This window comes from Zootoca vivipara, chromosome 15 (genome assembly GCF_963506605.1).
Source record: "Zootoca vivipara chromosome 15, rZooViv1.1, whole genome shotgun sequence".
In the NCBI taxonomy this organism is placed as follows: domain Eukaryota; kingdom Metazoa; phylum Chordata; class Lepidosauria; order Squamata; family Lacertidae; genus Zootoca; species Zootoca vivipara.
The window spans coordinates 31,989,709-32,278,066 of NC_083290.1; the positions used below are offsets into that span (position 1 = coordinate 31,989,709).

Sequence of the window (288,358 nt, forward strand, 5' to 3'; positions counted from 1 at the left end):
TGTCTAAAGATTGTCTAATGGAAGATGGAGAAGGCTTGTTTTCTCCCGCTATGGAGGGTAGGGCTGAACCAATGGTTTCAAGAAAGGAAATTCTTTGCAAACATCTGGAAGACAGTAAGAGCTGTTTGACAGTGGAATGGTCTCCCTTGGGAAGCTATGGACTCTCCTTCATTGGAGCAGAGGCTACCTGCTATGGATGCTTTGGCTGAGATTCTTGCATTGCAGGGGGTTGGACTAGATGACCCTCGGGGTCACTTCCAACTCTACAATTCTATGAACCCTGGGCCATTTGCAGTGCCACAAGTGAAAATGGCTAACCTCCACAGCACAGGCAGCTAACAATGCAGACAATTAAACGGCTCGTAAAATGGCTCGTAAAATGCTTCATGTAAAATGCTTCACTAAGCCAGCAGGCTGTGCATCAATCTTGCAGCAGCTTTCCTGTTGCTTACCAGGCACTAGGTGAGCTATTTAGGTCGGCAGTATTCAAAATCCCTGGATAACAGGTTGCATTTTTAATTATTTGTTATGCCAGCGTTGCTTCTGGTTTTGCAAACTGAACATGGAAACAAGACAAGTCCTCCTTGGCAAAAGAAACTTGACAGGTGCTTACATTGTATATTTGCACTAACCAAACATTATTAGGCTTGGACTCAACAATACAGAACAGGAGATTTTTAATTTTAATTCTATTATTTGTTGTAAAAGGGAGGGAGGAAAAGGGAGGGGTGTCCTTTCTTCCTCTCACCCTCTTTTTCTGAAAACATACTGTTGCTGCCACCTACTGGTCATCTGTAAGAATCGCAAACTCCTAATTGCCTTACATCCTTGCTATCCATACAGCACCCAGAGTCCCCTGGCTGAGACCACGGTGTAGGGCCCTCGCTATTCTACCTCACACATAATTCATGAAGCTTGATTAATATGCAAATACTTGGCAGCTGATCACCCCTCGCGAGCAGTTAATGATTTGTTCAGGGACCCAGATGCCTGCCAGTATATATATATATTTCTTTAGTTTACTGTCTACGGCAGGAGCTTCTCCAACCATCTGTTCATTAATATGTAACAAGCAACAGTGATAAGCAATTAAACTGGCTGCAAATTAACCAATTTGCTTGGGGAGAAGCCTTTTGAGCACTTGTTTGTTTCATTAAACCTTAAATTCATCAGGAATCCAAAGGAACGGAATGCCGTGAGCCACATTCAGAGCCAGGCTGCAGCTTCTTTCTCGGAAGTAGGGAGGGGACGATCCCATAAGCAAAAATGCAGTAATGTCCATTCAGGCCAGATATGCAAGCCGCACATGAGACTTTCTTTCTTTCCAACCTAAAAGTCATGGTAGGCTGGGGCCCACAGTTGCCTGGAGGGTGCCTCCAATTTTATTACCTCCTGACCTTGGGTGCTGGTCACAATAGCAGCCTCTTTGTGCCTTATCTACCAAGCGTGACTAGGCATCAACCTCCGAGACCTCAAGTGGGATCTGCCCAGCCCAGCCCAGCCCAGCCCAGCTGTGCTCGGAACCCCTTATTTTTCCCTGCTAGTCACTTATCCTCACATTGTCCCATGTCCCTCAACCTCCTCATTCCAGCAAGGATCCAACTCAGGGGCATAGCCAAGGAAGGGGCTAAATCAAGTATATCATTAAAAAAAAACTTAACTGGGGTTCTGCCCCCACCCATCATGAAGCCTGCCCCCCTCCAACATAAATACTGGCTATGGCCATGATCTAACTCTGCTGTCTTGGCACTAAGCATTCCATATCCGTTTCCTGTGGTTCTTTGACAGACCTAGAGATGGCATAACATGAGTTTATTCCTTTTTTTTCCTCATCGCAACGCCCAAAAGCAGGAGGAGGCACCTGTGGTTCTTCAGATGTTAGTGGATCACAGCTCCCATCGTCCTTGACCATTGGCCATGCTAACAGAGACTGGTGGGAGCTGGAATTCAACAACAACTAGGCGAGCACAAGTTCCCTACCCACTTGTAAAGGTTTATCAGACACAAAGCTTTCGAACTGCTAGGTGGGCAGGAGCAGGTACTGAGCAATGGTAGCTCACCCCGTTGCGGGGATTCGAACTGCTGACCTTCTGATCGGCAAGCCCTAGGCTCTGTGGTGTAGACCACAGCACAAGACAAGATTCTTGAGGCAGAACTGCAAATCTCTCTCTATCTCTCTCTCTCTCTCTCTCTCTCTCTCTCTCTCTCTCTCTCTCTCACACACACACACACACACACACACACACACACACCACACCACACCACACCACACACCACACCAAGGTGCCTGATACCCAAGACCAGGCATCCCCAAACTTCGGCCCTCCAGATGTTTTGGACTACATTTCCCATCTTCCCCAACCACTGGTCCTGTTAGCTAGGGATCATGGGGGTTGTAGGCCAAAACATCTGGAGGGCTGCAGTTTGGGGGTGCCTGCCCAAGACTATTTTAAATTGTTCTAGCACCTGAGGCAGAAAATCCCACAAGTCCTTCTCCCTCAGAAGAAAAAAATACAGTAATAAATAACAACTTTGCTGACTATTCATGACAATTGTGGGTAGAAACCACCTCACTCTACCTAACGGTAGAACTGGCCCAGGCTAACAGAGTACTGAAGGCCACCCAGAAAGCTTCACAGCCTATTTGGGGTTTCCAGTTTGGGGTTTCTACATCCGGATCCAACACAGTACCATAGCACTTCTGGAAAACGAACCTTTTAGTTAAAAGCTAGCGGCACACGTGTGTTTTGCTTTTATCTTTTCACCACGTTTTGAGTAACATCCTCACCAAACCTCACACAGGTTCTAGCATGACAAAACTCCACTTCGTTCCTAAAAGAAAACTCTCTCTTTGCAACAATTGCAACTTCGAGGGTAGCTGAAGCGTCCAGAGAAGTGATGGGTGCTGCAGGCAGGTCACCACCCAACCATCATTGTGACCATCCTGCACAGCACACGTTGATCATACTCGATCAGCTTGGATTATTTCCAGCAGTCCTGGAGAGAATAGCAAACACTCCATCTTGAGTGACGAGTCAGCATGGCTGCAGATAAGGGCTGCTTCACTCGGGAGCATTAGGGGTTATCCACAATTCCTCTTGCCCCACCGCTTTCTCTTCCCCAAGAATGGGAAACTTGCGGCCCTCCAGAAGTTGTTGGAGTACAACTCTAAAAACCCCTTACATGATAGCAAAGGAAAAGCCCTGTTAAATCAGGCCAAAGGCCTGTCTAGTCCAGCATCATGTTCTCACAATGGCCAACCAGGTGCTTCCCCACCTGCAAGTCCCACCAACTGGTATTGAGAGGTATATTTCCCCGAACCATGGAGGCAGGGCTTAGGAGTCATAGCAGGTAAAATTGGCTATGCTGGCTGGGACCGTTGGAAGTCGAAGTCCAACAAGTTATGGAGAGCCACATGTGCCTCCCCGCTCCAGTGTATAACCCTTTTTACATTGGGGGGGGGGGTGTTAAGAAAAAAATGTGCAGGTAAATCAATCCAATTGTTCACCAAGTGGTAACGCAATTACAAAACTAAACATATCGTGCTACATGTATTTATTTTGTCCAGACCCTTTTACAGTTATTCTCTCTCTCCCCCCCCCCCCCAATACACATTTTGAGTATAGGCCTAAGCATGAATACCACAGACAGGCAAGTTTGCCAGGGAGCTACGACTGGTTGAGGATCATTGACACATTGCACCTTAGCATGCCAGGTTTGTCACTGAGTGTGCATTCCACAGGGAGCCACAGCTCTGTGAGAATTATGGACATTTCCTCAGCAAAATGGAGCTGCTTTAAGGATTTGGGTATCTTTCTCTATAGAGCTTTGGCACCTATGTAAATGAAGCAAAGCCTTGGTTTAGCTATACTCGGCTGTTTGAAATTGTCGTCTTCTTTGCCACACAATATGATCCCTTAAATCCTGAGCTAGTGGCATGAAATTTGGTTCAGGGTTAAATCCAACATTCTAGGGTCCAAACCAGGGCCTAGTCTCACCTCCCACTCAAGAGAGAGAGGGAGAAAGATGTAGCATACATTCAATGTATTCAGTTCAATTGTTTGTCCTGCTTGCAGGAAACACCACATAAACTGTGTGATTCTCAACCAAGGTGTCATGAACTGGCAGGACTTTGGGGAAGAGAATCCCAGCGAGGGGTGTAGCCAGGACTGGGACACATCGAGGCAAACTGTGGATGGGGAAGGAAAGGTTAGTGTATAGGAAGTACTCACGGGGTGACGGAAGATGATGAGGGGGTGGAGGTCAGTGCACAGGAACCAGAGCGGCAGGACCCATCACCAGAGCCAGGGGGGGGGGGCCTGTCTCCTTTAGCACAGTGGGCTCTGAGGTGTAGGGAGCAGCAGGAAGGCTGAGGCAGGCAAGGGCCAACAGCCCAGCTCCCTAGCTGGCCAGGTGAAGCTCGCTAGCTCTGGGACGAGGTGTGTGATTCCTCAGCTGGAGTAGACAGCTGAGGGTCAGCTGCCTCATCAAGCCCAGATGCCACAAGAGGCATGCAAAATATAAAAGGACAGCAGAGCTGAGGAGCTATGTCTGCTCAGCTATCCATGTTGATGGACCTTGCACTGGATGTGCCTGGACTGCCACACAGGACTGTACTTTGGGTTGACTTTGAAACCTCGTTTCCTGACCTTTGGATTTAGGACTTTGGACTTCACTTGTATGGATAGAGCCTCGGACTTTGAACTGTGGACTTGTCTTACAGCCAAGTAAGCCAGATTCCTCTATCAGTTATACTGAGCTGTGGAGATTTGTTTCTATTAGGATTCAGAGAACAAAAGTTTGAACTGGTTAGCCTCAATTTAGGCATGAAAAGACAGCTCTTGCCTGATAACTTTTCTTTTGGAAGCCATCGTTCCATATTCTATCCAGCCACAGGGTGGCGCTGCACAGCATTTGCTAAAACTGAAGATATGGAGGAATTAATAAGTTTGCCCTTATAACAAATAAATCAACATAACTATTTGAGTAAATGTTCCACTGCCATTCTGCCTGCGTGAGAAGTGTAAGTCAAGCAGGCAGCTGGTCCTTGGACAGAATGAGGGCAAATTAACCATGCTTATCATCATCATCATTTTATTAATTATCATTATTTTTTATTATTCATTATTAACACATCATTGTGGTTTATTAGGTCTGATAATATTGAGAATTTTGCCACCAAAAGATACAAGAATTCCACAAAATATAAAACATGTTATAAAAACTAAAACATGTGGCCCCCACAAGGTTGCACAGAAGGGAATGTGGCCCTTGGGCTGAAGGAAGGTTCCCCACTCTTGTGTTTTAAGGGACACACCAGTCTTCAAACACAGGATCCAAAGCATCGTGATGTATGTTTAGATTTTAAAAACATTTTCTTTAATCTAGTTCTTAGCAGTCTTATTGTGCTTTAGAGGGTTGAGGCACATATAGTCTTCCCGTAATCATAACAAACTTATTAATATCTTTCTACTGCAGAAACAGGAAGGGGAAATGACTAGGAGGAGCACTGTGTGTCTGTATGTGTCCGAGATCGTCAGTGCTGAGGTGAGATCTGAGACTTTATTTGGTCTTGTAGCTCCGGGGTGTGTGTGTGTGTGTGTGCTAAACAGGGCCTTTGAGAAACAAGTTTAGATTGTCTATGGGGATGTTGGCATTCATTTATGCTGTCTGCTTTATTTATCAGCTAGCATAAGGCGGCCAGGTCTTTAATTAGAGACTGTAGCCTCATCACTGCTGTCCTATAAAAGAGCTAATGTGAATGTTCTTTTGTTTCTTTTAATAGTGTTGCGATATCACGAAAGTAATTAAAATAGTTGCTGCATCTGCCTAGCTCCAATAAGGACACCCTTTGCAGCTCTATTGAATCACACATTTTATGAGCAACCGAAACACATCCTGAAATTCAACGTTTTTACACAGCCTATAATCGTCTTAAAGGAGTGGTGGTCTCTTTAAGTATCGTTGTGCTTCAACCTGGGCTTTCATAGCCACCAACTATCCTCTTTCAGAACCTCCCTCATATGCCTTGTAGCACCTACAGCCATACACTTCAACTTGTCCAAAATGTGGCAACTGGATTAACGGCCAGCTGCCCTGGTTGTCAGTTCATTTCCAGACCCTCACATAAGTGCATAAAGCCTTGGCCCACAAATATCTAAAGCAGTGGTGGCCAAACTCGGCCCTCCAGATGTTTTGGTACTACAATTCCCATCATCCTTGACCACTGGTTCTGTTAGCTAGGGGTGATGGGAGTTGTAGTCTCAAAACATCCGGAGGGCCGAGTTTGGCCACCACTGATCTAAAGTCGCCTCCTTCCCTACAGATCCTCTCAGACACTGAGCAGAAGGGGTCCTCTTGGTAGTTTTCCTAACCCTCAGAAGTTCCAAGCGGTGGCAACCTAGGAGATAGTATTCTCTGGGGCAGCCCCCAAGTTGTAGAATTCCCTCCCTTGTATAGCATTCGTCATATGAACCTCTTCACCCTGGCTTTTGACAGCGCGTGCGCGTGCGCGTGTGCACACACACGCACACACACACACACACACACACACTTGGGCCCACCCTATTCTTATTAGAAACTGTTTTAACTTTCAAGCTTTGGTCCACTTCAAATCATACACCCACATTTAGAAAAGTGCCCTCTTTTGCAGAAGCCTTCAACCTTTTCAGACCTGGGACCTACTTTTAATAGAAACGTGTCTAGCAACCAATTCCTTTTTCTACCATCTATTTGTACGGTGGTAGCGTTGCTGCAGTGACCCACTTTAGATCAGGCTGTGGCACAGGGTTCTGAGTCCCAACCAACCAGTTGAAGATCATTGCTGTAGAGGATGGTAGTGAATCATATATGGTTCAACTTGGTTCAAGACACTTTTAAAGGTGTGTGCGCCAATAATACCCAAAATATATACAAGGAAATGGGTAAGGAAATGGGTGCACCACCAAAGATTGAATATCCTCACTTGTAGGAGAGCATCCTCTGTTTCTCTGCCTGGCTGAGACAAAAACAGCAACCCAGAGCCTTGGAACAAGCTGGGACCCAATGACCAGCACAGATTCAACACTCCTAGCAAACCCAATGTTTTGTTTGAACACAGGATACTACCAAGAATGTGAGTCCAAAATGAGAATAAGGAGTAACGGGGGCACACCCCATAAGCAGATTTGGCCCATTGCACATGCAGGATTTTGGAAACTGCAGACGAGTCAACCTGCATGTGAAGTCTACCCTTCTTTTAGTTCCACCCTATGCCTTCTATGCCATCCAAGTGGAAATGGCCATCAATATTTACTTTCCTACAGAAGTCCATTACAGTGACAGGACTAAATGGGGTGGAATGATACATGTGAGACAAGTAGCATCCCTGGGCCTTCTCTTCTTCAACTATCACCTGGTAGCAGCCATTATAGCAGGCTGTCTCTGTGGGAGAGATGGTGAACAGAGCCCATTCAACCCGCTCTGCTGGAAAAACAGCTCCATTGTTCTTTCCCTAGCAGTTGATCATTATAAGAATGTTTAACTTTTAATGATTGGTGCTTGAATTCTTTTACCCTCCCTTTCTTCCATATCCCTTTCTCCTTGGGTGTTGTGTATTTTACAGTGTAACCCTATGGGCGCAACCTGTCTTGTTTTAATTGATTGCCTGTAAGCTGTTCTGAGTGGCGTTTAGGCTAAACAGTGAGTTAAAATTGCGCTAAAGAAATAAATAATATACTTACCTAGGACAGGCGATGTTGTTTCAATTAGTCAAAAGTAGTGAAAATTCACCCAAATTATCAAAAATTTGCAGCACATCTGCTGTTTGAAGACACTGTCTTCATACATGGAGGATATATGAAAATCTGAATTTCCAATATAGCACTCTAAGGTTGGTGAACAACATAAAAAACAAAAGCCCTGTATTTTAAGAGCTTGACAAGAGCTTCCTGCAGCCAATCAGAAGCCACGCTTTGGTTTCTGAGCGTTTTGGAAGTTGGACAGACTTCCGAAATGGATTTTGTTTGACTTCCGAGGTACAACTGTATTGATAGTTCCAACAATGCAATGACTTGTGCTTTGTTCCATAATTTCATTCCTGCTTTGTATGGATATGATATGGAACAATCCATCATTGTTGTCACCCTTTATGGGGCTAGAAACCAGCTGCAGGTGAAAAATCCTTTGCCACCTCTAAGAGATGGTCCCAAATCATCACCACACTGCATGAAATTGTTCTTGATCACCCTAAACCGCAAGGAAAACTTCATTGGTAATAAATATCAAGCTTATTCTACAAAAGATGCATGATTTGCAAAGGGTATTTTTTAAATTTAATTTATTAAATTACTTAACACTGAACTGCAGTAATTGCTTAACCAGGAAAGATACTTCCAACATTCTCTGTAGGATTCAAACTCCTTTGAAATAACAACATTTAAGAACTTTTTTTCTTCCGGGGATCCATCTGGATTTCTGCAACAAACCAGTTCCCAAGTTGAAGCTCGCTGTGCATTCTCAAAGGGACATAACATGAGCAACTCAATTCAGTCAGTTGCCTTCTTGGCAATAGGTGTGATGGCCTAAGCCATAAGGAAGTTACATTCCCAGCAGGCCCTTCAAAGTTGGGCACTTGCAATCACAGCTAAGGCACGGTGGTTGTGCACACAAGGTGTGGCGGGTGGTAGACAGGGAAATTATATCGTCACCTTCCTCCCCTTTGTCTTCTTCCCCTCGTGGATGAAATACAAGGTTCCAAAGTGTGCAGCAGTCAATTCAGACCCTTTAACCAACAATAAGCAAATTTAAGAGATATACTTTGATCTCAAAGCTGGAATTAAAAGAAGGGGGGGTGTTAAAGTATTGATTCTTGTACAACTAGCCCAAAACAATATTTGGAGGAGAGCCTCTTCCAAGCACTTGTCTGTGCCTCAGGCAAGACTAGAACATCTGACCTGAGGCCCATTTCTGAAATGTCTGGACCACTCCCGCCTCCACCTAATTCTCTGCCCACTTAAACTGGCAGCTTACTTCAAAATCTGCCCCCTTTTTAGGTGCATGAGAAGAGCCTTCATCCTAAATGACCAGAACACTCATCCTGCTACTAGAAAAGACAATGGCGCAGTGCAGAATTTAGGTTTTGTGAGCGAGGAATAATAAAACATCCCCCCCCCCTACAAAACAGACACAATTCCCAACTATCTCTCCCCGCCCCCTTTCCTTCAACATTCAGCTTTGGTTATGCCATTTCCTTTGTACTGGAGTCTTATGTCTGATGGGAAGTAACTCCCAAAAATGCTAGAGGGGGGGGAAAGCCTACAGCTTATATTTAAGAACAGACTTCGTATACTGGACGGGCATACTCTCATTCTCTCTCTCTCTCTCTCTCTCTCTCTCTCTCTCTCTCTCTCTCTCTCTCACACACACACACACACACACACACTCTCTCTCTCTCTCTCACACACACACACACATATCCTTCACAGAAGGAGGATTTACTTCCAACGAAGTGCCCAGAAACACCCATGTTCAGCTCGGCACCTTTTTTTAAGTAAAAAAAAAAACCACTTATCAAATACTGTAGGGTACCCTCCTCTTATGTCACAGACTCCAAAAAATAAGAACCGAATGAGAGAAATCAACATCACAACTCCCACCATCCCTAACAGCTTTCTCCTGGGAATTCCAAACTCCTTCACTGCACGGAGGACTTGAACCAGTACACTTTTGTCTCATTCAAACAGAAACATTAAATATGGCAGGCAGCTAATAATCCTTCATTTAATTGCCCCCCCCTCCGTCTGGTGACACCTAACATAGTTTCAACAGAAACAGCAGCTACCACTGCACTTCCCGGAGTCAGAAGGCAAAAGTGATTAAGATCTCGAGATGCCACAGGGGTGATAATTTGACCCCCCACGGGAATGTCACTTGTGCCACCCTTGAGGCCCACAGGCAGCTCAGTCATTTGCCTCCCAAAGGCTCTTCTCTGCCCTGAGTGAAGATTTCGGGAACTTCTGTTTCTAAAAGTCTCAACTTTATGCAGAGAAAATCCTGTAACAGTCCGTGCAAAGAGGACTCTGTAGAAGGCAGCATCCACCCTGCTTCCAGCTGCTGCCATCAACCAACCACTTCCCAGACCATCTCCATCCTTAGCTGCCAATACATCTAAGGGTCACACACTTCCACCCCAGTGTTTCGAGTGAAGCTGCAGGGTCTCCACACCAGTCAATGTGGGGGGGGGGCAAGGGACAGCTAGCCATGGGCAGCTGTGCTGGACCAGCAGCTGGCTCAGAAAAAAAACCTCAAAACGACAGTCCATTTTCCATCAGAAGTAGGTGAGGTTCTTGATGACACCCAGTTCAAGCATCTTTTTTATTGCTAATGCTTCATGTGAGATATTGTGTTCTGAACCCTGTAAGAGAAGGCAATGAGAAACACATTAGGCCATGCAGTAGGGCTGGGCAATATATTGATATATCGTCCGAAACTGGTTTGAAGTTCACATCGTGAAATATTTCATAATATTTGAGCTAGCAATATATCCCAAATCACAATGTGTGTAAGGGCTAGGTGATACCTGCTTATCAATATCACAACTCATGAGCTAAACATTGTAATGTACCACTATGTCTGAAATACGGATGAAACTATACAGAGGCAGCTGCTGCTACTGCCGTCACGCTTATCACCACTGCAGGGCCTTGCAGGCTGCCCCTGTTCGTGCCACAACCAAGATGCTGCTGCCTAGAAGGCCTGCTGGCAGTCTGGTGGTCCCAGATTATTTGTATTCACTATGACTCATCACCGTACTTTGGATTGTCCAGTATACCACCATTTGGTAGCCAAGCCCAAAACCAAAGGTCTCATTTGGATGCATTTGGGCTTCCCTGCAGCCACAAGTGAGATGATTGACAAGATCATCATTTATCAGTTTCAGACCTTTAAGTAGTAGCAATTGCCTGCTCTGTTGCCTCTGCGTAGTTCCTTCCTAATTTCAGATATCGTGGTATATTGATATAGCGCAATGTTTAGCTGATGATATATCGTGATATTGAAAACTGGTTATTGCCAAACCCTACCATGCAGTTTGCTTGTTTTCAGCTTTTCAAGAGTCCCTGAAGGACAAAGTTTGTATTTTAAGACAAATTAAACAACTGAGAAGTACCCTTGAGCTCATCCCGTCCAACCACCTGCTTAATACAGGACCTACAATGCAGGATGCAGCTATGCTTGCATGAGAGTCGAGAGGAAGAACCAAGATAGTGGTACTAATTATACAGACTCGACTCAGAATGGCATATGGACAGCCTCAGAGGGCTCCTGCTGCTGCCTTGCTTGTGTGTGTCCCAGAGGCATCTGGTTAGCTGTGGTAGGAAATAAGAGGCTGAACCAGACTGGAACTTTGGTTTTATCCAGCTGACCTCTTCTTACATCCTTAACACGCTGCCACAAACGTGCACAAAGTGGGCTTTAATCTCTGTTCTTCACCCACCTGCCACTCCCTGCCTAGGACTCCTTTGCCAACTCGGGAGAGGAGCAAGCAGAATGAAAACAAGGGCCCAGCTGCTGGAATCAGACCAAGAGGGACCCATCCAGTCCAGCATTCTGTTCTCACAGTGACCAACCACATGCCTAAGGGAAGCCCACAAGCATGCTTCCACACACATTCCCCTGCAACTGGTATTCAGAGGCATACCACCACCTCTCCCTTCTCTCCCTCTTTCCCAGTCTTATCTCTAAACCTCTTTTCAAGCTGTCCAATCATCTTTCTGGAAGCCTCCCATGTTCTCACTAAACCATAGCTGGCTTATCATGCGGTGCAGACCTGGTAAATGAGAAATATACTTCCAGCCTAGGTGTAAAGGGAGGCGGGAGTGGGGAGGAATTAAAGGTTTGAGTGAAACATCAGTGATATGCAAAAAAAAGGTAAAACCTGTGACAACTTGGAATCAGAGCGCAAATGTATGCCGTGAAGGATGGAGCCAGCCCGCCAAGCCAAGAGGATGGACACTGCCAACCCTTGCTTCTTGGTGCTCAGCACTGAGATCAGGAGATAAAGCACTCTGCCTGCTCTTTAAAGAGCAATCTGATAAACAGCATAAAAAAACTCTTCCATCTCAGCACCGTGGTGATCAGCACAGAGATGGGGAGATAAAATCTGTCTGTGAGGTGTAAAAGGCAAACATTTCACACCCACATCTCACACTCTAATGCTGTGTCCTTGTACCTGTGGTTTGTGTGCTGTGTGTGTTCTTTGGATGTGCAGTGAGTGTGCATGCATACATGCCCTCACACAGAAGTATAGAATAACCACACCTGCTGGTGGCATGTGGCTAATCATTAGTTTAGCCTCAGGTTGAAAAAGGGTTTGCTACTCCTGCTGTGAAGGGTCATCTTGCATACTTGCTATTTACTTCCAACCTGTTTTTCTTTTGCACCAGGGATGGGCAACCTGTGCCCCTCCAGGCACTGTCAGGCTACAACTCCCATCGCCATCATTTACTGGACATAGTGGCTGGAGCTGATGGAGTCCAACAACATCTGGAGGACCCAGTGGCATCACAACGGGGGGCAGGGGGGAGGTGCGCACTGGGTGCCATGTCTGGGGGGGTGACAAGAAGGCACCCTGCGGAGGCTCGCGGCAACGCAACCGCATGTGGAGGATCCTCCACAGCTGCAGCCGTGAGCAGAGGATCCCGGCGCCGGCGGCAAACCACTCAAGCGCCGTACAGACGGCGGTGGGATCCCTTTGCCGCCGCTACAGCCACAAGCAGAGGGTCCTGGCATCGTCCGTACGGTGCTGGAGCAGCAGCACCAGCAAACCGCTATGTACAGTGCATGTGCGGCATCGCTACGTACGGTGCATGCGTCATACCTACATGACGCCTCGCATGCGCCCTACGTAGCAATGCCCTGTCCCAGGTGTCACAACGCATTCATTCACCCCTGGGAGGAATACAGATTCTCTACCCCTAATTTACGTTCATCTGTAAATATACATAGGACATGCCACTCGTAAATCTGATTAGAGCTAGTTCATGGAAGGTTAATGCCCTAAGAAAACTGGTTAGTCACAATGTTGGGGTTTTTTAATGAACAGTTGGTTGGTTGGTTGGTTGGTGTTTTGTTTGTTTCATCTGTGAATGATTAATAGTTTTTTTTAACAAGCCAGGATATTAAACTAGGTTCAAACCTGGTTTGACATCCTGGCTTGTTCTGAGGCTATAATTTCCCAGTCCAGACAAAATGTGAAACTACACTTAACTGCAGACTTCCTGATTTGTTCGTTGGCTCGTACGAAGTGGCTAAAGTCTTGTTCACATCTCAGTTTATTAAGTCAAGGGACGATTGTCTGGACTTTCCCTATACAAGCAGCTTCTTATATTATATTCATCTGACAAGAGAGGCAATGGTTACTCACAGTCATCGACTTCAATGTGACTTGCTCGTAGTAGTGAATGGCCTGCTTCTTGGAGTCAGGGTATCCAAAGCCCGCGATATGAACTATGTCACAGAAGTGCAATGCTACGGTGATAGCCACTAATCCTGTGGTTGGTCTCTAGGGAAGACAGAGGAACATGATGCTGGGTTCACTTTCTCTTGGCACAAAGCTTACCTCGAGAAGCCTTCAACTGATGGGAGTTACAGCCCAATATATCTGGAGGGTGCCAGATTGAGGAAGGCTGGGCCAGAAGGTTTGACCGTGATCAGGGGGGACACCCAAGTTCAAATCCCCTCCCAACTACAAAGTTTACTGAGTGACCTTTGGCTGGTCCCTGCCTCTGACATCTAACCTGCTTTACAGGGCTGCTGTGACTAAGCTCTGCCTCCACAGCAGGGAGGCAGCAATGCTTCTGAATATAAGTTGCTGGAAACCACAGGAGGGGAGTGGTCTTGTACTTGAATCCTGCTTGCTGGTTTCTCACACACAACTGTTCAGCCCACTGTAAGAACAGGATGCTGGACTAGATGGGCCACTGGCCTGATCCAGCAGGCTCTTCTTATGCCCTTAATCTATACATTTTCACTTTTGCCTGTAATTTGTATCGAGGGGGAAGTTCCTATTCATTCCAGAGGCTTTCCTCATCCCTAGACTGGAGACTTTCTTAGAACAATAAAACAAAGAATATCAGCGCGCTCAGCTTTATTGTCCCAAAGCAATGTCTGCTTGCACAGGTGTGATGACGGCGTCTTAGATAAAGTGTAGCTTCGAAACCTTGGTAGAAGAGTTTCTGATCGGCTTTGAAACTTCAGCCATAGAAATGCTTCCTGATAACTGCCACACACATAAAAAAGTAGTTCTAAAGTTGTCAAGGCAGTGGTAAAAAACAAGACACCCCACCTGGGCAAACACTGGCAGACGTACAGCCTGTCCGATCTAGAAGTTTCCAACAGGATAGCAAACAACACAACGTAAAAAGCAGTGTGTCCTGAGATGACATGAACTAAGGCCCAGGTGTCTTTGAAGTGGTAAACATCTTTCTGGGCTGTACCACTTCAGACTACAGGTTGGGACTCCCATGAGTAAATGCTCCTCCACACACACACAAAAAAAACCCCAGCTCCTTTGAGGGACAACTAGCACATCTAGGGGGAAGGGTTCTATCCTAGCCTCATCTTCTATGTGCAGGGATGTATTTAAGTAAATTTAGCACAAAGAAGCATTTCGTCATGCAAGCCCCCACCTGCAGCCTGATGTGATAAGGCACAGGCATAGACTTTACCACCTCAGTGAGAACTAGGCTGAAAGATCTTACAAGTCGCCTCACCCTGATTTGGAAAAGCAGTGCAGGCTGAGCTGAGGTGCTTTACCCACACAAGTGACTAAAAAAAATAAATACATCTGCACCTGAAATGTCAATAAATTGACCATACCTCTGATTCAAAAATTTGCTTTCTGCCCTGCATGGACAACATTCACATCTGCTACTTTCCAGACTAAAAGATGCTCCTAGAAGCATGGGATACAGATGATCTGTGATTGGAGAGGTAGGCGGAGGTGAGACAGACACAGACACACAGAGTGTGTTTAAATACTTAAAATAAGTGGTAGATACAAGTTGAGAAGTGAAATGTCTCAGGACACCAGCGCTGGGAAAGGACCACAATTAACACTTTGTCTCCTGTGCTGTTTCCCCCAATCAAAATCAAAATCCTGCTAGAAGGCAGGGGAAAGAGATACAGGCATCCATATTTTATCACTCCCCTCCCCTTGTCCCACTGGTCTAACAGATTTGGGGCAGGGGAAAATATGTTAAAGGAAATATAACACCTGGGGGGGGTTAACACAGAGACACACACCTAGTATCACTGTTCTGAGGCCATTTACAGTACTCTACTCTCACCACTGATTTTAAGCTTTAAAGACAGACGTCTGGAGATCCACTCACAGACCACCCACATCATGTGTATTTGGGTCCCAAGATATCCAGGTGCAACATTACAGGAGAGACCACAGCTTGGAGACGACCAAGCACAATCTCATCTTGAGAATTTCAAGAGAAAGAGCGCATTGCTTGTTTTAGGAACAAACCTCAACTCTTGTAACTTGTCCCTTCCCTTCCCTTCCCTTCCCTTCTCTCTCTCCCTCTCATGCTTGCCACTCTTACCTGTTTTAACTTCTTCAGCTGCTTCATTGGAAGCTTAAGCAATTTGGCAGCGGTTATTTCCATAAAATACGGGTTCAGGATTCGCACTTGCTCAGGATTCGCATTCCAAATTAAGGGAGGCTGTTTCCAAAAGCCCTTCCGAACCTGGGAAAGAGGATTAAGATAGGTTAGCCAAGTGCTCTTTACTCTCAAGTGAAGAATCAAAGCAAGAGAGCTGAGCTGGGTTTAAGCAGGAGGAAAAAGTGGGGCAGCGAAAGCAGAGTCATTTCCCATTGGTGGCTTTCTGGTGTTATACCCTAGGATCTGATCTCTGTGCTTCAGATGGGACCCTCTCTCTGTATCTTTAGGCCACCTGGAGATCACATTATCTCTGAGCAAGACCACAACGCTCTTCCATACCTACTTCAATTGCCTTGGTTCTCATGTTCACCCACACCACCACTTTGGGAGGTACCGTAGGTTGCTATTCCCATTTTCATAAGCTGAGAATTTAGCCTTTGTCCATGTCTACCGTAGAAGACCACGGCAAAGGCAGGTCTTCCAGAGTTGAGTTGAGTTCAATACACTGCCTGCAGGGTCGCATAGACAAGCAAAACAAGCTGCCGTGCTTCTGAAGAACATGCTCAGGGGGAGGAATGAAACTCAGTGGTAGGAGCATCTGCCTCACTTGTAGAAGGCCCCAGGTTCAATCCCTGGTGTCCCCAGATGGGGTTGGGAAAAGCTCCTGCATGAAACCCTAAAGAGCTGCTGCCACTCAGTCCAGAAAATGCTGAGAACTAGACAGACCAATGGCCTGGCTCAATATAAGGCAGCTTCCTGTGTCCCTGGGGGGTAAAAGAAAAGGACTTCTGGATCAGAGGAAGGGGACCAGGAGATGCACTAGCCTTCATCTCCCAATACCTTACCCTTTTCTTGTCGTGCAATATTGTTTCCATCCACTGGAAATCCATGGGTTTGAATGGCACCAGCACCAGCAATGTGTCTGGATTGTTTTCTCTTTGGGGGTTGAAATGTGCTGACTCCGGGTAGAAGAGCCGCATAGTGGTCTTGGAGCCCACGTCGCTCTCATAACCATAAACTGGTGCATTGTTCAATCTGCAGTGGGGCAGAGAGGAGGAAAGGGAGTTTGCACCCTTGGCAGAACACAGGCAGGCATTTTGTCGTCTTATGAGAACGAACCCATGCGCAGGTGTTCTACCGGTACCAAAGGGTATCTGCCACATGTCCACGTTATATACTACAGAGTGGCTGCAGTTAGCCTCTTCTCTTACGCCTACCTGCTGCTTTGACTTGGAACAAGCTAGAGCAGAAGCAGCCAAGAGGGGTATCCTCCAAATGTTACTGAACTACACCTTCTATCAGCTCCATTGAAAGTGGCCAAAGCTCAAGGAGGAAGGGAGCTGGAGTCTCAGCTAGAGTGCAACTCAGTGTTTACTTTATCTGCTGATCCATCAATTCAGAGGGAAACTATAATGCACAATCAAACCCAGAGGACATTTATGGGTCTCTTCCCAAGAACAGGTATATGTTACAGAAAAGCACTGGGCTGCCAGTAAAAACAACATCACTTAGTCATATTCTTCCTGCTCTGTAATACAGTAGGGTGTGTATGTGCTTAGTGCTCTGATGTTATCATGCTGTGCATTTCCCCATTCCTCCTTCACGTTATTTACTGCCACTGGTGGGGATGGTAGCAAGGTGGAAAAGTGGTAGGTGGTGGTGTCAGTAGATGAGGTAAGTACGACTTGCAGAGGGGAAAGATCCACTGGGAGGATGCCGCTGTTGCAAACAGCCCCATTCAGTTCCACGTGGCAAAACAGGACCATGCTACGTTCAGAGAAACTGGCTGCATTGCCATGGAAGATCACAGACCCCGATGCATCTAAATACCTGATCACAACATCGTATTTGTTAATAGCTTCTCCCATAGAGCTGTTTCTGAGCCGGTGTCCATTTCCTACTACTGCACATCTCCGGCACTTCAAACTGCGAAAGAGAAAAGGAAGACTCCATTATACACTCCTAGACAGGGAATAAACGTCTCGGAAGGTTGGCTAATCAGAGAAGAACATAGGAAGCTACCTTGGTCCATGTAGCTCAGTATTGCCTACACTGACTGGCGGCAGCTATTCAGGGCTTCGGGCAGGGAGTCTGTCCTAGCTCTACCTGGAAATGCTGGGGATAGAACTGTCCAGATGCAAAACAAAGGTTCTTCCAAGCTACAGCCCTTCCCTAAATGCTATGACCACTTACTGGAAAGCGGGGGGACACGCTGTTTTAAGCACTCCACCTGACAATATATGAAGTGCCAGTAGGGTGGGGTTTGCAGGGGTAAACTAGTTGTACACTAAAAGGGGGGGGGGAATCAGAGCACAATGGCAGAGTATACTAACCATTTGTAAAAAACTATATTTTTACACAAAGTATTCTTCTGCCTCAGTCTTTTACAGTACAGTACTTATTTGCTTAAATTTGTTCGCATCTTTCCATTAACATCCAGATTTAAGTAATCCCTTATGAATTTAAGAACATAAGAGAAGCTTTGCTAGGTCAGGTCAAAAGCCCATCTAATCCAGCACCTTATTCTCACAGAAACCAACCAGGTGCCCATATGGGTGCAACAGCACTCTCCCTTTAATTAGCTGTCATCATTGGGCTATATTTCTATAAATACCTTCTAAGTCAGGCTTCCTCAAACCCGGCCCTCCAGCTGTTTTTGGACTACAATTCCCATCATCCCTGACCACTGGTTCTGCTAGCTAGGAATCATGGGAGTTGGAGGCCAAAACCATCTGGAGGGCTGAGTTTGAGGAAGCCTGTTCTAAGTGTTGTTAAGTTACCCATTTCAAATATTCTCATAGCGTCCTTAATACCTGCATTTTGGTAACACACCCATGTTTTTGCATGTTCTGTTGTTGTTTTTTAAAATTTATGTTACAACATCATACACGCATAATAAAACATGATACGACTGACAAAAAAAAATGGGTCACTAGGAGGGTAAAATACAACATGTCATTTTACAGTACATCATAATCAACTTTACAAAATACATAGATACACATATTTCCTGTAAAAAAAATTCATTCTGTAACACACATGTATGAACTTGCCCTGAGTAACTATGGTGGAGAAAAGAGATACTTCATGCTCTGCAGCTACCAATTCCATAAATGGGAGAGAAGAGCCCAAAGAACTGAACCCACCCGCTTTCTGAATGAAGTGGCATTACCTTTGTAAACTTTCAGGCAGAGCATAACTTGTGATCGCCAGAACTCGCAAGAGATTTTCCTCTGCAAAGGAACAAATGTAGGCAGTTAACCGGCTTAGTCCATGCTGCCTCGGTTCAGACATTAAGAACGTAAGAGCTGCTCCGATGGATCAGCCCAAAGGACGAAACTGCTGGAAACAGAATGATGGACTAGATCAGGCATCCCCAAACTGCGGCCCTCCAGATGCTTTGGCCTACAACTCCCATGATCCCTAGCTAAAAGGACCAGTGGTCAGGGAAGATGGGAATTGTAGTCCAAAACATCTGGAGGGCCGAAGTTTTGGGGTGCCTGGACTAGATGGAATCTTGTTCTGACGTAGCGTAGCAAAGCAATCCTTACAACTTACTTAGGGAGAGTGGAGAGTCAAGAAGAGCAAAATAGTGCAGGCGGTATTACTATATAACCTGCCTCTTGTCTGACGCCATGCTAACTCCAGAGGAACTCAGAAGCGAGGACTCTCTGGTTTTGAAGGTCCCACTTTTCTCCTGTGTTCCAGACACAGAAGAAGGGCATGGACTTATCAGAGCTCTCGTAGCATCCAAGTGCATCCAACTGCCATTAGGACTAGACAAGCCTTCTTCTGTATTCCACTCAGCACTGGAGCGAGCTGTAACCAGATGGAAAGATACAGCACGGTATTCAACCGAGGTTTACTTGGGGTAGACCCACTGAAATTAATTGGCCTAACTTGGTTATATTCATTAGTTTTAGTCAGTCTACTCTGAATATATCTTAGTTGAATACCATCTACAGCAGGCATAGGCAACCTTGGCTCTCCAGATGTTTTGGAACTACAACTCCCGTGATCCCTAGCTAACAGGGCCAGTGGTCAGGGATCATGGGAATTGTAGTTCCAAAACATCTCGAGAGCCAAGGTTGCCTATGCCTGATCTACAGTCACCACTTGCAACCTGGAGAATGCATTTGTAGGCTCGTATATTATAGTGTCTTCTGCTTTTACAACTTTATTGGTTTGTGGTTTTTTGTGGGGGGTTTTCTCCTGCTTTATAGCTTGATTGTTTGGTTTTTTTATGCCGTATAGTGTTTAGTTTATATTGTAATATTTACAATCTTTCTTTTGCTGTTTTATATTTGTTCTTTATCCTTGTTAACTGCCTTGGAAAGCTCTGTGTAGAAAGACAAGATTTAAAAAACCCAACAACCTTGTTTTTTAAATGTTTCCAAATGAGTTTCTCAAAAAAAAAAAAAATTGGCAGTTTGACACCTAACTGCAGAGAAGCAGCTTACATATTTTGCTCACCTCATTTTATCCACCTCTGGCAGCAAAATGTCTTGGGGTGACCCAGCCCTCCCTCTTGCAAAGAATATTGACAACACCCAAACTAGGAAAGTTTCTAACTGCATTTGACAGACAGAGTGAACATCGAATCAAAAGTTAAATCACTGTGGCCAATCCATCATGCTTCAAGCAAACCATCCTTTTTGCTGTTCTTTTTACATTCTTAAGTACCGTAGGTACAGTCTCCCACCCTATATTTTTTTGATGTAGAAAAATTGCTCCGGCAAGGAAAGGGGAAGAACCACTCAGCACAGCCACAAATATGAAGATTAGCCTTGGGAAAGCTTTAACCCTGAAAGGCACCATACAAATTTCCTGGGGGGGAAAGTAAATAAAATGGTGCCTGCTAAACTCAATGTGGGAGAGAAAGCACCATGCACAGTGCAACAAGTGTGTTTCCACAGCAGGCTCTCTGCTAAAATTACATAAATCTAGATGTATCTTGAAAGTTCCAAAGTCCATTGTTGACCAGGGTCTTGACAAGACTCATGTCACGACCCTGGAGCTGGATTTCTCATCTTCAGGGGATGAGGGAGAGGACTCTGAAGCAGAAGGGGAAGGATATGCAGGGGTGGCCCCAAAGTGCTCTTAGATGGACCTGCGGGACTAATGCTACCGTCTGGCCTGAGGATGCAGTGCTACCATCCTTTGACTTGGAGGACTCAGCTGCAGAAGACCCCAAAAGACTTGAGGCTCCCTGCTCCTTTGTGGCTGGAGATAAGAGGAGAAGGCTGGGCCCTTTAACAGAGCAGCATCTTGCAGCACAGGTGGTGCTAACAATTAGGCTGCACCTGCTGGTGCTACTATATACAGTGGTACCTCTACTTACGAATTTAATGCGTTCCGAATGCACATTTGTAAGTCGAAAAAAATTGTAAGTCGAATCCCATAGGAATGCATTGGGAGAAAAAATTCGTAAGTCGAAGAAACCCTATCTAAAAATTCGTAAGTAGAAACAATCCTATCTAAACCGCATCCAAGATGGCAGCCGGAGCTCCATTCATAAGTAGAAACATTCGTAAGTAGAGGTACCACTGTACTCAATTTCAGCTTGCCCTTATTGGAGCAACGTCAGCGTTCCCCAGAGTACGGACTGAGTCCTGCCCTTGGTTGGGTTGCTGCACCACAGGCCTAGTTCACACCGACAAGGAATGAAGTGCTCTAACTCCTCCTGAACATCTACTGTAGGTGTGCAGAAATTTAAAAAGTTTTTCTTTTAAAGTGCTCAGCCTACTATACTTTAACAATTTTTTAAAACTGTTTGGCCATGACATGAGGCAACACAACTCAACTCGCATTGTGTGTGCAAGATGTGTTTTTCTCCCTGTCATGTACTAGTTGGTCTACAGATAGATGCAGACGAGATGTTATCAGTTCATAAGCAGAATCCAACACATCTTGCAGCACAACAGACCCTTTGACTGCACCTCGCACACAATAGTGGTTCTGTCTGGAACAAGGAAAGGAGGGGGAGGGAAGAGTTCCAGCTTTGTACATAAAGTCATTGAACTGTTTATTTTGGGAACTTCCATCTTGCTGAACTCCCTGGGAAAAAGAGAGGCATTAAAAAGAATCTGACAGCCAATTGTTAACAAATGCAATGGTACAGCCAGTCACTCAACAGAAGTAGAATGCAGCCCTTTGTATTATTAAAGTTAGTTAACTTTCAACCAACAGCAACAGTTATCAGAGACCCATTAGAAAGAGGATGGACACCTGTCCAGTGGATACCTGCCAATTTATACTTTTGCCTCTTGGAATGAAGCCTAGTTTCAAAATAATGCCAAGGTTACCTGATTTGATGAAATTCTCATGAGCCAACCTATTTATCTGCTGAACTATAGATTTATAAGTGTAGGATTGACCTATCACAGATGTCTTTCCTTATCTCTGGCTCAGTTTTAGCACCACGCTAAATCAAAGTTTAGTGTGACAAGACTGAGATGTGGCGAGTCTCAGGTTCACATGCTCCCCTCTCTTCCTCCAGGACAGCCGCAAAGAGAGCTCCTTATTACTGTTTTGAAACTATGTGCTAATTTTATATTTTTCCTTGATAACAAACTGATGGTTTACAGATGTTGTTGGTTGGGGAGGTTCCCAACAACATCCATAAACTATGAGGAAGGAGGGAATCAGTGGCTACAGCTATGAATTCTGCTATTTTACTGCCTGTGGGTCTTGTGTGTCTCCACAGTTGCCACTTCCTTATTGTTTATACTGTGAATAAGAGGCTAAGGAAACCACAACTTTGCTGATAGCAATCACAAACAAACATGTGGCTACAGCAGGGATATAATAATAATAATAATAATAATAATAATAATAATAATAATAATAATAATAATAATTTATTATTTATACCCCGCCCATCTGGCCGGGTTCCCCCAGCTACTCTGGGCGGCTTCCAACAAAACAGAAATTCTAAAATACAGAAATCCATCAAACATTAAAATACAGAGATCCATCAAACATTAAAAGCTTCCCTAAACAGGGCTGCCTTGAGATGCCTTCTAAAGGTCTGGTAATTGTTGTTCTCTTTGACCTCTAGTGGGAGGGCATTCCACAGGGTGGGAGCCACTACCGAAAAGGCCCTGGGATAGTAGTGACTTCCAGATGTTCTTCAGCTACAACTCCCATCAGCCCCAGGCTGCATAGCCAATAGTTATGGATGATGGGAGCTGTAATGGGAGGGCATCACCCTGGGCTAGAAAGTATGCTGTGTGGATAAGGATCCCAAACTAGGTGATCTGGTGAAATTCGCTTTCAGTAACTGAGCACACTGCAAAGATAAGGTATGCTATTGGGTGCACTTCTGCAGTGAAAGAAGCCACGCGGCATGGGCCCTATATGCTGTCTCGATGGGAGACCACCTGGTAACTTCGAGGTGCTCAGAGCTCCATGGAGAAAGAGTGGAAACACCTGACTTACCTTTGTGTGAAGAACGATATGTATGATCTTAGAAAAATAGTACAACAGATGGGTACTAAATCAGAGCGAACTTTCCGCAAGAATAATGAGAGGGAAAGCATGGAATACAGAGACAAATATGGAAGATGCTTGCTAGAAGAAAAGAGACAGCTGGTTTGCTTACCGCTTCCTTTAGTACCATATGGCAGCTCGTAGGGTGAGGGGGTCCTTACCCAGAAGTAATCCTTTAGCTGTAAAAATAGTGGATGTTTCCGTGTGTAACTGCAATGAATGCAGAGGAGAAGATCATGCAAATCTGGTGTTTTATATATTCAGAGCCTCCCTCTCCTGTTAGACTCACTTTATCTGATCCCACCCCATTCCTCCTATTCCCCCCCCCCAAGCTTAGGAGAAGTAGGTAGATGAGATCTCAGAGACCCCATTCCCAGAGTATACAACTAGTCCCGTTACTTACTTTGTGATGAGCTGTGCAGCTTTCTTCTCCACCTCTCCCAGAGGACAAATCATCTTTGGCACTGGGAAATCAAAACTGTAAGCCAAACAACAAAGGGAAATGCGGTGGGTGGAGTTAAGTGTTGTTGCTGTTGTTTCCTTACCCCCCCCAAGTTGTCTCAAGTGATGTACAATTTAAGAGTGGGTGCTTGTGCAATCCAAGCCTCTAGGGCAGGGGCAGATTTAGGGCACTGCAACTGGTTCCTCTGTCTTGGGCGCTGAGCCTAGGGGATGCCGCAGGCATTGCAACTATATGACATGGTGATCTGAGCAGAACAGAAAGCAAGAGGAGGAGGTGTGCCAAGTTTTGGCCTCGCACAGGGCACTGCTGAAATTTGAAGGTCCATAGTCCACCCACACTCTAGGGACGAGAGAGGGGGGGGGAGAGGTTTTGTTTGGGACATCAGCCATAAGTGAAACAAACCACCACTCCATCAGGGTGGCTCCAGGGGACAGATGAGAAGCAGGGTTCATTCCATCAGATTTGCCAAAGGTTGAGTCCATCAGGCATGTCCTGCCCATGAACTGTTTCTATACTATTTAAGAACCAATGCCTGAGTTTGCTTTTTTCCTCTTCCCTTTTTGTCCTTTTCTCCTTGTGTATTATGCTTTTTTAGATTGTAAGCCTCTGGGCAAGGACTGTTTCGTCTTAACTGACTGTATGTAAGCCACACTGAGCACCATTTTGGCTGAAGTGTGGGGCACAAGTCCTCAGCATGGATCGGCGAGGCTGTGCAGATATGACAGCTTCTCCTAAGACCCACATTGTTGGAAAGGGGCTACAGCTTTATACAGACAGTTGCAGGTTCACTCCCTAGCATTTCCAGTTAGGGAATGATGGGAAAGCCCCCTGCCTAAATCCCTGGAGAGTCACAGCCTGTCAACATAAATGTGCAGACATTACTGAGATAGGTGGCCTCAATATTCAGTAGTTTGTTAAGGGCCCTAGGAAATGCAGGTCTGGGAGGATTAAGCTACAGTTCCCAGGATTCTTGGGGGAGGTAATGTGGTTTACATGTGTGCTGCATACACAGCCTCAGTAATCTTCCAAGCCCAGGGTTACACTTTCAAGAGTGGTGGAACAGCCTGAGCACTAACAGAGCATGAAAAGTGACCCTCCAAGCATTTGGAAGGCAATGTCTTCAGCATTCGAGAAGAGGTACTTACATAGGCAAGCACCCTTCCTCAAAAGGCTGCAAGCAGGACAGAAGTGAGCAGGGCTCGTAAGTTTTATTGTAAGTGTGTGTTTTGTATGACTTTTGTTTTTATTGCTGTACTGTATCTTCTTTACAGTTGCAAACCAGAGAGAGGGGATCTACAGTCTCTGGGTCCTCCTCAGACCCAGGCAGAATTGCCAACGGTCAGGGGTGATGACCTTTCAGCTGCCACAGGGTGGAAAGGGGTGAATCAGCTCTGTCACCTGCACAACCACGTTTGTGGTTGGTCTTTATTAATTGCTTACAGTGTATAGCTTGTTATGTGGTGCCCTGAGAAATGGGAAGCTCACGGCCAAGGAAAAGCGGGAATCCATGTTTATTCGGTTCAAAATGCCAAACCTCAGGCCACATTACTTACACTTTAAAAGAAAATATTTTTAAGCTGGCCAGTTTTATTTTGAAAGAAAAACAAAACAAGCTGGGGGGCCCGATCATGCAGGGAACATGCTTTCTACATGAATCAAAGCCCCATGTTGCTTTACTACCAAACATCAACACCACCAACTCCTCTTATTTGTCCCCAAATGTGGTATCAAAACCATTGGTGGGAAATAGGAGGGGGGGTTAAGTGAGAAACAGGCACTAGCCCCAATCTGGACTCCTCTTGAAATTAGCCAGTTTAAGCAAGCTTTTTAAAAAGTGGGTCTAATTTAATGTGCAGTCTGGGCGATATATCAATACATCATCCAAAACCAGTTTGAAGTCCATATCATTATACCCATTTCATAATTTTTGACCTGGCAATATATTGCAAATCATGGGGTGTGCGCGTTTGCTCGCGCTATGCAAAAATCGCAATGCGGGGAAAATCTGTGAAGCCAGCCAATGCCTCTACATAGTTCCATCCTTATTTCAGACATTGTAATATATCAGTATATCGTGATGTTTAGCTGGTGATATATTGCAATGTTGAAAACCAGATTCCGCCCAGCCCTGGTTTGGCCCAAAGCTTACAATGGCTTCTGGTTGAGCTGCCAGGAAAAAAACAGTCCAAGAAACAATTTGACAAATATTCCTCTCTCCAAAGATATGGACTTGAAAGCATGCTCAGTTCATTTGTCCAGAACACCACTATCTATAATCTGGTTTCCCCCTTCAAGCAAACTTTTCATTCCCAGTTTCCTGGCTTCATTTGTACCTATGGGATGTATTTTCAACACCAGGACTCCTTCCTGGAACCTATGAAAAGATGGGCGAGCCCATGAGCAGGTGCAGAGTGCATTTCTCTGGCCACCGATTCATAGTACATGATCTCTACATGCATTCGAGATTACGAGAAAGGATCCCTAAATCAAAGAGCAGCATTGCCAAACAGAGTTATTGAACCTTTATCTTGCTTGCTTAATTTTTTTCTAAAATGTCCCGCGCCAGAGCCAAAATAAATACACACACACACACACACACACACAGAGAGAGAGAGAGAGAGAGAGAGAGAGAGAGAGAGAGAGAGAGAGAGAGAGACTTTGACTTTAAGAAGATAAGACCAAAAATTTAAAAGCAGAAAACATGATAGGAAATAACTAATGGCCATGAAATGTCACAGTTTAACTCGGCTAGGTTAAAGACGCCCACAAAAGTAAATAGCCTGTGAAAGTTTTTACTAGTCTGCTAGGGAATGGCAAAGGATGGACCGAGATCTCAATCTTTACTCTGGGATCCTGCTGCTTTTCTATCACTGGGTAAAGGGGGGGGTTCCCTCCTCTGGCAGCCCGCTTGGTTTCTTTGGTAGATGTAAGATAAGGCACTGCTTGACACACTCTTCTCCCAAGCCATGCAAGGCTTTAAATCGGGGACAAGGAACTTGTAGCCCTCCATATGATGTTGGATTCCAGCTTCCATTATCCCTGGCCATTGGCTATACTGGGATGACAGGAACTGGAAGTCTAGCAATAACTGGAGGTCCACAGACTCCTCACCACTACTTTCAAGGAAAGCAGCTGAACTGCGCTTAGGAATGGACTTGTCACCCATATGAACAAGGGAGAGATGTTCTCACCTATTGTTCCCAGTTATAAGCCCTGAGGGTCCATTTTGAACTAGCCGATGTTTCTGAACAATGGCTATTAATCAGCTATGGCCCAATTCAGGTAATATAGCTGACCTTAATAAGAGAGCAGGGATAACAACCCCAAACACCCCATGTGCTCCCTTTTAAAAGAAAAAGAAAAACAATCTCACAGCTGCATGTACCTCTCTTCCCGGGATTTTGTATACCACACCATCACCAAAAATATAGCCAATACTCCAAGTATCTTCCATCCTGAACAAAAAAAAAAGACAGAATACTGTTAACACTGAGCCAGTCAAGGGTAGCCACACAACACCTAAAACACATATGATGGAATGCCAGGGTGCAGAGGCAGAGGTTTAACATGAGCCTGGATTCACAAGGGCTCAGCTCTGGGGTCTTTTTCAAAGCCAACCTGCAAACTTAGGACCTGGGATGTAACAAAAAGGCAGACACCTGTACATTGGGGGTAGGGGAACCTATGGCTCTCCAGGTATTGCTGTACTCCAGCTTCCATCAGCCCCAGCCACCTGTCCTAAGGCGAAGATGGTCAAGTACGGAGATGTCACCATCTTCTACAAAGGAAGGCGGGACATATTTTTGGTTGTATCTGGGGCGTTCGAAGAACATGTGGGCATAATAATGTATGAAAGGGGTACAGGTGTACTGCTCTTGCAGAGAGAATTCAGTGTGCATTCTGCTGAACAAACAAGAGAATCAGAACCTTGACCCAATCCACAAAGGTCTGAGGTTGCAGCCAACTGAGATGTTGGGAGCGGGGTTAGTGTGTGCAACCCTGCTTCTCCCTCAACAGTTTTTCAGGTGTACAAGGCAAAGCAAAGTGAAACAGCAATCCAATGCGGACTAAATCAATGGATTTTGAAGATAGAGGCCCAAGAGCACAAAGTTGTAATAAACAACCTAAAAGCATTTACAAACCTAAAAACATTTACAAACCTTTCTGATCCCACCCACATCATACATTTAAAGCACATGATTTCGCCCCAAAGAATCCCAGGAACTGTCATTAACCATCAACAGAGCTACAATTCCTAGCACCCTTAAACTGCAGTTCCCAGGATTCTTTGGGGGAAGCCATGTTTAGTAATGGGTGGGATCTCAAGCGGTGGCAGAGGCCAGGTTATAGGTGTCTCTCTCTGTGTGTGGAATAATTTGCTTTGCTGAGATTGCAGTCTCATCAGGGAGGCTATAGGTTTTCATGGGTGTTGTAAACAAAATCTGCCTTTATTCCCTTATGGGGTACTGCTAAATGTAAAGCATAGACCACTATTGAGAAAATGTTTCTTCCAAAGTGCTAGAATGCCACAAGTAATTTAGTAACAAAATGCAACATGTGTTATTTTTATGTGATATCCTATGTCCAGCTAGGTGCACTGCTACACTTGCAAATAGCCTTAAGGGGCCTGACATGCAAGACTTTTCAGATTTACACAAAGGCATCCGTTTCCAACATACCAGGTTAATAATCTGTGGGGCAAATAAAATATAGCCCCAAAGGGGGGAATTGTTATAAGAATTTTAAGATCTTAGATATATAATAAATGTCCATAGATGTACCAAGCAAACACATACATAAATATATAAACCACATCTGAAGCAGCACATGGGTCCTTGGATAACAGTGCACTGGGGTACCCTTCCCCCTTGGCACCGTTCATTTGGCATTGTCCTCCAAATAAATCCTTTCCCTCTTTGGAACCCATACCTTCGTTTTCTAAAGGCACTTCCTTCTTTCAACCCACAACAAGCCTTTCCATATGACCTGAGACAGGGTGCTTTCCAGTTGAATCCACACCATTATCCAATGCAGAATCATCCAATGCCGAGAAATCATTTTCTGGGCATCCATTTGTGAAAGAAGCTTCCAAGGCCCATTGCCCGCAATCACTTTTGCTAAAGTCAAGGTTGACTTTTTCTTCTTCTTTAACATTCCCAGTGCTGCATTGTGGCTATTTCTTATGACAGTAACCCTTGGTGGTGAAATCTGCCACATTCTCATATAATGATAAGCTAAGATTTAGAATGGTTTATCAGGAAAGAGCATACCAAAATAAAAACTTAGTTGGTCTTTAAGGTGCTGCTGGAAGGAATTCTTTTATTTTGTTTCGACACTGATATGATTACTGGTAGTTCCCACTTTGCTCATCCCCTGAAACAGGTGGGATAAACAAACTAGGAACCCTTTCTTGGCTTTGTGTCACATCTGACCAGGGACCGTGTTTTCTTGTTTCCTAGAAAGTGACAGTCATTAGCCAATCTTACACCCACCATTTTTTAAAACATAATTTTCTACACCACTATCACATACCCCACCCTTACTTGTCCAGATCACAAGTACACTTGCTTCCAGATACATGTAGCATAAGAAAGGAGAATGGCACAACACTTGGACTTACGAGACTTGTTGATCATTTTTATAAGCAGATGAAGAATCGTCTTGTGGCTTTTGCTCTCATTGCAACTGCTATCAGCCACCTGGAAAACGAAGAAGACATGCTTATTTAAGTTATTTATTAATAAAGATATGCACACACAGCTACTTGCTTAAAAATATCAAAGCAGTTTGTCACAAAATGCATAAAACCACACACACAAAAGTTAAAAACAGACCTCAGCTAACCACTGCAGAAAGATATAGTTTTAGTTGCCTGCATAGGCCTGGTGGAATAGAAAAGTTTCCAGCAGGCATTTAAGAATTGAAACAGAAAGTGCCCACTGAGTCTCCATTGGCAGAGTACAGTGGTACCTCCGGTTACAAACTTAATCCGTTCAGGAGGTCCGTTCATAACCGGAAACCACTCGTAACATGAGGCACAATATTGCTAACGGCGCCTCCCGTTGCTGCCGGGCTGCCAGAGTGTGACTTCAGCTCACATCCCGGGGCAAAGTTCGCAACAAGGGGCATCTACTTCTGGGTTAGCGGAACGCATAACCCGAAGCATTCATAAGGTGGGCAGTACGTAACATGGGGTACAACTGTATTCCACAATACTGAACCAATGACAATAAAGACTCCCATTTCTTGTTATCAAGTGAGCCTCGCCAACTCAGGGAAAAACCAATGATGCTTCTGCAGATGATCTCAGTGATCGAGCTGAGATCTAAGGGTTCAGGCAATCCCTGAACTACCCTAGACTTAAGTTGTTAAGGGCTTTGTAAATTAATACAAGGATCTTGAACCTGGCTCAGTAATAGATGGGCAGCCAATGCAGTTGTTAACAATAGCATCACATGTTCTATTTGGTCGCCGCATTCTGCACAAACCGAAGCTTCCAAACCAGACCCAAGGGCAGTCCCACATGGAGCACATTACAGTAATCCAGCCTTGAAGCTACCAACACGTGGACTATAGTGGTGAGGATATCCCTGCCCAGGAATGGCTGTAGCTGGCAAACCAGACGAAGCTGGTAAAAGGTACTCTGAGCCACAGAGGACATTTGTGGGCCTCTAGTGACAAAGATATATCCAAGAGTACCTCCAAAGCTACACACCTGTTCCTTCAGAGGGAGAGCAACCCCATCCAGAACAGGTAACTTGCCATTTTCCTGAATATGGGAACCACCCACTGAAAAAGTCCCTGTATTTTCAGGATTTAAGTGGTTTATTGGCCCTCATCCACTCCACCACAGCATTCAGATACCGTATCTAGAGCTTTCATAGACTCTCCTGATAATGTTAAGAATATCACATTGCAGAATGTAGCTCAAATAGCTGTGAGATGTTGTGACTGCATTTTCCCTCCTGACATGGGAAGTTTCATGAACAAATCAGAAGACAGACAGCAGCAGCAGCTCACTATTCAAATATCACTGTTTACAAGGGAAAGACTTTAATATATAAAATGTACTATGTTCAAAGGAGTATACATTGTTATATAAGTTGTTGCCCCCTCAGAAGGCTGTTTTTCCAACCAAGGCCTGTCTCACACAAAATGTTAGCCATGGCTTGTTTAATAAGCCATGGTTTGCCCCACAGACAATTAAACAACTGATTATTCTTTCGCCAAAGTTTAGCTCCAGCTTCTCTTGTCTCGTGGGATGGGGGGGGGGCAAACAAACCATGTGTCAGGGGACCCTGGTAGGGGAGCGAGTTCGCCCAGGGACAGGAACTAAGGGAACCAGCCGAGCAAGAGGAGGGCTGGCTGGAGCGCGAGCCAGAAGGCAGTGCAAGGGCTCTGAGCGAGGCAGAGGGGTCTAGGGATGCTACTGACGCGCACGCAGGAGAGGAGGTGTCCGAAGGTACTGCAGCAGGGGAGGTATCGGAAGTAGGGGAATCGAGGAGGCTGTTTAGCAGGTCAGGGGAGGGATCTGGCCCCGCTCCCTCCCCTGAGGTCCGTAGACGGGAAAAGCATCAGGAGCAAAGAAGGAAACGAGGCGGGCCGAGGTTGTTTTGCTGGCGTAGATCGAGACACGCGCCAGTTCCGGATTCTGACTCGGAACAGGCAGTAATGTCTTTCTGAACTCTGAACTGTACATATATAGTATTAAAATATGAAAAGCCATCACTGAGCCTTGGTGGTCTTTGGTCGTGGGAAGCCGCACACCAGCCCTGACACCATGGTTAAATAAGGGTGCTGCTTTTATTTAGAATACCAAACCATGAATAAAGCAAACCTGGGTTTGTAAGACAACAACAAACCATAGTTAGGCTGATGAGCTAGGTTCAGATGATAAAAAACACAGTTTAATAAACTGGTTAGTATTATACCCAAACCAGGCAAAAAATGCAAGCTTAATCCAAGCAATTGTTTCCTGAGATTTCAACTTTTTGTCTTCCCCCAAGGTTGGGGAAACTCTTGTTGTCTCTGGCACAGAATTAAAAATAACATGTTTACATAGGTTTGGTGTTTTTAAAAAAGAAAGAAAGAAAGAAAAGAAAGAAAGCTCTTGAGCTCCTTTGATTTCAATGAATCTTGAATATGTGGCAACATTTCTGAATTGTGTTTTATTTTCTAAATATGTAGAATCATAAATGTTCCATTTAAAATCTAAACAGATTTTAATGCAAGATCATTTAAATTCATGTAGACTGAACTCAGAATATAACTTCTAAAAACAAAACTAAAAACAAAAAATCCCAACCCCTAATCAAATACTTAAGAAAGCCACATTTAAGTTATATTTTTTAAAGCATTGTTTGTTCCTCTTCTGGTTTCAATTTGTATCTTGCTTTCTTCTGCAACTATTTTGGCAATTTTATAAAGTTATAAAGTTTACATATCTCATCTTAGGTTAATATGTGAATGCTTGTATTTACCGTACACATAAAGTGTGCCCTCTGGATGCTGTTGGGGTACAAACCCTCCACCATCCCCGGCCACTGGTTAAACTGGCTGGGGCTGATGGGAATGGGAGTTCAACAGTATCTGGAGGGTACCATGTTGGCTGCCTCTACATCAGTCCAAGAGTTCATCCCTGCCAACAACTTGCTTCAGAGGTGCCAGGGACAAAAAATATTGGAGACAAACGACGCTGACGCCGAATCCCTACACATATCAAGAAAAACAGAAACATTGACAATCCACCACACCCAACTCCCCATCCCACTCACCTCTTTCCCCCTTCCTCATAATGTCTCAACAAGTAATATTGATGTGTAAAAATGATGCATGAGACACTGCACTACCTTTGTAACCCAAGAAAATCCTTAATAAAAATAATTATTAAAAAAAAATTGTTGCCCCCATCTGCTGGAGGCTTCTCACTGGAAAGATTTGGCTGGCAACTGATATGCAAACACATTACAAAAGACAGAGTCCAGTGTTTCGTTTTCCAAATATAAAGCATGCAAGGGCAATTAAAGGAGCGACATCCACGTAGTCATTACTGTTCATATTAAAAAACATTCTGTTTTGACACAACCCCAAATGCCCGGAAACATCACCAAGCCCTCGTCCAACACCAGACAACACAGCTCAGTACACTTTGTAGCCGCTGAACACCTCAGACAGGATCCCTCACAAAGCAGTCAAAAAAGCAGGGATAAAAAGGTGACACTCAACATACTTGGACAGAATCAAATTGCTCCAGCTCGGTCATCTGGATCAGAGCGAAGAAGTCAGTCTCTCAAAAGGGCCTCTGGGTTTATGTTTGCTGCTTTCCTTCCTTAGTGGGTGCACCCAGCACCACTGAGCAAAAGCGGAACTTGCCTCTTGGATGCCCAGTCTCCCACTAAGGGTTTTCAGCACTGCATTGCCATGTGGCTCAGAAAATGTACAAGGAAGTTTCCCTGCCCACATCCAGTGTTTACTTTCAAACACACCTATGATGACTCTTGAGTGATGCCCAGCACATCTTAAGCCTAAACTACACGTTGCACCCAAATGCATGCAAAAGGAGACCACGGGTCTTTTTGGTTAAAGCAAAACACTGGCTTTGGTTAGTGATTAGTGGGCTCATTGTGCTTAGCTTAGCTTAGCTGGGCTTGGCTTGCTAACAAGACAGGTTACTTCCTCCTCCCTCCCCCCAAAAACCAAATGAGCCTGTCCAAATTTGGACAAAGCTCACCCCAAACCACCAAGATACTCAGTCTCCTTCCTTACCTGTGTGTTACCTCCTGCCATCAATACAAGACTTGTTAAAGTTTTTTTTGGGGGGGATGAGGCATGGGGCGTAGAGAAGTAAGAACTGGGCGCTTAACCCTTTCTCTGTTGGCCATTTCTGCTATGCTAGGATTTTTTAATGCAAGAAAAAATGGACTTAAAACGGGGGGGAGAATGAAGAGCAGGTTGGCAAGGATGTGATTGGGAGGGGTGAAATAGCAGCTCAGCAAAAGGCTCCATGCACCCTTCTTCAGCTCTCTTCATTTCACTGCCACCATCCAAAGTGGCTTCTTCTCAAAACTCTGGAACTCACTGCCAGTTGAACTTCACAAAATTGACACCCTTTTAAGCCTTCAGAAAAGCCTTAGGGACCCACATATTTCCAGTGGTCTAGTCATAAGGGATATTGGATGGCACTACTGTGCTCCCTTGGGGTTGACAGAAATTGTGCTTTATTTATGGCTGGATATACAGTACATTCATAAACGGTGTAGTATATTGTCTGTTTTGGTGAAATGGTAATATAGTTAGTCACATCTATACTATACATCTAAAGTGCTGTTGGGGTCCCCTCACATCCAGTTTTGTATAAACACACCATCTGAAATGCATGAACACGGAGACAGGAACAAGCAGAGGTTTCTTTGCAGCAGCTATCAACCATTAAGACTCAAGACAAATGCTCCAAAGAAGACAGGGACAAGACATTTGTCTTTGCAAATTAAAAACCACAATTCTGTTCTTCGTTTCCAAGTGCCTTAGGGGAACACTAAGTTGCCCGTGTCTATGTTTCAATACAAGACTCTGTTTCAGCAGAGCTTTTCATTTGAAAATTGGTGCCCTATGACAAAGAAGCAATAATTGCCTGACCAGTTCAAATCCAAGTTAAAAACAATAATCTAAAAGGCCTGGGGAAAAGAAAAGTTTTTTGACCCGCATTGAAAAGACAACAAGCTCGGTACCTAATAAGCATATCAACGTTTATATAGCTTTGCAAAGTAAGTAAGGATTCCATAACCATTCACCAAAATAGCACTTATACAAGCTCATAAAATAATATAATAAAGTGAGATGCACAAGAATAAATCACTTCAATGTGTGTGGAGGAGGTGGGGAGAATAACAAACAAGCATGATCTGAATATGTCACTTTAAAAGTACAGCTATAAACCAAACTGTTATTAACTATAAAATGCTTTTAAAAAATCATAACAGATCACAATTCTTTTTCTTGTTTAGCTAGAAATCAGCCTTTTAATACATTTTCCCATACAGGCTAGCTGTCAATAGATTATTGGGCAATCAATAGATTTTCAGCATGTTCAAATAACCCCTTTAGCAACAACTTCTCTCTCTCGACTTTTTATAGTCCTTCGGTTTTGATGCAGCCTATGAACACATCAATAAAATCCAGAAGGTCATTCTTTCTCATTGAGGAGTATTACTTCAGACAACTAGAAGAGCAGAGGCAAGTATCTTTCCTTTGGAAGGGCAGGTTTATTAGTGCAGTCGAAACCAAAACAAGGGGAAAAACTGTAGTGCCGACTTACAAGGCTTATTTTGCTGACTTTACCCTCCAGATTGAAGAGTCTGGTATGAGGGCTGGAGCGGGGCTCGTTTGGCAGAAGTTTTTAACATCCACTGCAAACCATATGAGCTACAAAACCTTTAGACATTTCTAAAAGCTGCTTGACATTCAGAAACCTGCACACAACAGAAAGCTTTACCTGTCACCTGACATCTTTTCGACAAAGAATATGTACAGTGTAATAGGAAACTCACCCAGTTTCACAACTCACCAACAGGATCCACTGCCCTTTTCAACTGTTCTAAGTAGGAATTGGCATGTCAATTTCAGTTTCTCATATATCCAGTTCCCCATATTTCCACAACAAATTGCATCTTAGTGCAATTTTCTCTCAATATACACGTTTTTGTATGCAGCTTTGACAAATAGTCACATTCCCCCCAAAAATAAAATAAAAACCCATTTCCCCTACTCTGATGCTCTTTAGAACATTACCTTCACTCTTGTGTACATTTTATGCACAGGGTCCTCCAATATATAAATTGTTGCAAACATGGGCTGGGGAAAAGCATTGCAAAGTTAAGAGAACTGCAAATATCAAAGGACAGCTGTGCTTCAGTTCATGTACGTATTGGTTCAAGAAGAGTGCATTAGGTAGTCTCTCATTAAAATGCAAACAAAACTGCATTTCTCCCCCGTCCCTAATTCTAGGTGCATACAATGATAATGGTGTCTGCTTCCAACCTATGCACATTCATTAGAAAGGGCTTAGCAAGACACAGTACCCACAGTTGTACACAAAGAAAGCTCCCTCCATATGATGAATATGCATATCGAGTAGAAACAGAGGGTTGCATCCAGTGCTAATTCTACTCTACCCACTGAAGTTAATGGACTTGACTAACTTAGGTTCATTAATTCCAATGGGTCTACTCTGAAAAGAACTAAGCTGGATACAACCCAGAGTCTGTCACTATGATACTGCCCCAGTACTCGGAACAACTGGAAAGGGCTATGGAATGAGATGCTAATGAAAGGTCTAATTCCATGGGGGCTATTCTGATAAGCCATACAAATTGCAGAGTTGGCAGATAAACTGCCAAGACACAGTCATGCAATTTATTCTAATCCCCGGGCATGGGCTGAAACTAAGCAGGGACTGGCTTTGGTTGGTGCCTAGGCGGAAAGTCACCCAGGAGCCCTACTAAACACCACCTTCAGTTCCACCAGACAAAAATAAGTAAATAAAATAAATTTTGACATTCAGTTCAGATTCAGGGCAAGCAATCAACCTGATAAATGGCCTGCAAACATTGTTGCTGGAAGCAGCACTGTGAAGCAGCACTGTGTGCATATTTATTTAAATGAATATAGTTCATAAAGTATTTCATATGTATGTTTGTTTAACAAGGTGTATGTATGTATGCTCCTTAGAAAGCATTTATAAAAAATAACAACCATAATAAATCAATACCGTAATAAAGAGAGACCTGAAATGCAACTAATTTATTAAATTTGCAAGTGCAAGAAAACTAGTCCTGAAACTGACTAGAATTTTATTTAAATCGGGACCCATGGTTTATACCAGGCATCCCCAAACTGCGGCCCTCCAGATGTTTTGGCCTACAACTCCCATGATCCCTAGCTAACAGGACCAGTGGTTGAGGAAGATGGGAAGTGTAGTCCAAAACATCTGGAGGGCCGAAGTTTGGGGATGCCTGGTTTATACCAAGGCAAAGCAAGATTATTTAAAGGTGAAACTAACAGAGCAGAGGTCCTCCTACCAGCTGCAAATGAGGAGAGTGGGAGATGAGTATCTACATAGTATTAAACCACAGTTCATGGTTACTTACAGACACAGGCACCATCTTGCTAGCTCCCCCAGCCAGCTGCCGTCAACTTTATAATTTGGTCTATTTAAACGGCAGCGGGACACGGGGTAGACAAATACAGGATCAAAAGTCGTTGGGCAAACGAAGAACACTAGCCAATACTAAACAGTTACTAAACATCCGTGGACAGAGTGCAATAATCTCTGAAGGTTTTTATTTCCCTGTCACAAAGAGCCCTTTCTTTCTCTTTTTAGTTTCATTCATTGATAGAACCTCTCTGTCACTCTTATGCCAACACATAAGGCACCTTATGCAGTCTTGCCACATCCACCAGCAACAGAGCTGTCAAGTTCTCCCTTTTTTTAAAAGGTAAATTCCATTATGCTGAATAGGCTTCCTCGCGAGAAAAGGGAAAACTTGACAGCTTTGACCAGCAAGAGAAGGGAAAGCTGCAGAAAGCATCCCTTCTCTCTCATCTCTGTCAGAAAGCATACTCTAATTCCAACTGCCCCAAGACTGCAGAAGCCAGGCTAAAAGGACACTCGGATCTCTACCTCAAACCTGAGGAATAAGGGTGTTTGGTAGTTTTAAGTACATATTAAATACATGCATATAGTTTTAATTCCATTAATGTTCAATTGGTTTTTAATTATTGCTTCCCCCCCCTATGTTTTTAGCTATTGTTTTTCTAATCTGTGAGCCCCCTTGAGTATCATCAGGGAAAAAGGTGGGGTGTTCTTATTCTTATTGCTTTACATTGTTTGTATTTGTTGTAAGCCACCTTGGGGGGGGGGGGAATGATTGAAAATCAGGGAAAGAAGGAGGATTTAGCCCAGGGGTCTCCAAGCTTTCCTTGCCTCAGGCTGGTGTCTCCAGCGATTATTGCATGGCGGGCTGGAGGGCAGAAGAGTGTGCGCCCGTATGCGCGTGCACATGCTATTTCTGGTGCACTTTCAGGTCAGAGGAAGCCCGTGCGCATGCGCACAAGCTATTTCCAGTGCTCCTCCGACCTGGAAGTGGGTCGCCGCGGGCCGGATAAACAAGTCCCTCGGGCCTTATCCGGCCCCCGGGCCGTAGGTTGTTGACCCCCGATTCAGCCCTTTGGCAGCTGCCTTAAGCTGGAGCCAATCTCACATGCTGACAGGAGGGAATCCACCATTTCCAGCAAAGGGAAATAAAGCAGAGGCACCACAAACATAATAATGGGCTATTTTTCAGCCTGAAACTCACCAGAGCTCAGTTCCAGCACCTCTCAGGTGGGTGGCATTGTCAAGAGAACAAGGAAGGCATTCATGGTGAGTTCTGGCACTTCTTTTTCTAGAAAAATAGCACTGGGTATCGCCACTGGCAGGAGTCAAGAGTCATTCTAATATGCTGGAGATGACTCCACCCGAGTTCATTGAATAAGGAGATGGAAAGCCTCATGCCACTTACATACCACTCCCAACCAGGTGTGCCACTCACTCATCACAATGTGGGCTCTTTTTTTAAAAAAAAAAAGGTTAAGAATGAGAAATAGTCAAACCACATTCCACTGGTTGTCACCAATTCATCCTGGCTAGAGAGCAGGTGTGTCTAAGGCAGCTCACAGTCCAGCAAACACAGACTCCAAGACCTCTCCCTGCTGAGCCACCAATAAAGCCAAAGGCAGATGAGAGAAGGCTCTGCTAACTGGCCTACGACAGTGATAATTTGTGATGGCTAATAATGCAAGATGGACCATAGCTGGCTGTTATCACACGATTTCCCCAAAGGCTAAAAAAAAAACCAGAAGATTTTCACCTCTACACTACAAGAGGAAGCTAGCAAATGGTGAAGAAGTGCGCCATCGATGGCTGACATATCCAACCTCAAAACCTCAAAAGATTTGTTTTTGTTTTGCTGCAGGTTCAAAAGACTGAAAGGACATTGGAGAGAATTGCGCTTATCTAGAGGGGGGGGGGGAAATGATATTAATCAGCAGAAAACTAGATGACCCTCGAGCCCCTCCCAACTCTATAATTCTTATGAACATTTAAACAGAGTTAAAGATCAAGAAACAATGGTTCACTTCCTTGGAATATATATCCAAAATGAGCTTGTACAGCTTCCAGCAGGTGCTATAAAGCAGAAAATTTGTACACATGCAAACTCAGCGAAATACTACTCAATTATTCTGGGCTGTACACCCGATGTCAGTCATATTGAACAAATGACAATACATTGTGTTGATGTACTTTCAATTGTACACTTTCATTCTTTGATCTGATATAGCTTCCAGGAGTTGAAGACTTCTTCCCGCAGCCCAACTGTTACCATTCTTCCCTTACCAATCAGTGCAGCTCATCAGTCCCTGGGATTGTCCCTAACTCAGTGCAATTTATTTGTATACAGCAGGTGTTCTAAGCTCCCAGATGCACATAAACTATGAATCTCTGTATAGCTGTTATTATGGCAATAAATTATAGAAATACTACAACCCTAAGCAAAAGAGGAACAGCACTTTTAGCCGCCTGTCTTGATCCAAAGGGACGTTAATTTACTCTGAGGCAAACACATGCCTCTTTCTTCCACAAGCAGTTCAAAATTGATGGCCAAGTTCCTATTGTGCAATAGTAAAACAACAGCACTCACATGTTTTACTATTAAATCCCTGTGTCAGTTTCATGAGCCTATCAAGGTGACATCTCTTCCTCTCATCTTCTTGCCAAAAAATATTTTACTTATTATTCAGTTCAAATATTTATAACCTACCCTTCAAATGCATTCACATTACTAAAGCACGGCTTACAGCAATTAAAACATCACAAAATAATAATAATAATAATAATAATAATAATAATAATAATATGTTGTAAGCCGCCCAGAGTGGCTGAGGAAACCCAGTCAGATGTCAGATGGGCGGGGTATAAAATAATAATAATAATAATAATAATAATAATAATAATAATAATACAGAAGATAAATTTTGAGAAAACAATTGTTACAACAGTAAACAAGAAGTAACTTGTCCTGATAAACTTACAGACATTTATCATGCCATGTGTTACAAGTTTCATTTGATTACTCTAAAATATCACACCATTTTTTCCCATGAGTGCTGGGTGGATTGCTGCCACAGTCTGAACTATTTATGTATTCAATAAGCATTTGCTGTATGTTATAAAAGGAATACGGATTGTGTTTGCCCTTTTCTACTCTCACCTGGCATGTTAGTTTCTCAGCCAATGCTATTGACCATACTAAGATAGTAGCAAAGCACGCAAGATAAGAACCTGGCAGTTATGCATGGTGAGATGCATTCCTATCTAGAAGTATTTGTAGCCAGGTCTGGAGAAACTGGCTCTTACAGAGGGGAAGTATGGCAAAGCACACGCTGCACGTGAGGAAGGTCTCAATTTTAATTCCCCACATCTGCACCTTGGACTAAAGAAGACACCTGCCTGAAGTCCTGGAAAGCAGCTACCTCTGAGTGCAGAGCAGCCTTGACCCACATGGTGCCCTCCAAATGTTTTGGAATATAATCAGCTCATCCCACCCAAGATATTAACTTACATTTGGCCTGGTTTGCAGAACCTGGTAAGCCAAACAATGACTGAGAATGAAAGTGTGAGTGTGTGGGCTGGGTTTCGAATCTGGCTGCCCAGGAAGAAAATCCTTCCCCATTTACTTCAATAACCTGGCGCCCTATCTTCTCAGCATGCAACTGAGATTCCAGAAACAGAGTGAACTGCAATATTCCTTCCAAAGATGCATTAAAACCTTGTTAAATCTTACAATGTTAAATGCCACCTAAGATTTTCTAGTAATGGTGCCTCGCTTAACAAATGCCCTGCTTAACAAAATTTCCGCTTAACGAAAGGATTTTTTGAGCAGAGGTTGCCTCGCTAGACGAATTCGTTTTATGAAAAATTCGTCTAGCAAATCGCGGTTTCCCATAGGAATGCACTGAAATTCAATTAATGCGTTCCTATGGGCAAAAAAATTTCAAAAAAAATCTCAATGCATTCCTATGGGATTTGCTAGACGAATTTTTCGTTATAAGAAAAGACCCGTGGAACGAATTAAATTCGTCTAGCGAGGCACCACTGTATTTGTAAAGATGTAAAGATCTTGTGGACTTAAATATGAGATTCTACATATTAGATTTATGTTATTCTAACATTTACATAGACTTATCTAAACTTTTCAAAAGTGCTTAACACGTAAACAGCAAGTACCACCTGGGTCTTTGATCAAAAGTCTCCCAAACCGCCCATGGCATCTAAGTAATGAAGGGAGGGGTTAAATCTAACCAGAGTGGCTTAAAGGCATCAGCTTCAAGGTCTCCTAACAGCCACAAGCTGCCCAGCTCTTCTGTAACAGTGAAGTTGCTAAATATATGACATCTCTTCCCCCAAAGCTCCACTATGACATCAAAAGAGATTAGCCAGGGGGTGAAAAAGTAACAGCAGTATCTGACCCATACCTACTCAGAAGTAAGTGGGGCTAGGATTATAACCAAAGACAGTCTCTTCCCAACCTGGTGCCCTCCAGATGTTCTGAACATCTCCCATCATAGCTGGCCATCAACCACACTGGCTACAACTGATGGGTGCTGTAGTTCAAAACATCTGGAAGGCATCAGGTTGGAGAAGGCTGAGATAAGACGTGGTATTTTCCTGTTTTTGCTTTATTTATATTTGGCAACAACCATAGTGTTTCTGAATTATATCACAGTTCAAGAGAGTGTTGCATTATTTACTTAAGAATTAGTTTTTCCAAGCTCTTAAGGGTGAATCAAAACTACTCTGACCTCAGAAGCTCCGCTTTGATATACAATCAGTCTAAATGGGGCTTAAATTGGACTTGGCTTGCGGTCAGGATTTTACCACCAGTTTCTGCCCCTCTTTATGTTGCAACTTTGGCTGAGAGTGGGGTGAACAGAAGCAACTTTTGCTGTTCGCACCAAAACTGCTGTTCACACCAAATCTATTAAGAACTACTTGGAAGTCAAGTACAAATGCTAGCCGCAATCCTTGAGTCATTTACCCCCTCCAAGGTAGTATTGGGAAAGTGAAGGGAACTACTTTTGATCTGGGGAATGCAATCTTAACATGCCGTATGATGACACAATGGACTTGAAAGATAATGCATCTAACTCACCTTATTCCAGAGTGAAAATGGAAAAGAACAGAATAAAGACATAATATACCCCAAAAAGGCATAAAGGAAACCGAATAGAAGGTTCCCAAGTTTTTAAGTCATAAAATTAAGTTTCTAGGGAAAGTCATGCCATTGGTCCATCTAGGTCAGTATTGTCTACACTGGCTGGCAGCAGCTTTCCAGAGTTTCAGACAGGGAACATTCACAGTACTACCTGGAGATACTGGGGCTTGAACCTGGAACATTCTGCATCAAAAAGACGGAAGTCAGTTCTCAGCTCAGATCTGCAGTTAGCTAATAGACAAGCTGCTCCCTTCCCATGCTGATGTGCTCGCAGCTCTCTTTGATACCAGGGAAAGGCAAGCACAGCAGCTGTACCAGGCATTTACCATATTTTTCGCTCCATAAGACACACTTTTTTCCTCCTAAAAGTAAGAGGAATTGTCTGTGCGTCTTATGGAGTGAATGCATGGTCCCTGAAGCTGGCTTGCCCAGGGGCGAAAAGCAGATCGTGCTTTTTTCTTTTCTTTTTTAGGAAGAGCTAAAGGCTAACAAGAGGGGGAGAGGGAGTTGAAAGGAACCCACTCAGCAGCTGAATGCAAGAGATGGGGAGGGAGATAAGGAACACTAGCTCCCTTCCAGGTCCCACCCCCTTGCCCAGGCATCCATTGTTGAATGTTCTGCAGATGGAGGCTGCAGCGACATGTGACTGGCTGATTAGATTATCTGTCTGGAAACTGTAGAAATGGCTCCCTTTCCTTTCCTAAAGAAAATGCAGAACTGAGTTGAACCCCATAAAAACAGGATTCTTTCCCTTTGCAAGGTAAGCTCAGCAACTTTGAGCTGATCCTCAAAAACGAAGCTTTCCCCCTTTGCAAAAAAAACTGCAGAACTGTGAGCTGATCCCCCCCCAAAAAACAGGGCTTTTCCCATTTGCAAAAGAAGCTGCAAGAAGCTGCACGACTTTGAGCTTATCTTCCCCCCCCAAAAAAAAACCCAGGGCTTTCCCCCTTTCCTCCTCTAAAAAATTAGGTGCGTCTTTTGGTCAGGTGTGTCTTATGGAGCGAAAAATACGGTGCTGTAAAATCATGGAAGAAGAAACACACTGGCCGGAGGCAGGGCAATGCAAAGGGTTTAAAATAAGAACAAGGTTTTTCTTTTTGGATTCCTAACAGATTGCAAGCCTCCACAGTTTATAGTTCCATGTGCACGCAAAATAAGGAACCTGAGGATGAAAGGTCAAATTCCATCACTAAATCCATGCGGCACAGCGAGAGCAAGAGTGAGAGGTGCAGTGGTTGTTACTGACCACGAGACCCCCCACTTCCTTCTCCATATGCCCTGGGCAGCAACCGTTTGTGCTTCCTCCTAATCTACCAGAACATCCTCAACAGTGAGGTGAAATCAATCCAAGCAGCAGCATGGACTGGACAAAATTAGTCAGCTGGTATGGCTGAATACTGTGCAAAGCCAGCGTTGGCCAACAGACAGAAGGCTGAAATGGGGAAACCTGGGACCCCTCTCTGATTCCACCAGTGCAGAGTTTGCTTGCTCCCTGTTCAAGCTAATGAAGACCAAATCTATAGATGTTTTCCCTCTAAGTCCTCTGTATTCTGTCTTCAAAGGGATTTCTCTTAGGCTAGATTGCTCTACTCCTTGGCTCCCGTTCCCTACCTCCTTCCACAATGTTCTGTAATTCCCCTTCTGTTTTTCTATCTCCTCTCATAATAACTGAAGCTCAAGGAATCATACCAGGTCTCAGTCTAACCTTGGTCTTTCATCATAGCAAAACTGGCCTGACAGCTGATTTCCTCAGCATCTGCTGAAATTATGATATCCTGCAAGTTCAGAATATTCCACATCACCATCTTTTGTCTGTTTTACGTTAGAAGCGCAATTATTCAAACTTGGACTAATTAAGGACAGACTGGCTATCGGAGCTAATAGACGGCCGAAGTTAACAGGGGTCTGGAAGAGGCTCAAAACCTTCCCACACAGATAGAAGCAGAACCCAGATGTCATGCTGATCACACGGCTCAGGGTATTATAATCCAATTCAAGATTGAGAGGATATGATTATGAAAAGACTTCCAGATTCCTCAGCCGATTTCAATTACAGAATCCAACAGCTTCTTCCACTATCAAGTCTGTAATAACTAGAGAAATGTTGCATTTGTGATTTCAAAAATACATACCATCAAGTGGGGGTGGAAAAGGGAAAAGGGGAACACCGTCAAACTAGCAAAAAAAAAAAAAAGAAGATCCTGAGAACTGGGGAGTTATCAGGGATTGGAATGCACCTAAACCTTAGGAACTATTATTTTTGCCTTGAATAAAAGTGTTTGCTTGAAATCACAATGATCCGGGGGGGGGGGGATTTTCCCAGCACCTAAGAGGTTCTCTTCCTCTTGCCCCACCACAATCCATGGCATTCTATCACACACATATCCAAAGACTGATCTTCCCAATGGCTGCTACTGCACAGCTTCTCCCTTCTTCTATTTACAGTAAGTTACAAGTCCTGGTAAGGAAGCATATAAAGCATGGGATGTGGGAGGGGTTTGGAAGGCAAGTACATTGGAGCTGTATCTGCTTAAAAAATACATAAATCTTAATACAGAATATAACATGGTTCAGAAGGCATGCAAGATCCAATAGTATGCCTGCTGGTAAACAAAAGATCACATTTTGCTGTACTACTATATTGCCCTAAGCAAAACACATAGAAGCTGGATGCCCGTTATCTGCTATTTTAGGCATTCATGTCTTAACAAAGACCTTAAAAACAGTGAATAGCTGAATATTCAAGGGGGTTGGGAGACACCATATGGCTGACTGTTGTGTTGGATCCAGTCTACAGCAATATGGAAGTGTACTACAGGCAGAACTAGAGGTAGAAGTATTTGATACTTAAGCAATTTAGGTACCCAAGATTCTATCAAGCAAGAAAGCTGAGACAGGGAGAGGAGAGATCAGACCTCATTGGTTTTGTTGTGGTTGGGTCTCTTCCTGCTTAAGAGTTTCGTTTTGGCTTACTTGGGTCTCCCACATGAGCCAAAAACCTCAGTTTCAATTCTGCTTCTGGTTTTGCCAAAGTGGGTGTATAACTTAGAGGATGTGCCTCCTTTGACATATTTCAATGAACCAAAGCGTATTATTTCAAATGATAACATTTATATACAAAACAGTTCTTCACCATTGAGGATTTAAGCCACGGATCCAGAAAACAACTTTTCTTCTACTCATACTGTTATCTTTGGCTGAGAAAATCACATTATAAAGTCCACCTTAAAAAAAAGGGCAAAACTTCACACTGAATGAAATGAAAACCAGTGAAAGCAACCATTATTAATAATAGCAGCTATCACTTCAAGTAGAGCTGGAAGTTAATCTTAAAACCTTAAAATCTAAAAAAAATGTATTTAAAAAATACATAATTTAAACTTGGTTCCTAAAACAGCAAATCTGGTGCCAGGATAGGAGGCAAAACAACCAAAAAGGTCCTCTCCCTGATAACACCAACCACTTCAGAAGGCAAGGGGCACATAGATTCCAGCCTTGAATACTGATCTTAATAAACAAGTAGATGGATGTACACGTAGGAAAGGTCCTTGAATGAAAGCCCAGTCACTTCACATCTCCCTCCTAGCCTGGCTGAAGGCTTAAGCCAATGTTGGGGAATCTGTGGTCCTCCAGTTGCTACAGGACTGACTCCATCTCCATCAGCCTGCATTGCCAGCATCTGAAAAGCCACAGGTCCCACATCCCTGGATTAAACCAGACAACTCGGGGTGGACCTCCTCCCTGGACCAAGTTATTTTCTCAGAGGAAAGCTCCCCTTTATCCAGGGTTGCTCCTTGACCTCACTCACAAGTTTACCCATTCAGTGCTTTCCAGAAAATGACCACGTGGGCTATGGAGGACGTGGCATAACGCAAAATGGCTGCCACATCCGAAGCAACATAAAAAGGCGCTGTAACATAAAATTGTGCAGGTATGCCTCCCTATCAATGGGGAATAAAGACATCTACCGTACATCAGTCACCATCACTCTTGTAACTACCCTCTATTCAGAATGAAAGGGGAAGTGTGTCTAATCCTAGTATCCAATGGCAAGTGGGCACGCTTAAGAGGGCAAGTTCAGTGTTGGATGGCCATATGTCACGGATGCTTTAGCTGAGATTCCTGCATTGCAGGGGGTTAGATTAGATCAGCGTTTCTCACTAGTGTGCCGCGAGACGCTGGCTGGTGTGCCGCGACGTGCCGCGACGAGAAGGGCGGTTTGCATTGTCACGTGCCTGGCGGCCGCCAATACACAACGCTGACCCGCCAGAAAGGAAGCCGGCCGGGTCATGGCGCGGGGCGAGCGCAGCTCTCAACAGCCACCACCACGGGAGGGTGGTTTTAGACAAACTTAAAGAAGCTGGCTGGATGAGCTCAACCTGAAACTTGCTGAGCAAAGGATTGTGCTGGCAGAGAAATCAGCGGCTTGTGAAGCCTTATTACAGGAGATTGCAACCAACACAGCAACTGGCAAGTGTTTCTTACAGTCATAATTATATAGTCAATATAGGGCGGCACAGAGTTAAATTTTTTAACTTTTTAAATGGTGGTGTGCCTCGTGATTTTTTTCATGGAACAAGTGTGCCTTGGCCCAAAAAAGGTTGAGAAACACTGGACTAGATGACCCTTCCAACTCTAAGATTCTATGGTTCTAATGTTAGGTTCTAATGGTTCTAATGTTAGTTCTAATGTTCTAATGTTAGGAGAGGACAAGCCAGTACAAACCAAGTACCGAGCAGGAAGAGGAAACAGTGGGAAATTGTGGGTTTTTGAGGGGATATTTACACACAGGCTTCATGGCAATCAGTGAAGAGTGTTGGCAACCCCTAAAACATCTTTAAAAGATCATCAAATATATGGTAGTTCAAAAAAAAATTGCAGCCTGATGAGGGGTTGATCAGAATAGGAGAAGAGGAATGGTGAAATATCTCTTGTGAAAGCAGGCATGGGGAGGGAACAAGGCAACCTGAGCTGAACTCAGCTAGGTAAGCAAAGTACATCATAGGGGAAATGGTAGGTTTCCATTCCCACAGGCTAAGTGAGAAACATGCAGAGCAACATCAGGAGGAGGACTGACATTTTAAAAAAGCGTTTAGCAGCTCAAGATTTAGAGGCTGGTAGCCAAAAGGGTTTTGGAAACACAGGAACAGTCATCATGGATCAAAGACCTGAAAAGCAAACTAATTGTTCATGCACAGACACTACAAACATGCATCATTGATAAAGAATGTACAAGTTTGGCATACAATAATAGCTTGTGCACGCCGACTGGATATTAATAAACAGAAAGATGTTGATCAGTTTAATGAGCAGCAGCTGTGGACGCAGGTAAATATGCTAGCAACCACACTTCCTTTTTCCACTGCATCACTTGCTTGTTAAAATTAAAAAATACAAAGCACTAAACAAACAAACAAAAATTAATCTATGCCCAGTATAAGCCCAAAGGTACTAATTCATGCATGTCTGAATTACCCTAAGCCTCAAAGATATAACAAATCCAAACACTGGGTGAGTAAAATCATCCCCAGAAGCCCCATCCATCAACCACCCGACAAAGCTTTACCCATCAAACACGTCCATTTCAATTATTCCTTAAGCGCAAAGGCCTGCCAACTCTGATGGCTTATGCTTAAGTTGCACTGCCTCACCTTCCACTCCTTTGTCCGCTGCTAAATCAGGAGTGAATCCTATGTGGGTTATCCTCTGCCAAAACGGCTGCTTTCGGGTTTCATCAGCATGCATATATCATGAAAATGGAAGAAAACTGGTTCATCTGGGTGTATGATAATACTCTGTACCAAGCAGAATAGTGGAAAACAACATAAGGCAATATGTGCTGCAAGGACAGACAAACTGAACCACAGTGCAATTGCTATGACCCCATTATGTGTCAACAAGGGCTCCCCTGCAAAGAGGAGAATCCTGAAACAGAAGAACTACCACCAGGTTTAACAGCCACCATGCAGGTTGCCAAAATCAGGGTTGATTCATGCATCTTTTGAGTGGTTCATTCATTTGCACCTGGGATGCGGAGTATGCCAGAGAACCCTGTTACAAACATAAGCTCCAGCAAACCACCAGCCAACCTAAGGTCACTTGCCCTGGCAAGCTTTATCGTACCTGTGAGGAAATATCAGATGACCTCTTTGCCACTGAAGCAGGAGTCAACCCAGATATAAAAGAAGTGGATGGTCACTCTCCCAAGGACACTCATACCGTAAACAAGCCTTTGCCCACACATGGTGAAAAGTGTAACTATCTCTCCACCTGACCGTCATTGCAAATCTATGAGGCCAACACACCACCGAATTCCGTAGAGAAGTACAGGGATAAAAGAATAGCAAATAACACAGCCGCTTAAATTATACAGTGCTGGGTTTTTTACATTGCTGTGATTAGGCAAAGAAGAGACTTGGGCTGAGCTGACTTTGGGGAGTGGGCACTAAAGATAAAACAGTTCACTTCCCTCACTTCTTAACAGCCATGCCACATCACGTGTGGCAGCACCTTGGCACCCGTCTGGATGTAAACTTGCACAAACTGCTGCAGCTGAGACAGGTTCTACATTTATACATACCTAAGAGTGGGGGCATGTTCACTTGGAAAGTCTTGTTCATTTTGTTTTCCATTAATAGGAATTGCATTCATTGCTTTTCCCCATTTATTTCAAGAGGAGCTCCCCACTAATCTTCTGCTACCTGTAACTTCCATGCCTTGCATCTAAATAGCATGACGTTTCAGGCATTCTACGAGAACGCCACCCTCACAAACCAGGCATCACGCCACCTGCCAAATATAGATCGAACAAATGATTCTCATTTTAAAGAGCCCGTTTTATATTGGTTGATATCATTGTGCTTCCTCTTCGCATCCACCCCTGCAGCCTTTCTGTGGTCTCCAGAGGCATTGCTAACACCACCACCAACACCCCCATTAAAAATGATTGAAAAATAAATCAAACAGAAGACAAATCAATTTTTAAAAACAAAAAAAATCCAGCATTTATTCATTCGAACCCCCTTCATTTTCATAATGAAAACAAATGAGATGGATTATTTGTGTCGCTTGCTATTTGTTTTAAAAATGAAATGAAAACCAATCTACCAGCATCCTTTTCCTCTTTCCCTCCCATCTACTCTCTGTATACACCAATGAAACAGGGAAACCTGCCTAGCTTCCACAGTGGCGACGCATGTCAGGGTTTCTTTAGCAAATTGAAACTTTCCGGCTCAAGTCTCAATCTAAACATTACTCCACCCTCAACACCTGAATTCAATCACTTTGTCTACCACACCCTCCCCTTGCGAAAGGATGAATGCTAGCTGTCACCTTTAATCACAAAGATTTACCACTCCAGGGTGGACCTTGGGCAGGGGGAAAGGTGAGTAAGATATGATACAGCCAACTTTTCTGGAAATTAAAAAGCACTGCAGCACCCGCTTGCCAGAGGCACTCATTCAGCCATCCCTATAAGCATCTAAGCCAGTCTTTCCCAACCCGGTGTCATCCAGATGTTGCTGGACTCCAGATCCTATTAATCCCAGCCAGGCAATTGCCAGGTATGATAGGAGTTGTAGTCCAAAACATCTGGAGGGCGCCAGGTTGCAAACGGCTGATCCGTACATTAACGTTCTTAAGAGCACTTTGCATACACTACCTCAGTAATTCTTGTAAGTCAAGTCAACATGATTATACCTCGTTTTTCAGAGGAAGGCTGTGGCTTGAAGTTAGTGGCTTATTTGCCTATTAAAATGAGGACAATGGGGGAGTAGAGTTTTGGAGAAGGGAACTTCACAGCTCATATTAGAGCCAAACTGGGTTTTTTTAGACCTGTAAAAAAAAGCTTAAGCTGTATTAAATTTAAGATGGGACTTGACTCCCAGTCCAGCAATCATGTGGGGGTATGAGATTTTTGGCTGTAAACTGCCATGGAGCCCTGATCCAGATATGGAGCACATTCAAAATAAAAGCATGCTTCTTTTAAAAAAAAAAAAGGAAAGGCGGGGGGGCATGAATAACAACATGTGCAGTCTGTCCCATAGCCTGTAAATACACAATAGCTTACGGAACTACACGGGACTGTAGATAACAGTAAATCCATCTGCCCACTCCAGTAAGGGCAAGTTGAGAGAGGTTCAAGTGGGTGCTTCCCAGCCAGGTTATGTCCCTTCATTTGGAGATTCATCAAAACTCAAACCCAGGTGTCTCCTAGAAGCAATATAAGACTTCCTTGGCCTGACTTTTTAACAGCTTGTGTGATGCTACAGGTAGAGGTCTCAGCTTAGGCAAGAAGATCGCAAACAAGTTAAAATATTTAAGTATGACCCAGGTGGCTCTGTGGGTTAAACCACTGAGCCTAGGGCTTGCTGATCAGAAGGTCAGCGGTTCGAATCCCTGTGGCGGGGTGAGCTCCCGTTGCTCGGTCCCAGCTCCTGCCAACCTAGCAGTTCGAAAGCACATCAAAATGCAAGTAGATAAATAGGAACCGCTATAGCGGGAAGGTAAACGGCGTTTCCGTGTGCTGCTCTGGTTCGCCAGAAGTGGCTTTGTCATGCTGGCCACATGATCTGGAAACTATATGCCGGCTCCCTCGGCCAATAATGCGAGATGAGCGCGCAACCCCAGAGTCGGTCACGACTGGACCTAATGGTCAGGGGTCCCTTTACCTTTACTTTTTATGATCCAGAAAAAAAGAAAAAAAATGTTAAAATATATTTAAGACACCGCTGAAAGATCCACTTACAACTTGGGCTCCAAACAATGCTTATGGATAAAAAATTGATATCAATGGGAAAGAGATGTTCCACTGGGATAATGGAAAACAAACCAGGATTGAAGGTTTTCTCTGAACCAAGCCAGGGATAAACATATACCAGGAAACTGCTTTCTACTTAATACACCTACAATGGAGAAAAAGCATGCATGCAAGTTCACTGCAGTTTGACATATAGGTTTCATATTCTTTTCCATATGCAGGGTCCTTCTTGATTATTTAACAAAATTATTTAACAAAATGTACATGCCATTTGACCATAATAAAATCAGTTTGCAAGGCATTATACGGCCTCAGACAAGTCATGATTACTCAGTCACCACTGTCCAACAGCTATAATAGTGGCTTTCTTTACAACACTGTAAGGCTAAGATTGGCTAGAATTCAGGCTGTATTTAAAAAAAACAACCAACTATGTAAATAACATAGAGTAATTAATTGATTTTCAAATAGCCATAAATAATGTTGGGGCTGGAAAATCTCGTGGCTGCTGAAGCTGCAGGACCCAAATAAAATGGACATGGCTTTGGGGTGGCGGGGAGAAAAAGACAGAGAAATTGAGTTTATGTAAACATTATGTCATCTGATTTGGATAAAACCAGAATCAATCTGGCAGAATTCACAGGGAAACTCAGCACAAAGTCAACATGAGGGAAACAACTAAGCTGTATTTAACAGAGGAAACTGATTCAGAGTAAACTATTTTCTTTTGTGGTTCTTTCCTCCATTAAGGATTCACAAAGTTTAGTTTCCCACATGCCAAGGCAGTTTTGATTCAAGGCCAAAGACAAAGGGATTGCCACTAACCTTGAAGGAGGAATACAGCCTCCCCCAATTCTGAGTTTGCGAAGAAGTTTTACAGGTGCCTGCAGATTTATGTCAAATAACTGAACTAAAATAACTGGTGGGAAGAGAAGAAGAAAAACTTAGGTGGGAGACTAAGCTGAGAATTAATGGACAATTAACACTTCATGGCGAATGAGGAGTAAGAAGCTATAACAATTCTGGGATGCGCTTCTGTACAAAACAGATGGAGAACTGCATTTATTTAATGGTCCCCAACACAGTAAAATAAAACAGATTCCTGCATGTTGTGAACTAGCATACTCAGGAGAGAAACTGAGCATAGCCTTTACCTGGTTTTGCTGATCACCTTCAGACAGAATATGCTTTTCAGAGAAGAATACCATTGCAAGAGCTGTAGGCTAAATTGTGGTAGATCCCACAATTTTACCTGCTTACTCTGAGAACTATACAGAAAGGCTATGACCTAAACAACAAATGCACATTAAAGATCACAGCCTTGTGCCGCATAGTGCAAAGACAGAGCACTGATAGTTGCTGCAACGCCCATCACAAAGGTGCTTTTATTCAGTCTCCCCTCCTGCCAGACTTCAGCCTTTTGTCTCACAACAGGTGGAAGGAGAAACTGGTTGAAGAGACCAGTGGGGCAAGAGATACAGAAGCTGAAGCCTTACTCAAAATAACTTTGGACTTTTTAAAAACAGGATCTGATCTTCCAAGCTGATACCAATCCCCGACTTCAGTGAAGTGAAACCAGAGCAAGCCACAATCAACGCCAATGCACTCTGTGTGAGTACATCATTTCCAAACGCTATTTGTGTTAAAACAAAATCCCGACTACAGCATACAAAATATTTAAGTTGCAATTAAAAACACAGGGATGAGAAATCTTCTAGGTAGGTAAGACGGACGGACGGACGGACAGACAGACAGACAGACAGACAGACACACACACACACACACACACACACACACACACACACACACACAATGCACCCATACTTTTTAAAAAAGTAAGCAGTGACAAGAGTCTGATAGATTCTCTCTCTGGAAAAAATGTTCCACAATCTCAGCCCCATGATGGAAACAGATCTGTCCTGAAGGCACTGCCAGATGTCATTCCAACCACAGGATAGTAACAGAAGCAGATTGGGTAAAATCATAGGCATTCCTTCAGAAATACTGCATGCTGAATGTCATATATCAACATGGAAAGACAGAAACCCATACAATCTGTTCACATCTTCTGACTGATATGAATTTCTGTCCAACTGTACCCCAAAGACTCAAGGTGGGTAACAATTATTTGAAGGTAGTAATCCATTCATTAACAGCTGTAAAAATAAGTATGGCACAAAGAATTGGGTAAACAGCAATGCACCATCCTTTATCGATTGTGTTGAGAAAATATGATCCACTGTAACAATGATAAAATTAACTTACTATTAAGAGAATACGCATAAATAAGGGGGGAAATGTTTACAGGAAAATGGACTGTGTTCCTTATGGTGTGGAATAATAAATACCAAGACAATGTGCAACCTACGTGATACTGTCTTCTTATAAATCTGATTTGGGAGTTTCAAGAAAAGATGGCTAAGAAGGAAACCTGGGGGGGGGGGGTTTGTAACTGTGGAATCCTACCGTATGCATGCTTACTCAGAAGACCCTCGGTGTCATTATAATAAATCTCCCGTTTGCTTAAAAAGTCAATTGAAAAAGAAACGCCACAAATGTGAAAGGATCACCATTGTCTTTAGCAGCCTTTTAGATCTAGGCACAAGTGCTAAAGTATGCGTACACACCATACATTTAAAGCACAAAGATTCATAGGAGCTGTAATATACCCACCACAGAGCTACAGTTCCCAGCAACCTTAACGAACTACAGTTTCCAGGATCGGGGCGGGGAGGGGGGCTTTCAATGTACAGTGTGTATTCAAATGCAGGAGTGATAGAATGCATAGGTTTTGGTGTGTCACCAGGTGCCTGCAAAATGTTCTCTGGATTAATAAAAATAAATCTCAAGACTCCTTCAGTTTTGACCTCTCCATTAAAAAAAGCAAACCATCCCTATCATTACCTGGCAGCAAGTTCTTGCACGGAAGCACTGCTGAAAATCAATCATCCTTCTCGAAGTTTCCTTCCGAATGCTTCTTAAATCACAGGAACATAGGAGTCTCATTTATGTATCCCAGAAAAGTGCATGCTGGGAATAGGTATGGTAGATCTGAGAATCAGAGCTAGGGAGGAGTGCAGTGGTTATTTTTAGTTACCCGTGGCAGATCCTTTAGTTAAAAAAAAAAAAAAGCCCATCTTGCGAGAAAGAAAGGGGAGAAAATGATGATTAATTTTTACAATGGCAGGCTGGTTTTCAAACATGTCCCGTGTGATGTAACTTGAGGCATAAATCAACAAATCCTTTCACTTGGGTTGTTAGGGCACCACTCGCTTCTTTAGGCAATTGTACAGGGCGTGGATGGGAAATGATGCCAGGTGACCTCTAAGGAACCTATCTGTCCAGTATAAACTTATGAAGCAATGCCACACCCTTGGGTCTTAATACCGGCCTGACCATGGGGACGGGTGCAAGATAGCTCCCATCAAGTTGCATTCCTCTTGAAAGATGGTAGCGTAATATACCCTGCAGAAAACACACACGGTAATATTTTAAGTGGTACCAATAAGGCAATGTTGCAATTCGTGTGTGTTCTTGAGCATACTTTGGATCTAGGGACCTGAATAAATCTCTCTCCTCCACCCCTCCCTCACAATTGTCCTGAATGAATATTTAGTTCTGCCAGGAAAGTTCTCCGCACCCTTTCTTTAGGCGCTAAACATTATGTGGAGACACAAGACATGGCCTCCTTCATGGTGGCTCCCCAGCTATGCAACACCCTCACCTCTGAGCCCACCTGACACCAGCTCTGAATTTGTTTCAGGCTGCATATCAAGAACTGGTTATGAACTCAGGTACTTGACTGCTGTTAAGTTTATGGCCTATCAATACGAACCGGCTTACTGCTTTAGGTGTGTTACTTTATGCAATGAATTAATAGCTTTAAATTAATAATGCACCCCGCTCTGAGACCAAGGAGTAAAGGGTGAGCTATGATGAGGTGCTCTTCCTTTCCACCCAGCCCAAAGGACTGCTCACTCTCCTAGGAATCTTCAGACACTAAGATCTTCTTCAGAGTCCCTTTTAAGAACCCATCGGCTTTCAGAGGGACTTTAATGGTGCCATTCCAATTATGCAACTTCACTCCTAGCAAGGCCTACCCAGGGATTGCCCTGTTATGTTTCAGATGCCGGGACAAGACCTTTTTTATTTGATGTTGCCTGCTGTAAAACTCATTGTTTTACCTGGTATTCTATTACTTTTACTACCACCATTGCTTTTACAGTTTGCTTTGGGATACTGATTTTTTTTAATTGGATGTTTTAACTGCATGTTATTCCACACCACTTTGGAACATTTAAATTAAAATAGAAAAAGTGAGTTGTAAGTCTCTGAAATAACAATAAAAGGCAGGCAGGCAATGATTAGCATTTGAGGCTCTACAGCAAACTGCAGGCCCTAGTGCTATAGAAATAGCCACTGGTTCTGCTTGGTAATCACCCCCTGAGCAGCACTTCTACAGCTTTTTTTGCAGGAAAATTCAGCTGCTTAAAATACTTCCCTACTGACTGAAATTCAAGACTTCTTTTTAAAAATAAATCGGCCTAACTAAAATCCCCCTCCCAAAAGAAATCAGCAGAATTAGCAACATTATTATAAAACTACATGCAGTTAAATTCTACCCAAAGCTTGCTGTTATGTAAACAGCTTTCGTCTGGCCCTAGGCAGATATACTCCTAAAGTCAATTTGCACTGACAGAGGAGTCTAACTTCCAAAGGTAGGGAGAAACTAGAGGATAACCTAAGCTGCATAAAATAATAGTGCAGAAGCTGCCAACAAGGTGGCTGTCTGCATGCTCCCTAGTGCCCCCAAAGTCTCCCCTGGCACCCTCCCGAGGCCCCCTGCCTCTCCTAATTTTTGGAAGTTTGGAGGGAGGTGGTTTTGCTTAGTTTTTTCACCTTTAGGAGACAAGCTCTAGCGTGCAGCCAACTCAGCCATCTTGCTTTCTTATCCCCAGGATGCATCTGAACTCCACCCCAGACAGGCCAAGCTAGTGCTTTGCTTCTGCTCAGCCAAGGTGCCTGCATGTATCTATTTATGTATGCACTGAACTAAATAAAAAGAGGAGAAATATGGCACAGAGTTGCCTCTTAAGGGTCTGAGGAGAGGGAGTGCTGGAATGCCTGGGAGGGACTGGAGGATTGTGGCCTATTTTAATTTTGTGGGAGGACGATTTTGTGCTTCGGGGCAGAGGCAAATGCATTGCCTGTGTGTGTATTAAAATGATGCCTGGGTGTGTTTGAAGAGGTTGGGAGGGAAGAGAAATTGGCCGTGAGAGTTTCTCAAATTTTGAAATATGCCCATACACCTTAGCAGTTATGTGACCCCTGCTTATTCAAATGCATTGAGTTTACAGCAACCCTGCAAGGCAAGTCTGTATTATTAGTTAGGGTTCCTTTGGAATTTTGCCAATTGAGGCTCTGTCAGTCATACTTGCAACAGCTAACTGCTGCCATGATCTCTTCAGTAGTGCAGAAACATAACATGATCAACGTACTGCAATGCAATAAAATCAATTTTATTTGTAAATCACACAAGCCAGCTTGACTGGAGGTTTCTCACTATTAGCATTAAAACCACGTGACTTCAAATGCACTCAGCCAAATAAGCCCAACCGCAACCCATGTCCTATGCACGGCAATGAGAGTTTAGAAATCTGGAAAGATCTTTGACAATTAGGATCAAACTGTATGTTGTAGAAATGCATGGCGGCGGCTGATCACATGTGGGTTATGCATCTCTCGGATAATGTCTAGCGAAAGACTACCCAAAATGGCTTTCACGATTTCTCTACCTATGCTCAAATTCACTGTCCATTGCATAGAGCAGGTGGAGAAATGGTGAATGATCGCATCATTCATAAATGCATTTAGAGATACACACATATATTAATGAGTGACATGGGCCACCAACAACCACGTGTCCTTTGTCATGTCCTGTTAGGGCCTAAAAAGCAACCCAATAGCCATTTAGTGCATTATCACAGTTCTGAGATGCTGAACACCCCCACCATCGGGGTGATGCAGTGGAACACAGCTCTCAGACTTTTTCCAGAGCAGGATCAATTATGTTATCTGCCAGAGTACTCCCGACAACCTGATAATGTTGCTTTAAAAATGTTTCAAACAGATTAGCACAGATGAAATCAAGAGAATGAGAAAAACAAACAGAAGTAGCATACTAGCAGCTTCAAGGATAACACTTTACTGGAAGATTCTTGCCATTTCTTCTTTTTAAAATTGTGTTGTTGTTGTTGTTGCCATTTTTTCTTTTTAAAATTGTGTTGTTGTTGTTGTTGTTGTTGTTGTTGTTGTTGTTGTTGTTGTTGTTTTAAGTAGCACTGCCCCTTAACAGAAATCCCAATGTATACATACAGTATGCAGAATTCTGTTCCTGTGATTGTGGCCAGGGTACACCATTCTGAAATCTCAGTCTTCAAGGTAGATATTGTTACAAAACAAATTATAGGATTATAATATTAAGATCTGATGGAATCCCTGGAAACAATTTATTGAGCTGGACTGTAAATGGAAATAATGGAAATTTTAAAAAATCAAGAACTACTTTTGGACTTTTTGAGTGAAAATATATTAATTTGTGGTGCCTGAGAAGAATTATGTCTGGCAGATTGATAAGCACCTATATATGATATGATATAGCTAGATGGTATCCTACTAGTGAATGCTTTGAATAATTTAAATGATTATTATATATATAATTGGCAGATAGAGAATTGGAAGCTGCTCTTTCTTCTTTGTTTTTCTTTCTATCTCTTGATCTTTCTCTATTTTTATTTTTGTTTTCGTAAAATTTATTTTCTTTAGATTACTTCTATTGTATTTTTATGTTGCAATAAATTTCCAATAAAAATATTTATATATATGAAAAAGATATCAAATCTGCAGATTAAACCAAAAGTTTCACTTCACTTGGCCAATAAAACATGCATAGATGTCAACACACGTATACAAAATTGGCTGACTGGAACAGCCAAAGAGAAGCTCGTCATGTCTTTGATGGGTACATTTTGATAATCAAAGATCTCTGCATTTGCAAGTGGGAATGGGAGAGTATATGTCAGTGTTTACTGTGAATCTGTACAATATCTAGGACTGTTAACTGCTGGGTCTTGCCTGCATTTTTAAACATGCGAGTTTTGAAGAAACAGCAGAGGGGAATATAGGTTGCTAGAAATAAGATAGATAAAAGGGAGAGCAGAGCATTAGTTATAGCCTCCAGCTGTCAAAAACCACTGCCATACAAGTTTTCTGTGCACAAGGCTGAGACACAGTAGGTGCAGAGAGAGAGAAAACAGGTATGAATCACTAGGTGCAATAGTCTCTCTTCTCGCTGTCTCATTTCATATTCTCTCATCCAAACCACTGAATGGTTTAACTACAGCCTGTCCTCAAAATCAGCATGAGCCTTTCTTACCAGTCCACCAGTCTACATGTTTTGCTTTGATTACATTCCTCTGATCAAAGAGATACTGGCAAGCCAGTTTGAGCGAGACAACCTTTTTAAGTTCCCAAATCTCTCAATGAAGGAGTGATTGGAGTACAAACACCATGCGGTAGACAAGGGTGAACTCGGGAAATGTGGAGAGGAAATAACAGTAGAGGAAAAATTTGGGCTGAAATGAAGGAACGGTAGGTGTCCTGACAGCAAGAAACATCAATGGGATGAGAGAAGGACAGAGATAGATGCTCAATCACACTGGTGCATTCTGACTGCTGAAAGCAAAATGGTGAAATGCCTGTATCAAACACAAATTAGAGACTCAGTTAAAAGACTGTAGGATAAGGGAATTTGGAAGAGGGAAATTTTCAAAGAATAGTGACATGGTAGAGTCGTGGGCTCTTATATCCAAAGGACTGGCTTTTTCAGTGCCTAGACATTTTCCCTTCAAGCATAGTTCTTCCACATTCCAGAACAACAGTCTTTATAGAATCCAGGGCTGGCCATCTCTCTCTATTTCAATCATTCAGAGGGCCTCTGGCAAAATTGCATCACTGTCCTTACTCCCTGCTAATTTCTCCATCAACAAGTCTTTACACTTAGTGCTATCTGCACTTCGCTGTGGGTGGATTAATGCAACTATTTTCCAACACCTTTTATGGGTAAGGGCCAAAGCTCAATAGTATAATAAATACACTGCATATAGAAGGTCCCAGATTTGTATCCCCTGCATGTCCATGGTGGCACTGGAAAAGACTCCTGTCTGAAACCCTTGAAAGTTTCTGCTCATCAGTGCAGACCAGGGTTGGTGGAACTGTGTATTTCCAGAAGTTGTTGGACTGCCACTCCCATCAGCCCCAGTTCCCAGGTTCGTGGAAGTGTATTTCGCAAGACACAGCTTTTGGGAATCCTGGCTCAACGCTAGTTCTGCATCACATTTACTTAGATGTGTAGGCAATGGGCAAGGCAACTTGACTGCATTTAGCTCCCACAGTTCAAAAGTCTATTCACAAGCCACTGGCCTTAACAGGACATTACTATGATAGCAGAATAGCAGAGGCACTGGATTCTGCAGGTGTGGCTTTAAAAAGTGAGAAGATATTTAGCAGAACAGTAGGAGTGCAAGCAACATTTCCGTCCTTGCCCTGCTGTAGCACATATTTTGAAAGCCATGGAAAGCTCTTTCACAGTGCATCATGAAGACATACAATCTCACCCGAGGGCTGAATAAATTTCTTTTTATTGTCTTGTACCAGGTTAAATATTTTAAAATTATGGTTAAGCAATAAAAGCAGATATTTTGCCCTTTGACTTGTATGCAAATACATGTTCTTTCCTTCACTTTACCAGGTTTACCATTCAATCCAATAAGGAAATAATTATATCCCCATAGAAATTTTTTGCAAAAATGCAAATTTAATGCCCTGTGGGTGTGTCACGTATGTAGGTAGCTTACCTTTTCCTGTCAGGAGTTATACTGCTAAATAAATAAATTCTGGGATGCGGGTGGCGCTGTGGTCTAAACCACTGAGCCTAGGGCTTGCCGATAGGATAGGAAGGTCGGCAGTTCGAATCCCCGCGATGGGGTGAGCTCCCATTGTTTGGTCCCAGCTCCTGCCCACCTAGCAGTTCGAAAGCATGTTGAAGTGCAAGTACCGCTCTGGCAGGGGGTGGAGATGGTCATTCAGGTATACAGGACCAAGTTGTAACATGACTTGGGAATTTAAAATATATATATATTGGCTATATTAATATAATTTAGTTTTGCTTGGTGAGTAAAATGTGTGTACATTTTCATACAACTAAAAATGACTGCCAGGTACTTGCAATTATACACACATACAGACATACATATTAAGCATTACCTGACATTTTCCAAAAATTTTATTTCCTTCTTCATCAAATGTAGGCTTACCAAGCTAAATGTTGTCCAATCCCAAAAATAACAGCAGATTTGAATTCCTCATACCCAAAACCAGTAGAGGCAGAACCTAGCTTTATCCTCCATGAATTTGCCTAATCCTCCTTTAAGGCCATCCAAGTTCGTGGCCACCCATCATTGTCTCTTGAGGAAACAAATTCCATAGTTGAATAATACACTACACTCTTTTTCCTGTCCTTAACTTTACAACATTCACCTTCGCTGGATGTCCATGATGTCAGGTTATAAGCAAATGAGAACATTTTTTGCTCTATCCATTTTTCCCATACCATGTACCATACACTTTTATGATGTTGCCTCTCTAAATTGAAAAGCCCCAAAGCCCCAAATGTTGTCATCTTTCCTCGAAGGGGAGTTGTTCCACATGCTTGATCACTTTGGCTGCCTTTTTTGGAACTTCTTCCAGCTCTACAATATCCTTTTTCGAGCTGAGGTGATAGGAACTGTGCACTTTCTTCCAATTTTGGTCAGACCACAAATTTGTGTAACAGCTGGGATAGCTCACTTGGTAAAGCACAAGACTCTTATCTCAATGTCATGGGTTCGAGACCCACACTGGGCAAAAGATCCCTGCATTGCAGGGGGTTGGACTAGATGACCCTCATGGTCCTTTCCAACTCTACAGTTCTATGATTCTACTGGTAGTTTTATTTTCAGTTCCTTTCCTAACGATCCCAGGCACTGAATTCACCTTTTCCTCAGCTGCCGCACATTAATTCCACCTCCATCCTTGACATTCAGAACTGAAAGATTAACCCCAGCCTGAGAAACAAGGTAACAGCAGTAAGAAAAGCTTTGCTGATCCACAGTCCTGACTGGCCTTGTGAAGGCTGATATCTACAAAGGGCATGTTACTTTCCTGGCCATATTACATTACTGGTTTGATGTACCTACACCTGTCTACTAAAAAAGTATAGGATTACAGATTGTTTTTTTCTCAGCCAACACAAGTTTTTGAAATCCACAGTGTCTCTAAGACAGCTCCCCCAAGACTGAAAAAGTAACATCAAATGAAGCCAGATGTTTCTTACGGTATCATAGGAAGCATTTCAAGGTTTAAAATGAATGGAAGCCTTCCAAAAAATATTTCTATGTAAAGATGAAAGGGTTGGGCAGATCTCTTAGGAAAAGATTTGTTTTTGGAAATGTGCCAGGGTGGGGTGAGGAGTATGTACAACACATGCAAATAGACACTATCAAAAAAACCCATTTATTCCAGCTCCCTTAAGGGATCGAACTATGTCCTGTTACAATGATAAAATAATTATGATGAACCCTGCGAAGAGCACATTTCTGATTTACTCACATTTCTGATTTACTCACCAGCACTTGGAAAGGTTCCAAGCGTTGTGACATTTTACTATGTTGCAATAAAATGTGCGTCATTAGGTCACTTGTGGATTTACCCAGGGCAGCAGCTAACACAAACAGCACTTGGTCTATTATATGACTCAAATTATTTTAAAGCTTGACATTTGTTTCGAAATATATATATCACTGTAAGTCATCCTGACATCCTGTTTCATTTTTTAAAAAATAATTCTATAGGGCTGTGCTGCCCAGTAATGAGCAAACTTAATTTCACTGAGTGATGACAAATAACAATACGTCATACTTACCAATATGGTTTGGCTACTCCACCAGTAAGCTGTTCTCCTGAATCTGAGCTCATTCTTAACAGCACATTTGGAATCCATTATCCAATAGGAATCCATTACTGACTAATGTTGTGGGGGCTGTTATGTGACCTCCCCACAACACTTGTGTGAGGGGAACATGCAGGCTAGTTGCAGCCCCCACTACATGGCTCCCGAGTGCATTGGAAGAGATTCTATGCACATACCTATGTATGAGTGCATGGATTTTCTGTACCTGAGGGCAGATCCTGGCTCAATCAGAGTCGTATCCCCCCATCCCGCACAGCACTACAGGTAAACATGAACAGCTCCTTCCAATGTGCTCTGAACATGCAGAGCTAGACACTATAGCCTCAAACACCATCCTTACGCATTCTTTCAGCATGGGTGCAGTGTCATCTGAAACACACACGAGCCAAATTCACTCAGTAGGGAAACCTTTCTTGAACTATCCCAACTTCTGAGCACTTACATTTCCAAATTAATGCCACCATCTTCACAGCAAGGGTTGTTGTTGTTGTTGTTGTTTTTGCAGGGAGTAACTAATTCCTTGAGTGATAGCACCACAATTTAGCGACCACCAACAAAACTCTCTCTCCTTGGTTGCCACCTCCTTGGTTGCCACCTGCCCTGCTTCCAGTTGTGGGAGTGCCCAGAGAGGTGCCCCAAATGTAAATCTCAGCATATGGGTGGATAAATACCGCAGTGTGTGGTGCAAGTGAAAATCTTACCAAGTGTTGATTCTCATTAGATTCCACTCCCTTAAGAAATCAGATCTGATTGCCTATTAAATTAAACAAGCCTATAGGGCTGTCCTTGCCCTGTTCCCCACAGTCCTGGTACATTCATGCTTACCAGAGCTACATGAGCAAGCATACAGATTACAGAGCAAACACTTACCATACCATCAGAGATGCACGGGGAAGGGCCCTTTGCCATTATATTCTCATTCTTATACATGCCCAATTTTTTTTATATAAAAAAAAGTTTTAGCGTGTATTTTAATGACTGCAAGTTAGCAAACTCTGCTACAGCATTGCAGAAGTTGACTTTGATAGGAGAGTTCAGCTCTATGGCAAGAACTTGTTGAACTAGAATTGTAGGAGGGGAGAAAGGGGACGTGCTGGCTCACTCAGTCCCCTCCGTCACGTCCCTGGCACTGTCCCAGGTTTCCTGCACTGGTTGGAGAGCAAACGTCTGCAACAGGGAATCCCCACCCAGTTAGAACCTTGAACATACGGGGTCTGAATCACACAGGGTGCTCTCCAAGGTACAGGAGTTTCCATGTTGCAGGTACCCTGTTTCCCCTATTTTAAGCATTCAAGGAATATAAGCCATACCCCGAAAATAAGACATAGTGATAGGTGCAGCAGCAATGCCGGCTGCGGCAGGAGGAGGAGGAGGAGGGAAAAAATAAGACATCCCCTGAAAATAAGCCATAGTGTGTTTTTTTGAGGAAAAATAAATATAAGACAGTGTCTTATTTTTTGAGAAACACAGTATCTGGCCTTCTAATGAGTAGAGGGCAGCAGTGGGGCCATGAAGCACACCCCTGATACCCCCCCCAATTGTACAAGAAGAATGATGCCTGGACAAGGCCAATGAAACCCAATAAACTGGGTGTTCAACATCATGAAGCTGGAACTTATATGCAGCCAGTTTTTTAAAAGCAGAATCACAATGAAGATGTGCACTGCAGTCCACTTTCTGCTTCTGTTCATGACTCTCTGTCCACAGTGACTGACAATTCGCAACGTTGCCCACCACTGCAAACACCCTTCATGCGGCTTGAGTGCTGGTTAGCAAAATCCTGTGACATCTTAAAATATCCCAACCAGGTCCTCAAACTGGTATAAAAAAATGTGTGCCTATGCACATAATCTCATGGTTTCTGCAGCCTACTTTGTTACCTGAACTGCTTACAAACAGCTGGTTTTAAAAGCTCACTGGTTCGTGCTGGCAACGTGTGGGAGAGCTGTTAAAGGGCATTCCAAAAATACAAAACTCTAGTAGCAAGATGTCAGGATGCCTGTTATGCAGTAATTTAAACAGTGCACATTACAATATACTGGACATTATTCCCTTTATTTGAACCTGTGGTCACATCAGTACATGATTTCAGGGAAAGAGATTTGTGTAATCAAGCAAATGGGCTTTGCAAAATAGCATTTTCCGAAAGACTGAGTTGTAGCTAGGAGTGGCAGAAAAATATATTTAGAAACCCTTTCACAGAACATGTTCACTTCATAATAATAACAAGATATCAATCAACTCATGACTGCAGTTCATTTTTACAGCCCAGTGGGTTTGACTGATTCATTGCATGCACTGAAAGAAGAAGAAAGGGCATGTTACTTAAGTGCTAGGAAGCACTGTTGTAAAGAGGAAAAAACTTCTGAAGATAAACAGAACAAGCCTCTTGCTGGCAAATACTAATTCATCTGTTGTCTAAATGACACTGAAAGATGGGTTTCAAAGGGAAATGTTCATTTAGCAGGAAACTAGCATAGACTTAATGGAAAAAGTAGTGCTCCAAGGTTTGCTCTCAGAAATATGTCAAGCACAGTCAACACAAGGATATTGTATAATGGTTGATTATGGGGAGCAAGCACACTCCTCAAACTTTCTGCACCAAAATGCCCAATGTCGCTATATCACTTGTCTGTAAGGATTTGATTACATGTGTGCAGCTCCTGGGTTAGAAATCTGGAGCATTTTTAATGGCACATATAAGCCACACCCATGTGCAAAATTGTGCTGAACCACCTATCTTGAACACAAATTACCTCCTGGAAAAATGTGCAACTTCTTACCTCAAGAGCACTGTGATTTTCTTCTGTCTCTTCCATTCTTTCAAATGTTATCCCTCGGATTCTAAATTATAACAGCGGAATGTCAAGGTGGCAGCTCCTGTTTGATTAATTAGGCTTTTTTAAAATTTATCTGTTTATTTAAAACACACACACACAATTTCACCAACACCACCATTTAAGTTGCAAGTCAGAACCAGACCTCCATTAGGCAAGTTTTGTTTGGATGAAGTCACCATCCCTTCCTACAACGTCAAGACGAGCCAAATTCAAAGAACAAAAAAATTGACATCTTTGCATTATTTTTTTATGAAGTGGCGGACATCTTGCTTCCTTAAGGGTGCAAGCGAGGGCAGAACGAGACATGGTAACATTTATTTGTTGCTCTGCTTGGGGTTTTTTTTGGTAGAGGGAACCATGGGATCTGAATTCAAACTACAGTGAGATGGAGTGGAGGGAGAATGCCAGCACGTTTTCTCCCCCCAAATACACAGCCATCAGCCTCCATGATTCCAGAAAGTAGGTGGGGGGGGGGAGAGACTAATGGACAGCTTCACAGAGAAGTGGGGGAACAAACCTAGGTCTCATTTAACAGTCAGGAGAATAGAGGAGGCAAAGCAAAAGGAACAACTCAGGTAGGTATATAATTTAAAGTCCCTTTCAAGCTACGCAGTGAACTTAACTGGGTCATTGAGCAGTGTGTGGTGTTTCTACAAGCTGCCAGCATGAGGTCCTCAGTCCATATCAGGCCCCTTCTATACAAGGGTTGGGGGCTTTAACCCTATGGTCTCAATCGGGATTGAGGGACCCATTACAGTGGAACCTCGGTTTATGAACACCTCGGTTTATGAATTTTCGGTTTACGAACGCCACGGACCCATCTGGAACGGATTAATTCACTTTCCATTACTTTCAATGGGAAAGTTCGCTTCAGTTTATGAACGCTTCAGTTTATGAACAGACTTCCGGAACCAATTACACCCATGCTTCGGGTTAAGTACGCTTCAGGTTGAGTACTCCGCGGACCTGTCTGGAACGGATTAATCCACTTTCCATTACTTTCAATGGGAAAGTTCGCTTCAGTTTATGAACGCTTCAGTTTATGAACAGACTTCCGGAACCAATTACACCCATGCTTCGGGTTAAGTACGCTTCAGGTTGAGTACTCCGCGGACCTGCCTGGAACGGATTAATCCACTTTCCATTACTTTCAATGGGAAAGTTCGCTTCAGTTTATGAACGCTTCAGTTTATGAACAGACTTCCGGAACCAATTGTGTTCATAAACCGAGGTACCACTGTACTGCAATCTGCATTGCAAAAAAGAAAAGGGGGGGGGAGTTCAATTCGTTTCAACCACTGTATGGGAGGGGCATTTAAATAAAGCCCCACCCTAGCCTAGCACTAGAGTCCCAATATGGATCCCCCCCCCACGCACACCACTGGCCATTCGTGTTTGCGTGTGTGAAATTATACTTAATATGAGAACAATGGAATTAAAGGCACAATTAACGGCTGTGAGGCATGGAGGCCGCTCCCTGCAAGGCCCTTTCCACCTGGCCTAGGGGGCCAGGCCCACACTCACCCAACCCCACTGAAGAGGCTCCTCATGAGGCCGGAGGAACATTGCCCGGCTAATGTTTTATTGATTTATTGGTTTTAATATGCTGTAAACCGCTTTGAGATTCTTATTAAAAAATATAAAGCGGTATAGAAATTAAAAACAAACAAATAAATTAAATTATGGACTAACCCCAAGCAAACAGGAAATGCAATCTAATAGCCAAGTTAGACACAAGGGAGCATTCATAGTCTGTTAGACCTGCCTCCAGCTACACAGTCCTGGGATACAGGCTGGTATAAGCTTCGGCTCAGCCATACACCCTGGCAGGGTACTGAATGGGCACAGCTGCGTGAGGGAAGCCGCCCAGGGAGGGCTCCCTGCTGAGGGCCTGATGGGCCCTGCCCTTGCCTCTCTCCACCTGGCTTGTGGGGGGCTTGACAGGCTTCACAAGGACTGCAGCTGCTGCTCAGCAGAGAGGGCTCCATTTTCAAATTGTTTTACATTTTTATCTGTGTTGTTTTACATTTTTATCTAAGCCCGGTGTTATGTACTGAGCTGAATCCTAGAACAATAGGATTCAGAAACAGCGGGAGCTACCCAATCCAACTCCAGGTGGAAGTGAATCCGCAACCTGATTGGCCTGCTGGAGCAGCCAATCAGGCGGCTGGCAGAAGTGAATCTGCTACCTGATTGGCCTGTAGGAGCAGCCAATCAGGCTGCAGGCAGAAGTCAATCCACAATATAATTGGCCCACAGGTGTAGCCCTGAAGTAGCCAATCACGCAAGGCCCATTGTGTAAATAATGTATATAAGCAGATGGTTTTGGGAAAAGAGCCATTCTTCTTCTCCTCTTCCCCTTGATGACTATGAGCTGAATAAAGAGCATGAAATTCACTTTCAACTCCGAGTACATTTCACCCTGGAAGACCTGCACCCTGCCTTGCTGGCCTTTTCCCATCTGGCCGGGGAGAGTGGAGTGCTGACTGACTCCAACCACAAAAGCTGAGGCTGTTGAACAGATTCTTGGGCTGGAGTACTGTTTACAGCTTGCTGTTATTATCGATATTGTTGTTGTATCTTTAGTTTTAGATCTTATGATTTACATGGAAATTGTTTCCATTTGGTTGTGTACTTTTTGATGCGTTTTTATTTATTGTTTGACTTCTGTTACATTTGCAATTATGTAAATCTTGTCGTGTCGTAAGCCGCCTTCAGCATAGTTTTAACTATGGAAAGGCGGCAGACAAATAAAATGATGGTGACGATACCCTCCCCACCATGATATTCTCTGGACAGCTCCTTCTCCCCCGTCTCTGTTCTCTGTCCAGTCTCCTCAGAATCCCCTCAGAACCCGCAAGTTCCCTATGGCAGCTCCCAATAATAAGTGATTTAATAATAGCAATTATTAATAATAAGTGATTTAATAATAGTAATTATTATTATTTATGACTTGTCCTCCACCCATCTGACTGGGCTGTCTCAGCCACTCTGGGCAGCTTCCAACAGAATATAACAGAAGACAATGGCTAATTAAAAAGGGGGGGGGAAATAAATAGCTTGATCCAGGCTACAACTAGGAAAAGGGGGTTAAACTCCCCAGCAACCTGCCCTGCAAGCCCAGGTCCTGATCTGGAACAGACCTTTGTGCTTGCTATTCACTTTTTAAAAATCAAACAACAAATTGCTAATTGTGTAAATGGCTTCATATCTAGTTTGGCCCTAAATGTTTAAATACCCTGTGAATAATAAGAAATCTGTATGGTAATCAATGTAAAGTATAAATATTCTACAAAACTAAAATACTGTAGGTAATTATTCTGTGACTCCCAAGAAGTGTCTAAGCACTCCTACAAACTACAGTTGATGATAATTACATGGGAGAATCCATGAAAGAGGTGAGCTGGTTTAAAATGTGCTTCAGATATGTAGCATGTAGCAAATTTTGACACATGCATCAGGGTTCTATTAATAAGTTAATATTATAATATAATCTGGTAATATGCAGGTTATTGCCCCCTGAACACAGGGATTTTGCATTTCTAGCTATTATGGCTATGAGCAATGATAGTATACCTTCCACAAATATATCTAAGTCATGCTAGTGATTGTCTGTCATAGCCTCTTTAAGCTATTAATGTTGCAGTTTAACTGTGAATTGCGTGAAGTGGTACTAATCCCCCCTTTATGCTTATCTAAAATGTAATCCACAATAAGGATGGGAGTATTTAAATAATGTTCCCATAGGCACACACACATGCACACCGTCTCCAGTTTGCACACAATGTTAGTGCAAATATGCAGGTTCCTGTTGAGCAGATTGCAACCACTTTTCCAGCAACACATGTTAAACAGCATGTTATGCTGTTTTATTATTGCCCCTTGTACACTACCCCGAGGGAATCCATTTGTATGAAGGGCAGTTCTAAAATATTTTAAATAAATAGATGTTACCCATTTTTGAGAAAGGAAGGATCAGGGAAAGAGAGCAATATTGTATGGTCAAGATAACAGATCCGATCAATGCCAAAGGTGAGATCCTTCTAGTCAACAAAACTCTAACAGAATCTCAACAGCTTGCAGGTTAAGTTCACTTTCCTCTTCAGAAGGGTAGTCTGTGGGCTGCATTGCTCCCTCCCGTGTGCATTTTTATTTGGTCTCTGAAAACTGTAACCAATGGTAATTTAGGCATGGTTGAGAGAAAAAATGCTTAGGATAAGGAATAGAAAAGTTTTGTCAAGAAGACCAAAAAATCCCACACGTTCTGAAAAACTGCTTAGCATGCAGTGCCCCCTATATACATGCTCTGTAACTCTGACTCCTCAACTGTCAGCTTGCACCAAGTTTTATTACAGAGTCTGACTGCTTGCCAATGGATAGGGTTACCACTTGTGTGGCAAGTTACTCCCATGGATTCCAAACAAAATTAAAAAAAATTCCTTCCAGTAGCTCCTTGGAGACCAACTAAGTTTGTCATTGGTATGAGCTTTCATGTGCATGCACAGATACCAAGTTGATGGACTTCCATTTCATGCGGCTCAATGTGGTGCCTTCCATAGTTTAACAAGGCTACCATGGATTCCAGACCTTCATCACAAGAAAAGTGACCTTCCTCCCGCCACAAGCTGGCCACCCTTTGTGACTACCAGCACTGTTATCTCAAACAAGCAAGTTTCCCCTACTCCCAAGCAGCTACTAAAATGTATTGTATTTGCCATAGTTTTCCGCACAAATCACTACCTTTCACACAAAAGTAGGCTTCTGCCTTACCTGAGGTGTCTTATCTGTGCTAATCTGCATGCAGGCGATCTTTTCAGCGGTCCAGCTACACCTGCAGCCTGACTGCTTGCTGGATACCCCCTCTTGTGTTTATCATCGTTACCTTGTTTACAGCTGCAGCCTTTCCAGAGGGAGTCAGCAACTGGGGAAAATTTCACAGCCGAGGGACGCACACACGTGCGCGCACACACAACACACTCATAGCAGCACTGTAAAGGCTGCTTCTGGATACCAAGTTTCCAATGGCTACAAATATATGCTAATACAGGCAGTTATCTGACCAGGGATCTGGGGGTGTGGTAAGCCAACGGCTGAAAACTTTAACTGATTAACTGGTGTGGTTAAATAAAAGGAGCTCTGAAACCTGTCCCTTGTGATTGGTCAGCAGCAGGGGTTGCCATAAGCAAAAAGCCACAAAGGTTTAAGGAAAAATTCATGACATTGAAAGGCTGCCTTCCCCGCAAGCCACAGGAACCCGTGGGCTCTCACCCCTGTACACCAAACTGGATGGCCTTTAAAATGGTTTCTCCTTCTAACTCAAGGGTGAGGAACCTTTTGTCATCAGAGTGTCAGGTCCCCTTGGCTGGTGGCGCAGAGGCAAAAATGAGTGGAGCAACGAATTGAAATACTATCTTTGTACAGCAGGGTAGTTTCTGCTTACACTTGCACAGTGCTCTCTGCCTTTCTTTCATCCAGGCAAGCAAGGGACATTATCAGACTGGAATGACACATTTCAGCCAGGCAAAAACAGAAACAGAAACCCACTTATGGAGAATGCAAAACAGGGCCAGTCAGAGCTGGAGCCTGGGAAAGAGTCCCAAGGACAAGACATAGGGTTTGGAATGACACTGTTGGCTCCTGGATTGAGGTGCCCAACCCCTGTTAAAGCTAATGCATTAGCAGTGTTGGCATTTAAGGATTTGTCTCATTTTAAATATGTGTTTTAAAAAAACAACAGCAGCTTTGGTTCAAGATGAAGGTTAAGGCCTATAATTTCCAGCCGTCCAGCCGAGCTTCAGTAAATATGGAAATGGTAAAGAACTCCCATGCCACATAAGCAGCCAAGACTTTAGTATAGTCTTATATGTTACGCTCGCTTACATATTAGATTCCATGCACCCTCACATCTTGGTTGTTCAGTGGGGAGGGGGGACATCTAGGCAGAAATTCTACAGGTGCAGCTTTTTCAATCAATTGCAACAGCTCTTTTTGTTTTTTGAATTGTAAATTCACTGAGTTTTTGAGACACTTACAAATTGTAATAATAGCTTCTTTAAAAAAAACAACCCAAAGCAATATCTTTGTCTTCAGCACCTTCAGGTAAACAAAATCTGCTATCTAAGAACTTTAACAAAAAGCACTGAAATTAGAAGATATTTTCATGGATTTGCAAGCAAGCTTGAGTTAGGAAGAGAATTCTAGAGTCCCATTGCCCTCCTGAAATTAATTTAATCTTTATTTGGTACTTGTGCCACTTGCCTGGAGGTAGCATAGAAGGGGAAATGAAAAGCCACATCAACCAACAAGACAAAAGATGCCCATAGAGACTGCGGGGGTGGGTGGGTTTCCTTATCACATGTATGAACCTTTGCTATTCACTCTCAAGAAGCGTTATTTAACCTGACAGACTCTTTACTGCCTATCCTGTGTCCAATGTATTAAAAATGGGTGTGCACATACCTGTTAATGGCTTTTGATGACAGCTGTGTCTACTTTCATGGGTGGAATTTCAAGCAGGGTAACATTACAGAGCATGTGAAGCAAGAAAAGCTCTGCCGCCAAATTACCAAGAAAGGTGCACACATGCAGAACAATTAAATCTCCTCAAGAGCCAAGGCAAAGCCATTCTTCTGATTCACACTGTAAACACCTTTTCATATGGTGAAGCCAGCTTCTGCTTTGAGAACTTATCTTGCTGACAGCTGCCTCTCTTTTTTTAACATGCACTTGAACCTTCTGGCATTCGACAGCGACACTTGTACCTATGTCCTCTGGCTCTAACGCCCTCGAGAAAAGAGCATGTTCTCATATGCAAATAGCTTAGCTTGAATATACGCAGAATATCTGATCTAGCAGTGATATAAAAGCTTGTAAATACTTCCCTCTCATATCAGGGTGGAGTACAGAAATATAAGAACACAATAAAAGCAGCATAAAAAAAGCTGCACAGGGCTGTCAGCATAAAAAAAGTATTTAAAACTATGCAATATATGTAAGTTTAGGTGCTAATGCAACAACTAATAATGCCCTACGACACCAATGGTTTGCTTCCCTCCCTCTTCTGGTGCCCTCTGGTGTCTCATGCAACATATGAGTTCTTCAGCAAAGATTATGCAGCTGCACTTTTGCTCAGATGTTTCACACAGAGCCATCAAAGACTCACTAGGAGAGTTCTAGTTACAGGTAGGTAGCCGTGTTGGTCTGAGTTGAAACAAAATAAAAAAATTCTTTCAGTAGCACCTTAAAGACCAACTAAGTTTTTATTTTGGTATGAGCTTTAATGTGCATGCACACTTCATCAGATACACATCTGATCTGTATCTGATCTGATCTGTATCTGATGAAGTGTGCATGCACACGAAAGCTCATACCAAAATAAAAACTTAGTTGGTCTTTAAGGTGCTACTGAAGGAATTTTTTTATTTCACTAGGAGAGGACAGGGAGGAAACAAGAGCTACATCGGTGCCACTTATATGGCAGAAGGAAAATTAAATACAGTGGAACCTCAGTTTATGAACACCTCGGTTTATGAATTTTCGGTTTATGAATGCCGCGGACCCATCTGGAACGGATTAATTCACTTTCCATTACTTTTAATGGGAAAGTTCGCTTCAGTTTATGAACGCTTCAGTTTATGAACAGACTTCCGGAACCAATTACACCCATGTTTCAGTTTATGAACGCTTCAGTTTAAGTACTTCACGATCCCGTCTGGAACGGATTAATCCACTTTCCATTACTTTCAATGGAAAAGTTCACTTCAGTTTATGAACGGTTACTCCACGGACCGTCTGGAACGGATTAACCCACTTTTCATTACTTTCAATGGGAAAGTTCGCTTCAGTTTATGAACGCTTCAGTTTTTGAACAGACTTCCAGAACCAATTGTGTTCATAAACCGAGGTACCACTGTATGCCTATTCTTGGATTGCATCTTAAAATACTTGGGATAAGCAGCAGCACCTAGTTCAAGACTCATAACATGACTAACATTAAAAAATGTTAGTTTTTTATTTTCTTGTTACAAAATTGTACACACATAAATAACCCAGCATGACAAGAAAAATGGGTCACAGGGGGGTAAAATAGTAATAACTAACATGTTTTCAATGCATCCATAAACGTGCACCAAATGAAGGAATAAAAGAATGCTTACTTTTTACCAACATGTTAGCTAACAGGTGTTAAGTGGTAACAAAATAATCATTAAGTGATCGGTAATAAGGGTCATCGTTCCAACAGCAACATGTACCCATTACTATGCAATAAAGAAACCAAAAGGTATCATACACCAAGTCAACACTGAATAGGTGGCTGTTTCAAGGATCTACGTCGCTACGACACACTTCCTAGGAATTCTTATATATATATATATATATACACACACACACGTAAAAAGGGCATGTGGGTGTGTCTCCACTTTTTTCTGAAACCGATTGCATTCAAATTCAGACACAACGTCCCATGCGAATGTCCGAAGGATCTTAGAAAGTTTGCAAATACAAATGTCACACCTGGGCCACGTAAGACCCCCCCCCCCCGAAACCCCTGTTCCAGAACACACAACTCAGCCAAAAGTGCATGCTGGGAAAAGAACCAGGTTGCAAACCAGTTCCCTCTAGCAGCAGCTACACTGGTACTACACCTATAGAACCTTCCCTCTCAACAGTACCTCAGCTGCCGTTTACATACCAGGCCGAAGCCTTTACAGACTAGGCCAAATGGAGACTGAGTCGCCTAGGTGGAGGTTGGGGGAGGAGGGGACGGGATAGGTCAGGACACGGTGGGGCCAGTCACAGGGATGAGGCGGGGGTGGGGGAGGAGGGGGCGGGATACGTCATGGATCGACACAGGGTGGTGGCAGTCACAGGGATTAGCCACAGCAACGCGTGGCAGGGCCAGCTAGTTCTGTGGTAAAAGCTCTGAAGTGATAACAATTACATGTTGGAAGCTCTTGTTATTGGATTGCAAATACAACCCTAGTACAGATGTAAACACTGATAATCTCCCAAACAGAGTTAGGAGATTGGGAGTGTAAACCAGACTTACACAGATCTCCATTTTCTTACCTGTGCTAATTCCACCTTCCCTTCTCAAGTTAGTGTTAATTATGGTGCAACATTACCTGAATGGGCACTAGCCATGGTTAGTGCAATCCAGCAGCTTTGAACTCTGGTTTCAAGCACTGGTTTAAAAGTCAACAATCCTAAATATTGGTGTAGATAGTGCAGTATCACCATAAATACTAACTCCAGCAGCAAGCTCCCTATTTCCTAACCATAGTTGCCTGAGTCTGCAACAAGCTTCCAGCTTCATGACCATGGCTACCGTACATCTGCATCAATAGGTCAGAGCTTCAAGGCTACCTATTTCTAAGCACAAAACCTTTGTTTGCAAGTGAAAGTTGTGAATAAAGTTCTAATATTCTTACATTTAAACCCAGGACATTCCACAAACATTTTTTTCTTGCAACACATGCTAATAATACTTTATTTATTTATACCCCACCCTTCCTCCCAAATGAGCCCAGGGTGGCAAACACACAGGTCAAAACATTTTAAAGCAATGCCAATACAGACAGGAATGATCTCTACTTTAAAATGCTTGCTGAAAGAGGAAGGTCTTCATTAGGTGCTCAAAAAACAACTGAGATGGTACCTATCTAATCTTTAACAGGAGTATCAGACATATATTTTTAAAAGTACTCTAAAATGCAGTTTAATCTGTTTTTAAAATCCAATGACATTAATGCTAAACTTAGGGATGTGAAGATACCTGAATAGCTCCCTTGGCCGGTAAAGCGAGATGAGTGCCACAACCCCAGAGTCGTCTGCAACTGGACTTAACTGTCAGGGGTCCCCTTACCTTTACCTTTATTTTAAAAAGACAACAACTTGTACAATAGAGAAGAGAAGAGACCAAGCTGTTAGGAAGTTCCTGGTTTAGAAATCACTTTGGCTATGAACTCACTATGTAGCCGTAAGCAAGCTGCTCTTTCCTCTTCCAGCCTCAATCCCTCAATCTGTAAAATGGGCACAGTAGGCCCGGGGATAAACTATATAAGACAGCTGAGATATGAGATTTGATCTCCTGGGTTCTCCTTTAATTTTGGCAAATAGCAGCTTCCAAGAGTGGGCAGAGGGAATCCCCATCCCCATGTTGGGATTGGCTTGCAGCCTCCACTTCGATCCCCACTAATATTTGCCACAGTATGTGAAGCCTCTATGTAGGCAGCCTATGTAGGCAGTGAAAACAGCACCACCTACCAACCAAGTGGAAGGTGTGAGCACTCTTGGTGAAAACCCCAAGGCTTTGCAGGAGGGGGGACTCTTAAGGGGGGGAAAAACAACCCCATGAGGGCTGGCTGTTGGGGAGGGGATTAGAATGGAGTTGAATGGGATCCTGAACTGGCGCTGTATATGCACCATACAGCTAGCGCACGCTTGAAACACATTGCTTCCCCCAAGGAATCCTGGGAACTGTTGTTTACCACTTACAGAGTTACAAATCCCAGCACCCTTAACAAACTACAGTTCCCAAAATTATTTAGGGGGTGGGGAGTCATGTCCTATAAACATAGGACACTTTTCTTGCGGTTCCCACCTAGTGCATGTTAATTCCAAACAGGGTCCCAACTGGCTTTAAGAAACCTGGCTATATTTGCGATGGAGAGACACTTGGTTATCGCCTCAGTACAGAGAAATATATGACACAGAGGTGAGTTGTGATCTGCTTCCAAAGCACACCACAGGCCCATCGTAGAGAGAAATGAAATTGGGAGAGAAAAATACACTGCTGTCCATTTCACACGTCTCCATGCTTCCTAATCACCACCGAGCTACCATATAATGCAACTTTAAAACTTTACTTACTTACAGTCCTCTCCTTCCCAAACCAAGACAGCATCACCTCCATGGGCTGGGAATCTACAATCCCATTTTTTTGTCTGTGGAGAAATAAACAAAGAAAAATGCAAATGAATTGGGCAGGCTGTAAAATACTTAAATGAAATGGGCAGTTGAGTGTTGCTTTAGGAATCTGCCTTATGCTGAGTCAGAACCACTGGTCAATCTAGCTCAGCATTTCCTACACTGACTGGCAGCAGCTCTCCAGGGTTTCAGGCAGGAGTCTTTCTCCCAGTCCTACTGGGAAATGCCAGGGACTGAACCTACAACCTTCTGCATGCAATTCAAATGTTCTACCACTAAGCTCCGGCCCTTAGCACAGTACACATTCAAGCACATAAACCTTTCAATAAGTCTTGGCGTTTGATGGCTTTTGGGGGGTTGCAACTGGACACAAGGAGAAGCACCCCTTCGTTAAAATGTGCTTAAACAAGCAGGGAGGGAGGGAGGGAGGCAGAAGGGACAGGAAACACAAAGGAATTCTTCTCTTGATTTAAACATTCCCAGAGAGGCTCCAAAAGTGGAGACAGAACATGAATCTCACCACAGGTAGAACAGTTTCTCATGGGTTAAGTCACAAATCTGGATAAAAGACAAAAGGATAGGTAACTGCTTGCCCAAACAGCCAGTTGCAATTCAACCCATGTTTTGTGATAACTCATATCTTGCCATGCTGAAAAGCTTGTGGGAACTGGTCTCTCAATGTGCCACATAAAATGAGAGAAGGGGGGGGGGAGTGGGATGCTTATGGAATTTGCACCTACCAGATTCTGACCTGGATGAGAAGTTCTGCCACACTGCATAAGTTTACCAGAGCAGAGCTGAAAATGCCAGATTCCAATATTGTTGTAAGACCATGAGAAGAACCCACTGGATCAGGCCAACGACCCATCTTACCCAGCATTCTGTTCTCACAGTGGCTCACCAGATGCTCACGAGAAGCCCAAAAGCACTACCTGAGAGCATCAGGTCTCTATGCATTAGCACAGGCATCCCCAAACTTCGGCCCTCCAGATGTTTTGGCCTACAACTCCCATGATCCCTAGCTAACAGGACCAGTGGTCAGGGATGATGGGAATTGTAGTCCAAAACATCTGGAGGGCCAAAGTTTGGGGATGCCTGCATTAGCATTTTGGGGCATCCTGCCTCTGACAGTGGACGTGGAAAATAGCCATCCTGGCTAGTAGCCCTTGATAGCCTATAAGGCTGCACCCCAATAACCACTGTCTGTGTAGCACATTTTAAAGTATCAGCTATGATGACAACCTCTTCTTCAACCATTCCCTTTGAGGCCACTGTGCAGTTAGCTGCAAAGACTGCATAAAGGATTTCTTTGTACTGTAAGCAGGAATGTTTACATCCTGATAAGGCTCTAAAACTCTACATAGCTGCAATCCTATCAGTCATCACTTGGCCTGGCCAAGGGATATGGTGGTTTTAATAAGAGAATTGCAGCTTTTGTTATACTTTGGCCTGCATGGTTGACTGAGGGAAGGGGTGAAAATAGCTTCTACTAGATCAGGCACGTCCAACAGGTAAATCGTGATCTACCAGTAGATCACTGGGCGTCCGTGGTAGATCACTGGATCCCCCCCCCCAAGAAGCTCAATGACTTTGGCTCCCCTAAAAAGCTCATTTTTTTGTCCTGCACCCAAAAAAAAACACAGGGCTTTCCCCCTCCCTATAAAAGCTCAACAACTTTGACCTGAACCTCAAGAAAGGGGGTAGATCACTGGGGTAGATCACTGGTAGTTTTTAATTCTCTTGGGAGTTGGCCATCCCTGTACTAGATGAACCAAGTAAGCAGTCAATGTCTACATATGTCTAGGTAGCCTATTGAGTCTCCCTGTCTATTCCTACCAATTCCTACTCAAAGAGCCATAGTGAAACCTTTCTCTCTGCGAGGTTTTCTAGCCATCTGGATGATGCCTAGTAGACATCATCCAGATGCAGCAGGCAGGCAGGCAACATTTAATAAAGCATATCCAGATGGCGCCAATGCAGTTGTCATTGGAAAGAAGTCCATTCATTCCAGTAATTACCAACAATGCTCTGCTTACCCCTCCTTGCACACTATGCAATGCAGTGGTATCGAGCAGCTTCAGGACTCCTGATTTCTCCTTCCAGCTGGGCTAGTGGGAAACTTTGGGCAAGATTATTAGACTCTCTGTGCCTCAGGTTCCCCATCTGTAAAAGAAAAACAATAACAATGCTATGTACTGTACTTCAAAGGGATGCTGCAAGGCTTCATTACGTAGTTGCTTCCAACTTCATTAGGAGGAAGCCGTATTTTCACATACTCGGATGGCTATTACTTTTGCTGCATACTTTGGAGTACATTAAACAGAAAGCAAATAAGATCTGCTTATCGCATGGGCACAGATCAGCTGTCATAAGGTGAAGAGGGGGAGAGTCGGCCTAGACTAATAACAGTGACACACTGACTAGGATTGCCAACGGGTCCTGCTCCATCCTGTTCCTTCAATAGCAGCTTGAGAATATTGTAGCCAAAACAGGGCTACCGGGGGGGGGGGGGTATCAACATGCTAAAGGGAAGTTGGGGTGGTGCCTAGCAAGACTCATTGTGGGAAATGTTCCACAGCTGGCACACCACAGCAAAAAAAAAAAAAAGGCCCAATACTTTGGCTACCTTATGAGAAGAGAAGACTTCCTGGAAAAGACCCTGATGTTGGGGAAGATGGAGGGCACTAGGAGAAGCGGACGACATAGGACGAGATGGTTGGACAGTGTTCTCGAAGCTACCAACATGAGTCTGACCAAACTGCGGGAGGCAGTGGAAGACAGGAGTGCCTGGCGTGTTCTGGGCCATGGGGTCACGAAGAGTCAGACATGACTAAACAACAACAGGATTTCCACTTTTATTTTCTGTTTTATATTTTTACGATGTTTACCAATTCTGAACGGCACTTTATGGGTTGGCGTCCCCACATACGTCTGTTTTCCCGAGAGTTTTGTTCCAGGGCCAGCCAGCGAAGTCCTCCTCCTTCCACCCAGGCCTGGTCAACTTTCTGGTCTCCTTACAATTTTGCTCCGACACTATGCCACACTGCTGTTGCTATTAGTTGATGCTTATAAAAATGTCAACTATTCTGAAAGTCCCCGGGCTTTAGAGCAGGAGACAAGGATGTGTGATAAGTAACACCCTCACCACCCAGTGAATCACCGAGCTGCAACCAAAGAAAACAAGCACTCTCTCTCCAAAACCCGAGGGGAGAAGTGACACGGCTTCATGCAGAAATGCCTTTGGTGGGTTCTGCTAAGGCTCGCTGCATCAAAGGCAGTCAGCCAAAGCAATATCAAGAGCACAGCAGGGCTCAACGGCTCCAACGTGGCATAGCAGGACACAGAACGGCTCATTGCTCCAGCTGCACTCTCACTTTGTACAAACTGCGTACTAAGTCCTACTCAGTTTAAAACAGGCTCGGGTGGGTCCTGACACCCTAATAAGTCACCAAATCATAATGCCGGGTCACAACAACCACCCACGCCCCAATCCAGTGAGCACTCAGGGCTGATTTCCTTAAGAATGGATAGGTTTGATCTTCTTGCAGTCCAAGGGACTCTCAAGAGTCTCCTCCAGCACCAGACGTGACAAATACATGCATATTATTTCCTATGTGCAGGGAAAGTTCCACAGGGCTGGGATGATTGCAAAGTTGAAAGATCACTTGCAAGGCCTTTGTTGGATCTTGGTTGTTCTATATGTAGGGTCATCACAACAGCTTGAAACTGGTCACTAAGGTGCTGTATTATAGTTTTTTGTTGTGTATTTGAGGAGTGGGGTGGTCTAAAAGGTTCCCCCAGCCAGACTATTAACTGCCATCATCCCTTACTACAGTCATACAGTACCTTGGAAGTCAAACGGAATCAGTTTCAGAAGTCTGTTTGACTTCTGAAACCAAAGTGCGGAAACCAAAGTGCGGCTTCTGAATGGCTGTAGGAAGCTCCTGCAGCCAATCGGAAGCCACAGAAGCTCCATCGGATGTTCGGCTTCCAAAAATAGTTCGGAAACTGGAACAATCACTTCTGGGCTTGCGACATTCAGAGCCAAAACGTTTGAGAACTAAGCTGTTCAAAAACCAAGGTACATGAGCCGACTGGAGCTCATATAAAGTTGGGAGTCCAGCAACATCGGGGGGGGGGCACCATGTTCGCTACCCCTAGTCTAGACCAATCCTATAAAAGGTCACAGTTAAGAGACAACCTAAAGCACCCCCCAACACAGTGCAGAAAGCTCCCAGCTGTTCAGCCCTGTACTTCTGGCATCTATAGAATTTCCTTCCTAAACCCTGTTGCATTAATTTTGTTGCATAGGAGTGTGCTGGGATTAGAAGGAATCTTACATTTGCTCCAACTGCTGTGCAGCTATTGTAGGCAGTCCCACCTCCCTCTCCAGCCCAGACCACTGAAGTGCTCAATCTGTCCAATTAGGCGGCAGCAGCCATGTGCTAGCAAAAGCTATCACTAAGCTAAACACAACACACTTGCTAAGGCAAACTCTGCTCTGTCCTTCTCCAGTAGAGGTCACTAATGCATATAATAGCATGTGAGTACCAGAGTCATCTTCATCTAAAATACAGGTCTCCCTACTTAGCTCAGTCTGTTTTGTCTAACTAACTGATAACAGGCTAGCCAGATTAAGCTGATTTGCCATTTTCTTCTCCCCTTCCCCCCTGCTTTTTTTTGGGGGGGGGGCTGGGGCTGGGAAGTAGCAGCATGGATAGTGCACCCAAATTGGAAACACGATGCAATATTGCTGTTGTTGCTTTCAAAAAAGAAAACTCTGCATGAACCAACCCAATTAAAAATGCAATTCAAACCGAAGGGCGGGGAAACCAATTAAAACAACAACAAAATATTAAGACGGGGGGGGGGGGAGAGATAGCATCCTGTTGCAGATGTCAATTCACTGAACTGTGAAATGTGTTCTATTTGTTACACTGCTGGTTTAGAAAACAAAAAAACTGTGAAATACTAGTGTACTAGGCTAGAAGACAGCTTCAGACAAGAACCGGAGTTAAGATTATTAACCTTGAATCAACGTAAGGGGTTTGAGAATTAAGGATTACGCATCCGTACAAATGATAAGGAGAAATAAGCAGAAAATGCCAAAGAGTTACAATGCACCAGATATGATTTCTTGTATTTCCATCCTACCTTTCCTCCCTGGAAGGCAAGGCATTTTACTCACAGCATAAGGATCTAGGGGAGCTCCCTTTCCAGACAGTGATGAAACTCCTATTTGCCCTTTGATTCAGAAGCAAGATAATTGCATACCTTCAGACTATGACCACATTCACACCATACATTTAAAGTGCTATCATGCCACTTTAAACAGCCATGGCTTTCTCCAAAGAGTTCTGGGAGCTGTAGTTTGATGACGGTGTTAAGAATTGTTAAAAGGTAAAGGGACCCCTGACCATTAGGTCCAGTCACGGATGACTCTGGGGTTGCGGCACTCATCTCGCTTTACTGGCGGAGGGAGCCAGCGTACAGCTTCCGGGTCATGTGGCCAGCATGACTAAGCCGCTTCTGGCGAACCAGAGCAGTGCACGGAAATGCTGTTTACCTTCCTGCCGGAGTGGTATTTATTTATCTACTTACACCTTGATGTGCTTTCGAACTGCTAGGTTGGCAGGAGCAGGGACCGAACAACAGGAGCTCACCCCGTCGCGGGGATTCAAACCGCTGACCTTCTGATCGGCTAGGCTCTGTGGTTTAACCCACAGCACCACCCGCATCCAATTTCTGAGAATTGTTCAGAGGCCCCTACTCTCCTCCCAGAACTATAATTACTGTACCAGAGTTCCCTGTGAAGAGGGACTAATTGTTAAGCCACTATGTAATAATATTACAGAGGCAATAGGGGTCTACTAACAACTCTCAGCACCCCTAACAAACTACAGCTCCCAGAATTCTTTGGAGAAAGCATGATACTGCTATAAATGCATGGTGTTAATGTGGCCTATGGGTTGTTTTCAGCTAAACCATCGTACGTGCTTAATGCTTTTGCAATTGCAACATAACTTCCCCTCCCTCTCTCTCCCTCCCCCACCCCCCCCCACCCAAATGCCCTCTAGGGCAGAGGTCCCCAAACTAAGGCCCGGGGGCCGGATGCGGCCCAATCGCCTTCTAAATCTGGCCCGTGGATGGTCCAGGAATCAGCATGTTTTTACATGAGTAGAATGTGTCCTTTTATTTAAAATGCATCTCTGGGTTATTTGTGGGGCCTGCCTGGTGTTTTTACATGAGTAGAATGTGTCCTTTTATTTAAAATACATCTCTGGGTTATTTGTGGGGCATAGGAAATTTTTCATATATATTTTTCAAAATATAGTCCCGCCCCCCACAAGGTCTGAGGGACAGTGGACCGGCCCCCTGTTGAAAAAGTTTGCTGACCCCTGCTCTAGGGTTTTTCCCTAACCCTCTGGAGCAGATTTGGGGACAGGGACATGAGAGGGAAGGAGAAGTTCCATTGTGCTCACAGAAGCCATCACGCTTGCACAATGATTTACCATACTTGGATGCCGCGCTATGTCCTGGGACCTGGAGCAAACAGCCCTGGGCTACAAGCAAATATACTGTATATGTCTCATTACAATCAGCACATATAAAGTGGCTGGCCTTATTCCATGGACAGAAAAGTACTGGACACAGGGGCGTAGTGTATGTGTGGGGGGTGCCGTGAGCCCGGGCACACAATTTCTGAGGGGGCACGAACCAGGAGCTCCCAGGCAGGTGCCCCCAGCACATCGCATCCCAGCCCGGTGCTCCTCTCCACCCACCAAGGACCACATCAGCTGACTGGTCTCCCCCAACAGCATGGCCCTGCTTTGCACCAGTGGAGGCAAGGATGGGGTCACTCTGCCAGCATCAAGCCCTAGGCTGATGCCCCATCCACCCAGTGCACATATGCCTGCCCTAGGCACCAGCAACCAATGCTATGCTGCCAATTGATGGAAAGGACTCTCTTTTCCTGAGAACCTCCTGTTACAGTGGTACCTTGTAATAGTACCATTAGCTAAAGTGGTGCTTCAGGTTAAGAACAGTTTTAGATTAAGAATGGACCTCCGGAACGAATTAAGTTCTTAACCAGAGGTACCACTGTACTGTTATTTTTTAAAATTGCATTTTTTTGCATCTTTTATTTCTTACATACTGTACTCCATAGAATCAAGAAATGTAAGCAAAATATAAAAGAAATTAAAATCAAGATGACTATTAAGCATGATGGATGTGACCTGTCCCGTCTCCAAGCACAAGGCACCAAGGACCACCTGAACGAAGCTCAGCCGGCAGATCACTGTTTAGGGAGCCCTGCTCTAGGCTATGGAAACTAATGGGCATTATGCAGCATGGCTCCGAATCATGCAACAATTATGTTAAAGCTACTTGAAATATACTTTAGCACAGGTCTTTATTGTGCTGCCTCAGGTTTAGTTAGGTAATGCCCTGCATTTATTTGGTTTTCAACAATGCGAAGGTGCTCACCATAGCTGCCAAGTTATCCCTTTTTTAAAGGGATTTCCCCTTATGCTGAATAGGCTTCCTCGCGAGAAAAGGGAAAACTTGGCAGCTATGGTGCTCACATGCACACACCTACTGTAAACATGACACTAGTCCTCCAGTTGCTCGGTTTTGTGCAAACGAAGCGCTGTATTGGCCAAGGTACAAAGTAATGTCCCTTATCAATAGCCCCACATGGCCCAAACCAAACAGACCCGCAGGCATGATGGAATCTAGTAAACAAGGACATCCACAAACAGAAGAAGTTGCTCAATGTTTGACTAGATATTGGCAGATTGAACTGGCTCTGAACCCCACTTTGAGTACTCTTAAGCCCTTTCCAACTATGAGCTTCATGACATGGCAACATGGTGCCCTCATATCCCCTTGGTCCTTTCCAAGGTCCCCAGTCCCTCCCATTATTTATTTAGTTTAAATGAGGTTGTTGGGGTTTTCTTCTTCCCTTTTGTTTTTGTTTTTTTCAAACAAGGTTTTCCTGATTTTTCAGGGTGAGGGTGTGCCAACTTCTTTTGGTCTCTGCTTTGTTTGTTGTGGGCAGGATATGAACATCAACCGTTTACTTCAATGAAAAGGGTGTTTTGTGTTGCATGTCTCAGATTTCCAAGCGTGCCCCCAGGCTCAAAAAGTTGGGTGATCCCAGATCTATCCTTTACAAACTGTACAATAGATATAACTTAATTCTTCAACGTTGGCCTTTGTCCAGTTGGGGTGGAACTCACTACTGGTGCCTTCCAGATGTTTTAGACAACAGCTCCCATCAGGCCCTGACAGCATGGCCACAAACAAACGGTAAAGGAGGAGGAAGAGGGAAGCAACTCCTGAACTATCCAGGGGCCCCAAGGTCTGAGTAGGCTGACAACTACTATTTTACATGGATTGCATGTACTGTATTCAAAATAAACAGTCCTGCAGATGAAAAGTCCTCCTTGCTACCAAGAGGTTTGCAGCAGCTGTGTTGCTAGTTCAAAAGGGGGGGGGGGGGAATTTGTGGGATCTGTCTCATGCTTTATGATATGCAGCATTACAGAATCCTGGCTGAGCCAGCAAAGCAGCTTTGTTGGCAATTTCTTGCATTTGTTCAGCTGCTCAAGAACATCATGGGCAATATACCGGTAATTATAACACACACACATGCATACACTATACATCCTGCAGCTGAATGCAGCTGCAGCTGAGGAGAGAGAAAATAAATAAGTTTGTAATGTTTAATAATAAAGTTTTTCTTCCTTCCTTCCTTCTTTGTCCATGACACAAGAAACTGGTCTTTTAGCCCAAATACTGACCGGTGGAGGCCCAGCTCTATCTCAGAGGCAGGGGTATTTCTTAGAACTTCTACCTAATCCACTTAACTGGTGCTGCCAGGATTGGGCCCCATACCTTCTGCATGCAAAACAGGTACTCTGCCACAGAGCCACTATGACCATACCCTCCAACTCCCGGTAAGAAAAATCCAGGATCAGCAGCGGCGCAGCACCGGAAGTCGCTTCTACGCATGTCCAGACATGCGTAGAAGTGACTTCCGGTGCCGCTCTGCCCAATTTCCGGTGCCCAGACATGGGCAGAGCGGCACCTGAAATCAGTTCTGCACATGTCCAGACAAAAGGAGCCTCCCTGGCAGCTAGGAAATCCGGGGGATTTACGGGATTTTTCTCTATTCGGGATAACAGTGGGAAACGCGTTTAAATATGGGGGTTTCCCCTGAAAAACGGGAGATTTAGCAGCCATGGCTATGACGCCTGTTCCTTCCATGGAGCTAGAGATTTACCAAGCCTCTCTTTTTCAAAACAAAAGTTTACTAGGGAATAAGATTCATAACCATGTTCAAAGTTGCCATCATCTGCTGCTCCTCAACACCCCCTCCCCACCCATTTTTTTTATTTTATTTTAATGTTGTGCATATAACACCACAAATTGGCACAACTCCACATTAACCAAGGCTAAACGTTTATATATAAAAAATAGCAAAAAGATGAGCAAAAAGAAAGGAATTCTCCAAGGTTAAAGTTGCAGTAGCAAGTTCAACTCCTACTTCCCCCAAGAATGTACTAGGCAAAAGGATAATAGAGATTTAAAGTTCTCATACATGCCAGAAGATTTCCAAAGACTTAAAAGAGTGTGTCCATTCAGCTGCAGGGATGGAGGAGGGAGGAATAATTGCATAGTGTGCGAAGTGTGAATAAATGTAAAATAACAGAAGGAGCAAGGACACTTAGGCTGTGCTCACACTCCCGTGTACTGCACACTCACTGGGTTGCCAGTGCTGGGTTTTTAATCCATGATCACATAACAAAAATGCAAATACATCATGCCCTTTGTTATGAAATACTACTGTTTGAGATGTTGCTTCTCAAACCAGTTTCACACTAACTGGCCTCCTTAAGCTATTTCTAATTTATCTCTTGCCAAGGTGTGAACATTTCTGAACAGGGTAAACTGAAAGGTAACAAAGCCCTGCTGATGTGAAGTTGGGGGAACAAGGATAAAAGGAAGTGCTTTTTTTTTTTGTAAGTTAAATTCATATCCTGCCATTCCTCAAAAGGAGCCCAGGGTAGCAAATTGTCCTGCTCAAGCCCCTAACAGCTGGCAGTTCGTGTCCTGTAGAACACGGATGTCAAGGACAAGGCCCGGGGACCTAATCCGGCCCGGCAGACCTTGTGATGTGGCCCGCCGCCCGCCCTCACGATGTGGCCCGCTGGCCGCTCGCTCACCCGCGCGGTCATCTGGGCGCCGCTTCCGGAGGAAAGGGCGGGACACAAAGTTGAATTCGAGGCCCCATTGGCTAGTGGCGCTGCTAATCTCAGCCTCTCAGCGCTCGCCTCGCCATTGGAGAACGGAGTTCGGAGCGAGGCAGCCCATTGGCTGAAAGTTTTTCCCCGGCTCCGGCGGTTGCGCGGGAGTTGAAGTGGAGCCTGAGAAGCAGCGTCCTGAGCCTGAGGGGAACAGCGGCCGGACGTGGAAAAGGAGCGAGAGGCCGGTGGCAGCGGCACAGAGGTATTTCTTTTCTCCACTGAAGAATTCAGGGGAGCCTCCCCAGCCAGGAGGTGCAAAAAGTTTCTGGTAATTGTGAGTAGATCTTGGGTTCCTTAGAGGTCGGCAGCCTAAAAGAGAAAGCTCTCCAACTCTTGTCTTTCTCCCCCTCCCAAAATCTCAATAACAATGGGCAATTGCAAGGAGAGCTCCTTCCCTCTTGCCGACAAAGAGCTGGAGTGTGTGTGTGTGCGTGCGTGTGTGCACGACCACGTGTGCCTCCGTCTTGCCGGCAAAGAGTTCTTACCCATGCAAGAGGCTCCTGTCCCATTGCTGCTTTAAAGCCAGCCACAAAGCCAGCGGTCTCCCCTTTCCCTGCTCGCCTGCCAGATGGCTGGCTGCTGCACAGCTTGCCTCCCAAGCCTCCCTCCCTCCCTTACCCCACACCCATCTTCCATCCCTGCAGGCAGCATCTCCCTCCCTTGCCCCACACCCCAGTCTTCCATCCCTGCAGGCAGCATCTCCCTCCCTTGCCCCACACCCCAGTCTTCCATCCCTGCAGGCAGCATCTCCCTCCCTTGCCCCACACCCCAGTCTTCCATCCCTGCAGGCAGCATCTCCCCCCTTACCCCACACCCCAGTCTTCCATCCATGCAGGCAACATCTCCCCCCCTCACCCCAGTCTTCCATCCATGCAGGAAGCATCTCCCTCCCTTACCCCACACCCCAGTTTTCCATCCATGCAGGCAGCATTTCCCACCACCCCTCACCCCACACCCCTGTCTTCTCTTCGTGCAGGCTGCATCATCCACCCCCTTTCCTTCTCTGTAAAAAAAGCTCAACAACTTTGAGCTGAACCCCTAAAAATGGGGGTAGATCACTGCCAGATTTTAATTCTGAAAGTAGATCACTGTCTCTTGGGATTTGGCCACCCCTGTAATTAATGGGTTGATTCAATATGAGGAAATTGTATAAGTTCACTTGATGGGAGCAACACACATGAAACCATACAGGCCATTTGCACATGCAGAATGTAGGCACCCTATACATACAAATGAGCAAACCAGTGATATTTTAGGGAGCAGGCTAGCAGGCGGGGCCCATTACTTACATCACAGGAGCCTACACAACACAAAACACTGTTGCTGTATGTAGGTTTTTTATCTTATATTTTGGAAATGTACATCCAGTTTTTCTTTCCTTTAATTTTTTTTTTGGTAAATCCGGCCCTGCTCCTGGGACATGGCTGCCACCCCTCCCCCTGAACAGGAGACTCCACTTAAGAAGTGGGGACAGCCCTTTAGTGTGACGGTCTCACATGCAATCCTTATTTCCGGACTTACCAGTTTTGCCGTATCCCTCAGGAAATGCTTTACAGCAGGGGTAGCGGACGTCAGGCCCTTCCCCTTTCCTCCAGGCTCATTTCCCAGAAGTTCAAGACCTCTTGAAATATGCACCTCCCTTCCTGGAAAATATCTGAAAGGCCACAGCCACACCAAGCCTTTGAGGCCCAGCTGAAAGAAAAGAGATAACAAAAATTAAGGAAAACGTGCCCGCACTAATGACAAGATTACAGTTACGCTTCCTGAAAACACTGTGCAAAGTAGCAGCGTTGCTGCTAACGAAAGCAAATTATAGTCATAATGTTCGCGGGAAAGGGTGGACGGAAGGGGGATCAGGATTTATATACAGTATCTGTTGTTATTGTTATCTTTCTGCTCACATTCAATAAAATTTTAAATAATGTGACCCAATGGACGGCTCCCCACCGCCACCTTTCTCAATCTAGTGTCCTCCACATGTTGTTGGGCTACAACTACCATCATCCCCAGCCAGCATGCCTACTGGTCAGGGATTGTGAGCACCAGGGTTGGAGAAGATACTAACTAATCTCCACACACACACACACACCCCACACCCATACAGATGCACCATGGTCTTGTGAACTAATAATTATTATTAACTACAATTATTGGTAGTAGTAGCAACAGTGGTAGAATTTGTGTAGTGCCATCAGTACGTACTAGAGGAAAAGTCAATGCCCCAAGGAGTTTACAATTCAAATTTCACCAGGAGAGGAGGAAGGCAGAGATAGGGATGGACAAAGAAGCAATTTGTGGCTGTTTCCATTGTGCCTGCTTAAGTAGCTATGGGCCAAGTTACAACTGGACATGGAAACTTGGAGGTTTATACCACAGAAGAGGTGAGGAAGAGAGGCTGCATCACACAGGTAAGACAGCTTCAGAGACAGCATACAGATCATGGTGGCAAGGCAGAGACTTTGAATGAACAGGGAATTTTCAGAGTGTAGATCTTGGGCAGAGATGTATGAGGAAAGAACTATGGGGAGATGAGGAGGTCAAGGATGAGAAGATTCAATACATGTTCAGTGCAGCCGGCTGCGAATTGAAACTCTGAACCTGAATGAACTCTGAATATGACGTGAGCCTTACAGCATTGAGATGCAGGACAGAGATTGGCAACAGACCAGCTGCAAACAACTGAGGGAACAAAACCATGGATGATTTTTCTAGCTATATAAATAATGAGCGATAGGGAGATAATTCAGCTTTGCATTCAACATACGGTAGTTTTAAATTGGTCAGCACAAACGGCAGCACAAATGTATTTAGGGGACAAAAGAAAGACTCAAGGTACATGAGGTGTTGGAAAGAACTTTTTTTCAGAGGTATTTACTGTTGTCTTCCCCACTCCAGAAGCCATCCAAAATGAATAGCCACCTAAAAACACTCCTATCAATCTGCAATAGAATTAGCTAAAATGTTGGAACACCAAGATCTGCTCATAGGCACATATCCTGCCAAGCTCTATCTTCTGAGCAGCAGTGCAAGGATAATACTGACGTTGACATTTACAATCCATGTTTTCCAAGGTGGACAGACCTGATTCATTTAGATGTGTTAAAAGGGAGGGAATGCAGCTGTGAGACCTGGAACCTGGAACAGGCTTTTTAAAAACATTCCATATAATTACAAGGCCGAGTCAAAGCAAACCAAAGGAAGCATATCTCGGTTTACAGAATTTCTCAACCTTGAGTCCAAACTGCAACCTCCAGTTAATTCCAGTGCAGTCAAAGCAAACCTAAGTCTTCTGAATTCATGGGTTACAACAGCCGCCTGCTGCCTCCTGGTCTGTTTTGGAGGTCAACATCCATCAGTGATGAATGCTGCAGTCCAAAACATCTGGAGGCACCTGGCTGGGAAAGGCTGGGTTGCACAATGGGACTAGCAGCAAGGTTAGGAGTAAACTACAGTTCCCAAGAATCTTTGTGCTTTATACCCAGCTAAAGCTGAAAGAGGGCACAGTGTAGTGGCATAGAGACTGAGCTACTCATCTGGAAGTCTCAGGCTCAAATTAGGGAAGGGTCATAAGCTCATTAGGGACCCAGGTGGCGCTGTAGGGACCCAGGTGGCGCTGTGGTTAAACCACTGAGCCTAGGGCTTGCTTATCAGAAGGTTGGCGGTTCGAATCCCTGTGACGGGGTGAGCTCCCGTTGCTTGGTCCCAGCTCCTGCCAACCTAGCAGTTCGAAAGCACGTCAAAATGCAAGTAGATAAATAGGAACCGCTACAGCGGGAAGGTAAACGGTGTTTCCATGTGCTGCTCTGGTTTGCCAGAAGCGGCTTTGTCATGCTGGCCACATGACCTGGAAGCTATACGCCGGCTCCCTCGGCCAATAAGGCGAGATGAGCGCGCAACCCCAGAGTCGGTCACGACTGGACCTAATGGTCAGGGGTCCCTTTACCTTTACCTTTACATAAGCTCATTGGCAGAGCATCTGCTTTGCAGCGATCAGTTTCAGCTTGTTCCTTGCGGGGGCAACTTTAGAGCTCTGTGTCCCCTGGGCTGGAACACAGCCTGATCCTTGCCTTGCTGCCACCCTGATCTCTGCCTTGCATTCAGCATGAACTCTGTCTTGCTTCACTTTGCCTTGTTATTCCCCCCCCGAACCTTCTCTCAGCTTTCCTTGTGAATCTCGCCCTGCCCTACATCCTCTTTGAGCCTTGCTGCGCCATAGAGCACAACACCTTCTTTCTTGCAATGAAGGGGAGAGTGGCTAATAATAGTGGTTTATTATTAGGTTTACAACTAGAAAATTATTAGGTTTACAACTAGAAAATGCATGTGAATTCCTTTGAACATGATAAAGCGCTATGCACTCATTAAGCATCATTGCATTTTAAGGAGGAGGTGCAGGGATGAAGAGCTGCTCTGGGTCTTAAAATGGGTAAGACAGGTGAAATAAGAGTTAGGCAGATAGCTGCCCAGTGGGAAAAGAAGTGGTGAATCCTTGTTGAAAGAAGATTGGGGGGGGAGAGAGATCAAAGAACTGGAGGAAAGAAGCAGGGCTGGTGGGGAGAGGTCATTGTGGCTCTCAGCCACATGGTTTTCGTTGTGGCTTCAAACTTGGCAGTCCTTTGAATGCACTTCTGCTATACATTTAGGATCAGTGCAACCATCTGTACACTCACACCATTCTCCAGCATTCTGTTTTATTGAGTTTTTCAGAATTACATCCAAGGTGGTGGTGGAGGAAGAACTAAAGTCTAGAACTTCTAGCTCAGTTAATGCACTTACAAAAGTTATCTTAAGCGCTGTGGCACATTTACAAACCGGAGAAACTGTCGTGCACACCACCCCACACCCTACTAACTGCAGCAGCAAATGCTTCTTTTAAGCCAGTGGTAGCTGGTGCCCATCAAGACTGTTGGAGCAGAACATGGGGAGCCCAAACAGTAGGCAGTGCCCAAGCCAACAGCAGGCAGGGTTAACTAATTCTAGTCTTGCCCCCCATCCTCAGCTTTCCTGCTGACACAGCCTGGACTGGCTGTAAGTAAGAAGGCAGACAGATGGAGGCAGACAGGTTGGTGGGGAAGTGTCCCACTTGCCCAAATGGACCAGCATCCAGTGGGTCAAGCCTTCTTTCAATATGAGAAAAAGTAGGGTGAGGAGACCTTGTGGGTATCAAGGTAGAACTATGCAGGCATATTGTGTGCCTGCGGTCACCATGCAATACACACAGTTCTTTATTTCTTTGATTTAACTTGGTTCACAGGATTTGGGTTCCAGCCATCAGTGGGAGACTGAGTTTGCTGCATTAAACTAATCTACAATTATCAGATCCCACCCCTTTTTTTGGTGTATTCACTCTGTGTCTGTCCGTGATCCAACATGTGCCCACTTAAGCACACTAATGTCGGGATATAAAATATTAATTTATTACAGAAATTAATTTTCATACAGCTTCTGTCCGTGTAATTGATGTCACTTGAGAGAATTGTTCATGGTGCACAGTATAGTTCACATTTTGCTCTGTGTCCACATCCCAACATGCTTCACATGCAGAGAAAGAATTTCTCCGGCTTCCAAAAGGATAAAACAATACTGTACATTGGAAATGTTTTACCAAAACAATTAAGCTGTTTCCCAGCAGTTCCACTCATGCAATAGTCCCTTGCCAGATCAAATGCCCTGAGCAAGATCCACCTGTTCTTTCTTACCAGAGGTATCGAATAAGAGCTACCTTATTAGAGGGCTCTGACTCACTCAGCACCAATGGAAAGACAGCAAGTACTGTAATATACAGTACTTTTGTTCTGGGACCTGGCATTTGTCTGGTCCTTTGATGTCTACAAAAACCAGGAAAAAGTTTTGGGTATATTCCACCTGCTGAAAACCACGGGATGATGCAAAATAATGGGACTCCCAGCATGAACATAATTACAGCTATGTATCTTGGGAAATAACTTCCCATACGTCAGTGGCTACTTACAGTAAAATACAAACTCCCAACTCCAGTGCAGATGCTACTTATTATTAAACAGTGTGAAACTTTCTCCTGTCAAATTACCTCCACAAAATAATACTGCGGTTGGTTTTACATAATTCCTTTTAATTTTCTGGGAAGTTACTCAAGCAAAAACTTCAAAGTAACACATTTGTCCTTTATGGAGCAACTTGCATAAACAGCAGATGAAATAAATTATAACAATGTAGGTAAAAGGTCCATGTATGAATACTAATTTGTCTCGTGATGTTATGGGCACAACAACCTGGCACAACATTAGAATTCCTGTGGATCTCAAATCTTCTTACAGTTTCTAGCCCTCACGAATCAAGAGCAATGCTCTTTTTTTCTTTCCCTTTTTAACAAGATGTGGAGTAAGCATGGACCAATGGTACCAAATAGTATGCAAAACAGCCTTATTAGAAAAGTTAACCAATAAACTGAAACTGACACGGGGACAAATGAAAGAAGGCACCTTCCTCCCGGTATGGCTCCCTTTTATCACATACACAGCCCGACAAGGCAACGACAAGAACAGGGCCGGCTCTAAGGCAAGGCTGGGTGGCGCAGCGCGGCTGCACCCACCAGACAGCCGCGGTGGGAAACGGGCTGGGGGTGTGTGCCGGGGCGATCTTTGCACCACGGCGCCCGGGTGCCCGATATGCTTAAGATGGCCTTGGACAAGAATCCACAAACAGCATACGAATCAATATGGCTAACCTGATTCAAAAACACCCACCCAATCATCTATAATTCCCATCATCCCTGACCACTGGTCCTCTTAGCTAGGGATCATGGGAGTTGTAGGCCAAAACATCTGGAGGGCTACAGTTTGGGGATGCCTGCCCTAGGCCAACCCCAACCTCTCTCACCACCAAAGGAACACAAGCGAATAGCAAAGAGAACCCACACAAGCGACGCTGACACAAAAACCCACACATACATTAAGTAAAATAGAAACATCACCACCCAACCCCACCCCCACTCACCATGGCCCCCTCCACCTCTTACCCCCCCTTTCCTTCCTAATGTACCACTAATGTCTCAACAAATGAAACTGATCTGTAGAAAACATAACTTGAAAAAAGAGACATTGCACATAATTTTGTTAACCAATAAATCTTTAATATACGTTTAAAAAAACCAAAAACAAGATGTTCCTGGAAATATGGGATAAGGATCTGGAAAAGCTCTTATACTCAGTGAATACAACTTTCAAGCTCCATAGATGTCTCAAAGCTACTCTCAAGCAAGTTGGTTACATTTCCTTATCTACCTTGCTTACTTACAATGGGGAAGGGCGTAACTCTGTTGCAGAACATCTTCCCCAACATCTTCAGGCAGAGTTGAAAAAGACTCCTGCCTGCCCCAAACCCTGGAGAACTCCTTCTGGTCAGCAAAGACAATTGTGACCTAGATGGATCAAAGGTTTGATTCAGTATAAGGCAGCTTCTTTGTCATTGTCATCTTATTTATTTATATCCTGCCCTTTTCCTTGATAAAGAATCAAGGCGGCTTACAGATAAAAAATAAGAACACCAAAAACCTAGAAAAACTCCCAATCATTATACAGTGGTGCCTCGCTAGACGAATTTAATTCGTTCCACGAGTCTATTCTTATAACGAAAAATTTGTCTAGCGAATCCCATAGGAATGCATTGAATTTTTTTTGATTTTTTTTTTGCCCATAGGAACGCATTAATTGAATTTCAATGCATTCCTATGGGAAACCACAATTCGCTAGACATTTTTTTTGCAAAATGAATTCGTCTAGCGAGGCAACCTCCGCTAGAAAAATCCTTTCTTTAAGTGAAAATTTCGTCTTGCAGGGCGTTCGTTAAGCGAGGCACCACTGTAGTCCTATGTTCCTATAGAATCCCAAAAGATGTAATACGAAAGTCATTACTTGTGACATTACTTGTATAGTATTCAAGGACTTCAGGCAGTGGCATAGCATGGGTTGCCAGTGCCCGGGGCCAAGAGGAGGGGGAGTTGGAGGGAAATGGATGGAGTACACATGCACATTCAACTGCGTAATAGTGTCCACATCACCCAGGAGATTGCAGTTGCAGAGATGAGAAAATAAGAATCATTCCATTGTCTGGAGAGGTCACTTCCTGGTTCTCATGGGGAAGCCACTTTCAATGGAACCCAGCAATGGAAGCATGTAGTTATACCGAGGCATCACCAACTGTTAATTTTTTGTGCCCACTAACAATTTTGCGCCCAGGGCAACTGGCCCTGTGCCTGCCCCAATGCTACGCCACTGACTTCAGGAAATTCTAAGCTCTTCCAAATCCCATTACTACTTGTTCTAAACAGAGAAGCTGCTCTCCCCACAACAAAGAAGCAAAGTCAATGGCAAACCGAGGGAAGATACAACCTCTCTGTTCGTTGAGACCTGTTGTGACATCAGAAAAAGCCACTGTGATGTAAAGAGGCTTGCAGAAGGTCAGAACGTTAAGATGCACATGCAGAAACCAAGAGCTCAGAAGTGCAGGAAAGTCGCCATCCATCACATTGATTAGCTTGTGTATTTTGTTTTGCTTCACTTTTAATTAATATTTTATTGTATGCTTTTCATACAGCAACCTTCCCTGAGCCTCAGAAGAGCAAGATGACATAAGTCACATTAAAAAGAAAAATGCCTATAGCCGCGGAGCTGACATGTTCATTGCCGCAATTAAGGATAAAATAAACCCACAAAGAGAACGACAAACTTTATTTCTACTTATGAGTTCAAGACAAGGCCGCGGCACTGAGCCAGGCAGAAGGCCAAGAGGGGGGGGGGGAGAGACGGGGCCATTTGGTACTTAACACATCAGCTGGTCCACTAAACAAGCGGCAAGAGCATAAGGTTATTCCCTAAAGCAGAAACGAACCAGGATGTGGCCAAGATAATCCTCTAAAAGTGCAAGGATTGGTTAGATCAAAGTCGCGGGCAACAAAGGAAGCTTTATTGTTGTTGTTTAAAAACCATGAATTATAGAATTCCTTAATGAGGCTAAAATTCTCTCTGGAGTGAGGATACAATAGGATGCTGGTGCTTTCAACAGAGCAAGAGGCATTTCATGGAGGCAATGTTTGCATTCATAGTGAAACTCGTGCAGGCACATGACTCCAGCTCTCCTCTGCTTGAGCAAACTCTGCAGACAGGGTTGCAGTTCAGAGGGAAAGGTCCATTTTGAGGACAACTTCATCTCAGGAATGATGCAGGGTGGGGAGAAAGGACAACAGAAGTCACATAAGGCACAGAGCCCTCGCTTATTTTCAGAAATCAGGCTTTTAAAGGAGGATGAATTATATAAGGGCCCCTACGGAACAAGTTGTGTGTGTTCGGCAAGTATATTCTGCAACATGCCATTGAGTTCCACAATAAACATACAGTAATATATTCTGAATAATACAGAAACAGAGCAGCATAGGCAATTCAAAGAAAAACACTTAGTTTTTTCGTAGTGCCTTTTCTAATTTTGGCTCAATTTCCCTAGTACCAAAGTCTGGGAACAGAAATAACATTTTTTTAAAAAGAAAGATTTTCTACCATTTTATATTTTAAAAAACTTAATATAAAACTAAAGCAGTAAGGAAGTCACCAACATGTGGCTTCTTCCCAATAAACACAAACCTAATCTACAACATACACATTTCAAACTATTTGCATTTTAGTAAAATTAGAATTTCTGGTTGTTTACCTTGCAACACACCAGAATATTCAGATGAATGGCTTGCTGGAAAGCCAACAAATTTATAGGCATTGCTTATGCGAGCATGAATTTTTAAAAACATTTTTGTTATGTACAAGCGTATCAACAGTTGCCTGTGGACGAAGCCACAGCAGAGGCTCAGACGATTGTGACGCACAGAGGTGCATTCAGAGTAAAGCGGCTGCAATTTGGCGTTAGCGTGGCACCAGGTATATTCCAGAATCTAATGGACTCTCTCCTTAAAGGGATTCCTGGCGTCACCCCCTTCTTCGATGATGTACTGATCGCCGGGCCCACACCAGAGGAATTTGTTGTTGTTTAGTCCTTTAGTCGTGTCCGACTCTTCGTGACCCCATGGGCCAGAGCACGCCAGGCACTCCTGTCTTCCGCTGCCTCCCGCATTTTGGTCAAACTCATGTTGATAGCTTTGAGAACACTGTCCAACCATCTCATCCTCTGTCGTCCCCTTCTCCTTGTGCCCTCAATCTTTCCCAACATCAGGGTCTTTTCCAGGGAGTCTTCTCTTCTCATGAGGTGGCCAAAGTATTGGAGCCTTAGCTTCAGGATCTGTCCTTCCAGCGAGCACTCGGGGCTGATTTCCTTCAGAATGGATAGGTTTGATCTTCTTGCAGTCCATGAGACTCTCAAGAGTCTCCTCCAGCACCATAGTTCAAAAGCATCAATTCTTCGGCGATCAGCCTTCTTTATGGTCCAGCTCTCACTTCCATACATCACTACTGGGGAAACCATAGTGTTAACTATACAGACCTTTGTCGGCAAGGTGATGTCTCTATATAAAAACATAGTAAAACACTAAACCTTAAAAAGCTTCCCTATACAGACACACCTCTGTGGTAAGAGGATGCCACAACTTAGGGGCTGCCACAGAAAATTCCCCCTCCCCCTCAAGTTTCTGAAGGCGATAGAACAGCCAAGAGGACATCGTCTGCTGATCTAGCACCCAAGATGGTTATAGGGAAGGATATGCATATTTCCTCTGAACACATATGCATCTATCAACTGAGAATAAACAACAAACATCTGATGAATTTGGCTCTAGTCCATACTTCCTCCACAATAAATCTGTAAGTCTTTAAGGATGTCACAACAAGACTTTGTGGCTAAATCCCAGAAGGAGAGGTTATTACCGGTAAAGAGAACAAGATAGGGCAATTCAAATGACCATTGACACTGGCTGTAATCTCAAAATCATAAACAAAACTGCAACAGTTTATTGCAATCATTCCTTTATTATTTATTAGTTATGCAAGCTGCACAGCGTGTGATATGCTGCTTCATAGTTTTAGGTTTGTCAACACTCTTCAGAAAAGCAATCTGAGCAAAGACCAGAGCGCATTGCAGTTAACTTGCACACGCGCACAGCCAGTCAATCAACAAAACAAACAGACAAATAATAATCAAATCCCACTTCTAGATCAAAGTACCCTCAATCCCCACTTAGAATCAAAGCATGCAAATGAAGTACACTTGTCTGCTTCCCCCCCCCTTTTGCATGCATTATTCTACAAAAAGATTGGAAGTTTACAAGAAAAATTAATAAGAAAAATTAATAAGGTATTATTGACAAGAGTTGAATGGGAGGGAGGTGAAATGAGGTTGGATTGTGAATAGAAAGGGCCAGGAAGGTAGCAAACAACATGAAAACAAAGCTATGTTAGGAGAATTACAAGTTGCACAGAGATCAGAACCTCTGTTTTCAGGTTGCTGGGGAGGGGAGCACTGCTCTGCCTTACCCTGGTTTCTGAATCCTTTTCAGACACTGCCCATGCATTTTAAACTCTTTCTTCACAGCCATGAGATGGAATATCAAACAAGTTTCACAGAGAAGGCATAGCAAGAGGTTGTGAATCCTCTCCAGAACTCTGCACCTACCAGCATGATTATAAACTTCATACGATTATTCTTCACTGGTATGGTAAATCTGTGCAGCACCCATGTGAGAAACAGCAGTGGGATTCCTTTACCACAAGGCCTGTAAGAGCTAGGTATATAAAGCCTCCATCCTCTCTTACAATCCATTTTGCCATGTTTGTTCCAGGAACTACAACTGTCTTCTAGCTAACAGCCTGCACCCCAAAGTCAGCTGTGGGAATCTTGATTAATGAAATACAGTAATGTTAGGAGCACAGCATCCTAGACAGCTACAGTACCTTATACTGAGTCAGACCATTGGTCTGTCTAGCACAGTACAGTTTACTCCGGCTGGCTGTTGCTCTCTGTGAAACCCAGATAGGGGACTGTGAGGGACAGGGGATATCGCGAAGTCCCTCCCCTCCTGAGTTCAAGCCCGTCCCCGAGCAAAGGGGAAAGCAGGGAGAGTTCCGATTCCAGTGGGGAAGCAGGAAGTCGTGTCCGAGGCTCAGGCAAGGTAGAGGAGCCAGGGTCCCAGGTGGGACAGGAAGGGGCAAGCAAGGGGGGAAGACCCATCCCTCCAACTCCAGAATTACGCAGGAAGAGGAGGGGCAAGAGGATGGGTCTGCCAAAGCTTTTGTGTTGGAGAAAGACGCGCCAAAAGCCATTAGGAGGTTCTGAAACAGACTGACAACATCGCTCCGTGTAAATAGCAATGACTTGAGCACTGTAAATACGCAGCACCAATAAAAGAATAAAATGCAGAGCTGCGTAGCGTCGTTACTCTGAAGTAGTCCACTCCGGCCACTGTGACAGCAACCTCCTAATCATTTTTGGGCTACTTCGGAGTTGCCGGGATGAGCGTGTCCGAGGCGGAGAAGTGGCGGCAGATCGCTGAGCAAGCCCAGCTAGAACTGCAACAGCTGTCGCTGCAGGCGCAGGGAGAATTGAAGGCAGCTAAAGAGGAGACTAAGAAGGTCCAGGACGACCGGCTACAACTTGCGGAACAGGTGAGAGAGCTCCAGGAAAAAGAGCAGCATTTAAGGGCGGTGGCGGTAGACCTCCAAAACAAGCTGGATGCAGAGAAAAACAAGGCGGGAGGGGCTCCCCAAGTCCAAGTGCTGCCAGGAAGGAGAGCAGGGACCCTTGTAAGCAAGTTCAATGGAGACCCGAAGGAGTTTCAGGGCTTTGAGACTGAGATCGTGTATGCTCTTGAGCTGCACCAGAATGAGTTCCCCGATGATGAGCACAGAGTAGCGTTTATTGTGGAACATCTCACCGGAGCAGCCAGGGAGTGGCTAAGACCATTAATCGCAACCAAGAATCCTTGCATGAAAAATGTCCAACAATTTCTAGAAGGTTTGAGGACGATGTATTCGTCCGATAGTCATTTGGACCAGACTAAGGAGGAACTGCATAATTTACGCCAAGGAAATATGACAGTTCGCGCATATTGGGCGAAATTCACCATGCTGGTGCACAGACTGGGGTGGGTTTTGGATTCGCCTCCCATGCAAGCTGCGTTTTACTTGGGTTTGAGCGAGGAGGTGAAGGATGAGCTCTCGAGAGGTCCAAAGCCCAGTACTATGGATCAGCTGAGCAAAGCAGCTCTGGCGGTGGGGGTGAGGCAGGAATCCCGGTGGAACGACAAGCAAGCGACGCGCGCAAAGCGGGCTTGGTTCCCACGGTCGCAGGAGAAGCCACTCCCTCAACAACCCTTTCAGGCCACGCCTGGAGCCAGCCAGGACCAGGAGCCCATGCAGATTGATAGCGCGCGCGCGCGGGCTTTTCAAACCCCAGCGGCGCCAAGGCGCAAGGAGGGAAGGGGCGGGAATTGCTTTCTCTGCAACTCACCCCAGCATCTCGTCAGAGACTGCCCACATCGCAGGGAGTGGCAAGGAAAGGCGGGAACGGTGGTGCCCTCCCCCACTGACGCAGCACCACAGCAGGGAAACGGGAAAGCCTGGCTGCAGGAGACAAGGGGCAGCAGCCAGGCACAGTCAGCAGACAACAGCCCCAGCCCGCCCACCCGCACAGAGAGGTGCAGAGCCAGCCCACCCCTCCCAGAGCAGGAGTGGTTCTAGAAGTGACGCTAACGCTCCCAAATGGCTATCCCCTGACGGTCCTCGCCTTAATTGACAGTGGGGCGTCCGCCAACTTCTTCTCGAGAAGCTTTGCAGCAGAGCACCAAATCCAGCTTTTGCAGTTGGATTTTCCTCTGCACGTAGCAACCATTGACGGCAGGGAGCTGCTGGGCGGGGCCATCACACATCAAACCCCCCCCATGAGAATGACGGTGGGAAGGCACTCAGAGACACTGGCGTTCAACGTCACCACCATCTCAGACCCCCCCATCGTCTTGGGCATGAGCTGGCTGGCGCGCCACGACCCCTCCATCAGTTGGCACCAGAGGTGCATCACGTTTGGGTCAGACTTTTGTCTGGAACATTGCATGCAGCACCAACCAGGGGAGGGGCCTCCGATAGCCACGGTGGCCACCATGCATATCAAAGGGGGTGAGGCAATACCCAAGCAGTACTGGGACCTGCAGGAGGTCTTCAGCGAAGCGGAGTCCGACCACCTACCCCCGCACAGGCCTTTTGACTGCCAGATCAACCTGGTGCCAGGGGCGACGATACCCCCAGCCAAGCTGTACGCCATGTCAGACCAGGAGCTGGAGGATCTGCGCGCTTTCATCGACAAGAACCTCAAGCGGGGGTTCATAAGGGAAAGCAAGGCAGCAGGGGGCAGCCCGGTCTTCTGGGTGGACAAGAAAGACACGCAACAGCGCCGTCTTGTGGTGGACTTTAGACGGCTGAATTCGGTGACAGAGCCCGTGGCTTTCCCCATGCCCAGAGTGGATGATCTCCTGACAGCGGCACGCAGGGGCAAGATTTTCACCAAGCTGGACCTAAGGGGGGCGTACAACTTGATCAGGATCCGGGAAGGAGATGAATGGAAAACCACGATGTTCACGCCTCTGGGCTCTTTTGAATATCTGGTGATGCCCTTCGGTTTGCAAGGGGGCTCAGCATGCTTCCAGGCCTTCATGCACCACGTCCTGGGGTCCCTCCTCTTCAGGAAATGCTTGGTCTTCCTAGATGACATCCTTATCTACTCGAATGACCCAGTGCAGCATGTGAAAGATGTCAGAGAGGTGTTGCAACGCCTGAAGGAGAACCACCTGTATGTGAAGCTGGAGAAGTGCAAGTTTCACACCAAAGAGGTGGACTTCCTGGGCTACAAGCTGTCAGACAAGGGGCTGGCGATGGACAAGGACAAGGTGCAGGCCATCCTGGACTGGCACAGCCCCAGGACGCGCAAAGATGCCCAACGCCTACTAGGCTTCGCTAACTTCTACAGGAAGTTCATCAAGAACTTCTCTCGCGTTACGGCTCCCATCACGGACTGCCTGAGAGGCAAGCAGAAGTTCAAGTGGACACCAGCGGCGCAAGCAGCGTTCGAAAGCCTCAAGAGAGTGTTCGCCTCAGACCAAAACCTGTTCCATGTGGTGCAGGACGCGCCCCTACGCATTGAGACTGATGCTTCTGAAAAAGCTGTGGGCGCAATTTTGTTGCAACTGGACGCCAACAGGGAGTGGAGACCCTGTGCCTTCTTCTCCAGGAAGCTGACACAGCCTGAACGCAACTACACAGTGTTTGATAGGGAACTTCTTGCGATCTACGCTGCGTTCCAGCACTGGCGACACTTCCTGGTGGGCGCGAAGCACCCCATCCAGGTGTGCACAGACCACAAGAACCTGGAGTTCTGGAGAACTGCCAGGGTGCTCAACCAGCGGCAGATACGGTGGGCAGAGTTCTTCTCGAACTTCAACTTCTCCATCCACTACATCCCGGGGGAGCAGAATGTCAGGGCGGATGCCCTCTCCCGCAAGCCAGAGTACATGGAGGAGGAGGCGCCACCAGCCCCAAGGCACATTTTCCCCCCGTCGGCATGGTCCTGCGGAGCAGCTGTGGTGAGCGAGGCAGAACTCACAGCACTGACGGCAGCGGATGAATTTGCCAACCGCATCTTCAGAGAACTGAGAGGGGGGAGGGAGCAGGCAAAAGACTTTGCAGAACGCAGAGGGCTGCTTTTCTACAAGGGTGCGCTGTACCTACCCACCACCCAGCTTCGACGTACGGTCCTCAAGCAGATGCACGACAACCCTACAGCGGGGCATTTTGGAAGAGACAAAACCGCTCACCTAGTCATGAGACACTTCTGGTGGCCAGGGGTGCGGGAAGATGTTCGAGACCATGTAAGGGGCTGTACCACCTGCCAGCGGGCGAAGGTGGTCAGAGCAGCGCCACCAGGGTTGCTGGAGCCCTTAGCCACACCACACAGGCCGTGGGAAGTGGTGTCCATGGACTTCATCACAGATCTGCCTTCGTCCAGGGGTAAGACTGCAGTGTTGGTGGTGGTGGACCTTATGTCCAAAATGTGTCACTTTATACCGTGTGCCAGGGCAGTCTCGGCAGAAGAGACAGCCAAACTGTTTGTTGATCACATTTTCAGACTGCATGGATTACCTTTAAGGGTTATTTCGGATCGTGGCCGCCAATTTGTTTCCAGGTTCTGGCGGCGGCTCATGAACCTCCTGCAGGTGGAGGTCAGCTTGTCGACGGCTAGACACCCGCAGACCAACGGACAAGCGGAGAGGGTCAACGCCATTCTGCAGCAGTACCTGAGATGCTACGTCAGCCAGCGGCAAACGGACTGGGTGGATCGCTTGCCACTAGCAGAATTTGCCTACAACAATGCAGTGCACGTCTCCACAGGGGTGTCGCCCTTTAAGGCCAATTACGGGCGCGACCTCAGATCTTTCCCAGAGAGGGAGAGGGAGGAGGAGGAGGAGGAGGGCCCACAGGCTGAGGATTGGGCAGAGGAACTGGAGACGGTGCACCAGCAGCTCAGAGAACACTTGGAGAGGGCCAAGGAAGCGTACAAAAAGGGGGCAGATCGCCACAGGCGACAAGGGGAGGTCATCAGGGTGGGGGACAAGGTGTGGTTGTCCTCGGAGGGCCTTCCCACCAGAGGGAGGTGCAAAAAGCTGGCACCCAAAAGGCTGGGCCCCTTCACGGTCACGCAACAGGTAAACCCGGTGGCATACAGGCTGGCACTGCCAGAGGACATGAGGGTGCATCCAGTGTTTCATAGATCGCTGCTGTCGCCGTACAGGGAAAGCAGCAGGCTCCGAGACAGCGAACAAACCCCCGAGGGAGGGGGGGAGAGGGAAGGCAGGGAGCAACTCAATGAGGCCACGGCCATCCTGGATTCAAGGTGGGGGGTGGGGGGACTGGAGTACCTCATGGCATGGGAGGATGCTCCACCGTCCCAGAATGAATGGGTCCCAGCCACTCAGATACAGGAGGAATTCTTGGTGGAAGAATTTCACGCCCTCTTTCCCCACAGACCCAAGCCCTGGCACATGGAAAGGGAGGGGGAGGAGGAGGAGGCACGGGAGAGCAGCTCACCATGGCGCTGGGAAGCGGAGTTTGAGGAACCAGAGGATGAGGTATGGGTGTCACCGAGATCCACCCAGTCAGAGGAAGGAGCAGATTGGCAGAACGTTTTTACCCCCACCAGCTCTGACGCCACGGACTTTTTGGGATTCCCGTCCGCCCAGGCGGAAGGGGGGGGCTCGCAGGACTGGGGGGAGGTATTCACACCAACGGGCTCGGAGAGCACTGAGTTCTTAGGCTTCCAGTCGTCACCGACACATGGGGGGGGCCTGGGGAGGGGTGAAGGAGAGCTTGGGAGGGGGGTGGATGTGAGGGACAGGGGATATCGCGAAGTCCCTCCCCTCCTGAGTTCAAGCCCGTCCCCGAGCAAAGGGGAAAGCAGGGAGAGTTCCGATTCCAGTGGGGAAGCAGGAAGTCGTGTCCGAGGCTCAGGCAAGGTAGAGGAGCCAGGGTCCCAGGTGGGACAGGAAGGGGCAAGCAAGGGGGGAAGACCCATCCCTCCAACTCCAGAATTACGCAGGAAGAGGAGGGGCAAGAGGATGGGTCTGCCAAAGCTTTTGTGTTGGAGAAAGACGCGCCAAAAGCCATTAGGAGGTTCTGAAACAGACTGACAACATCGCTCCGTGTAAATAGCAATGACTTGAGCACTGTAAATACGCAGCACCAATAAAAGAATAAAATGCAGAGCTGCGTAGCGTCGTTACTCTGAAGTAGTCCACTCCGGCCACTGTGACAGGGACACTTCCAGATCAATGAGGAGGGTTGCTGCAAATTGAACCTAGGACTTTTTGAAGATGCTCTCCATTGAATCACCAGTCCTTGAACTTTAAGGAAGGATGTGCCTGGAAATATTTTTTTTTCATTCAATAATTATGTTAATTTTTTGAGAAAGAACATGGGACGATGTTCCAAGGAAATTAAAATCTGTGGGAAAGTGAAGGGTGTTTCAAAAGATGAGGAGAATCCAGCATGCTTGGAGCAACAAGCAATGCAGATTCCTTCCAGACACCAATTTCTTTATATAGTACCGTATATGTTCTCAGATTCCTTCCCCAATGACTGAAATGGGAAAACAAACACCTACACTTTTGTGTGTGTGGAAGATTTCAATGAAATTTACAGGCATCATAGCCCTTTCAGAGGGAACGAAGAACTCAGACAAAGATGCAGCTGTTTTTGTGCTAAGTAAAGGTAAAGGGTAAAGGGCCCCCTAACAATTAAGTCCAATCGCGAATGACTCTGGGGTTGCGGCGCCGATCTCGCTTTACAGGCCGAGGGAGCCGGCGTTTGTCCGCTTCCGTAGAGTTTTTCCAGGTCATGTGGCCAGCATGACTAAGCCGCTTCTGTTGAAGCCAGAGCAGCTCATGGAAATGGCGTTTACCTTCCTGCCGGAGCGGTACCTATTTATCTAGTTGCACTGCATGCTTTTGAACTGCTAGGTTGGCAGGAGCTGGGACTGAACAATGGAAGCGGCACAGTGGTTTAACCCACAGCGTCACCCGTGTCCGTTTTTGTGCAAGGATAGGCACCTTTAAATGTTGATCCTTCCTGCTAAAACGGTTGGTGTCCTCCCCAAATGTTGTGTGGGCAATGTATGCATTTGAAAGTATCTGAAGCTTTAAGACTTATGAATACTTTTTATTTTCTACTCAATTTGCACCAAAGAGTCACAGGACTTTCTACTTCCCCTTCCCAAAACATTGTGCTTGGAAGTAAAGGCTGTGATAAATGTCATTCCCTGATTGGAAGCTAGAGCTGTCTGTCACAACTATGCGTGCATCTAACCCTCTCTGTCTGGCATTAGAAGAGCTTGGAGGTTACCAAAATTCCTCCAATTAAGTAAATAAACAAACACCAAAAGCCCTTCCAATGTCCAAAGCTGCTCCAAAGCCACAGAGCTAACCTGCTTCTGCTCAGACCACCTTTATTCCACATCTCTGAGGCAAGGAATTCAAAGCCCAAATAAACTTCAGGTTTTTTTGGCTGCCTCTGGTTTTTGTTTGTTTTTGTTTGTTTGTTTTTGTTTTTAAAACCAAGATTCAAATGCTAATGAAGGGATCTTCATATAATGCTCCAGAATTAGCCCACACAGAAGCCAGAAATGATTTTTCCTCAGATGTGATATGGCAGTTTTGTTCCCTCCCTCTGAAAACAGAGGGCTATGGCTTTTTGTTGGGATAATAAAGGCAATTGTTCTCCCCTGGGTACACCCATTAATCTTGTCCTCTGGGCTCTCTTGTCTGATGCAGGTGATAAGCTTGTGACTTCTGTATTATTCACAAGGATGGAATAAAATACAAACAGGTGCAAGGGGGTTGGGACAGGGCACTACTGTCGTCCTGGGCAGGGCTTGCCAACATGGTGCCCTCAGGCATTGCTGTACTACAGTTCCCACAAGTCCCAGGCAGCATGACCAACTGTCAGATGATGGTAATTGTAGTCCAGCAACGACACCTGGGGGGGCGGCAACCACATCAGCTACCTGCGGTTTATACTCAGGCAACAGCAGGAAGCGGGTGGCACTGTGATCTAAACCATCGAGCCTCTTGGGGTTGCCGATCAGAAAGTCAGCAGTTCGAATCCGCACGGTGGGGTGAGGTCCTGTTGCTCTGTCCCAGCTTCTGCCAACCTAGCAGTTCAAAAGCATACCAGTGCGAATAGATAAATAGGTACTGCTGTGGCGGGAAGGTAAACGGTGTTTCTGTGCACTCTGGTTTCCGTCAAGGTGTCCCGTTGTGCCAGAAGCGGTTTAGTTATGCTGGCCACATGACCCGGAAAGCTGGCCGCGGACAAATGCTGGCTGCCTCAGCCTGAAGTGAGATGAGCGCCACACCTTATAGTCAAGTTTAACTCCCTATAGTCAAGGTTAACTGGACTTAACCCTCCAGTTTTACCATTACCTTTTACCATAGTCAAGCAATGATTCCATTATTGCCACCTGTGGACAGAGAAAAGTTCTCCTACCTCTCTCATTAACACCAGAACGCAGGGATATCCAATGAAGCATTATATTCCAGGGACCCCCTGGAAACTGCAGCAGCAGAAAGTGCTCAGGTCTTGCTTGGGAGTTTCCACTGCCATCTGGTTGACCACTGTGAGATAAGCATGCTGGACTAAATGGGCTATTGGTCTGATTCAACAGGATATTTGAAGAAATCTGTCCTTGCAGGAAGCAACCAAATGTAGGGCATTACTATTAAGCCCTGAAGGGGCTCTAGAACCAGGCACTCTGCCAACTAGTTTCTAGCATCTTATCTCTTGCACGCCAGCAGCACATTGGTTCCTCGGTAAACTAGGCAGTTTAGGATACGTGGATCAAAAAATATCCTCTACGCTGCAGTATTAGCCTGTGTTGACTGAGCCCACAGGCCAATAGGGATATGCATTTGCATCCAAGTCAGCTGCCAAGTCTGACCAATTCATCTTGTTTCAACAGCCACACAGACTCCCTTGCCTCATCTCTTCCAGACTCTGGCCGTCAGCCTACCTGCAAACACGCCATCTGCTTCTGACCCTTTTGATCCTTGTTTACTTGCACGGCACCTGGACCGCCAGATGTGCCCTTCCCTTGGGAGCGTGGCCAACGCTTGGCACTTGCTGCATGGTCTAATGACTGCTTTGATTGCGGCTGGCCAACCTACAGTACATGGCAGAGCCAACAGGTGGCAGTGGCAGGAGCAAAGCTAATGGCGCAGGCCTAATGTGCGTTGTAGTCCCAAGAACATCTGGAGGGAGGCAAGTTTCCCATCCCTGGTCTGGAGCAAATCTATTACCAAAGCAAGGGGACCTGCATGTTTTACACCAAACTTTACCATTTGTTACTTTTATAGCCTGTTCTTCATTCAAGGAGTTTAGGGTGGCATCACTCTCTCTTTTCCCCCACCCCAGTTTTTATCCCAACAACCCCAGTGAGGCAGCTCACACTGGATAATAGTGACTAACTCACACTCACACACACACACCCCACTGAACTTTGTGGACAAGCAGTATTTGACACTGGCAGTGGCAGAATTTGGGTTCTCACATTTCAGCAGTGCATGGTGCGACATTAAAATTCAGTGCTTGCACTCCATTCTACAGCATTGTTTTGGCGCCCCTTGCAGGGTAGTGCCCAGTGCGATCACATCGGTTGTGCTACCCTAGAAAACTGCCTCTAACGCTAGATCTCTCTAGTTCTAGTCTAACCCTCAAATCACTCAGGGCCGTCTCAGAAGTAAAGTATACTTATCTCCAAAGTATAAGATTGTGCCATTCCCCACTCCGCCGTGGTGCGGAGATCGCTCTGGTGCCCCACTGCTGGTCCGGCACCCTGGCGCCCCACGCCACCCAGCCTACCCCTAGAGCCGGCCCTGAAATCACTACACCACACTGGCTTTCTCCATTAGAGTAGGGAATGGCACAATCTTATACTTTGGAATTGTGGCACGCTTCCCCAAAAGTAATGAGTATTAGAAGGATGCTAATTTACAGTGGAACCTTGGTTCTGAAACGGCTTAGTTGACAAACAAATCGGCTCCCGAACGCCGCAAACCCAGAAGTCAATGTTCTGGTTTTTGAACAATTTTTGGAAGCCAAACATCCAAAGTGGCTTCCGCTTGAGTGCAGGAAGCTCCTAAGCTATGCCTTGGTTTCTGAATGGTTTCAGGAGTTGAACCGACTTCTGGAACAGATTAAGTTCGAGAACCAAGGTACCACTGTACTAGGACAAAAAAACCAGAATGATCTCATAACTGATGGTGAGGATTTACCATTGATGCCAAGTTGTATCCAACTCACTTATTCTCATGGTAGACATACAGAAATTACCGGTAATGAAACTACTGGTAGGTTAGCCACACCTACTACTTTAAATGGGTATACTCTGAGTAGGGCTAGCAGTTCTTCCCATTCATTGTAGGGTTTGTTTATGTTCCTTATGAAAAGGAGCCTTGCAAGATTGTTAAAGAGAAGAATGGCGCAAGTTATCCTATGTGGTAGACATATTAACAGCAGCAAGAATGTTAATTACTCAAAACTGGGAAGTTACATAGCTTGGAATGTGTAGCTTAATAAAGTTTGAGATTTGACTGTAATAGCAAAAATAACATTATCTAAGAGCGAGAACTGCAAGTGAATATGGAAATAAATAATGAGAAAACTGGTTACCCTTTATATGTGTCCCCCCCCCCCACAAAAGCAACTTCAAGCAGGCATTGAGGGTTTTTTAAATATTGTGATTTTATGTTAAGTCATATTTTGTTGCAGAGTATTATGACCTGACCTTTTTTTCTGGAGCAGTTTTGTTTATTATTGTTATTAATTATTAAAGGAGAGAGGGGAGGGGGCCCTAATTATAGTATAGGCACTAAGGGGAGTTGGTACCAACCAATTCTTGCCCATCAGTTCACTTGGTAGCCCAGCCATGAAAAGGATGGGAGAGAAGCCAAAGGAATCCTCCATTGTGTCCCGGCTCCATTCAGGTCACCAACTTTGGGTGAGCCACAAAGGAAGCACAGCGTAACTGGCATTCCTCATTAGGCAGTGCATAGAATCACCCTGCCCCACACATGCCTGGCCAAACTACCGGTAGCAGCTCTGGAGCTTTCAGGGCAGGCTGCAAAATGCAGAAGTCTCAGAATGCTGAACAGAGAACGCTTGTCACATTTCCTCCCTGGGATGCGCAGCCAGGTCCCCTGATGCAAAAGGCAGCCTTTGTTCTTAGCCTTTTGGGGGAAAGGGAGGCGAAGATAAAGCATCTTTTCAAATGCATTAATGATTTTTGAGAAAAGAGATCAGACTTTTAATGGCTTTGCCTCACATTTCAAAGGTTCTTTTCACCTTCCATAGAAGTTAAGTTGTTGAACTGGATGAGGGCTAGATTGATCTGGAGAGTAGTACAGCTATGGATCCTGCTGCACGGTAATTGTAGTAACTATTTAACACAATCATAAAACTGTGGAGTTGCAGGAATATGCAGCTGTCCCATATGGGGATCGAACCTGCGACCTTGGTGTTATCAGCACCGCGCTCTAACCAACTGAGCTATCCAGGTTGTCATATCAATATAAATATGTTCTTGTTGGAGAGTGGCCCTGGTTTTGACTGCAGTAGACTGAGCACCAAGAAGGACTAGAACTAGGCAAACTAAGGCGCGGGGGCCGGGGCCGGCCCAATCGCCTTCTAAATCCGGCCCATGGAGGGTCCGGGAATCAACGTGTTTTTACATGAGTAGAATGTGTGCTTTTATTTAAAATCCATATCTCTGGGTTATTTGTGGGGCATAGGAATTCGTTCATTCCCTCCCCCCCCAAAAAAAAATATAGTTCGGCCCTCCACAAGGTCTGAGGGACTGTGGACTGGCCCCCTGCTGAAAAAGTTTGCTGACCCCTAGACTAGAACATCCAGATTTGGCATTCCTTTATCATTATACAGCAGGACCATCATTTTCAAGAAACCCATTGACACAAACCTGACAAATCTGGGACTATACTTTGCAATCAAATAGCACTAATATCCACTCCTGATGTGAAGAAAACTTTTACTCTCACTTTTCCCCCATTTTTCATAACCTGGATTTTGTTACTTTTCCCATATGTAAAGGTACTTATTTTACAGTTTAATGGTTTTATCTCCACCTGTTGCTATGCATTTTCTCTCTGATTCTTATACATTATAAATGAATTTTTTAAAAAAATAACCATCAAAGTGGTTAGACTAAGACTGAAGCAACAGGTTGCCAACACACACAACAATTGTCCCTATTTAACAAGTACTATATCCTGTTTTATAACTCAGTTTCTAACATGCACCAGGCCTGTACCAAATTCTGGAGCAGATCTTTCTACCGTACAGTACCTATTAGTCTGGTGGCATTCAGAATATTTTTCTGGCATATGTTGAGTTCTGAAGCCATGGTATTACGGAAATTGTAGTCGTATTATTGATAATATAATGCCATTAATGTACACAGGGTTGTCTTAAATTCTAGTCATACTCAGGTTCAGTCTATTAATTCCAATTTACTCTGGGTATAACTTAGTAGCTAAAGCCCATGTAACAAAAACGTGTTTTTTTTAAAGAGTCCCAGGCTTTGCCAAGGAACTTGCAATCGAAATTGAAGTTATGGGTGATGAGCACAGCCAACGGAGAGTAAAAACAAGGATAACAAGGTGTGAAGGAGAATATTTTCATGAGAATAAAGCAAGCAGGGGAAATGAATATGAAAAAAACAAACCAGAAGAGGAAGTTGAGGAAAGTTGAGGGGGTTAATTGGGGGAATGTACTGTTTTAATTCTGATGATTTGATATGTTGGTAATTTGTTTAAAATGTAAAATCCATTAAAAAAATTTTTTAAGAGAATATTTTCATGACACTATAACGTTTACACTACAGTTTTCACAAGAAACCTGTGTTGTTGTCCCCCCAATGTTAGTGAACTACAACTCCCATTAGCCTCAGTCAACATGTACAGCAGCCAGGGATAGCTCAGTCCATAGAACACGAGACTCTTAGTCTCAGAGTTATGGGTTTGCGACCCAAGTTGGGCAAAAAGATTCCTGCAGTGCAGGGGGTTGGACTAGATGACCCTCCCAACTTTACAATTCTATGATCTGGAGGGCTATAGGTTAGCTGCCCCTCCCATATAACAAGAGTTGTTTCTTTGAGACCTATATATTCTGAGTAACTGAATATTTAAAACCTGAATAAGATTTTAGAAAGAAACACCTTAATATGGTTGTACACCCAGAGCCCATTTGGGCTTATTAAGTGGAGGTGTTTTCTCACATAAAATTAAAGGAAGTGGACCTGCTTTTCCATTGGGGGGAAGGATAAGCCATTGTGGGTGATTGTGCAGCTGATAAACAGAAGAAAGGAGGGCCTGGATTTTGCAGGAACACCTAAGGGGCCATTTGTTGTTTAGTCGTTTAGTCGTGTCCAACTCTTCGTGACCCCATGGACCATAGCACACCAGGCACTCCTGTCTTGCACTGCCCCCCGCAGTTTGGTCAAACTCATGTTCGTAGCTTCGAGAACACTGTCCAACCATCTCGTCCTCTGTCGTCCCCTTCATGGCGAAGGGGCTTGAATAACTCAGAGAAGCTATGAGCTATGCCATGCAGGGCCACCCAAGATGGACAGGTCATAGTGGAGAGTTTTGACTAAACGTGATCCACCTGGAGAAGGAACTGGCAAGCCACTCCAGTATCCCTGCCAATAAAACTCCATGGACAAAGACAACAGGCATATAAAAGGGGCCGTTACCCCAGGCAAATTTCCCAATTATACCCAGAGCAGGACATGAGGCAGATCAGGATTTACTGGTAAGGAGTGAATGATTTATTAGTAGCTCTGAAAGGCTTTCTATCTTCCAATGGTTTAGCAACAGCAACAACAAAAAGGCTTTCCTAAATCTAAATTAGGCTATTATAATTTTTGAACTGCAATAACTCAAGTTTTGCACCAACAAGAGAGTCCCAAAAAAAAGAGGCAATGCTATTGCTTCAATGTTTGAGAATCATACAATACACCAACTACGGTAGCTTCTGGAATGTAACCACCTTTAAAAGGAGGTCACAACTTGGAAGGAAGGAAGGAAGGAAGGAAAAAGAAAACCTCCCCTTCTCCACCCACCCATTTAACCCCACTGACACAGCAGGGGACCATTTATATAGCACTAAAAGCAATTACCCAGACTGGCTTTCAGCCAGGGATAAACACATGATTATTTCTATGGAGGGGAGAAAAATAATAATCTTACTGATGTGCCTAAATTCACAGAGAAGACGCCTACATCCATTAAAGACTGTGTAAACAGCGGGAGATAACTGTCACGCTGTACGCCTCTGCAATAAGTGATTTGCAAACATCAGGGACAGCTGGACAACTACATTTTTAGAAATCAGTTTACATAGAGAGATAATCCAATAGTTCACTTGTCAATGCTAAATATACAATAAATAAATAAGTGTCATGTTCAAGAGCTTAAGCATTAGTTGCATAGCTACAAACTGCTTCCAGAGTTTGTGGACAGAAACAAGGGTAAGCCTTGATAGGGTCATACCAAAGGATGTAGAAGGGCTGACCACACAAACACCTGACTGTGAGATGGCCATGGAGAAGGTGGGAGATCCGCCCACCGCTAGGTAGAATTTTCTGTATATGTTTTCAACATTTTAACACCAGGAACCAGCATTTCTACATCACCACTACGGTTTAATATTTGTACTGCATCAACAGAAGTTTCATCGCTGAAGCACCCATTAGCTCTGCATACTGACAATCTGGGTTAATTGAAATCCGGGCAATCTACCTAAACTACTCCCCGAATACGAGTCAACAGAATGACAGAAGTAACTGAACAGTTCATACAAACAGCTACTGTCCACCATCAATGGCACAAGGACTCCAAATCTGTTTAGGCATGTTTACACAATGGTTTCACTCAGGAGACCACCAAGGTCTCCAAGGAGCTGCTAAAAGCAAAGAGGCAGAAATCGAAGCAGGTAGACAGGAAATGGATGGGCAGGGAGGGCAATGGAAGGCAGCTGCTGGAGTAAACAAGAACCATTAATAACACTGTGGACAAAAGCAGCTGGGAAGTATGACCCTGCTGAGATGCCAAATGTATCCCACTGTGCAGATGTTAAACAAGTGGAAAAAGAGGAAGGGTCTGCAAATCAGGAAAATTGAAGGGTCTAAGAATAGTTTGAGGATCACACATCTAGATATGGATGTGTTGTTGTTGTTGTTTTTCTATCTCAAAAGGAGATGGCTAATCACACTTGCTAACCCTGCAGGGCACTGAAGTGGGCATTTTTTCCCCACATGAAGAGTTCTCCCTTGATGTAGAACAGGGGTCAGCAAGGTTTATCTTGCCTGGGCTGGATCAGTCCCACAGAGATCCCTCTGTGGGCTGGATTGCGCACGTGATTTTCAGTGTCTGTGGCTGCAGAGATGAGATTAACCACTGCAGAAGCAAGTCCCTGCGCAGCGCTGTGCCGGTTTAGCACAGCGCGCAAGCGGGCAACTCGGTTTCGGAGCGGCTTGTGGGCCAGTCAAACAACCCCTGCAGGTCACTTGCGGCCCATGGGCCTTAGGTTGCTGACCCCTGATGTAGAACAATCTTTCCATGGGCCACAGGTTTCACGTGGGGAGAGGAAGACTTTCAAACTCACACACTGAAATGTGAAGACAGAAATGGAGAAGACCACATTTGCGTGAGGAATTTTCAGCTCATAAACTCCACACACACACACACACACACCACCACCACCACCGCCCAGCTAATCACATTTACAATTAATCCTCCAGATAAAAGACTGTCAAGCAAAATGCTAAATACTCACTTTGGTGCCTATTGCAGGTGCTGCACTGGCTTTTGCTTTGCAGGAGTGAGACTTGGAAGAGGAAAGGTGAATTCCCCTCTGGCTGTAAATGACCAAGCCCTTACTTAAGTGTTCTCTCCAAGCCACTCCCTGACCTGTCTTAAGACTTGGAGAAAGGATGCAGAGAGAGAGATGGAGGTGGGGCACTGCAAGATTTTTCCATTCTACCCAGGGAGTTTTGTGAGGCTCTGTCCATGCTCAAAGCTTTACAGATACTTGTTCCCACAGACCAGTATCATACCACTGATGCAAACTCCTTCATTTTCCAGTTCATGTCCACACCACACGCTTCAAGTACTCTTTAACAGTCATGGCTCCCCCCCCCCAAGGATTGTGGGAACTGTAGTTTAAAGGGCCTGGGAATCGTAGCTCTGTGGAGGGTCTCGGCACCCTTAGCAGACTACAGTTCCCATGACTCTTTGGGGGCAAGCACTGGTATACTGTACTAAGAAGAGTGCTTTAAATGTATGGTGCAGAGGCGATTCCAGACGTTGGCATAGCAAAGGCAGCTAAGGATATGAACTGTGATATCCCATTTGCTACACATTCACTAGATGACCTTAGTGAAGCAACTGTTCTTTTCAGCCTCTGCGTTCCCACCATCCTAATCATGCAATAAAACAAGACTACCTTATAGGATTGTTGGTGAAGTTAGTGCCGGTGAAGGATTCCTAGGGGTGAAGCAGTAAAACTGCTAGCACACCTGCAACGCTAAGCTTTCAAACTGGATGGGGGAAGGACAGACCATGTGTTAAGATTCCTGAATTGCAGAGGGTTGGACTAGATGACCCTTGGGATCCCTTCCAACTCTGCAATTCTGTTTTCCCAGCCCTCTTAAGTAAATGTTTCACCTTCTATGCTGATCCTTACACTCTTGTGTCACATGTTGTTTCAGATCTGAGAAGCAGATTTATGTGTATTTATTATCATTTTATTTTACTGTGCCAACAGTAAAAAAAAAAAGGTGGGAGAATAAATATTTTAATGAAACTTAAGAGTGTTGAGATAATTACACCAAGCCCTGTGGATACTGAAAACGCACTGTATTAAATTATCCTCATCTATCTTAAAACGTAGTCCATGGTTAGGTAGGGAATACTAGTAATGTGCTAGAAGGCTTAATAGTAGCAAAATGTGCAAGATGGCATGCCCGAAAGACAATTATACTAATTTTATACTAATTAAGAAACCATACCAGAAGTTCACTTCTTACGTCACTTAAGCTCTTAGTTGAATGAACAGTTTCTGGAAAATACAAGGTGCCTTAAAATGTAGGAAGTGGCAGAAACTTGGACAGGTGGCCTAAAAGTGTGTTCATTTTATTACAGTGGTGCCTCGCTAGACGAATTTAATTCGTTCCACAGGTCTTTTCTTATAATGAAAAATTCGTCTAGCGAATCCCATAGGAATGCATTGATTTTTAATTTTATTTTTTTTGCCCATAGGAATGCATTAATTGAATTTCAATGCATTCCTATGGGAAACCGTGATGCGCTAGACGAATTTTTCGTAAAACGAATTCGTCTAATGAGGCAACCTCCGCTCGAAAAATCCTTTCGTTAAGGGGAAATTTCGTTAAGCAGGGCATTCGTTAAGCGAGGCACCACTGTATTTCTTTTTAGTCTAGGGTGTGTATACTTCCATCTTGCAGCCTTTGGGTGGAGGGCAAATTATATATACTCCGAATTTTCTAATATTTTTTTCCCTGCAATCAATGCTGCAATCAGGTAATTTTAAGACTCTGGACTTAATGGGCTTAAGGAAGAGAGGCTATTTAAATGAGAATGTATATTATTTTACATTATCTGTAGCTGCTGCTCAGTGGTGGAGCACCTGTGTCACATGCAGAAAAATCCCTGGCATCTTCAGGTAGAGCTGAGAGAGACCTCCAACTGAGTCCCTGGAGAGCCACTGACAGTCAGTTTCAGAGTGTGCCATATAGAATCAGATCATTGTAGAGTTGGAAGCGACAAGGGCAGTGCTTTTTTTTCAATTAAAAAAATATTTAGGGGTACTCTCATTTTCCTACTCATATTGAAATACTGCCCCTCAATGAGGCCAAACTTAGATTCACAAAATGTTTAGGGGTCTGCGTCCCCTGCGTCTCCCCAGAACAAAAGCGCTGCACAAGGGTCATTTAATTCAACCCCCCTGCAATGCCAGAATCTTTTGCCCAATAATAATAATAATAATAATAATAATAATAATTTATTATTTATAACCCGCCCATCTGGCTGGGTTTCTGTTTACAACAGAAAAATGAAATAAAACAATGAAACATTAAAAGCCTCCCTAAACAGGGCTGCCTTCAGATGTCTTCTAAAAATCTGGTACCGGTAGCTGTTTTTCTCTTTGACATCTGATGGGAGGGCGTTCCACAGGACAGGCGCCACCACCGAGAAGGCCCTCTGCCTGGTTCCCTGCAACTTGGCTTCTCGCAACGAGGGAACCGTCAGAAGGCCCTCGGTACTGGACCTCAGTGTCCGGGCAGAACGATGGGGGTGGAGACGCTCCTTCAGGTATACTGGACCGAGGCCATTTAGGGCTTTAAAGGTCAGCACCAACACTTTGAACTGTGCTCGGAAACGTACTGGGGGGCTCAAACCCACGACCCTGAGATTAAGAGTCTCAGGCTTTACGGACTGAGCTACCCCAGCCTCTGAGATAATAACCTGTGACCATAAGACAAGCCTGATGGATTAGGCCAAAGGCTCATCTGGTCCAGCACCCTGTTCTTACAGTGGCTGACAAGATGTCTGTGGGAAGCCTGCAAGCAGGACATTGCTCACCTGCTATTATAGAATCATAGAATCATAGAGTTGGAAGAGACCACAAGGGTCATCCAGTCCAACCCCCTGCCAAGCAGGAAACACCATCAAAGCATTCCTGGCATATGCCTGTCAAGCCTCTGCTTAAAGACCTCCAAAGAAGGAGACTCCACCACACTCCTTGGTAGCAAATTCCACTGCCGAACAGCTCTTACTGTCAGGAAGTTCTTCCTAATGTTTAGGTGGAATCTTCTTTCTTACTCCATTGCTCCGTGTCCGCTTCTCTACTACTACTACTACTATTCCTAGCAGCTGAAGCCTCTGGCAGTGGAGGTAGAACATAGCCATGCATCATGGTTAGTAGGCATTGACAGAGATGGCCCAACGGTCTGATTCAGTATAAGGCAGCTCCTAAGTACCTGTGTTTAACTACAATGTGGTAAACCAGCCCTGCTGCATTTAATGCCAGTGGTGGTGCAGTGGGACCACCCCGAGTGCCTGCCCCAAAGCCCAATGTTGATGGCACCACTGCCTGCAATGGAATGTAGCACTGTGACAGAATTCCGAAATGAGGCTTCCACCCAACATCATTACACAGCATCTAAATAAAGCTTCTTTGGGGCTTCCCATTCTGGGGGTGGAGGGGAGTATTGGAGGGGTAGACATGTCTCTCCTTTCTTCCCATTTTCAGGCTTCAAATGCGAAAAGAACAAAGGGGAAAGGCAGAATGACGGCAGGAGACACCCAGGAAATCAAGATGGAACAATGTGGTTCTGGTGCCTGCCGTACCTGTTACAATATGTGCTTTGTCTAGTTGCATTCCAAAAGCTGCCACTCTGGTGCAACACTCACTTACGTTAGGCAGACCCACCCGACTGCATTTCTGAGTGTTCCCTTTAACCCCTAGGCTCAAAAGATGTGTTTCAGGAGCGCTCAAGGCAAGATTGAATCTGACAACTCATGGTGAGCAAAACTGGAGGAAGCAAGCGGGGGTGGGGCAAAGAGGAAGAAGAAAACCTACTTGTTTTCCAGGCAAGCCCGGCAGAAAAACCAGTCTTTCCAGGTAGAAATGTTTCGATAAACATACGTCACAGAGCCGGGGAATCATCTGAAATCTCCTGGTGCCATCAAAAGCCAAGAATGCATAAGGCAAGCTATCATTTGCGTATGTAAATAAAAGTAATCACACCAATCAACCCATATAAGCTCAAGGGGTACACATTTTAACAGAAGTGAAAGCTGTAATTATCCAAGATCCAGAATCTGAAACCTGATGCTAGATTCTCTGCAGCCTAAAAACATGAACAGCTCTTCTTGACCTGTTTAGGTTTTATATAGCAGTCACATCCTTGACCTGTAACAATCCCAACGATGTCTACTCAGAAATAATCCCTACTGAATTCAATGGGGCTTACTCAAAATTGTAGGGTAAGGATTACAGCCTCAGTTACTCACAGTAACTAGAAACTAGAAACTAGACAGCAGGAGTCTAGCATAGTAATCATGGATCTGCAGCTAACCACTGACACAATTCTCCTCAGTCACCAAGCTGAGACAGTATTTTCCTTGCCAGAAGCATTCTTCCAAGAGCTCAGCTGTTTATTCTTTCACACCTAATCGAGACCCAATAAATTAACATTTCAGCTGAACCACTGTCCAAGGAAACAGAAAGAGGGCAAGAAAAGAGGATGTATAAGTTCTCTACTCCCCCTCCATATATATATATATATATATATATATATATATATATATATATATATATATATATAGGAACTGTAGCTTAGTGGCAGGTGCTAAGAAGCCTATTTGGAAATTGGTGCTGTGCCCCCTACCCCACTGTTGGCCCACAATCCTACAATCACCATTACATGGGAGAGGTTATGAGGTGGGGAGCTGAGCATAGCTGTCAACTTTCCCCTTTTTTAAAAGGGAAATTCCCTCATCCCGAATAGGATTCCTCGCCAGAAAAGGGAAAAGTTGACAGCTATAGAGCTGAGTGCAACTTCCATTTCAACTATTTGGTTTCCTTGCGAATTATGCCGTTTTGTAGGGTTTCGTTGTATTTTTTGAATATCTATCTATCTATCCTGGGAAAGTGGCAGGGTTCAATTGCACAGTATGGTGTGTTTTCTAGTTGTTTGCCCAGAATACAGAGCTAAGTAAATAAATCACCTCCCAAGTGTTGCCATGATTAATTAACAATTAACAATGATCATCTTAGCTGTCCTTGGCAGAGCTTCAAGCTCACATTGTTGTTTTTACAAAAGGGAAGGGGGAGCATTAGCCAAGGATCGGGAACCTATATGCTAAGTCTGTCTGCAGCAGGGAGGAGAAACATGTGGCCCTCTGAATGCTGTTGGAGTCCAACTCTCATCAGACCCAGCCAATGGTGAGAGATGGTGGGAACCAGAATTACAGCAATATCTGAAGGGCCAAACGTCCCCAAAGATACCCAAACAAATTCCACATTTATTGCATTAGTAATAAATCCTTTCAGTGTAGCAAGGGCAGCAACGTCTTCGGATCATAAGTGGTGGGTGTTTGTCTGTCTAGGCTCAAAGCAGAAGACTCTGGGCATCCCTAGAGGTTTCCAAAACCCACTTTTGTTGCCTTGCTGTCAATCCTCATACAACAGGAAAATAGTTTAAAATTGCATGGATGTCAGAAAACGTAAAGGAATTCACCTGGGGGACAGAAACGATTAGAAAGGCATGCACTCAAATTTCCAAATGTTCACGGGCTAAAAATGTTGGTGATCCCTGGCACAGGAGATATTCCTTGAACCCTGACAAAAGACCTCCACAGGCAGTGGTCCAAACAGTGACAACTCCACTGTCAAAAAACAATAATTTCCTCAGCCCTGCGTCTATGCAAGACAAAGACAAATCATCTCTGCGTACAGCTTTACAAAGGAGATAAAGTGTACCTGGCAGCATTAACATCTTCCCATTACCTTCGGCTCCTGGCTCCAAACAGATAACTGTGTGCTTTTGTATTTGTTCCAACCACTTGAGTTAAAAAGTGGACAGGAGGCCTGTCTCCTCAGGCAGGCTCACATTTGCTCTGTCTGTCTCCAAAAGCCAAGTGGGAGGGCTTGCCTCTCAGACTGAGGCTGACAGGCCCTGCCAGATCCTCATAGGCAACTTTTAATTAAGATGATATATAGTCTCTAGAGACAAAACAGGATGGAATCTGCAGAGATATAGAAAACTGAAAGGCAGCCAATGCCTTTGTAGTTCAGAACCGAGGCCAAATGAGCTGTGGTGCTCTGCTGGAGTCAGTGAAGCGGGTTACCAAGCTGGGGATGAAAGAAAGACAGGGAGCACTTGAAAAAACCAGAAATGTTAGCTTACACCAGGCATCCCCAAACTTTGGCCCTCCAGATGTTTCGGACTACAATTCCCATCTTCTCCGACTACTGGTCCTGTTAGCTAGGGATCATGGGAGTTGTAGGCCAAAACATCTGGAGGGCCGCAGTTCGGGGATGCCTGGCTTACACCCTACTGAGGCAAGATGTCATCTGAGCACTCTGCTTATTGAGAACACTGCAGATGCTTTGGTTTATCTTGTTCCTCGACATTGGCAGCGTCTGGCAAAATCCTGAGCACTGGCATGAAGCACCTAAAACACTCATGCCCCTTATTAAATGATTTGTGTAAAATAAAAGGAAGAGATTCCAGCCCCCTGCCCACCTGCTGGAAATGCTGTGGAGAGGGGCGCACAAAGACTTGCGCATTTCCAAGTGTGACTGCATGTAAGTGCATGAGTGGGAGTGTACATGTGTTGTGTGTGTGCTGAGGTTTTACCTTCACAAACGCCTTCACAAACACTGAGCACACCTACCACTGCCCTCAGGGGAAAAAACACCAAAGTTTAGCTACCCCTGCAATAAAGTTTGCTTCGGAGAGGGCATTTTCACTGCAGCAATTTGAAGGAGCAGGCAGCGAGAGAAAGAGCAAGTATATTGTCACAGACCACAATTGCACAAGTATTCTTTTGGCCATGGAATGGGTAAACTCATTGCTAGAAAAAGAGGGGCCAGAACTCTTCACCATTAGTTCCAGCGAGTTCCAGTTAAAACAACACCCTGGGTACACCTTTGTTTGGGAGTTTCTGTACCATTTTAACCTGACATAGTATATATACTGTGTGAGTATATTCATTGATAGTTACAGGTCTACTTTGGTGTGAATTCTGCAATGAAGAGGGCACTCAGGACAGGACTTTGTCCCAGAGTTGGATAGGGTTCCAGAAAGAACCTACATAAACAGTTCTTAGAACCTATAATGCCTGTGACTTGATGTGGGCAATAATAAGAAATCTTATCACTATATAACAACAACAACAACAACAACAACAACAACAACAACAACAACAACAACAACAACAACAATTCCCCCTCCTTCTGTTTTATCCTCAAGATAACCCTGTGAGGTAGGTTAGACTGAGAGACATTGGCTGATTCAAGGTTACCCAGCGAGCTTCATGGCTGAGTGGGGATTCGAACCCTGATCTTTTAAGTCCAGTACTCTAATGACTATACCACACAGGAATATTCATTTAGCCAGTATTACCACCCAAGCATCTTTCCCTGTTATTTGCTTAAAGTGATTCCAGACAGCTTCTCCATCAAAAGCAGAGCTCAAGGCTATGTACATGTACACACTGACACACACAGAAAGTAAGTAAGTAAGTAAGTAAGTAAGTAAGAAAGAAAGAAAGAAAGAAAGAAAGAAAGAAAGAAAGAAAGAAAGAAAGAAAGGAGAGGTATACAAACCTTTCCCCTCAGCCATCTGGTTTTCTTCAAACTCTGCCTCTTCAACATTCATCATAATAACAAAAGCTGCCCCCATTTCATTACTGAAAAAAATGTTTGCTGAATTTTTCACTTAAGTTTTCCAAAACAACATCTAGTTGCGGAAGTCTTTTTTAAAAAAACAAACAAACAAACAAACAACATCTGATTTCTTAAGAGGCGAATGGTCTGCACAGTCCAGATTTCTGTCACTAATAACCACCAGATCCAGATAATTGCCGGATCCGAGGAAGTTCATAATAGCATATCGAGTGCTCTCTTCCTAGCCATTAAAACTTCTGGAAACTTTGAAATTAGATTCAATAAACAAACACTCTATGTTGTTTAATTGGCCTTTTTAAAACAAACCAAGCTATGTACCTTGCCTTACTTTTCTTTCCTTGTTCCATGAAATTCTGAAATCCACCAGCCTCTACCAGTGCCGCCATGTCCGGCCACATGCCCTTAGTAGAACGATGTGCAAGAAGGATGCAGGGTTATACATTTCCCCCCCCCAGCCTGGGGCCACATTCCCTTCTGGGCAGCCTTCAAAGGGCCACATGCAAGTGGTGGTCAAGACCAGAGGCAAAAGTAGGAGGAGCAAGAAATACAAATTTTACCTCTCTAGAGCTGGCCAGTTTTTGCACATTTACTAGCTTCCATCCAAACAAACAAGGGATGTTACCAGAGTTCAACAACAACAACAACAACAACAACAACTTATTATTTAACAACAACAACAACAACAACAACAACAACAACAACAACAACAACAACAACAACAACTTATTATTTATACCCTGCCCATCTGGCTGGGTTTCCCCAGCCACTCTGGGCGGCTTACAACAGAAAAATGAAATAAAATAATCTATTAAACATTAAAAGCCTCCCTAAACAGGGCTGCCTTCAGATGTCTTCTAAAAATCTGGTAGCTGTTTTTTTCTTTAACATCCGATGGGAGGGCGTTCCACAGGGCAGGCGCCACCACCGAGAAGGCCCTCTCCCTGGTTCCCTGCAAGGACCCATTCTGGACTGGCAAAAATGTCCGGGGTGCCAAGCTGGGCCACTGAATGATGTGACCTTCCTCCTCCATTAGGTAAAGGTAAAGGGACCCCTGACCATTAGGTCCAGTCGTGACCGACTCTGGGGTTGCGCGCTCATCTCGCATTATTGGCCGAGGGAGCCGGCATACAGCTTCCGGGTCATGTGGCCAGCATGACAAAGCCGCTTCTGGCAAACCAGAGCAGCACATGGAAACGCTGTTTACCTTCCCGCTGTAGTGGTTCCTATTTATCTACTTGCATTTATCTACTTGCATTTATCCTCCTCCATTAGAGTGCCACAAAACAAATAATTTCCAGCATCTGGAAACAAATTATCATCTACATTGATGATGAAACAGCAAGAAAGGTTATTGCTGACCTAATAACTCCCACCACTAAGGCAAACGTCATCAAGTTACTTTTACGCTAGAGGCCCTTGAGAGCAGAGGGCAAGGCAAATATGATGTATCCTTAACTTCCTAATTTACAAGTGGCCAGTGAAAATCTGTGATGGAACAGACAAGAGAGGAGATGCACACGATAACCTTCAAGAAAATGGGGAAGGAGCAGGTAATTCATGTTTCGCAACACTGAACGGCATCAGCTCTTAATAAATACTGTATGAGCTTTTCTTCTGAAGCGAAGGTTGCTTTGCACCTGTCTGGGGAAGCAGTGGGAGTGAAGCAAGGGAACGGCATTTACTGGTTTCACACCCTAAAGTAAGTCAAATGGGAAAAAAGCCAGCCTGCTCTGCGGTGTCACCTGCATTTATTTCTCTTCATTACCCCTCCGCAAGTGCAACAATATTCAGGTTTTCCAGCCTCCAGAAAGGATTAGCAAGATAATCCAAGCAAGCGCTGCATTCTGCAAAGTTCAAAGTGTTCTTCAGAGACAGAGTGAGACCTGGACCCTCATTCACCTTTCTGGTTTGAAATGCACCTGCCAGGTGCATTTAAATGTCTCTGCCCATCCACTCTTACTGCCCCTTATAACTGAAATAACCTTCTCATAACTCTGGTGTCATTCATCCTCAACCTTGACATTTTGGACTACAAGTCCCATGAGCCCCAGCCACTATGGTCAAAAGTCAGGCATGATGGGAGCTAGAGTCCCAAGGTTGGAGGAGGCCATCCAATTTTATGCTACCTCACTCACTTCCATCCACCAAATCCCTCCTCAAAATCCCCACCTTTTTGTGAATCTCTCCTCTTGAGCTCAGCAAAGTCAAAGAAAGCATATCTGCCTAAATTACACGTGCAATTGGTCGCCCAGCTTCTTCTTTTTGTGTGTGGTGAAGTGCTATTCCGAGACAAGCATCAGAATGGCACCCTTTCTTCCTCTCATCTGCTGGACGGTTTGCAAACCAGATTTAAACGAATAAGCAAATGTATATCAAGGATGGCTGGATTTCCATCCTTGAGGATGACCAAAGATTTGTGAGTCCTTCGTGCACAATGTTTGTATGGGGATTGTCATCACTGCAAACTTTCCAACAGAAACGTATGTGTCCTGTTTCTTCTGCCACACTCAACCCTGCCCAAGTACCTGATTTTTTGTTTTGGTTTTTAAACACTCCCTTCCCTAGTCCTGCTGCTGATAGGCAGCTCTCTCTACTTTCCCTTTAATCGACTTCCTCCCCTGGCTACCCTTGAGAAACCAGCATCGTCCTTTCCACTGCCTTAGAAACACTCTGGGAGTTCTTGTTCACTCTGATAATATTCAACAATGGCGCAGGCTTGCTGCCGCCGCCGCACATTCATATTTATGGGTTATGAGGTTGCTAATGTATTAGAAAAGGAAAAGGCCATCTTGGTTGGATTTAGAATATGCCTTTGTTGTTCTCTTCCGGCAGGAACTGTGAAAATGCAGATTCTCTACAGATCCCTAAACATCTAAGCAGGCTGTTGTTGTTAAGCAAACAATTATCTCTACAGAGTTTGGGGCAAAAGAGGGAATTTGCAAGGGGGAAGTGAAAGCAAGTGCCTATTTCTTGTAACATTTATAATCAGAAGGCTCAAAAGCAGCAGCCTTCCCCAACCACCTCTTCCTCCCAGGATGAGAAAGAAAGACTGGCCCAAGCCCCCCCCCCCCAGTTAACTTCACAGCCAAGTGGGTGGGGGGTTATACCCAGATCTACCCAGTCTGTCCAACACTCTGACCACTATACAACACTACCTTCCCTTCCTCACCCTCACACACTGTTTTCCTTCCCTGCAGCCATCAGAAACCTGGACTCAAAATGAACCTGTAAAATAAGGGAGGACAGTGGAGTAGTTGCAGAGTAAAATTAACGGACAGAGATAAATACTCTTACTCTTGAAAAACAGACAGGTGCTGACTCCATAGTGTATTTTTCGTGCCTTCTTGAATTGTTAATGTCAGGGGGTTCTTACAACTACTCTAGAGTAACCACGCTCCTCAGGTTACTTTTCCATAACGTGTTTATTGGTGTTGCTATGTACAGTGAGGACAGTGTAGAAAAATGTCTTCTTACTCCAATGCAGAATCCGGAAGTGCCCCTCGGTGCGAACGCCCCCAACATAAAAGTCGTGGGACACTGAATCTCCTCCCCTTTCTTCTCTTTCGTAATTCCGGAACCGGAGGAAAAGGTCTGCGTTCCATGTTTTCCCTCTCCCCCTTTTCCCCTTCTCTCTCCTCCCGTCTGTGGAGTCTGGGCTCTTTCATCCTGCCTGAGCCCAGGCACTCTGGGCACTCTCTCTCCGTGTCCTGACTTCCCTCCCCTGAGCCTGTGCTTCCTTCGCTGCTCTGGGAGGAGCTGCTTTTGATGATAGGGGGAGGTACTCTGTACTCTCCCCCCCTTACAGTTAATATCAATGAACTACTGTGCCATTTTATGAAATTCTGTAGCATTTTAAAAGCTGCCTTATGTTTATGTTTTTAAGAGTTATAACTTTTGTATGCTGCTTCGAGAAAGTTTCACATATGAAGCAAATTTAAAAAAATTAATTAATCCCCCCCCCACTCCCTTGCAGATCTCACCTCTGCTCCCCTGCACTGTGTGTCAAAAGCAAACACAGGAAAGCAATTCTACTTTGCAAAGCAAAACTTGCAGGGGAGTAGAGAAGAACCTTCTCGGAAGGCTGCCCTGCACTATGGAATGCCCTCCACAAAGATTCCCAAACAGAACCCCTCCTTGCACACCTTCCAAGACATCAGAGCCATCCTGTTCAGACACGAGTTGCCTGCACAGCTGTTTTGCTGCCCTGTGATTTTAGATCTTGTGTACGTTTGTTTTCACAACTCTGCCTATCTGAATAGAAAAACAGGACGCAACCCAAGAGGATCTGCAAACAGCATTAAGCAAAAGGAGCTTGTTTATCTGCCTCCATGCTTCAAGTTCCTGCACTGCTTCATCTTGCAGACACGAAGCAAGGGACAATGGGAGTAAACACCTGCTGCCGATTATATGCCTCTGAGAACTCACAATGAAGTCAATTTCACAGTGCACTTCTTGCACACTGCCACATTAACTCCATTGTGACACACGTGCACAGGGACATTTGGGAGCTCGACACGCACAAGGGTGATACAATCAGCATGGTTCTAAGCAGCCATTGTACAGGATGGATGGAGCGGAACGGGCAATTGGTCTGGAAAGAATGGCTGGTCTCTAAAAGCTAGGGATTTCCACTGTCTGTGATCTGGGAGAGAGAATGTTCTCTTTCCAACCCTCAGCTGTTGAGAAGCTTATTACTTTTAGTTCTGAAAAAGGGCTCTTCGGCTGTTGCATTTCCCCTACCCAACTTACCAAGGCTGCTCAGCTGTTAAAAGGCACAGGAGCCCTTCCATAATAAATAATAATAATAATAATAATAATAATAATAATAATGGAAGGAGCTTGCAACCCACAGGCACCATTGAAATACAGTAGTACCTCGGGTTACGAACTTAATCCGTTCCGGAGGTCCATTCTTAAACCAATGCATTCTTAAACCGAGGTGCGCGCTTTCCCTCACGCCGCCGGTGTTTGGCTTCCGTTCGGTTTCCGGAGCAAAGTTCGCTAACCTACTTCCAGTTTTGCGGAGTTTGTTGTCCAAAGCATTCGTTAACAGGGCTGTTCATAGACTGAGGTACCACTGTATTTTATATATCGCTAAGCCTGGTTGCAAGCCATTAGTTGTATCCAACATTGACCATAAAGGTAAGCAGTAAAGGTCCAGTCAACGGCGACTATGGGGTTGCGGCGCTCATCTTGCTTTCAGGCTGAGGGAGCCGGTGTTTGTCCACAGCTTTCTGGGTCATGTGGCCAGCATGACTAAACCGCTTCTGGTGCAATGGAACACCGTGATGGAAACCAGAGCAGTACACGGAAACACCAGTTACCTTCCCGCCGCAGCGGTACCAATTTATCTACTCGCACTGGCATGCTTTCGAACTGCTAGGTTGGCAGGAGCTGGGACAGAGCAATGGAAACTCACCGCATTGCGTGGATTAGAACTGCACACCTTGCGATTGGCAAGCCCAAGAGGCTCAGTGTTTTAGACCACAGCGCCACCCACGTCCCTGCCACCTGCTTGTTCAGACAGGGGCTATCTATGACAACAAGCTGCAGGAGATGCAATAAGAAAAATGCTTCTTTGAAACATATGTTTATGCAGTGTCTGATGCTTACATATTTTTGGAGTATTAAGATGTATAAATACTACTTTGGGGGTGGGAATTAAAATTATCAGATGATAATATTATCCTAAATCACATACCAACTATATGTAGTTTCACAGTGGGTCAACATAAAAGGACTCTTCATGCCCTTACTTCTGCTAAAAGACTGCTATTGGGTCATTGAAAAGACAAAACGCTGCCCCCCTCCCCCTTAGAATGATGGATAGAAGATAGGACTCTCTTCAAACATGCGAACAGATTGCTTTTAGATGTAGTTTGTGTATGGAAAATTCTAATGTTATTTGGATGCATTTATAAAAAGCACAATGACCTCTTAATAATTTATATAATAATTCGTTAGAATAATGTTTCACATTTTATTATGTTTATATGTGCTGGAAGCCACTCAGAGTGGCTGGGGAAACCCAGCCAGATGAGCGGTGCATAAATATTATTATTATTATTTTTTAAGAATAACCGTACTACTTATATACCCATATATTGTACTGTATCCGAGTTTTAAGCACATTTTCTGTGTGCTTTTTAATGCAGAGCTCCCTAATCTGTACTTCTGGGGGGGGGGATGATATGCAAACGAAAAACACAGCTGCGAGGCAGTTTGCCTACCAAAAATGTGTATAAGAATGCCGTATATTATAGGAAAGTGTGCCTAAGAAGTGCATATTGTAGTGAAAATAACATAGGAAATTGCAATGTATTTGGAGGGGAATCTTGCAAAAATTGTATATCCGGAGAAATTCGCTGATGAATTTTCATGACAACTTAAAAGGAAAAAAAACCCGAACTGATGCAGAATTGTGGAGAACTGAACCAAAGACTAGAAAAATTATAGTTGCAAATCATGCTGGATTATGCACCCAATCTGCCCATTTTAAATGTGATAGCTTGAACATTAAGTGTGTTCTCTCCCCCCCCCAACACACACACACTTTTTCTATTCTCTCTGTGTTGAGAATTACATCACAAACTTGGGTCTGTTTAGGAAGCACTCTCTTTTCCTATGAATGGACCCTCACTTACCCAGTTTAAAACATGCTTCTTTGATTACATCTGCCTGTCCCTTTATTTCATGTCCGTCCTACACACCTTACTCTCTTTGAACAGAAATGAGTGGCAGGCTGATCTCATAATTTGCCGCTTATAGAGTTCTCAGGCAGCTCAACCCAAAATTACAGAACAAAACCAAAACAAGTCCACCTTGTAACATGGAACTGGTTTGGATAAAGCAAAGAAAGAAGTACGCCAAGGGGAAGTGTTCCCCTCCCCTGCAGATCCCAAAATAGCACTAAACCCAAGCAAGCTGTTTGGGGTTTAAACAGCAGGTGTGCAGCCCTGTTTATCTGAAAAGCTTCATGTCCAAGGAAGCCAATCAGTGGCTGCAAAGCTTACTGAAGAGTGGGGGGGGGGAAGCAGAGGAAAGAGAGCAAGATTGCAAAGGCAGCTTTAAATACCACTGAGATGGGTGAAGAGGGGAAAAACTAGTGCCAAGCGTGACAGCAGCAAGAGCCCCAGGGTGCCTCCTCAGTGAGGAAGTGAAAGCAAAGAGATTTCGGGACAGAGCAATAGGGCAAGACTCACAGCAGAATCCAGAGGGACATCCTTGGATAGAGTTGTCAGCCCAAAAGGTCAACCACCAAAACCAAAGCATGCCAGTGTATTTTAAACACCATTTGTTGTGCTTATTAATGCAAGTGGGTGGCACTGTGGTCTAAGTGAGGTCAGGTGAGCTCCTGCTGCTCTGTCCCAGCTCCTGCCAACCTTGCAGTTCGAAAGCATGCCAGTGCAAGTAGATAACTAGGTGGGAAGGTAAACGGCGTTTCCGTGCACTCTGGTTTCCGTCACGGTGTTCCGTTGTGCCAGAAGCAGTTTAGTCATGCTGGCCACACAACCCGGAAGGTTGTCTGTGGACAAACACCGGCTCCCTCGGCCTGAAAACGAGATGAGCACCGCAACCCCATAGTCGCCTTTGACTGGACTTAACAGTCCAGGGGTCCTTTACCTGTTGTGCTTATTATCAGCCTTGTGAAACAGATTCACAGAAAGGATGTTAGCGTTCTTCCTTTTCACAAGCATAACACTTATGTTTTCATCCACTCATATTCTTCCAAAGAGCTCAGAGTGGCGTGTGTTGATCACCCAACCCTACACACACACACACACCTTTTTTTGCCTCCTCAGCACCTAGGTTAGGCTGGGAAATAATAATCTGCTCACAGCCAACCAGTAAGCTTTGTGCATGAATCGTAACTTGAACCCTAGCTTCCATGGCCCAAACCCAGCACCAGTGATCTGGGTTTTCTGGAAAACAATTCCTAAGAAAATTAGGATAACTTGTGGAGGGAAATTTACTGGGTGAGTGATCCAATTTGGCATGTTTCACTTGTATTTCGTAACCAAAGCTAAAAACTTTGAAGATTGCCAAGTGTGCCAGTTGTTGTCTTCACCACTGGCATCCATTCACTGTTACTAATGGATTCTGAAACAGAAATTTTTCTTCGGGAAAAATAAAACTCTGCTTTATTTACTGTTAAATACTTGTTATCTAATTTTACGCATGCTTTTTATATTCCTGATATTTTATATCATTTATATATTGCAACCCACTTTCATGTATTTTGCATCTTGCGATATTTCACTTGAACAGTTGCTGATATTAGGGGTTGTTTTTTTAGATATTTAACTGCGTACCGGTAATAAAGAATCTGTATCTGACTGGAACTCCCACCAGTCCCTGTTCAGTGTGGCCAAGTTGGTTGGGGAGTTGCAGTCCAAAAACAACTGCAGGGTGTTCTCGAATAACAATTGCTTCCTAACCTTGCACCAGCCACAATCAGCAGATGATGCCACTGGAGGAGAGAAACTGGGATGTATCTAATGCCAGATTAGACCCACTAAGAGTAATAGATGGGTGCATTAATTTCAGTGGGTCTGTTCTGAGTAGAAGTTAGTTGGATATGGCCCTTTATTCACCATTCATGGTATTCCCTTTCTTTGTTGTTGTTTAGTCGTGTCCGACTCTTCGTGACCCCATGGACCAGAGCACGCCAGGCACTCCTGTCTTGCACTGCCTCCCGCAGTTTGGTCAAACTCATGTTCGTAGCTTCGAGAACACTGTCCAACCATCTCGTCCTCTGTCGTCCCCTTCTCCTTGTGCCCTCAATCTTTCCCAGCATTAGAGTCTTTTCCAAGGATTCTTCTCTTCTCATGAGGTGGCCAAAGTATTGGAGCCTCAGCTTCAGGATCTGTCCTTCCAGTGAGCTTTCTATGCCTGAACAAATCACTGTCTATTTACATACTGTTTTCCACAGCAAGGAGAGAAGGGTGTCTGATGATGCCACAGAAAGGGCTGCTTTGTCTTGTCACTTCTGGCCAGCCCACAGCCAGGCCATGAGAGATAGCTCTGGGTTGCATCTGTTTATTTATATCCCTTTAATATCCTCCCCTACATGGTTACTTGCCAGCAGAGGACTGTTTAAGTTCTGTTTAAGTCCAGTCAGCCCACTGGCCCGTCAAGCTCAGTGTTGTCTACACTGACTGACAGGAGCCTTTCCAAGCCCTATCTGGATCTTCTCCCAAGTCCCCCACCCAAACAGATAAGATACATACAAGCAGAAGAACACTGCTGGAACAGGTCAAAGGGGCATTTACTCCAGCATCTTCTTCTCCCTGTGGCAGGACATGAGCACAATAGCAATCTCCACATTTGAATTCCCAGAAACTGGTATTCCAGGGTTTCCCAAACTTGGGTCTCCAGATGTTTTGGGACTACAACTCTCATCATCCCTGACCACTGGTCCTGATAGCTAGGGATGATAGGAGTTGTAGTCCAAAAAGCAGCTGGTATTCAGAGCCGTACAACTTCTGGCAGTAGAGGTCGGAAGTAAACACAGCTAGTAGCTACTGATAGCTCTTACGTTCCATCAATTTGCTATACGGGTACTACAGAGAGGGCTTTTTCAGTATAGACAACTTGATTATGGGGTGCACCGAGGCTCAAATGGCACTTACATTAAGATCCTTTCAATGCCGGGTAGAGGGACCTTTTCATTTCCCCAGGCATTTAGAATGACAATTTGCCTTTGCAAAAAGATTACTGGGTTTAAAAATGCTGTCTGCGCTGGTCGTTTTAGGCACAAAATTAAATTGATTGGCTTATTTAATGTTCTAATTGTATACTGCTTGAGCTCTGTCTCATCCACCCAGGGGCCCTTGCTGACCGAGTGATTAACTAATTTTCTAAATAGATACCATACATGAATGTCTATTACTGAACCTGGGGTGGTTTGAATGCATGTTGCCTTCAGCTGAACTATGGCCCCACTCCAGTGCTAAACAAACATATCCACACCCACCATGTTTTGTGTGTGCATGTGCAAACGTGTGTATCTGCAGGGAAGAAGCATTTTGCATTTAACTGGGCCAGGAAGGATGCCCGGGGCAGTCTCGAGCAGGTCGGGCGCCCTGGCGCTGAGGGGCAGAGATCGCTCCGGCGCCCTCGCAGGGCGCAGCATGGCTTCCGTGTGGCTTCGCCGCGTGGCACCCTGCCTACCAGCCCAGCGCCCTGGCTCACCGCGCCACCGGGGGGCTACCTAGAGCCGGCCCTGAGGATGCCCTTGGCCTCTCCACATGCATTTATTTCAGAAGTGAATTAATTCTTTAGGTTCTATTTATTCCTTTGACATACGTTTGCCTTTCTTCTAAGGAGCACGAGGTGTGATGTACCGGCCTCCCCCCATTTTAAACTCCATGATTATCTGAGACATCTTCTGAAAGATGGGCCCAGCTACACTATGATCTCTGTTAGGAAAGAAGACCAGGCCAAACCGAGTGTCCCAGTCCTAACTGCCCTTTTCCACACCTCACACGCATGATGTTTCCGTTGACACCTGGAAGTCTTTCTCTCTCCAACCCGCCCTGGCGGCCTCCACCAAAGAAACCAAAACCTTCTGGTTCTCTTAAAAAGAATCTTCAGCTACTGTGAGGGTTGGCTTTCATGTGTGTAAACCACACAAAAAGGTCATATAATGCCAGGACAGTCTTAAGCACCTCTGGCGCACTGGCGCCGTGGTACGACGGATCCCTCCGGCGCCCTCCCCGCCCCGTTTCCCAGCGTGGCGGGCGCTCCTGCGCTGCCGGTGGGCGGGCGAGCGCAGCTGCGCGATGGAGCGGCCGGCGCAGCTGCGCGACAGAGCGGCCGGTGGAGCTGCGCAACAGAGCGGCCGGCGGGTGCAACTGCGCAGTGCCCCCTGGCGGGCCAGCACCGTGGTGCCCTGCGCCACCCAGCCTGGCCATAGGGCCCGGCCCTCTATAATGCTATAAACATTTTAAAGTGTTTACTGGGAAAGTATTATCACAGCAGCGAGGGGGGCAGATTTTTAACATCTGAATAAATTTCAGCACCCACACCCAAAACAAATGAGCAACAGGATAAGAAAATAAGAAGGTTAACGTCATACAGCTATTGCTACCTAGACTGCAACTTTTTCAAGTTCTTCCCAGCAACATCTTAGTATCAGAGTTCTCAGGGTTCCCAGACATTCAGCTTTTCTCTGGCATTCCTTCTGCTGAGCTCTTTCTGCAAAACTGAAAAAAGCATTAAAGCTAAAATGTTTTTCCCCTTCCTTGGACTTTGCAGTGCCAACAAACTAGGGAAGCTCCTGACCTTTAGATTTTCACACATTGTTGTTGTTTAGTCGTTCAGTCGTGTCCGACTCTTCATGACCCCATGGACCAGAGCACGGCAGGCCCAGCTTCACACAAAGAAAAAAGCAATTAACCCCATCTTATCAAGACCCAAAATGATCAAACTCTGTCCCTTCACACCCCTTGTATACCTGTCCATGCACTGCAGTCATCTCCTTGTGGTGCAAAATAAACTGGAGATTTACTCCATGGCAGCTCAGACCACTGTCACCTGCCTTGTGGAACTCACTGCTCAGGGAACTCTTGGAATGGTAGCTCTCTGAGAGGAATAGGGGTCTCCTAATAACTCTCAGTGCCCTTAACAAATTATAATTCCAATGATTCTTTGGGGAAAGCAAAACAGTATCACACTGCTTTAAATTGATGCTGTAGATGGGGCCTTAGGCAGGCTCCAGCATTGTACACATTTTATTGAAAGCTTTTTTAAAAATAAAAATCTGAGGTTTTCCCAGAAAGATGAGTTTCCTCATGGGCAGTATCTGATTTTAATTTTTTGAAAAAATAATGTGTGTGTGTGTGTGTGTGTGTGTGCATGCACTGCACCTCTATTTAGATTTTATTGTTGAGTGGTTTATAAATATTCCTAATAAAACAACGAAGCAGGCCTGCGAGGTAAAAGTGACGCTTAACAAGGTCACCAGGTAATGTTCATGGATGAAAGGAGACTTTAAGCAGCTTTTCCTCAGGCCTTGTTCTTTCTGATTGACTGATTGATTACATTTATATCCCACCTTTTTTTCTAAGGCGCTTAAGGTAGCATATATATCATTCTTCCCCTCATCAATTCATCCCCACAACAACCCCTATGAGGTAGGTTATGCGGAGAGGCAGCAGCTGGCCAAAGTTCATCCACTGAGCTTCATGGCCAAGTGGAGATTTGAACCCTGGTCTTTCAGGCCCTAGTCAAGCTCTCTTACCACTACACCGCACTGTCATATCTCTCACTCAATCCCCTCAGCAAGGGGCGAAGAACCTTTCTTCGTTCAAGGGCCACAACCCTTCAAAGGCCATCTTCTGAGGACCACATGCTAGTGGTGAAAGTGTCCGTAGGCCAGAAGCAAAAGTAGGAGGAGAAACAGATGCAACTCTTGACCTTTTGTAAAGTGGGCTATATTCCAGCCACACACAAGTCAAAAGCTTCTGTATCCATCTCTCCAACCTGCCATGCAAGAGGCAATATCGGAGGACACATCTAAGTATGGCAGAAGCATTCAAGGAGGCCATGAAGCAAGGGCTGGGAAGAAGAGTGGTCTGGGGAGAGTCCTCAGGGCCAGGCAGAAGGCTTGGAGGGCCTGAGGTTCTCCATCCCTTCACTAAACTTAGGTTTGTGTCCCACTAGCTCTGCTGCCTTTTAAAGTCGTTGCCCCTCATCCTCCCTCCAAAAAACCTCCACTTTGTCCATGGGGTAGCTGTCTCACCTTGCCTCATGGCTACCTCCAACAAGAGCTATCAGGGCTAGGTGTCTCTGGTAAGCAAGCTATGCCCACTAGGCAACAAAGCTCAAAATAATAATAATAATTATTATTATAAATAGCTTCAAGAGTTGAGCCTGGGAAAGCTCAAACCACACAAACACCTGGCCAAATTTTTCTGATGTGCATACTGAATCTAACACCACCAGCTCTGTTTGGAAACATCCCAAGTGATAACCACAGAGCACTAGTTTTTTGCCTGCTGCGGTGACACACACCTGTGGCTTCAGCACTAGCAGGAAAGCTATGATGCATCCTTGCATAGGCCATTCAGGAAAAAGCATCTACAGTATTTATGGGGCAATCTTGGTTTCTGGCTATTTGCTTGAATAAAGGGAAACCGCCTTGGGCCTTGCCGCAGCATCTGTCACCGCAGTTGCTGAACCCTGCCAGCCCCTCGCTTGCTGCTAGAGAGATTACTGTGCAGCCACCCCAGTAAAAGATGCCACAGCTATTCTCCTCCCACTGTCTCCAGCCCATTTGGCAAAGTGGCCGTTGAACTTCCTTAGGTAGCTTTGCATTCTAGGTTGGCATTTTTCTCTCTCTCCTCGCCTCCCTCCCTCCACTCCATTCTGCCTGCCCTGTAAGATTAGAAAGCGCAATCTGCAGAAAATACACTCATGTGCTCATGCGGCTAGTGCAAAGTCTTTGACATGATTCTGTGGCCTGTATTTAATGCTATCTGCTGCTTTTCAAAGGAGTGGGATTAGCAGGCGGGCCAATAAGCACTACTATAATGACGTTATAAGCCTAGGGGTTGAGAGTCAATGGAAAACTATAGCATTGATGTCATTGTTTTTACAGTTTCCCCTGATGCCTTACACACACACACACACACACACACACACACACACACACACACACACACCCCACAGAGAGGGTTATTCTCCTCCTTGCTGATCCTGTTGCAAGCGGGGTTAGATTAGGACATCATGAGCACTGAGGAAGTAGAAAGACAGTCAGTCAAGAGAGACTCTGTGGGAGGCCACTTCAGATCTCTGCATGCTGGTGAAAAGGACGATAGAGTACGCCTAATAAATCCCCAAGTACACGGAAGATTCTGTCAACTTTCACTTATACTGTACCGCACTTTATTATATCGGCACATACAGTCCACCCTTCCACCAAACGTTCCCAGGGCAGGTTACAAAAATGTCAGGATTAGAAGCAATTTGCATTAAAATAATAAAATAAAACTGCAGGACCACCAAGGACAACAGAGCAGCAAACAACAAGGAGAAACAAGCAGAGCTATACAGTGGACCCTCCAGATACGAATTAGATTAGTTCCGGGGGTCCGCCCACAACCCAAAAAGTCCGTAGGCAGAGGTGCTGCTTCTGCGCACGCGTGCAGTGCGATTGAGTGCTTCTGCGCATGCAACGAAACCCAGAAGTATACACTTCCGGGATTGCCGCGTTCATAACCTGAAAGTTACGTATCCAGAGTGGTACGCAACTAGAGGGTCCACTGTACTCCACAACGCATGTCCAGTACCTTGGTGCAAGGTGCAACTAAGAATCTGAAATGTTTGTCACCGATACATTTGGTTCTGTTTTCATTAACAGATTAAGGAACTACATGTATGATAGTTAGGAACTAGGTTGCCTTTGATATTAAGCTACTAATCTAACACATTTTTGTGAACTAATTCAAAAAAAACCTTCAAAAAGAAAGATGAGCAGAGTGATTGATGATTAGAGCCATTGGAGGCTACTGTAGGTCCCCCACCTGCCTGCCTTATTTACAACCAGTCTAGGAGGTGGCACAACCTGTTAGCTTCCTCCTCTTTAGTCTCGCCTTTGTAGAACTCTGCTGGAAGAGAAAAACGAAAATTATTTGGCTCTGCCTGTCAATGGCTCAGCCTCTGCCTAGTGTTTGGGCTCCCAGCAGCATTCTACTCCACCGGTCTAAATGGGCTCTGGCCACCATGGGCTACAGTTTTCACTTGTTATCAACTTTGTAGAAATGCATGGGACAAAAGGACTGGTAGTGATGTATGGAAGTGATGTATGGAAGTGAGAGTTGGACCATAAAGAAGGCTGATCGCCGAAGAATTGATGCTTTTGAATTATGGTGCTGGAGGAGACTCTTGAGAGTCCCATGGACTGCAAGAAGATCAAACCTATCCATTCTTAAGGAAATCAGCCCTGAGTGCTCCCTGGAAGGACGGATCGTGAAGCTGAGGCTCCAATACTTTGGCCACCTCATGAGAAGAGAAGAATCCTTGGAAAAGACCCTGATGTTGGGAAAGATTGAGGGCACTAGGAGAAGGGGACGACAGAGGACAAGATGGTTGGACAGTGTTCTCGAAGCTACGAACATGAGTTTGACCAAACTGCGGGAGGCAGTGCAAGACAGGAGTGCCTGGCGTGCTATGGTCCATGGGGTCACGAAGAGTCGGACACGACTAAACGACTAAACAACAACAACTACCTTCCATCATGTTCAACCCCAGCATCTTGCGTTAAAATGGTCAATGTGTCTGTATGTCTAGAGACAATGGATGAAGCAAACCCTATTAGTTGTACTGCTGGATAAGTTTTTAATGGTTACAGTATTTGTATTTGTTTAAAAACCAATACAAAAAAAATTAAGTAACGAGAAAGATATCTGGCTAAGACCACTGACATTTCAGGTTATATACACATACCCTCCAACATTTCTCTGGTGAAAATAGGGACGTGCTATTCGATCCATCTGTTCATTTATGCATGCATGTATGTACAGTGGTGCCTCACAAGACGAATTTAATTCGTTCCACGAGTCAATTCATTTTGCGAAAAATTCATCTTGCGAATTGCGGTTTCCCATAGGAATGCATTGCAATTTCTTTTTTTGCCCATAGGAATGCATTAATTAAATTTCAATGCATTCCTATGGGAAACCGCAATTTGAAAGATGAATTTTTCGCAAAACGAATTCGTCTTGTGAGTCACCATCAGATCGCAAGACGCATTCGTCTTGCGAAAAATTTGTCTTGCAGGGCTTTCGTCTGGCGAGCAGGTCGGCCCCCTGGCACTGAGGGGCGGAGATCGCTCCAGCGCCCCCGCCCTCGCAGGGCGCAGCATGGTTTCCGCGTGGCACCCTGCCTACCGGCCCAGCGCCCTGGCACACCGCGCCACCGGGGGTCTACCTAGAGCCGGCCCTGACTGTATGTATTATCTTGCCCATCTGACTGGGTTGCCCCAGCCACCTTGGACAGCTTCCAACATATTGAAAAACATAATAAAATATTAAACATTAAAAATATTAAACATTAAAACATTAAAAACTTCCCTATAAAGATGCCTTCTAAAAGGTTGCATGGTTACTTATCTCCTTGGCTCAGGGATTGCATAACTCCATGCCTTCCAACATTTCTCCAATGAAAATAGGGATGTCCTAAGGAAAAATGGGACGTTCCGGGATCAAATCAGAAACTGGGACGGCTTCTGTAAATCCAGGATTGACCCTGGAAAATAGGGTCACTTGGACGGTCTATAAACTGTACATGGCTGGACAAATTGTTTTATGAAGTATTAGGCAGCCTCTGAGAGCCAATGTTGTCTTGGATGTGTCTGGATAAGTGCTGAGAAAAAAAGGAATACTCACACAAGCACACACCTCAAGACAAGCATGGCCAGCACGCTGGTTTATCTGAACCACCCGCCCAGCCCAAAGAGATCTGATTAATTCACACAACAAAACCAGTGGACCTTAATATTTTGAGTGTAAGGGAGGATGCCTTCAAAGGGAGCGGCTGTGCAAGAACAACGTCCAAATGAAAGCTACAGATGTTATTAATTATGGTGCAATAGCCTCACCCATAGAGAGAGCAGAATACCAATATGATGAGCTCAAGTTAAAATGACAGCATTAGATAGGAAAGGGAAGAAATGCTTTTTTAAAAATAACAAAATAAAACAATGTAAAAAGGAGAAAAAAACTCCTTCCTGCATAAAAACAACCATTTCAGAGTACAGTACAATTCACAATAATTTTTCATGGCTTTGTAAGACTCCAGCAAAAGGAAAACTTATTGCAAAACATTGCAAGTGGGGCCAAAGGAGATACAGTTTCCTTTTGCTTTAGAGCCATTTTTTTTTAAAAAAATGTGCTTTTATTTTTGTTTCCCTATTTACAAATCCTTAGGAATTAGCATGCAGAGAATCCAGCACTAGACAATGGAGTTCCTCAGTCAGTAACCATGAGACTCTTAATCTCAGGGTCACAGGTTCAAGTCCCAAACTGGGCAAAAGACTGCTGAACAGCAGGGGTTGGACTAGATGACCCCTGTGGTCCCTTCCAACTCTACAATTCTATGATTCTACATGAATGACATTCCTAGTACCTGGGATGAATAGAGACATCGGATTCTTATCTCATTATGCATGATCAAGCTTTCTTTAGCACCTCAGCCCAGGACTAATTGCAGCCATCAGCAGCCATTAACAGCCATCTACAGGTTTACCACTCCCATCAGCCCATCACCCATTCCCACCCACCCCCACCACCCTCTGTATATATATAGGGTCTGACACTTCTGTTTCTAGTGTATCTGAAGAAGTGTGCATGCACACGAAAGCTCATACCAAAATATAAACTTAGTTGGTCTTTAAGGTGCTACTGAAGGAATTTTTTTATTTTGCTTCGACTCAGACCAACACGGCTACCTACCTGTGACATTCCTAGTAAGTCCTTGAATTTTTCCAGGACTGGGGCCGATTTTAGGAATCAGGAAAGAAGAAGGGACAAAATAAAAGCAATTGAGCTTCTCTAGCCAAATAATATCCAAATGGATTTAGCAGGATCTCTCTCACCATTAAGGGAAGCAGCAGCCTGTGGACACCTGAGTTTGCATATTCTCCCTCCCCATGGGTAGGGCATTTATTTTTTATATTCATTTAATTTAAACTGTATTTATTTAGTGCATTTGCTACGTTTAGGAGCTCAGAATGATGTGCCAAGTTCTCCTTCCCCATCTCAGCCACGCCTAATTCACAGAGGAATTATTTTAGCCTCACAGTAACCCTGAAAGTTAGGTTAGGCCCCAACTGCACTATGCATTTTAAGCAGTTATCATACCACTTTAAACAAACATGGCTTCCCTCAAGGAATCTTGGAAACTATAGTTTCTGAATGGTGTTGGGAGTTCTTAGGAGATCTTGGTTCCCCTCACAGAGCAACAATTCCCTGGAAAGAGGGATTGACTATTAAGTCACTCTGGGATGGGAACAGGGGTCTCCTAACAACTCTTAGCATCCTTTACAAACTGAAGCTTGCTGGAAGGGATCTGTAGGTCCCTTCACACATATGTGGTGGGACTATCTCAAAGTTGCCCAGTTCTGGGATGAGATGTTTGGGGAACAAAAATATTGGGGAAACCTGTAAAGAAAAAACCCCGAATGGCATTGCTGAGTACATTCAGTGGAGACAGCCAAGTTTTATATATATATATACCGTACATTTAATTGGCTACTTATAAATGGGAAAGAAGCAAAGAGTTTAAATGCACGAAAGTGATATCATGCCATTTGAGACGTAGCACTTTCTGATAAGCTGACAAAAACGTTTTGCAACTAAAGGGCAATAATAATAATAAATATGTTCATGGCAGGTGGTCATTCATCCAGCACACAACAAAGATTCCACAGGACAAATTGTACCTGGCACATTCCATACCATGGTTCTGCTAACATTTTCCTTCATGTTCATATTAGCAACTTTCAGTCTCTTTCCACTTCAGGGCTTGTATGAACTTTACTGTTTGCATCTGAACTACCGCATGCCTCTATGTTGAGGAAAGGGGGGGGGGTGTTCAGTTCATTGTCATCATCCGGAGAGAGAGAGAGAGAGAGAGAGAGAGAGAGGTTCATAGTTGAAGGAATGATCTGAACCTGGGTTTCCCGGGTCTTAGTTTGGCACTCTAACCCAGGCATCCCCCAACTTCGGCCCTCCAGATGTTTTGGACTGCAATTCCCATCATCTCTGACCACTGGTCCTGTTAGCTAGGGATCATGGGAGTTGTAGGCCAAAACATCTGGAGGGCTGCAGTTTGGGGGTGCCTGCTCTAACCACTACACCACACAGTCTGTAGTACACCACCAAGCACTCCCCCTAGCATCTCATGCAATGCTTTCTTTTTGGAGGAGAGGCTGCAGCTGCAAAGCTGAAGGTGCTGGGTTTCCTTCCCTCCCTCATCACCCCAAGCCCTGGTGTACAAAACTTAAAAGTGCAAGATACAAACCAGCTGTTGCAAGGAAGAAAAAGATAAAGAGAGCACTGCCCCATGTGTCCTGGAAATTTCAGGGCATTTATGTGTCCCCTGTTGACTCAGAACCACCCTGAACGCATCTTTATTTTCATACAAAATCAATTTGGACCTATACATGCATGAATTGGCTGGAAAGAGGAACTTCTCATTTTTCATAAGGACTTCATTCCCTCCCCCCCCCCCAAAAAAAAGTGTTAGAGGGCTGTTGTGCTGAGACTTGGCTACACTGCACCTGACATTGACCACATTCAAGCATAGTGGCAGGTGAGTCATTAAGGTGATCATCCAAGACAATTGCATCAATTGATTCTCCCCCAAAAGTCCAAACTACTAACAAAGCCAAATGTTCCAGAAAAGTCACACTAAACAATGAAGTATTAAAGCTGTCTTCTGGCTGGCCCAAAATAAATCCTGGTTAGGCTAGTGGAAGAAGAAGAAGGAGTAGATGTAGGGCCTGAAGATGCCCCCCCCCCAGATGGAGGGGAGAGGTCCTCCCCTTCTGTATCTAGATGACAGAGGAGAGGAAGAAGCAGCTCTACCAGCCCTTTCCCCTGACCTTCCATTGCTGGGAAATTCTAGTTTAGGATCCCTCCTAGGCCCCATTTTCAGATTTTCATCTCCCTTGGGATTAGTTAGACATGCAAAGGGTTGAGAGTCCAAGTCAATCAAGTGTTAATAGGGTTTGAATGGTGTTGAGACAGTGCCTGGCCCTCCGAAGCTAAACCACAAAATTATTTGCATGCTTGAAGAAAGTTGAACTGCCAAAGTACATGCAATTGCCTCCTCTCTACCTACCATGCCCCAAATAAGGAATGAAACAAAAACATCTCAAGATGAAGTCTAGCCAGAACCACACCACTGACTATCTAGAACAGGCATCCCCAAACTGCGGCCCTCCAGATGTTTTGGCCTACAACTCCCATGATCCCTAGCTAACAGGGCCAGTGGTTGGGGAAGATGGGAATTGTAGTCCAAAACATCTGGAGGGCTGAAGTTTGGGGATGCCTGATCTAGAACAGTGATAGCCAAACTTGGACCTCCAGCTGTTTTGGGACTACAACTCCCATCATCCCTAGCTAACAGGACCAGTGGTCAGGGATGATGGGAATTGCAGTCCCAAAACAGCTGGAGGGCCAAGTTTGACCATCACTTATCTAGAAAGGGCTTCATTAACAGCAACCAAACTTTTCAGCCTCACTGGTTGCAAATATTATTGATGCCGACTGGGGAATCTACTGCTGCAACACTCCCACTGATTGTTTTTACCTATTGACCCTCTTCAATCAAGCCTCTTCAATCACACACACACACACACCTCATTTAACCTCTTGCACCAGTTATAAACCTCAGGTTTCATGCCAGAAGGTGGCACTAACCGTAAGCACTGTGTGAGAAACTTGTTTGCAGTCACTGGAATTTAAGAATATTGTAATGTTAAAAAAAGAAAGAAAAGAAACCAGAGGAAGTGGTTCTTGGAAGACAGGATGTCAATTTATACCTTTATTAGAGCCAGTATTTCTGAGAAAGGGGCATGTGTTTGTGTTTGTGTGTTGGGAGGGTGGGCAAATCCAGGAATGCAATCAACCACCACACAATTTCTTAAACTAAGCAGATTTTCTGGCTATACTTCCCAGCGGAAACCTGCACAAACCAAGCTACTTGGAATCGTAGTTTCAGGTTTTTGCCATTGCCTTGACCTACGGCGAAAAAAATAAACTTAAACGCATGCCTACGTCTTTGCTGAGCCTCCTCCTGCAAAACTTGCTTGCTGGGCAGTTGAATGCGGCAAAAACTTCACACTCTCGGTGATGACACAGCCATGGCCAATGGCCATCTCTTGCTTGCTGGGTATCTAACATTCTCTCCCTGCTTATAAGGGATGCAAGTGTTTGAAAGTGCTAGGGAGTACTCCTCTCTCCTGCCTGGAGCTGGACACAGATCAAGGGATCTGGCAGTTCTCACCAGATACGGAAAAGAGCAAAACAGCTTTGAGTTTCACTCCCAAGAGGAGAGAGACCGCTTCCTTTCAAGCATTATGTCAGACTCGGTGCTAGAGCTGGACAGATCACAGCCTAGTACTCCTTAGGGTAGCTGGACAGAACTAAAAAGCATTTGTCAGGATGAGAAGCTGGGTTTCTTTCTCTGCAACAGAAAGCTGCGGTGATGACCAAGGAGATCTCCCACGATAGCCACCTTGCTTTACTTCTCAGCCATGTCAGGGTTAGGCAGAAATGAGACTGGCTTCCAGATCTCTGGGGAATTTGTGGGAGATGGAGTTTTTCTTGCTTAAAAGCAGCAACAGCCACATTAAATTAGTCTGCTAGAATCAAGAGAGCCAGGAGTAGCTTTTCCGTGAGAAAAACTCAGTTCTGGTACTGAAAATAAAAAGGCACCCTGTTCCTAAGCTATGATCTCCCCTTCTCTCCCCAAAAGCACACTGTTTTATACTGTACTGAGTCCCTTTGGTGGATCTTAAGGCTCCAAGTAAGCCATGTCAACTAAAATAGATCCTTTGCACACTTGAGATCTGCCCACCCCTGAGAGCTGCAGCAATGGGTCTCAGAATGAAAGCCTGACTGAAAGGCTCAAGCCTCTATCCAGGATTGGAACTCCTCTCCGACCCCCAGGCAGCCTGCAGATAGGAGTTGCTCCTTTTCGTAGCCCTTATGCAGCCTAGCCTTCTGACCACTTTCAGAGCCCAGCCACATAAGCTCACTCGCTTACTTCAGTATCAGTATCAAACTTTATTTCGGTCACAGACTGAAATATTATTGCATTTATATACCACTTTTTCTCCAGGGAGCTCAAAGTGGTATGCATGGTTTTCTCCTTCCTCATTTAATCACCACAACAACCCTGACAGGCACTGACTGGCCCAAGGTCACCCAGTGAGCTTCATGGCTGTGTGGGGACTTGAACTCTGGTCTCCCAGCCATCCTTCAAAATCCACAAAATTTGCAAGGCAGTTCTCCAGGTTCAAAAAGGGGTATAAAGTATGCCTAAAAATGCATATATATTAGTGAAAATTATGTACAAAAATGCATTATGTTAGGGAATATTATTGCAAAATATGTGTTTATTGGGCAAAATTGCATATGAACATCTGAATATTAGAGAAATTTGCACTAAAATGCTGGTGAATTGTTGAAGGTTGCTTTTGTTTTGTTTTGTTTTTTGTTTAATGCAAACTGATGTAGAAATGAAATAAAAAAAATTCTTCCAGTAGCACCTTAGAGACCAACTAAGTTTGTCATTGGTATGAGCTTTCGTGTGCATGCACACTTCTTCAGATATGTGGGGAACATGGGGGAAAAGAGAATGAGGCAAACAGAAACTGACAGTTTAGCCCATCCCTACCCGACAAAAACCCAAAAGCTGTAACATAAGGTTTGTTCTCTGCAGGAGAAAAACCACAGGCCTGTGGTGGCATATAACTCTGATAAGGGAAGTTATGGCTTAGCTGCAGAAGCACAGAAACAGCAGAACAAGAGCAGGAGGAGTGAAACAGACGCGATTTTTCGTCTGGGTTCCCCGAACAGTTGCTCGTTCTTGCTAAGCCAATGGCTTAGCACTACATGTGAATATATCTCTGAAATAATTATCAAAATCTTCTCAGGGAAGAAGTAATTGCTAGTTTGTTTTAGTCCACCAGATGTTGATGAACGACAAGTTTCATTACCCTTAGTCATTGGCCATGCTTGCTAAGGCTGATGGGAGTTGTAGTTCAGCAACTTCCTGAAGGTCAAAGGCTCCCCATTCTTGCCAACAATTTGTACTTCAGACAGCCCCAAAGCAAGCACATTTGCTACCACAAGCACCAGCAAAGAAAGGAAAAGAAAGTCTATTTAAGATTTCCAGGTCGTGTGTGAGGCTATGTAATTTTTCGAACTGTTCAATTACCCCAACAAAAAGCCACTGCTGCTCCTTGTTATAATAAGGCAGGGTCCAGGAGAAAGAAAAGTTCTCAGATGCCAAGAAAGAAAGGAAGTTGGCAATCAATGCATTCCCATTCTGAAACCATCTCCAGGATGGAAACAAGTTAAACTAGCAAGCAGCAAAAAGATTGCTATTGATGGCTGCGTCATTTAAAAGCTATCTTGGACAAGGCCTCTTTGAATGACGAGTGCCTAGCAGGAGGCAATATAAGCCAGGAAATTCAACTTCTATTTCTAAACTTTGCCTCCTGGGAATGTAGGCAATGCAATAATATGCTCTTCAATAGCACTTTCCATCCAAGTATCGCAAATGCATTACAAGCAATAATGTATTACATTTCACAAGCCCCAGGTGGCAGATACATACATCATATAAGATGGGAGAGACAGTCAAACAATCTAATTCTTTATCATTTACCTGGATCTGAGTGCAATGAGTGACTGTTTTGAAAAGGCTTCAGCTCCCACTTGTTTTCTACATGCAAGACAAAACATCTGTGAGTGATGTGCCCCTAATTTCCCAGCTTTCCACTTTCACTAATCACTGTCTGCATCAGACTGGGTCAGTCATAATGAACTACGGTATGTGTAATAAACCATGGTTTACTGGACCAAAATCAAGCATTGTGTCCACACACTCTGTCACCCCCCTCCCTTCTCTCACATGCTTAACGAAAAAACATATACCATTTGTTAAGCCAGTTTCTCATTACAGGAAAATGGTTTAATACCCGGGTTTATAGTAAGAAATCAAACCAGTTTTCTGGTTCAAATGCAACAGGAAACTGAGTTAATGAACTGCAAAAGTTTTCCACTAATGAAAGGAGGTAGAAAGGTATGTGCAGACACAGCATTTGATCTTGATCTAATAAACCAGTTTATTGGACTGAGATAATTACATCTGAAATGAGCTACTGAGTTGCCTGCTGAAGAACCATGCCCATCTGTGCAACAATTGGGATTCTGGGGTATGCTTTGATAGAGATGTTCAATTCACAATGAGAATCAGTGCAAGGAAAACTTAGAAGCAGGGAAGCTTCCGAGCCATCACTGGTTTTCTCAGTGAGAACCACTTGTGTACAGTATGTTACCTGTGGACGTTCTTCCCTTATTTTTAGCAGTTTTTTTATAAGAAGCTGGTAGAGTCACCAAATTCCACCAGCTGGCCTTGAAAAATAATGAGGTGTCATTGATTTAAGGACACAGTCAAGTTCCTAAGGAAAATAAGTCATGAACCAACAGTGCTTATGTACCAATACAAAAAGTATTAATTGTTATGTGCTGCTTTCCTAGTAACTTTTCTGTGTACTTCCAGAGGGCAAAAAGTATAGTTTAGAAGCTGATATTATTCTCTTTATTCTGCACAGCTTCTTTGAAGCACAGCATATTTTTGCACCCAGAGGGTGCAAAGTTCCACAGAAGATGAAGGTCCTTTGTGTGAGAATCACAGAGATCCAACATGTTGAGGAATACCTCCTGAGGACACAACTACTAACAGAGCACAGACCTTGCATGCAAATACAGTAGGTCCAGGTTCAATCTTTGGCATATTCAGGTAAGGCTGAGAAAAGCTCCTACCGTATCTGAAACCCCAGAGAGCTGAGACCAATCAGTGTAGAGCTAAACAGGCCAATGATCTGCTTCATACTCCCAACACCAAGTGTAGAGGAACCACTGGCCCTTCAGATGTGACTGGACTACAAGTCCCATCAGACCTGCCCACTGGCCATGCTTGCTGGGACCGATGGGAGTTGTAGTTCATCAATATCTGGCGGCCCAAGTTCTCCACACCTGCTCCACTTCATATTAGTTACCGTGGGGCAACATAACCCAAAAGGACTCTGTATCTTCCGTCATTTCCGAATTTACCTCCAGGTCTGCTGATTTAACAACTGCTCTGTTTCGTTAGGGTCCTACAAGAACTAAATGATATTGGGCATGGAAAGGTGTTTCAAAACTTATTATTTCCTTGAGGAAATTTGTCCTACATCCAGTTAAGATGTCTTCCCCGCCCCTGCACTTGAAAAGTACTTACTTCAGAACCCATTTGCGCTCTGAAAACCAAGGTTGCCTAAGACCCCAGCGTTGTACGGCATTGACCTCATCCTGTTTCTTATTTCACCGGAACACTTCCTGTCTTATTCATTCATTAAATTTAAACCCTGCCTTCTTCCTCCCCAAGGAGCCCAGGGCGGCAACAGGAATTTCACGGAAGAAAAAGCCACCCTTCTTTGCAAAGACCATCAGTGCAATGTTTTATTTTCATTGTGCAAAGCTTAAAGAGGAAACGTAATGTTCCATTTAAAGTAAGCTACTGAAGAAAATAATGTTTTTGGGGAAGTCAAACCTGCCAAGAGGAAAGGAAGACTGAAGGAATGGCAAAGTCATTCAATTGTATTCCTTATCAGAACACCATCGTCATGATTCCTTTGCAATAACAGCTTATCACAAAACCATTACGCTCAAAACAGCTTATAACAATGAGAATGTTACCACAGTATCAACACTTGCAAGGATAGTTCCATAACAACACTCATGGAAGGAGTTCATATGTGAGTTTCACTATGTAAGCTTGACAACTAGTAATAATTTTTTCCTCCCTTCAGAGGATGGGAGTGGTGGCTTGAGATTTTTTTAAAGCCCTGAAAATTAATGACGTGACAAACCAAATAGGCTTCCAGAAGTGCTACAGGTCAGGATGAGACTTTTTGAAAACACCCTTACAAATAATCAGCACCCAGATGAGAAGTTGAAAGAACCACTCTTTAAATTCAATTGCCAGTGTAAAGTCTGCCATTCTGATGTTATCCAGGGAATCCCCAAGGTGAACACAGTTCATTACAGCGAGGAAAAACAAATAAAATGTTGTAAAGATGAAATAAAATACATTTCCAGTTACAAGGAAATAGGTTTGCAAATACGGTATTAAGGCTGTGATCCTAAACCCCACTTAAACTGGGAGGAAGCCCCACTGAAGTGAGCAGGGCTTACTTCTGAGTAGACATTATCTGAGTAGCCATTAACTTCCTACCCCGTTTTCCATGGAGATGTTGTTGTTTCTTCCCTTCTGCTGCATTCTACAATGGAACCTCGGTTTATGAACACCTCGGTTTACAAATTTTCGGTTTACGAACGTCGCAGATCCATCTGGAACGGATTAATTCACTTTCCATTACTTTCAATGGGAAAGTTCGCTTCAGTTTATGAACGCTTCAGTTTATGAACAGACTTCCGGAACCAATTACACCCATGCTTCGGGTTAAGTATGCTTCAGGTTGAGTACTCCGCGGACCCGTCTGGAATGGATTCATCCACTTTCCATTACTTTCAATGGGAAAGTTTGCTTCAGTTTATCAACGCTTCAGTTTATGAACAAGACTTCCAGAACCAATTGTGTTCATAAACCGAGGTACCACTGTATCTTCTATCTATTCAATCATAACCATGATATTAGAATCTAATTACTTTTGTTGTTCATAGCTCAAATCCTGCTCATGAGTTCATCATAATATAGCAGGGGTAGGCAACCTAAGGCCCGTGGGCCGGATGCGGCCCAATCGCCTTCTCAATCCGGCCCACGGATGGTCCGGGAATCAGCATGTTTTTACATAAGTAGAATGTGTCCTTTTATTTAAAATGCATCTCTGGGTTATTTGTGGGGCCTGCCTGGTGTTTTTACATGAGTAGAATGTGTGCTTTTATTTAAAATGCATCTCTGGGTTATTTGTGGGGCATAGGAATTCATTCATTCCCCCCCCCCCAAAAAAAAATATTGTCCGGCCCACCACGAGGGATGAAAAAGGTTGCTGACCCCTGTACTATAGTATTTCTTTAAGTAATCCAGAAAAGGCATCCATTCTTTTCTGTCATACAATCAATGAGCCAGGAGGACTTTCCAAAACACCGAGTGATGATTCATTTAGGTAAAAAGTGGGGGTGAAACAGTCCTGCCAATAAACCTAATTTTCCTACCATCACCAAATACTGTATCCTGGTTTTGTTGGGGTGTGGGTAGCCATTGTTAAGAGTTTACCATTTTCTTATCAGATGGGTTGCTTAATTGTAAAACGAGTTGTTGCTTTCTGAAAACGAGCTATGCAGAACACAGTTGCTTTCTGAAAACGAGCTATGCAGAACACACAGCAAGATACAATAAAAGCCCCTCTAAGCCGCCCACAGAGAGAAAGGGGCAAACTGAGAACCTTTGGAAATCCAGGGTTAGAATTCTCTGTATGATGCTAGGGCCAGATTTAGGTTTGATGAGGCCCTAAGCTACTGAAGGTAATGGGGCCCTTTATATGTCCAGCTGTCCTTTGTCAACAACAAATTGTTGCTGTTTTTTGTGTTAAATATATGCTATATGGTCATTTGTGGACCTAATAGGTATCTAAAGCCATTTGCACACAACAACAAAAAGTAATTGTTGAACTGAAATACAATTAAGAAGTATATTAATAGTGAAATAATTATTAAGCTCAAACTGTATGTAGGTTTTATTTTATTTGATTTTTATCTTATATTTTGGAAATGTACATCCAGGTGTTTTTTTCCCTTTAATTTTTTTTGGGGGGGGGCAAGAGAGTGGGGCCCTAAGCTATAGCTTGTTTAAAGGTAAAGGGACCCTTGACCGTTAGGTCCAGTCACGGACGACTCTGGGGTTGCAGTGCTCATCTCGCTTTACTGGCCGAGGGGGCTGGCATACAGCTTCCAGGACATGTGACCAGCATGACAAAGCCGCTTCTGGCAGCCCACGGAAACACCATTTACCTTCCCGCTATAGCGGTACCTATTTATCTACTTGCACTTTGACATGCTTTCGAACTGCTAGGTTGGCAGGAGCAGGGACCGAACAACGAGAGCTCACCCCGTCGCGGGGATTCGAATCGCCGACCTTCTGATCGGCAAGGCCTAGGCTCAGTGATTTAACCCACAGCACCAACCGCTTTCCATAGTTTGTTTAGCTTATACATAAATCCGCCACTGATTATGCTGTTATTGAGCCTTGGCGCAGAAGTACCTGCACCAGAGGTGAGCATCCACTGGCTGAACACAGCCTTCAGAGCTTGGTATCTTAACTCTTGAGACTCTTACCACCCCAGAATGCCATCAGTACTCACCAGCAGTAGTGTAGTGGCAAATTCAGAAGTTCAGGGTCCCTTTCATGACAGTCACAGTCGCACACCCTCACAGCCATGCCCCCTTCTAAGATTATGCAACAATATTTTAATTATACAATAATAATAATTAGGAACGCATTGCCATGACCAATGAAGATCTCAAAGTGTGGCCATTCATGGAGAGCTCCAATATCTTACTGCAAAGTGACTTAAGTTGTGTTTCCCTTTGTGCATAACAGAACTTGCACACCATTCCCTTGAAACTGAAGCGCCTTGTGTTTGCAGTGTTCCTAAGGGCTTAGTTTTGAGCATATGGAACACCAACATCAACTCAGTGTGCTTCTTGTGTGCCTTCTCCAGAGTGACCCGAGGAGCCAATCCACAGTTGTGAACTTGCCTCTGTTCACTCTGATTGGCTCCAATCACGACAAAGGCCGAGAGGACTTCTTCTCAGCGGCTAAAGGGTTCTCTTGTATGCTGATTGAGCGGTTCTAGGATGCTGTGGACCCTGCGGCAGAAATAGTAGCAGATCTTCAACCCCTCATCCCACAACCTAGGATCTCTGCATCTCTGCCCACCAGCTCCAATCCCCGTGCCCACCTCTGGTGCTTTGGCCTGACTGCAGTGCATCCTTGAACTATGATAACGTTGCACAGGTGGGAAAATGTGTATGCCTGCATTGTAGCCTACTGTACAAAAGCCATGCGAAACCCACTCATCCTCAAGAGGTTGTCCACGAAGGAATGATGTCCTGATGCTGAAAACAGCTCCCTACCTTTTACCTACACTATACAATTTTGAGAACAAAAAAAGGAGAGCTTTCCTAACTAATGTGTGCCACTATTTCCCATTTCATTTGCCATTCATGGTGTGGTGAAGAACTACATATTTCTAGAGGGTTTAGGATTTGATAGATATTAGCCAGTCATTTGAAATTGCATTGTATGTTTTTGCTTTGCCCATAATATTCCAAAGGAGACTGAATTTGCAGTTCTACATCTAGGAGCTTGAATGTACCAATATAACCCTCCCCTCCATGTACATTTGGGTGTGACAGCTTCTTGTCAAGACTGATTTACAACTGTTTCCTGTACTTTAGCATGACTATTCTGCCAGCTTTTCCAGCAGCTTAGTTAATCTACTTATAATATCCTGTTGTTCCCTTGCTGGATCAAATCTTCTTCTGCTAGCTCTGACCAATCTGGCAAATCCATAGCTAAATTCTTAGGGACTGACTTGCTTTCATCTGTAAATAACTGAGTGGCCAACTTACAATTTTTGTAGGTTATCAGTGTTCTTTTTGGGAGGTGCTGTGATTGGTTCATCCCCCATGAATAAGATCTGTGCCTAGATCTGTGACCTGCTATGGTTGAATTTAAGGATGCTTTCCCACACAGACCTCCTTTTCTGACCAACAGCAGAGATCCAACTGGTGTGTCTTCAAAATGCCCAATAGGATATACCCGCTTCTCAATCAATTCAGTTTTCATTCCTATGATGGACAAAACCATTTTAGTTTCAAAAGTGAGAAGAATTCTCTGGGATTGTCCATTATCTCAGATCTTCTTAACTAACTTCAGAGCCATATTGCCCAGTAATAACCTTAGATATTTAGCCCAGAACATGGACCCTCAAGTAGGGAAGTGGTCTCCATAGCTATAATATCACATGGTTTCAATGTTACTGTAGGTTATTCATTTAAGTTGGAATTCTCATTTCTCTGATTTTAGTTAAATTATTTCAGGGCACTGAGGGAATACAGTCCTGAGCTGAAATAGGACTCTGTACTCTTGACCTACACTGTACCAGTCTCAGTCTCTTAAATAGAACTGACTTTAGAGAAATCTGCATTTAGCTACAAAACCCATTGTGTGACTTTGGACCAATTACCATCTCTCAGCCTAAATGACCTTACAAGGCTGTGCATGGATAAAATATAGGGAATCATGTGTGCCAGGGAATCATGCTCCCCCTCAGTAGCTGTTCAACCACAACTCCCATCATCCCTGAGCATCAGCCATGTTGGGTGGGGCTGATGGGAATTGAAGTCCAATACAGCTGGAGGGCCACAGGTTCCCCAATGCTATGTACATCAATTTGAGCCCCTTGAACAAAGGATGTTATAGAAAAGCCATATATAAATCAACTAAACATTATGGTTGGTTCATTTTTCAAACAGAACTCAATGAAAATGGGCAGACATTTGAGCAGTAGGAAAAAAAAACCCATTGATCCAGCACTCAAAGAACCCCAGGGAGATACTAAGAGATACCATATATCATTTCCTAAAAGGAGAGGGGTGAATATGGTTTGTCATACAGAGATAAAGGTCTGGCTTCTCAAACATTCTCTACACCCAAAGTAGCCAACACGCTGCCCTCCGTATGTTGCAGAGTACAACCCCCATCAGCTGCAATTCCCAGAGTGGTTTAACAATTGATCCCTCTTCCTAGGAAACTCTTGAGAATTGTCGCTGTGTGAGGGGAATAGGGGGTCTCCTAACAACTCTCAGGGACCTTAATAAGGTACAGTTTACAGTTCCCATGATTTTTGGGGAGCAGCCATGACTGTTTAAAGTGGTTCGATACTGCTCTAAAGGTATAGTGCAAATGGGGCCTAGGAAGATGACTGCAAACAATGAAACAGTAGAATTACTCATTGTTTCCTCAGTAAAGAACTGGTGGGCATCCCACCTACAGAGCAGTTTCCAGTTAGAGGTTTTTATATATATATAAAAAACCCAACAGAAGCACAAATAGATGAAGAATAAAAGAATAAGGTGAGAGAAATGAAAATAAAAGGTGTGGAGGCACATTTCTCTCTTACCTACCACAATGAATAGATAACACAGAGCTCATGGAGAGGGGGAAAGGAGAAAAGGTATCTTCTCTGAGGCCCTCCTCACCACTTCAAATTGATTAGGTAACAATTTGAAGACCTGGTTTGGTGCCACGGCAAGTGGAAGCAGGGCCTTTTTCAGTGGTGGCACCCTCGTTGTGGAACTATTCATTCAAAATGGCCTACCCAGCAATCTCTCATTTTGCAGTTGGCACATTAAAACATTTCGGAAGACACCTGAAGGCCTACATGAACTCAATGATGTGTTAATCCCGTTGTGGAGTCCGGTTTCGTCTGCTTTAATGACAGGTATGCTGTTTATGATGGTGCAGTAATGTAGTTGTAGTGCAGAACTAAATACCTAAGGAATTGATGATCCTGTTCTGTAAAACTCCTGATCTGTAGGACTGCATTCCTGTTGAGATATGGCACGTTCCATGAAAACGTGGGAGATATTTTTGTTCCGACAATCTTCCCCGTCTCTGCCATGGGTGTTCATCCTGTACCCTTTTTAAACTTCTAATCTTCTTTTATTATATTTTGTACATTGCCTTAGGACATACATGGAAGGTGAATAATAATGATATAATAATAAAACAACATCTGCAGCAGCTGCTACTCAAGAGCTAGAGGTTACACCACTAGGCTGAAGGTCATATTGGATAATGGACAAAATCTTTCCCTTCAGAAAATGCAAACTAAACAAAACAAATTTATGTATCTTCAGATACCAGGGCAAGGGTTGTAGTCAACTAAATTTTACTCAGAGTAGACTCACTGAAACTAAGGGGCCTAACAGTCAGGTTCATTTATTTTGATGGGCTTACTCTGAGTAAAACTTAGTTAAACACCTCCTTGGAATTACAACCTTTCCCCAAAAAACAGAAACTTATTAGTCTTAGCAAGTACTGTAAAAGCTTATTTACAGACCCAACAGGTTTTTCCTGTATTCCCCTTTTATAAGAGGCATTCGTGCTTGGCTGGACTGAATGGTTCAACTAGCTCAACATCCTATGCATTAATGATAAATTCAGTCTCCCAAGTGCCCATTTGTATGTAGCCAAAACATCAACATGCATGCACAAAAAAAGGAGATATCTACAGGCTTGGGGAAACTCTAAGTAAGTTTTCTCTTTTTTCTTGCCAAAAACCTTTATTTTATACCAAAAATACTAATAATAATTATACATTTAGTTATACCCTGCCTTTTTCCCTGACAGAGACTCAAGGCAGCTTACAGATACTGCAATGGGGAACCAATAATTTAAAAACAATTAAGAGGAGGGGGCACACACATTATGATCTATCAGAAACATGCAGACAATTATGGGAGGGAGAGAAAACTCAAAATGGTCCAATGAGGGCTCAGCATGCTCAGTGACCACAGAACACCAAAAAGTCTCTAGAGAGGGAGAAAAAAAGGAATGGAAAGACAATAGAGGAACCCAGGAAAGGGTGTGGCCAGCTGGCACCTTCAACAGATGACTCCACCATTCAGCATGTGGTTTCACATCTCACTTTTTCTATCTGCTGTTGACTCAGAAGAAGAATAGGGCAACAATAATAAGGCTGGTTTTGCTTTTGTGCCTTCTGCAAGAGCCTACAGCAATAACAGAAATGACTCTTGGAGAAAGACAGTTGCTCAGTAGCAAAACTCATGTTTTACCTGAGGAAGGTGCCCAGGTTCAATCAAGACCAGGCGTGCTCCCTATCTGAAACCCTGGTGAGCAGCTGTCAGTCAGCGTGGAGCAGGGGTACCCAAACTAAGGCCCGGGGGCCGGATGCGGCCCAATTGCCTTCTAAATCCGGCCTGCGGACGGTTCGTGAATCAGCATGTTTTTACATGAGTAGAGTGTGTTCTTTTATTTAAAATGCATCTCTGGGTTATTTGTGGGGCATAGGAATTCATTCATATATTTTTTCAAAATACAGTCTGCCCCCCTACAAGGGCTGAGGGACAGTGGACTGGCCCCCTGCTGAAAAAGTTTGCTGGCCCCTGGTGTAGAGCAATGATATGACCTTGCATCAGGCAGCTTGCTACATTTTTTGACATTAAATTGGTGTGCCTGTCCTCCATCGTTTCATTTCTGTGCCAGGGACATCTTCTCCTCGCCAAAAACATCTTGTACACACCCCTCACTAGAACAATCTTTTGCAACATGGTACCAGCCACATGTTGTTTGACTCCAACTCTCCTCAACCCCAATCGGCCTGACCAATGGTCATGGAAGATGGCAGTTTCATTTTATTTAACAGAATGTTAAATAAAACACGTTTCCGAGCACAATTCAAAGTGTTGGTGCTGACCTTTAAAGCCCTAAATAGCCTCGGTCCAGTATACCTGAAGGAGCGTCTCCACCCCCATCGTTTTGCCCGGACACTGAGGTCCAGCACCGAGGGCCTTCTGGAGGTTCCCTCGTTGCGAGAAGCCAAGTTGCAGGGAACTAGGCAGAGGGCCTTCTCGGTAGTGGCGCCCGCCCTGTGGAACGCCCTCCCATCAGAGATCAAGGAGATAAACAACTACCAGACTTTTAGAAGACATCTGAAGGCAGCCCTGTTTAGGGAGGCTTTTAATGTTTAATCCATTACTGTATTTTATTTTTCTGTTGGAAGCCGCCCAGAGTGGCTGGGGAAACCCAGCCAGATGAGCGGGGTATAAATAAATTATTTATTTATTTATTTATTATTATTATTATTATTATTATTATTATTATTATTATTATTATGTACTATACACCGCTTGGTTGTAAATAGAACCTCTAAACACTGTCAGAAGTGAGGTTACAGGGAACCAGGTGGGGAAACAGCCAGAGGGCCTTCTCAGTAGTGGCGCCTGCCCTGTGGAACACCCTCCATCAGATGTCAAGGCAATAAGCAACTACCAGTACCTTACTTTTAAAAGACATCTGAAGGCAGCCCTGTTTAGGGAAGTTTTTAAATGTTGAATGCTGTACAGTATTGTGTTTTTAACATTCGGTTGGGAGCCGCCCAGAGTGGCTGGGGAAACCCAGCCAGATAAGCGGGGTTAATAATAATAATAATAATAATAATAATAATAATAATAATAATAAATAAGTTGTTGTTTACAAGAAATAAAAGAAAGCATTCATATGGCCAATCAAATGCCAAGTTAAAAGCAGATATTTTAAAAAATCAAAATACAATTAAGACCAACAGTTAAGCTAAAAACAGATTAAGGTAAAGGTAAAGGGACCCCTGACCATTAGGTCCAGTCACGGACAACTCTGGGGTTGGGCACTCATCTCGTGTTTTTGGCTCTGGGGTTGCGGCGCTCATCTCTCGCTTTTGACCAGCGTACAGCCTCCGGGTCATGTGGCCAGCATGACTAAGCCGCTTCTGGCAAACCAGAGCAGCTCACACGGAGACGCCGTTTACCTTCCTTACCTATTTATCTACTTGCCCTTCGTGCTTTCGAACTGCTAGGTTGGCAGGAGCTGGGACCAAATAATGGGAGCTCACCAGGTTGCGGGGATTCGAACCACCAACCTTTTGATCGGCAAGCCCTAGGCTCTGTGGTTTAACCCACAGCGCCAACTTCTACATAGTTTGGTAACATCTGGAGGGCATCAGGTCAGGGAAGATTACACTAGAATCTTGCTCTTTTGCTGCAGGGGCTTGGTCCAGGCACCCAATGGGGATCTTACAGTCAGACCCACTTGCAAGCCAGGCTTCTCAGAAGATGATTACACAGCGCTGGTTTCCCAAAACATCATGGAAGGGCAGAAGTTACTCAAAGCCTCCCTGGCTCATAGATTCATCAAATTGAGAAGGGATCCAAAGGCCGCGTCTGTTCCAGTCCCCTCTGCCCCCTCTGCTGCAGTACAGTACAGGATTGTTTGTGCATTAACCAGCATTGATATGTTTTGTCACTACTTGTGATGTTCTCAAATAATAAGGAAATAACATCGGAGGCGCCTATTATAGTGGGGGGGGGGGATATATGCACCAAGTATGTATCAGAGGATCAACAAAGCATGTGCCATCAGGACACATCATCAGCAAAGCTAGAAGTCACATCATTCGTTATTCAAATCTAGAAAACCCCCACATTACTTCCTCATGCATACACACTTGGATTGGGGCAACTGGCTAAAATGTTTTAAAATGTATTAAACAGTTCTAATTTTGCTTCCTCTGTTTTGTTTTAGTCAGGTTGATGTTAGTTAAATGTTTAGTTGGGGTTGGCGGTTACAGTATTTCAATTTGGTTATAACTGTAAACAGTTTATTATTGCTATTGTTGTTGGTTTCTATTGATTTATTGATTTGTCTGTTGCTCGTATAGGATATTTTGTTTTTTAATGCTTGATGGTTTGTTGTGTTTTTATATATGCTGTAAGCTCCCCAGAGTTGATGGGGGAACCCAGCAAGATGGGCAGAATATAAATTTAAAATTATTATTATTATTATTATTATTATTTTATTATTATTATTAAATGTGTGAGAAAGTACAACTGATCCAAAGATTTTGCTCTGCTTGTATAATCAGAAGCACAAGGACACCTGCAGAATTCATCTTTTGTTTCCACTCACAGGTCTTTAGAACAAACTATACAGTATGGATCTGTTGAAAAGGGATGGTATGGCCAGATATATCTGGGGGAAATCCTGCAGAGCTGAAAGGGAGCTCCCCACAAAGGGTGATATGGGAGAGAGTCAGTACATCCTGAAAGAGGCTAGCCTGACTGGGAAATGTACCCAGGGATCTGGGTGAATGTATTATACCAGGCATGTCCAAAGTCCGTACTGGGGGGCCTAATCCGGCCTGCCCACACCACAAATATTGAAATATTGTTCCACCGATCAAACAAGCTATGTCTTGTTTCTATAAAGTTTGGCTTGTTTTCCAGCTGCTCTTGCCTCATAACTTTGTAGTAATGAGCTGTAATTGCAATCCATTGTTAAAACAAGCTAAGGTCCATAGGCCAGCAACAAATCACGGTTTCAGATTGCTGTTTGTTGGAAGTAAACAAACCACAGTTAAATGCCAGGCATGGTTAGGACAATCAAATCAACCCCGGTTTAATAAACCATGGCTTAGCATTATGTGAACACCAGACCAGTGATTGAAGAAATGCACTCTTCACATGTTCAAAGGCACTCTTTGCAGTTGTCTCACTCGATCCACAGATGACCCCAGCAATACCTATGCGGCAGGTTCTTGTGTTAATTCACAAAGCCCTAAAGTACTTTCAGGACTGTCTGAGCCGTACACCTCTGAGGTTCTGTTGGCTTCCACTAGAAACTAAACCTCTAATGTGGCAGGCTCTTCCCTGTGCAACTCCCTCCTAACAGAAATTCAACAGGAACCATTTCCCCCCTACTTTCAGACAATTTATGAAAACTCTATTTTTGGTACAGGTCATTTACAATATGAATTTCCTCTTTTTAACTAATCAATATTTGTTGATTTTCAGTGATGTTTCTATTAATGCTTTTTGCTGATTTTATCACTGTCTGGTGTACACTGCGTTGATCATTTTGTATGAAAGCGTGGGTGATAAATGTGCAAAGAAATAAAAGAAAATAATAAACTATAAAACTAATTCCAGGCCCAGCCCTGGCTCCAAGACACAGCAGAGCCACTGGAGAACTTAACTCAAAGCAGTTATTAAGAACACTCCTCCTGCATGGGAGATGAGCCCCGGACAAGACTGAAGATAAATTATTTTCATATAATGAGCTGCCCACATCTCAGAGTAATAACAGACTATAAATTCTGCCCGTACCACCACTTTAAACACCATCTCAAGGGAAGCAGCTCCCTGGTCTGTCCACCTCCTGCATTCATTTTCTTGAATGAACATAAACCATGAAAGTCACATGGTTAACCATTTCCCTTGTCAGTTTCTTAAGAACCACCAGTCTTTGGAAGCAGAGGGTGGAAATAAACGGACAGTTCTCACCATGGAGGAATGTAAGATGTGGATTCTGTATTGCGACTGTTGCTTTTCTTAGGCTATGCTAGATAGGCCTTTGGTCCAATCCGGCAGGGCTCTTCCTACAGTCCCTTATTTGCCTTCTGGAAATCTCTCCCTCCTTTCCTGTCCCAGGCACCCAAGAATATTGCTGTCAACACATACCTTTGAAGTTTCAGTCCAATTTCATGCAATGAGAGGTCCATAGGAGTGGCCCATGTGACATAGTGGTTGGACTTGGACCTGGGAGACCAGGTTCAAATCCCCACGGAGCCATGACATTTACTGGGTTACTTGAGCTAGTCAACTCTTACTCAGCACTTGGAACCAACTAGTTCTGTTGAACAAAGTTCGATGAACTATACCTCAAAGTAGTTCCTATAAGTTTGAGGTGGATTAAGTTAATTTTGGGGTAGAACTCTGACTTATTTCTAGTTGATCTTCACAGTCATTCCTTTCTCCAGCAGGGGGCCTATTTGCTTTCATTTTTTAAAAATCAAATATTTATAAAGAAAGTTAGTGAACAAGGTTTGGAGGCAATGTTTGGAGGCTGATTAGGCAGATATGGAGGCACTGCTGTTGCTAAGGTCACTTATTCACTTGTGGCCAAGCAGTCAGAAGGAAGGACTGTGTGGCATTCCCTGTATAAGGGATTCCCTTACAAGGATATTTGTTCTTCTCCCACAGGAGCAGTTTGTAGCAAGAAATACAGGTACAAGAACCAAGTGATGCCTTGTGCCTCTAACAGCTGTGTGGCAGGCAGAAATTAAACAGGGCAAACCTTTCTTAAACAGAAAATACAATTATGGGGAAAGCTTCACCTGCTAACATTCATCCGTCAGACATTTTATTACTTATGTGTGGCCCCTGAATTATTTTTGCATCCTACACTTCAGCACAGCAGCTTGTAACATTCTGAATGCTGGGAGATATTGTCATGGATGAGCTTTTTAAGAATTAAAAAAGTACATTCAGATGAACTTGAGCTGAACTAATTCATTTTGTACAAGTGTATAACTGGAACTTTTTGCACAGAATAAACTGAAACTACTGAAATGCAGAACTTATTGTATGAAAGGCAGGATAGAAATGTAGTAGATATTACCATGTATTTTCAGCATTCAACCCACTTCAGCTTCAAGTTAATTCCTGAACATATCAACAATTCAGAGTATGAAGCAAACTCAGTTGTCATCATCCTAGGATATCTGACCAGGTGAGAAGGCCCCAAGCTCTGCATCCTAGAATACTTACTATAAGTTAAACATACAGTGGAACCTCGGTTTACGAACACCTCAGTTTACGAATTTTCAGTTTACGAACACCGCGGTCCCATCTGGAACAGATTAATTCACTTTCCATTACTTTCAATGGGAAAGTTTGCTTCAGTTTATGAACAGACTTCCAGAACCAATTACACCCATGCTTCGGGTTAAGTACGCTTCAGGTTGAGTACTCTGCGGACCTGTCTGGAACGGATTAATCCACTTTCCATTACTTTCAATGGGAAAGTTCGCTTCAGTTTATGAATGCTTCAGTTTATGAACAGACTTTTGGAACCAATTGTGTCATAAACCGAGGTACCACTGTACACCCACCTCCGAAGGTAACAGAACTTCCTGAAGCTCTAAAAAGCACAGTGGTTGTGATCTGGCTAAACTTCTATCTAGCGTTCCACCCTGTGGTGAAAAGTAACCCATAACCGGATGCTGCAAAGGAAGTGAACACAGGAACAAGAGCTGCTCTCTTGTTCAGAGAGAGCACTCATTCATCCTCCAACACACCACAAACTAAAGTTTCTGGCTTCCCCATAAAATGTTAAACAAGTTCACAAGACTGTTGGCATAGAAACGTCTTCAAGAGTCAAAAGTGAGGATGCTAGAAGAGTGTTCCACAGCATTGGACTGGCAACACAAAATGTCTGGCTTCTGGTTGAGGGCAGTGAGGCCTCTGTAACACGGAGGTCAACCAACAACGCTCCTCTGGGCGATTTCACTGACTGGACTGGGATGAAGGGCTCAAGAGGTCCTTGAGCTATTCCAGACTCAAATGGTTCAAGGCTTTGTCTATCAACAGAAGAGCCTTGAACCTGTCCAGTGTAGATGTTTTAGCAGAAGTGTCACATGCTGCCAGTTGTCTGCCCCATCAGACGTTGAGGCACTGCATTCTGCACCAGATGGAGCTTCCTGACCAGACCCCAAGGGCAGTCCCACTTACTGTGCATTGCAGTAATCCAGCCTTGAGGTTATCAATGTGTGGACTACACATAGCTGCCAAGTACCCCGTTTCCCCCGCAATCAGCCGGGGATCGACCTGTCAATCACGGTCGACCGGTTGGACATCCCTGTTATAACATTACTGGCAGCTGGAAGGACACCAATGAAACAGTTCCGGGATGGAAAGTTACAGGGCTTCATCTGGAAATTCTGGGACATGCCCCAGTTAGGAACAAGCAGTACACCTGCCCCAAAACCTTTGGAAGCACAAACAGTGTTCAAAGCAGTCCCACAGATTGTCATGAACACATAATAAAAAGGTCATTTGGAAGGGGCCAGCGGCGGAGCTTCAAGCTCCAGTGTGTGTGTGGGGGGGAGAGCAGGTGAGGGCATGGCTGGTGCACGTCGCGGGGACGTGGTGCGCATCATGGGGTGCGCCGCCTGCGGGGGTGTGGCACCCAGCGATGGCACCCCACTGGTATCATGCCGCCGGGGGCTGTGCGCTCCCCCTGCACCCCTGTTCCTCCACCAGTGGAGGGGGGCCTTAATCACTTCAGGACTTAAGTTGAGTAGGCTGCACACTGCAGACATTCAGCACCCAAGATTCCTATAGCGCAGTGGTGGCCAACTCCCAAGAGACTGCAGGGTTAAAAACTGGCAGTGATCTACTCCCTTTTGGGGCGTTTCAGGTCAAAGTTGTTGAGCTTTTTTTTTTAGGGAGGAAAGCCTGCTGTTTTTGGGGGGGTGCAGGGCTTTTTTTAGGGGAGCTAAAGTTGTTCTACCAGTAGATTCCGATCTACCTCTTGGACGTGTGCTATAGCAGGCACGTCCAAGAGGTAGATCGGGATCTACTGGTAGAACAACTTTAGCTCCCCTAAAAAAGCCTTGCACCCCCCCAAAAAACAGCAGGCTTTCCTCCTCCCTAAAAAAAAGCTCAACAACTTTGACCTGAAACGCCTCAAAAGGGAGTAGATCACTGCCAGTTTTCAACCCTGCAGTCTCTTGGGAGTTGGCCACCACTGCGCTATAGGAATGACAGCATATGGAAGGGGCCTGCTTCCAGCATATGGAAGCAGGCCCAGCCAGCATGGCCAATGGTCAGAGATGATGGGAGTTGTAGTGCAAAAGGAACCAGGATGGAGTGGAGCAGTGGAGCATGGGGAAAGGGTTGTATCATGACTCCTGAATCAGCAGCAATCCAGACACAAAGAGAAAGGGTGAAACTGGGCTTTATTTCACCCAGGTCAAAGACTCAGTTTGGCAAACACCCAACATGCATTTGTGTACATACACACAGGCTGGGAGCCTCAATGGCACCCCTCTGGTGGCTTCACCTGGGTCAAAACAAAACAAAACTGGCTAGATCCACCATAGCTGTGGCACTGCACAGAAGAACCAGCTAAAGCATCAGATCATACTCAGGGCTTTGAGCCAGCTTCTTGAGATCAGGGGACCACTAAGACCAAGGATGGTAGACAGAAGCTCCCAGAGGAACCACCAGGGCCAGAATTCGGACCTCCACAGGCACCTCAGTCTGAGGAACCAGTTGCCTCCAACCATACTTCACCAGTTCAAGTGCATCAGGAGGAAGGCTAGAGAAGAGAGAAGGAGAACCCGTCTCCAGGCCAGGGAAGTTGGACCTCTAAGTCTCTGTCCTTCTCCATGAAGGGAGGAGGTAGCCTGGTGAGAGAGACTTAAAAGGCCTCCGTTTGCTCCTAACCTTCACTGGTGCAAGTGCTTCACTCTGAGTTATCCAAGGTCCTGTAATTTCTTACTTGCCTGGCCTCAATCCCAGCCTCCTCTTCCTTTGCTTCACCTCCAGCCTTAAGGCCTTCTATATGGTATCCAGCATTGGACTGGAACACGGCAGGTTGTGAGTTGTGACAGTGTCCACTGGTGCCGTCTATTAATACTGGCAGCAGCTTTCCAGGGTTTCAAGCAAGATCACTTTATCAGGAGTTGAACCCTGGGCCATATCTATGCAAAACATTTGCACTGCCATAATAAATTATTATTATTATTATTATTATTATTATTAGTATTAGTATTATTATTATTATTATTTGTACCCCGCCCATCTGGCTTGGTTTCCCCAGTCACTCTGGGCGGCTTCCAACAAAGATTAAAAATACATTAAAATGTCACACATTAAAAACGAATGGAAGCAAAAGCTAAGACTTTTGTCAGTAGTTAATTCCTTCCCATTTCTTATTCATTCACACACTTCTCAGGCAACTTGGAATAAATGAAGAGCAAACTTCTCTCTCTCTCTCTCTCTCTCTCTCTCTCTCTCTCTCTCTCTCTCTCTCTCTCTCTCACACACACACACACACACACACACACACACGATCATCAGGACAGAAGACAAATTAAAAGGTTTCAAAAGTTTTAACTTCCCAGTCAGTCTGAAATTTCAGCTAAGACCCTCAAAGCATTAGCAACAAGACTTCCTTCTCATCCTTGATCCTCAAGATACTCATTCATCTTAAGAGCAGTTTACAGGGCAAATTAAAAGGTTTTAAGAGAGCTTTAACTACCTGTTGCTATCTGGGTGACTTTATGCCACTCAAGGTGCAGGGAAAACAAAACACTGCCCATCTGCTCCTTAGATTTTCCTAAACCAACAGTTCCAATGTGTGAGGCTCCCTACCCCATATGATTAATCTAGCACGTACACAAACGATTTTGGGGGGTGGGAGGGCAGGGGAGTTAAATAAAACCTCTAACATGCAAAACCCTGAAAAACAGGAAACCAGTAGCAGCTTCTTGCCCATGGCAAGTACCACCTTCAATAAGTGCGGTGGAGAGATTTTCATTAGGACTTCCATGTAAAGTTAAGGTTCCAACTTCCCTTTCCCTAGGTGCTACTAAAGCACAGATACATTCACTGCACTCATGCATTTAACACAGCATTTTACTTTGCTTGGCCTTCTGCATTCCAGATGTGAAGGTTGCACGGTCTTTTTATGGGTGAGGGAAATGCACTCATAACATGCTCAGAGGCGCCCTTCACAGATCAGCGCTGGCCCTGAAGGCAGGTTCAAAAATTGAGCTACAGATCAGATTAAGGCCTGCATGTATCCCCAAAGCCTTTCAGTGATACCCAAATGCGCACCAACTAGAGTTTCTTAGAACTCCTCGCCCTCCTCTTTACTTCAAGTAACAAGATTTGCCATAGACCCTCTGGGGCAAATTAAGCTCCACTCTTGAGAAACATGGCCAAAATGTTCTACATATGGGATGGAGTCAGCAGTAATTCCCTCAAGTGTGAACTAGTGCAGAACAAGGAGAAATCAGTACATCCAAGCCCAACAAAGCATCCCTTTTGGGTGCGATCTATCAGATTTCAACCCACAAACTTCAGAAATATATGCGCGCTCGTGTGAATGATTCCTACCTTCCCCTGAACTCCCCCCTCCCTATTCTGCTTTAGTAGTGATCGCCTGCCTTTGCTGCGGAAGCAGAATTCAAACTCTTATTAGAGCTTTTTTTATATAAAAAAAAGAGAGAGAAAAGCAAATATGGCCCAGAATTAAAGGGGAGGGATGTTCCCACAATTCAAAAGGATAAAAAGAAAATCCCAATATAGCAAACATGAAAATGACTACGTTGTAAGCATGGTAGCTTGAAGCGACCCTGGAGAGTTTGAAGAATGTGTGCCAGAATCGTGATGGTTGGGAGCGCTGACTAGGGGAGAGGGAGAGCAGAGAAACTCAAGAGGATGAAAGTGCTTTCCAGTCAAGATCAGATAACAAAAAGCACTTGAAACAGTAGGAACAACAGTAGGAACAGAAGAAGCTGCCAAGTCAGACCACCAGTCTCTCTACCTCTAACCCGAGGAAGCCATGACCCTCTAGACTAGAGGTTCCCAAAAAGTGGCCCACTTGCAGCGGTCTGCAAGCTTTTTTCAGGAGATCCATGGCATGTCCACATTAAATATTCACATTGCTTTTTAATTGCTCATTTTATCCCTAATATTGTATTTTATTGCATTACAGTTTGATTCCTTTGGGATTCAAACAGTAACACAATAAAATACAATATATAAGAAGCAATAAAAAGTACAATTAAAAATCATACAGCATCTAGTATTGTGCATTACCATTGTTACAAGAATTGTTGGGGGGGGGTGTCATTAAGTGGTCCACCAAGACTCTCAGTAATTTTCAAGTAGTTAATTGGGGGCAATGGAATGGGGAACCATTGCTCTAGATCAGTGGTTCCCAACCTTTTTTTGGCCATGCCCCACCTAAGCATCTCTAAAATCCTGATGCCCTCCCCCTCTTGTGACATATAATTCTTATTATTCAAAAAGTGAACTCCCATTCACATGGAGGAAGCCTGAAAGGCCATTAACTGTTAATAACTCATTCTCGAATTGCCCCCCTGTGGGAAGTGTGCCCCACATTGGGAACCACGGCTCTAGATGCTGTCTAAAACTCCCTTTATCCTAGATCAGTGGTTCCCAACAGGTGGTCTGCGGACCCCCAGGGGTCCGCGAGCTATGCCAGAGGGGTCCGCAAGATGCTATTAGAATAAAAAATATATTAAATATATTTCGTATGATAACAGATTTTTTGTTTTGGCCGCTTCCTGCATGAGCAGAGTCTAGCGCAGAGTCTGATTTGCAAAGAGGCAGTGTGCGCATTCTACTAACGCTCACCTCCCCAAGATGCTTTGCGCGCGTCGGCTTCATTTGTGTGCTACTGCGCAGGTACCCTGTCTTCTCCATTCCCCTCCCTCCTCCCTGGCGCGTGCTGCCTCTTTGCAAAACAGTAGTGTTTGTAAACAAAGCAAGCATTTTCTTCCATGTGTTTCATGAAAAACAAATATAGGAATCGGCTCGACATGCGGTTGGATTTCAGAGTGAAAGTTTCAAGTTTGGAACCTAATATTTCAGAAATAATGGACTCAAAGGACAGATTTAACTCATCTCATTATGAACTGAAAATTAAAACTAACTGTATACTGATGGAGTACTCTGTTGTAACTGTAAAAAACGTATAAATATAAAATATAAAAAGACTCTTAATTTGGCTCTCACTTTTTAATTTTAGGATTAGGAATTAATGGGGGTCCTTGTCACAATAGCGGCTCGATGAGGGGTCCTCGAGAAAATTTTGTTGGGAACCCCTGTCCTAGATCTAGACCATGCATCCCCAAACTGCAGCCCTCCAGATGTTTTGGCCTACAACTCCCATGATCCCTAGCTAACAGGACCAGTGGTCGGGGAAGATGGGAATTGTAGTCCAAAACATCTGGAGGGCCGAAGTTTGGGGATGCCTGATCTACTGTAAACCATACCAGCTGGGCTGATGGAAGTCCAACAACACCTAGAGGGCAGCAGATTCTAGCTCAGTACTGTTTACAGGCGCCTCCCCAAACCTGGTGCCTTCCAGATTTTTTTGGACCACACCTGCATCAGCCCCAGCCAGCATGGCCAATGGGGAGGTGACCTCCGAAACCCCTAAATGACACTAGGTTTGAAGAAGACAACCCTATGGTGACTGCTAGCAGATCTCAAGGTTTGAAATACAAGTCTCAGAGCCCCACCTGAAGACACCAGGGACTGAGAACCTGGGACCTTTTGCATGCACAGTATATGCTCCTCCACTAAGCTATGGCTGTTCCCTGTTACAAGGTTGAAGGAAGCAGCAGGGAAAGCCCTCAACCACATTACCTCACGTTCTCCAGCACTTCAAGTAAGTGTGTGATGCATCTTGTCTCCCATTATAAATAATGTCCCGCTGTGCAAAAAAATTACACATAAGCTAGCATTCATAAGCAAGCATGCATAAAGTAGTTGTGTTGCACAATCTGTTGCACATGGGTTTCCACTAGTGCAACAGCTGCATTGGATTCCTCTGTTGCACAAAATCAAAACTCACTTGCTAGTGCAAGAGCCTGCTCTCATGAACTCAAAAGCAAAAAAGCTGGCCTCTACCACTGAGCTATGTCCCTTCCGCTGAAGGTGAAGACCTTAAACTAGTTATGAAGCAAGGCCTTGAGCTATCTTGGATGATAAAGAGTGCCTGCAAAAAACTATGGCAAGGATGGGGAGCCAGTAGTCCTCCAGAAATTGTTGATTGTAACTCCCATCATTCTCTGACCATTGGCTATGGTGGTTGGAGAAGAACTGTAGTTCCAACACCATCTGGAGGTCCACCACCCCTGCCATCATAGATGCATGGATTCTGTATAGGACAAGGCACTTCAGGCCCTTGCTTCACAACTAGTTTCAGGCCTTTGCTTTCAGGGAAAGGGCTGTAGCTCAGTGGAATAGCAGACACTTCGCCTGCAGAAGGTCCTCTGGTGCAATCTCCACCATCTCCAGCTAGGACTGGATATTTATTTAGTCATCCCATTTGTCTCCTAACTTTCCTCCAAGATGCTCAAAGTGGCATACATGGTTCCCTTCCCCTCATTTTCTCCTCACAACAACCTTGTGAGGTAGGTTAGGCTGAGAAACTGTAACTGGCCCCCAAGGTCACCCAGCAAGCTCCATACAGTATTCCCTGCCTGTAACCCTGGCCAACCATTGCCATTCAGGGTTGACAATAATCAAGAGATGGGACTAACTGAGTGTGTATATATGGCAGCTTCCCACGCTTCAGATCTTAACTGAAAAACCAGTTGTGCCACACACGCCAAGGGGTTAAGAAGATGCCACCACATTACACTTTCTCTCTAATTTGAAACTATGCCACGCTCAAAGGTTTTTTTTTCTGCTGAGCTGGTATGCCTCTAGAGAATTCTCCTTCTTATTTTAACCCAACCAACTAACCAATTGCCCCCTTAAGGCACCATCAAAAGAACGCAGCAAGATAGTTTGCCTCTCCAACTCTACTTCTAATTAAGGTTTTAAGATGTGGGGAGAGAGACAGAGAGGGAGAAAAGCAGAGAGAGGCAAAGGAAACTGCAAGTTCAAACACATTTGGAGACCCAACAGGCTGCTCCGGGTGCAGATGCGCTCTGGGAGACACAGAAGGCAGAGTTAAGACAAAGGAGTAAAGCCAGGCTCGCCGCTGTCTTTTTACAGCCTCTAAATCCGCTTGCCCTTTTTTCGAAATTGTATTTTTAGCTCCGCGGCAAAGGTGGGCGGCGGGGCGGGGGGCGGGGGATAGAGGGAGAAAATTAAATAAGCAAACGAGAAATCACCCCAACTACCTCTTGTGAAGGAGTAGGTCACACACACACACACACACACACACCAATTCTGCAGTTATTTGCAAAAAAAATAAGGATGTTTGGGGGGGAGAGAGAAAACTTAATGCCCCTCCTGATTCCCCCGCCCGCCACACACACACACAGCTTGCAGAAACCCACACAGCTTGCAGAAACCCGTGGCCACCCCTGGCTTCAGACAGGGGTTCTGCGGGAACCCTTCCAAGACACGCATCACCCCGAGCTGCAGAGGGGAGGGAAGACCGAAGGACTCACCATCAGCCAGCCATCTGGGTGTCAGGAGCGACCCCCCATCCGCTGGGTTTGCCGAGAAATTCACCGGCGCCTCCGGAGACAAGGAAAGGTGTTGGGTTTGGTTAGTTTATAATCCGAACTGGGCTGGTGCACAGGAGGCAACTCTGGGGGGGGGGAGGCAGGAGTCATATAGTGGTGGTACTGAGGATGATTAAGGTGGTGGTGGCGGGGAGGGGGGGAAGCAGCTGCAGCAGAGCTCCCTCGGCAGAGAGGGTCGCTGGCTCTCGCTCTCCCCTCCGCCAGAGATGGCTGCTGGAAAGGCAACGGCCGCTCGCCACGAAAGGAGAAGGGGAGGCTTGCCCAATTGTGCCACACTGTCTTAAAGTTCGCCGATGGGAGACGAGGAAGGAAGGAGAGTGCGAGCGAGCCAGAGGAGCGTGGAGATGGGGCGAAGATGGTCCGCCCCTGCCTCGCCACGCTTGCGCACAGAGGAGCGGGGAGACTGGGTCAGCTGGCACGTCGGGAAGGCGCGGGGGGGGGGGTGAGAGCGGGGAAAACGGGGAAGGGGCGTGAGCTAAGCGGGGCTGGGGAGAGGAAGTCCTGCCGGAGCGGTCCGGTGTCTTCCTGCCTGCTTTGCTTTCCTGCCTGCCTGCCTGCCTGGGCTGTGCCACCATCGCTTTGCGCCCTGCTTTGCGCCTGGCGGCTCCTTAGCCGCAGACTGACTGTGTGAACGCGCGTCGTGCGAGATAAATGAACAATGGCCGGGAAGACAAAGGGGAGAGGCGCCACCGCGCGCGCCCATCTAGCCGCCGCCCCTTAAAAAAGTCTCCATCATTCGCTTTCGTCTTTGCCCAAGATCTCCATTTAGCTTTCTCACAAGGCGTTAGCTTTGCTCTCGTTTTCATCTCAATGCAGCCACCTAAATGTGATGTAGAGGGGCCTAGAGGGAGGGCTAGGGCCGTCTTGCAATAGTGTGCGCCATTTACAGTGTGTCCTTATGCATATTTACTCAGAAGTAAGCCCAGCTGTGTTCAGTGGCGTTTACGACCAGGTTGTTGTTGTTTAGTCGTTTAGTCGTGTCCGACTCTTCGTGACCCCATGGACCATAGCACGCCAGGCACTCCTGTCTTGCACTGCCTCCCGCAGTTTGGTCAAACTCATGTTCGTAGCTTCGAGAACACTGTCCAACCATCTTGTCCTCTGTCGTCCCCTTCTCCTAGTGCCCTCAATCTTTCCCAACATCAGGGTCTTTTCCAAGGATTCTTCTCTTCTCATGAGGTGGCCAAAGTATTGGAGCCTCAGCTTCACGATCTGTCCTTCCAGGGTGCACTCAGGGCTGATTTCCTTAAGAATGGATAGGTTTGATCTTCTTGCAGTCCATGGGACTCTCAAGAGTCTCCTCCAGCACCATAATTCAAAAGCATCAATTCTTCGGCGATCAGCCTTCTTTATGGTCCAGCTCTCACTTCCATACATCACTACTGGGAAAACCATAGCTTTAACTATACGGACCTTTGTCGGCAAGGTGATGTCTCTGCTTTTTAAGATGCTGTCTAGGTTTGTCATTGCTTTTCTCCCAAGAAGCAGGCGTCTTTTAATTTCGTGACTGCTGTCACCATCTGCAGTGATCAAGGAGCCCAAGAAAGTAAAATCTCTCACTGCCTCCATTTCTTCCCCTTCTATTTGCCAGGAGGTGATGGGACCGGTGGCCATGATCTTGGTTTTTTTGATGTTGAGCTTCAGACCATATTTTGCGCTCTCCTCTTTCACCCTCATTAAAAGGTTCTTTAATTCCTCCTCGCTTTCTGCCATCAAGGTTGTGTCATCAGCATATCTGAGGTTGTTGATATTTCTTCCGGCAATCTTAATTCCGGCTTGGGATTCATCTAGTCCAGCCTTTCGCATGATGAATTCTGCATATAAGTTAAATAAGCAGGGAGACAATATGCAACCTTGTCGTACTCCTTTCCCAATTTTGAACCATATCCAGTTCTAACTGTAGCTTCTTGTCCCACATAGAGATTTCTCAGGAGACAGATGAGGTGATCAGGCACTCCCATTTCTTTAAGAACTTGCCATAGTTTGCTGTGGTCGACACAGTCAAAGGCTTTTGCATAGTCAATGAAGCAGAAGAAGACGTTTTTCTGGAACTCTCTAGCTTTCTCCATAATCCAGCGCATGTTTGCTATTTGGTCTCTGGTTCCTCTGCCCTTTCGAAATCCAGCTTGCACTTCTGGGAGTTCTCGGTCCACATACTGCCTAAGCCTGCCTTGTAGAATTTTGAGCATAACCTTGCTAGCGTGTGAAATGAGCGCAATTGTGCAATTGTGCGGTAGTTGGAGCATTCTTTGGTATTGGAGGAGACTCTTGAGAGTCCCATGGACTGCAAGAAGATCAAACCTATCCATTCTTAAGGAAATCAGCCCTGAGTGCTCCCTGGAAGGACAGATCGTGAAGCTGAGGCTCCAATACTTTGGCCACCTCATGAGAAGAGAAGACTCCCTGGAAAAGACCCTCATGTTGGGAAAGATTGAGGGCACTAGGAGAAGGGGACGACAGAGGACAATATGGTCGGACACGACTAAACGACTAAACAACAACAACAACACCTAATACATTTACCTAAAGGATCATAGAACCGTAGAATTGTAGAACTGGAAGGGATCTCGAGGGTCATTCTAGGCCAATCCTCTGCAATGCAGGAATCAGCTAAACAAGCCCTGACAGATGGCCATCCAACCTCTGTTTAAAAACCTCCAATGAAAGCGAGTCTACCCCAACTCATCCTTTATACACCCAGCTGATCTATTGTGTTCTGCAGGAGAGGACATCCTGCAGATACTGTCCTATCCAGTGGTCTGTTCCACATGATGGCAGGATAATGCCTTTAGTGTGGTGGCATCCACTTGTTAGAATTCCTTCCCATTACCTGCCAGGCAGGCTTAGACATATTGCCTTTCTGGTGCCCAGTAAAGAAGCTCCTTTTTTTGAGACGCCTTATAAAATATTCATCCCGGTTGGTTATCCATCCTGGATCTGAGCAGACTTTACCTGTGCAGTTGTTTTGAACTCTCTTTATATCTACCTTAAAAAAGAAAACTTTTAAAAATACATGCAATTGTTTGGACTGCTTTTATATACAGTGGTATCTCAGTTTATGAACACAATTGGTTCCGGAAGTCTGTTCATAAACTGAAGCGTTCATAAACTGAAGCGAACTTTCCCATTGAAAGTAATGGAAAGTGAATTAATCCGTTCCAGACGGTCCGCGGAGTAAGCGTTCATAAACTGAAGCAAACTTTCCCATTGAAAGTAATGGAAAGTGGATTAATCCGTTCCAGACGGGTCCGCGGAGTACTTAAACTGAAGCGTTCATAAACTGAAGCAAGGGTGTAATTGGTTCCGGAAGTCTGTTCATAAACTGAAGCGTTCATAAACTGAAGCATACTTTCCCATTGAAAGTAATGGGAAATGAATTAATCCGTTCCAGATGGGTCCGCGGCGTTCATAAACCGAAAATTCATAAACCGAGGTGTTCATAAACCGAGGTTCCACTGTACATGTATTTTACGGACCATAACACGCACCGGACCATACCTCGCACCTAGTTTTTAGAGGAGGAAAACAAGAAAAAAATTATTTTTCTGGTCTTCCTATGGGAGGCGGCAGCAGCACCATTTCGGCCGCTTCTCTCAACCCTCAGCTGCTGGCTGCGGTGGCTATGGAGGCAGCACCAGCCCGATTTGGGGCTGATGCTGCCTCCCCCCTGTCACTGTCGGCGATGGGGAAGGAGCGGGCAGTGGGAAAGCGGCACTTTTCGCGCTGTCCGCCCCTCCCCCGTGGCCAACAGCAACGGCAAAGGGGGAGGAGCTGCCGGCTCTCCAGGGGCAAGCCCGTCTGCCTCCCACTCTTGGGAGAGCCGGTGGCAGCATCAGAGCCCCGAAAGGAGCGTGCTGCTGCTGCTGCCAGCTCTCCAGGGGCAAGCCCGTCTGCCCCTCCTGCCGCCCGCCGCTCGCAAAAGTGGAGCGCGGTGGGGGAGAGAGTAATGAGCAGCACTTCCTCCTCGGAAGCCGCTGCCAGCATGCTCCGCTTTTGCGAGCGGCGGCTTCCAAGGAGGAAGAGCTGCTCGTTCCCCTCCCCCCGCCACCGCCAGCGTGCTCTGCTCGCAAAAGCTCCTCCCCCGCCACCTTTGTCGAGGAGTGGGGAGCGTGAAAGCTTCTGCCTTCGCTCCATAACACGCAGCGACTTTTTCCTTTCCGTTTTAGGAGGGGGGAAGTGCGTGTTTGGGTCCGAAAAATACGGTATGTTTTCGGTACTGCAGATTGCTTCAGGGGGGAATTGAAGAGTGAGATTGAATATATAGATGATTAGGAAAGAATAGTAATGAATTTAAATATGGTAAGATGAAGTAGGGGAAGAAAAGGGAAGTGGGATTTTTTAAAGAAAATATAAATTGTTCCTTTTTTCCCCCCTCTCTCTTCTTTTGATTGGGAGCTTGTTGTATAATTACCGTTCTTTTTTCCTTTTCTTCTTTTCTCTTTCTTCTTCTTTCTGTATTATCTCCAATTCTGGTGCCTCCCTACACCCCTTGATTTTGAGGGGAGGAGGGAGGGAGTGAAATTTGAAACCTGAACTAATCTGTACCTGATTTGTTGCCATATTTATATTTGAAGTAAGAACAGTGTTAATTTACAGTATAGAATAAGTGGGATGCAATCTCCGGAAAACTAAATCGGGTAATTTTTATTTGAAATATCTGATTTGTTTGTAAGAATTAGTACCATTATCATTATTTTAGATTATCCAAAATTCGTGTGGAATTATTAATAAAGAATGTCTCTCAAATTAATTTCATGGAATGTAAATGGATTAAATAAGAAATCGAAAAGAAATAAGATAGAACACCTATTAAAGAAAGAAGCATGGGACATAATGTGTTTACAGGAAACACATGTTTCGCAAAAACATGAAAGAATTTTAAAAAATAATAGATTGGGGAATGAATTTATATCTGCGGACAAAAAGAAAAAGAGGGGAGTGGCCACCTACGTCAATACAAAATGGAAAGCCGAAAAATTATTTCAGGATACCGAGGGGAGAGTGGTAGGAGTGAAAATTCATTTAAGTATAGGAAAGGTAGTAGTAGTTAATATATACGCCCCAAATGATTGCAAGGTAAGATTTAATGAAAATGTTGGGAAATTAATTGGGGAATATGTGGAAGATGAAGAAATCATCTTAGCAGGGGACCTGAATGGTATAATGAAAGCAGAGCTAGACAGGTCCAATACAGGGAGAAAAAGGGGAGGTAAATTACCGGAAAGCTTCCGGCACTTAACATCAAATTTTGGGATGATAGATATTTGGAGGGAGCGGAACCCTGAGGTGAAAAAATTTACACATTATTTCGATGCAAGGAAATCATCAGCCAGACTGGACGCCATTTGGGTGACAAAAAATTTAATGACGAAAATTAATAAATGTGAAATATTAGCAAAACTCATTACAGACCATAATCCGGTTATGATAAAATTGGAAGAACAGGCAAGGCAATGTAGGAGGTGGAGGTTGGATGAAACAATCCTGAGGGATGAGATTTTTGTGGAAAAAATTAAAGTTGCATTGAAGGAATTCTTCGCAAACAATATAAAAGAAGATATGAGTCTGACAACGGTATGGGACGCCAGTAAGGCCTTCCTAAGAGGGCTTTACATACAACAAAAAGGAAGGAAATTAAGAGAGAGGAGAGAGGAGGTAAAAAGGAAAATAGAGGAAAAAGAAAAAGAATTGGGGGAAAATCCGAAAGGGGAAAATTTGGCAAGCCAATTAAAAATATTACAGAAAGAATTAGAAAGCGTAGTAGAGCAAGAATTGGAGAAGAGAATAAAATGGAATAAACAAAGAGTATTTGAATTTGGGAATAGAAGCGGGAAATTTCTATCATGGCAATTAAAGAAAAAACAAAATGAAAAAATTATAACAAAAGTAAGAGAGGGGGAAAGATGCTGGACCAAACCGGAAGAGATTAATAAGTGCCTGGTAAATTTCTACAAAAACCTCTATAAGAAAGAAGAAGGAAATGAGGTGGGAATATTGAAGTATCTAGAAAATTACAAAGGGGAATTAATAAGGGAAGAAGAGAGGGATATTCTAAATAAAACAATATCAAAGCAGGAGATTTATGCAGCAATATCTAAATTAAAAGTAGGGAAATCCCCAGGCACAGATGGATTGGGGAGCCAGCATTATAAGATTTTTCGCGAAGAATTGATAGAGATATACCAGAAGTTAGTAAATGACATCCTAAAGGAAGGCAACATCCCACAGTCTTGGCAGGAGGCGTATATAATTTTATTGCCAAAAGAACAAAACGAGGAGATCCAAGTGGCAAATTTCAGGCCGATCTCGTTGCTAAATACAGATTACAAGATTTATGCCACTATCATGGCGGAGAGATTAAAACAGGTCCTGAATAGAGTAATTGGACAAAATCAGCAGGGCTTTTTACCAAAAAGGAAAGTGGCCAATAATATAAGGTTGCTTTTAAACATAATTGGGAGTTTATGTTAAAGGTAATGGGAAAAATGGGAATAAGAGGGAGCTTTGCGAAAGGGATTGAGGCAATCTATAAAAAACAAGTAGCAAAATTAATTGTAAACGGGAACCTGTCTGAGGAATTTGAAATCGGTAAAGGAACCAGACAGGGGTGCCCGCTCTCGCCCCTACTATTTATTATGTCAATAGAATGCTTAGTAAATGAGATCAAAGAAGAGGGCGAGATTAAAGGAATCAAAATAAAAAAATATACACACAAGATAAGGGCCTTCGCAGACGACATTATAATAATGTTAGAAGACTCGGTGGATTCGATAAATAAAGTCAAACAAAAATTGAAAGAATATGGGGAGGCTTCCGGATTCAAGGTGAATGTTAATAAAACTAAATTGATGGTTAAAAATATAAGAAGGGAAGAGGCAGAAGAGTTAGAAAAATTGGCAGGATGGAAGATAGTTAAAAAGGTAAAATATTTAGGCATAAATGTGACCCCCAATAATATTAATCTATTCGAAAATAATTATTCTAAAATATGGAAGGAGATTAAAGAGGATTTAGAAAGATGGGGAAAACTAAATTTATCATTTTCCGGAAGGATAGCTACAATAAAAATGGCAATTTTGCCGAGGGTCTTGTTCTTATTCCAAATGCTCCCAATAATAGGAAAGAAAAGCACCTTTGAAGAATGGAGGAAAATCTTAAGTAGATTCATTTGGGCAAGGGGGAAACCCAGGATCCAATATAGATTATTAACAGAAGCGAAGGAAAGGGGGGGATGGGGGGTCCCAGACCTGAGGTTATACTACGCGGCGGCAAGCTTCTGCTGGATTAAGGATTGGCTCACGCTAAAAGATCTGGAACTCCTCGAGTTAGAGGGATTTAGAAACATCAAAGGGTGGCATGCTTACCTCCTATTGGAAACCAAAGGAAGTCAAAGAGAATTTACGGACCATATATTTAAAAAATCATTATTTCAAACTTGGAAAGAATTTAAAGGGTGGGTGGAACCCCAAAGTGCATGGTGGGCGTCCCCGGTGGAAATGATGGTTGTGGGCAATCTTAGAGGGTTGGAGAAGTGGCCAACCTACCAAGATTCATTAATAAAAGAGGACGACCAATGGATTCTAAAACCATATGAGACGATTAAGGATTATTGTTCGAGCTGGTTACACTACGGGCAGGTCCAAAGCATTTTTAAAATTCATAAAGAGATTGGCTTTCCGGAGGAGTCCAAATTACAAGAATTAATAATAAAAAAACGACAAAAAACCACTTGGGAAGATGTATAAATTTTTATTAGAGGAGGAATTGAAAGATGAGCTAACCAAGAGTGCGATGATAAAATGGGCCATTGATATTGGAAGACCGATATCAGTAAGACAGTGGGAGAAATTGTGGAGAGTAGATTCTAATTTTACAGCATGCATGTCAATCAAGGAAAACATATTAAAAATGTTCCACAGGTGGTATGTTACGCCCGAAAAAATAGCAAAAGTTTATAAAGCAGGGGATGGCAAATGCTGGAAATGCAAAAAGAAAATCGGAAATTTTTATCATTGCTGGTGGACATGCCCAGAGGTAGCTGATTTTTGGAATAAAATTTATGAAAAGTTGAAAAAATTGATGAGATGTACGTTTGAAAAAAGCCCCGAGATATTTTTGTTAAGCCTTATCCCCCCTAATATACCCAAAGATAGAGTGAATATTATGTTATATGCTTGTGCCGCAGCTAGGATTCTATTGGCAACGAGATGGAAAGGAGATGCAATACCCACGATTCAAGATTGGCAGGAAAAACTAATTGAATACTTGAAGATGGCGAAATTGACAGCTATAATTAGAGAAGTACCCAGGCAGAAAATCAGGGAAGAATGGAGATATGTACAGGATTATTTGGAGAAAGAAAACTTAGAATGCAATTTAGTGACGTGCCTAGAATAAATAAATTATAAGAGGAGAATTCGATATAAGCTTTTATTAAATTGTTAAAATTTTGTTAGAATTTGTATGGAAGTAAGAGATACAGCAATGGAAAAATAATGTATTTAGGGACGTGTTTCGCAAATAATAGGAAGGAAAATTTAAATATACTTTTTTTTTCCTTCTCTTTTTTCTTTTTTTTCTTCTCTTTTTTCTTTTCTCTCTCTTTTCTTTTTTTTCTTTTTTCCCTTTTTCTTTTCTTATGTACTATTGAGTTGATTCATGATTGAATATGTATTTTTCTTATATTATTGGATTTTTGACTTTTTTTGTATCTTTAATGTATTTTCCGTTTTTGTGTGTGTTTGATTTTGGATTTTGTATTTCTTTGAAACTATTTGAATAAAGATCTTTTTAAAATTAAAAAAAAAAGATTGCTTCAGGGTGCCTCGTGGGAAGCATCACATTTTTAAAATAGATACTGTATTTATATATCCTGCAGTTCTTGTCAATAGATTGCAGGGTGGCCGGGCAGGCCACATACAGTGCACCAGGCCCATGAAATCCTGTTAGGATCTTTGGTGGGGGGCTAAAGAAGGGGTCTGGAACCCACATGTCCCTCAGCCAGATGTGGCCCTCCAAGTTTCACACTCCCCACCCCACCCCAACTGTCATCCCTACTTGGTTCTCTCTTTTGCTTGGCTAGAATGCATCCCTGAACTGTGGGGATGGTTTTTCCTTGCCTGGCTGCAGGATGAAGGCACATAGAAAGGTCTGGCTTTTGTGTGGCTGTAAAAGGGCACTTCTTTGGCTCCAGCCCCACCCACATTTGGCCTTGGGCCCCCACTTACCACTTTCAAGAAGCCCCCAGATGGCTGCTCATGAATGTGGCTCTCAGGCAAGATAAGGTCCCCTGGTCTAGAGCCTTGTACAGTGGTACCTCTGGTTACGATCTTAATTCGTTCCGGAGGTCCGTTCTTAACCTGAGGTACCACTTTAGCTAACGGGGCCTCCCACTGCCGCCGCACGATTTCTGTTCTCATCCTGAGGTAAAGTTCTTAACCCAAGGTACTACTTCCGGGTTAGCGGAGTCTGTAACCCGAAGTGTTTGTATCCAAGGTGTTTGCCACCCAAGGTAACACTGGATTGGCTTTCTTTGGGATGGGGTGGGGAATTATTTTTAACTGGTAAAGGTAAAGGTAAAGGGACCCCTGACCATTAGGTCCAGTCGTGACCGACTCTGGGGTTGCGCGCTCATCTCGCATTATTGGCCGAGGGAGCCGGCGTATAGCTTCCAGGTCATGTGGCCAGCATGACAAAGCCGCTTCTGGCAAACCAGAGCAGCACATGGAAACGCCGTTTACCTTCCCGCTGTAGCGGTTCCTATTTATCTACTTGCATTTTGACGTGCTTTCGAACTGTTAGGTTGGCAGGAGCTGGGACCAAGCAACAGGAGCTCACCCCGTCACAGGGATTCGAACCGCCGACCTTCTGATCAGCAAGCCCTAGGCTCAGTGGTTTTAACCACAGCGCCATCTGGGTCCCGTCTTTTAACTTGTAGGTTGTCATAAAACCTCCAAGCGGTTTCCAAAAATAATATGCAGCAATAAAGTCATCAGATTAAAAACCTAGTTGAAAACAAATATTTAAAACAAATTTGACAGTAAGCTAAAATCAGATGAAAACACACAACAATTTCTACAGGAGGCACTGTAAAGTGTACCTTCAATGCAGCTGCCTAGTGTCAACAGGAGAGGGGACAGCCGCCCCCCCCCCATTTCAGCCTTAAGTGGTACAGGCCATACTACACCTCATTTCCGCAGGATGTGTGAACCAGGCCTACTTAAGAGTCCTGCCAAGTGGTGAGAAAAACCTTACTACACATCTGTTCCTCATCAGGAATCCCTGGAAGCGGGAGAGCAGTAAAAAATCTCCATGCTCTTTGGCAGGCCACTTCAGACAGGCAGCTTAAGTATGCCAAATGCTTACATATTCACCACGGTGTGTGTTAAGATATTGCATGGTAAATGGGCATTTTGTATTCAGCCAATGTCACTTGTGAACACTTCAGCTAAGAAACAAAAGCAGATCGGTCTGCAAGCAAATGTGCAATCCGGTAAATGATCGTTACCCGTCACAATTACAGGTGTGGGACGTGCAGTTGAAAAATAAAAAGGAACCCGGCGCAATTCTGTGCATGTATACTCAGAAGCAAGCCACACACTATCCAATCGCCCCTACTCCCAAGAAACTGTAGAGGGTTGCAACCTTAAGCATTACTTGTAAAAAGCGATGTAACCTTACGCACATGGCGCATGCACAAACATTAACCAGGACATGACGATCCAGAAATATTAAAGGAAATGCAGAAAAGCTGGTGTTTTGCTGCTGAAGTGCTTATTGACTGCAGCATCAAGCAATGACTTGCATGTGTGAATGGACCAGCACAGACATAATTTAGTATTTCTCAATGCCAATGCCAATAATGCTTATCAAATGACACTTTTCTGGCTGAGAGATGTCAAACGGGCACATTGATTCATTAGCTGTTTGCTTTATTACGATTTCATCCTGCCCTTCCTCCAATGAGTTCATAGTTGTGTGCTTGGCTCCCTCTTTTATCCTCACAATAACCTGGTGAGGTAGGTTAGCCTGAGGGGTAAGTTGCTGGCCCCAAGGTCACCTAGCGAACACCATGGCTGAAGCTGAATGCAAGAGCCACCTCTCAAGATAACAAGCTAGAGCAGAGATGGAGAACAGGCAGTCCCCCATCCCAGATGTTGCTGGACCACTGCTCACACTCATCCTTGACAACTGGCCACCCAGGTTGGGGGTGATGGGAGTCCAATAGTATCTGGAGCGCCAGAGGTTCCCCACCACCATGCTAAGGTATTGGGCACAAATATGGTGCAAAGCAGCAACTGGAAAAACAGAGTAAGAGAACACAATAAATGTCTAGCACCTAACACCACAGAATCTGAAGAAGCAACAAATAACCCAAAGGACCATAGCCCAGACAGAGTGTCTGCTTTGCATGCAGCAAGTACCATGTTTGATTCACAGCATCTCTAAATAGGGCTGGGATAGATCCCTCTCTAAAATCAGGGAGAGGCGCAACCAGTCACTGCAGAGGAGACAATACCGAGCTTGCTAGACCAGGCATAGGCAAACTCTGCCCTCCAGGTGTTTTGGGACTACAGTTCCCATCATCCCTGACCACTGGTCCTGTTAGCTAGGGATCATGGGAGTTGTAGTCCCAAAACATCTGGAGGACCGAGTTTGCCTATGCCTGTGCTAGACCAATGGCCTGGCTTAGTGTAAGGCAGCTTTCTCTGTTCTCTTTGATGACCCTTTCACAACCAACAGCTGTGTAGACTCTCCTGGTGCTAAGGATTTATCTTCTATAAGTCACTTATTCCCCAAATGGCTAGTATTTTCACAAATGTGCCTGTGCAGTTCACCGTCCCACCCCAAAGCAAAGCAACAGGTCGAGACTTATGGGGAGCAAGTAACAAGCTGCATCTGCGATCAGGGTTTAATTATTGTCAAGGAGAGAGGGGGAAACCTATCCAAATGGCTTGCAATGTGGCAAAGCAGCCAGGAACTGCCTCAACCTTATTCTGGTTCAAGCTGCTTTTTTGTGGGGTTTTTTTTGTTTAAGCGACATCTGAAAATAATAATGCTATTCAGCGAGATTAATAATGGCCTGCAAAATGCAGCACAAACATCAACATTCATGTAGCACCAAACAATGAAAAAGAACATGTTGGCTAAACTAGTATGACCTTTCACAACGAAAGCCTGCTCACATTTTGCTTTGCTGAGCTCAGGTTACGGAAAGCAGGCACAAGATCTGTCCACAACAAACTGGGTTTTCAATGGCAAAAGAAATATATACACATCGCTGACAATATAGGGTGGTGCAATCATGTATAAATGAATGGGTTTCCGTACAATAAGCGTGTCACTGATTTCCCCCCCAACAGTGAAGTCTATTTAGATAGTGAATCATTCTAACCCAGGGGTCACCAACATGGTGGTTTCCCAGATGCTGTGGACTACAACTCCCATCTTCCCTGGCTTTAGGCCATGCTGACTGGGGCTGATAGAAGTTGTAGTCCTACAACAGCTGGACAGCAAGAGCTTGGCCATCCCTACTGTAACAGTTCTTTACTTACTTTCAGCTCTTCCTTAACTTTGCTGCTATTGCCTGTGCCTCCCTTGACTTCCTATATTTAATGGCTTTCAGTCAAGCACAGTAAATGATTGATTGATTGATTGATTGATTGACTGACTGACTTCCTTTATCCCTTACAGAGGTCATGTCCACACCATACATTTAAAGCACTCTTATATCATTTATTTATAGTTGTCATCACAAAAGTAGGGGTCATGTCATAGCTGTGAGTATGGGAGAAATCAATCACTTCAACGCTTTTTTAAAAACAGAAAAGCAATGGTTCTTTAGAAGGATTTGGGAAATAAACATCAGTTTGTACTTTGTGCAAAAGCTATGCGAGCTTTGTTTAATGTGTTGCAAATTCCTTCACTCATCATAGCTGCCAAGTTATCCCTTTTTTTAAGGGATTTCCCCTTATGCTGAATAGGCTTCCTCACGAGAAAAGGGAAAACTTGGCAGCTATGTCGCTCATGTGAAATGTCTGAATCTGCTTACAGAAAATAAAATTTAAAAATCACATTGTAAAAACAAGGGGATATCTATTTCAGCTAGTTTTCGACACTCTCCTAAATAAATAAAATATTTCAACTTACTGTGTATAAGTTGGCATTTCTTTAATATGTGCACATGTAAAAAGATGTTTCCCGGATTTTTGCAGACTTAAATTCACCCCAAATATGGGGCAGGGTGTGTGGGTGTTGCAGACAGGTGCTATGAATTTCTGTGGGCTCACATATAAATAAAAACTTGCAATGGATTCCCATCAAGGTGCAATATAGAAGAGATTAGCAGTACAGTCCTATACTGTACAGGTCTCCTCAGAAGAAAGCTTGATTGCATTCAACAGGACTGACTCTCAGGTAAGTATCTACACAGTATATGGAATTGCAGATTCAGACTGCAATCGTATGCCCACTTACCTAAGAATAAGCCCCACTGAACTCATTGGAACTTACTTCTGAGTAGACATGTATAGGATCACACTGCACACTGTGAAAGGTGCTCCCTGCTTTTTTTTTTTGCATTGAGAATGCACCTAAAACAAGCACAAGATGAAGAGAAAGACGGTTGACATATCCACAAACATTGCTTGGTTGCAGGGCCGGAATTAGGTTTGGTGAGGCCCTAAGCTACTGAAGGTAATGGGACCCTTTATTTCTCCAGCTGTCCTTTGTTAACAACCAATTGTCGCTGTTTTTTTGTGTTGAATATATGATACAGTATATGGTAATTTATGGACCTAATAGGTATAGCCATTTGCTATAACTATTAGGCTATACATTAGGCTATACATTAGGTATAGCCTAATAGCCATTTGCACATAACAAAATATGTATTTTATCAAAGTAATTGTCATAGCTGCCAAGTTATCCCTTTTTTTAAGGGATTTTCCCTTATGCTGAATAGGCTTCCTCGCGAGAAAAGGGAAAACTTGGCAGCTATGGTAATTGTTGAATTGAAATACAATTAAGAAGAAGTATATTAACAGTGAAATAATTATTCAGCTCTAACTGTATGTAGGTTTTATTTGTTTTTTATCTTATATTTTGGAAATGTATATCCAGTTTTGTTTTCTTTCAATTTTGGGGGGCCCCCAAGCTATAGTTTATACGTAAATTCGGCACTGCTTGGTTGTATCAGATGATGGCACACTGTATTTGTTCTTGACACTTAAATTCACCACAGGGCTCCACAAAGCCCTCAGGGCAGATTACTAAACAAACTAAAACAGCCATGAAGCCACAGTAAATCTCGGTCAAAAGCTATCAATTAAAAGCAAGATCCCCAAACCAGCACAATAAAACAGCTTCAGGTCATTAATAAACAGTCCACTTCTCTAGGCAAGCAAGCCATTCCCAATTAAAAATAAACTCTGCTTCCAAATGACTTCTGGAATTAAAATAAAGGGTTTGTTTGTTTGTTTGTTTGTTTGTTTGTTTGTTTACAATTATGAGGAAAAAATTTCAGCTGGAACTCACCAGAACTCAGTTCTCGCACCTCTCAGGTGGACGCCATTGCCATCCGAAGAGAATGAGGGAGGTGTTCATGGTGAGTTTAGACACAATACATTCCTCAATCTGGGACTAGCAACCATTTCACTCCTTCTTTCTGTGTCAGCAGTTATGCCACCTGTGTGTAGGGTGATCCTGTGTCCAACTTCAGAGAGGCAGTCCTCTTTTTGGAAGGTTCAATCCAAGCCCAGTTTAAAAATAAAGAACCCTAAGAAAGGAGGGCAATAAGGTCCTTGACACAACAATGATGTTCAAAGACCGCAGGTTGGGGGCGGGGGGCATGTGTCCTATTTTACAGAGGACTGCTCTGTATTTGAAGGGCTGTTTTTGGTCCAAAGCTCTATTTGCACTACACATTTAAAACAGCATTACACCTCTTTAAACAGTCAGCCTGAAAGCTCAGATGAGCGCCACAACCCCAGTCACCTTTGACTGGACTTAACCGTCCAGGGGTCCTTTACCTTTTACCATAACAACAACAACAACAACAACAACAACAACAACAACAACAACAACAACAACAACAATGTATTTATACCCCACCCATCTGGCTGGGTTTCCCAGCCACTCTGGGCAGCTCCCAAAATAATATTAAAAATATCAAACATTAAAACCTTCCCTAAAGAGGACTGCCTTCAGATGTCTTCTAAAGGTCAGATAGTTGTTTATTTCCTTGACATCTGGTGGGAGGGTGTTCCACAGGGCAGGCGCCACTACCAAGAAGGCCCTCTGCCTGGTTCCCTGTGACCTCGCTTCTCGCAGGGAGGGAACCTCCAGAAGGCCCTTGGCGCTGAACCTCAGTGTCTGGGCTGAACGATGGGGGTGGAGACGCTCCTTCAGCTTTGGGAGTGGAACGAAGCGTCGGACATGACTAAACGACTAAAGAACAACAACAACAACAACAACAACAACAGCTCTCAGCACCCTTAACTGCAGTACCTGGGATTCTGTGGGGAAACTCATAGTGCAATGGTGGATATTGTTCTGCCTTCCATGGACCAGGACCTGGGTGGGAGACCCGGGTTCCAATCCCCACTCAACCATGAAGCTCCCTGGATATCCAGATGAGTCAGTCAGAGTAGTAGTAGTTGCAGCAGCAGTATACTGACTATCTCACAGCTTCAAAATACAAATTAAAACACAAAATGCCTAATAAAAACATGAACAAAACAATCCCATAACCACTGCCCCTCCCACAAACAAATTTTAAAGGATATTGAATGTTAATCAGCCAAAGGCACTCTCTCAACATAGTCTACTTCACAGGGTTGTTGTGAAGATAAAATGAGTATGGAGGAAGCATGTCTAACACCCCAAACTCCACCAATAATGAGGATGATGATGATGATGATGATGCTTGGTGGGCAAGAAAAGAGCTTTGGTGGCTGACACAGAAATTAAATGGATCAAAGCCTATTGAAATGCAGTTCAGAACCAGAGGCATTTGATTAGAATCATAGAATCATAGAGTTGGAAGAGACCACAAGGGCCATCCAGTCCAACCCCCTGCCCGCTGTTCTTATATAAGTTATATAAGTTATATAAGAACACTAGCTGGCCCTGCCAGGCGTTGCGGTGGCTTAGTCTGTTAAATGGGTCCTCAGAGTACCCCTTCAGACTCCTCTGTTGCCCCACTGTGGATTAGTCTGTCAAATGGGTCCTCAGAGTCCCCCTTCAGACTCCTCCCCCCACCCCCACGGCTTCTCCCTGTGATTGTCCCCACCCTGTCCCGATCCATGACCTTTCCCACCCCCTCCTCCCCATCCCCCACCCAGGGGTGCCCCGACCTCTATTCGGCCTAGTTGTTGTGGCTTAGTCTGTTAAATGGGTCCTCAAGAGTCCCCCTTTTGACTCCCCACCCCACCCCACCCTCCGGGCTCATCCCTATGATCGGCCCCACCCTGTCCCGACCCATGACCTTTTCCGCTCCCTCCTCCCCCCACCCCCCCACAGCCCCCACCTCTATTAGGCCTAGTCTGCAAACCTCTGCTGTGGACTATTCAGTCGGCTGGGCAATGCTGGGCCTTGTTGCTGCAAAAGGCCTCTTTTCAGTTGGTTGGCGTGGAATTTTGTGATGTCACTGATTGTCTGCAGCCGATGGAGACGCTGCTTCTCCGTTCTATTTCCCAGCATGCACTTTCGTCTGAGTGGGGAGGTTTTGAACATGGGTTTTGGGTTTTTTTTACGTTGCACAGGTGTGACATCTGTCTTTGAAAACGGTCTGGGGACACTCATGCAGTCACATCTGACTTTGTGTCAAAATTTGAACGCAATCGGTCAAGCGGTTTTGTAGAACATAGGAGGCGAAGGAACATACCCAGTTTACATTTTTAAATATAAACTAGTTGGCCCTGCCACGCGTTGCTGTGGGTTATTTGTGTGATTTCCCCTACCCTGTGCCAATCCATGATGTATCCCTGTGATTCCCCCACTCCTCCCCTCACCCCCAGCTTATCCCTGTAATTCCCCCTTGTCCCCCTCCCTCATCCCTGTGAATCCCCCAACTCTGTCCTGACCCATGACCTATTATGCCCCCTCTTCCCCGGCTTACCCCTGTGATTTTCCTCCTCTCCTCCGTTCAACCGCCCCCCCCCCCCGGTTATCCCTGTGACCCGTTCATTTTGCACACAATCATTCCCCCAATGTGCGTGTTCTGTAAAATTTTGCCCTGTCCCAACCCTGACTCCCCTACCCACGTGTGTTATGTGAAATAACATTTATTCTACCCAAAGGCACGGCCCTGTAAAAGGCCCATATTCAATTGATTCTATGCTGCGGCCTATTCGCCCCCTCATCCCCCACCCAGGCAGAATCCTAAATCCACTCAGCCTAGTCTGCAAAGCCAAGGTGAGATACTGTGGAGAGGGCAGGTTTCATCCCTGTGTCTCCCCCACACACCCTGTTCTGACCCATTACCTATCCCTGCCCCCTATTTGGCCCCACCCCCACCCCAGGCAGGCCCCTACCTCCACTTGGCAATGTTGGGCCTTGTTGCTGCAAAAGGCCTGTTTTCAGTTGGTTGCTGTGGAATTTTGTGATGTCATCTGGTGGCGCAGCTCTTGAGGCAGCAGTGGGTGATCTGCCTTTCTATTGGATACTGCTGGAGTCTTCAGAGCTTCGGCTGGTGACGCCTAATTTGGGCGCCACTTTTTGTGTGTGTTTAATCATTATTTTAGGTATGAAAGGTTTGCTTTTGGGGGGGGGGGAAATTATGCCAGATCCCTCACTGATGGGCATGGAACGTTGTGGCCCAATTTGTTACATTACAGTTCAGCGGTTACGGAGAAAGGCTGTGACCTCTGCGCACGCAATGCCTACAATTTTATATATATAAGACATAAGAAGAGATTGCTGGATCAGATCAATGGCCCATCTAGTTCAGCATCCTGTTCTCACAGTGGCCAACTGGATGCCTGTGGGAAACCCACAAAGAGAACACAAGGGCACCCTCCCCTCCTGTGGTTTCCAGCAACTGATATTCAGAAACATTGCTGCGTCCAACTGTGGAGGAGAGCATAGGCATCATGCCTAGTGGCCACTGGTAGCCCTCTCCTCTATGAGTTCTCCGCCTTGACAGCAGGGATGGGAAATGTGTGGCCCTCCAGATGTTGTTGGAGTTCAACTCCCAGCAGGCATAGGCAACATAGTGTATGGTCAAGGATGATGGGAGTTGGAGTCCAACAACATCTGGAGGGCCACAGGTTAGCCACCCCTGGCCTACAGAAGGGAGATGGGCTTGCTGAGATGCTTGCAGGTAAACATGCAGAGAGGGTGGGGCGCTGTGCATATTTCTGCACCAACTCTATCAGCTGTTCTATGTAGGACAGTGATAATCAAGCTTACATGCTGTGTGTCCAAATGGATTTTTGCATGGCTGCCAAGTCTAGTCATAAGCTGGGAATTCTAGGAAAAAGGCAGCAGCTTGCTTCATCCTCCATTCTGCAGGCGTTGCCAATTACACACAGACAAAGAGAGATGTTGTTTCTTGTGGGGTTTTTAAAATATATATATATATTTAAAGCCAACCTCATGATTTCAAAAGTCCCAAGACCTGCATTTCTGAGTATCTGGACACCCTGAGTTTTACGTGCAAGTTCAAATCATCAGGCACACCCCACAGAACACTCTTAGCATCCCCCTTTGTTTTGTTCTTTTAACAAGCTGCTCCTTCAAGCTCCGTTTTGTATACACGTTTCACAATGGAAGAAAAGCTCATGATCCTCTCTGGGGCACTGCAAACTGCAGGTGCGCACAGGAGGAAGGTGGTGTCCTGATTTAATCAGGGTCATGGCATGGGGCAAATGTTTAAAGGCCCCACTCCCTCATGCTCTGCTCCCAATCCAGATTGAGCCCAACCCTACCAGCTGTGTAGTTTGTGAATGAATGAAAAATCAACGACACATAACCAAGCCTATGTGTAAACAATACGAATGTCACATCTAAACAGGTCTTCAGTCACTGTGCTAAGCATCTCATCTTTAGGAGTGTTATTGGATCATTTGCAGTGTTTCCCAAACTTGTGTCTCCAGATGTTTTTGGACTACAACTCCAATCATCCTTAGCTAGCTGGACCATTAGTCAGGGATTATGGGAATTGTAGCCCAGAAGCAGCTGGAGACACAAGTTTGGGAAACACTGATTTGGTGTATGTGTGAGAACCTTTGTCCCTCCAGATGTTGCTGAACTACTATTTCCATCATACCTGCTGGGATTGATCAGATCTGCAGTTCAGCAACATATGGAAGGCCAAAGGTCCTTCGCACTTGATTTTCTGGCTCTTAATGTAGAGGAAAGACAGCAGGAGTGCCTGTCCTTTGAGGAAGTTATTTACCCATTGCAGCTCTTTTTGAGTTGCAGTGATAAATCCAGAGCTGTGATGGGAAACCTCCTCTGAAGATGAGCAAGTTCAGCTGTGTGCCTCTGCACTGTAGGACCAAATGAATGATCTAACTGCACACAACAGAAATCATCGTGCACACCCTGCCACCCAGGAGAGGTTCACTGGAAGGAAGCAAGGCTGGAGCAGACAAGCATGTAGACAGGCATTGGGGCGGCTTCCACGGAGAATGGGAGCCTTTAATTATTTAATTAAGCACTTTATTTGTGGCCTGGAGTTGACAGACTCAGCAATGTTCTGCCGAAATCTGAGGCACCAGATGCTAACTTCTACTCCCCCCCCTCCACCTTTTGCCACACAACACATCCTGTTTCTTCTTCCCCTAGCAACAGGCAGTATCCCCACCCCACCCCCAGAAAACCGTATATAGTTCTGCCCTCAAAGCACTTCAGTGAGCATGCTCAGTTGTGACAGAACACTCTCTTTTTGGGGATGGAAAGCTAGGAAGGGCCAGGAGGCTGTGTTTGATTGGTTCCGGCCTCCCTCTTCAGATCTGTCCTTCTGGCATCCTTCTGGTGGAGGGGCAGGGTGCCCCCTCCCTAAATATTTTATCCAAGTTGGCGCCACTGCCATGTATGTTTACTTGGAAGTATGATTGTGTTCAGCAGGGCTTGCTCCCATTTTAAGTGTGTATATATAGGATTGCAGTTTTAAGGAATTTTAATTGTAGGAGGACCAGATTGCAATGTAATGATGCAGCATTTGGGATTAGGGGAGGAAGGAACACAATGTATACATGGAGATACTGTATACTGAATCAGACCCATGAACCACTGAGATCACTACTATACATCCCGACTGGTTGTAGCTCTCTAGGGCAGGGGTGGACAACCTTTTTGGCTCCCACGGGTCAACTTTGACAGGTGGGCGGGAAATTCCATCTGACAATCACATGGTGTCATTATGACATCTGGGTTTTCCTTAGTGTCTGACCGTCACCTGGCTGTCGGGTGCTTGGTAACCACAGCATAAGGGGTGTTGACAGCCCCATGCTTAGTACTTACTCTGGGAAGTCTAAGGACCAAAACATTGGCAGGATTTTAAAAAAAACTCTCACAATGTAGTGAGAACTATGGTAAAAACTGAGTTTTAAGAAAATATGGAGAATATAATACAATGTACTTGGAAAAGAATATCTTGGGAAACCATGGAGGGAAGTCCTGGGATTCAGAGAATCCTACGTGTAGAGCGTCTAAGATTTGAGTATGATAATTGTTAAAAGCAAAAATGCACACACACACACACAAAACATTAGGAGGACACCAGATTGGGGAGATGTGTTTTAACTAGGGGTGGCCAAAGCATGCTCCCAAAAGGAAAAAAAGGCAATGCATCTAGAACATACCCATTTATTGATGGGAAGGAAATGCTCCAACAGCAACACGAAATATAACCTCCAATCTTACAAAACCATAAACAAAATGTCTTAAAAAGGCAATATAAAGCGATCCCTATGAAACCTATGTACACTTAGTTCAACGGTCTTTTGAGAGTTTAGACGCGACCAGCTTCCTGGAATTTCTTCAGCAGGGGTTCGTCTGCCCGGAGGGCAAAGGTCAGGGTGCATTTCTGGTAGTACTGGGAGTCACGCTCCAGGTGGTCTATCACATCCGAGAGGAGGTGGGCTCGCTCCACGGAGCATCCAGGAGCGTCGTAGCTGAGGGCGGTGAAATGCACATGAAGGTGGTAGTAGGAGGGCTGGTAGTGCAGGTAAACTCGCAGCTGAGCCCCACCAATGCCAAAGCGCTTCACTATGGCTTCCTGGAGGGAGGGGGAAAAAATGCTTGAAACCAGCAAGAGCCAACCTTTTCTGCAACTGCACCACAAATCATGCCAAGATTATGAGATGTTCGCCTGCATTTCATACACCAGTCCAAATACTTTTTAAAGTGGCCATTACATCAGCACAAAACAGAAGAGTAAAAAGTGGTCTCAGTAAAGACTCTGGCCCCAGGAGTTAAAAGTCCAGGGCAAATGAAAGCAGACTCAGCTGGCACTTAGAGGACATCTAACTTTGGCCTTCGGCCACACCCACCACAGGTGTATGGCCTGCAGAAGCCACCCCTGGTGGATCACTTTGGCAGGAACAAGAGACAGAGCCTTTTTGGTGGTGGCCCCAGATGTAGAGAATGCTCTTCTTAGGATGGCGACCAGATGTTGGGGGGAACGCTCCCAGACATTGACGGACTCCAACTCCCACAATCCCTCACCATGGGCCACACTGGCTGGGGCTGCTGGGAGAGCCACAGGTCACATTTCCTTGATCTAGATCATTTCCCCTGATCTGATATTGTATGTGTAGGTTGCATTTTATGTGTGCGGAAGTTTCACAAACACAAACAAACTCACTCATTGTCTCCCTGATACTCAATAGCCGTACAAAGCAGAAAAACCCTGCAACAGACGTGTCACGTGGGGCTCCTTCTGTTCTGCTCATCTGTTTTAATTCTTATTTCCCTTTGGCTACCTCAATCACAAGGCCCACTGGGTTGAGACCATGGTGGGTGGAAAAGATGAATTGCTGGCATATTTCCCTAAACAGGGACCTTGCTTGGCTTTTATTGCGTTCCATTCCAACTTTTATCACACTGGAGGGTTTGGCGAGTTACAGGCTCCAATTACCGGAAAGTGTAATCAAAGCGATAAACAGCCGCACTGAACTTGTCAGATCCCCTTCAGAAATACCAGGGCTCTTATTTTGCTTGAGAATGCAGTGAGCCTTGGCCCAGTCTCAGACTTCATCTCCTGGGAACTGTGTTGCAAGTCTAGTCTGAATTCTTCCAGGGGGGTAAATATGGGGGGTGGGAGGAGAATAACTACCCACATTGGTTTTAGTTCCCTGACCCTAACTATGCATTTTACTTGAAAGTAAATCCTATCAAATTCAAGAAGGGAATCGATTCACACCACTTGACCCCCCAAAAAGAGGTTTGAGGCAGCACAATGGGGCAAGGAACACAAATAGCTCAGTGCATAGCCAAGGCCATCAAGCAAAAACCATTTTTGTCTGCCTCCAAGCGGAGGCAGCGTATGTCAGCTGACCCCTATGAAAACTCAATTTGAAGCTATTTTAGGGAGGGAAAGTGAGAGAAAAGCAGTGCATTCCAAAATAAACACTCCATGGACAATCTCATTGGTTCTGGGAGGGGCAAACTCTGTTCTAGCTGAGGATCCCAATTCCAGCTTATTCCCCAGAATGAACCAGAGAGGAACTGCGTCGTTTTCGCTCTACAGCCTGATAACCCTGAGCACCGTCTTCTTCTTCCCCAGCCACTCTGGGCGGCTCCAAATCAAATGTTAAAAATACAATACAACATTAAACATTAAACACTTCCCTAAACAGGGCTGCCTTCAGATGTCTTCTAAACGTCAGATAATTGTTTATTTTCTAGACATCTGATGGGAGGGCGTTCCACAGGGCGGGCGCCACTACCAAGAAGGCCCTCTGCCTGGTTCCCTGTAACCTCACTTCCTGCAGTGAGCGAGCCACCAGAAGGCCCTTGGCACTGGATCTCAGTGTTTGGGCTGAACGATGGGGGTGGAGACGCTCCTTCATGTAGTGTTCTGTAAAGTAAAAACCTTTTTTTTTTTGAGGGGTTTGTGCGTCATTAAACCATCACCTTGTGAGAAAACCTATATATGTAAAGTATGTATAAATAAAACCTTGGCTTTACAGTGAGATGATAGGAACAGACATGTAAAGGAGGCAGTTTTATGCACACAGGGATCACAGGAAATAGCCTGGGGCGGGACACAAAGGTGCTGTCAAACACGCCAACAGAGCAGAAAAATACAGTAATGGTGTGACTTAAGGCTACAACCCTCTGCTTGCTTGCAGCCAATACTTCCCACATTTACATATAAATTATTTTGTTTGGCACATACCCTTTATGCCCCATAGATTACTGTAATTTATGTGTAAAAGCGGAAAGGAGTGGCTGAAAGTCTCCAGCACACAAACGACTGTGGGGAAGGAAGGAGGCAGAGAGGAGTTTGCACGTCTGGTACTTAGCCAGGTAAGTCTCTGGAAGGAAGCCTGTCTTTTATGTAAAGAACTCTCCTATGTACAAATCCTCTCCCAGCATGACAGTCTAGGGCAGGCATGTCCAACAGGTAGATCATGATCTACCGGTAGATCACTAGACATCTGCAGTAGATCACTGGTAGATCATTGGCTCCCCCCAAAGAAGCTGAACAACTGTGGCTCCCCTAAGAAAAGCTCAAAATTTTACCTCCTCCTTGAAAAAACTCAACAAATTTGGCTAGAAACCACCCCCCCAAGGGGGGTAGACCACTGCCAGTTTTTAACTCTGTGAGTAGATCACAGTCTCTTGGGAGTTGGCCACCCCTGGCTAGGGTAACTGCTATCAGGAAAGATAATCCCTTGAATGGGACATCAGTTCTCTGACTTGCTTTGGAGATTTTCCTCTAAGGCAACAACCTACAGGAAACTGATCATGTTGCTCTATTCCTGGGATGCGTAACCTGCCCTGTTGACGTTTCAACTTTGCATAGAAATGTTGTAAAGTAGAGCTCTTGCATCTCTTAGTATTTTGGTCCCACGCTCCACCCCAGCATACACAGCGAGAACTCTTGTTCAGATGGAACTCTGCTCATATCCTGAGACTATGTGTGCTTTTTGGCTTTCCCCTGAACAATGATAGTTTCAAAAAACCCCACAAAACCTGAGGAAATCAGGATAGCTCAAGCTAAGTATTTGTGGGAGGAGGGTATTTTCCTGTCTCAGCCAATATGCATAATGGAGTGCCCCCAGAATTAGTCCCCAGAATGTAAGTAAGTACGTCCATGCCCTTTTTCAGATATTAATTAACTCTAAGAACATTATAATCTAGCAGGCACCTTTCCCAGAAATTGTATTAAGCCTGGGGTACCTCAGTCAGCTGGCTGGGAGCTCAGATTGTTCCGAGGACTCTTGTGACCAAGCTACCACTGTATGGTGGGAAAGTTTCATTGATACGGCTGTAACAACTCTGTGCTTGATTTAACACAGTTGTCATTTGCACCCAGCGTTGTCCTCAACAAGATCCCCTTCTATGTCTGACCCCAAATCCATCAGGAAGTCGCTTTCCTTTAAAGGGGCATTTCTCTGAACCCACTGTGTCCAGCCTTTCCCCACTGAGGCTCTTTCAAGCTCCACATCTCTGTCCAATTTAGCTTTGCAGAACACTCAAGAGGCTGCTCTACGCTACTCTGTTCCAAGATTCTCTGACCCTGTGGATTACTGCCAGAGGTCTGTCTTCAGATTTAGTTGGATCCCTACCCTTGCCTCCTCTCCTAGGTCTCTCTGTGATGTTTGTTGTTTCTCTGGAGCCAGTGAGGACCCTTGGGGGAAGCACAAACCAACAATGTCCCAAAAAGAAACTTTCTTCTATACTGAAACTACGTAAGTGAAATTCCAAGGAACCCAGAGTGGATCTGGATGTGGCTGAAAGAAGCAAAGATGCTGGCATGAAGGAAGCCTGACAGCTTGTTGAATTTCATGGCAGGAAGCAGAAGCAGATTGATCTGGCTCTGTTTAACTCCACTATCACCCAAATCAACAATTTAGCCATTGTTAGGACCCAGTCATAGGTGATGGAGAGAAAAAATGTGGAAAATGGAATAAAGGCTACTTTTTGGTTGCACTGGTTCCAAGTTGCTACCTGTCATTTATACAAAGGCAGCCCCCTCCCACACTGGATAGAATATTTAAAAGACAAGTGAAAAGCTCATACAATTTTCAGCTGTGTGCCTCTACTATAACTGGCCGAACAGGAAGCTAAGCAGGAAGAAGGAATTAGAGAGGTTTTCCCACTTGTACACAGGACAAGAAGGGGATGGATACATATTAAAGCTTCCATTTTTGTTCCCACAGATCACTTCAAAGTATTTTAGAAACAAGTCTACAAATGCAACCTAGAGAAGGTAGACATTGAAAGTAGTACAGTTGCAAGTAGGAAAAACGTATCTTATTCCGTCTTCCTGTTCAGCTATGTGCCAGAATCCCTGGGATTTTATTGGTACTTTGGAGCACCTTGTGGTCAGGTTCGAAGGAGGGAGCAGGTCTCAATCAGGGTCTCCAGTAAACCATCTTCAGCTCCTTGCTTCCTGCACCACCAGTGCCATAGCCCCTTCTGTTCCAGCCTGAGCACTGTCAGCTGACCTCACAGGCCAAGGGGGACAACATACTTGTGGCTGATTGATTCAGAAGAGCACAATGCACCTACCAACCCTTGCTGGACATCTTCTATATTCACAGAAATAACCAGAAGACCTTATCAATGATATGCAGCTAAAATACACCATTAGCTAGGAAAAACCTCTAGGTTTCTAAAGCGATTTAGTGATGCACGTGTCATTTCCAAAGCACAGATGAAAGCTGGGTGAACAAGAGGGTGGATTTCTTGCACCTTTAATACTGTAGTTGTACGCAAGAGAGAATTAAAATTAAAGAGGCAGGAACTCAGTCCTGCTTTTCACCTGCCCACCCTACACACTAGGTGGGCAGAGAAGGGATAGTTTTTTTGCAAAACAGATTTATGCAGCTCAGTTCTATATCCATGTTTCCTTCAATGCAAGCCCCAGAGCTTGCTCCTGAGTTCAATGTGCACAGGATTGCCGTCTCTCCCAGCCTTTAAGCCAATTATTCCAGAATTTCCATGTGGGTGCCAGCTGCTTGGCACGGTGCCACTCAATTCTGAAGAGTTCTGCGCAACATCTGGCCCCAGAGAGACACATTTCATTTTGTCAGTTTTGTCTGGCAACAGGCAATTCATCACTAGGGAAAAATAATTGTCCCCAGAAGACTAAGAAGTGGTGGCAGAGAGAAAGGAAATGGGGAGGCGGCAGAGGGGGGAGGGCAGACCATAGACAGGAGAACCGGTAGATCCATACCATGGTGTAGAAACTGCTGGGTCTGAAATATTCAAAATAAATTGTGACGAGTAAGCATGAATTCTTCTGGATTGCCAGCTGAGATGCTGACATGGGCCAATGCCTCAAAAAATTCACAGGAAATGAGTAAGCAACTAAAGAGGAACAGAGGGCCTTTCAGATGCCACCCCCCCAACCCCCAAATTTCCTCTTGCTTCTGGTGCCAGTAAAGTTGATGTGCGTATCACACATGTATGCTGGGGGATGGGGATATGCTATAATCCTTTTCACAACCTTTGGCCCCAAATGCGGGTGGTGGTAAGATATGCTTTCTAGCCCCAAAGAGGGAGCCCCAAATAGTCTTTCAAAAGCAAAACCTTAAAGAAAAGTTCAAGGTTAGCACTGTTGTGAAGGGTGGAGAAAAGATGTAATGAAGAAAGCTGTGCTGTACCAAGTCAGATTTTATTGGTCCATCTAAGCTCAATGCTGTCTACATGAACTGGAAGCGGCTTTCCAGAGTACAAGGCAAAGGGCTCTCCCATCCTTATCTAGAGTCTCCTGCGTTCAAACAAAGTGCTCAACCACTGAGTTGGACCCTTCCCCAACTAGCATGCAGGTATTCACTACCTGTGTGTTTGTGGTTACTTACGTTGCGTGCAATTAGATCATTCATTTGGTCCTACAATGGAGAGACACAACACCACCTGCTTGTCTTCAGAGGAGGTTTCCTATCACAGCTCTGGATTCATCACTGCAGTGGGGAACCTCCTCCGAGAGCAGATCTTGCTGATCATCTCTGCATTTGGAGCCACTAAATCAGGTAGGGGAAAATTTTGGTCCCCTGGATGTTGCTGAACTACAACCCCCACCATTCATGGCCATTGAGTCTACTTGCTGGGGCTGATGGGAGTTGTAGTTCAGCAACATCTGGAAGGGCAATGGCTCCTCACACCTGGTCTACATGAATTCCTCTTCTTCTTGAATACCCCCGTGTGCTCAAGCAGTACAGTGGTGACTTAAATGGCCTTTAAAAGTAGCATAATACAAACATTTTTTTCAAGCTGTAGTAGGGGTCCAGTATCATACTAATGATGTGTGGAAAGCAGGACTTTGTCACCACGACACTATCATCTTAATTGCCTCCAAGGTGGGCAGCTTCAGTTGCAGCTCTCTGTTTAACAGCAGTGTGGTCCACAGCTATGAGCTCCATGCCACAAAATACTGTTTCTTCCTGCTGTTTTTTCTTTCTTTCTACATCAGGCCACTGTTAAATGCATAGCAGTAGGCTAGGGTCCCCCCTCTTTCATTTCCTTTATCTCCTTCATCAGTTGGCAACTCTATTATCCATTAATTTTGGGGGAGCAGAGATTGCAGTTCCCCACAATGAAACAGATTTGGTAATTGGAGGGAAAAACACCCTGTTACTAAAATGTGACCTTCAGGAATGGCACCTGGATTGCCACAACTGCCTGCTTATTTCGTATAGAAGTGCAAAGGTGTGAGAGAGAAAGAGAAAGCAAGCAGATAGTCAACAACGAACGAGGGAGCTGGTGTGAGCTCCGCTAACGCAGAACCAGGAAAGGGGGGGGGTCAATTAAAAAGAGATGAGGAGGCTCACCTTCCCTTCTTGTGAGATGTTCCTCAGCAAAGGCAGGTGCTCAGCAGTAAGATCCCTGAGTGACTTGATTCCCCGGCAGTGGCAGATAGCAATTAAGTATAAATCGTGTACCTGTAGAGACAGAATAGACGACAGAGCTTAAGATACACTGAGAAAAGATTATTAACTTCTGCCAAAGCAAATCATGAATTCCAGGCACCCAAATAAAGATGCAAGGCAGAGGCCACCTACCTTTTCGGACCCACAAACATATTTACCATCCAGAGCACGTTTATTGGAAACCACACAGCAACTGCAACCAAGCACACACTTTCACCTAGAAGTAGCCAATATGGTGCCTTCCAGATGTTGAGGAATACACCTCCCACCAGCCTCAGCTAGTATGGCCTCTAGCCATGCATGGTGGGAGCATAGCTGTCAAGTTCTCCCTTTTTTAAAGGGGAATTCCCTTATGCTGAATAGGCTTCCTCGCGAGAAAAGGGAAAACTTGACAGCTATGGATGGGAGTTGCAGTCCATAGCATCTGGACAGTTACCTCTGCTGTAACCTATTCTATTGGCTACATGAGAACGCCTCTTTCAAGCCTACCCCAAAACACTCTGGGTGCCAAGGAAGGCCTCGGTGGCAGGGAAGGCCCAGCTGACCGTACCCCTTGGAAGGCTCAGCATTAGTAAGAAAGGGTCCTTTGGCAGCATCATAGCTGCCAAGTTTTCCCTTTTCTCACGAGGAAGCCTATTCAGCATAAGGGAATTTCCCTTAAAAAAAGGGATAACTTGGCAGCTATGGGCAGCATGTTCCCCTTCACCTGAATGGGATGAAGACACCCTGAAGGCAGGGTCAATGACAGCTAAGACAGTGGCTCCCAATGAGTGATAGTTGGCTGTTGAATGCATGCATAAGTGTCTGCATGCAGACATACATTAAACACTCGCAGCAGCAATAATAGAAACTACCTTGTTAGGAAGACAGACTGGTTTTCTAGACACACGGGGTTGTATCAAATGTTAGTCATACAAAGACGCACTGAAGTTAACGGACATGACTAATTTAGGTCCATTAATTTTAATGGGTCTATATTGAATAGAACTTAAGCAGAACCCACTAACCCAGCAGGCTAGCAGAAGCCGGTCCAGGGGCTCCTGCTAGTGCAATGGGGCTTCCCCTGCTCTCCCCCAAATCTGCTCTGGAGGGTCAGGAGAACCCGCAGAACAGTGGATGGGGGAAGAAGGAAAGGAGGATTATTCTGTCCGGCAAGCAGAAATAAAAAGTGCCATGCTGAATTCCTACCATTATGTTTTTTTAATGGATCAGCACTTAATTCTGTAATACCATAGCAGTTTTACCATAGGATCTGCTGTTTGCGCTAAACAGGCCTCGGCGGATTGCGGAGGTTTCCCTTGGTGGCATTTGCAATAAAAGTTGGAGAGGCATCTTTGGGGTTGTGTGAGTTGCAGCAGGTGGCATGAGCGAACATCCCTTTTCCTGGGTAACGCTGCCTTCCTGGACGATAAAGGCAGAGCTTGTTCCCCAGGTATTTTCCAGCAAGATCTCCAACATTCTGAGAGAGCAAATGCGGAAAGTGAAACATTTGATATCTTCTGAGATTGCAATACTGAAACTCTGCGATGGGCTCCAATCACTAGGGTGCTTTAAATAACTCTTCTCAATAATGAATGGATCGTTTGACAATGTCAACTTTGTCAGAAACGTTGCTTAAGAGCATATTTTGGCTAGACTTCCAGCATTTCCCTGAATACGTTCAGGAATGAATGTTAAAACATCTGGATATAAAAGTTGTTTAACTTCCAAAGGAATGCTGCACATCACCGTGGCCCACTCAAGGTGCACAAAAGTTGCTACAAGAAAACCGATTACAATAATTAGAGTGAGGTGGTGCTGACAGCACATGTAATTTGCCTAGCTGGGGTAAGCTTTCTTAGCATTTTTCATTGTCCGGTTCAGGTTTCTAACCTCTAGGCATGTGGGAAGTAGGTTTGGTTGAGAGCATTCTTCAATCACTTAGCTTGGAAAGGCTTCCAACTCATCCTCCTCTGTTGCAATTTTGATATCTTGCATGGTTTTGATTGGTTTTATGACCTTTTATTGAATTTTACCAGGTTGTTTTTTTTAAAAAAAACTGTTGTCCTCTGCTTTGGGGGACTGCCCCGTAAGCTTCACCCCTCATTGACCCTGCTTCCCCCCCCCCCCAAGGTTTTTGGCTGGTTGGAATGTGTGTAGAAGCTAACCAACTTATCAAGGTACATATTTACATATTTTGCTCTGCCTACTTTCCCCTCTGCCGACCCCCCACCATGTCGTATAACCCCCCCATAAAGGAATGAGAAAAAAACCCTACTTCTGCAACAACACAAAATATAGTTGAAACATTTCCCATCATGTCAGAGAATGGGCGACCCAACATCTGGGCTGAAATACCAACTTCACTTTGGACCCCAATATGGTGGCATTGGGAAGAAGGCCACCTTTCAGATTATGTTTCCCCACTTTTAAATTGAAAGCATTAAAAGAAAGGCTTGGAAATCCCGGGCTAAGCAAGCATACAATGAGATGATGCTCTGTATCCAGATAATCTGAAATTCTGTGTTGGGAAAGCTGAATCCTACAACCTGTACCTTAGCTGCCAAGTATCCCGTTTTTCACAGGAAACCCTCGGATTTTAATCCGTTTCCTGCTGTTCTCCCGAATGGAGAAAAATCTCAGAAATCCCCCGGATTTCCTACCTGCCAGGGAGCCTCCATTTTGGGTGCTGCTTTGCCCATGTGTGGGCACCCGAAATAGGGTAGAGCGGCACTGGAAGTTGCTTCTACACAACTTCCGGTGCCGCGACGCCGCTAATCCCACATTTTTCAGCAGGAGACTTGGCAGGTATGACCTGTACACATTATGCAAATTATGTCTTTCTTTCTAGTGTATAGTTGTTAATTGGGCGTAACTTATTCTGATTTGGCTAGTCATGGAGCAAGGGGGAAGGCAATGAAACCATACCCTCAACCATTAGCTATCTTATTCAGCTTTCCTCTCCAGCTTCTCCGATTTCAGCAGGATTGTGCTCCCTCCAATCAATCTTTCTGTCAAGTCTCAGAATCAATAATAGATTATTCAGAAAGCCTGGAGGCACCCTCGTGAAAGGGTTTGTTGACCATGCCATACAGTACCTACTCAGGGGCATAACTTGAGATAAGTGTCAGAGTGTGCGTGTGCAGAGGAGGACTGTCTATGGAGTTCCTTGGAGGAAAAATGGAATATAAATGTAATAATAATAATAATAATAATAATAATAAACATTCCAGTGATCTACATCGCACAGGCAGCCTCCATGAGTAGGGGAAACTCCCTGCTTCAGATAGCTGCCCTCCAGCTTGCAGAGGACCAAGGGGATGGGACTGGGTGGGGGGAAAGCTATCCCACTTCTCTATGCAGTCCCCTCCCCAAATATATGTGAAATTCCCAAATCAGAGTAACTCCTGCAGAGGGCTTAAGAAAGTGGGGTCGGGCACACACCTGTAAACCAGCTGGGAGGTTTCTTTTTTAAGCAAAAAGGCCTTATGGTGGGTGGCTGGAGGAGACAAATGGCTAAGCCTCCTGGGAACTACCGGTATTAGGCAATGCAGAGGCAGAGGAGCATGACTGGAAAGTTAAACCATAGAAATTGGATGTATACATAACACAGGTATAGAAATCAAACACTAAAGCACTTGATGTGCAGCCAAGTAGGCATATAAGCTCTACGTACAATGGCCACACTCTGAATGTTAATCTATGAAGAAGTGTGCATGCACACGAAAGCTCATACCAATGACAAACTTAGTTGGTCTCTAAGGTGCTACTGGAAGGAATTTTTTTATTTTATATAATTCGCAGTGGGTTTTGAGCAGGGGCAGATTAAGACTTTTAGAAAAGGGGGAGGAAGGACGAGACACATAGATATAACAAGGGCAAAGAGAGCCATCCAGTTTCCTGGCTCACACACCAAGAATCTATATTTGGATATTCCCAGGGAAAGAGCCGTCCAAATAATCCAATGGAAAAATCCAAGTTTCTAATGTAACTGAGATAGTATACCTCTCTCTCTCTCTCTCCCAAAAATCTCAAAATGGAGCATAAATATATTCCCAAAACGGCACCATGAGGATTGTGCATGCTCAGTAGGTACAGAATGCTGTTGACTGTTGGAAGGGGTGGGAGGAAAACAGGGACTGGGGCTGCCAGGGAGAACAGAATGCAGCAGCTTGAACCAGGAACAGAAGTATATGACATGGCAACTTTTTGTTGTTGTCGTTATTCTTAAACGCAACTACCGAAAATTTTCTTAGTGCTATAGAGATATTAAAATATATCTGTACAGTGCTCCTACAATCCTTGCTTGCGGTTCACAATCTAACAAACATGATACAAAAGGGGAAAAGGCAAGGGGAAGGAAGAGAAAAACAAGCATTGAAGTCTCTGGTCCTTCGCTGGAGGACGGATAGGGACAGGTTGCCCTCCTTCTGACCACAATACTTTTCCTGGGGGGCAGGAGGTGGCGTAATGGCTGCAGATGACATAATGTGCAATGCTAAAGGCCTCATGCAGCTTGAGGGGGTTGGGAGCTAACTGTGAAAACTACCCAAGGGGTGTGTTATTTGCTGTGTTTCACAAAAACAAATAAACCATGTGTAGTCCAAATTTCATGTGCCGAAGTCTTCTAGCACTGAAAGAAGATTTCTACATTTGAGGCCATCAATGTGATCCAGCAGAAAGTATGCAGGATCTGGGAGCTCTTCTTTCAAATGTGGGTCTCCCCAGGATTTCAGGAGTTCCCCCATTCTGATCCCCACTGTCCTCAGTCCCACCCCCACCCCCAATTTCTGCACTGTAGTTGTAAAATCATGACATCCCTCCTATAACAAATGGGATAACAAAATCCTGTTAACTGGTCTGAACCCAAGGGGAAAAGGGGGGTATTCTTACCTGTAAGCACCCAGAGTGGCTGAGGAAACTCAGCCAGATCGGTAGGGTATAAATAATAAAATTATTATTATCATTATCATTATTATTATTAAACTAAAGTAAATAACTATTTTTAAAACCACCCAAATGCAATTGCTCTTTGGGTTATTTCTTTTAAAAAAACCCCAAATCAGATAAAAATGAGGAATGCGGTCTCTATCCAAAGTGTTAGAAACTTACATGAAAGAGAAGTGGAACTTCCAGCTGTTGCTCAAGCACTTGCTCAATTCCTAGAAGCGCTTGCAACTAAAAATACCTCTCACCCTTTCAAGTCTGGAACTGGCAACAATCCAAGGTGAGATTTGGAGCTCTGACCGGATGCTGCTCTGCACTGGAATCAGGGTAACAATTAGTCATGCTGAGAGAGCAATGAACCAGCAGCTAAGTCTGAGGAGTGTGAGAGACGACCCTTTGCAGAGTTCAGATTGGTCAAGTTCCAGCCAGAATAAAATTATATATTGGCCCCAGATTGGGTCCACAAAGAAGGGCAGTTTACAGCTACTGCGAATGCTGTTTATTTCACCCTGGTAGGTCCTCAATGAGCCTTCAAAAAGCTTTACAGAGCAATCCAATTCCCACCTTGCACCATAGCTGCCAAGTTTTCCCTTTTCTCACGAGGAAGCCTATTCAGCATAAGGGAAAATCCCTGTAAAAAAGGGATAACTTGGCAACTATGCCTTGCACAGGGCTGGGGTGGAGGTGGTCCTCCCTTCACTGGCGGAGGAAGAGGAGTGCTGGGGGAGTGCACCGCCCCCAGCAGCACAATCCCAGCAGGGTGCCATCGTGCCCCCCCCAACTGCTCTCCACACACACACCCCAGTGCCGGAGCATAAAGCTCCGCCACTGCCTCCCTTCAGCTCTCTGGCCTGAGCTGGCTTCCCACTGGCTGCCACAGTGGCCACGGCCACCATGAATGACGAGGCTGTGGCATTGGCTCCTTCCACTACTCCACAAAACCTTGGCAGTGGAAGTTCTGATTATGCCCTGAATCTGATTGGTCTCCCGTTCTCCCTTCCCCACTGCATGGCGATCCCCTTGTTCGCTTCCTAAAAAGTAAAGGGACCCCTGTTAGGTCCAGTCGTGGACGACTCTGGGGTTCCGGCACTCATCTCACTTTACTGGCCGAGGGAGCGGGCGTACAGCTTCTGGGTCATGTGGCCAGCATGACTAAGCCGCTTCTGGCAAACCAGAGCAGTGCACGGAAACGCCGTTTACCTTCCTGCTGGAGTGGTACCTATTTATCTACTTGCACTTTGACGTGCTTTCGAACTACTAGGTTGGCAGGAACAGTGACTGAGCAATGGGAGCTCACCCCATCTCAGGGATTCAAACTGCTGACCTTCTGATCGGCAAGCCCTAGGCTCTGTGGTCTAACCCACAGCACCACCCGCACCCCTTTGTCCTCTTCCTAGTCGGAAACAAATCACAATTTACTGTTTTGCCTGACCAGCCATTTTGCCTGGTTTGAGAAAGCAGAGCCCACCGTTTCAAACTAGCTTATGATGGTTCGCATGCGCTCTACAAACCAGGTTTGGAAACTGCAATCAAACCCTGGTTTCCAAGGCAAGCACAAACCATAGTTCACTGGCTGATATGACACAAAACTATACTATTTGCTTCAAGCTAAGTGTAAGCCAGTCACAGGGAAGGGGCACCTAGGAGATGCTGCGATCCATGGCCCTATTGGGAATAGGCCAAAATGGAAGAACCAGTTAAGAGCAAGATAGCTTAAAGTACAGAAACTTCAGCTATTTATTGAATTTAGGCTCTTTGTACAGATCCAATCTCACAGTCCATTCCCTGGGCAAAACAGGCTCCATTTCCCCCTGAGAGCAATAGCAAGCTCTCCCCAAACCTTTCTCCAGGCTGGGGTCTTCTCCAGTAAAATCAGCTGTAGATTCCAGGAATTCAGTCTTGTCCCAGTAAGATGGACAGTTCTGTGAAAGGAATCACCCCAGCTTGTGAGATCTGTGGTACCCCAATAGTCTATTTCCCAGAGCTATACTACTTAGGGATCAATTGGTTCAGTGGATCTCTTGTTGGCTTTTCCTTGGGAGATCCTAGGTCACACCTAGTGACCCTGCCCCAGGTTTTTCTCTGAAGAAAGCTGGGGTGATAGGGGGAGATTCTTATCAGAGGCCCCCAAAACTCCTTGCAGCTTCAGTGGTGTCAAGAAATGACACCCTCGGGGCTCTGCTCCTCATCCCTCCTCCAGCACTCAAAAACATCCATAGCTGCCAAGTTATCCCTTTTTTAAAGGGATTTTCCCTTATGCTGAATAGGCTTCCTCGCGAGAAAAGGGAAAACTTGGCAGCTATGAAAACATCTGCCTCTGGGCTATTTAAATCCAATGGCTTTTCATCAGTCCAAGGTGAAAGCTACTGTTCCCGGTCCCTCCCATCTCTTGACTGAGCTGCTGCTCACTCCTACAAAGGTGGATTGGGGACTTCTTAAAGGGGCAGTCATGGTTGATGCCAGTCTGCCTGAGATGATCTCCTATGATGGTCTACTACAGGCATCCCCAAACTTCGGCCCTCCAGATGTTTTGGACTACAATTCCCATCAACCCTGACCACTGGTCCTCTTAGCTAGGGGATCATGGCAGTTGTAGGCCAAAACATCTGGAGGGCTGCAGTTTTGGGGTGCCTGGTCTACTAGGAAAGAAGAGAGGGGTGTCTGTGCATGAGGGGATGAGAGGAAGAGAGTGAACAAGCTCAAAGCTCCTTGAAGGCTCATCCTTGTAGTCTGAACCAGCAATGCATGAGCAATGACTGCTGAAATCCAGATCAGTAGCTGAAATGGATTTTCATGGTGGGGCTTTGGCTTCCTCCTACATCAATGTCCCTCTAGTGAAAGGTAGCAAGCCTTACGACCACATTACAACTATCAAAAATTAGGAAATGTTAGCTCCAACCTTAAAAACTGCCAGTGTTTAAAACTAATAAAACTGCTAAATATTACTAAAAAGATCCAGGGAAAAGAAAGAAAGAAAGAAAGAAAGAAAGAAAGAAAGAAAGAAAGAAAGAAAGAAAGAAAGAAAGAAAGAAAGAAAGAAAGAAAGAAACAAACGTCTGGCGCCAAAAAGATTGCAAAGAAGGCATCGGGTGACCTTAATTGGGGAACAGCATTCCATAGGCTGCATCTGGGGCGATTGACCATAATTTATACAAGTCACAGAACTGATCTTTTCCTGGTACAGAATGCTGCTGGATTTTTTTCTTAGCACAAAGTACACACATCCCTGAGCACAAGCTGTTCCTTACTCTGGGCAGAGTTCAGTAAGTACTCCAGCTGAATCTCCGCCACACATCCTTCCCATTTTAGCTTCAGAATCTGCTGTTGGCCCAAGCCCACACTAATGGCATGGCTTGGACATTGGACCATTGGCCGCCTGCATCCTGCCATGGCAGAACTGGCCGCTTTGGTTGCCCTTCAGGCCCCTGGATGGAATAAATCTCCTTTTTCTGTAGTACAACTATTAATTTGATTGACGTGGACTAATCCCCTGGGATCCCACCTCAACACACGGGCTGGATGAGATGTCTTCTAATTCCACCCGGCAACATCTGTTGCTTTGTTTAGCAAGCAGCTCCCGTGAAAACAGCTTGTAGAGATCGCTTGACAGTTCAAATAACATCAGCTCCAAGGTTACTCTTCTTTTATTGAGGTCACAGGTCCTCTGAAGAATTTCAATTGTCAAGGCACACACACACACACACTTATTGCTGCCCTCCAACAATTAAAGGCCTGCAATAAAGTCCCCTGCCTTTCCCAATTACGCCCCCCACCCACCCGGGGAAAACTCCCCAGTGGAGTATGTTTCGAAACCCTACTGTATTAGGCTTGCTTTTGAAATTCTTCTGGATCCTCCCCTGTCAACTGGAAGCTCAGAAAGCCATGGGAGCAAGGTGCGCCTTCCCCCAGCTCCAGATGATTTGTCAGTTCCTGCCCCTTTCGGAGAAAAATGACTTAGCCACGTACTCCATGCACTAGTAACTCCCAGACTGGATTACTGCAATGCGTTCTGAATACTGATCACTGACTGTAATAAAGAGATTGACTGCAATGTGCTCTATGTGGGGCTGCGCCATGGGCTGTTCGCATCAGGAGGATGCAGGTGGAGGGTTTGCCAAACATCCAGGGAAGGGCTCCAGTGGGATGTGGAAGCCTGACAATGAATATCCAGGATGTATATCCTTCAACCTCCTCCCTTGCCTCATCCCACCTCCTTCTCAGCTGTCAAAGTCTCTCTCTGACACTTCCATGGTGCCTGTCACGCCACCTACCCTGGTGGCATCAGACACTAGTTGTAGCCCTGCCTCTCCGGGGATATTTTGCTGGCACCATCTGCCTCCCTAGGGAAGAGACAACTTTCCCATTACCTAGATCCAAGAAGCGCCAAAGGTGGCAAGAACAGATGGCTCTGTCTATTAGGCATAGAAGGAGATTGCAGAAATGCTTGCTGTTGCTGCACTATGTTGAGCCTGCCCCATTCCTATATATAGGATACCAAGAGGGTGTGCCAGTGTTGGATCAACATCTAAAGCTTTGAGTTTTGGATCACCTGCTTTTGTTGCAGCTGTAGGTAGGGTTCATTATGTGCATTGCCTCAAGTGCCGCATGCCAGCGATTTGCATATGCATTGCAGCAATATAAACATGGAAGCCTTTTGAAAGAATTCTTGTTCTTCAGCAACTGGGAGCCAGGACAGGCTGCCCTTTGAAGATGACTTGGAAACTTCAACTGGTCCGAAAGGCATCAGCCAGATTACTGGTTGGGGTTCCACTTGGAAGTCACATAACCCCTGTTTCAAAGCAGTTACATTGGTCACCAGTTCGTTTCCAGCCCCATTTTGAGGAGCTCATGCTAGAGTTTTAAACCCCAAATGACTTAGAGAGACCATGTCCTTCCCTACAGACCCTCCTGGGTGTTAAGGTCAGCAATGGGGGAGCCCTCTTGGTAGTTCCACCCCCCTCAGAAACTTGTGGTGTGCTTGCCCAGGAGAGGCCATTCTCTGTGGCAGTCCTAAGTTTTGGAATTCCCTCCCCGCAGAGCTGTATCTGGCACCTTTATTGTACGGATTTCATTGTATGCTGAAGGCACACCTCTTTACCCTGACCTTTTGACACTTGATAAATATGTTTTTAGGAGCCACTCTACTTGTGATTGCAATTCATTTTAAACTGTCTCTAATGTTGTATTTTAAATTGTTGTGAGCTGATGTGAGGGACTGGCTGGACGATGAGGAGTGGTGGGGAAGTCTCAGAAGGGAAAGGCTCTGAGCCAGGAAAGTGGTGGTGGTGGGACACTGAGGACAGGTCAGAGGAGGAAGGAGGGGGCAACAGGCAAGCAGCATGCTTGAATGAGAGAGCAAGGAGAGGCAGAAAGCACTGCAGATGCAAGACAGGCAGCTGAAAAGGAAGTGGGGGCTGAGACTGCAACAGATTCACAGGAGCCTGCCGGTCCTACTGTATTCAGCTCCCCATCCTCCCTTGTCTCCAAGGGCACAGAGGGCTTTGCATGTAGCACAGCAAAGAGCACAGAGAATAGAGAGGGCCACTCCCTGATGGAGTTTAAGACTGCTGGGAAAACAGCTGAATGGGTAGGAGATTTAGGGAGGCACAGATCATCAGTTCGGGCAACTGCTTTACTGGAGCCAATCCTGCCCGTAGCTTTCTCCGTTTGTATTCTGTTTCCTTGAATGAAGAATCAATTTGCCTGCTCTCTGAGTCTCCGTGCTGACCTGCATCTGAACCAGCCCTGACACCCACCTTGGGACCTTCTGGAGAAGGGCGTGTAATAAATCTAACAACAGCAACAATTTGTTGCATGATCGGTACCCGGATTTGAGGCTATCCTGGGCAAGCAGCCATCCAGTGCCTACCTCCAAGGTTTACAGGGGGGGGGGAATGGGAGGGTAGAAGGTTATGGGCAGCAGTGCTGAAAACCCTTAGTCCAGTGCTGTATTTATCTACACAGGCTGGTAGTGGCTCTCCAGGGCTGCAGAAATGAAGTTTCTCCCTGTCCTAATTGAAGATGCAGGGCATTGAACCAAGGACCATCTGCTTGCAATGGCAGCTGCTCTACCGCTGAGCTACACCCCTTCCCCAGAAGCTGCAGAAGTCGCCGCCCTCATTTTCTACATTGTCCCGGAACCTCATCCTAATGTAGTGTGTGTTGGGGCTGGGACTGGAGAGGTAGCCAGTAAATAAGGTATGGCAGCAGTCACCACCTGATACAGGGGTTTTTTGTTCATTTTTTTCCAGTGCCAGCCCAATTTTAAAAATGGCAAGGGCTGGGAGAAGTCAGCATCAAACACAGTGGCCTCCTGAAACCCCTGGGAGCTTTCCACGTGGATCTTTCCACTTGTGCAGCTGACAGCACTTTGCCAGACTGAGGCCACAGTGCCTGCTTTCTTATGGACCAGCCTCTTTTCCAGGGCTTAACCTGCAATGCCCATTATGTTGACATGATCCAGCAAGAAAGTAATTAAGAATTAGTGGCACAACCTCAGCACCATGTTGGGAAAAAGGTTATTACTTAATGCCATTTTGGATGTATGGCATTTTGGTTCCCCAGAAGTAAAACATTTTCATTCTGATGATTGTGGAAATCTAGTCTCCACTGTTTAGGAAGTAGAAAGGGGGTGGAGGAGGAGAGAGAGGAATTTCTGTTCCACACAGGCAGGCAGCACTCATTATAAAAGGCACATTTAGAACAAATTGAAATAATGAATCAAAAATACAGGTACAATTTCCCTGTGTCTCTTGCTACTCACAAAAGCCTTTCAAACCCAATTTAAAAAGCAGCAGCAGGTGTGTGTAAAAATAATAGTTAGAGGCAGGAAAATCCAAAGGTGACGTACAATCACTGTTAGCAAAAAAAACCCTCTCAGCGGACCAAAATGATTTTGATGGAGAAGGAGCATAAAGGAGATGATCTCTATGATATAAAAGACCCAAGCTTATGACTGCTTGTTTGTTGAGAGTGCAACGGTGCCAATTGGTCATGGTGAACTTCTCTAATCGAGAAGACCAAGTTATGCTTTTAGAAACAGGCAACCTTTTTTTCTGGTAGTACAGCTGTTTATAGGGCACCTGTCCTTCTATATAATACCTTAAGGCAGAGTGAAAAGCTCTCAGGCATTATCAGGAATGGAATGATTAATTTGGTCAATTAAAAGCATTGCTGCAAATCCAAGCAAGCACTTTATGAAAATGAGGCTTTGGCAAGCCAAACATTAACAGAAATTGTAAGAGATAAAATAAAAACAATATTTCTGTTAGATCTGTCAGGATCCTAAGAATGTTACCATATGGAGCTTAAATGGGCATCTATACGGATGACCACTTCCTAAACTTAGTAACAGTCAAATTTCGTTGGTTTTTTTTTACTGGAAGTTGGATGCATTACACAACAAAAAGAAAATGCAGCATATCTGGTACTGCATGCTGCTCTATATAAAGGAGGTTTTTCCGCAATTAAACAGGCAGCTATAAACAGGTATTTTCAGAAGTCTCATTCTACAGATGGCAAAGCATTGTTCCAAAAGAGCAGGGGAAAGGGAGTAGAGCTTCAAGTCAGGACTCGTGCAATGTCCTCAAGAGATTGAAGGGTAGAGTAAGCACAATGAATGCAAAACCGCATGTCCTCCAAAATTACACAGATCATCAGCAGGGAGACTCATTGAATTCCTAGGATCCCTGTTCTCCTATCAAGGACAAGCACACCCCACGAGTCCATTTCTCACTGTTGAAATCCCCTCTACCTACTGTACCCTGAAGCAGCCTATCTCAAAGGGATTATAAAAGCAAAGAGCTGTTCTGTCCTTTTGGTTAAAAGAACCAGATAACCTGTTTACAGGCTTCACATAGGCATCTGTTTGGCCACTGTAAAAACAGGATGCTGGACTAGATGGGCTTCTGGCCTGATCCTGCAAGGCTCTGCTTTGGTTTCCTTTCAAGGTGTAGCTATAAAGGTGAAAATATCCATATTCTGGAATGTTATCTTCCACAATTAAAGATAGCAGCTGTCCCTTCAAAGAATAAAGAAAAAAATCTTAACTAACCTGCTTTTGATTCCACTTAAAATCTGGTATGAGAACAAACCCATGGGCAGGATCCGGGTTTTCGTAGATTATTTGATCAGTCTCAGCCTTCTTCTCCAGGATGTTGTATACCCACTAAGGGAAAAAGAAACACGGGAGGGGGGGACGACAAACCTTATAAATTGTCAACATCAAATAATGCATCTCTCTATCCCGGGCTATTTATTTATTAGATAGATAGATAGATAGATAGATAGATAGATAGATAGATAGATAGATAGATAGACGATAGATAGTTTTGCTCTCTCGCTTGTGGAAACCTCATTACAGGTATAAAAACTGCATTTGGATTCACAAAGGAGCCAAACGATTTAAAAGCTAATACAATTTGAGGTTAATTATCCACAAAACAATCAAATGTCATGTGTCAGGACCCTGGTCGACAGCTAAGGGGCAAGAGGGAATTACTGTTCAGGGAGGCTTTTAATGTTTAATAGATTATTGTGTTTTTATATTTTTATGTATCCCTCTGATGCCTTCAGTTTTATATGTTTATCTTTGTATTGAGAAATGTTTTTTTGTTTCTGACTATCGGTCGAATAAAGTATATTGATTGATTGATTATTGTGTTTTATTTTTCTGTTGGAAGCCGCCCAGAGTGGCTGGGGAAGCCCGGCCAGATGGGTGGGGTATAAATAATAATGATAATAATAATAATAATAATAATAATAATAATAATAATAATAACTCTCTTCATGTGCCATCATTGCTCTCTTGGACAGATGAATTAGTGGGGAGGATGTATTTGCCTCCCTCCAAAGGGTTATGCATCTGCTGTCTCTGAAAGCAGAACCCCCACACTGAATAGATTCTTAAGACAGCAAGTTTCTGAAGCACAATTGCAGCAGTCCTGTGCAAGAGAGTTTGGAAAGGGATTATCCTTGAAATTGACTTTGCTGCAAGAGAACTGCTTAAGTGCAGTGTGTGGGGAGGAATAAGAGATCGTTTTGTGAAATAAAATAGTAATGACCAGGGGCTTTGTGCCAGTCATAACCCTGGGATGAAATTGAAGACTCTTGAGTCAGAAGGGGAATTGCAGGAGGCTGGTTTAAAGAGAGAGGATTCCAAGAAGGGAGAGGTGGGACTTTTGTCTGCTAACAACTAGCACCTGGATCACAGACTAGGCAGGCATAAGGGTCACCTTGTCATAGTCTTGCTTCCCACTATGGTGGCAGGTGCTACTGTATTTCCATTTAAATGGCTGTGATATGGAACTATCTTTGGAACAGCACTTTATGTAAAAATATTGTTCGATATACAGTAGACCCACGACTTACACACATTTAACTTGTGTGCATCCAGCTTTATGCACTTGGCATAACAGCAACAGCAACAACAGCAACAGCAATAGCAACAACAACAGCAACATTTGAAAGGGGATGGGCATCTGGGGAAAAAGCCTTTGGGAATCCCACCTGCCATTGCACCTAATGTGTTTTTCGACTACTGTATATACAATTTTGGCTTTAGATGTTACCCCTGGAACGTAACTGCACTGCCCCCCCCCCAAAGTTGCGGGTCTAGTGTATTTACTCAATGCCTACTTTATAAAAGATCTCCGTGGAAAATATTTGCCGGGTTTATTTGCAAGAAGAGCTCTGTTACACCTAGTGCTTTCCCCCCCCTTTCTGCCTGATAATGAAAACTAAGATACTTTGCATGTTTCTTTATTTGCCCTCTTAGACAGGAAAGTAATAACTAAATTTGTAGCTCAACTCTTGAGTTTTTTTTGCTTTCTGTTGCCATGGCTTATAGCTAAACAAATAAAAGCTATTGCTTACCTACCTGCATATTTAAAGGAAAGAAATTGTTTCTAAACGTCATCTCTACATATAAATTAGGACATGCAAATTTTATGCATATCTGTGCCCTCTTTCGCCCTGTTTTTTGGTGACGAACCACCGGCCACCCGAACTAAACTTGTAGTATGTGAACTGTTTTTGCATCTGCCCCCTAATGAGAAACACACACGGAGGCTGCTCTGTTCCTGGGACTTAAAACAGTAATGTGAGGAACAGGCCTTGAAGGGGGGGGGAGTGCACAGAGCCCAATGTCTGAGCAGCCTGATGTCACTTCCTTCCAGTGTCAGCACTCGCCTGTCTCTCTGTGGGAGGCTGTTTCCTGCTGAGAATTAGCATCAGTAAACACTGTAAGAATCGCCACAAGTATAGTTGCAAAAAAATCCCAACAAAAATAATAAGGGAAACAATGTTTGAGAGCACATTTGGTGACTGCGAAACCAACTCCATTACAGACTTTTGCAGCAGCAAATAATTAGAAACATATCACAACAGTGATGCTGCATTTAGCCATGGGGAGAATGTAAGCAAGAGAGAGGGAAATATGTTTTCCCCCCCTTCCACATTTTCCTAGCAATAAAATACTCAAGTTCGTCTGCAAGAAAATGCAGTATCTCTATGAGAGAAGGTCGGAGAAGGGAGGGTGGATCTCGATCCTCTGAATTAAACAAGCAATAATTGCACATTTATTATGATAAAGATTTTTCTGCAAAGGTCTTTAGAAGATACTTGCAGGGCTAGAATTACAAAGTGGCGGAAGAGTGGGGAGGCAGCAGTAGCCATCAAAAATCACAATGGAAGAGGGCTAGGTGTCTGGAAAGATGAAAGAACCCTCATTATAATTAGCCTAAAATGTGCCTTTCTTCATCAAAACTCTGTGCAAATAATAACTAATTAATTAATCATGCACCACAGCGGTGTGGCATTTCTGAAACAATTATGCTCCCCCTGGCGCAATCAGCAAGCGCTTCTCCCATAAGAGCCACCTGCCTTATTCCTGTAAAACTCAAATGTTTGTGTCCTTTTAGTCTTTAAGGAGAAAGGGAAGAAAACTTATCAGAGTATGGAGGCGCTAACTGATCCCACACACAGCCTCCCCACTAATCCCTCACCCTGCCCTGTCCTGGAGGGAAAAACAACAACCCACAAATCTTTACAATCTAAGAAACTTGTTGCAGAAGGAACAACGAATGGAGAAATAAAGAAAAACAAGTGAATTCAGGCACCAGCTTATGACTGTTGTAATGAATGGGGATCTAGGAAAACATTGTCGCAGGGTGGGTTTGTGCAGAATTACAGCCAGCCAGCTACACTCCCTTTCAGGATACTCAATTTCAGCCCCTCTTCCCAAGGGCTTTCTGTTTCCCCTCCCTGTCAGCCAGCATTCTGTGGTTCTTGAACATGCTCACCTGACTGCGGTTGCACACGCACACACACACACACACACACACACACACACACACACACCCTTGCACATGCTGATACCTGCCTCTTGGGTGCAGATGGCGACATCTTGGCTTTGCAAGGATCCACACTCGGTGGATGGGTTTATGAACAGGTAGAACAACCAATGAGGGACACATTTCTGAGACAGGAGGAGCCACTGGAGTGGGCTGTGCTTTCTCCCCTGCCCAGTAGCTGTCAGTGGTGCTGTGTTGACCTCGCTGCAGGTTATCAGGAGGAAGAGGTGGAGACAGAAACGAGGTGCAAATGCACAAGCAGAGCCAATCCAATGCTCCTGATCTCTCCTCCTCCTTGCCCATCCCCTTCCCGATAAACCACAGTGATGCAAGTGATAGGAGGTCAAGGAAGTGCTGCCACTCTGCTGACTGCTACTGCTAAAGACAAGTGGAATATTTGCTGTTGGTGTCCCTGTCTGACTTTCTCGTTCTTCCTTCTTCAACCCCAGCTCATGCCCCACCTCTCCCTAAAGTTTTTAGCTCTCAGCCAAATTAGAATGGATTGCATTACTCATATTCAGCCCATGTTCATCTTCTCTTATCCCTCTCCTCTTCCTTCCCCCAAACACTCTCCCAATTCCCACTTATTGCAACTGTAAGCTCCTAAAGACCTGACTATTTAGCCATGTGTGAGCCAGTGTGGTGTAGCGTTTAGGGTGTTGGACTAGGACCTGGGAGACCAGGATTCAAATCCCCACTCACTGGGTGACCTTAGGCCAGTCACCATCTCTCAGGCTAACCTGCATCACAGGGTTCTTGTGAGGATAATATGGAGTTGGGGAGAGCCATGAATGTCACTTTGAGCAGGATATAAAAAGTATAAATAAAATATTTTTATGGCACTCAAAGATAATACAGACTTCGTGAAAAGACACAATTATTGTGCATCAAATATCTACCCATGGTCTCTTGCTCAATGCAGAGGGCACAGAAGTCATATCCAAGTGGGAAAATATATCAGGAAACAAAAACAAAACCTACTGTACACTGAATAGTGCCAGAAGCCTGATGAAATTACATCCATTAGAAGAAGAAAAAAGCCAAACCAACTGCTAAATCTCGTTAAGTACTCATAATTATTCCTCTAAAAGCCTGAGTCACAAAAGCCTCTCTGAAAAGCCTGAGTCAGACAAAGTCTGCTTGCTAAACTCAGCGAGATATCCCCAAAAACAATTCATTAAAGGCTCACCCAAGTGATGTTTGTGCTTCTGAACAAGAGCTCTCCCCCCATCCTGTCCCATCTTTTCTGAACTGAGGGGAGCTTCATAAATAGCTTGTGGTAGAACTTTTGGGGGGGGGGTGTCAAAGTAGGAAAAATCTGGGTTTTCCCCCAACGTCTTGGGCGTGCCCACTTTTTAATCTCCTTGAATCGCAAACAAGGACCGTAATGAGAAAGATTTATAATGAGTGGTTACATTCCATACCTGAATGCTGAAGCTCTGCGACTCGATAAAAGGAAGAGTAATTTTTTTGTAATCCTCCCCAGTCTCCTGGATGAGACACAGTTCCTGACGCAAATATTTCTGAAGGTGTTTCTCTGTTGCTGGGTAAACCACAGTGGTTTTTATCTCTGAAATTGTAAATACAAGATTGCTATCAAAGAGTAGTAGTCTACATTCTTCCTTCTGTGTTCTTGATCAATTTCTCAGAATTGTCTGCATGGCGTCTGAAAAGCTAATGGTGTGGTTGCCACTTAATCCTGCTTCCCATCAGGCCACAAGTTCACAAGTCCTATCAAATGACTGAATACGCCATAAAGTTAAGCAATAAATTTCAGGTATAAAAACCACAAATTGGTTTTTGGACAGCATAGGAGGGCATAATGGGATGTGAAACCGGAAATATGTCTTACCATTCAGTTCTGGTCAATGGAAGGAAGTTCAGAGAGATCAGCCACAGCCAAATGAAGCCCCAGGCAGCCTTCACAGCAGGGGTGGCAAACCTGCAGCCCATAGGCCAAATTTGGCCCACAAGGTCTTCTCATCTGGCCACAAACCATGCCCACCTGCCCCACACTTGGCACCATATGAGACATCAGGTGTGGGGTAGGTATAGACACAGTTGGATCGCTTGTGCTCTGCAAAAGGTAGGACTGGGCTCCCCGTGCACCAGCCGATACCTGGGGAGTTGAATCCTGCGCCATCGCTATCTTCTCACCACCCCGTGAGCAGTCTTTGACAGAACACCCACCTGTGAACCACCTGGCATCATATAATTGACAGGTAAGCGGCCCTGCTCTCCTCTCATAGTTGACATTTGGGGTGGGGAGAGGTAAAGATCTGGCCCACCTGGACAAAAAGGTTTCCCACCCCTGCCTTACAAAGTTTCTTCTCAAGGAGATATTGTAGCAATCGCTTTTAAGTAATCAGTTTACTGGGCAGTTTTACAAGGGCACAGAAACAAACACAGAGTTAAGTGGTGTCAATTTCCAAAGCAACAACAGCACCATGGAGCCCCCAAAGCAGCGCCTATCAAACTTTGCTTGCATAGCCTCTGCTACACCCATCAGGTTTGAGTTCCCACCCTGAAAAATGGATCTGGCTCGCAATCCCGGAGCTAGAAAACGGACAACATTCTGTTATCACCTTCTCTGTTAAGAGGCTGGGCAGCATAATACACTACACCAGACTTCCCCACCCTAGTTTCCTCCAGATGTTTTGGACTGCAAGTCTCATCAGCCCCACCAGAACAGGGAAATGGAGCTTGTGGTCCAAGAACATCTGGAAGCCACCTGGTTGAGAAAGGCTGTTCTAGTCTACACCATTCATCCTGTTAATCATGGTATCCCTTCTGGGCTTGTTGGGTTTGGTGAGCACTGTTTTAGGGTGATTCCTGGATAGCATATCTCAGAAGGTGGAGCTGGGGGGACTGCTGCTCTAACCTGTGGGCTTTGGCTTATAAGATTCTTCAGAGTTCTACAATTTCTCCCATGCTATTGACAATCTACATGAAAAGGTTGGGCACAAGTATTCAAAGATCTGAGGTGTGCTGGTTTGATAGGCTTTTATTATACGGTATTTGGGTTCTGCAAGCTAATTTGAGTATCTTTATTTTTTAAAAGGCAGAGCAGAGATAGTAATGCTAGCAAAAGGAAAAATCAACAACAAAGGCACCTTCCAGCTATAGACCTGTTGGGAAACTTGCACAAGACTTTCAAGAACTGGCTGCCCATGACAACTCAGCTGTGCTCCTCACAAGGACTATGTGATATTCAAAGAAGAGAAAGGAAGGTTGCCTCCACCCTAGATGCAAAAAAATGCTAGTTTGCTAGAAAGGTTTGCATAGATGTTCCCAGCGAAAGATGGGTGGGAAGGGACAAACTGGGGAGAATTATTTGTTTGACTCTTATATTTCCAATGAGCAAAGCTGAACAACAACAAATTATGGACATTCAGGACAGGACAGGACCACTTCCAAGGGAGAGGCTCTTAGACATAAGATGGATAAAAAATGTATACAACCCAGCCCTCAGAGAAAACAGTTGGTCCAAATAAAACCCAACTCAAATCCCTAATGGCACATGAGTACATGGAAATGGACACATCAAGCAGATGTCCAGCCTGGATTGGCAAAGGCTTCGCTTTTGTTTGTCCTGGACTTGATTCATGCGGTCACGTTCTTTTGGTGGAAATCCAACCCAGGTGCACTAAAAGCAAGCTGTCTGAAGTAAAAGCAGCAGATTGGACATGTTCTCTTTTTACTCGTGAGGAGGGGGAGCAAACTATTGCCACATACATACAATAGGACAATTCATCTCAACCCCATGGTGGTCCCCACAGCTGGGTTGCTGTGAGAGCCCAGATGCGCGAAGCCAGTTCTGCCTTCAGGAAAGGAGATGCAGAATTTGCCATACTATTCAACACCTTCCAATTCATAACACTGTTAGAGGAGGTTTAGTAACAATATTAAGATGGTCCACACGGCTTCAGCATGGAATCCTTTGTTTCCTCTATATAGAACTCTTTGTTGCATCTCAATATGTGAAACGTATCTTGCTTGACACTGAGATTCTTGATTGATGGATGACAGATGGGGTGCTTGTTTTTCGACCTCAGGTTCAGGGTTGAGTATGGAACAATATTAGATCTTGCTTGTTAATTACAAGCATTTATCCAATAAGCAAAAATCTGTTAATAACCTTTTTAAACTTTCTGACAGCTCAGCAAGAAGGACGATGCAGATGGCAGGAAGGAAATGGTGAAACTAGAAATTTGTGAGAAGTCATGCCGAAGTTTAACATTTCTAGGAAGACAGCTCAGCAGTGAGGAAAAGACTGGCGTCTCCCACATGGGCTGCGAGGCATCTGGCAAAACCCTGCTTTCTTTTGTCCATGCTGCAGATCTGTAAGGCTGGGTGGTTTAAACTGTGTCATTGATAGGAAACCTGATTGGGCTGGGCTACCCAAGGTGGTCCTCATACTTACATAATTAGCCATAAAATCACAGAACTGGTAAGTACCTTCAGGGATCATCTAGTCCAGGGTTTCCTAAACTTGGGTCTCCAGCTGTTTTTGGACTACAATTCCCATCATCCCTGACTACTAGTCCTGCTAGCTTGGGATGATGGGAGTTGTAGTCCCAAAATAGCTGGAGGCCCAAGTTTGGGAAACCCTGATCTACCCAACCACCTGCTTGGGATCGTTTTCTTTTTGTAAACTGCTTTGAATTGTTGATACGGTATTTCAATCAAGCGGTATATATATTTTTTATTAAATGAATATATAAATAAAGTTTAGTGCAGAAAGCAACTACAGCTTTCCTGACAGAGGCCTGGACAGCCTTTCGTTAAATACCTCCAGCGCCTGAAAGCCCACCTCTTCCTGAGCCAGTCTGCTCCACTGTCAAAACAGTTTGCACTGCTACCGTAGGAAAGTATCTCCTGATGTTTAGCTGAAATCTGCTCCCCTGCAGTTCCCACCTGTTGGTTCTAGTCCTGGCCTCTCAGCAAAAGAGAACAAATCTTCTCCATCTTTTGCGTGACGCCCTTTCAGATACCTGAAGGCTGGTATTATGCCTCCCTCTAAATTTCATCTCTCCCACCCCCAACCCTGTGCCCATGGTGCCAAGTGACCCAACTCCAAATGAAATAATTGTTTACAGTGTGATCCTAATTCCTTTCCTTCGTTCCTCTGAACTTAAACCGGGCTGCAAAGGAAGATTCAGTTGCAGGAATCAGCTGTGCTTGGCAGTTCCTGAGTTGGTCTGCCTTGCTTGCCAAGAAACAATTTGGAGTGCATTTTAAGGCTCCTGTTTATTCCCTCATAGCAGCAACTTTACACTTGACCTCATGTAAGACATCAAGTATAGATGGGCACAGTGGAAATGGCTTTGTAGACCAAATCAGAATTCCTATGGAGAGTCCCCATTGCTGTTCTAAACACACCCAACTTTTTCATCCTTTCATCATAAGGACTTGTCTTCCAGATCTCTCATCACCCTGGCCACCCTCCTCTGGACACAATTCAACGATGTCTTCCTTAAAATGTGGCATCCAAAACTGGACCCAGGACTGCAGACATGGACCAGTGCTGAGTAGAACAAAACTATTACTATGAGACTGAGAGCTAGGGCAGTGAAATGGTTCGGGTGTCGGACTAGGACCTGGGAGACCAGGATTCAAATCCCCACTCATCAATGAAGTTCACTGGGTGACCTTGGGCCAGTTGCTGTCTCTCTGTCTAACCTTCCTCACTGGGTTGTTGTGAGGGTTAAATGAGGAAGGGGAAAACTGTGTACGCCACCTTGAGCTCCTTGGAGAAAATGGTGGGATAAAAATGCAATACATACCTACATACTTCTCATGATATGGACACTATTCTCCTGTTAATGCAGCCTAAGACTGCTCTAGCCTTTTAATGCCAGAAAATGGATGTAATACCTTCAGAAATGTAGCACGATTAAAAAAAAAAAGTCAATTCTTTCCTTTCCGGTATTACAGTTTCTTGCAATCCTTCCTCTTTGTCCCATTTCTGCTTTCCGTCCTTGCACATGTTCCTTCATTGCTTGGAACCAGCTGCCATCCCTTCTGACCAGAGTCAGTTGGGTGACTATTCTTACACATCTGATTCCATTTGCTGCACTAATAAACAACAAAGAATGCGCCTTTTTGCATGCGCTGGAATGCTCATTCAGCTGCTGCTTGCAGGTCACAATAGCACTGGGAACATGGAAGCCCCATAACTGTTTCCATTTCAATGCAGAAATGCATTCATTTCATCTCTAGCTATCCGTTTAACCTGCAGACCAAGCTTGTTGCTAATTAACGTATTTCTGAGTATCCCTGAGGATTGCTAGAGCAAAAAACTGAACTATCATGACTGGAGGCTGCTTGCTACCAGTCCAGACTGAAAATTCCCAGTAGGAAACTGGCAGGCTCTACTAGCAAAAAGAGAGGGCCAGGGCAAATGTCAGCACCCTTCATCATAGCAGCTGCTAATTAGCTAGGCTGAAATAGAAGGTGGAGCAAACCCCTGGGTGAGTGACCCGCCCAATTTCCCAAAATTGCAAAACAGCTAATGTGCCAGAGGAGCCTGAAAGTGTTTGCTACAGTCTGCAAAATAATCTGGACATTTCCGGACCCAGAAAGTGCAGCTGAGTGCTTTTTCTCTTTGGTTCATCCCATTTATTCTGGTGTGGGGCTTGATATTTATTTATTTATTGTAATTTTAATGAATGTTTTGTTTATATGTTATGTATTGTACCCTTCCCAAGTATTTGCAAAGATGAATGGTGGGTTAGAAACATTTTAAATTAAAAAATAAATAAATTTATATTCACCTTCTACAGAAATCAGAGCAGCACACCTGATAATGCCAGGTGGTCTCTTGTACTGGCTCTGTTCAGACAGAGACTTGCTGAGGTTAAGCAAAGTGGCTGTATAAGTCTAAGCCAATTTGGAATGTTTCTTGGCAACAAAGAAAGAGAAGGGAAGAGCAGAGCAATGCAGTGGGAAATGCTAAGGCAGGGGAAATTCACTTGAGGGATGGGAAAGGGCCATAGCTCTGTGATAGAGCACCTGTTTTATATGCAGAATGCCCCAAGTTCAGTCCACAGCATCTTCATGCAGGACTACCATAGGAGGAACTCCTGTCTGAAACCTTGGAGAGAGGCTGCCTGTCAGTGTATGCAGTCCTGAGCTAGATGGACAAATGCTTTGACTCCAAATAAGACGTCTTCCCATTTTCTTCCTATGGATTATGTGGAGAGAGCTGTCCTGCTCACCTAATATGCCAACAGAGCCCTCTAAGTTTAAGTCTTTAACAGATACTTGCTACTCATTTTCAAACTTTGCCTTCCATCAATGAAGACTAGGATCTTGAGCCTACATGAAGAAACGCTGAGGTGCCCAGGAGTCCATATACACCTCCCCTCACATACTGTGATACTGTATCTAATTACTCGTTAATGGCATGGGATTTAGCACCCTGCCTTTTCCACTCTCATTTGCTCCAACCTCTGCACCGTAAGAAACATGCAGCATGATTTAATAGATGCCAAGAGGTTGTTTTGTGCTTAATGAAACACAGCTAATATTCTCAGTTTATGAAACCATCAAACTCATGCAAGTCAACCTTGGATAAATCACAAGGCATTTTAATTTCCACAGCTACACGCCGTTGGGTTCAGATTAAAATGGAAGCCATGGAAAGCACACACAGATTCAGCTAATAGCAAAAACAAAACAAATAGCCCCATATCAAAACAGTGCAGAGAGAAGCCATGCCAAGCAATCTCTTCCCTATAAGCAAAAAGGCTGCCACTAATACTATTAGTGTTAGAAGTACAGAAAGGATTGCAATTGGAAAAAGTCAACAGGATTCCAGGGAGATGCAGAGCACAGCATGAACTTATAGAATGTAGTATCGTAAGATGTGGTGATTGTCCACTGGCTTAGATGACTTTCAAAGGGACTCAGACAAACTCATGGAGGAAGAGAAGTCTTTCAATGGCTATTAATCATGATGGCTAGATAGACCCTCTAGGTTTAAATCCAGCATCACCTGAGCTCTGTGAGTGCGGCTTTCTCCCGATTGAAGTGCAGAGTGTTTGAGGACTGGGACATTCGCAGGGAAACCAAAATGCTTGTTTACAAAGTTATTGTGCTACCAACCTTACTATATGCTTGTGAAACATGGACCACTTATAAATGCCATCTCCAACTCCTCGAAAGATTCCATCAACGGTGTCTCCGAAAAATTCTACACATCACTTGGGAAGACAGGCAAACTAATATCAGTGTACTGGAAGAAGCAAAGATCACCAGTGTTGAAGCAATGATTCTTCAACATCAACTTCGTTGGACTGGTCATATTGTGCAGATGCCTGATGATCGTCTTCCAAAGCAACTATTCTATTCCGAACTTAAACATGGAAAGCTGGTGGTCAACAAAAGACTTTCTCAAGGCAAATCTAAAAAAAAAGTAGTATAAACACTGACAACTCGGAAATACTGGCCTGCAAGCGCTCCAGTTGGAGAACAGCCTTTACCAAAGGTGTCATGGGCTTTGAAGAAACTCAATCTTAGGACGCAAGGAAGAAACGTGCTAAGAGGAGGGCACGCTTGGCAAATCCACACCGTGATCAACTCCCGCCTGGAATCCAATGTCCCCACTGTGGAAGGATGTGCAGATCCAGAATTGGCCTCCACAGTCACTTACGGACCCATTGTTAAAACTGTGTTTATGGAAGACAATCTTACTCACCAAAGAAGAAAGAAAGAAGAAAGAAGAAGAAGAGTGGCAGTACAGAAGGGAAGGGCTGTTGCTTTCATGTTCTTTGGGCTTCCTGGAGGTCTCTAGTTTGGCACTGTGAAAAACTGGATGCTGGAAAAGATGGGTTCTTGGTACGATCTAGAACTCTGTTCTTATACTAGATCAGAACTTCTCCTTGCTTTTGCCAAGAAAGTAACCAGGGAGTGATTGCAAAGAAATAACAAATGTTCCAGGTCCAAAATGGGAATGTGAGTGATGGTTGCAAATTAGACCTTTCCCCAATATTCCACCCTTGCCTGTTAAGGCTCACTTGCAAAGCTGCAGCTGCCCTCCAAGAAAACTCCTGATAGCAGATTGGAGCTCCACCTGATGGAAAGGCAAGCGAATGGAGTTTCTGTCTCTTTGCCATCCATTATCTCTGTGCTGTTACATGTATGCTCAAATGCATGTAAAAGTTGTAAGCCAATTGTCTGCCCCTGAATCTAGGTTCCCACGCATATAAGCTGCTTATCAGCTCTTGTATCTAAAGGCTTGGGTGTACTTCAAGCATAATTTATCACCCAGACAGATAATAATCGGCAGAGTATTTGGAAACTGTTCACCTGTACCAGCACACAAACCATTAATCCTTTGGAATCAAGTTCCAAGTTTAGGCAGCGTGCTTTAGGTTCGGTCCTCAAAGACTTCAGCTGAAGAATCAGCCAGAAGAGGGAAGAGATACTAGCCAAGACCACAAATCCTCCTGCCGGTGAACCCTTTGTCTCGCTTCTTCCTTATTTTCCATTGTTTACAAAGTTGCAAATCCCTTCAGAAATAACTAGAAAGTTATGAGTACTGCGGAAGAGTACTGTGCCACAATAAATAAAACAATACACACAGAGAGAGGAGGCTGCCTGGTGTGTTTCTGCATGAGTTAGTGTTTGCTGGCCTTGCTCTTTCCAACTAAGTTGTATCCAACTAGATTCACTGGAATTAATGGAACCAAGTTAGTTATGTCCATTATTTTCAGTGGGCCTACTCTTAGTAGGATTAACATTGCTAGGGGTGGGTTATCCTGCTGGTTTCTCAGTGCTGGGCATGATGGGATAACTCAATTGGTCTTATGCACCACAACTGTACAATCACAAGGGAGGCTGCCTTCTGCATCTCTGCACGAGTCACTGCTCCAGCCTGGCCTCCTTCTAGCCAGTCTTAGCTGTGAGCAGGCTATTCCGTTGTGCTCCCACACTGGGTGTGATTAGAGCAGGGGTCCCCAAACGAAGGCCCGGGGGCCAGATGCGGCCCAATCACCTTCTAAATCCGGCCCACGGACGGTCTGAGAATCAGCGTGTTTTTACATGAGTAGAATGTGTCCTTTTATTTAAAATGCATCTCTGGGTTATTTGTGGGGCATAGGAATTTGTTCATTCCCCCCCCCAAAAAAAATATAGTCCGGCCCCCCACAAGGTCTGAGGGACCGTGGACCGGCCCCCTGATGAAAAAGTTTGCTGACCCCTGGATTAGAGCATTCAATCACTCCATTCAGGAGCAATGTTCAGAACGGTGACTCATGCAGAAAAAGAGCAGGTGGGCTCTTGCAGTAGGAAGTATTATTATTACTTTTACATTCACAAGAAGTAGACCTTTAAGCTCTAAAACTCAAATCTAATGTGCTATTTTATTTAAACCCTTTCCCCATGTTCTGTACCCCTAACTCAAATTATCTCTCTTAAACACACTATTATTAATATTGGGGGGGGGGAGGCAGCAACAAGTAGGAAGGAACATCAGAATCAACCTAATTAGGGCAGTCCTCATTGCCCAGTATTGTCTACTTTTACTCTTCAGAGTTCTGGCAGAAGATGCCAAGGACTGAAATTTGGACCCTGATGATAAGAAGTCCCAGGCTCATATGCTCACCCCTTGCTGGGGCAGCTGCAAGGAGGAGTTTAGCAGCTTCCACTTCTCGCTTCAATTAACCACAGTTTAGCATTATGTCTACATCCGAAAATGCGGCTGATCTAAACTATGGCTTGTTGAAACAAAGAAGCTTCCACCTTGAAGTTAGCTTGTTTCTCCCAAAGAGAGAAATAGTTAAGATTAACCAGTTTGTTGGGTTCAAACATCACAGCTAGGTGTGATGAATAAAAAATGGAAGCAAAAGCTTCTGATTTTCCTCCTTGCAGCCATGCCAAATGAAACATTTATAAAGCTTCTTTGGTTAAAAGCGCAGTTAACCAGGATTCTGAAGGATGCATCTGTGTGGTGTGATTATCAGATGCATGTTGCTCTCCTCATATCCACTCTTGGTAAATGCATCAAAGAGAAAAATCAAGCTCATTTAAGGGACCACTCCAAGATTAATGCAGGTACAGGAAAGTCTCGGGAACTGCAGCTGCAGCAATTGGACGAATGCTCCCAGAACATGTGGAGAGTGTTTGTAGCGAGTTTACAGTAGGCAATGTAAAAAAACCAAGGCCCGTTTAACTTTAGATTAAAATTCTTGGCAAGTACTTTTGCTGGAAAGGGGATGTAGGCTTTTACCTCCTGAGTCTGATTGTTCTGACTTCAGGAAGTGTAAACCAACTAAAGCATTCAACCAATAAAGAAATAACAAGAGGGGTGAGGTAAAAAAGCTTGTTGAGCTCTTCTAAGATGGAGATGATCCACAGATGACTGTGGCTCCAAAGGAGCTATTACTAGCTGCAGGGGAAACGCCATAAAATTGAAGCGCTGTACATGGAAAATATACACAAATACAATAAGCTATCCTGTTCATTTTTTAAACAAAAGCAGTGGATGTTTTCATTCATTCTGGAAAAATGAGCAGATTTCAAACAAAACCCACTTGCACACCTTACAGCAACTCGCAAGTGTCCTCTTCTTAATCATTGAATAGAGAGCAAATTTTGTGTGTTAATTCCTCCTGCCATCAACTTGGCAGCAACCCTTTCCTCACGCTGCAGCAGAGGAAGGGAAGGGAAGCAGGACCACCATCAGGACCACTGAGAGACAACATTTGACTTCCCCGCCTCTTGAATTTTTCTGCCCAGCTGGTTATGATAAGAACTCTGCTTTCCCCCCTCTTCTCTCCCATTCAGGGCCTGCTCAATACCTGAGGTGAAGGACAAGATGGTGCCCTCTCCCAAGACACATACAGAAGCCAACAGGACTAGTAGTTGAATTTTACTCCAATATTGATGAAAGGACTTTGTCTTCCACTGCACATTATATCTTCCATTTCCACTAGCACAGGAGGTACAGAGCAGGCTACATGGCACTCATAGCTCTGCCCACTGCCTGCACCACAACATCTACCACCTGCTTCACCCTGCCTCATTGTAGGGCCAGCCCTGCTCCCAAACCCCTTTCCTTTTATGTCATCTAGGTTTGACTGTAAGCCTGAGGTCAGGGACCATCTTATTACTGTTCTTGGTCAGGTGCTATGGGAGCCTTTTTAATCTGTCAAGTGAAAATTAACAATTCATGCTAAAAACAGGGTTGCTGCCTTGCAACATGAAGATGGGGAACACGGACTTTTCCATTTTCCATTGCCCTCTTTTACCAGGGCAATTAATGTCTATATGTAGCATCCAGGTTGCAAGGTGTTGCAGTTGCACATTTGATCCAAAAAGGAGGGCCTTGCAGGGAGACCTATGCACTCATCGGAGTCATTTTAGTCACAGGTCACAATGGCCCTATGCATGATTGAATGAAGCTCCTTTGAGGAAAGATATATACGGTAACAAGCAACCCAGGTGCACATGATTTTGATTTCTCTTATAACCCCGCCCACCTGCCCCAAATCACACTTGATATTGTTTCTTTACCCCAATGAATCTGTTCATTCACATTTCTTTATTCCTATAGCTCAAGTGACATCAGTAAGAGATAGCTCTATTCTGGAACTGGCAGATCCTCCCTGGGGAATTCTCACTTACATGGGGGTTCTGTTCTGGGTTGCCATGCGCATCCACGGGATGTGTGCAAGTCCCTTCCTCCCTGTTTCCCACCCACCCCCCATCCTGCTAGCTACCCCTGAATTGAAATATGGAGACTGTAGAAACTACTAGCAGATCAGAGAGAGCCAGTTCTACCCACCAAATATGCCAGCATGTATTTATAGGTATCATCAATACTCATTTCTGCTGCTGTCTCCCCAAGTTAAGTTCACACCAGAAGGTGGGACATTACTACACAATCCCTTTCCCTGGAGCTTCTTGCTCCCACTAGAGAGCACCAACCAGCCATTCCTCCCCCTGTATTTCCTGTCTCTGAGAAGTTTCCCCTTTCTTGTCTCCTTGGACAATATAGCCAGGATTGGGGAATAGCTTGCGAGTACAAAATGGAAACAATTTCGAGGGGTTTCTATGTGGTAATCAGATGTAATGCATATGTATAATGATGTGCTAACCTAAATAGCAATTTGTTTCAAAACCAGAATTTCATGGGGGAGGTTTCCCTCTTAGCCCAGAGTCAGACAGCCTGGCAGGGTTGAGCTTTTTCATTCCGTGCCAGAACTCTGGCTTGATGGAATTCACAGGAAAAATCCTGCTAACGCAAAATGCAGAAAAAGCCACAGAGGCAGTCTGGTCCAGTTCCCACCATCCACGTGTTCGAGGGACAGCCTCCCGGCGTCTGTGAATTCTTTTGGAGGAAGTTGGAATGAATGAAAGGCAAAGCCAGGCTCCCACTCGCCGGAACATAGCTATAACAGAACATGCAGAGACCAGGAGCATTAGGGAGCAGGGCGGTGGCGGGGAGCCCTTGCTGTCATGGCGTAGACTAGAGCAGGCATCCCCAAAGTTCGGCCCTCCAGATGTTTTGGACTACAATTCCCATCTTCCCTGACCACCGGTCCTGTTAGCTAGGGATCATGGGAGTTGTAGGCCAAAACATCTGGAGGGCCGCAGTTTGGGGATGCCTGGACTAGAGGGATGGGAACAGACATTCCTGTAGGTGGGAAAACTGGAGCTCTTGCCTTGAAGGGAGGGAGGAAGAAGGGATGGAGAGCAACTGAAATCTCAGCAGAACTAAGCTACACGAGGTCATTCAGGCCTGGTCTACACTGGCGTTCTTCAATCTTGGGTCCCCAGGTGACTACAATTCCCATCATCACCCTTCAAGAACACATTTCAGCCACACACAAATGCTTGAGGAAAGCATGGAATAGGGCTGGTGACGGATGTGGCCTAGGGAGAGTTCTGAGGGCCAGGTAGAGAGGGCTGGAGGGCCGCATTTGCCCCTAAGGCCCGAGGATCCCCACCCTGGCTGAAGGCTCCTATTTTCTCAACATTACCAGGTCTGCTCAATTGTTCCTGCAGATGACACAGCCTTATTATTATTATTTATTACCAAAGCAAACCTGGGCAGTAGGCAAATCATAATTATTTAGAGAGCCGAAAGTGGTCTTGCTCAGGCAGATGCAGAGGCCTATAGTGTGTGCATTTCATACTACAGACAGCTATCAACCCACTGTCATCTCTATTGATATGGATTTTACAGGGGGGAAATCCCATACAAATTAGAGCAATGGACATAGGAATTTTTTTCTGGTTTGGACTTCAACTCTCACCATCCTCTATGTCTGGCCATCCTGCTGGGGATCCTGGGAGCTGTAGGGCAAAGCAGGCTCTGCATTGTTTCCCCCAGCCTTAGAGTAACCTAATTTCACATGTTTATTTTGTTTGTATTTACTAAACAAAGCTAAAAGCCTCGGAACTGCAGGGCTTCCCATTATGTGCTTGCAATTGGCACATGTTCATTGTCGCTAATGAACTTACGAAATGGAAAACATTCCACCACAGTGTATAACGTTCACCCCCCTCCATTCCCATTTTATCTTCACAAAAGCCCTGCCAGGCAGGTTGGGCTGAGAGATATTAAAATGGCCCAAGGTCACCCAGTCAGCTTCATGGCTGAGTGGGGATTCGATCCTTTTCTTTCCAGTCATAGCCTGATACAGAAAATCCATTATCTGTCTTACCACTTTTGTCTCTAGCCACGGAGGCAAAGAATAAGGGGTCGTGGCCAACTACTCGGAGTAGACCCATTAGTCATGTCCATTAATGTCGATGCATCTATTCTGAATGGGACTAGCATTGGGTGCAGTCCATGATTAAAAAGCACCAAGGAGAAAAACCTTTCATGGGCCACCAAAGTCGTGTCTCTGGCAAATCTGTTTCTATGATTCACTCTCTCAAATGTTTCGATGCCCTCAATGGAAAAGGGGAAATTGGCACTTGCCATTTTGGGACATCTTACATCAGTGGAGGTTGCCATTTGATGTATATATTTAGACCACCAGGGAGTAAAGTGGAGCAAGAATAGCCCATAGCCACGCAAGAGCATCTCACATAGCAAAAGATGGGACAGACTGGTTTTCTCTGATTATGGCTTTTCTAAGATTATGGCTTTTCATCCTCAACTGCAAAAACAACCTAAGACCACTAATTAGCACACATGACTCAAGCAAAAGGTGGCAGCCAGCTGGGGGGGGGATGGTGTTTTAAAACAAGAGCCCATGTTCAGACAGGCACTTCACTTACAGACCTCACGGCTGGCCAAACCTAACCACAGTAGCAGGGTAGGACAGCTTTTTAAAAAAGAAAATCACATTTGGCAACCAATGCACCCCTTTGGTTTCAGATAGAACATAGGTAGACAAGTCTAAAAAGCCTGGGACACAAATGTTCACAGCCCTCTAGCAGCTATGGTGGCTCATTTAGCAGAAGTAAAGGGTTTAGCGATAACTCTGGACGTGTTGGGTTCTGACCAAATTAAGCCTCCTGAAGTATATTGTGCTCTTGGAGGCTTAGTTTGGTCAGAATTGAGTATACACTTCTAGCAAGAGTGTAAATACATTACAGTTGTACCTTGGTTGCCGAACGCCTTGGAAGTCGTACGTTTCGGCTCCCGAACAATCGAAAACTGGAAGTGAGTGTTCCGATTTTTGAACGATTTTCGGAAGCCGAACGTCCGGCACAGCTTCCAATTGGCACTCCTGCAGCCAACTGGAATCCACGTCTTGGTTTTCGAACAGTTCTAGAAGTCGAATGGACTCCTGGAACACATTCTGTTCGAGAACCAAGTTACGACTGTACTTCTGGTAAATGAGTCACCATAGTCGCTAGAGGGCTGTGAACATTTGTGTCCTGGGCTTTTTAGACTTGTCTACCCATGTACTATCTGAAACCAAAGGGGCAAATTGGTTGGCCAGATGTGAAATATATTGGCATTATTTTCAGCTCTCCTACCCCACCAGAGGAACAGTTCACTTACAGAAATCACAGAGGCTTTGCTGCCATTAAGACTCTCCATATGACAGTAGCCTAAAGTGTCAGTACCTAATTTTTAAAAAAAGGAAAATGAAAAAGGCACTTGTTTAGCTCCAGGGAGCCTAGGTATTTAAGAAGTACTGTCATACCTTGGTTCTCGAACGGCTTAGTTGTCGAACAAATCAGTTTCCGAATGCCGAAAACCCGGAAGCAAGTGTTCCAGTTTTCAAACACTTTTCCAGAAGCCAAACATCCAACGCGGCTTCCACTTGAGTGCAGGAAGCTTCTGCAGCCAATTGGAAGCCGTGCCTTGGTTTTTAAATGGTTTCGGGAGTTGAACGGACTTCCTGAATGGATTACGGTAAGTTTGAGAACCAAGGTATGACTGGGATCCAGTTCTCCACAACCACATTGGGAATGCTCTGTGCGGTTTCGGGAACCACCTCTCCAGAAAGGAGATTACAGAGCTGGATGGGAAAGGCAGATGAAAGGGCAACTAAAGCTACAAGCCTTCATCCACCTGCTGCCCTCCAGCTATTTTGAAATACAATTCCCATCAGACCCAGCCAGTTTGAGTGTGCTGATGGGAGTTGTGGGCCCCAAAAATCTGGAGGGCACCAGACGCAGGAAGGTTGTTATTCACATTTAAGCAGAGAAAAAGTTCCAGAAAATGCAGTGGGTACAATCCTAGGCCCAGCAATGCACTGGATATCGGCCAAGGGATTGGAGCATCTTCCCTGCAAGAAACGCTAAAGCAGGGGTCAGCAAACATTTTCAGCAGGGGGCCGGTCCACTGTCCCTCAGACCTTGTGGGGGGCCGGACTATATTTTGGAAAAAAATATGAATGAATTCCTATGCCCCACAAATAACCTAGAGATGCATTTTAAATAAAAGGACACTTCTACCCATGTAAAAACATGCTGATTCCTGGACCATCTGCGGGCCAGATTTAGAAGGCTATTGGGCCGCATCCGGCCCACGGGCCTTAGTTTGGGGACCCCTGTGCTAAAGCACCTTGGAGCTTGTTAAAATAGAAGATGGGTTTTTATACAGGATTGGAATTTTAGGATCCACTGTGGAATTTTTATTGTATCATGTTCTAACTGATTTTGCCAAAGTCTAGAAAAACTTGTTTTACAAGGCGCCCCACAAAGATAATAAAGGCAGAGCATTTTTCCTGAAATACAGCTTTCCAAAACATGCACTCCTGCAATGCATATTTGCAGGGGGCTGTAAGTTGGGTCAGGCTTTCAATTAACAGGAGTTGACCGCAAGGTCAGGCAACTTCCATTCTGTGTCATAAGTCTGTCTCTTATTTTCTGTGGATTTTTCAAATTGCACCAAAATCCACATATAAATGGAATACGTTTTATACACACTTTCCCCTAAATACACATTTTGTACGCATTTCCCCTCAAATCACACATTTTTGTAAGCTTTTTAAAGAACCCCCCCCTCCCCAAGTATGCATTTTGTGTGCATTTTTCCTGCAAAAAAAACCTGGAACTCACAAAATTCTGAGAAGTGCAGAATCGAATTAGCAATTGCATTCTGATTTGTATGTACGGTAAGTCTTGGAACTATGAATGAGGCCAGCTCACTTTAAAATGAGGACCAAATAAAATTATCCTCCATCCCTAAACCTGAATGCCTATCAGGCCATATCGTTTGAACCTATGCTCAGCCAAGAATCCTCCGCAATCTGGAGATCTGTGGCAGATATAGAAAGGTTCCCCAATTGTGGCAGATGTTCTGAAAAAGGCTATTCTACAACCACTGACTAAACATATCCCTTCCCCACTGGGTTAGGAGGTATGGAGGGATTCTAATAAACAGTAGGCATCATTAGCTTCAATTTATTGATGCTTCAATTTATTTAGCTTCAATTTATTTAGGCTTGTATCCCATCCCACCAGGTAAACATTAGCTGTGGTAAGTACATAATCAAACCAAGTACAGGTACCCAAAATAGTGTGTCAAGGTAACTGTGGTCAACAATACAGGGGACCTCTTGATTTGACTGCTGAAATAGGTATCATGTAAACCTCATGTTGATGAGAATGTAAACCAAGATCAATATTTTAAGCTGCAACAGTACACCTGTTTGCATGGGCTCGTGTCAAAAATAAGTGAATTGGACATATTTAGGACCAGAGTGGTAGCTTCGGCTTTTAAGCAGATCCTATTTGGGCAGTGTAAACAAGCCCCTACTAGGGAACAGAACAACTACAAAGTCATTCTAATTTCAGATGATAGGGGAACTCATATGAACAAGGTGGTGTGTATGCTGTGATTCCACATGTCCAAACACACACAAAGGGAAGAAAAGACGGAAGTTCGATATTTAATTGCTTAAGCTGCATCTCTTTGGGGTTATTCATTTATTTAAAGAATTTTTATCCCACTCTTCAGCCAAAAGAAGCTTTCAGAGCAGTTTAAAGATCAATGAAAGCAAGACAGTCCCTGCCCTCAGGCCTATACTCCAAACTACACTACAGAAAAGGAAAACAGATTGGGAAATATGCATACCCAGGTACCAATTTTTATTTACAAGTTCCTCTAATGACCAGCTGGGTTAGAAACTATTCTAGATGCTTAAATGATAACTGTGTTAAATAATGGTAAATGATTTGAAGTGTTAGTAAGGTTTGATTAACTATGTGTAATTATTAGAAAATTGGGTAAATAGATATGGAAATGTAAGAGAGTGGTACCTCGCAAGACGAATGCCCTGCAAGATGTATTTGTTGCAAGACGAATGCATCTTGCGATCTGATGGTGACTTGCAAGACGAATTCGTTTTGCGAAAAATTTGTCTTGCGAATCGTGGTTTCCCATAGGAATTCATTGGAATTTAATTAATGCGTTCCTATGGGCAAAAAAAGAACTTTCAATGCATTCCTATGGGAAACTGCGATTCGCAAGACGAATTTTTCGCAAAACGAATTGACTCGTGGAACGAATTAAATTCATCTTGTGAGGCACCACTGTATAAAGAACCCGAAGAAGGGATGGAAGGAGGTCCGAAGAAAAAAAGGTTTTGAAAAGATATTGCAACACATGGGGAATGGGGGGTAAAAATGTTCCTTTTTTTATTGGTGTTAATGTGGAATTAAATTGTGGAAAATAATAATAAAATATTTAACAAAGAAGAAGAAATTATTCAAGGAAAAGAATGAAAGGATGAGGACCCTACTTTCTCTCTCTCCCTCCCCTGCCCCGCTCCCAGCTGATCTGCATGTTCATCCAGGAAGTGCAAATAAAGTCAGTTTGTTTAAAAATGTGGATTGAACAAAATGGTCAAGGATCCTTAACCTCCAAATCATCATGCCACAAAATTATAAAAATGATGAATCTCCTTGTTTTTAACTTAATTCTAGCTACAGGCTCTGAATTATGCTAGGTAATTTGATGCTTTTGGCAATGGCAGTGGGAGGCAGCACTTTGGGAAAGCACAGCAAAGGTTGGTGGACAAGCAGAGCAATGGCCCTGAGAAGTAAGAAAGCTTTGGGGAGGGACTAGGCATTTGTTGAAGGAGAATGACTCATGAGCTGATGTTGCTGTTCCTCCCTCTGCCCAGCCAAGGACAATGTCTGGATTTCCAAAAGGTTTGTCTCACTGCCTGCCTGATCCTTCCAGCTGGCAACAGCTGTTGAGTCTTAGCACTCATAATGTGCAGCCACAAGCACTGCCTTGGAAAACGGAAAGAAAATTCTCAAATTCTGCCAAAATTTCCAAGACCACAACTATGGTTCTTCTCTCCCTAATGCAAGCAGAGCTTCTCACTCTTCTGCTGAGGCACACTCATTTTCTCAAATAAGACTGGAGTGACGCTTCTCTAGTCTTACTTAGACTGTGCAAAAAGGGCACAGAGAACTGCTGGAGCCCAGGGGGAGACCAGTCCACTCTGTTTTGGCATGCATCAGGGTTCTGGGCATGCCTCCACTTTGGAAGAAGGGAAGCCATGTGCACCAAATCGTGCAGAAGCACAACAGGGAACCTCCCCAAAGAGCAGGTTGTTTTGCTGCATCATTGCATTCAGAATGACTAAATGATCCTGTCTTACTTCATACTGAGATGCAGAAGAATTACTTGCTCCATATGACCAGAGCACAGCAAGGCCAGAAGGTGCAAATCATGTAGCGATGCAGCAGACAGCCTCCCCTGGAGATGGGTTCTCAAGTACAGTGGTGCCTTGGTTCTCAAACGGCTTGGCTTCTGAAGAAATCGGCTCCCGAACGCCGCAAACCCTGAAGTAAGTGTTCCGGTTTGCGAACGTTTTTTGGAAGCCAAACGTCTGACGCAGCTTCTGCTTGAGTGCAGGAAGCTCCTGCAACCAATCGGAAGCCACGCCTTGGTTTTTGAACGGTTTCAGGTGTTGAATGGACTCCCAGAATGAATTAGGTTTGAGAACCAAGGTACCATTGTACTTCTAAAAGGAGATCATGATCCCAGTTGGTATCTGCATTGGATTTGAATTGATTTTATACATGTGCTGGAGCTGTTTTAAACAGTGTTGAGATCTAGCTAGATCTATCTATCTATCTATCTATTTTTAAGAAGTGTTTTTATATATGCAATTGTTATTAACAGTTTTTATATACATACCTTTTTTAAAAAATAAGTTCGTATTATACATTAAATTGAAGTCATCCATAAACAAACAATTTAGACAAATTCGCAGGGGATAAGGCTATCAATGGCTACTAGCAAGGATGCTGTGCTCTGCTTTTGCAATTGGAGGCAGTTGCTGGAAGCCACAGGCGGGGAGAGTGCTCTTCTGCTTGGGTCCTGCTTGGTTAACCACAGGCATCTGGTTGGTCACTGTGAGAACAAGATGCTGGGGTCAATGGGCAACTGGTCTGATCCAGGAGGCTCTTCTTATGTTCTTCATAGCAGCAGGAGCAACACAGCAACCTTTAATTACTTAATTTATTTCTTGGATCATGCTGTTAATTCTCTTAGGGCCCGTAGCTGTGGGTTACTGTCCCAATTACTAATGTCTACATGTTCAAATCTGTACCCTGGGGCCTCCCCCCCCCCCTATTTCCCCCCTTCTGTATTAGGTGTAGGCATTGTGCAGACCGTTCTGAAAAGCTGGAGTCTTTCTCTTAGGTCCCGCCTAGGAAGATTTAGACTTCTCCCCACAATCCAATATCCTTTAACTGCAGCACGGTACATCAAAATTGCACGCAGCTGCACACTGCTGCTTACATAAGCCTGCCGTAATGGGGTTCTAACATACGCCAGTGCCTGGCTTTTACAGAGCATTAACCACCCAGTGTTTCTCCTGGACACACTGTACCTTTCTACGGCTAAACTGGATTAGATTGCCTCTTGCTGGAAATTGCATCTACTGTTCACAAAACACATGCTGTCATAACAGGGAAGTGTGACAGACTCTGGAAGCTGGCCTAACAGAAACCAGATGTTAAGTGAAACAAATGGACTTGTGCAACTTAAATATTATTAAGAACCACGTTGCTTAATGGATCTGACGTTTACTGATGGATGATGGGAGTGCTGAGCTGTTGCTTTTTAGAAATATATCATTCTGCTATTGACCGCCAAGTTTGCCTGCTTCTTAACTCAGGAAAGCAAAGCTACAGCCTTGAGCTTGGGTTCAGCCAGCATTTCAAGCTTTCCAATGTGCCCCATCAAATTGGAAATTGGTCGAGGGGTGCTCAACTGCGTCCATTTAGGGTAGTAACTGCTCCCGGGCATTGGTTTCGGGAGGGGAGGAATCAATTCATACCAATTTTCTAAATGGGTTGAGAGAATATCGGAAGTTTGCGTTGACAGATCCATATACATGGATTTGCAGTGGTTGAGCCACACTGACCCTGTTCAAAAATCAATGCCTGATTAAAAGTAATAATTACAAGAGCACAAGCTTTTAAATGTTAAATAGTGGTGCCTTCCGCTGGATTACTTCAGCAGTTGATGGCTGGAGCACAGCTAAGAGACGGCCCCTGTCAGGATGCAGGAAAGGACAGAAGAGGACAGAAGTCAAGTGGAGGCAAACTTTAGAAAGCAAGAAGAGAAGAGTACCTCTACTTGCTTGACCTGGAAGCTTTTATACAGGCCAGGAAGCAACACCTGATCCACTCCAGCATGTTGCATTAAAGAGGCTCTTTCACTGATCTATTACCGGTATTTCCACCTTTGTGTAAAGCACAATGGGAGCACAATGTCAGAGTTCAGGAACGTAGCTGGGAGTCAAAGTCAAGGAACATGCAAAAACACACCACTGAGTCAGGAAGGCGGCTGTTGCCCAGGAAAGCCCAAAGAGAACAAAAGAAGTGCCCTTACTTGTCTATCTAGTCCAGCATTCTCTTCTCACCATGATCTATGGGAACCATGCAGCAAGTGGGACCTGAGTGTAACAGCACTCTCCCAGAAACCAGTATTCAGAGGCATAGCACCTCTGACAGCGGAGGAAAAACATGGCCACTGTGACTAGTAGCCATTGGAAGCCTCATCCCCCACGAATTTGTCTAATCCTCTGCTGAGGCCACACAAATTGAGGGCCATCACTACCTCTTGTGGGAGCAACTTCCATAGCATGGTTGTGTGCTATCTGTCCTTTATCACCCTCCGAGTCTAGAAAAGCCCAATGGCCTGCCTGGGAGGGCAGGGCATGTCTCTAGTCTGCGAACACTTTGCTGGCCTAACAACAGCCCCAAAACCTGCAGCTCTGATAGCTCACACCACACACACAAAGGAAGGCTCCCAGTTCTAGACCTGGCAATTCTAGCTTAATCCATGCAAGAGGAATCCCCATTTGACATCATGTTAAGTCCTAAATTCAAGATGAAATATGGGTGCTAATCCTGGCACTAATCTATGCTTTGATGTGTAAGGCCAGCAGATGGAAAAGAAGGGGGGAACCGTGGGCCTCTCTTGCATCCCTATGGTCTTCTCCATTTAGGGTGTTATTTTCACAGACCCGTACTAAGTGTGGGGGGTGGTGGCAGGAGATGGGATTTTGTCTGAAGCAGCTCCGGGTTTACTTGCTTCCTTTACACCAGTGCAAGTCACTGCTTTCCCAGCTCATGAATAATGTCCAGTTTCCAGAACTACCAATCAGTTCAGGTGCCAACTGCCATATTTTCTGAACATAGCTTTGGGAAATTGAGCCAAATCAGAAGCCATTCGGAGGCAAGGTGTACACACCAACAGGCACGCAAACCAGGTTTTTTGTGCTTTTAAGAGGAGTTTCTGCTGGAGCAGGAGGTAGTTAAGTGGCACAGCAAATGCTTTGCATACGCAAAGGTCTCAGGTTCAATCCTAGGCATCCCCAGCTAGAGCTGGAGAAAATTCCAACCTGAAAACCTGCAGAAGCGCTGACAATATTGAGTTAGGTTGGTCAATGATCTTCCACTGTTCCCATCAATAGAGATCAAATCAGGCATGTACGGTGTTTCTCCTAAAATAAGACACGTCTTACATTTATTTTTCCTCTAAAAAAATACACCGCGGCTTATTTTCGGGGGATGTCTTATTGTTAAGTATGGTACAGGGCTTTCTTGCGCCGCCCACTGAGCCTGCTGCTGGGTCCCAGGGCTTCACGCGGCACGGCTGTGGCTGCTGCCGGCTCCTGCCGTGTCCTGCAGCTTTGCGCGCCGCCCGCTGCTGGGTCCTGGGGCTTCACGCAGCGCGGCGCGGCTGAGGCTGCTGCCGGCTCCTGCCGGGTCCTGCGGCTTCACCCGCCGCCCGTTGAGCCCGCTGCCGGGTCCTGGGGCTTCGTGCGGCGCGGCTGAGGCTGCTGCTGCTGCTGGCTCCTACGGCTTCGTGCGCCGCCCGCTGCCGGGTCCCTGGGCTTCACGCGGCGCGGCTGGGGCTGCTGCCGGCTCCTGCCGAGTCCTGCGGCTTCGCGCGCTGCGCCGCACCGCACCGCATGAAGCCCAGGGCCCCAGCAGCGGGCGGCGCGCGAAGCCGCAGGACCCGGCAGCAGCCCCAGCCGTGCCGCACCGCGTGAAGCCCAGGGACCTGGCAGCGGGCGGCGCGCGAAGCCGCAGGACCCGGCAGGAGCCAGCAGCAGCAGCAGCCTCAGCCGCGCCACGTGAAGCCCCAGGACCCGCTGCTGGGTCCCTGGGCTTCACGCAGTGCAGCGCGGCGCGGCTGGAGCTGTTGCCGGCTCCTGCCGGGTCCCGCGGCTTCGCGCGCCGCCCGCTGCCGGGTCCTGGGGCCCGTTCAGTCGGAGCTCCGCGCGTCGCTGGGCTGGGGCTCCCGCTGGGCTGGGGCTCGGCACGGCGCGCGCTGCTGCGTTTGCCGGCTCCCTCTGGGTCGTCCCGCTGGCTCCCCCAACACGTCTTATTTTGGGGGGATGTCTTACATTTTTTGGCCTTTCAAAGATCGTGCCATGGCTTATTTTAGAGGCACGTCTTATTTTAGGAGAAACACGGTATATACAACCACTTGTGGGCAAATGTGTGAATGGCCTTTGCTGAAAAGTGAGGGAACAATGCAAAAACTCAGCCTATTTAGTTGGACTTGTTTCACGCCTGCAAGTTTACACAATGCTAAAGTCATCAAGTGATGGAACAGGCCTGCAGTAATTCATACCTGAAGTCAATGCCAAGAGAGATGACATGGAAGAGAGAGGTTTTCCTCTATGTCATGTGACCAAGTCCAAGTGCCAGTGAAGTCTAGCCTCCCGCTCTTTGGGAAGAGGCGAAATACCTGGAGCAGACAGAGCAAACAGCCACCAGGCAACCAAATCAGAAGTGCAAACAGACAGACACTCTAGTGGCTTTCCTTACTGATGAGTTGCCCAGACTAAGGAAGCAATCCTCCGCACACGTATCTGGGAATCAGGGATTTACTTCTCAGTAAACATGCACAGGATTGCATGGGAAGAGTGTAGCAAAATTTGGAATTTTATAATCAGACAGAGGGACTTGACTGGCTCCCTGGGATGACCAGGTTCCCAAGCCCTGGAGAGTTTTCGGGTTCCCAGGCTATGGTCCACAGATCACTAGTGGTCCACAAGCTTCATTCAGATGCCTGCGGCATGTCCACATTAGATATTCATATTAATTTTTATCTGTTCTATTACAATTTGAATTCTGTGGAATGCCAATTGTAATAAAAGAAGCAATAAAGATACAATTAAAAATCATACAGCATCTGGTACAATGCATTAAAATCACGAGAACAGGCAGAAAAATCAGTAAATGATCTGCCAGGACCCTGACCTATTTTCAAGTGGTCCATGGAGGAGTGGGGGACTTGGGAATCAGCCGTCTATGTTAGGATCTTGGCTTTAAGGGCTTACATTTCTCTTATCAGACCTGGTTAAGTAAGGAGTATGAAGTGGGTCTATGGATCCCGGTTCAAGGCCAAGGGCACCAAACATTGCCGCTGCTGCACCTTTCACATACGTCAGTTCGGTGTAATCTACCATCTGTCTCATGGAAATGAGCTTTTCATGAGATATTTTAGGCATATGGCTGATGCAAATGCTAAATGGGATTCTCTTATGGAAAATATCCCTTTGCGGTGAAGCCTTGCTGCCTCTCGAGGACTAATCAAGATTAGCTTGTGCTGATCAGCTTGGAGTAACAAGACCTAATCACAGGACGAACTGATAACAATTGGCTTAAACAAAAAGACAGGCTTGCTATTCAGATAACGTCTGAGTCAGTTACTAGAGGTGAGAAACCAAGCGAGTGACCCCACCACACACACTTCACCTCCCTGTTGCCATAAATTTATCTCCTTCAGATAATTGATTTAACAGCAGGCACTTAGATTTGCCAAGACTTTGTTAAAGCAAATCCCCAGCAGAAATGTTTACAAAGGCTTACTTCATTTTGATTTCAAAAGAGAGGCAAAAAAGTAACACACCTACTAAGTCCGGAAGCTGCTTTTGCATAAGCCCATAAGCGAAATAGCAACTTTCAAATAACTCAAAGAGACAAGATCGTCAGCACATGTGTGTTTCAGAAGATTTCTGTACTAAATAGTGGATCATGAGGCATTAATCTGCGTTTCCCTCTAGCCATCGGTGCCAAGAGTGTCGGAGTGCAGAGAGAAGTAGATAGATAGGGGCAACAGTTCTTTAACTCCCCCCCCCATGGACCACTTAAATTGCTGTGGATTTCAGCAAACCACTCAATTAACTCCCCCCGCCCCCACTAGAAATCAAAGCACTCACATTTCAAAAACTGTAGCCCTGTCTTTCTAAGCAATGGGTATGCCTGTTTTCATAAGCAAAGTTCTGTGAAGTCCATCTCCATCACCATCAGAAAGAAACATAAGCCAAGCACAGCTATTCGTGGCGGTTCCACAACCTATCGTACCTACAGACACAACCTCAAGGGACCTAGCAGACCACAAGCAGTCCATGGACCATAGTTAGAGAACTAAAAGATTATTGGTTTTGTAGTATGGCACCCATTAGACCACAAAGCATAACCTCAAACCCATTTTGCAAACTTTTCCTGCCTAGACATTTTCGGCCAATTCACAAGCCTGGAGTTCCACTCTTATTTCAAACCATATCATTAAACAAAACAAAAAGGTTGAGGAGCTATAAATTCTGGATCAGCTGTGTGCAAGCTCAGATGAGCTTTAAGAAGTCTCTCTCTCTCCCACCTTTACTCTCCCATCCTGCACAGGCAAGTGATTAAATGCCATCGATTTCTGAAGCCAAAAGCAACCTGTAATAAATCCTGGGGAAATCAAGAGTGAGCTGCAGGATTCAAGGCAAGAGGAAATCTAGGTTTACAGGCTCTACAGGGAGCTGAGCAGCTGGCACCTCAAGGACCCTTTGCTTTCCTGACAACTCTCCCCCCTTTTGGGGGGGGGGCTAAAGGAATTAAAACTCTGGAATGATCCCCAAACTGTTAAAAATGACTGGAGGCTGGGCAGAGCCTTACCCTGGCTGAGTTCATGATTTACTCTGCCTGCACACTTTCCTCCCTGAAATTTTAATGAGAGGTTTTTAACGTCAAAAGCCAAAAGAGATTACAAGCCGTCCCATAAGTCATCCATATTCTATTAAGAAAAGGAAAAAGGAAAAAGAGGCTTCCCAGGTTCTGGAGCTGTGTCACAGCAACAGCTTTGGAGTCAGAAACCAAGGGCAGCTGCAGACAAATGGCAGGGAGCAACTAATTCACAAACTACCGTACAGCTTGCTGATCAGACGCTGGCAATGCGGTGGGTGGCTGTCTAGCCCCTGCTCCACTGCTGTGCAGGCAATAATATATGCAGGCAAGACTTTGTATGCAAAACAACCTCATCTGTTTAAAAACAGCCTGGGAGAAAGCTGAAACGTTCGGATAATCAAATATTTGGATAAATGGAAGCGCTGGAGAGCAGCCTTGGAGATAAAACTCCCCTTCCTCCCACTGCATACATACAGCAACTGCACCAGCTCAGCGGCTCATATTTATTTGAGAGTTACAGGATAGCTTCAGCAGCCTGACAAGCCACTTAATCATAAAATAGCTTTACTTGCCCTAGAATAATGGATGAGGGCTTCCTAACTTGAAAGCAAGCTGCCAGGATTGCTTTCATGTGGCGCACTTCCACAGCACTGGGGGGGGGGGGGGGTTGAGAGTGAATAGTACAGTCATGTCACTGGAGCCCATTATGTGGGTCTTTCTTACCTGACTGGCAGGGCCTAAGCTGTGGGATTTCCTCCCCACAGAGGTGTATCTGGCACTTTCACTGCACCACTTTTGACTAAGCTGAAGATGCACTTCTTTCCCTTCTTCTTTCCCTGGCTTTGAACACCTAAGAAACAGCACATATATTTTAGGACCCACCCTAACTGGGATTGCAATTTGCTTTAAGATGTAATTTGTTTTAATTCTGTGTCTTGCTATAATCTGCCTTGGCACTTTCTGGGGAAGGGCAGAAGTGATCATCATCATCATTCAGGTGAGAAACAGCCACCCAAAAAGACTTGTCCATCTGATTCCAATAGGGAAACGCTCCCCGGAACTGTGGAACCACAGCAAACAGAAGTTAGGACAATCCACTGTGTGTGTATGTGTGCATGGGAACACAATGTAAGTGAGGAGCTTCAAGAGCCACTATTTAAATTTACACACACACACACACACACACACACACACACACTGGTTTTTCAAATTAGAATTTTATCTAACATACAACATAAAAACAAGATTCCAAAGAATTTCCTGGACTTTCCTCCTCCCCTCTGTGGGTCCTATTATTAATCATTTCCTCCTGCATCTTTTATAATAATCCAAATATTTTACATCTCCATTATATCCAAAATTCCACAAGAGCCACCATTTCTGGGAGGCACCAGCTGCCCTATCCAAGGCTATGCATGGCAGAGAAAAGCTTTGAAGCCAGGTCTCCAACTTGGGAGCAGAATTCTAAATCGTGGGGAGAGGAGGCTCCTACAAGAGGCAGTGATGGCCACCAACTTGGATGGCTTTAAAAGAGGATTAGACAAATTTAATAGAAGACAATGCTTTTGCTGGGGCGAGTCCTGCAGCACTCAGATCCTGCTTGTAGCCTTCCCATAGGCAGGTGGCTAGCCACTGTGAGAACAGGATGCTGGACTAGTGTTGGCCTGATCCAGAAGGCTCTTTTGTTTTTCATGAGGGCCTTGAACCCAAGTCTTGACTTGCACTCACAGGATCTTACTAGCTCTGTCACATACACAAAAAAGAGGTAGACATCAGTTCTAACCTAGGAGAAGAAGAAATGGTATCCCCTTTTAAAACAGAGGCAGAGAGCATAATGGCTCTCTTCCAGCTCGCACAGTTAAGTTTGGTCTAGCGACAGCAACAGTACCAAGGGTGCATCACAGGCAACCGAAAAACAACAACACACCCGCAAAAGCTATTAAAAATTAAAGCCGTGCTTTATAGCCTCATAATGGCTTCATTATACCCGTTAGGTTATGTAAGCTCAGAGGAGACACACCTTAAAAGGAGCATTAACTAGATAATAAAGTAAGTGTTTCACACATGCCTCTGAGGGATGCTGGCGAACAAGCAGGAAGGTGGGAGAGGCAGAAGGCTGCTAGAACTTGCAACTCTTCAATGCCATCAAAAGGAGAAAAGTGTTCTGCTTCAAATGTCCTGTGGGCTTGGCAGCTTGGACAGGCACACTTTTCACTTTCGGCCTACCGACCGACCAAAGCCAAACCATTGCATTGTAAGAAGCCAACTAAGAAGCCAAACCATTGCATCGTACTTTTTGTTGTTGTTGTTCTGGTTGGCTCAGCACCAACAAAGTTCTGTTCTTCTCCTGGTTCAGGCCTAGACAAGGTTCCATAATCAGTACGGCATACTTGAACTGGTTCAGTTTTGCTTCCCAAACCAGGCTAAGTATTCAGAAATACTACCATCTACCCTATTCCTCCAGTGGTGGATTTATGTTCCTAGTATCGCTTCAGTATGTGTATGTGTGTATAATAACCTGCTTTTCCTGCAAGGAGCTCTGGGCAAAGGACATAGTTTGTCTCCCTTTTTAGTCTCTCACCAACCTTATGAGGTAAGTTGAGCTAAAAGACAGGTTTGCTCCAGGGTTACCCATTAAGCTTTATAGCTGAATGTGGATTTGAGCCTGAGTCAATTTAGCGGCATCCCATGGTTGATGCTCTGCTTTAAGCTGGATGTTGAAGCCACCTTGGGTAGTATTCAACTAAGTTCCACGCAGAGTAGACCCATGGAATTTAATAAACCTAAGTTGGTCAAAGCCATTCATTTCAATAGACTTACCCTGCACTGGACTAGAATTGCAAATAACACTCCGCTTTCAAACTTCTAGCTCTGTATCCAACTGTCAATGCAGACCATTTCATGCTAATGGAGCAAGCCACTCAGAGTGGACATTCCCACCACCAATCAGCCCTTCCCCCTCCATCAAAGTTGACCAGCAGAGGGTGGAGAACTGCGGGATCTGGCCCACCAGCTGAATCCAGTCCCCTGACCCCACCGTATTCTGTAACTGCAGTATCACCAAGGGAAAGACCTTTTTTGTAGCACTGTCCTGTCATACTTAACATAAACCTGGACACCAGCTTGACTCAAATCTAAAACAGTGGTCACCTTAAAACCTGGTTAAGACCCAGGGGAGGTATCATCATACAGGCCCATTTCATCTCCAAATCAAGATCAGAAATCAGTTTGTCTCTATTTTTGCCGCCAGGCTGAATTCCATTGTTTCAGATCTCGTGGACATGGAGCAAAGCAGTTTTACCTGTGGAAGATACTTTTTGACTTCTGTGTGTAGACTCCTTAATATCACAGGGCACAATAAATCCACAAAACAACAGTTGGTATTATATACCCTGGACACCTTGCCCTTTTCAGATTAAATCCAGAGCATGCCTGTCTGTCCTGAAATGGATCTCAGAGAGGTTAATGGGGCTTGATCCAAGGGAGTATCCTTGGAAATGCCGACTTAGTTGACTAGCATGCACCTGCAGGCCTTCTGGACAGTTGCACCGTTGCTTTACCCTCAAGCTGCTCATGTATTCAGATTTTGTGGTTTTTATTCAGTATGTTAATTGTTTGTACTGTACAGTGGTACCTTGGTTCTCGAACTGTATCTGTTCTGAGAGTCCGTTCGATTCCCGAAACCATTCGAAAACCAAGGCGTGACTTCCAATTGGCTGCAGGAGCTTCCTGCAGTCAAGCGGAAGCTGCATCGGCTTCCAAAAAGCGTTTGCAAACTGGAACACTTACTTCCGGGTTTGCAGCGTTCGGGAGACGATTTGTTCGAGAGCCAAGCCGTTCAAGAACCAAGGTACCATTGTATTTTATTGTAAGCTGCCCAGAGATCTTGTGTATTTGGGTGGCATATCAATATAGAAAATGAATAAATTAATGTTACAGAAATCAAATAACCCGGGGGGGGGGGGGAGAGAGGACTGAACCAGCAACAGGTCATTCTTCCTGCCATTCAGTAACAGTTGCGGCTTAGAATGGTTCTTGGATTCTTGTCCAAGGATGCCACCTTGTGGAAATTGCAGCATATTGTTAGAAGTCACTGAAAGGGAGAAAAGCGCTCACAGTTGCAAACAGGATGCCTGTCTATTCCATTGGTCTGCACAGAGGTCTTCTGAACAGCACAAAAAGATGTGCCTGTTGTAATAATACCACTAACACCTAGTAGAATAGCAGTTGAGAACTTTACCAATGTCAAGCCAAGGTTTAAATTCTGATTCTTGCCTGGACTAAGGATTGATAACAAACAGAATTATATGGGATGCTAAACTAAAGCAAGTGCTTTTCCCCAAATGAGTCATGTCAGAATTGCTAAAACTGCAGAGTTAGGGAACATCCCCCAATCCAATACAGTATGTTAACAGCAGATATATCTCATGATTGAACACCTGTGTCTCATTGGTGACTGCCTTGATGTTTTCCTACATGCTTCTCTCAAGCATAGGAGGCAGCGTTCTGGATGAGTCTTATGTCCAATAAATGATTTAAATCCTTGGGGAAAGCATGCAATGTGACCCCCTGCTAGGAATATATCAGTTCAAGACACAGGCAGGGAAAGGGTACATATCTAAAGGCTTCCTCCATGAAGGTGGGGAGGATCCATGCCTATTGAAAACTAGCATATCAAGTTCCTAGCCTAGTCCTTCCTCTTGACATTCCGTTTTTTTCATATGGGTTTAAATCAAAAGGTGATCCTGCACTTGCATTCTGAAGTGACACAGTTCTAACAGAACTATGCCATGAGGGCAAATCTGAACCAGGGAATAACCAGCTCACACTTGCCCTCTACACTACATGCTAAAATATATTGGCTTCTACCAGAATATATGAGAACATGAACTGTTCCTGTATTTCACTGCAGAAACAGCAGGCACCTTTATACACCTGCCAGGGTCCCAGTACTGTCTTGGAACCACTGCATTATGTAACTAAGTCTGTGAGCTGCCCTTTTATATTTCCCCATAAGGCTTTTGATTGGTGCTTATGTTGGATCCTGAAGCATTGTGCAAAATTTTAAGTGCTGGCTTGTAGCTGCCCACTATACAGTACACCAAGGTTTTTGGGGGTATGTGGGTAGGATTGAGGACAGCTTGCCAAGTGTACTCTCAAACCTGGGGCCAGCCCTAGAGAAGAATTCCAACTTTCAGGGTAAGAAAACCGTTGGCTAAATTCAGCATAACGGAAGCAGGACATAACCTATCCCAGATAACCCATTGATAGCAGGGAGGGCACCTTAAATGGTATTTTTTTGTTAAGACCTGGAGGAACCTCACTGCAATCAGCCTGCATAAACTGATGGATGTCAGGGAGGCAAGCCTCCCTAGCCAGTCACTTACCGTTCAGCTCAGGAGGCAGGTAAAGGTGGTAAGTGCTGTAGATGTCATTGGACATCTGGAGCTGGAGCTTGGTGTGTTTCTTCAGGAGTTCAGCTATGTTCTCCTCCTGGAAGGGTGTCTTCTCCAGAATCACCACAGCATCTGTCCCGTCACCAGAAGCGCTGTTCACCTAGAGAAATAAGAACAATAAGAGTTGCCTTACTGGCTTGAACCAAGGAACCTGAGGCCATCCAGGTGTTGTTGGAATTCCAACTCCCATCAGCCCAGGCAGTACAGTCAATGAAGGGAAGGGCCGTAGCTCAGTGATAGTGCATTTGTTTTTCACACAGAAGGTCCCGGGTTCAATCCCCAGTATCTCTAGGTAGGGCTGGGAAAGACGCTTGTTTGAAATTCTGGAGAACTACTGTTGAACACTGCAGACACAGTGTATGATCCTGTTCTATGTGGCCAAAGAAGTGAGCCCAAGGAGTAATAAGGGAAAGTCAGTATCCTTACCAAAGTAGTTTCACTTTCCATTCTTACTCCACTTTTTGACTTACACCTGAATTGGACACCACTCTGTTTCCAACCATTGCTGGTCAGATGAACTTGGAAGCTCAAGGCACCAATGTCATTCCCTGTTTTAACCCAGCAAGTGGTAATTAATAGGATGATGCCTTTTGGCCACTGGAGGTCCTATTCAGCTATTAGTCATTTAATTTTCTGCGTCACCCTTCTCCAAGGAGCTCAGAGAGTTCCATGGCTAAGTGGGGGGGGGGAACCAAGGCCTCCTTGGTCCTAGTCCAACTACTCTTATCAACTACACCACCCTGGCTCTAAAGCAGGCACTCCCAAACTGCAGCCCTCCAGATGTTTTGGCCTGCAACTCCCATGATGCCTAGCTAACAGGACCAGTGGTCAGGGAAGATGGGAATTGTAGTCCAAAACATCTGGAGGGCCGAAGTTTGGGGATGCCTGCTCTAAAGCATCATGACAACCACTGATGAACCCATTCTCTGTGAAATAGTCTCATCATTTCTTAAAAGCCATCAAAACTGATGACTGCCGCTACATCTAGTTCAGGGTGTGCCATATCCAGAATCACTAGAAAGAGCCAAGAGGAAATCGGGACCTTTCCTTAGAACTAGTTCTGCTGTCACAAGATGATGTCGACATGAAGAGAATGGTGTTTGTGCACATCCAGCTGAGCAGAACTGCAGGACAAAGGGGCATGCTTAGTCCCACCAACTTTCTATGAGTAAACCTGCATCCATACTGCAAGGCCCTACTTTATCATGAGGGACTGATGGCTACAAACGCAGCCTAAATGTGGGTTGTTGCCAGGCAGCAAATGGGGATGGAAAAGAAACAGTGCCATTGCTTCACATTAGGAGGTGTGTGTGTGAGAGAGAAAAATGGGATATATCGTATTTTTCGCTCCATAGGACGCACCTAGTTTTTAGAGGAGGAAAACAAGAAAAAATTTTTTTGCCTTCTTGAATTGTCCTAGGCATAGCAGCCAACTCCTGGAAGCCTAGGTGCCTTTGCCCCCCATTAAATATTTGAGGAAGCTTCTTTTGGATCAGCTCAAAGTTGTGCAGCTTTTTTTGCAAATGGGAAAAGCACCGTTTTGGGGGGGGGGGTCAGCTCAGAGTTGTGCATCTTTTTTGCAAAGGGGGGAAAGCTCCATTTTTAGGATCAGCTCAAAGTTGCTGAGTTTCCTTGCAAAGGGGAAAAATCCTGTTTTTATGGGGTTCAACTCACAGTTCTGCAGCTTCTTCTAAAGGAAAGGAAAGGGACCCATTTCTACAGTTTCCAGACAGATAATCTAATCAGCCAGTCACATGTCTCCCTCTGCAGACAACATTTGAGGCCTAGGCAAGGGGCCGGGAAGGGAGCTCGCTCTCTTATCTCCCTCCCTGATCTCTTGCAATCAGCTGCTGAGCAGGTTCCTTTCAGCTCATTTCCTCTTGTTAGCCTTTAGCTCAGGCATCCCCAAACTGTGGCCCTCCAGATGTTTTGGCCTACAACTCCCATGATCCCTAGCTAACAGGACCAGTGGTCGGGGGAGATGGGAATTGTAGTCCAAAACATCTGGAGGGCCAAAGTTTGGGGATGCCTGCTTTAGCTCTTTCTCAAAAAACACACAACAACAATCTGCCTTTAGCCCCTGGGCTATTCGGCTCCAGGGACCATGTATTTGCTCCATAAGACGCACAGACATTTCCTCTTACTTTTCAGGAGGAAAAAAGTGCCTTATGGAAAGAAAAATAAGGTAGTGGATGAATGGAACTGATTGATGACATTTCACACACATTAGTCAAGTTTGTACAATCAAATTATGGCTTATTAAGCATGAGCTTCGCGGAACAAGACCCAGGAAGTTGCATTTCACCACAGCTTCCCATTAGTATGATTCACGGCTTCCAAACACACCAGGATCCAGAAGCCAAGGGAGGGAGCAATGGGGGAAGCAAGCAAGCTGGAGCATAATTTACCGTACTAAGAATCTGAAGCAGGCCATCACATGGGTCATCCCAATCTTTACAAGAGCCCTCTACAAGTGCAACGAAGATGCCTGGGATCCACAGGACTGTAGGAAGCTGCCTTCTATAGAGTCAGACCATTGATCCATTTATTTTAGAACTGTCTACACTAGGGGCAGTAGATGTGTTGCCTTCCCATTATTGTGGACTCCAATTCCCATCGTCAGGGATGCTGAGCGCCCAACAACATTTGAAGAGCAACAGGCTCCTCATCCTTTCCCAGCGGCTTAAAGTGAGCTTCTAGGAGGTGGGGGCTGATTAGGATGGATGGACATGTGTCATAAGGTTCCAAATTCCTATACTATACAGGGATGCAACCTGGTGGGGACACAGATAGACTGCAACACTTTGTTGCAGGTCCCACTTACATCTATTAAATCTGACCTTGGCTGTTCCAACGCACACACATTATCTGCTGCTGCTGGTGCCTTCTAACTCTGGTTTATTGATCCTCCACACCTTGAAAAGTTTCCCCTCCTCCTCCCCACCCTGAATTTGACCTAGAGAGTCTAATCCATTTTCAAGTCCTTTCGAAAAGCCATTCATCTAGAATTTACATGCTACTTGGAAATTATAGAGATGCCGTGCAATTTCCTGACACTTCATCATGTGCCTTGGCTATCTGGGAAGAGGATTTACAGAGGACAATAAAAGAACTAACCCAACTGTATACCCCCGCCTGCACGGAAGAACCTGCCTCCTGAACACTGTACAGCTGTAAACGGTGAATTAAAAGAGTACTTGCAAATTTCCCATTTTTATGGCCTCCTAAGTGACAACTCCATCCATCTTATTTACAGCATTTCAGTTAACTGCTAGTTTGCAATTCAATTCCACTTTAAACACTAAACATGAAAAACTGATCTCCAGGCTAAAAGCAATAGATATGCTAATAAGAAAAAAATAATCTAAGCTTCAAGATAGGTATCTAGTGCTTTTGTTAGGTGGAACAATGCAACCTGTACCCCCTTCCACACACAGTCCCCCCTCCTGCACTGCACAGTATAATAAGATTGCCCTCTAAACCTCTCATTTATTCCTGGCTGCCAAACCCAGAAGGCTGCCGAACCCGATCCAGTTCCTGAATTTCAACAGCAGCCACAACTGGGGAAAGATGCTTGAAAGGCAGTGCACACAGAGATTTAGAGATGCTTGAAAGGCAGTGCACACCCAGATCAGGATCAGACTGACCAGTACCTTTGTGGGTGGCTTTCCTCTGTGTGAAGCCTGGCTTATTTGCATGAGCCATCCTGAAGTACTTGCTCTGAAATAGTAGCACATCTGTTCTGTCTTCCGCAGCAACTGCTAAGGGTAAAAACAGAACAGGTGGATCTGGGGAGGACGGAGGCTGGTGAGCGAATGGATAGCCCTAGGGAACCTTTTGATCCTCTCCAATATTACGATGATCACAGTTCCTCTTCCACCTCTTTCTGGTGCCCATAGAACAGGAGTAGGAAACCTTCTTGTCTCTATGGCAGGCTGCCTACCTGTCAAAATGAGCCTGAAGTTGAGACTTCAATGCACCATGTGCACTCAATCCAGCAGGCTGTGCTTCTACAGATCACTGGCTGGTGGGCAGTACAGCCAAAGCCTGTTTTCCCTTGTACTTTAAGGCTCCCGGCTGGCATCCAAATCTCCACTATGCCAGGTATGAGGCAGGTTTAGGAAAAAGAGCCTTGTAGGCCAGGCTATTCTTGCATCCTTGTAATAGGATGTTCCCCTTTCTTTGGATGTTGCAGACAGAGTATGTACAGTATTCCACATCTACTTCATTGCAAATACAGTGGTATCTCGAGTTACAAACGCCTCAGGTTACAAACACTTCAGGTTACAAACTCCGCTAACCTGGTAAAGTTACCTCGAGTTGAGAACTTTGCCCCAGGATGAGAACAGAAATTGTGTGCCGGTGGTGCAGCAGCAAGAGGCCCCATTAGCAAAAGCATGCCTCTAGTTAAGAACAGTTTCAAGTTAAGAACGGACCTCCGGAACGAATTAAGTTCGTAACTAAAGGTACCACTGTATGTAAGTGGTTTATAATATGTTTATAATAAATATGGTAAAAAATGAGAAAGAAAATATTTTTGCATCCAAATTCTGGGGCCTATATAAAGTGTGCTCCCTAGCCTTTGCAAATGGGTTGGAAATCAGTTAAAAATTTAGAGAGTGAAGAAGATAACGTTGCATCTCTGCCCTGACCACAGCAGATGAGGATTCCCTTCTGTCATTATCCACTCATTATCACAGAGATAAGTACCCACCATAAAAAAGAGTTAATATTATAATAACCACAGCTATAATTCTACAAATTCCAATTATAACTTATTACCCATGATGGCAATAACCATAATCGGTGTTGCTGCGTGACCACATAAAAACCAGTGGTGTTCAATTATACTAGTGCCACTTATCTTAGTGCTACTAAACAAAGTACACAGGGTCTCAGAGCTCCATAGCTTCTCTAAGTAAAGTTTTATTGAAAAGTAGTTTTATTTATGAAGGAACAAGGGGTGGCGGTGGTGGGTGGAATACCTCTGAAACACCTTTGAGTTCTTATGCGCTAGCATCAGATTTGTAAGTAGCAGCTCCTAACAACTGAATCAGCATTTCACATTTGTAAGCACAAAGATAACATTCATTGGTGCCTGGTCAACCAGGGTACTGGGATTTTCCACAACCCTTATCCACAGGAGGTAAAGATGATCACTACCTTACAATTGCTATCATTTTAGATGATTAGGACTTTGGTGTGGTTCTATTTTGAAATACTTCCTGCATTTATTATTTATTATTTTCATTATTATTTTCGTATAAGAAATATCAAAAGGTGGCATACAACCTAAAAAGACAGTATTGCCACAGTAAAAAATATTTAAAATGTCAAATGTTTAGCCTATGTGTGTCTCTGGCAATTTATCCTCTTTACAAATGTGCCTATGGGCCCTGAAAGGTTGACAGCACATGTCATTATCTATGTCCGACAGTTTACATTTTATACCGTATCCTGAATGCATTTAGTTATATTTCAAGGTACCACTCTCCGTACAAATATGCCCCAGGGCAGTTTATTATGAAAAAATATAATACTATACAATCACACCAGGCAAAAGCATTACTCTTCTCCTGGGCCTTTGGCTATTTAAACAATCTATGGCCTTTTAAAACTGTGTATGTATGGGGATATTGTTTTTGTTTGTTATTACGGTATGCATATTTGCGTTTTTATATTGTAAACTGTCCTGAGATCTTCAGATGAAAGGCGGTCTAGAAATAAATAAATAAATAAATAAATAATAATACCAAAATACCCCAAACAGGATCAAACATATACACACATTTCAAGTTCACTGTAGCGCACTGGCTACACTGTAAAAATACTTGGCGTGTGTGAATGTTTGTAGTATCTCATAATCCGCACCGGCGCTATTATAATTTTCATGCAGGGAGATCTCTGTGAGATCAGGAAGGTTGTATGCATAGAAAAAACAACTTTATGTTTACTCACAAAAAAGTCACCTACTTTATGCAAGGGTATAAATTTGGCACCCGGGGGCTCCTTTGGAAGTAAGGGCAGGATATGATAAATGCAATAAAATAAAAATAAGCACAGCATCCTCTTAGAAAATAAAATTGTCAAATTTCTCAACCTCCCCCCCTTTTGGCACAGTCCACTTTCCCACGGCTTCCCCTGGAGATAAAGAATGGGATCTTCCTAAAGAGGTGGGGTAAAATAGTGCCGTTACTTCTAGCCCCGCCCCTTGAATTTGATTGGCCCTCAGCGGCTCCAGAACCAAACGTTACTACCTGTCCGTGAAGAAAGATGGCCTTGTCGCGCGCAGACTCCCTAAGCACTTTGCGCACGGAGATCTCAGCCAAGGGGAAGGTGCCAGCGCCGGGGCCTTCACTTTGGGACTCGGTGGTCCCGTTCTCTCCATCTTTCGCCTCACGCTTTCGCTTAGCGCTAGGGGACTCCGCCATTTCTCTAAAACCTGTTGGCGCGCATGCGCTGTGGTCTCGAACTCTTCCCGCGCTCGCTCGACTATGGAGCGTCAGGGCGGGCAACTCCCTCTGCTGGCAGGGAGGTCTCAACTACCAGGGGTGGTGGAGAAAGGGGCTTTACCAAGTCATTGTACGCATGCGTTAGAGTGCGGTAACATTCCTAATGTAGATGCAGGAAAGGGTGGAGCTGAAATCCAATGGTATGCACGTAGAACTTCAGGGCCACTTTAGGCACTTTTCAAAACTTCTGAGCTGGGCAGGAAATAACAGCGGTACATAAACAAAAATCTCAGGATCTAATTGTGTGTTCAGATTATTTGCATGCAGAAGCCTTGAGTTTCATCGGTTTGTGAGCAGGCGCTTTGTGATTTGAAATTATTAAAGCAAAACTAATCCATGCAAACTAAAGAGTTAGGTTGATTTTTACCGCTATCTTTTTTGGGGGATAGAGGCAGTGCTGCTATCCAAATCACCATTAGGCTAGGTTCCGTGTTTTTCTAAGCTGTTTTCAAAAAGCAGCTCTCACTTCTGTCCAGGAAAGACCAAATTTTGCAGGCAGATTCAAACGAGAAGCCACAAACTCCATACAGTGGTACCTCGGAATCCATCCCAGAAGTCCATTCAACTTCCAGAAACCAAGGCGCGGTTCCGATTGGCTGCAGGAAGCTCCTGCAGCCAATCGGAAGCTGCGCCGGACATTCGGGTTCCAAAGAAGGGTTGCAAATCGGAACACTCACTTCCAGATTTGCAGCATCAGGGAGGCAAAATGTCCGATTGGCAAGCTATTTGTCAACCAAGGTACGACTGTACATACATTCCTGGTCGATCTAGTCTAGCATCCTGTTCTCATCAGATGAGCCCATCAGGTGCCTATGGGAAACCAGAAGGCAGTATCTGTGCAGGAGCACCACTTGTGATTCCCAGCAACTTGCATTTAGAGGCATACTAAAGTAGGGGAAGAACATAGTCATCCTAGCTAGTTACCCCTATTTTCCAATAATTTATTGAATCCCCGTTTAAAGTTACCACTGCGTCTTGTAGGAGCGAATTCTATCGCTTTAAATAATGTATTGTGCATGAAGAACTACCTCTTCTAACATTCAGCTTCATTGGATGACCCCAGGTTCCGGTTTCAAGGTGGCAAGTCTCTCCACTTTCTTTAGCATCTCTGCTGTATTCTGTGGTACAAGATTCTTCCTTACCACCCATATCCCTTGGGCATTGGATTAAGAACAATAATTTTCAAATTTCTTTTGGAATTTATTTCTTAAATTTCCAAATCGTTTCCATCCCCCTAGGAGTCTTGCTTTCTTATCAGGACAAACTACACTGCAACCCCTGCATATCTACTCAGAAAGCAGCTTGCAGATAAATTGGTATAGGACTGGATCCTTAATTTCATGCAACACGCAGTACAACCATATGCACGTTTTGTTGTGTCCAACAGGACTTACTCCCTAGAATTTCAATGGTACCGCATTTATATGTTGTCTGAATTTTCTTCACAACCTGGACCACCACCCTGAAATAAATAAATGGTAAGCCCACCTGGGACCGTAGAGTGAAGAGCGAGTAATAAATAGTAAGTACACTATGGATTGCAGACTACGTGCCAGCTTTTTAAGAGTTGCACACAGCCAGAACTTCTAGTGCATCATATAGAACTGTCCTCTCCAGGGATCCCATTGACCATGAATTAGTACAGGGAGGAGGAGGGAAGGATTTTATCCCTCTATCTCCATGGTGAACATCCTGTTTGCCAATAGTAGGCAGGTAGAGTGGCACGCAATTCAATAAAAGTGCCAATGAAGAGTACTGTAAACTGAAATCAGTTCCAAGTCACACAAGTCACAATGCACTCAAAGCGCAATCTGTGGACATATTAGCTGATCTGTTCATTCATAATTATTTACATGTAACATGCAACACGTTTACAGTCCGTGTACACCGTTGCTTATCTGTACCAATAAAGAAAGATGTATTCCTTTGCACAAACAATTATACATGTGTACAGAAGAGCCTGTAGCTGCATTCAGTATAATGCAGGGTCCCCAAACTACGGCCCCCGGGCCGGATGCGGCCCAATCGGCCTTCCGTTCCGGCCCGCGACGACCCCCGCCGCCCGCTGCCGCCGCCCGCTCTCACGGCGCGCGGCGCAGCGACGATCTAAAAAACCGGCAAAAAATCGCCGAAAATCCTTTGTGCGCATGCGTATGGGCCTCTCCCGACCCGGAAGAGGTCATTTCTGGTGCACTTCCGGGTCGGGGGAGGCCCATACGCATGCGCACAAGCGATTTTCGGCGATTTTTCCCCCGCGCGTGTGCGTGTGCGCATGCGCATGGGCGCACACTCCCCCGCCCTCCGGCCCGCTGCGCGCGCACTCCCCTGCCCTCCGGCCCACTGCGCGGTCGGCGCGGCGGGCACCGGCCCGCCGCGCGGTAAGTCTGGGGACCCCTGGTATAATGTGTGCACAAGCCTACAGACTTAAAAGGGTTGGTGTGTTGCGTTGTCTCTGTCATTTATAGTTGCTCCAAGGGTTTAACTGGGCCAGTGATGAATTAGAACAGGGTGGGTGGAGGAGGTTTGAAATAACTGCTGGATCTGAAGAGTTTGGTGCCTGAAATCACGTGACATTCCAACAAGGTTCCTTAGTTATAAGAGGGAAATCTGGGCTGTTTTTAAGCCAGTCGGAAGCTCTGTGGGAGAATCACCAGAACTACATTCTGAAGTTTTGGTTTGTTTAAAGACTTTGATTTGCCTTGTCAAAAGATGAGGTTTCTACCGTTGCTTTCGGTATTACTCAGTGCTCCGTGTTACACAACGGCCTTCAACTCAGAGAAGCAAAAAGGAACCAAAACTGCTATGGTTTCATAAGGGTTGCTAAGCAAAATCATGTTAATGCGCCATGCTGTCCAGAACAACAGAGGACGACACTAAACGGTCTATTCCAAATACATTTACTTAGAGAAAAGTTAAGTGAATGAATTAAGTTTTGACTTAAACAAACAAAAATCACATTCTATAACATTACAAAAATAGGCACCGACAGCAAAAAGTCTGCCCTTATCTCTGCTTCTTGGCGAAGTGGCCTGCAAAACAAACTAAACATCCAAATAATACTTTGAGACACCCATTACATAGGCTGTAACAGGGATGGAGAACTTCTGGTGCTAGACTAGAGTCTTTGTCATCCTTGGCCACTAGCCATGAGGGCTGATGGGAGGTCCAACACCATCTGGAAGACCACAGGGTCCCCACTTCCTGGGCTAAAATTTGTAGCAGACGAGAAAATTGTTAAGTATTAGATGGAGTATTCACTTTCTTCCCACTCTATCCACTCACTGGCCGATTCATCCAGGTCATGTGGTAGGGAAGAAATGCAGAACGCAGCTTATTATTTTCATCCAAATTTGCATGTGGTGGATTGAAGGAGAGGTCAGAATAGATTAAACATGTCAGGGGTGGGGAATGTCAGGCCTGGGTGTCCCCAATGTGGCTCTCATCTCTGTTTGGCCCTAGAATTTGCTCCAGGCCACACCCCTCACAGCCTCTCCCTCACAGCCCATGTGTTTTTGCTTGGCTCAACTGTGTCCTTGAACTCTGATAATGCCCCTTTTATTGCCTGGATGGAGGACAGAGAGGGGTGTGTGGGAGAGTCTGCAGATACTAGCTTAAAGGTGATACAGTATTTTTGTTTATTGCTCCTCCCACTTTTTCCTCTGCCCTCGGCCATCATTAACACTTGGCCTTTAGAAGGCTTCCTAGAAGGGAATGTGGCCTTTGGGCTGCAAAGGTTTTCCCACCTATACAATCTTGAACAGCAGCATAAGGTCATTTGGTCTTGGTATATATCAGGGTGGTCCAACCTTTCATACCAACTGGGCTGCAAGGGTAATTTGACACATAACCGGCAGGTCACACACTGCCTTGTTGCATGGTGCAAGGAGGGTGAATGGAGCAAGGCCAAAAATTGACAGCCCTCTCCCAGCCCTCAAACTGCCTTTCCAATGCACTGGGCTTTGGAAAGGAGGTGCAAGGCAAGGCTCGGACAGGGTCCCAGAGCCCTCCTACCTCCTTCCCAAAGCTGGGAGAGTATGCTAACTACCCTTTGGGAAGGAGGCAGGAAGATGCTAGGACCCCGTCAGAGCCCTCCCGCCTTCCTTTGGGAAGGAAGCGAGAGGGGAGGGGGATCAAATGTTGCCGAAGGCTGCCAAAAAGGGCTTCGAGGGCCATGTGTGGCCCTCAGTCCACGTGTTGGACTGCCCTGGTGTACAGTGGTACCTCGACTTACAAAGGCGATCCGTTCCGCGGCGCTCTTCGCAAGTCGAATCCTTCGGTTGTTGAAGCATCCATTTTGTGCATGCGCGAAGCGAGATTTTGCGCTTCTGCGCATGCGCTGACCGCGCGCACCACTTCTGCGCAGGTGCAGAACATGCACGCGACGAAAAGACTTCCAGGTTTGCCGACTTCGTAAGTCGAAACCTTCGGAAGTCGAGTCATTCGGATGTTGAGGTACTGCTGTACGTATATGATAAAAGGCAAGTGGGGGAAAATGAATGTGCCTTCAACCCAAGCGTGATAGATAAGGTCCAAATTTCAGATACAATTTAGCAGTCAGGCCTATGATGAAACCTTGTGTCAGATAAGACTTCTTTCAAATTTCTGGCTAGTCACAACCTTTCTGGAGGGATTCTGGGGCAAAAATGGTAATCCTTCACCGAGGGAGATACAAACTTAAAAAAAGAAGAAACTCAAGTGTTTGCTTTCAGGGTTGAGAGAAGCTAAATTTGACACAATGAGAACCTGGTATCTACAATGGGCACAGAATTACTGTTGTGGCAAAGAGTGAGAAATTGGGGGATGAGAGGGAATGGAATGGAGTATCATAAAGGAGGGCAGGGCTGGAGCAGCTCACACTGCAATATTTTCCAGCACGGCCCAAGTGTTAATATTAGTGTCCCTATGGTTGTGGTGGGCAGAACTAACACTATCGTTCCAGTTAGGACTATCAGAGCATAAAGCACACCAGAATGGTAACCAGTTTGTGCTCTTTCCAGACTGTGAACTGCAAACTAGGATGGGATCTGCCCTTCAAAAGGTATGAGAGGCCAGGCCCACTAGAGAGAGAGAGCACCACGAAGACTTCTTCACCAATCCCAGTTGCACAACGAGGTGTTCCTTTGGCCCAGCCTTTATTTCTTCTGTTGCAGGATGTCCGGTTCGCCTATTCTGCTTTTGTTCTGACAGAGCTCCTGAAGATCTGAGAGAGACACAAAAGCTGTTAGGAGCTTTGAACCAGGCAGTTATGAAACCTCAGACAACCTTCACCCATTTATAAAAACTCCATGGTTAGCACCCAGTAAACAGGCATTGCTTTCTACCATTTTGCCACAAGCAGTTGCATCTACTAGCTTGCAGGGCTGTACGTAGGAAGTTGTCTTAAACCAAGGTGGAGCATTGCTTTCTTTAGCTCGGTACTGTCTACAAGGGACAGGGAACCTGTGGCCTTATCAATGCTGTTGGACTAAAACTCCCACCATCCCTGACCATTAGCCATACTTTTTTGAGTTCACGGCTCCCAACTACATTCTTTCTGCGGCAACCCTGTGGGGCTCAGGAGCCCAGCTATGTCACCTCTTGCCTGCAGAGCTGTCAGCCTCTCACCCTTTCTCGAACACCCTTCCTTGTGGAGTGTTCCCTCCTCTCCCATCTCCTTGGGAGTCCTCCAGGCAGCCGCTGCTGCCGCCCCTGGTCTCTGAGCTGCCCTCCTCCCTGGTCTCAAAGAAAGGTGCCTCCTCTCACTGGGACTTGTCTGTCCATTCCCAACAGCAAGGGCTGGTGGACTGGCTGGCTGGGCTCCCTCAACCACTTGCTTGCTTACTGTGAGGGGCCGCTTCAGCTCCTGGCAATCAGACTCACCCACCCCCAACCAGCCCCAGAGACACCATTCGCCTGGGGAGCTTGTAGCCAGAGCTGGTACAACAAACAGCTGTGCAAGCCTTTGGGAGGCAGAGACACAATAAGGCATTTGGGGGGGGAGGAAAGAAGGACAGAGGCCAGTGTTGCCCACAGCACCCCTGACCATCATTCAAGGCACCCCAGGGTGCCACAGCACATTGGTTGAAAACCACTGATGTATTCCATAAGGTTAGTTACCTGGTAAAACAGGAAATTAAGGGTGAGAGTTCTGGGCAAAGTGAAAGTGCTGGTTTTGCCATAAAGGCTTTAGTGACTCAGGGCCACAATACCTCAAGGACCGCCTCTCTCCATATAAACTGGCCCGGACTCTGCAGTTATCATTTGAGGCCCTTCTTCATGTGCCTCCTCAACATGGGGTCCGAAGGGTGGCAACACAAGAATGGGCCTTTTCTGCAATAGCTCCCCGTTTGCAGAATCCTCTCCCCAGGGAGGTTCGACTGGTGCCTACGTTATGATTATACATCTTTCAGCACCAGGCAAAGACATTCCATTACAACCAGGCCTTTGGCTAACAAACATCCTATATCCTTTTGAATGTGTTTGTGGGAATGGGTGGAAGAAGGGTAGTTATTGTTTTGTAGGGTTTTTGTTTGTTTGTTTCTTGCTTCTTCTTATGCATTTTGTGGTTTTATCTTGCGTTTTTATGTTGCGAACCGCATAATTTAATAAAACAATAAATTTAGCCACCAGACTGGAATGCTGAGAAAGGGGCAGCTGAGGCAGTTATGACGGGGGGGGGGAGAATAGGACTGTCAGACCAGCAAGGAATAAGAAAGTATGGTTGTGAATTTGTGGAGTACAACCGATGCGCTGTCAGGCTTCAGGGAATCAGCTTCTCCACACACACCCCGTGGCAGTAGATAAGCAGGACAAAGGAAAAGGAGTCTTCTTACCAGTTAGAAACTTTAATGATCACAGCGAGAGAACTAAGAACCCATCTACTAGGAATGGCGGTGCTCCCAACTAAGAATTCCACCCCCTTATGTCCCTATCATCCACGTCACTCCTACATCTTGTAACCCGAGCTTGTACCCTCTGTGCTTTCTGTTCTGCCACTTTCTCAGCTCTTTTTGACCTCGGGGAAAGCGGATGAATGCTTTCCAGAGACAGTGAATCTGTTAACACACACACTCTCTCTCTCCCAGTCTTTATTCTCCTTGCTGTTCCCCATCCAGTATTTCCCAGCTTCTGCCTTCTGAACTGTGCCCCTCTGCAAACCACTGTTCCAAATCCATACTGTCCTCCTGCTCCTGGGAAGATTCAGGATCCTGATCAGGAGCAGGGGGAGGCTCCCACTGTTCTTCCTCAGTACAGCCCTCCTCAGCACGGTTCCTGACATGCACCCACAGAAGTGGTTAAGCTGCTAAGAAACCCTCTCTTACTTACAGCGCAGCACCGTCTCTCTGATTTGCCTGAAGCTGGTATCTTGGAGCGTTACGCTGATGTAATAGAGGCATCGGAGCTCCCGGGGATAGTCTTTGCGGTCCATGTCCTTCAGCACCGGTATGGTGCGCCCGTTTGCCATGGGCGCCTCCGTCAAAGCGTGGTGCATTTGGTAACGGCACCAGGGATCCTTGAGGAAGTTGGGTGTAATGAGCAGCACCCAGCAGTGGCTGTTCTGGACGGCGTCGCACAGCTCCGTGACGATGGCACCCCCCGGAGCAGAGTCCCGGGGCTGAAGAAAGCAACGGAAGTGTTCCGGCTGGCTCTCTAGGTAGGAGACCAGCTCCTCCACAAACCCAAGGTCGCCCTCGTTGTGGCAGATGCACACGTCATACAACTTGTTCCAGCGGGCGCTGCCTGAAATGCTCACACTTACCTGAGAGGCAGAGGGCACCTGTTTGGGGCTGGCTGTCAAGTTGCTTGTTGGGGTGCTGGAACTACTCAACGGAGGAGGTGAAGGCGAATGTTTAGAAATATTGTTCAAGTGGCATTTTGTGGAGCTGGAAGTGTTCCTGGACTTCTGCAGAAGTGCCTTGAACCAGCCTGTAAAGTCACCAATTCAGAATCAGGCTAAATTGAACAGCAGCCAGCAGAGAGAGATCTAACCAAGACAGGTCCATGTAATGGTTTTAATTCTTTGATCAACCAGTCATTTCATGGATCGTTTTGCCCTTTCTTTATGGTATTTTACATTTTATTGTTAATATCGTTGTACACTATGTTACACTGTATGACTTGGTGGTCTTAGTGTGTGTACACACAGAGATAGAAAACAAACACAGATACAGTGGTACCTCGGTTTAAGAACAGTCCAGTTTAAGAACGATTTGGTTTACAAACTCCGCAAAACCGGAATTAGTGTCTTGGTTCAAGAACTTTACCTCGGTCGAAGAAAGGAATCCAAACGGTGGAAGGGCCCCGGCGGTGGGAGGCCTCATTAGGGAAAGCACGCCTCGGTTTAAGAACGGTTTTGGTTTAAGAATGGACTTCGGGAATGGATTAAGATCATAAACCGAGGTACCACTGTACACACAAAATGAGTTTGACATACTGACCTGCCATCCCAATAGCAAGACTATCTTCTAGGGATGGACTGATCAGTTCTGGCTCGCAGCCGTTTTGCGTGTATTCATTCACAAGGCTGTTCCATTCCGTTTCTGCATCGATCTGTAATTTTTAAAAAAGCACAAAAATTATCATTATTTCTGTTCATGCTTTAACCAAAAGTTAGAATTTTTGTATGCTATTTTCATTATTATATGCCCTTTGATGTGCACTTGATCTCGGTATATGAGTTTTTATATGCCTGTGCTCCAGAACTGCATTGCAAAATTCAAGGAAGTGTGAATTTTGAAAGGTGCCTGGGTTTTGATCTGCGCCCTATTTCAGATAGTGACATTTAGGTAGGTTTGCCTTTAAATGTGACCTGAATCAAATTTCTCCCCATCACTATTCAAAGCAGAACTTTATTGTTTGTCTAAATCTCCCACCCCACCAAACCAGCTACTTGAGCCAATTTCTACATCAGGGATGGGCAACCTGTGGCAGTAGGGCTGCCCTGGCCCAGTTTCAAAAGACCCCTGGAAGCAATCAGTTCAGACCTGAACTCTTGGAAGACAGTGAGCTAATTCATCTAGTTCACTGGGCAGGGAAGAAAAGGGTAGGCGGGGAGAAAAAGATCTGGCCCCACCCACAGTTGTCTTTGGTCCGCCCACTGCCACCACATGGCTCCCTCAGGTCCTCAACAGGCTTGCCCTCTGACCTACACAAAAAGGAGCCTGCAATAAGGGTGGGCAGTATACTGCAACCTATGGATTATCGTTTGCTGTCAGGTCATTTTTAGTACAGACATATGGAGTGTGTGTCAATTCCCAATTTTCTGTTTTAGACTTCCAATTGCAGAGAAGAGTGTACTGCAATAAAGTCTAAAGATTCAGGGGGGAAAGGCAAATTATAAGCCCTACACCTCTCCGAACTAGCAAAGCAGCTTGATATTTAAAAAATAAATACTGTATCATAAACCAAAATCTTAACAACTCACAAACAAATACACTCAATAAATCCTACATGCCCACATTCCTGTTTACTCAGCATCCAGCATGCTCCCATTGCTGATTTGGGAAGAGGTGTGCCGTAGGATGGAAAGACATGGCTGAGCCAAAGAGGTTTTGCAAGCACCACCAATCAGCTGATCAGCACCACCTCCAAAGCACAGGACTCTGAAAGGGTGAAGATCAGCTGACTGCCAGTGCTTGCAAAGCACTGCCCAGCTAGTGGTACAAACTTCAACATGACGACCAGCTGGTTGTCAAGGCTTGCACAACTCTGGGAACCTTGCTTTGAGTGACAAAACTTTGTGGGCAAAAACAGGTTTGCCCGACATTATAACCTCAAGCGCATAATCCCACCCATCTGTCAAGCCTGGTCCAGGCAGCACCCAGTTCAACTCTAACCTAATTGAGGTGTCTTTCTGGATCAAAGGGCACATTTGAAAATCTGAGCAACTTTTTTGGACACCACAAAAAAACACATTTCGCAGAAGAAAAATTGATGATGCTCAGAAACCTGTCCCTCAGCGTGCTCTCAAACTAAAAAAACACAGGGGAAAAAGCATGCTGGACACCCCAAAGGCCAAAAAGCCACCCCCTTTTTTAAATGTGGGGGCAGGGGTCCTTGGGAAGAAACAATGTGGGAGTGGTATCTGAGGACAACATGATGGGGCCCCCGAGTCTGAATGCAGCAGAGCAGACTTACTTGGGTGTAGGTCTCACAGGCTGCAAACACATCATATATTTCAAACACGTGGCTTCCCCAAAGAATCCTGGGAAATGTAGTTCACCCCCAGAAAGATACAATTTCCAGCACCCGAAGCAAACTACAGTTCCCAGAACAGAAGTCATGTATGTAATTTATGTATGTGATTTATATGTAATTCGTATAATTTGAATTAATTAATTAATAATGTGTTTTAAATGCATGGTGTGCAGATGCAGCCTCCGTGGACCTAATTTTAGGCAAACATGCAGAGAATTGCAATGTTGTAAGATTTTAATTTTATGACTGTTATAAATCTGCTTCCAAGGGAAAGTTTAAAAACCCTTATCTAAATGGAAGTGCATCAGTTTGCATTCCAAGGCATACATTGGGGGGGGGGCTAGTGGAGTTTTAGAACTGTGTACCCAAACTGCTGCAATCCGTTACAGTATTTCATAATTAAAGTCAACAGTAGTTTTGCTATATGGGGAAAAAGTAAGTGCTGCACCCAGATTTACCCCCATCTGGCTGCCTTATGTCACCATTCAATCTCAACCCTGAACTACTTCTGTTCCTTCTAAAAAAGGAACAGGCTCCCTCGCCCCCCAGCGTGGACCCGAATGTACACGACTACCGGTAATATCGGTGCATAGATTTCAGTGGGTCTGCTCTGAGCGGGTAGACTTTGAGCAGAACTTCGTTGGCTACAAGCCATTGGATTTGAACGGCGCGGTCTACGAATGTGTGGCACAAAGAATTAAAAAACTAAAAGCCAGGAAGAGAGGCCAAAATTGATTGGAGTCCTCCTCGCCCGCCTGGGCGCGGAAGGCAGCGCTTCCTCCTGCATTTTGCAACTTTATTTAGGAAGTACTGTACAGTAACTGCTCAAACCGCGGCTCTGCGGCCGCCTCGCCCCTCTTGCGTAGCGGAGGCATTGGCGAGAAACTGCGATCAGAAAGCGAGAAGAGGAGGATGGACCGGCAGCCGGAACCCTATGCAAGTTTACTCCGGAAAAAAAGGGCAGTCTAAATTCGATGAGGCGTACTCCCAAGCAGGGGTGCCAACTTGAATATGGAGGGGGGGGTGTAAACAACCCCTACCCTGCATAAATCGACGTGGTGCACGGACACCATTTGAATGACAATGCCAATACAATTGGGGAGCCTCGGCCCCCAGGAGTTGGCTCCTATGCTCCTATGCACAGCATCCTAACTAGCCGGATTAACCAACCTTTCCTTCTGAAAGTGAGTTCGGGGCACAGCGAAGCTGCGTAAATTCCTGCGCGATGGTCACAATTCGGCCCGGTTGCCTTTCCTTCTGGCGATCGTGGAACCGGGGCGAAGCAGATCCCCTCCGAAGTGGGCGCGCGCGATCGGTCTCTGCTGCCTCCGGAGGAACTCGCCTGGGCTACTTCCCTCTTCGCCTGGGTGCTAAGGACCTCTCGGGTGCCCCCTGACGCTGCTTTTTTTTTTTTTTTTGCAAGGAGGAGGATCTTGTGGCGCTTTGCAGGTTTTCCAGACTACTCGAAAGCGCTCAAACGCACGCCTACATGGAAGTAAACTCCGTTAAACTCGGTGGGACCTACTTCCGATAAAACACGCCCAGGAGACTGAACTGAAGGTTGCGATCCTCTATATCCATTTTTCTGGAAGTAGGCGGTCCACTGAACACAGTGACTTGGCGGACAAGCCTAACAATGCCTACTCAAATAAAAAAATTCCTTCAGTAGCACCTTAAAGACCAACTAAGTTTTTTATTTTGGTATGAGCTTTCGTGTGCATGCACACTTCTTCAGACGAAAGCTCATACCAAAATAAAAACTTAGTTGGTCTTTAAGGTGCTACTGAAGGAATTTTTTTTATTTTGCTTCGACTCAGACCAACACGGCTACCTGCCTGTAACTAATGCCTACTCAAAAGTAAGCCCTATTCAGTGTAGTTTTCTCCCAAGCAAATGGTGTTAGGGATTGCAGCCTTCCTTCTGAGTTAGCAGGTATAGAATTACACTACTGTATTGCTACGTATTTGCTATTCTTGGAAGTTCCGGGGCGATCACTAATTTAAATAAAAATTCCAGAGCAAAAAAACAACAGCACCTGAAAAGCGGTGCATTTCAATCGCCTTGCACCCCGCCTTTTTTGGGGTAGCATTTTAAAGCTCCTCTGGCATCGCTTCAGCCCCCTTTTCGGTGGTTAAGTCCAACCGGTTGCTGGGCATCTTTAATCAGAAGTACGTGCCAATGAGGCCAATTGGACCGGCCCCGATATGTGCTCTGGGCTGCAACTGCAAAGTCTGCAGCGGTGAAAAGAAATGGCAATCCTATTTTGTCTAGCGAATGGAAAAGAGTAAATTCCATTCCAGCATGTGATAATCTAACTCTCCCCCCCCCCACATCCCTCTTCATTGCATTCAAAAGACACGGGCTCTCTTTCACAAGAGACATTGAGGCTGCAAGTCTGCAGGCTAGATTCAGGAGTACAAAAACCTGTTGGGTATATGCAGTGGTATATTTCCTAGAAAAGCAGTTTAAGATCAAGTTGCCAAGGCTGCGATCCAGAGCACGCTTACCGAGGACTAAGGCTCCATTGAACTCAGCGGGACGTCCTGTCGCGTCACTGTGCCTAGGACTGGGGCAAAACCCCGATTTGCACGGCACGTGTGAATACTACTCATGCCCGATGACTCTCGAGTAACGGGCGGGAGCTCCGTTTATTTAACCAATTCAGAGTAATGGAGTATGCGGGAGGGGCAAAGGGTAGGGAGAGGCTGCAGTAGCAGGAAGTCACGCCCCAGAGTGACGGCGGCAGTTGTGTAACTTCTCGGATGCTGTGAGGTTGGGCATCACTAAGTTACGCAAGTATAGCCGGTTTGCAAGAGCCGAAGTGCGGTCGGAGAGGGTGGAGAGAGAAGTTAGAAATGTCTCTTTATAAGATTTTTCTCCTCTGCCTGGAAGAATCAAGGTGGATTAACCTAACCCTGCAGTCCTATACATGCCTACTCAGCTCTGAATCCTACTGAGTTCAATAGATCTTACTCCCAGGTAAGTGGAGATATAGGCTGGCAGCCTGAGGCTGGTTGGAGGTGCGTTGCAGTTGCAGAATAAGCTAGCTGAGTGCTGTACTGCTTCAGACTGCAGATGGGGAATGTCCCTTTTAGCAGCTGTTCCCCGCAACCTTCCAGCAGTTTGACTTCACCCCAAAAGGCACACTCCTCCATTGTCTCCCCAGAGGGAGGGATTGCAACAGTTGCAACAGCAATTAAAGGCGGGGTGGGGGGAGCCTCCCAGCTCAACTAGAAAACTAGCACATCAGCAAGAAAGTTTCTAGCTCAGCTCTTTTCCTGATGCTTTTGTCTTGCAGGAATTTATTATTAAATGTGTAGAAATATAAAAAAATATGATTTCTCCGCACACTTACAGTCTGAAGTTGTACATGTTCAGAATTCTACTCCCTCATTTCTTTCAAGGAAAGGGAGCCTTAGCTCTGGGATAAGGCGCTTGCTTTGCCTGTACAGATTCCAAGACTTCTGTCTGAAGCCCTGGATATTTGCTGCTAGTCATTGTGGATAATATTGACCTAGGAAGCTGCCTTATTGGCATTGGTCCATCTAGCTCAGTACTATTTACACTGACTGGCAGCTGCTCTCCAGGGTTTCAAGACAGGTTTTCTCCCCTCCTTGCCTGGAATTGCCCAGGATTAAACCCTGGACCTTCTACCTGTGAGGTAGATGCTTTAACCACTGAACAATGACCCTTTCTTGACCAGAACAGAGCAGTGACCTAGGCTTCAAATCCTCATAAGTATTCTGTGCAGAATAGCTCTGAGCGTCTGCTCCGCAAGGGTCAAGTGTAAAACAAGATTTTGAACTTGTGGAGGATAGATGATTTAGATGCACACAATTGCTGTTGGCATTGTGTAAGCAGAAGATCCATTTGACATCGCTGTGTGCATCGCTTTGTTAATGCTTGCATAAGACTGAAGTTTTGCATGCCATCAAAACATTGCTGAATGTGGGCTGCCAGTGGTTTGCCAAGAATGAGAGCCCGCACATGCTGGATCGTGCACAACTGCCTCCCCGTAGGCTGATGGCAGAAGAGGCGCCTGCTGGAATATTGAGATTTGGTTAATTAATTTGGGCTCCGCAACTGTGAATCCAACTGCACACAAGCTGAAGCTTCGAGGCTACTGTGTACGATGCATATACTGCTATTTATTTTTTTCAATGTCCTAAGGATCGTTTTCAACTGGCTTCCTCCCTGTATCTGCAATGCAGAAGTATTTTTTAAAAAATATATTTTTATTAGTTTTCCAATATTACCCAATAAAAGTTCAAATATAACCATATCAATTAATTTGCAATGCAAAAGTATTGTCCACATGCACCATTGCTTTTAATTTGTATTTCATTTAAAGCTGAAGCTCTAGTATTTCTCCGTTTAAAACATCCGCCCATTTCAAAGTAGTGCAAAATATGTTCAAGTGCATTTTTAAGGCAGTAATTCTACACCCATCCACCTGGGAGCAAGCCCCATTGAACTTATTGACATGTATTTCTGGGTGAACACATTGCACTGTGTTATATTTTTTGGGGGGTGGGGAACCCTACTGGAGCCTAGTCTTGAAGAAGATGAAGCTTATTACACATGTTGCTTAGCTTCCACATCTTTTTACTGCATGTGGAAGACCATCCTTTTGTACTTGATGTTAATCAGACATACTGATTGGCCTCTTATTTTGGTGCTCAGAGCAAACAGATTAAACAATCCACAAGCATTCACTGAAAGGGTTGGGAAAATTCACTCTTTGATCAACCAGATTGTGAACATGGGCAAAGTGAGGCAGCCACCCTGGGCATATGCCCGCCAGAGTCCTGTGCTGACCAGGATTCATTTGAAACCAGGGTTGTAGCAAGTTTGAAACCCTAGTTAAGAGCATAGCTGCCAAGTCTCCCGTTTTTCATGGGAAACCCCCTTTTTAAAGTAGTTATCCCGAATGGTGGAATATCCCATAATTCCCCTGGATTTTCAAACCAGCTCCTGCCGACCAGGGAGGCTCCTTCTGTGCATGTCTGGACATGCGCAGAACCAATTTTGGGTGCCGCTCTGCCATGTCTGGGCACCGGAAATAGGGCAGCGCCGGCACTGGAAGTCGCTTCTACACATGTCTGGACATGTGTAGAAGCGACTTCCGGTGCCGCACTGCTGCTGATCCCGGATTTTTCACTCCGGGAGTTGACGGGTATGGTTAAGAGGGAACTGGGTTAACCTTCATTGTGACTGGCATCAGTGCAGACAGCAAACAGAGGGCAGAATTTGAGATGGAGCATGGGAACCTCGAGCTTCCTCGCTTCAGAACTCTTTTAACTACAGTGGTACCTTGGTTCTCAAACTTACTCCGTTCTGGAAGTCTGTTCCAAAACCAAAGCGTTCCAAAACCAAGGCACGCTTTCCCATAGAAAGTAATGCAAAATGGATCAATCCATTCCAGACTTTTAAAAACAACCCCTAAAACAGCAATTTAACATGAATTTTACTATCTAACAAGACCATTGATCCATAAAATGAAAGCAGTAAACAATGTACTGCAGTCACACAATCAATCAGTAGCTGAACTGGTTTCCACACAGTCGCAAAAACAAAACAAAAAGAGCCACAAAAACGCAAAATAGGGAGAAAAAACAGACAGACCTCAGCATAACACTCAAATTGGAAGTGTAACACTCAAATCAGAAGTGTGGCACTTAAATCGGAAGCGTAACACTCAAAACGGAGCATGTTCGGCTTCCGGAAAAAAGTTCGCAAACCGGAACACTTATTTCCCGGTTTGCAGTGTTTGGGTTGCAAGTTGTTTGGGTACCAAGGCGTTTGAGAACCGCTGTATTGTCTTTAAGTGCCTCAGTGTATGTGCCTTTGAGTTTGCCCATCTGAAAGGTCTACAAGTTAAATCCATGTGTTTCCCTAAATGTTTATTTAGTGGGGGTTGAGTGAGGTCAACCTTTGTGGCAGGACAGGGAAGTTGTGGCCCTCTAGATGTTGGGTCATATTGCATCACCCCCATCCTGCATGGCCAATGGTCAGGGATGATTGGAGTTGTAACTCAAGAAACACTTGGAAGACCACTGGTTCCCCATTATTGCCTAATGAGAAAGCTTGTGTACCACTGTCTTTGTAAAAAAAGTAAGAATATTCTCCTGTTCCCACCTAGCTTTTTCCTGCTTGGACACTGCTCCTAATATAAAGTGGGGAGAAACAGGCTGGTGACGCAACAGAATGACTCATATTTCGATCCATTGGTTCCGCAAGGCACTTCGCCTCCATGATAACCCTGCCTTGCTAGCAGCTATGAAGGATAGCGCTGAGGTCTACCCTATCTTTATCTTTGACCCCTGGTTCCCGAAGAATATGCGGGTCAGCGTTAACCGCTGGAGATTTCTGGTTGAATCTCTGAGAGATCTGGACGAGAGCCTCAAGAAGCTGAACTCAAGGCAAGTACCAGATGGGCCAGTTTTCAAAATACTGTACACCAGGGTGATTGAAGGGGCCATTTCTACAGTACTTTCCCCAGACCTGAATGGTTTTCTATGGAGAGGCCAAATGGGGAGGCGTGGGGGTCAAATTGGCCTACTAGGATGCAGGTGCTAAAAATACAATTCTGGCACACAGTGCTCTCTGTCAGTTTGCCATACTGTCCCCTCCCAGATCCTAGTCCTCTCTGTCTTGACCTCAGAAACTCACCTAGTCTTGGGTGCTTTCTTGGTTTCTGAGCAATCAAAGGTTGTGTTGTCTCCTCAGGCTGTTTGTAGTTCGTGGCAGTCCTGTAGAGGCATTCCCAGAACTATTTAAGAAATGGAAGGTCACCCTGCTCACATTTGAAGTCGACACAGAACCTTATGCAAGGCGCCGTGATGCTGAGGTGGTGAGGGTGGCAGCTGAACATGGAGTCCAAGTTGTTCAGAAAGTGTCCCACACTTTGTACGACACTGAAAGGTGGGTACAAAGAGCAAAGGCCATTACAATTTTGCATGCATTTCTGGAATCCACCAGGTAAAAGTTTCTTAGAGATTATTATTAATAATTGTGTATATCAGTCATTTTTATTTTATTTTTCCACAACAAAGGAACTCCAAGCAATTTCCAAAGGGGGAAAAATCCATTGCTGGACATTCCTGATAATGTATTGTCATCATTTCCAACAGAATCATTATTGAGAATAATGGCAAGGCCCCTCTGACTTACACTCGGCTGCAGACGGTCTTGGCTTCTCTGGGTCCTCCAAAACGGCCTGTTCCAGCTCCTAGTTTGGAAAACTTGAAGGGTGAGTACAAGTCTCTCTGGACTTGGGGATGCAGGCAATGGGTATTTATGGATTCTGACAAGTACTGTGGGCCCTTTGGAGTGTGTGAGAGAGCTGTGACTTGGATAGAAATGCTGTGGAATAATCTGCCTTCTTGGGATGGGTGGCCTAAAGGTAAAGGTACCCCTGACTGTTAGGTCCAGTCGCGGATGACTCTGGGGTTATGGCGCTCATCTCGCTTTACTGGCTGAGAGAGCCAGCGTATAGCTTCTGGATCATGTGGCCAGCATGACTAAGCCGCTTCTGGTGAACCAGAGCAGCGCATGGAAATGCCATTTACCTTCCCGCCAGAGCAGTACCTATTTATCTACCGTATTTTTCGCTCCACAAGACGCACTTTTTTCCCTCCTAAAAAGTAAGATGAAATGTCTGTGCATCTTATGGAGTGAATGCGTGGTCCCTGGAGCCGAATTGCCCAGGGGCGAAATGCAGGGCTTTTTTTTTTTAAAGAAAGAGCTAAAGGCTAACAAGAGGGAAAGATAGTGTTGAAAGGAACCCACTCAGCAGCTGATTGCAATAGATCGGGGAGGGAGATAAGGGAGCTAGCTCCTGCCCTGCCCCGCCCTGCCCCCTTGCCCAGGCCTCAATTGTTGTCTGCAGAGGGAGGCTGTTTTCTCAACGACATGTGACTGGCTGATTAGATTATCTGTCTGGAAACTGTAGAAATGGGTCCCTTTCCTTTCCTAGAGAAGCTGCAGAACTGTGAGTTGAACCCCATAAAAACAGGATTTTTTCCCCTTTGCAAGGTAAGCTCAACAACTTTGAGCTGATCCTCAAAAATGGAGCTTTCCTCCTTTGCAAAAGAAGCTTCCTCAAATATTTAATGGGGGGGGGGCAAAGGCACCTAGGCCTCTAGGAGTTGGCTGCTATGCCTAGGACAATTCAAGAAAGCAAAAAAAATTTTTACTTGTTTTTCTTCTCTAAAAAACTAGGTGCGTCCTATGGTCAGGTGCGTCCTATGGAGCGAAAAATACGGTTCTTGCACTTTGACGTGCTTTTGAACTGCTAGGTTGGCAGGAGGAGGGACCAAGCAACGGAAGCTCGCCCCGTCGCGGGGATTCAAACTGCCAACCTTCTGATCGGCCTACCCATACCCAATTTACATTTTTCAGTGCTTATGTTTGTTCTAGGCAGCATTTCATGGTTAGCAAGGGAAGAGCTTGACCATAAGCCTAACCATGGATGATGATAAGAATAATAATTTTATTTATACACCACCCATCTGGCTGGGTTTCCCTAGCCACTCTGGACAGCTTACAGCACATGCTGTGATGACATGCTAAGGTTTGTCTGAGCAAAGCATGAGGAGTAAAATAGAACAGAGAGGAGCAAAGTGGTTGTGAACACCTCTCTGGGAATCCACATGTTTGCACAGGCCCAGTAAGCCATAGTTGGTTCACTGTGTTGTGCAGATCAGGCCAGTGAATAGCACGTCACAAGGGTGCTTAGCTAATCAGATCTGGCGACTGCTGAAGGCAAATAATACTAAGCCAAAGTGACAATGAATGGACAAATATTTTGCCAATGTGATACAAAAAATGCTGAAAAGAGGTGCGTGATTTACAACGTAGTCAAAAAAGTTAGCATAAAAGGTACTGGTACTTTGACTTGGCCTTGTTATGAATAATTAGACAAGTTCTTACATTGATTGAGTCATCGGGGATTGAGAGCGGCAAGATTTGGGCACAGGGAGCCAGACGAACCAGAGATGCCCTGTTCCGTACGAGCTTTGAATCTGTCGGATCAATGTTCTAACCTAGAGTGCAGCACATCTGTCAAAGAGGACCATGATAAAGAGTATGGCATCCCTTCTCTTGAGGAACTGGGACAGGATCCAAAGACAGCTGGCCCCCACCTTTATCCAGGAGGAGAATCTGAGGCCCTTGCTCGGCTGGACTTGTATATGAAGAGAACGGTAGAGTGACTGAAATGTCTGTTGCTTTTGCCCAACAGACTTAGCTTCGCTGGTGGGGAATCTCTGGCCTGGTGGCCAGATTTGGCTAGGGTTGGCATACATCCGGAATTTCCCAGACATATCTGGAATACTGCAAGTCGGAAGCAGTGTCCGTGCAAAAAAAATGTCCGGGAAAATCCAGACGTATGGCAATCCGTGTTGGCAACGTCGTATTTGGGGATTTTCTTTTTTGCTCAACAAATTTGGGCAAAACTTTAAAAAAACTCAACAACTTTGCAAAAAAACATAAACAAAACCAAAAAAAAACTCAACAGCTTTTTTCTGGCTGTTCCTCCCTGCATGGCCTGAACATTACCTGAAGTCGTGCTCCAGATTCATTGACCCTGGAAAACATGAGTGGCGATAGCTAGTGCTATGGCCTCTTCGGTTGCTACACCCACCCTGTGGAACACATTGCTAAATGTGAAATGCTGGGCCCATTCACTGTTGTCTTCGGCAGCTAGTTAAAAACATGGCTGTTTGTCACGTGCCTGTGTGATCAGACTGCTACCTGATTTTGACTGCTGTGGCTCTATATTGGCTTCATTGGGTACTTTGGATTTTGCTACAGTCAACATTTGTGATTTTAATGGGGATTGTTATGTTTGATTTGTAAGCTTTCTTGAGTTCCTTCGAAAACTCAGTGGGGTATGCATTTTAAAAATAAGTAAATAAAATTACAGGGACAACAGAACAGGGTGTTCTTTGGTGCCTAAAATATAGTAAAGAAAGCAACTGGCACATACAAGGCACAGAACTGTCCAATGCAAGGGCCGCCACCAAAAAGCCCTCTTGTCTAATAGCCACAAGGCAGCCCTTGGGACATATCTAGCCCCTCAAAACTCTCAATGCATTATTCCCCCCTTTTTCTTTACAGTCATGGGTATGCAATTTTAAGAAGCCTGATACATCCCCCAATTCTTTGACTCCTAGCACCACGGTGCTCAGCCCCTACGTCAAATTTGGGTGCCTGTCTGTACGGATGTTCTGGTGGAAGCTGACTGAAATCTACCAGGGGGTAAGAAGAGGAGCTTTTTTATATATATTCTAGAGTTGTCATATAATCACAGAATACTGCCTTTCTGTTTTCATTGATACAACTGCTGGATACTATCTGTTCCAACAAGTGCCATTTCAGAAATCTGTAGGCTGTGGACCTAGATGGGTGGGTGGGGGGTGTTCCGTTGCATATATGCTGCTTGTAGATTTCCTCAAAAAGACTTTTTTTAAAATCTGTCCCAGACCAAGGCTGTCAAAACTCTCTCTGATATAAAGTTGCTGTGACAAATCTACATGGCTAGGGCTTCTGTGACACTAGAGGCAATCAGCCACCCAAGGCAAGGTGGACTGCAAAAGCTACCTGCAATATTTAATTCGACCATATGCATGGCTACTGTGCAGGTGGGACCTTAGACGGCTGCATTTAGAAGCTCCTCTTGCTAGATTGTACCACTGAACATCACTCTGCAGTAAATGTGTCTTCTTCCGACTCTCTGAAAAGTGGTCCTCCAGCTGTTGTTCGACTCCAACCTGCATTATCTCCAGCCACCATGACTAGTGGTCGGGGTGGTGGGAGCTGTGCTCTAGGGCCCTGCTCTAAAACAATCCAAAGAATAATTATGGTTCCTTCTCTACTGTGCTTCTCTAGAGGAAACACTCTGACCCACCGGTATCTCTGCATGGGCAACTCCTGTGGCGGGAGTTTTTCTACACGGCAGGAGCTGGGATCCCCAACTTTGACAAGATGGAGGGCAATCCAGTTTGTGTGCAGGTGGACTGGGATGACAACAAGGAGCATCTCAAAGCCTGGCGTGAGGCATGTTCTGTTTGGCAAAGTTCACGACCTACCCAAATATTTGCAGATTAAGGCAATCTCCTCCCTTGCCACCAGGGTCAAACATATTACCCACACTTATATGCACTTTTCATAGCACTGTAAAAAAAGGTAAAAGGTAAAGGACCCCTGGACAGTTAAGTCCAGTCAAAGGCGACAATGGGGTTGTGGCGCGCATCTCGCTTTCAGGCCGAGGGAGCTGGTGTTTGTCCATAGACAGCTTTCCAGGTCATGTGGCCAGCCCAGCATGACTAACACTGTGACGGAAGCCAGAGTGCACAGAAATGCCATTTACCTTCCACTGCAGTGGTACCTATTTATCTACTTGCACTGGCGTGCTTTCAAACTGCTAGGTTGGTAGGAGCTGGGACAGAGCAACGGGAGCTCACCCCATTGCGGGGATTCAAACCGCCAACCTTCTGATCAGCAAGCCCAAGAGGCTCAATGGTTTAGACCACAGCGCCACCCACATCCCAATATAGCACTGTAGACCAATGGGACTAGTGGTGTTGCTATTTCCTACAGTAGAAAAGGGTGAAACTCGGGTTGTTCCACGTAGGGCTGAGAAAGATTCCCATCTGCAATTCTCAATGCACACAAGGGCTACAGAGGTGGCCCTTCAGGCTTCTCTGTCTGGCCCTCAGAACTCTTGCCCTAGGTCACAACCACCCAAGTGCTTTTGGCTTGCTGGAATGTGTGATGGTGCCTCACTTTGCATGGATGGATGGATGGATGGGTTGGTGTGCATGTAGAAACCCAACTTTTGCATGGCAGTAATGTAACCTACTGTACCAAGAGCGAGTCACCCACTTTTGTATCAAGCCCCACCCAAAACAGGTATGCGGCCCTTGGAAGGTTGACCACAGGGGAATGTAGCTCTCAGCCTTGGTGTAGACTCTACTAAGCTTGACATGCTGGTAGTTTGTCTCTAGATAAAGTCAGCTTTCTTCATTCCTTCTTACGTCAACTTCTCTCCAAGTTTTGACATGATATTACAGTAATTCTGTTAAACATATTTTGCCTTGCTTCAATGAAATTGAGCTGCAAAATTGATATTATCTGTTTTTCCACATTTGATCTAGAATGGTTTATTTCCTTTTATTTGGTACATGTGATCAGAATTTCCTGACTGATTTAACATTTTGGGGTGGCATTTATGTTTAAAAGAATGTTGCTATATATAACATGCACCACTTAAGTTTTGCTTGAGTGAAGAACTGGGAAAATATGAATGAAAATAGGAGCGGGGTAGTGGTAAGGGAAAACCTGAGCTTCCTCTCCCTTTCTTGCTGCCAGGGCCGGACAGGCTACCCCTTTATAGATGCTATTATGACGCAGCTGCGCACAGAGGGCTGGATCCATCATTTGGCACGTCATGCGGTGGCTTGCTTCCTGACGCGAGGAGATCTCTGGATATCCTGGGAGGAAGGGCAAAAGGTGAAGGCAGAAGTTGCAGAGTTCAGAACATTCTCTGTAGCCAGAGGAAAGCTGGATTTATTGGCGGGTCCATAGCTAGTTAGTGGCTGAACTGTTAAGTTGCCCCTGAGCACACACTCCATTCAAAACTGGGAGATCTCCCCTTACGCCATTCCTAGCAACATGCTTAAGTTGCCCTGCACGTTTATTCTGCATACAAACTAGATAGAAACCTCTGACTTACTGAATGACAGGAAGACAGGCTAACGTTCAAAAGGGTAAGTGTCCTATCCATTGCATGCCGACTACTGGCATGCAAACCCCAGAATGTTGCCTGTGAGGGTTGGCAGCCCTCAGGTTGAAAAAAATTGTCGCCTCTTGCCCTACGGCTTCCTCCCTACTGAATTGTGGAATACATGACAAGGGTTCACCGTCCCTTTAAGTAGTCAGGCCACTGTGACCTCTTGATACAGATGCCCCCATTACACCCGGAGCGTAGTTAAAATGTAACATTACAAAAAGCTTGTCGAGCATGCGGAAGCTACGACTCTTGGACTGGACTTCTTTGCGGTTCCCAAAAGGCGTTCGTTTTCCAAACTTCTCCTATTTCAGGTCTTTGAAGAACTGCTGCTTGATGCCGATTGGTCCTTGAATGCCGGTAACTGGCAGTGGCTTTCTGCAAGTGCCTTTTTCCACCAGTTCTTCCGTGTCTACTCACCAATTGCCTTTGGCAAGAAGACAGACAAAAATGGAGAGTATATAAAGTAGGTGTAAATAATATAGCATCACTGCACTTAAAACAAGCATTAAGTTATCCGGCAGAGTTTATGTTTACTACTGGGAACAGTAATCATGTCTATAAATGTGATTAAGGGAAAGCTAAATGGGTGGAATGGTGAGAATCTCTTTTTAGCTTTGCCTGTGCCTAAGAGGCAACTGGTATAAGTGCAGGAGTAATCTGGCTGATTTTTAGGTATCTACAATCTGTAATTTCAGAATTCTTTGACGTCGCCACGCTTAAAAAATTAATCCAAATTCTGCATTGAGAAAAAGAATTTTGCTGTATGTATAGAGCAAAAAGTGCATTACTTTGTCCAATTCCAGGTTTTCTAATCATAGAAATTAGCAAGGTGCTATTCTCTGAACTACTGAAAGTATTATTCAACCACTTCTCTGACTTCTGAGAGCCAAGTGCACAAGGCTCACATATTTTCAAGCATATACTGTACACTACATATATTCTCAGGCAAATTAATTCTACACCCACAACATTGTACACATTTTCCTGGACTCCAGTAGACCTGCATGATAATCACATTGCTTTGGATCAGATGTAATCTCCCTTGCAGGTGCTATCATGACCACAGAGGGCTGTTACCCTGTTCCAGTGCAGACTTGGACGTAACAATATTGATTTTAACTCTGCAAAGCATCAGGCTGTCATACTATGCCACTAAGTCCTGAGCTTTCCCCCGTACACACCTGACTTCCTCCTTTATCATTACAACCTATGCAGGAAGTACCTCCCCTTCCTCAAGAAGTTTCCAAGTGACTACATTTATGAGCCTTGGAAAGCACCACGGAGCGTGCAGGAGCGTGCAGGCTGCATAATTGGCAAAGACTATCCCAAGCCCATCGTTGCTCACGAAGAAGTGCGGAAAAAGAATCTCGAACGGATGAAGGCAGCGTATGCACGGCGATCACAGAGTGCAGCTGCCGAAGCGCAGGATGAAAGAAGTAAAAAAGGTAAGCTTGTCAAAACAAGAGTGCTGTTATGGCTTGGGGTACCTGTACAGGTAATGTTTAAAACGACAACTACCAGCTAAAAATCAGGAAGAGGAGTAATAACAATTTCAGCCTCCGCACTGTGCCCCGAGTGTCACAACCCATCTTTCCAATCTCAGCAGGTGGAGAATTCAGTGGCCACATTGCTCACCAGGGCATGTAACACCAATCTTAGTCCAACTGCATTGGCTGTCAATCCGTTTCCAGGCCCAATTCAAAGTGCTGGTTTTGACCTATAAAGCCTTCAATGGATTAGGACTGCAATAGCTTAAATACTGCCTCTCCCCATATGAACTGACCTAGACTGACCTGGAACTAGCAATCATCATCTGAGGCCCTTGTTTGTGTGCTCCCTCAACGAGAGGTCCAGAGGATAGGAGAGAATAGGAGATTTTTGTGGTGGCTCAGTTTGTGGAATGCTCTCCCCAGCAAGGCTCACCTGGTACCATCATTATACAGGGTGAGTCCTTTAAAAGAGGCCCCATGGATACAAAGTACACATGTTCCACGGAGCCTCTTTTAAAAGACTCACCCTGTATATCTAGGTGCCAGCCAAGAACTTCCCTCTATATCCAGGCCTTTCACTATGGACTTTTAGAGTGGGTAAAAAGGTAAAGGGACCCCTGACCATTAGGTCCAGTCGTGACTGACTCAGGAGTTGCGGCGCTCATCTCATGTTATTGGCTGAGGGAGCCGGCATACAGTTTCCAGGTCATGTGGCCAGCATGACAAAGCCGCTTCTGGCGAACCAGAGCAGCACACGGGAACACCGTTTAGCTTCCCGCTGTAGTGGTACCTACAGTATTTATCTACATGCACTTTGATGTGCTTTTGAACTGCTTAGGTTGGCAGGAGCTGGGACTGGGCAACGGGATCTCATCCCGTCGCGGGGATTCGAACCGCCAACCTTCTGTTTTTTTTTTTAAATATATTTTTATTAATTTTCCAATTAAAACCAATTATATCACATTCGTTATTTCAAATTATACACATATATATCAATCAAACCGAATATTATGCCAAATCATCTAAAAAATTTTTTTTTTTTTGGGTTCCCATGCTTCAAGAAATTGGGAATTCCTCGCAACTGTCCACTGCCGTCTTTTTTCTAAAGTTCAAATCGTCTCTCCAAGTTCATAATAATCCGTATCTTTCCCTTATAATCACATAGATGTTTTCCACTTTCAACCGATTGTTTCCCAGCTGCTGAGATAAATATCAAACAAGGTTTCACAAATGTTCTTTCTCCTGTGTGGGTTAATCAGTCCAGCCTCCCCATAAATCTTCTTGGTCTGGAGCTCCCTGTTGCGTCAACACGAAGCAGCGCCATCTTAAAAAAAACTCAAAACACTTTCGTTTTCTCTCATAACCGGGTAGATTAACGATCTTTATAAAATTTACAGCTTTTCCAGGCAGAAGACCCAAACATCAAACCATAGACTCTTGGTAAATTAATGGATCTCCTTGCCCTATAGCTGAACTTAGCTTCAGGTCGCTGCTCCAATTCAAAGTGCGTCACAGCTCATAAATCCTCCGAACGCGTCCAGGACTCCTTCCGTCCAACTAGAGGGGGGCTTTTCTCGTCGGCAACTCCACATCTTTAAAAAATATGCTCAGTAACAACAGTTTATAAAGTTGAACTCACACAGTCTTTTGCTTCTCTTTCACTCCAAACAAACCAGGACATCGCGTCTGGGAAGGTACGAAGTAACTCATATGAAGAAAAATAAAAAAGGACTCACTTCCCTTATCGCTCCGTCCCCATCAATCCTTCTTTCAGATGAAATACAGCCTTTGACTCCTCTCCCTCAGCAGCATAAATTTCTCAGCAGTAAACAGCGCTTCTTCCCCTCCTTCTGAAGTATGTCCATAGATTTAAGCCTAATTATCTTCTTTAACCATGGAAATCCCCGCCATGCAGATTAGCGTCCGGGAGTCCTGGCCCTCGTAAGTGCTCAGCCCAAGCTCCCCCCACTCCAAAAACAGTCGGAGTGGGTCTGGGGGCATCGCGGGCCAGCGGCCCCTCTCCGTAACCCCCGGAGAGGGTAGGGGGTTGCCATTTACTCCCCTAGCAACCGCCAAATTCCTTACGAAGGTCAGAGAGATGGAAAACAGGTCCGCCATTCCTGCCGGCGGAAACCGGAACCCTCGAACCGCCAACCTTCTGATCGGCAAGCCCTAGGCTCTGTGGTTTAACCCACAGCGCCAAATGTTATTTTCCCCCTCCGCACACCTTGGTTTTAATATATCTATGTGGGTTCTTTGTTTTTAAGTTGCTTTGGGTTGTCTTGGGCAAGATAAAACGACCAACAAATTTAATTAATAATAATCTCTAATTACTGTAGTTCTCAAACATCTAAGACCGGTGACACCCACCAACAAACTTTTAGGCTAAATTCTAATACGCAAATGATCTGGATTATTATTATTTAATTGTGAAAAGGAATTAGCCACCTTTCAAGGAGGCAGGTCTCCATGTTAATGCAGGAATCACTGTTTAGGAAACAGGCTGTGAGCAGTGAGAAATAGTGAGGCAACCTCAGAGGGCATGCAGTTAGTTTGCATTCGGTAGAATGGAATTAACGCTGTCCAACCTGGAGATGTAGTGCAATTATCTGCCCTAACAGAGGCCAGCTGGAAGCCAGAGCAGATAATCATGCACAAGCACAGCAGCAACCTATGAATGCTTTGAACTCATTGACCTTTAAGATAATACAGTTCCTTAGTGCAGTGTTTCCCAACCAGTGTGCCTCCAGATGTTTTGGGACTACAACTCCCATCATCCATAGCTAGCAAGACCAGTGGTCAGGAATGATGGGAGTTGTAGTCCCAAAACATCTGGAGGCACACTGGTTGAGAAACACTGCCTTAGTGCATGGCACACTGAGGTCTTGCAGCTCAGTGTGGTTATTGGAATTGATGGCCTTTCCCCCCAGATATAGGTTAGAGGATTCCAGCAGAGTGACAGAAATGGTAGTTTAATTCTGATCTTCAAGCATCCCTATGTCAAATTTTGGAGCTTCATTTGAGGGAAGTTGGATCCCAGCTGTTTGCATCAAGCTATGAACACAGCGTGATCTAAATGGAAAACGGAGAACAGGGGCCTTATGGCAGAAGGTGGCTGGGATCAAGTATAAGCCAGGCTGTACATTGAAAAGTGCTACACAGAAATCAACTTGGATTGTTTTTCTTTTAGATGCCAACCAGAAGCGGCCGGAGGCTCCATTGAAAGCTGAAGTGCGAACAAAGAAAATGAAGATCAAAAGCACCTAAAAGTGGCTCATGTTGAAAACTGTGGCTTAAAACTAAAAAGACAACAATACCCACAGTATAATAACTTTTCAAAATGCTAGAAGTGGTGGTGAATGGCTAAGCTAAATACTACCCCTGTGTTATACTCTGCCTTTAGATGGCAAGCGCAACTAGGGAGAAAATGAGGTCACACAACCCAACAGGGTTTCCATGCTTATCTTCTATGGGGGGGGGACACACACCTTTGGCCAAATTTGGCCTGGCAGGGTAGCGTCAATATGGCCTGCAGGGCCATTCCCTGAAGCCCACCAAACACCTGATCTTAAAGTGAGTTTCCAATTGTTCATTTGCTGGAGTACAGTATGCTTCCGCTGACCATCAGCTGACGGGTGCTGGGAGTGTGGCTTGTTCAAACAGCACAAAGCTACTAAACTGCTACTAAAGGCAAATCTTGTTTCTTCTGTTTTACCAACAGTTTCAATGCAAACCACTTCATGCTACTGAACTACAGGAAGGTTTTGTTTTGTTTTTTTTAAAAAAAACAAAAACATTTAAATTTTAATATACCATATCCCTCTACATCCTAAGCTACTATTCTCCCAAAACAGGTATATCTTGTGGATTTTCAGATTAAGTGACAGAAAGGAACAGCTACTGAGAAGACACACTAGACTGCGATTAAGTGACAATTTTTTAATTATGAAGTCACCTTGGCATTTGGGGGGCTGGAAAGGTAACTTGCAATATTCTAAAATAAAATTGCTCAAAACGATATCTTGTATTCACAACTCTCTCCCTCGGTTACCTTGTGAATATCAATTTTTCTATCATAGCATGTTTCTGAGGAACTTTTCCTTCCCTCATTAAACTCTTGTTGCCATTAAGCTTTTTATGCAATCTTCCCTTCTCAACCAAAATTAGCAAGTGCCGGTTAGGCTGAAGGTACAGTTCTTCAGAGCTGGAACTGTTTGAGAGAGACTGCTTCCCATAGTACACCCCCACATGTCTTTTGCCTCACTGTCAGCTCTTGCCGGGAAAATGAATCAAAATTGGTTCTCCGTTTTAAACTGCCTTCCACTCTTTGAAATAACTTTACAGACCTCCTTTCCTTTTCTACCTCCAACTGTAAAAAAAAAGGAAACTCATTCTTTTAACCCCCAATAATGCTGCTTGTTTTTTTTAAAATGGTATATAGAAACAGTAAAAAGTCAGCCTGATTTCTGGGATAAGGGTGAAAAAAGTTCAGTTCCTGGAAAGGAAGGGCACCTTCACCATGCAAGGGAATAAAAACATCAATTATTGTACAAAGCTTAATTGCTCAGGTCATGACCATTTAGTCATTATTTTATTCATTCATTTACTGCATTTATATCCCACTTTTCCCTCCAAAGAATTCAAGGTGGTGTGCATGGTTCTCCCCTTCCTCACTTAATCCCCACAACAACCCTGTGAGGTAGGTTAGGCTGAAAGGCTGTAAAAAAAGGTGCTGTTGCATCTTCTCCATGCCCCCAAACATACTGACAATCTCTTGCTCAGTAGGCTATTAAAAACCCCATCACAAATCTTTTAATGGCAGGTAGAACATAACAGCACAAACTCCATATTCTGAGGTGGTTTACCTCTAAATACCAGATGCCAGCAAAAAGCAGAAAGCTATTCCTTCAACACACTGCTTTTAGGCTTCCTAGAGCCACCTGAACAGCTGCACAACAGCAGCAGACTTGAGGGACCCCATTAAGAAGGACTCATGCTCTTAGCCTGTAACTGGCTCAATGGAGACACCCACTTGGCTCTTGCGGCCAACGTGGTATGAAAAGTTGGATCACCCTGATTGAGAGCGTCTTGATCTATAGCTGTAGTCATACCTTGGGTTACAGCTGCTTCAGGTTGTGTCTTTTCGGGTTGCGCTCTGTGCCAAACCCGGAAGTACTGGAACAGGTTACTTCCGGGTTTCGGCGCGCTCACATGCGAAAAACTGCTAAATTATGCTTTGCGCATACACAGAAGCGCCGAATCGCAACTCAAGCATGCACAGGTTGCGATCACAGCGGGTTGCGAACGTGCCTCCCGCACGGATCACGTTCACAACCCAAGCGTCTACTGTATTGGACTTCCTGTTTAGGAATTTTTTTAATGTTTGAAGTTCTATTCTGTTTTTAGTCCTCTGTTGGCAGCCGCCCAGAGTGGCTGGGGAAACCCAGCCAGATGTGCGGGGTATAAATAATAAAATGTATTATTATTATTATTATTATTATTACTTGAATTTTCAATTGTTTCATGGGTGAAAATGGAGAAGCGACAATACTACACAAGGAGTTTATCCTGTCTGAGGCCCACTCAAATGATGTGGAGCTGTGCAATGTAACACTTGTAGGAACAGTATGGGAATCTGAACAGTCTTCACGAACTGCTGCATGGGCATGTAGCCATTAATCTGGGAAAAATAGGGAAGAAAATAGGAAAGAACAGTAAGGGCTGGGACTCACCATCAAGATACCCAGCTCTCTAAAGCACTTAAATGATATTCCTTTCTATAGCCTTGTTTCCTTTAAAAACCCTGTTGAAGGAGAATATACTTAGGTCGATGATCTTGAATCTCCCATCAATTATGAGCTCAGCTAGGGCTTGGCCCACAGCTGGTGACTGCTGGAGTCCATGTCCACTGAAGCCTGTGGCAAAATAGAGGTTTTCCACCAGTGGGTGCACACCAATCACAGGACTCTGGTCAAAGATGTTGTAGTCATAGTAACCAGCCCAAGAATTCTTCACCTGTCATGAGATAAAGATAAAGCTCCGTCAGTCGCAAGATACAGTCCCTAAACTGTCAACAGCAGGACTAACAGCGGATCTCGGGGACAGATCTACAGAAACAGACAAGGCTGCCCTCTTAAACCCACCAGTAAAATATAATATACTACAGTACTTAGATATTGAATCCTAGCCAGTTATTCCTAGCTGAACAAGAGGGATAAAAGGCTATGTCTAGAACTCAAGAGGAAAAAGGAAAAATAGAGATGAAAGGTCTAAGACCTTTGTGATTTGGTGATAACCCACAAGAATTGCAGAGTTCGACATCCTAAGAATGTGACATTTACTTTAAATATGTAATGGATGGATGGCCTACAATTGCCCTGGGTAATCCAGAAGGTTAAAAACCAAATTATTTTATTATTGGAGTGGTTTACAAGATGTGCACAAACATGAAACAAACTGCCATTCTCACAGCTAGGAGAGAAGGAACACCTGAGCCCAGGAGTGGGGAAACTGCGGCTCTCCAGAAATTACTGGACTCTAGTTCACATCAACTAGCATTATGGCCAATGGCCAGGGATGATGGGAGTTGAAACCTAGCAACATCTGGAGGGCTAAATGTTTCCCGCCCCAGAGGTTTAGTGTAATATGTGAAGTGAAATAGTGTCAATGGCTGCGAAACACCCTAGAAGACAAGTCTTGCTAGCTAGATTGCAAACTCACTGTGGCTAATGCACAGCAATCAACTCACCCTACAGGAACAAGGAGGAATAAGTTGAAACAGTTGTATTGCTTGCAGAGAAGGATTATACCAGCAGAGGACCACTAGTCCCTTCTGAGCTCATCACAAAATTCACCGAAGGAAACATACCCAGTCCAAATTCAAAACCTATACAGTCGTACCTTGGATCCCAAACGCCTTGTGGGTCGAACGTTTGGCTTCCAAACACCGCAAACCCAGAAATGAGTGTTCTAGTTTGCTAATGTTCTTTGGAACCTGAACGTCTGACACTACTTCCGATTGGCTGCAGGAGCTATATGCAGCCAATCGGAATCCGCACCTTGGTTTCCGAATGTTTTGGAAGTCGAACAGACTTCTGGAACCAATTCCGTTCAACTTTCGAGGTACCACTGTACTGTCAAAATCAAAGGCAACGAGGGGCCTGAAGACTAATGATGTAGAGGAAATGTTGATCATAGTTAGCTCAAAACAGAATAAACAGAAGGGCCACACAAGATAGGAAGAAGTGAAACCTGCAAGGTACTCCTGATTGCTTAACCGTAAGTGGACAATATGTCTGCACCAGGCCCCAAAATAAAGTTTAAGGCGTTAACTCCTTAAACACCTCCTTGAGATAGCCAAACATTACCTTCAAGCTTTGAAAGCTTGGCACCCGGTGAGCCAGCTTGGGCCAGACTTTATTCTGGAAGAACTCATGATCTACTTCCAGGTCCTGGATATCTGGCTCTTCCTCCTAAGAAGAAAGCACAAGCAGCTGAATTCTGGGCACCAGAAAATTACAATCATGGCAGTTGAAAAACTTGTTTGCATTTTGAACCTCCCTAGAAAAGTGCAGCCACAGGGCAGATAGGAACTCAAAGGCAGTAGCCAAGTCCCAAACTCCAGCATGCTCAGGTAGGCTTTGGGTAGATTTCAGCTGTCAGTGTGGAGCAGCGAATAGCATTGAGCTTTGACCAGGACAGATATGGATTGAAATCCCTGTTGAACCGCAATGCTTATTCAGTTCTTACCCATCGTTCTGCCCGGACACTGAGATCCAGCACCGAGAGCCTTCTGTTGGTTCCCCCACTGCGAGAAGTGAAGTTACAGGGAACCAGGCAGAGGGCCTTCTCGGTAATGGCGCCTGCCCTGTGGAACGCCCTCCCATCAGATGTCAAAGAAATAAACAACTATCGGACTTTTAGAAGACATCTGAAGGCAGCCATGTTTAGGGAAGCTTTTAATATTTGATGAATCATTGTATTTTAATATTCTGCTGGAAGCAGCCCGGGGTGGCTAGGGAAACCCAGCCAGATATAAATAAACTATTGTTGTTGTTGTTATTATTATTATTATTATTATTATTATTATTATTATTATTATTATGCCACTAACTCAAAGCCTAGCCTTCATCGGAATGGTGGTGGAGAGAAGTGACAACATGTGTCAAGTCATCCAGAGCTCTTTAGAGAAAAAGAGTGATAAAGACTTAATCAAATTTTAGATGCTAATCAAATGATAAACAATATGGTCAGTATTCCAGTGGTCCCATTCCACTACTGCAAGACTTGTGCTAGCACAACAGAGCTTTCCCATAATAAATCAATTCCCCTTGCAGTGTTCTTACAGGAAGACATCCTTACATGCGAGTTAACATGTGCACCATCAGAAACACCCAGAGCTCTTCCTCTCTGGGGAGCTGGTGTCCCTGCAGTGGCTTCCTAAGAGTCAGCTCCCAATAAAATAATGGTAAACTCACTTCCGCAGGGCTTAAGCCTCCAAGGTAGTTGCCACCCATGCCTTCCCTCCGGAAGTAAGCTCCTGTGGTGTCGATTAGCATAGGACACTCCAAGCCAGGTCCATCAGGGCAGTGCCAGACATAGACATACCTAGCAGAACAAGGACAAAGAGAAAATAACTCCTGCATTTAATTAAGACTGAAATACTAGATCTCCATGCAACCAAAGAGGGATAAAGAGTAGCTACAGAGCATGACACATGGGCTTGGACATTGAAATTACAATAGGCTAGGTAAGAGCTGGCTTTCATTTCATTTCTTCTTATTAAATTTCTATACCATCCTCCATCCAAGGATCACAGGATGTTTTACAATATGAAAACACAAAAATGCAGACCGTAATAACAAAAAAACCCAGTTTAAAAGCCCATAGATTGTTGAATTAGCCTGGGAGAAGAGGAATACTTTTTGCCTGATGCATTCCACAAATAGAAAGGAATCTCAGCAAAGACCCGTTCTTCATGTTATCCACCTCTGGACCTCTTGTGGAAGAGGCACACAAAGAAGAGCCTCAGATGATGATTGCTAAAGCTGCCTTAGAAACAAAGCTATCAATCCTTCTGGCCTGGCACTGTTTAGTTCAATTAGGAGCAAATCTCAGGCAAAGGCCTCTTTTCCAGCTCTGCAAGCAAAGATCCTTTCAACTGGAAAATCCGGGACTGAGCAAGGGAAATCTTGCATACAAGGCTCTTGGTATGGTTCATCACACACACCACACACACACACACACACACACACACAGAGAGAGAGAGAGAGAGAGAGAGAGAGAGAGAGAGAGAGAGAGAGACAGACAGACAGACAGACAGACTCTGAGATTTAAGGGTGAAATATGAAAGAAGGCAGGTGTTCTAGGAAAAGTTACCAATTCCAGTTATCTATGTTTTACTAGCAAAGTTTAAATAAGAAGGAGCAGTAAGTATCTAACCATTTGGATCAGGGGCAGGGAAGCTGTGGCCCCACCAGATGTTGATGGACTACAACCGATCTGCAGAGATTTAGATCTCCGATTTAGAAAAATAAGTAGTGTAGGTCTATCATGTGTGGCAACAGAGGAACAGGACAAAAACTTTGGCCCTAACTTCAAAGTGAATCATGCTGGCAGCCCTCACAAATCTGAGCTTCACAACATATGGTTACCATTTAACAGGATTTAATAGGTATTTAACATATGGACTACAAAGCGGCATAAATACTATGTTTAACCATACCTTTTCTTGGGCTCCACAGGAAGCCTGATGCCCAGCATTGAGTCTGGCCTCCCAGTTCCAATGCCAGCCATCTCTGCCACTCTGCCTGACCAAGCTCCTGCTGCATTCACTACAAAACCACATTCTATTTGGGTGGATTCTATACTGTCGGGCATCTGGACCTAGAGGATAACACAGTAGGGAGGACCTGGTAACTGTTTCATTAGGCAAGCAAATACCCTCTCTGATACGGGTTTTCCAGATGACAATGGAGAATACAAAAGCAAGAAGGAAAAAAGCCAGAGAGATGTCATAGGATCTATGACCAAGCATTTGCTGTATCGTGGAAGCAACCGAGAGCTTTCTGATTTACTTCTTGTTCCATTACAAAAAAAGTTGGGATTTCCTGTCTAGTTGCTATTGTGCATTCCACCTCCTTTTCATGTCACACACAAGCCTGGCAAAGTACACCCCAGGGGACATGCCAGAAAACTCCACAGAACACTGCCAGGCATTGTTGGCATCCATGTATACCTTCAGTACATTTGCATGGCAGTCTTAAACTGAGCTAACATTGGAGCCACGTTTTTTTTTTGGGGGGGGGGGAGAGTGCAGACTATTGAACACATACCTGTATCTTGGATTGGCTTTTCCTTTAGGCTAGTGGAGCAAGGCTGGGGAACCTGTGGACCTTCAGATGTTGCTGGACTGTAACTCCAATCACCTGCAACCACCAGCAACCAACATCTGGCAAGCCACAGGTTCCTTAGCCCTGTAACAGAGCCAGGGGAAGCAGGTGGCACTGCAGCATGGGATAGACAAGGAGGCATGAAAGCCTGAAATCACATCAAAGCCCCATTTCTATCCCTTCTACTGCCCAGTACAATACTTGCCCTTGAACAATTGTTAATATGTAATACTGCCTTCTAGGAAGTCAATTGCCCCAAGCCTGCCTACTTTATCTGTTCTGTCAAAAGTTCAAGGGCAGATCATACTGTACTACAGCTCCTTTTAGTTTTGTAAGTTCTCGTTAGCTCTGCAAAACTACAGAAGAACCTCATAGGAACAGGAGTTTTGAGAGGCCCTCACATCAAACATAAATGATAAGTAGAAAAGACTACAACCTAAAAATAGAGACCATGAACGTATTTTTGTAACCCAATAAAACCTTTAATAAAAATTATATATATATTTTATTTTATTTTTTAAAAATGAGGGCTTTCTGTGAGCTTCTCCTTGGAACCTTCTACTCAGAACATCTTGCCCTACTTTTAACTGAAGTAGTTCAAATAATGACTTACATTAACACCCTTGATACGGGAGAAATTAATACGATCCCCCTCATGCGTCACCAGTTCTTCAGTATACAAGTTGAAAGCTGGGGAAGAGGGAAAGGAACATACAGAAGCAACTTTGCTTTGGCTCAACTTTGAAATCTAGGACTTGGAAGAATGATGTCTTCCAATCCCATGGGTAAAATATTTGAAACATTTTTGTAGCCCCCCCCCCCCAACGACTTCATTCAGATTTCAGGATGGTATATGGCAGCTGTGTGTAACCTTTGGTCCTCCAGATGTTACTGGACTGCAGATCCCATCAACCGCAGCAAGCATGGCCAATGGCTAGGGATAATGGGAGTTGTAGTTCAGCAATATTTGGAGAGCCAAAGACTCCCCACACCTAGTATACAGCATAAAACAAATATAAAAAACAGTAAAACCTTTAATTTTAAAATGGACTAATACTTGCTCAGTTTAATCATTACAATCTACAGAACTATCTGGTAAATAATAATGTTTCTGCCTGGTGCTTAAACGATACGGTTGGAGGGGGGCATTCCACTGCTCCTGCAGCCAATTGGAAGCTGCACCTTGGTTTCTGAATGGTTTCGGGAGTCAAATGGACTCCCAGAACGCATTCTGTTTAAGAACCAAGGTAAGACTGTACTGAATAGGGTTTCTGCCCCCTGGTGCCAGGAGGCTGAGCTGCTCAACACAATTCAGTGCTAATGATGGCATGTGCTTGCAATAGCAAGTGGGGGGGACGGACTCACATGTCACTTCGCCGCGGCTTTGGTAGACGCCCAACGATATTGCTTTGTTCCGGAAAGCGTTGAGTAGAGTCCAGGGGTCAAACCACCCCTCATTTTCCAAGCCTTAAGAAGACAAAACAGAGAATGCAAGAAAGACAATCTAGTTTAGAATTACAATGCCATGACAATTATTCTGCAGCCATACTCTGAACATTTCTGAATAGCACTCTTGGTTAGCTAAGAACAATTGATCTTTCCCAACAGGCAAACTCAGTAAAAAAAAACCCAGAACAAAACAGAACCCCACCCTGCAACCCTGCAACATTTCTTGTACAGTCAAACCTCTGTCGTTGAACGTAATCCATTCCGGAAGACAATTTGACTTCGACAACTGAGGCGTGGCTTGAGAGCTTCTTGCACTCAAGTGGAAGCCCCATTGGACATTTGAGTTCCGAGGAACGTTTGAAAACCAGGGCATTTACTTCCGGGTTTTCGGCATTAGGGAACCGTAATGTTTGAAAACAGAGCTGTTTGAGAACCAAGGTTTGACTGTAACAAGTAACCTCCATCGTACTTTGCCAAACAGCTAGCAGTGTCAGGAGAGGCAGATTGGTCCAGGTTTGCTCTTATCTGCAGCTTTGTCTCAGCTTTCAGTGGTTTAATTGCCTTTGCAGCCATTGGATAGATGTGTGAATAAAAGCACATCTTATGAAAATGTATTTTTTCTTTAAAATTATTGAATAAATGAGATAATTATGCTTATATCCATGGGTTGTGCCATTTTGCCCTGACATAGGATTCTCCAACATTTGACTATGGATCTGAGAATGCAGCTCCAGATGGGGCAGGGGTTGAAGGACTAGGACTGGACTAGCTATTCATGAAGAAGCTGTTAGGAGAAAATAGAAGAAATGGGGGCTTGTTCATTCGAGAGTCCCCGTAACTTAAGCATACAAAAAAGAAGAACAGAGCATTCTGATTTTAAACTGTTTACTTGAGATAGCAGTGCTATTAATCTTTAGGAAAGATGGAGATTTAGCAGTCTAGTACCAATGGAAGCCAAAGCTACGCCATCTGTATTCAACCACGGATACTTCTTTTTCAGTTGTGCTGGTGACAGTAGTGAGATCTCTGCTCCTTCCTTCCTGAAAAAAGCAAGCAAACAAACCATGAAAGAACTCTCATCAGAATGCACAAGATGGGAAAGAACATTTTGTCAATTTAAAAGTTGCTCTAATAAAGGCAGGAAGGGGCAATTTATGTTATTATTTTTAAAGTCAAAAAGTCTACTTTCCCCCAAAAATATTAATTTTCAAATAATCTGTGTGAGCAAATAGGTAAAATTACCACAGGTGATCTCAATGCTGGGGGAAGAAAACCACTATGGCTTTACAAGAACATAACATTCTCATTCATACCTCATACATACATACATGCCTATCACTGTTTCTTCTCCCTAAGCACCTTTCACCAAAAGGATCCTCAGAACCCCATACCTTTGAATTCCAACATTCTCCTCCAGCACAGCAGCTCCATCCTC

The 288,358-nt window shown here is 44.8% G+C and overlaps 5 protein-coding genes across 22 annotated transcripts in view; 1 reads left to right on the forward strand and 4 right to left on the reverse strand.

Annotated features, from left to right (window-relative positions):
• Positions 1–6,859: 6,859 nt before the first annotated feature.
• ST3GAL4 (ST3 beta-galactoside alpha-2,3-sialyltransferase 4) lies at positions 6,860–167,888 on the reverse strand. Of its 13 annotated transcripts, none has more exons than XM_060268393.1 (15): positions 167,382–167,886; positions 87,345–87,515; positions 77,547–77,673; positions 75,454–75,527; positions 64,525–64,585; positions 29,225–29,303; positions 26,990–27,059; positions 23,545–23,619; positions 23,254–23,351; positions 18,823–18,883; positions 17,481–17,576; positions 16,496–16,685; positions 15,591–15,734; positions 13,403–13,540; positions 6,860–10,393 (listed from the first exon to the last, which is right to left on the reverse strand). In XM_060268393.1, the coding sequence occupies exons 5-15, from the start codon at positions 64,558–64,560 to the stop codon at positions 10,307–10,309; spliced, it is 1,074 nt and encodes a 357-aa protein (XP_060124376.1). In that variant the 5' UTR covers positions 64,561–64,585; positions 75,454–75,527; positions 77,547–77,673; positions 87,345–87,515; positions 167,382–167,886; the 3' UTR covers positions 6,860–10,306. The 13 variants fall into 13 exon arrangements, with proteins under 13 accessions (XP_060124376.1, XP_060124378.1, XP_060124375.1 ...); XM_060268395.1 differs by having other exon boundaries at positions 69,464–75,527; XM_060268392.1 differs by having other exon boundaries at positions 64,525–64,621; positions 69,464–75,527.
• A 20,371-nt stretch (positions 167,889–188,259) lies between these two features.
• On the reverse strand, positions 188,260–250,709 carry DCPS (decapping enzyme, scavenger). Its single transcript, XM_035139045.2, has 6 exons — positions 250,367–250,709; positions 244,041–244,209; positions 213,216–213,361; positions 208,494–208,607; positions 195,416–195,526; positions 188,260–188,685 (listed from the first exon to the last, which is right to left on the reverse strand). Exons 1-6 carry the CDS (start codon positions 250,538–250,540, stop codon positions 188,419–188,421), a joined length of 981 nt encoding a protein of 326 aa, XP_034994936.1. The 5' UTR covers positions 250,541–250,709; the 3' UTR covers positions 188,260–188,418.
• Positions 250,710–253,030: 2,321 nt separating this feature from the next.
• On the reverse strand, positions 253,031–263,476 carry TIRAP (TIR domain containing adaptor protein). 3 transcript variants are annotated; one of them, XM_035139910.2, is made up of 5 exons: positions 263,305–263,476; positions 261,968–262,282; positions 259,039–259,150; positions 257,927–258,526; positions 253,031–255,821 (listed from the first exon to the last, which is right to left on the reverse strand). In XM_035139910.2, the coding sequence occupies exons 3-5, from the start codon at positions 259,043–259,045 to the stop codon at positions 255,754–255,756; spliced, it is 675 nt and encodes a 224-aa protein (XP_034995801.1). In that variant the 5' UTR covers positions 259,046–259,150; positions 261,968–262,282; positions 263,305–263,476; the 3' UTR covers positions 253,031–255,753. The 3 variants fall into 3 exon arrangements, with proteins under 3 accessions (XP_034995801.1, XP_034995802.1, XP_060124475.1); XM_035139911.2 differs by lacking the exon at positions 261,968–262,282; XM_060268492.1 differs by lacking the exon at positions 263,305–263,476 and having other exon boundaries at positions 261,968–263,297.
• Positions 263,477–263,577: 101 nt separating this feature from the next.
• LOC118096890 (cryptochrome-2) lies at positions 263,578–280,758 on the forward strand. Of its 3 annotated transcripts, XR_009556804.1 has the most exons (12): positions 263,578–263,776; positions 266,940–267,219; positions 267,527–267,721; positions 267,931–268,049; positions 269,849–270,003; positions 270,920–271,060; positions 271,691–271,858; positions 273,173–273,313; positions 273,905–274,056; positions 274,809–275,038; positions 276,760–276,938; positions 278,274–280,758. XR_009556804.1 is itself a non-coding variant. In XM_035139239.2 (11 exons), the coding sequence occupies exons 2-11, from the start codon at positions 267,005–267,007 to the stop codon at positions 278,348–278,350; spliced, it is 1,593 nt and encodes a 530-aa protein (XP_034995130.1). In that variant the 5' UTR covers positions 263,578–263,776; positions 266,940–267,004; the 3' UTR covers positions 278,351–280,758. The 3 variants fall into 3 exon arrangements, 2 of the variants coding, with proteins under 2 accessions (XP_034995130.1, XP_060124351.1); XM_035139239.2 differs by lacking the exon at positions 276,760–276,938; XM_060268368.1 differs by lacking the exon at positions 278,274–280,758 and having other exon boundaries at positions 276,760–277,815.
• Positions 279,640–288,358, reverse strand: part of FOXRED1 (FAD dependent oxidoreductase domain containing 1) — a 14,250-nt gene continuing 5,531 nt past the window's right edge. For both annotated transcript variants that reach the window (XM_060268369.1, XM_035139240.2), the window contains exons 4-11: positions 288,315–288,358; positions 287,869–287,963; positions 286,840–286,941; positions 286,088–286,164; positions 284,808–284,968; positions 283,561–283,690; positions 282,451–282,555; positions 279,640–281,098 (exon numbers count right to left, since the gene is read on the reverse strand). The exon at positions 288,315–288,358 is cut by the window's right edge and continues 75 nt beyond it. In XM_060268369.1, coding sequence (XP_060124352.1) covers positions 280,844–281,098; positions 282,451–282,555; positions 283,561–283,690; positions 284,808–284,968; positions 286,088–286,164; positions 286,840–286,941; positions 287,869–287,963; positions 288,315–288,358 — 969 coding nt within the window. In that variant the 3' untranslated portion in view covers positions 279,640–280,843. The remainder of the gene's footprint in view (positions 281,099–282,450; positions 282,556–283,560; positions 283,691–284,807; positions 284,969–286,087; positions 286,165–286,839; positions 286,942–287,868; positions 287,964–288,314) is intronic.

What these genes read in the sequence shown, in the direction of transcription:
- TIRAP (XM_035139911.2), bottom strand. An exon ending in CAGAGAGACGGTGCTGCGCT is followed by an intron (nt 255,822 to 257,926) that starts GTAAGTAAGAGA and finishes TGTCTCTCTCAG; the next exon opens with ATCTTCAGGAGCTCTGTCAG.
- ST3GAL4 (XM_035139038.2), bottom strand. Translation starts at nt 75,496, where the DNA reads ATGGAGGTGATGCTGTCTTGGTTTGGGAAGGAGAGGACT. An exon ending in CTGCCTGAAAGTTTACAAAG is followed by an intron (nt 17,577 to 18,822) that starts GTAATGCCACTT and finishes TCTCTTTCGCAG; the next exon opens with TTTGAAGTGCCGGAGATGTG. An exon ending in TCACATTGAAGTCGATGACT is followed by an intron (nt 10,394 to 13,402) that starts GTGAGTAACCAT and finishes CTTCTCTTACAG; the next exon opens with GGTTCAGAACACAATATCTC.
- DCPS (XM_035139045.2), bottom strand. Translation starts at nt 250,540, where the DNA reads ATGGCGGAGTCCCCTAGCGCTAAGCGAAAGCGTGAGGCGAAAGATGGA. An exon ending in CCTGCCTCCTGAGCTGAACG is followed by an intron (nt 213,362 to 244,040) that starts GTAAGTGACTGG and finishes TTACAATTTCAG; the next exon opens with AGATAAAAACCACTGTGGTT. An exon ending in ACATCTCACAAGAAGGGAAG is followed by an intron (nt 188,686 to 195,415) that starts GTGAGCCTCCTC and finishes CCCTCCCTCCAG; the next exon opens with GAAGCCATAGTGAAGCGCTT.
- LOC118096890 (XM_035139239.2), top strand. Translation starts at nt 267,005, where the DNA reads ATGACTCATATTTCGATCCATTGGTTCCGCAAGGCACTTCGCCTCCAT. An exon ending in CTCAAGAAGCTGAACTCAAG is followed by an intron (nt 267,220 to 267,526) that starts GCAAGTACCAGA and finishes TTGTCTCCTCAG; the next exon opens with GCTGTTTGTAGTTCGTGGCA. An exon ending in ATCTCAAAGCCTGGCGTGAG is followed by an intron (nt 271,859 to 273,172) that starts GCATGTTCTGTT and finishes TCTTGCTGCCAG; the next exon opens with GGCCGGACAGGCTACCCCTT.